Genomic DNA, 211,045 nt, shown 5'->3' with positions numbered 1-211,045 from the left:
AACAGAGCAAGACTCTGTCGCAAAAAAAAAAAAAAGAAGAAGTTATTCCTGTCCCCCATGGCTTGAAGGGCACTCATACTCATAGTTAGCAGAGTCTTCAATAATACTAGAGCTTAAATGGGAGAGAGTCATACAGTAGATGCTTGAAAATGTTCAAATAAATGAAGGCCAGGAGGCTGGGTGCTGTGACTCACGCCTGTAATCCCAGCACTTTGGGAGGCCAAGGTGGGAGGATCTCTTGAGCCCAAGAGTTTGAGAGCAGCCCTGAGACCAAGTTTTTTTTGTTTTTGAGACCAAGTTTTTTTTTTTTTTTTTGAGACAGAGACTTGCTTTGTTTCTCAGTCTGGAGTGCAGTGGCACAATCTCCGCTCACTGCAACCTCTGCATCCCGGGCTCAAGCGATTCTCTTGCCTCAGTCTCCTGAGTAGCTGGGATTATAGGCACCTGCCACTGCGCCCAGCTAATTTTTGTATTTTTTTAGTAGAGACAGGGTTTCACAATGGTAGCCGGGCTGGTCTTGAACTCCTGTCCTCAGGTGATCTGCCTGCCTCAGCCTCCCAAAGTGCTGGGATTACAGTCGTGAGCCACCTCGCCTGGCCTCAAAAAAAATTTTTTTTGAGACAGAGTCTCGCTCTGTCGCCGGGGCTGGAGTGCAGTGGGCGGATCTCAGCTCACTGCAAGCTCCGCCTCCCGGGTTTACGCCATTCTCCGGCCTCAGCCTCCCGAGTAGCTGGGACTACAGGCGCCCGCCACCTCGCCCGGCTAGATTTTTTTTTGTATTTTTTAGTAGAGACAGGGTTTCACCGTGTTAGCTAGGATGGTCTCGATCTCCTGACCTCGTGATCCGCCCGTCTCAGCCTCCCAAAGTGCTGGGATTACAGGCTTGAGCCACCGCGCCCGGCAAAAATTTTTTTTTAATTAGCCAGACGTAGTGGCACATATCTGTAGTCCCAGCTACTTGGGAGGCCGAGGCGGGAGGATTCCTTGAGCCCAGGAGGTTGAGGTTGCTGTGAGCCATGATCACAGCACTGTACTCCAGCCTGAGCAACAGTGCAAGACCCTGACTCAAAGAAAAAAAAAGATAAGAAAAGAAAGAAGAAAGGCAACTGAATAAAGAGAATCTACTTACAGTATTTCCCTAAGCATGCCCAACCAGATTTTTTTTTGAGATGGAGTCTCACTCTTGTCACCCAGGCTAGAGTGCAGTGGTGCAATCTTGGCTCACTGCAACCTCTGCCTCTGGTGTTCAAGCAGTTCTCCTACCTCAGCGTCCCACGTAGCTGGGATTACAGGCGATTCTCCTGCCTCAGCCTCCCAAGTAGCTGGGACTACAGGCACACACCACCATGCCCAGCTAATTTTTGTATTTTTAGTAGAGACAGGGTTTCCCCATGTTGGTTAGGCTGGTCTCGAACTCCTGACCTTGTGATCCGCCTGCCTCAGCCTCCCAAAGTGCTGGGATTACAGTTGTGAGCCACTGCATCTGGCCCAACTGGACTGCATCCTTTGCCTCCCAGGTTTAAGCAATTCTCTGCCTCAGCCTCCCGAGTAGCTGGGATTACAGGCACCCACCACCACGCCCAGCTAATTTTTTTTTTTTTTGTATTTTTAGTAGAGACAGGGTTTCACCATCTTGGCCAGGCTGATCTTGAACTCCTGATCTTGTGATCCACCCTCCTCGGCCTCCCAAAGTGCTGGGATTATAGGTGTGAGCCACCATGCCCGGCCACCATGGACTATTTTTTAAACAGCTTTATTCAGGTATAAGTCACACCCTATACAGTTCACCCATTGAAAGTATATAGTTCAGTGAGTCTTTTAGTATATTCACACAGCTTTGCAACCATCACCACAGTATAATTTTAGAACATTTTTGCCAGTCATGGTGGCTCACTCCTTGTAATCTCAGTGCTTTGAGAGGCTAAGGTACGAGGATTGCTTAAGGCCAGGAGTTCAAGATCAGCCTGGACAATGTAGCGAGACCCTGTCTCCACAAAAAATAATCAGAAAAGTTAGCCAGGTATTGGGGTGCATGCCTGTAGTCCCAGCTGCTAAGAAAGCTGAGGTAGGCTGGGTACAGTGGTTCACGCCTATAATCCCAGCACTTTGGGAGGCCGAGACGGGCGGATCATGAGGTCAAGAAATCGAGACCATCCTGGCTAACACGGTGAAACCCCGTCTCTACTAAAAATGCAAAAATTAGCCAGGCGCGGTGGCAGGCACCTATAGTCCCAGCTACTCGGGAAGCTGAGGCAGGAGAATGGTGTGAACCCCGGAGGCGGAGCTTGCAGTGAGTGGAGATCGCACCACTGCACTCCAGCCTGGGCGACAGAGTGAGACTCCGTCTCAAAAAAAAAAAAAAAGAAAGCTGAGGCAGGAGGATCACTTGAGCTAGAAGTTAGAGGGTAGAGTGAGTGAGGTTGGTGCCATTGCACTGTAGCCTGGGTGACAAAGCAAAACTCTTTTTTTTTTTTTTTTGAGATGGAGTTTTGCTTTTGTTGCCCAAGTTTGAGTGCAATGGCGTGATCTTGGATCACTGCAACCTCCACCTCCCGGGTTCAAGCAATTCTCCTGCCTCAGCCTCCCGAGTAGCTGGGATTACAGGTGCGCACTACCACGTCTGGCTAATTTTTGTATTTTTAGTAGAGTCAGGGTTTCACCACGTTGGCCGGGCTAGTCTCAAACTCCTGACCTCAAATGATCCACCCACCTTGGCCTCCCAAAGTGCTGGGATTACAGGCATGGACCACTGAGACTGGACACATGAAATATTTTGATACAGACACGTAATATGTAATAATAACATCATTGAGGCAAGGAGCTGTTTCGTTTTATTTTGTTTTGTTTGAGACAGGATCTCTCTCTGTTACCCAGGCTGGATTTCAGTGGTGCAATCTTGGCTCACTGCAGCCTCCACCTCCCAGATTCAAGCAATCCTCCCACCTCAGCCTTCCAAGTAACTGGGAATACAGCCATGTGCCACCACTCCCAGCTAATTTATTATTTATTATTTATTTATTATTTGAGACACAGTCTTGCACTGTCACCGAGGCTGGAGTTCAGTGGTGTGATCTTGGCTCACTGCAACCTCTGCCTCCCTTGTTCAAGTGATTTTGGTGCCTCAGCCTCCCCAGTAGCTGGAGCATGTGCCACCACACCCAGCAATTTTTTTTTTTTTTTTTTGGTATTTTTAGTAGAGATGGGGTTTCCCTATGTTGGCCAGGATGGTCTCAAACTCCTGAGATTAAGTGATTCACCCGCCTGGGCCTCCCAAAGTGCTGGGATTACAAGCGTGAGCCACCATGCCCAGTCTTCCTATTGAGATTTCTTTTTTTTTTTAATTTTAAATTTAAATATTATTGTTTTAGAGATGGGGACTCACTATGTTGCCCAGGCTGGCCTTGAACTCCTGGCCTCAAGCAATCCTCCATCTCAGCCTCCCAAAGTGTTGGGATTACAGGCATGAACCACCACGCCCAGCCCCCACTAAGATTTCTAATGGACTCCTTGAATTTAGGACTTAGAGCTCCAGTCTCCTCTTCCCACTTTCCCCATCTCAGGACACTCTACCTCCAGTCTTCCAGTTGCTCAGTAAAACAACAACCTAGACCTAGACTTGTCTTTGTCTCCTCTTTTTCTCATTCCCTCTCACCAATGTATCAGCAAATATGATTGGCTTGGCTTTCTGCAATTTCTCCCACTTCTGTCACTAACACCCTTGTCCAACCACCACCATCCTCCCCACTGAAGGTTGCTGGAGCCTTCTAACATGTTTCCCTGTTTCCAGTCTTAGCCCCACTAAGTCCATTTTCCAAACAGCAGTCAGAGCAATCCTTTTAAACTGCCAGTCATAGGACATGCATCCCCTGCTAAGAACCTCTGAATGTCTCCCATGTCAGAGTAAATGCCACCTGTCAGAGTAAATGCCACCTTTTTTTTTTTTGAGATGGAGTCTTACTCCGTTGCCCAGGCTAGAGTGCAATGGCATGATCTTGGCTCACCGCAACCTCTGCCTCGACTCCCAAAGTGCTGGGATTACAGCCATGAGCCGTGGCACCTGGCCAGTGCCACCTGTCTTTTTTTTTTTTTTTTCTTTGAGACTGAGTCTCACTTTGTGGCCCAGGCTGGAGTGCAATCATGCCATCTCGGCTCACTGCAACCTCCCCATCCCGGGTTCAGGCGATTCTCCTGCCTCAACCTCCTGAGTAGCTGGGACTATAGGTGTGTGCCACCACACCCGGCTAATTTGTTGTATTTTTAGTAGAGATGGGTTTCACCATATTAGCTCAGGATGGTCTTGAACTCCTGAGGTCAAATGATCTGCCCACCTCGGCCTCCCAAAATGCTGGGATTACAGGCGTGAGCCCCCATGCCTGGCCAGTGCCACCTGTCTTAACGTGACTTAGAAGGTCCTAGATATCCAGTCCTTCACTACTTTCTAGCCTTCACCATCTTCCACTGTGCACCTTGTGCAGAGCAGGCCCTTTGCACTTGCGGCTCCCTCTGCCCAGAATGCCCTTTCCCCAGGTATTCACATTCACATTGCTCAGTCCTTCATTCAGATCCTTGGCCTTATTTTATTTTATTGTTGAGACAGGGTCTCCCTCTGTCGCCAGGCTGGAGTGCAGTGGTGCGATCTCAACTCACTGCAACCTCTATCTCCTGGATTCAAGCAACTCTTGTGCCTCAGCCTTCTGAGTAGCTGGGACTACAGGCACGTGCCACCATGCCCAGATAATTTTTTGTGTGTGTGTGAAATGGAGTCTCGCTCTGTCACCCAGGCCTGAGTGCAGTGGCACGATCTCGGCTCACTGCAAGCTCCGCCTCCTGGGTTCACGCCATTCTCCTGCCTCAGCCTTCCAAGTAACTGGGACTACAGGCGCCTGCCACGACGCCCGGCTAATTTTTTTTTTTTTTTTTCAGTAGAGACGGGGTTTCACTGTGTTAGCCAGGATGGTCTCTATCTTCTGACCTCGTGATCTGCCCACCTTGGCCTCCCAAGTGCTGGGATTACAGGCATGAGCCACTCCCCGCCCCCGCCCCGGCCACCCAGCTAATTTTTGTATTTTTAACACATATGAGTTTTCACTATGTTGGCCAGGCTGGTCTTGAACTCCTGACCTCAAGTGATCCACCCTGCTTTGGCCTCCCAAAGTGCTGCGATTATAGGCATAAGTCACCTGGCCTTATTTTATTTTATTGTTGAGACAGGGTCTCCCTCTGTCGCCAGGCTGGAGTGCAGTGGTGCGATCTCAACTCACTGCAACCTCTATCTCCTGGATTCAAGCAACTCTTGTGCCTCAGCCTTCTGAGTAGCTGGGACTACAGGCACGTGCCACCATGCCCAGATAATTTTTTGTGTGTGTGTGAAATGGAGTCTCGCTCTGTCACCCAGGCCTGAGTGCAGTGGCACGATCTCGGCTCACTGCAAGCTCCGCCTCCTGGGTTCACGCCATTCTCCTGCCTCAGCCTTCCAAGTAACTGGGACTACAGGCGCCTGCCACGACGCCCGGCTAATTTTTTTTTTTTTTTTTCAGTAGAGACGGGGTTTCACTGTGTTAGCCAGGATGGTCTCTATCTTCTGACCTCGTGATCTGCCCACCTTGGCCTCCCAAAGTGCTGGGATTACAGGCATGAGCCACTCCCCGCCCCCGCCCCGGCCACCCAGCTAATTTTTGTATTTTTAACACATATGAGTTTTCACTATGTTGGCCAGGCTGGTCTTGAACTCCTGACCTCAAGTGATTCACCCTGCTTTGGCCTCCCAAAGTGCTGCGATTATAGGCATAAGTCACCTTGGCCTTATTTTATTTTATTTTATTTTATTTTATTTTATTTTATTTTTGAGACGGAGTCTCGCTCTGTTGCCCAGGCTGGAGTGCAATGGCGCAATCTGGGCTCACTGCAAGCTCTACCTCCTGGGTTCACGCCGTTCTCCTGCCTCAGCCTCCTGAGTAGCTAGGACTACAGGTACATGCTACCATGCCCGGCTAATTTTTATTTTTATTTTTATTTTTAGTAGAGATGTGGTTTCACCGTTTAGTCAGGATGGTCTCAATCTCCTGACTTCATGATCCTCCCGCCTCAGCCTCCCAAAGTGCTGAGATTACAGGCGTGAGCCACTGCGCCCGGTCTATTTTATTTTTTTGAGATAGAGTCTTGCTCTGTCGCCCAAGCTGGAGTGCAGTGGTGTGATCTCGGCTTACTGCAACCTCCACCTCCTGGGTTCAAGTGATTCTCATGCCTCAGCCTTCCCAGTAGCTGGGACTACAGGCACTCGCCACCACGCCCAGCTAATTTTTTATATTTTTAGTAGAGACAAGGTTTCACCATGTTGACCAGGATTGTCTTGAACTCCTGACCTCAAGTGATCTGCCTGCCACAGCCTCCCAAAGTGCTGAGATTACAGGTGTGATCCACCGTGCCCAGCCTCTTTTCTCTTTTTTTTTTTTTTTTTTTGAGAGAGGGTCTCCTATTACCCAGGCTGTACTGCAGTGGCACAATCATGGCTTTCTGCAGACTCGACCTCCCTGGGCTCAGGTGATCCTCCCACCTCAGCCTCCCAAGTAGCTAGAACTATACCTTCACACCACCACACCTGGCTAATTTTTTGGTTTTTTGTAGAGATGGGGTTTTGCCATGTGGCCCAGACTGGTCTCGAACCCCTGAGCTCAAGCGATCCACCTGCCTTGGCCTCCCAAAGGGGTGGGATTACAGGCGTGTTTTTTGTTTTGAGATGGAGTCTCACTCTGTCATCCAGGCTGGAGTACAGTGGTGGAATCTTGGCTCCCTGCAGCCTGTCTCCCTGGCTCAAGTGATCCTCCCACCTCAGCCTCCAGAGTAGCTGGGACTATGTGCTTATATCACCACACCTGGCTAATCTTCTTTTCTTTCTTTCTTTCCTTTTTTTTTTTGGTAGAGATGGGGTTTCACCTTGTTGCCCAGGCTGGTCTCAAACTCCTAAACTCAAGCAATCCTCCTGCCTTGGCCTTCCAAAGTGCTGGGGTTACAGGCATGAGCCCACCACACATCAGAATTCTCTCTCTGACATCTATCTAATCATACTGCCTTACAAATTTCTCATTTCCCTGTCCCATATGGAATGAAGTTCAAATTTCTTAGTGCAATTGGCACAGTCTTAATAATCTATTTTCTTTCTTTCTTTTTTTTTTTTTTTTTTTTTTGAGACGGAGTCTCACTCTGTCACCCAGCCTGGAGTGCAGTGGCACAGTCGGCTCACTGCAAGCTCTGCTTCCCGGGTTCACGCCATTCTCCTGCCTCAGCCTCCCAAGTAGCTGGGACTGCAGGCGCCCGCCACCACGCCTGGCTAATTTTTGTATTTTTAGTAGAGTCGGGGTTTCACCATGTTAGCCAGGATGGTCTCAATCTCCTGACCTTGTGATCCTCCCGCCTCGGCCTCCGCAAAGTGCTGGGATTACAGGCGTGAGCCACTGTGCCCGGCCTAAATAACCTATTTTCTTCCCATACCTACCCTACTACCTGTTTAGTCTCCTATGCTGTTATAACACATTGCCAGAAACTTAGTGGATTAAAAGCACACAAATGTATTTTCTTACAGTAGTTGAGGCCAAAAGTCCAAACTGAGTATGTGTGGTGGTTTTTTTAGAGACGGGGTCTTGCTCTGTCACCCAGACTGGAGTGCAGTGGCATGATTATAGCTCACTGCAGCCTCAAACTCCTGCACTCAAGTGCTTCTACCCTCCTCAGCCTCCAGAATAGCTGGGACTACAAGTGCATGCCACCCGTAGCTAATTGTTTGAAAATTTTTAGTAGAGATGAGATCTCGCTCTGTTGCCCAGGCTAGAGTGCAGTGGTGTGATCACGGCTCACTGCAGCCTTGATTTCCCAGGCTCACGTAATCTTCCCACCTTAGCCTCCCCAGTAGCTGGGACAACAGGTGCGGGCCACCGCATACAGCTAATTTTTGTGTTTTTTTGTGGAGACAGGGTTTTGCTATGATGCTTAGGCTGGCCTCAAACTCCTGGACTGAAGCAATTTGCCCTCCTCAGCCTCTCAAAGTGCTGGGATTACAGGCATGAGCCACTGCACCCGGGTAATTTAAAAAAAAATTTTAGGCCGGGCTCGGTGGCTCATGTCTGTAATCCCAGCACTTTGGGAGGCCGAGACGGGCAGATCACGAGGTTAGGAGATAGAGACCATCCTGGCTACCATGGTGAAACCCCGTCTCTACTAAAAATACAAAAAAAAAAAAATCAGCCAGGCATGATGGCGGGTGCCTGTAGTCCCAGCTACTCGGGAGGCTGAAGCACGAGAATGGCGTGAACCTGGAACGGAGCTTGCAGTGAGCCGAGATTGTGTCACTGCCCATGAGGCTCCTTCTCAAAAAAAAAAAAAAAAAAAATTTTTTTAGTAGAGATGAGGTCTTGCTGTGTCATCCAGGCTGATCTCGAACTCCTGGGCTCAAACCATCTTCCCACCTAGGCCTCCCAAAGTGCTGGGCTTTCACAGGTGTCAGTCACCCTGCCTGGCCCGAAATGAGTTTTAGGGAGTTAAATTCAAGGTGTTGGCCTGGCTGGTGTCTTCTGGGGGCTGCAGGGGAGAAGCTGATCCTTGCCTTCCCCAGCTTCTGGAGGCTGCCTGCAATCCTTGGCCTGCGATCCACTTCACATCACCTTTTCTCCGTCTACTTGCTTAGTCACATCACCTTCCACTGAATCTGTTCTGCCTCCCTCTTAGGAGGACACATGATTGCATTTAGGACCCATGTGGATAATGCAGGGTAACCTCCCCATCCTAAGATCATTAGTTTCATCACACCTGCAGAGTCTCTTCTGCTGTATGAAGTATTATTCACAGGCTCCAGGGTGAGGACATGGATATCTTTGGGGGGCCATTACTCTATCCAACTACACGACACCCACACTCTAGCCAGCAAGGAATTCCTTCACACTCTTGGGATCCACCAGGCACTTCCCTCTGTGCCTTTGCTTCTGCTGAGTGACCCTATCCCATACCTTTCTACGCTCCAGTCTCCTTACTTCAAAGATTGGCTCTAGGGCACTTAACTTTTTTTTTTTTTTTTTTTGAGATGGAGTCTTGCTCTGTCGCCCGGGCTGGAGTGCAGTGGCCAGATCTCAGCTCACTGCAAGCTCCGCCTCCCAGGTTTACGCCATTCTCCTGCCTCAGCCTCCCAAGTAGCTGAGACTACAAGCGCCCGCCACCTCGCCCGGCTGTTTTTTTGTATTTTTTTAGTAGAGACGGGGTTTCACCGTGTTCGCCAGGATGGTCTTGATCTCCTGACCTCGTGATCCGCCCGTCTCGGCCTCCCAAAGTGCTGGGATTACAGGCTTGAGCCACCTCGCCCGGCTGGTTTTTTGTATTTTTTTAGTAGAGATGGGGTTTCACCATGTTCGCCAGGATGGTCTCGATCTCCTGAACTCGTGATCCGCCCGTCTCGGCCTCCCAAAGTGCTGGGATTACAGGCTTGAGCCGCCGTGCCCGGCCGGCACTTAACTTTTGTAGCTTTCCTTCACCCTCACAGCCAGGTAGAATTAAGTGCACCTGGCTGGGCGCGGTGGCTCATGCCTGTAATTCCAGCACTTTGGGAGGCCGAGGCAGGCGAATCACCTGAGATCAGAAGTTCGAGACCAGCCTAGCCAACATGGCAAAATTCTGTCTCTACTAAAAATACAAAAATTAGCTGGTGTGGTGGCATGCACCTGTAATCTCAGCTACTCAGGAGGCTGAGGCAGGAGAATCACTTGAACCTGGGAGGTAGAGTTTGCAGTGAGCCGAGATTGAGCCACTGCACTCCAGCCTGGGCAACAGAGTGAGACTCTGTCTCAAAAAAAAAAAAAAAAAAGAATTAAGTGCACCCTTTCTTGTGTTCTCACAGCATAGCATTTTATGCTAGTAAATCATAGTAGCCAGTTTGCATGTCTGATCACTTGTTCAATTGTGAAGTCATTGGAAGGAGAGGACTATCATCCTTATCCTTGATCATCCTTTTTGTTTTTTTTTTTAAGTTGTTGTTGTGTTGTTTTGAGACAGAGTCTCACTCTGTCACCCAGGCTGGAGTGCAATGGCGCCATCTTGCCTCACTGCAACCTCCACCTCCTGGGTTCAAGCGATTCTCCTGCCTCAGCCTCCCGAGTTGCTTTTTTTTTTTTTTGAAACAGTCTCGCTCTTGTCCCCCAGGCTGGAGCGCGTTGGCACGATCTTGGCTCACTGCAACTTCTGCCTCCCGGGTTCAAGGGATTCTCCTGCTTCAGGCTCCCGAGTAGCTGGGAGTATAGGCGCCTGCCACCACGCCCGGCTAATTTTCATATTTTTAGTAGAGATGGAGTTTCACCATGTTGGCCAGGCTGGTCATGAACTCCTGACCTCAGGCAATCCACCCATCTCGGCCTCCCAAAGTGCTGGGATTATAGGCATGAGCCACTGCATCCAGTCGATTTTTTTTTTAATTTTTTGAGACAGAGTCTCGCTCTGTCACCCAGGTTGGAGTGAGTGCAGTGGTGTGATCTCAGCTCACTATAACCTCCGCCTTCCAGGTTCAAGCAATTCTCCTGCCTCAGCCTTCTGAGTAGCTGGGACTACAGTTGCCCGCCATCATGCCTGGCTAATTTTTTTGTATTTTTGGTAGAGATGGGGTTTCACCATGTTGGCCAGGCCAGTCTCAAACTCCTGACCTCAAATGATCCGCCTACCTCGGCTTCCTAAATTGCTAGGGTTACAGGCATGAGTCACCGCCTCTGGCCTGATCATCTTTTTTGTTGTTGTTGTTGATTAGAGACGAGGTCTCACTCTGTTGCCGAGGCTGGACTGTAGTGGTGTGATCACAGTTCATTGTGGCCTCCAATTCCTGGACTCAAGTGATCCTCCCACCTCAGCCTCCCAAGTAACTGGGACTTCATCGTCCTTTTGGATGCATTTCGCGAGTATGAAAGCACTGTCCAGTCCAGCTGATGTAATAGGTGCTAGCATTGTTGAGGTGAAAATGCCCAATTGCTGCCTTCAATTATGCAACATCTTCTTGGTTTTACTCTGCCTGTCCTCTGTTTCTTCATGCATTCCTTCATTTATTCCAACAGCCCTTTGATAAGGGGCTTCTCTGAGTGAGGCCTTGCGTAAATGGAGGAAAGTTGTCCCCACTTTCAAAATGCACACCATCGAGCAGGGGGAGAATGATGGGAGCCACTAACACTGCCTGCAGGAGAGCAGGGGTGGAAAGGCTCCAACACAGAGTCACCAACAGTGCTCACTGAGCTATGCTAAGCCCTAACTCATTTAATCGTGTCTAGGCGGGGCAGATACACTTATTATTGGCCTCATTTTATAGGTTGAAATCAGAAATGTTTAGAAATGTCAAGTAACTCTCCCTAGATCACAGGGCAGGGCAGTAGCAGGGCTGGGATTTGAACCCAAGAAGGCCAACTCCAGGACCATGCAGATAACCCCTGCACCACACTGTCCTGCCTTGATAGCACACCTGGTCCCTGGAGGTATTGACACCATGCTGCTCATCTGTGACCCCCCAGGGCACCTTGTACTTAAACTAGGCCCTAGATGCATATTTAAGGAAATAGTTTATTTCCTGGCCAGGCGCAGTGGCTCACGCCTGTAATCCCAGCACTTTGGAAGGCTGAGGCGGACAGATCACCTGAGGTCAGGAGTTCAAGATCAGCCTAGCCAACATGGTGAAACCTCGTCTCTACTAAAAAATACAAAAATTAGCCAGTGTGGTGGTGCATACCTGTAGTCCCAGGTACTTGGGGGGCTGAGGTGGAAGAATCGCCTCAACCTGGGAGGCAGAGGTTGCAGTGAGCCAAGATTGCCCCACTGCACTCCAGCCTGGGCAACAGAGCAAGACCCTGTCTCAAAAAATAAAGCATTATTTCCTTAGTATTAATTAATATTGATTTGAGAGCTCTTCTCCTGTTTCTGTGTGCCTAACACTGAACCCTGTGCTAAGAATTTCACAGGCATTAAGTCATTTGAGGTTCATATCAGCCCTATTGAGTGAGTATTATTACCCCCCTGCTTTTTTTTTTTGAGACTGGGTTTCACTCTGTCACCCAGGCACAATCATACCTCACTGTAACTTTGAACTCCTGGGATCCTCCCTGCTCAATCTCCTGAGTAGCTGAAACTACAGGTAAGGGCCACCACCCCTGGCTTATTATTATTATTATTATTATTTTTATAGAGATGGGGTCTCACTATGTTGCTGGTCTAGAACTCCTGACCTCAAATGATCCTCCTGACTCAGACTTCCAAAGTGTTAGGATTACAGGCATAAACTCCCACACCTGGCCAACCTACATTTTACAGAGCGAGAAACTAAAGCACAACAAGAGTAAGGAATTGGTTGCAGTTCACACAACTAGAAAAGGGAGAAAGAAGCTGGGATTTGAACCCAGGTAGCACATGCACTTAATTGTTTGTAATGACTATGCAAAACAGCTTGTTTAGAGGCTTATTTCATAGTAGAGAGAGGCTTTCGTAGAGAGGGAATATGGAAGGACACAGAAGTTAGGAGGTAGGGCCGGGTGCGTGGCTCACGCCTGTCATCCCAGCACTTTGGGAGGCCGAGGCGGGCGGATCACTTGAGCTCAGGAGTTTAAGACCAGCCTGGCCAACGTGGTGAAACCCTGTCTCTACTAAAAATACAAAAATTAGCCAGGTATGGTGGCACATGCCTGTAGTCCTAGCTACTTGAGAGGCTGAGGGAGGAAAATCACTGGAACCTGGGAGGTGGAGGTTGTAGTGAGCCAAGATTGCACCACTGCATTCCAGCCTGGGCGACAGAGCAAGAATCCATCTAAAAAAGAAAAGGAAGGAAGGAAGGAAGGAAGGAGGGAGGGAGGGAGGGAGGAAGGAAGGAAGGAAAGAAAAGAAAAGAAATTAGGAGGTAGGAGAGCTAGGGTATGACCTAGCTCTGTAGTGTGACCAGGTAAACTCAATCTTTGCTCTGTCGTTCAGTCCACAAACATTGGGGATACAGTGAGGAAAGAGGCATAAACCCTGGCTTCTGGGAGTTTATAGTTTAGTGCAAGGAGGGAGGAAAAATGCATGCATATAAATAAACAGAACTGTTGCAGTGAAGGAAACAGTGTTGTGGCAAAGCGTAATAGCAAATGGCTGGGCCAAGGATGCTTCAGGGAACACTCATTTATTTAGTGCGAGAAGGGAGATTTGGGGAAAGCCTCTCTTAGGAGAAAACATACAAGCTGAGGTCTGAAGGAAGAGAAGGCTTCTGTCATTCAAAGGGTTCAGGAGGGCATTCCTGCAAGAACAGCACATGCAAAGGCCCTGAGGGTGGAAAGAGCTTAAAAAGTCAGAGCTGGCCGGGCCTGGTGGCTCATGTCTATAATCCTAGCACTTTGGGAAGCCCAGGGGGCGGATCATGAGGTCAAGGGACTGAGACCATCCTGGCCAACATGATAAAACCCTGTCTCTACTAAAAATACAAAAACTAGCTTGGTGTGGTGGCGCATGCCTGTAGTCCCAGCTACTTGGGAGGCTGAGACAGGAGAATCACTTGTACCCGGGAGGCGGAGGTTTCAGTGAGCCAAGATTGTGCCACTGCACTCCAGCCTGGTGACAGAGCGACACTCGGTCTTAAAAAAAAAAAGTCAAAGCCATGTGTAATGGGTTGAATTGCATCTTCCCCAAACTCATATGCGGCAGTCCTAACCCACAGTACCTCACAATGTGACCTTATTTGAAGATAGGATTTTTCGTTTTGTTTTGTTTTGTTTTGAGACTGAGTTTCGCTCTTGTTGCGCAGGCTGGAGTGCAATGGCCTGATCTCGGCTCACCACAAACTCCGCCTCCTGGGTTCAAGCGATTCTCCTTCCTCAGCCTTCTGAGTAGCTGGGATTACAGGTGCCAACCACCACGCCCAGCTAATTGTGTATTTTTAGTAGGGATGGTGTTTCTCCATGTTGGCCAGGCTGGTCTTGAAACTCCCAACCTCAGGTGATATGCCCGCCTCGGCCTCCCAAAGTGCTGGGATTACAGGCATGAGCCACTGTGCCCGGTCGGAGACAGGGTTTTTAACAGAAGTAACCAAGTTAAAATAAGGTCATGAGGATGTATCCTGACCCAATATGACTGGTGTCTTAAAAGAAGGGATAGACACATGCACACAGGGGGACGCCATGTGAACATCAAGGCAGAGATCTTTGCTGGGTACTTTTCAGGAATTTGGCTGGGATAACTGGGCTTGGCTTGCATCCATGTGGTCTCTCATCCACCAGCAGACTAACTATTATGGACTTGTTTTCTTTTTTTTTTTTGAGATGGAGTCTTGCTCTGTCGCTCAGGCTGGAGTGCAGTGGCCGGATCTCAGCTCACTGCAAGCTCCGCCTCCTGGGTTTACGGCATTCTCCTGCCTCAGCCTCCCAAGTAGCTGGGACTACAGGCGCCCACCACCTCGCCCCGCTAGTTTTTTTTTTTTTGTATTTTTTAGTAGAGACGGGGTTTCACCGTGTAAGCCAGGATGGTCTCGATCTCCTGACCTTGTGATCCGCCCGTCTCGGCCTCCCAAAGTGCTGGGATTACAGGCTTGAGCCACCGTGCCCGGCCTATGGGCTTGTTTTCCTAGAGGTTGGACAGGGTTTTGAGACAGAATAGAATTTTAAAAGGCCTCCTGAGGCTCAGAACTATCACAGTATTGCCAGGTGTGGTGGCTCACACCTGTAATCCCAGCACATTGGGAGGCTGAGGCAGGTAGATCACCTGAGGCCAGGGGTTTGAGACCAGCCTGGGCAATATGGTGAAACCCTGTCTCTACTGAAAATACAAAAATTAGCTGGGTATGGTAGCACATGCCTGTATTCCCAATTACTCGTGAGGCTGAGGCAGGAGAATTGTTTGAACCTGGGAGGCAGAGGCTGTAGTAAGCTGAGATTGTGCCAGTGCACTCCAGCCTGGGCAACAGAACGAGATTCCATCTCAAAAAAAAAAAAAAAAAAGCAAAGCAAAGAAAAAAGAACTGACCAGGTGCGGTGCCTCACGCCTGTAATCCCAAAACTTTGGGAGGCCAAGGCGGGCAGATTACCTGAGGTCAGGAGTTCAAGACCAGCCTGACCAACATGGTGAAACCCCGTCTTTACTAAAAATACAAAAAAATTAGCCGGGCATGGTGGTGTGTGCCTGTATTCCCAGCTACTCGGGAGGCTGAGGGAAGAGAATCACTTGAACCCAGGAGGCAAAGATGGCAGTGGGCTGAGATCGCGCCATTGCACTCCAGCCTGGGCGACAGAACAGGACTCCATCTCAAGAAAAAAAACTATCACAGTATCACTGTTGCTAAAGCAAAAGTTGGCCGGGCGCGGTGGCTCAAGCCTGTAATCCCAGCACTTTGGGAGGCCGAGACGGGCGGATCACAAGGTCAGGAGATAGAGACCATCCTGGCTAACACGGTGAAACCCCGTCTCTACTAAAAAGTACAAAAAAAAAAAACTAGCCGGGCGAGGTGGCGGGCGCCTGTAGTCCCAGCTACTCGGGAGGTTGAGGCAGGAGAATGGCGTGAACCCGGGAGGTGGAGCTTGCAGTGAGCTGAGATCAGGCCACAGCACTCCAGCCTGGGCAGCAGTGCGAGACTCCATCTCAAAAAAAAAAAAAAAAAAAAGCAAAAGTTGTTGTCTAAAGCAAGTCAGAAGACTGGCCTAGATCCAGTGGGGTGGAGAAGCTGCAGAGTCATGTTGTGGGGGGAATAGTGAGCCATTTTTTGCATACAGTCTACCATCGTGGCATTCCCTGACTATCCTACCTAACATAGCCCTCCCCTCCATCCCAATTACACTGTTTTACCTTTTTTCCTGGCACTTACCATTATCTGAAATTTTATATATTAATGATTTTGTTTGTTTTCAGGATGGCAGTGCCTGGACGGCATTCATTGCCATATTCCCAGAACCTAGGCAGTGTCTAGCACTTAGTAGGCCCTGATGGAATTTTTGAGAGAACAAAGAAATCATGTAAAAATAATATGCATGCTGGGCACAGTGGCTTACGCCTGTAATCCCAGCACTTTGGGAGGCCAATGTGGGCAGATCATTTGAGGTCAGGAGTTCGAGACCAGAATGGCCAACATAGTGAAACCTGGTCTCTACTAAAAATACAAAAGTTAGCTGTGTGTGGTGGCACGTGGCTGTAATCCCAGCTACTCAGGAGGCTGAGGCAGTAGAATCACTTGAACCTGGGAGACAGAGGTTGCAGTGAGTTGAGATTGTGCTACTGCACTCCAGCCTGGGTGGCAGAGTGAGACTCTGTCTCAAGAAAAAAAAAAAAAAGAATATACATAGAAGATTAGCTGGGTGTGGTGGTGTGTGCCTATAGTCCCAGCTACTTGGGGGGCCGAGGTGAAATAATTGCTTGATCTTGGAAGGTCGAGGCTGCAGTGAGCTGTCATCGCACCACTGCACTCCAGCCTGAGTGACACAGCAAGACCCTGTCTCAAAACAAACAAGCAAGCAAAAATACCAGAAGAAATATACTGTAAAGTGTTAATAACTTCCTCTGTTGAGATAACCATTTAATTTTCTTCTTTATGTTTTTCTGTTTAGAAAATATAACATTGTATTTTAACAGGGGAGATAGAAATATTCTACACACCTTGATCTGGGTTGTGATTACATGAGTATGTACAATTCTGAAAACTCTTTAAACTGACCACTTAAGATCTGCATTCTATTGTATGTTTATTATTGTTGTTGTTATTATTATTATTTGAGACAGAACTTTGCTGTTGTTGCCCAGGCTGGAGTGAAATGGCACCATCTTGGCTTACTGCAACCTCCGCCTCCCAGGTTCAAGCAATTCTTCTGCCTCAGCCTCCCAAGTAGCTGGGATTGTAGGCGTGCACCACCACGCCCGACTAATTTGTTTTGTTTTGTTTTTTGAAACGGAGTCTCACTCTCGCCCAGGCTGGAGTGCAGTGGCACAATCTCTGCTCACTACAAGCTCCGCTTCCTGGGTCCACGCCATTCTCCTGCCTCAGACCCCCCAGTAGCTGGGACTATAGGCACCCACCACCACGCCCGGCTAATTTTTGTTGTATTTTCTAGTAGAAACAGGGTTTCACCACGTTAGCCAGGATGGGCGCCCAACTAATTTTTTTGTATTTTTAGTAGAGATGGGGTTTTGCCATTTTGGCCAGGCTGATCTTGAACTCCTAACCTCAGGTGATCCGCCTGCCTTGGCCTCCCAAACTGCTGGGATTACAGGTGTGGGCCACTGTGTGGGGCCTATTGTATGTTAATTATATCTCAATAAAAAATAAACACACAAGCAATATACTTTTGTACTTGCTATTGTCTAATAGCATTTAAAATATATAAGTAGGGGCTGGATGTGGTGGCTCACACCTGTAATCCCAGCACTTTGGGAAGCTGAGGTGGATCACAAGGTCAGGAGATTGAGACCATCTTGACTAACACAGTGAAACCCCGTGTCTACTAAAAATACAAAACATTAGCCAGGTGTGGTGGCGGGCACCTGTAGTCCCAGCTACTCGGGAGGCTGAGGCAGGAGAATGGCATTAACCCGGGAGGCGGAGCTTGCAGTGAGCCGAGATCGCGCCACTGCACTCCAGGCTGGGTGACAGAAGACTCTGTCTCAAAAAAAAAGAAAAGAAAAGAAAAGAAAAAAAAGAATATATAAGTAGGATAAGTGGACATAAGTGAAAATGTAAGTTCAGTAGCACAAATATAGCTATTAAATCAGATCATAGGCCAGGTGTGGTGGCTCACGCCTGTAATCCTAGAATTTTGGGAGAACGAGGTGGGTGGATCATTTGAGGTCCGGAGTTCGAGACCAGCCTGGCCAACATGATGAAACCCACCTCTACTGAAAATACAAAAATTAGGCCAAGCGCGGTGGCTCATGCCTGTAATCCCAGCACTTTGGGAGGCCAAGGTGGGTGAATCACCAGGTCAGGAGATCAAAACCAGCCTGGCCAACATGGTGAAACCCCATCTCTACTAAAAATACAAAAATTAGCTGGGCATGGTGGCGCATGCCTATAATCCCAGCTACTTGGGAGGCTGAGGCAGGAGAATCACTTGAATCCAGGAGGCAGAGGTTGCAGTGAGCTGAGATTGCGCTACTGCACTCCAGCCTGGCAACAGAGTGAGACTCCATCTCAAAAAAAAAAAAAATTATCCAGGCATGGTGGCAGTCACCTGTAGTCCCAGCTACTTGGGAGGCTGAGACAGGAGAATCGCTTAAACCTAGGAGGTGGAGGTTGCAGTAAGCCGAGATCACGCCACTGCACTCCAGCCTAGACAACAGAGTGAGACTGTCTCAAAAAGGAAAAAAACAAAAAATCAGACCATAAATTGAACTTATAATTTTTTTTTTTTTTTTTGGACGGAGTCTCACTCTGTTGCCAGGCTGGAGTGCAGTGGCGCAATCTCGGCTCACTGCAACTGCTGACTCCTGGGTTCAAGTGATTCTCCTGCCTCAGCCTCCCAAGTAGCTGGGACTACCTGTGCATGCCACCACACCCAGATAATTTTTGTATTTTTACTAGAGACGGGGTTTCACCATGTTGGCCAGGATGGTCTCAATCTCCTGACCTTGTGATCTGCCCGCCTCGGCCTCCCAAAGTGCTGGAATTACAGGTGTGAGCCACTGTGCCTGGCCTAAACTTGTTATTATATAATATTTTTTTTAAAAGGCCAGGTACAGCGGCTCATGGATGTACTTGCGGCACTTTGGGAGGCTGAGGTGGGTAGATCGCTTGAGGCCAAGAGTTTGAGACCAACATGGTGAAACTCCGTCTCTACTAAAAACACAAAAAATTAGCTGGGTGTGGTGCCGCAAGCCTGTAATCGCAGCTACTTGGGAGGCTGAGGCAGGACAATCGCTTGAACCTGGGAGGCGGAGTGCAATGAGCCAAGATCACACCACTGCACTCTAGCCTAGGAGACTCCGTCTCAAAAAAAAAAAAAAAAAAAAAAAAAACCAAAGAAAAAGCTCTTGAACACATTTGCACATAGACATACGCATAGCACCAATTTACATCTGCCAAATTAATACTGCTTTATAATATCCTCTAGTAGTTTATGAGATTTTTGTTCTAGGCTTTCTCTCTCCCCTATTTATTCTGTAATAAATTGAAGCTGCAAATTAAGCCGATCCTTCCAGAATCTCCAGTTTCCAGTTAGCCTGTTTATGCCGTTTTGACTGTGCCTCTCGGGGCACTAGCAGAGTCTGCACTCTTACAAAGAGAACACCTTAGAGCCTGGATAGTCTTGTTTCAGAAGCAACTTTTCTTTTTTTTTTTTTTTTTGAGACGGAGTCTCGCTCTGTCACCCAGGCTGGAGTGCTGTGGCCGGATCTTCAGCTCACTGCAAGCTCCGCCTCCCGGGTTCATGCCATTCTCCTGCCTCAGCCTCCCGGGTAGCTGGGACTACAAGCGCCGCCACCTCGCCCGGCTAGTTTTTTTTTGTAGTTTTTAGTAGAGACAGGGTTTCACCATGTTAGCCAGGATGGTCTCGATCTCCTGACCTCGTGATCCACCCGTCTCGGCCTCCCAAAGTGCTGGGATTACAGGCTTGAGCCACCGCACCTGGCCCCTCAGAAGCAACTTTTCTAATGGAGCGAATGTCCATGAGGCTCTGGATAAAGGAACTGAGATGTCAGTGTAAATGGCTGCTGTGGACTGGGCCCCAAGCTCCCCCGGGTGAAGGGGCCAGCACAGTCCATTGAAATGAATTCCCAAGACCAGCCTTTGGGTATAGTGGGGGGAACCCTGTAGCTTTCTTCTTGCTTTCTCTTTATCAGCTCAGGCTCAGGCACCCCATTGAAGTGGGAGAGGAGAGAGGGAGAAGTTAGAAAACTCCACAAGAAGAGGCCAGGCTTGGTGGCTCACACCTGTAAGCCCAGCATTTTGGGAGGCCGAGGTGGGCAGATCACCTGAGGTCAGGAGGTCCAGACCAGCCTGGCCAAGATGGTGAAACCCCATCGCTACTAAAAATACAAAAACTAACTGGGCGTGATGGCGGGTGCTTGTTAATCCCAGCTTCTCAAAAGGCTGAGGCATGAGAATTGCTTGAACCCTGGAGGTGGAGGTTGCAGTTAGCCGAGATCGTGCCACTGTGCTCCAGCCTGGACAACAGAGCTACAGATCCCTTCTCAAAAAAAAAAAAAAAAAGGGAAGGCTGGCAGAGGGTGGATATACAGGACCTGGACTCACACAAAAGTGGCCTCAACTCAGCACTCTCCTTTCCCAAAACAACAAAATCGGAACTAGGAGCTGTGTCTTTTACATTCCCAAGTCCCAAAGTTAGGGGAGATGGTAGAGCAGAGTGGTGATGAGCCCAGGTTTTGGGGTTAGATAATGTCAAGATTGAGAATTGGCTGAGTGTGGTGGACTGCAACTGTCATCCCAGTGCTTTGGGAGACGGAGATGGGAGGATCACTTGGAATTCAAGGTCAGCCTGGGCGACATAGCAAGATTCCATGTCTACAAAAACAAACAAAAAAAAATTAGCTGGGCATGGTGGTGCACCTGTAGTCCCAGCTACTCAGAAGGCTGAGGCAGGAGGATCACTTGAGCCCAGGAGTTTCAGGCTGCAGTGAGCTATGATCGTGTCACTGCACACCAGCCTGGGCGACAGACAGACCCTGTTTATAAAAAAAAAAAAAAAAAAAGAAAGAAAAGAAAAAGGGCTGGGCACAATGGCTCACACGTATAATCTCAGCATTTTGGGAGGCTGAGGCAGGAGGACCACTTGAGCCCAGGAGTTCCAGATCAGCCTGGGCAACATAGGAGACCCCCAACATAAAAAAAGGTTAGCCGGGCATAGTGGCACGCTCCTGTGGTCCCAGCTACTCAGGAGGCTGAGGTGGGAGGATCACTTAAGTCCGGGGAGGTTGAGGCTGCCATGAGCCATGATCATACCACTGCACTCCAGCCTGGGCAACAGAGTGAGACCCTGTCTCTAAAAAAAAAAAAAAGACAGAGAGAGTGAGAGGGCTGGGCGTGGTGACTCACGCCTGCAATTCCTGCAATCCCAGCACTTTGGGAGGCAAAGGCAGGTGGATCACCTGAGGTCAGGAGTTTGAGACCAGCCTGGCCAACATGGAGAACCCCTGCCTCTACTAAAAAAGATAAAATAATTAGCCGGGTGTGGTGGCAGGTGCCTGTAATTCCAGCTACTCGGGAGGTTGAGGCAGGAGAATCGCATGAATCCAGGAGGCAGAGGTTGCAGTGAGCTGAGATCCTGGCATTGCACTCCAGCCTGAGTGACAAGAGCGAAACTCTGTTGCAAAAAAAAACAAAAAGAGAGTGAGAGAATGGCCTTTATCACTTACCAGCTATGTGACCTCAGTCAGTGCTGGCCAAGTCCCATCCTGTCTCCACTGCACCCTGGTTTCTTGCTGTGTAAAATGGGTTCACTGTAGGACCTGACAGGATTGTGGAGAGGACTAGGTGAAACATAGAAGGCAAGTGCTCAGCATGATGACTGTGGGTGGTAAGTTGTGCGAGCTAGCAGTGTCATCAAACACATCAAAACCGCAGGACAGGACTTTCTTCCACTTTTCATTCTCAGCAAGTGCAAGGGGGCTCTCTCGGCTCTGCGTCCTACTAAAATCCAACACAGGTTTGGGGTCTCTAGATTACCACTCTGGCTTGCCTGATTAGACAACCAGTGCTGGAAAAGAGGCCCCTCATAGGGATGTCCTGCTGGGATTTTCCTAGTCCACTTGGGTTCACACAAGCTAACGGTAATCCAGTGAGGCTCATTAGCATCCCTTACCTCCCTTCCCACGAGAATGTTATGTCAGAAGGTGAAAAGGAAACTTTTTAAAGAGTTAACCAAAAAGGCAGCCCTCTCCTGTGGGCCATAACAGAGCTAACCGAGAAGGAGGAAGGGATGGTGTGGGTTATTTTTTGGGGGGACTGTTCTGTTTTTGAAAGCGGTGGAGCATTCTGATTGACAGTGGTGAGGGGCAGAGGCGCTACAGAGAAAGGAAGAAAAGGACAGGAGTGAGCCGTAGCATTACTCCAGCCAAACAGAGCCAGGAATCTCGCCAGCGAGAAAGTGCAGGATTGGCAGCAACCGAGAGATCCTGCGTGGACTTTTAGGAAAGATTCTAGGCCGCAGCACGGGGCCTCCTCTGTCGCAGCCAGGATAATTCTGGCATCAGCCCCCGGCCCAGGCGTGTTCCCACATAATTGAAGTCGAATGTGCTCGGGGAGAGGCCTCCGCATTCTTCCTGGCTGCGGAATCCTCAGTGCCCTGCAGTTGGCCCTGTTTGGGATCAAAGCCAGTTCGTGTTGATTTTCCGCAGCATGGAAACAAATGCGACGAAGCTGTTTTCCTGACGAAGGCATTTTGAAAAGAGGATCTTAATTTTTTTCTCCAAGGACAGGTGGGGTGGGGAGGTGGGGGAGTGCCACGTGGCTCCTCTCTTGCTGTCCCTTTTGCAAACAGCTGGGCTCATAGCGTCTGCATGAGCAGAAACTGATCAGTTAGAATAGAATACAGCTACAGTTAAGGTTGCTTCTATCACAAAAGATAATTCCTTAAAAATGCTGCCGGAAGACCCTCTGGCTGCGTGTGATAAGTCACAATTTGGTTGCTCTCTGTTGGAGTGTTTCCAAGACGGCAACTCCCCTTATTCCTCCTAAAATTTTCCGCTTACATGTCTTCACTTCTAGGTCTTTCTCTGTAATCTGTTGTGCCTTCAAAATTAATTCTGTCCCTTCTTTTCAGTTAGCACTGAAGGCTTTTAGTGCTAAGCATTATGCTAATGATGTAAACTGATACAGGCGAGTTTCTTAAGTTGTGAAAGCATCTTTTTTTTTTTTTTTTTTTTCTTTTTATGACGGAGTCTCGCTCAGCCGCCCAGGCTCTAGTGCAGTGGCATGATCTCGGTTCACTGAAACCACCGTCTCCCTGGTTCAAGCGATTCTCCCGTCTCGGCCTCCTGAGTAGCTGGGATTAGAGGCACCCACCATCATGCCTGGCTAATTTTTTCTTTTCTTTTCTTTTCTTTTTTTTTGAGACAGAGTCTCCCTCTGTCACCCAGGCTGGAGTGCAGAGGCACGACCTCGGCTCACTGCAAGCTCTGCCTCCTGGATTCACGCCATTCTCCTGCCTCAGCCTCCTGAATGGCTGGGACTACAGGTGTCCACCATCACGTCCAGTGAATTTTTTCGTATTTTTAGTAGAGACGGGGTTTCACCGTGTTAGCTAGGATGGTCTCGATCTCCTGACCTCGTGATCCGCCCGCCTCAGCCTCCCAAAGTGCTGGGATTACAGGCATGAGCCACCGCGTCCAGCCATGCCCGGCTAATTTTTGTTATTTTAGTAGAGATGGGGTTTCACCATGTTGGTCAGGCTGCTCTCGAACTCCTGACCTCAGGTGATCCGCCTGCCTCGGCCTCCCAAAGTGCTGGGATTACAGGCGTGAGCCACTGCACCTGGCCGGAAACATCTTATTCGTTTACAGAGGACTTGAGTTCTCCCAGTTCTCTAGGGAAAACCTGAACTTTTGCCTATTGGGCCGTAACCAAGAGATTGAGAATTACAATCAGGAGTTGATATAGCTGGGAGAGCAGTGGTGTGATCATAGCTCACTGCAAACTCGAACTCCTGGGCTCCAGAGATCCTCCTGCCTTAGCCTCCTGAGTAGCTGGGACTACAGGCATGTGCCACCCCTGGCTAATTGTTTTTAATTTTTAGTAGAGATGAGGTCTGTGTTGCCCAGGCTGGTCTCGAACTCCCAGCCTCAAGCAATCCTCCCATCCCGGCCTCCCAGAGTGTTGGGATTATAGGTGCCTGGGCTCTTCCTTTTTAAATTAGGAAACACATGTACAAGGAAATCTGGTCTGGAACCTGCTGCTGCTTCTGGGCAAAAAAATGGCAGAAGACATCTTCACAGAGGCAGAGGCCAAGTTGAAACTGTTTTTCCTATTTGGCATTTATGCTCAGTGCTATAAGTTTACCTTTATTTTTTTTTATTTTTATTTTTTGATGGAGTTTCACTCTTGTTGCACAGGCTGGAGTGCAATGGCATGATCTCGGCTCCCCACAACCTCTGCCTCCAGGGTTCAAGTGATTTTTCTGCCTCAGCATCCCATGTAGCTGGGATTACAGGCATGTGCCACCATGCCCGGCTAATTTTGTATTTTTAGTAGAGATGGGGGTTCCTCCTTGTTGGTCAGGGTGGTCTTGAACTCCCAACCTCAGGTGATCCTCCTGCCCTGGTCTCCCAAAGTGCTGGGATTACAGGCGTGAGCCACCGCGCCTGGCCTGCTTTTATCTTTTGAAAATACAACACCCAGGCTGGGCGTGGTGGCTCATGCCTGTCATTCCAGCACTTTGGGAGGACGAAGTGGGTGGATCACTTTAGGTCAGAAGTTCAAGACTAGCCTGGCCAACATAGTGAAACCCCATCTCTACTAAAAACACAAAGATTAGCTAGGTGTGATGGTGGGGACCTGTAATCCCAGCTACTTGGGAGGCTGAAGCAGGAGAATCGCTTGAACCCAGGAGGCGGAGGTTGCAATGAGCCAAGATCCAGCGACTGCACTGCACTCCAGTCTGGGTGACAGGGTAAGACTTGATCTAAAAAAAAAAGAAAAAGAAAAAACAACACCCAGATTTATCTTGAGTGTTGTAAACGTTCATGTTCTGGGATCTTGTGTGTGATTTCCCTCTTGGACTTCCCCTCCTGGACAAACGTCTCTGCATCTGTTTCGAGGCAATCTTGAGCTGGATCGGAAAGGAGTCTTGGATCAGGGGATTTAGAACAAGGTCTGAAAAGAAACAAAGCTGCTTCAGTTCACTTAGTAAGTGTGGTAATTAGCCTTGGAGTAACAAATGTTATCTGCACCGACGCAGCTCCGTGCCAAGTACCAAAACCACATTTTCCAGATGATTCCAGTGAGTTTTTCACTCGAAGCAATTCAACATTAGGCCCCAAAGACTGCAATCATCTTGTATAAAACAACAGATAGTTAATCTCTTCCTTTCATGCAGCAAGAATGCAAAATCTAGATTAAGAACCAACAGCAGAACCCCTTTCATGTCCTCCTAAGCTTCCAGAAATACAGGGAGAGACTACTCAATGTTCATGAAAAGCATACTAGCTACAATAATTCTGAAATAGAAATAGTTTTGGCTTCTGGAAGTATAAGTTTCCAAATTAATGTCTGATAGACCCTATGGTCATAAATGTCTGTGAACATGTGAGTTTCAGGAATACAAGGTAAATAAAGGTTATCATTAAAACATGAAACATGGCCAGGCGTGGTGGCTCACACCTGTAATCCCAGCACTTTGGGAGGCTGAAGCAGGCAGATCACTTGAGGTCAAGAGTTTGAGACCAGCCTGGCCAGTAGGGTGAAACCCCATCTCTGCCAAAAATACAAAAATTAGCCGGCATGTAGTGTGCACCTATAATCTCAGCTACTCGGGAGGCTGAGACACAAGAATCACTTGAACCCAGAAGGCAGAGGTTGCGGTGAGCTGAGATGGCGCCACTGCACTCCAGCCTGGGGGACAGAGCGAGACTCCATCTCAAAAAAAAAAGTTGTTGATTATGGCATTAAGCAGGATAGAGGCCAGCCCCCACTCCAGTAAAAATTAAAAGCCTTATGTAACCTCCCTGAAGTCCACTAATGCCCAAATGCAAAGAATGCTTTTCACTTGCTCCAGGGAGACTACAGAACAGGGTTTGGGGGAGGCCAGTGGGTAGGGGTGGGAGGTGCAAAATCTACTTCACCTTGCAGAGGAGAAGGAGACACTTGGCCTTAGCTCTAGGATAAAACTTGGGATTCCTAAAGGACAAGCTTTTCTCCCTATTACTGCTTCACTCTTTACTGTCAAAGCCATATCTGGGCCGGGCGCATTGGCTCACACCTGTAATCCCAGCGCTTTGGGAGGCCGAGGTGAGCAGATCCCTTGAAGCCAAGAGTTTGAGACGAGCCTGGCCAAAGTGGCAAAAGCCCATCTCTACCAAAATACAAAATATAAAAAATACAAAAAATGGCTGGGTACAGTGGCTCATGCCTATAATCCCAGCACTTTGGGAGGCCGAGTAGATGGATCACTTGAGGTCAGGAGTTTGAGACCAGCCTGGCCAACACGGCAAAACTCCATCTCTACAAAAAATATAAAAATTAGCCAGGCGTGGTGGTGTGTGCCTGTAATCCCAGCTACTTGGGATGCTGAGGCATGAGAATTGCTTGAACCCAGGAGGCAGAGGTTGCAGTGAGCTGAGATCGTGCCACCGCACTCCAGCCTGGGCCATAGAGTGAGTCTCTGCCTCAAAAAAAAAAAAAAAAAAAATCTGCATCTGTTGGTGTAACCATTAGGTATTCTGGATCTCCTATTTCAAGACTTTTCACAGGCAGGCATGAAAATGACTGGCCAGCAGAAAATGTCTGCCACAGAATACTCGGTAGCTTCCTAAACTCGATTAAGGTGACAGCCTGGTCTCTGGGTGGTAGTTTAAAGGACCCCAGCACTGTTAAGGTGCAGGAGCTGATTCTTAAGAGACTTTTAATTTCCCTTTTGCTGCCAAGAGAAGTGATGCAGCAGAGTCACTATACAGCAGTTAATTCAGCTTTATCCTGGAGAAAACAAGAGTGACTTTTTCCTTTTTTAGATAAGCCCATGGACTTCATCGCACAAGCCAAAATATGCCACCAGCCCAAGCAACGTGGCATCGTGCATGGCAGCAGCCAAATCTCATGGATGGTATTTGTAGCTTGTGGAGCCTGACTGTACTAGGAGAGGGGTTTCTAAACGATGACAGAAGGTTGTTCATTCGTGATTTGCCAAGTTCTCCACACTCTACTAGCTGGCTGTGGAAATCAATTTCTCAGCCCTTTTGAGGAGGACAACTTTGTCATGCAAGCAGAGAGTGGATAGTTGCTTCGGTGTTTATGTATTTATCAGTGTATCCTAACGAGTCACATTAATGACGGTTTCCCACCAAGAACCACCACCAACACCCCCCACCACCCCGCTAAACAATCTCAGCTTAGTGTAGGGCATGGGAAATAGTCTCAGGTGTAAAAATTACTTTTCGTGGCTGGGCGCGGTGACTCACGCTTATAATCCCAGCACTTTGGGAGGCTGAGGCAGGTGGATCACTTGAGAGGTCAGGAGTTCGAGACCAGCCTTACCAACATGGCAAAACCCTGTCTCTACTAAAAACACAAAACATTTAGCTGGGCGTGGTGGCACATGTCTCTAATCACAGCTACTCAGGAGGCTGAGGCAGGAGAATCACTTGAACCCAGCAGGTGGAGGTTGCAGTGAGCCGAGGTGGAGCCACTGTACTCCAGCCTGGGAGACAGAACAAGACTGTCTTTAAAAAAAAAAAATCTGCTGTTAGTTTGCAAGAGTTATGTGCCTAGGACTTCCCCTGCCCAGTTCAGCTACTTTTCACTAGTTTGGGAACCTGGAAGAAGGGAGTGGAAAGATGAATAATCTAGATGCTGACTATATTGTTGAGGGTTATTTTTTGAGACACGGTCTGTTGCCCAGGCTGGAGTACAGTGGTACAATCACAGCTCACTGCAGTCTTGAACTCCTGGGTTCACACAATCCTCCCACCTCAGCCTCCCAAATAGCTGGGACTACAGGTGTGCACCACCATGCCCGACTAATTGAAAACAATTTTTTTTGGTAGAGATTGGGTCTGGCCATGTTGCCCAGGCTGGTCTTGAACTCCTGACCTCAAGCATTCCTCCCACCTCAGCCTCCCAAAGTGGTGGGATTACAGATGTAAGCCACCACACCCAACCAAGGGGTTGATTTTTCCGTTGCTTTTTAAATTAAGGCCATTGACACTTTTTTTTTTTTTAAGATGGAGTCTCCCTCTATCACCCTGGCTGGAGTGCAGTGGAGCAATCTAGGCTCACTGTAAGCTCCACCTCCCGGGTTCATGCCATTCTCCTGCCTCAGCCTCCGGAGTAGCTGGGACTACAAGCACCCACCACCATGCCTGGCCAAATTTTTTGTATTTTAAGTAGAGATGAGGTTTCACCGTGTTACCCAAGATGGTCTCAATCTCCTGACCTCATGATCTGCCCACCTCAGCCTCCCAAAGTGCTGCAATTACAAGAGTGAGCCACCACGCCAGGCCCTGACACTTTTTTTTTTGAGATGGAGTCTCGCTCTGTTGCCCAGGCTAGAGTGGCACGATCTTGGTTCACTGCAAGCTCCGCCTCCCGGGTTCGTGCCATTCTCCTGCCTCAGCCTCCCGAGTAGCTGGGACTACAGGCGCCCGACACTACGCCTGGCTAATTTTTTGTATTTTTTAATTTTATTTGTTTATTTATTTTTTTTTTTTTGAGACGGAGTCTCGCTCTGTAGCCCAGGCTGGAGTGCAGTGGCGCGATCTTGGCTCACTGCAAGCTCCGCCTCCCGGGTTCCTGCCATTCTCCTGCCTCAGCCTCCCGAGTAGCTGGGACTACAGGCGCCCACCATCTCGCCTGGCTATTTTTTTGTATTTTTTAGTAGAGATGGGGTTTCACCGTGTAGACCAGTATGGTCTCGATCTCCTGACCTCGTGATCCACCCGTCTCGGCCTCCCAAAGTGCTGGGATTACAGGCTTGAGCCACCGCGCCCGACCACTAATTTTTTGTATTTTTAGTGGAGACAGGGTTTCACCGTGTTAGCCAGGATGGTCTCGATCTCCTCACCTCGTGATCTGCCTGTCTTGACCTCCCAAAGTGCTGGGATTACAGGCGTGAGCCACCGTGCCCGGCCCACTTTTTTTTTTTGAGATGGAGGCTTGCTCTGTCACCTAGGCTAGAGTACAATGGCACGATCTCAGCTCACTGCAACCTCCGCCTCCCAGGTTCTAGCGATTCTCCCACCTCAGCCTCCCCAGGAGCTGGGATTACAGGGACCCACCATCATGCCTGGCTAATTTTTGTATTTTTGTACAGGCGGGGTTTCACCATGTTGGCCAGGCTGGTCTTGAACTCCTGACCTCAGGTGATCTGCCCACTTCAGCCTCCCAAAGTGCTGGGATTACAGGCGTTGAGCCACTGTGCCCGGCTGACACTTTCTTTTTTTTTTTTTTTTTTGAGGCGGAGTCTCGCTCTGTCACCCGGACTGGAGTGCAGTGGCCAGATCTCGGCTCACTGCAAGCTCCGCCTCCCGGTTTACGCCATTCTCCTGCCTCAGCCTCCCCAGTAGCTGGGACTACAGGCGCCCGCCACCTCGCCCGGCTAGTTTTTGTATTTTTAGTAGAGACGGGGTTTCACCGTGTTAGCCAGGATGGTCTCGATCTCCTGACCTCGTGATCCGCCCGTCTCGGCCTCCCAAAGTGCTGGGATTACAGGCTTGAGCCACCGCGCCCGGCCGACACTTTCTTAGATTATTAGAGACATGCTCCCAAGCAAATGTCAGAGACACAAATTTCACACAGGGCAGAATAATTTCAAAGTCTGGCTATTTTAATTCAATTTCATTGTTCAAGGTAGTATGGGTATATTAAGTGGTTCATTTCCATCCTGAAGAAAACAGCTTCTGTCTGATGTGATATTGTGAAATTCAAACATGACTCCTTGTTTTTATAACACATACACACACACACACACACACACATTTTCTTTACATATCCTGGTAAGATTTTTCTGGAACACTTTTTTTTAAAACCTTCAAGTAGTTTGGAAACATTTGCCTACTTGCTCATTCCTCTGGGCACAGCCTGTTCAGAGCATTTATCCCACCTGTGCTGAAAAATCTGTTTTCCCAGGTGGTGGTGGAGCCGCTGGATAGAGGGGATCACAGAGAAATGAGTGAGCGAGCTTTGTAAACTACTTCTAATTCTCTTCATTAGTATGCTATGATCCACCACAGCTTCTGCAAGGTCAGACATGCAAGACAACTACTTGGCCAAAACAGCAGGATTCTAACTAGTGTAAAAATAGATTTTAAATAAAATAGAATCTCTATAGGAAAGAGAATTAGGTTATGCTTTACATTCCCACTTTTTTTTTTTTTTTTTTTACATTCCCACTCTTAAGATATCTGTATATATAAGTCCAAGAGAGATTCAAAGAGTTGGTCTTCCCTAAGTAAAAATTAATGTCTGAGTACATTCATTTTGCAACATTACAGGTAAAGTTTTTTGGGAAATGCTGCAGCACATCCCACAAAAATGGATGGTGATTAGCAATACAGTTGATCTGCTAACAAGTAACATGTAAGACATTTAGGTCAAAGGGGATGAGGTCTAATTACAGGCTAAAAACCTATTCTGAAATGTGATCATTTGAAAACCTTTGGCTAATTATAAAGCAAAAACCAAAACCCCTCATTTAACAATACATCTTGCTAACCTATCCCTCTACCTCTTCAAGAAACTAAATTCCAACACAGGTCTTAAGTTTGCTCAATTACTGCAGGTTATGAATTACTTGGCATTTATGGTTCCAGAGAGAGTACACAGCCCCTCTGTTGGCCCACACAAGCATTATATGACTGTTTTATTTTTATTTTTTTTTTTTGAGATGGAGTCTCGCTCTGTCACCCAAGCTGGAGTGCAGTGGCCAGATCTCAGCTCACTGCAAGCTCCGCCTCCCGGGTTCACGCCATTCTCCTGCCTCAGCCTCCCGAGTAGCTGGGATTACAGGCGCCCGCCACCTCGCCCGGCTAGTTTTTTGTATTTTTTAGTAGAGACGGGGTTTCACCGTGTTAGCTAGGATGGTCTCGATCTCCTGACCTTGTGATCCGCCCGCCTCGGCCTCCCAAAGTGCTGGGATTACAGGCTTGAGCCACCGCGCCCGGCCTATATGACTGTTTTAAAGGGGGCTCTGTTGAAATTCTAATTTTAGGATTTAGAAACAGCCTTTGGTTATATCTTGAAAGCGTAATTGAAAATCTGCCCAAGCTCCCTCTAGCTGCAACCTGAACATGCAGCCCAATATTTTGTAAACATTTAGAAAATACTGAACCCAGCAAAATACACAATTAGCTAGTCAGAGGCCTCACTCTACATTTTCACACGGATGAGAAATCTCCCCACTCAGTCTTGCTAGATGCTAGGATATCCACTCTGAGGTTTGAGTTTGGGAACAGCCATTAAGCCTCCTCCTTAATTGCGGTTCATAATGACGTATGAAGTCACCGAAAATAAACAGTGGAGCTGCCACCATTTTTCCTACACTGAATCTACCTAATGTGCCCTGGGTTGTTTGTTTTTCCTGGCTAGCCCCAGAGCAAGAAGAGATGACTGCTGGTAAAGAGCCAGGGCCCGGTTTACTACCAGGCCTCTTTTCAGATAACATTCAAGCAATTCCTCCACTCCCTAGAGGAAGGGGGAGATGATAATGATATGACACTATTGCTAGGGAATTTTCATAACTCCTTAGTAGCCAATGGAAACCTCTCTTTAAAGCAGCTGTTATGACCTCAGAGAGGTTTGGTGCTTTAGTGCTAGATAACCTTACCTTTGAGGTTACAAGAAATAACTTAACATCTTAAACCTACCCCAGAACTCAATGTCAAATATACCAACTACATAAATACAACGGAAAAATGCACAGCAGAGTTGGGGCTTCTACCAAGCAGGAAGGCAAAATGGTCATTAGAATGTCTGAGGTTAGGGAACTCTTAAGACCTTTTCAAACGCAGCCCCTTTCCATCAGCTCTCCACTCAGCACCCTCTACATTCACTACATCACACACTAGCAAATGAAAGAGCCAAACAACTGTGGCTTGATCCTCACTTGTACTTATTAGGGCCCACCCTCACATTTAGCTGAAGGTCCCAGCATACCCTCACAGTGCCAGGGAGAACAGTCTCGGGGATGTCTGTTGCTCTGAAGGTCACTTGCCCCTCTTGCTGCGACCCTTCCTGGAGGACAACTTCCCACTGCCCCCAGAAGAGGCAGGGCTCGAGGCTGAGGCCATGGCAATGTTGATCTGTCCCTCTTGGATTTCCTGCCGGGTCTCAGCAGGCAGATGGTTGATCTTCTGCTGTGTCTCCAGGTAGAACATGACATCACGCAGCTGCTCCTGGATCTCGGTGATCTGCAGATCTTTTTGGTCACAGGTCTCTTTCAACACCCTCTCCTCCTCTTTTAACTTGTTCTGCAGGAGGACTTGGTTGGCTCGCAAACACTTGTTCATTTCCTGCTCCTCTTTGAGCTCGTTGGTGAGTTTGGCCACTTTCGTGTTTAGTTGAGTGCACCTTTAGAAAAACAAAGGAAGACAAAAGCACATTTTTCATTTGCTAACACAGTCCCCTTTCTGCTCTGGGATTGAACAGAGAAACCATGACTTCAGAATCCCTTTAGGACAGACCCCTTTCTCCCATGATGAGGGAGACTGGTTTGCTGCCATTGCAATAAGCTATGCAAAGCAAGAATTTTGCTTTACTTAACACAAGCGTATTTTTTTTCTTTGAGATGGAGTTTCGCTCTTGTTGCCCAGGCTGGAATGCAATGGCACAATCTCAGCTCACTGCAATGTCCACCTCCTGGGTTCAAGTGATTCTCCTGCCTCAGCCTCCCAAGTAGCTGGCATTACAGGCACCCGCCACCATGCCTGGCTAATTTTTGTATTTTTAGTAGAGACTGGGTTTCGCCATGTTGGCCAGGCTGGTCTTGAACTCCCGACCTCAGGTGATCCACCCGCCTTGGCCTTCCAAGGTACTGGGATTAAAGGCATGATGTACTGCGCCAGTCCACAAGTGTACTATATATTTATTTTATTTATTTATTTTTTGAGATGGAGTCTCACTCTGTTGCCCATGCTGGAGTACAGTGGCGTGATCTTGGCTCACTGCAACCTCTGCTGCTTGGGTTCAAGCGATTCTCCTGCCTCAGCCTCCCAAATAGCAGGGATTACAGGCGCCTGCCACTGTGCCCAGCTAATTTTTGTATTTTCAGTAGAGACAGGGTTTCACCATGTTGCCCAGGATGGTCTCAATCTCTTGACTTCATGATCCACTGGCCTCAGCCTCCCAAAGTGCTGGGATTACAGGTGTGAGCCAGCGCGTCCAGCCCACAAATGTACTTTTAAGACACTTTTTTTTTTTTTTTTTGAGACGGAGTCTCGCTCTGTCGCCCAGGCTGGAGTGCAGTGGCGCAATCTCGGCTCACTGCAAGCTCCGCCTCCCGGGTTTACGCCATTCTCCAGCCTCAGCCTCCGAGTAGCTGGGACTACAGGCGCCCGCCACCGCACCCGGCTAGATTTTTGTATTTTTAGTAGAGACGGGGTTTCACCGTGTTAGCCAGGAGGGTCTCGATCTCCTGACCTCGTGATCTACCCGCCTCGGCCTCCCAAAGTGCTGGGATTACAGGCTGGAGCCACCGCGCCCGGCCAAGACACTTTTTAAAAAAGCATCAGAAATTTTTCAGTAGCAGAAACTATTCTGTGACTGATGGTAAAAATTCTATTGCTTCTTTGTTTTGCAGTCAGTGGTTAAATAGGTGCCTTGCAGATGATAGCTGTGATAAGGAAGTTATGAGGAAAAGTGGCATTCTTGGAGAGTCAAGTACTCTGACTTCATTGCATTTGCTGAAGGGAAAAAAAAAGGGCACTTATTCTAACCAAAGGGCTTTAGACTTGGGAGTGCCTTCTTCTTGATGTCCAGTCTTACTCGTAAGTAAAGAAATGCAGCTCTTCCACAGGAGGCCTACACACCGCTGCTTGTGCTGCTGCCATGTCTCTAGTGATCCCTGAAAAGTTCCAGCGTATTTTGCGAGTACTCAACACCAACATCGATGGGCGGCGGAAACAGTCTTTGCCGTCTCTGTCATTAAGGGTGTGGGCCAAAGATATGCTCATGTGGTGTTGAGGAAAGCAGACTTTGACCTCACCAAGAGGGTGGGAGAACTCACTGAGGATGAGGTGGAACGTGTGATCACCATTATGCAGAATCCATGCCAGTGTAAGATCCCAGATGGTTCTTGAACAGATAGAAGGATGTAAAGGATGGAAAATATAGCCAGGTCCTAGCCAATGGTCTGGACAACAAGCTCCGTGAAGACCTGGAGCGACTGAAGAAGATTCGGGCCCATAGAGGGCTGCACCACTTCTGGGGCCTTTGTGTCCGAGGCCAGCGCACCAAGACCACTTGCCACCGTGGCCGCACTGTGGACGTCTCCAAGAAGAAATAAGTCTGTAGGCCTTGTCTGTTAATAAATAGTTTATATACCAAAAAAAAAAAAAAAGAATTGCAAATGAAACCACCATTTGAGGCCAGGTGCGTTGGCTTATGCTTGGAATCCCAGCACTCCAGGAGGCTGAGGCGAGAGGATCGCTTCAGCAAATGAAAGAGGAAATGAGGGCCGGGCGCGGTGGCTCAAGCCTGTAATCCCAGCACTTTGGGAGGCCGAGGCGGGCGGATCACGAGGTCAGGAGATCGAGACCATCCTGGCTAACACGGTGAAACCCTGTCTCTACTAAAAAAAAATACAAAAAACTAGCCGGGTGAGGTGGCGGGCGCCTGTAGTCCCAGCTACTGGGGAGGCTGAGGCAGGAGAATGGCGTGAACCCGGGAGGCGGAGCTTGCAGTGAGCCGAGATCCGGCCACTGCACTCCAGCCTGGGCGACAGAGCGAGACTCCGTCTCAAGAAAAAAAAAAAAAAAGAGGAAATGAGTTCGAGACCAGCCTGGGCAACAAAGTAAGACCCTGTCACTACACAAAATCAAAAAATTAGCCAGGTGTGGTAGCGTGCACCAGTGGTCCCAGATTTACAGGAGGCTGAAGCTGGAGGATTGCTTGATCCCAGCAGGTCAAGGCTGCAGTGAGCTGTGTTCATGCTACTGCACTCCAGCCTGGGTGACAGAACAAGACCTTGTCTCAAACAACCAACCCACACCATCTGAGACCCAGTAGAGTGGCTCATGTCTGTAATACCAGCACTATGGAAGGCAAAAGTGGGAGGGTCACTTAAGGCCAGGAAGGTTGCTTTGAAACCAGCCTGGTCAACATAGTGAGACACCGTCTCTACAAAAGAAACATTAAATAAATTAGCTATTTAATTTAAAGTGTGGTGATGTGCACTTGTAGACCCAGCTAACTGGGAGGCTGAGGCAGAGGATTGCTTGAGCCTAGGAATTTGAGCCTGCAGTGGGCTGTGATTGCATCACTGCACTCCAGCCTGTTTGACAGAATAAGACCCTGTCTCAAAAAAATAACAAAAAACAAAAGCACACACACACAAAAACCACAAACAAAAAAACCCCACTATTTAAGATACTATTTTTATGTATCAGAACACCCAAGAGCTGAGACATGAGAAAAGAGGCACTTACACACTGGCACTGGAGCATGAACTGGTATAAACTCTTTTGAAGACAACTTGGCAATATCTATAAAAATAAAAAATTTGGGCCAGGCACGTTGGCTCACGTCTGTTATCCCAGCACTTTAGGAGGCCAAGGAGGGTGGATCATGAGGTCAGGAGTTCAACATCAGCCTGGCAACATGGTGAAAATCTGTTTCTACTAAAAATACAAAAATTAGCCGGGTGTGGCAGTGTGTGCCTGTAATGCCAGCTACTCGGGAGGCTGAGGCAGGAGAACTGCTTGAACCTGGGAGGTGGAGGTTGCGGTGAGCCAAGATCATGCCACTGCACTCCGGCCTGTGCGAAAGAGCAAGACTCCGTCTCAAAAAATAAATAAATAAATAATAAATAAATAAATAAATAAATAAATAAATAAATAATTGCATTCCCTTTAACACAGATACTTCATTTCTAGGAATTTATCCCATAGAATATACATACTCAAGATTGGGCAAAAAGAGACATGGAGAAAGATGCTCTTTACAGTATTGCTTATAGTACTGTGAGATTTGACACAACTTGACACAATCAATAGGGAACTGGTCAAAATTATTATGGTAGGCCAGGTGCAGTGGCTCATGCCTATAATCCCAGCATTTTCGGAGGCCAAGACAGGAGGATCACTTGAGGCCAACAGTTCAAAACCAACCTGGGCAATATGGCAAGACCCCATCCCTACAAAAAAATTTTAAATTGGGCAGGCATGGTGGCACACACCTGTAGTCCTAGCTACTCAGGAAGCTCAGACTAGGAGGATCACTTGAGCCCAGGAGCTGGAGGTTGCAGTGAGCTATGATTACACCACTGTACTCCGGCCTAGGCAACACAGCAAGACCTTATTTCAACAACAAGAACAAAAATAATTATGGTACATCCATACAATGAAACAGCATGCAGATGTTACAAAGATCAGGATAGATTTAGATGTGCTAGTATGAAAAAAAGTCCAAAAACATATTTTATCAAAGATAACACCTACATTCTATTTTTGCAGAGAAAAGATTATGCATGTGAGATATTTATGTGGGCAGAGCTAAACATCTAGAATAAATATTCACTAGTACTGGATAATAATGGTTAACACTAGATAGCAGGATCTAGGGGGTGAAAAAGAACTTCCTGTTTTGCAGGGTGTGGTGGCCCACACCTGTAATGGTAAAACAGTCTCTACAAAAAATTAGCCAGAGGCCAGGCGCGGTGGCTTATGCCTGTAATCCCAGCACTTTGGTGGGTGGATCACCTGAGGTCGGGAGTTTGAGACCAGCCTGACCAACATGGAGAAACCCCGTTTCTACTAAAAATACAAAATTAGCCAGGCATGGTGGCACACGCCTATAATTCCAGCTACTCGGGAGGCTGAGGCAGGACAATCGTTTGAACCCTGGAGGCAGAGGTTGTGGGGAGCCGAGATCACGCCATTGCAGCCTGGGCAACAAAAGTGAAACTCCATCTCAAAAAAAAAAAAAAATTAGCCAGGGCTGGTGGTGCACAGCTGTAGTCCAGCTACTTGGGAGGCTGAGGTGGGAGCATCACCTGAGCCTAGGGAGGTGGAAGATGTAGCGAGCTGGCCGAGTGCAGTGGCTTATGCTTGTAATCCCAGCACTTTGGGAGGCCGAGGTGGGCGGATCATGAGGTCAAGAGATTGAGACCATCCTGGCCAACATGGTGAAACCCCATCTCTACTAAAAATACAAAAATTAGCTGGGTGTGGTGGTGTGCTCCTGTAATCCTAGCTACTTGGGAGGCTGAGGCAGGAGAATCGCTTGAATCTAGGAGGCAGAGGTTGCAGTGAGCTGAGATGGCGCCACTGCACTCCAGCCTGGGTGACAGGGAAAAACCTTGTCTCTAAAAAAACAAAAAAAACAAAAAAAAAACAAAAAACCCTTCCAGTTTAAGCTCTATTCTTTAACACAGTTGTTCAATTTGTTAGGGTGCTGAAAGTATAGGGTAATTTTAAATTTTTACTTCTATTAATTTTGTAGTGTTGTTTTTACAATAGCTTAAAAAAAATTTATTTTTGTTGAGACAGGGTCTCGCTGTTGCCCAGGATGGAGTGCAGTGGTGAGATGTTGGCTCACTGCAGCCTCTGCCTCCCCGACTCATGTGATCCTCCTACCTCAGCCTCCTGAGTAGCAGGGACTACAGGTATGCACCACCATGCCCAGCTAATTTTTGTATTTTTAGTGGAGATGGGGTTTTACCATGTCGTCCAGGTTGGTCTTGAATTCCTGGGCTCAAGCAACCTGCCAGCCTCAGCCTCCCAAAGTGCTGGGATTACAGGCATAAGCCATCATGCCTGGCTGGTAATTTCAATCAGTAGCAAATATCTTCCCAAATAACAGTAAATAAGGAATGTTATTGCTATGCCGTTTATGAGTTTTTTGCTCCATATTCAACATCTTTTGCCTTTAACCCCTGCCCAAGGCCACAGCATATAACATTTCCAGCTTAGACACAGTCTCCTTCCTAACTGCCAGTTCTCAGTCACAATGGCTCAAAGAAGCCAAAGGCTCTGGATGGAAGAAAATTGCTTTTCACAGGCAAAAATGGAAGATATCTGCACACACTTCAGGCGCACAGACATCAGGAGAGAGCATTGCATTCCACATGGCATCCATCTGGTATGAAACCCCACATTTTTTTTTTTTTTTTATTATACTTTAAGTTCTAGGGTACATGTGCATAACGTGCAGGTTTGTTACATATGTATACTTATGCCATGTTGGTGTGCTGCACCCATCAACTCATCAGCACCCATCAATTCATCATTTATATCATGTATACCTCCCCCAAAACCCCACATTTTTTAATAAACAAGAAGCCTGTTCCATACATAGGGAGACTCCTGAAAACCTGGTGATACGTATACTTAAAAATGAGGGTGTTTCCATAGGAATGAAAGAAACTGTCTGTTTACAGAGCCTGTTACAACAGAACAGACCTGGCTGGGCAAAGTGGCTCACGCCTGTAATCCCAACACTTTGGGAGGCCGAGGCGGGTGGATCACCTGAGGTCAGGAGTTTGAGACAACAGAACAGACCTATTGTACCTACCTTCTTTCCACAGACTGCTTTTCCTTTAGGAGATCATTTAGTTTGTGCTCTAGATTATCACACTTCTCAATTGTTTCTTTAAACTTGGTCTTCATGTTGTTAATCTGAGAGAGCAAACAGAAATCAGATTCATTTCACAAACGTAATGTGGTGTGCTCTTTGGGGCTAACATCATATTTTCCCCCCTAATTATATGTATGTAACTTTGACAATTCAAAATTAGAAAAGGTGAGATATAGCAGTTTCCAGACAGGGAAAAAATATAAAGAAAAGGTGAGGTAATCATTTGAAAGAATTTCTGTAACAGGATTAAAAATGCTGGGAGATCTTTTTTTTCTTTTCTTTTTTTGAGATGGAGTCTCGCTCTGCCTGCCAGGCTGAAGTGCGGTAGTACGATCTCGGCTCACTACAATCTCCGCCTCCTCGGTTCAAGCCATTCTCCTGCCTCAGCCTTCCAAGTAGCTGGGATTATAGGCACATGCCCTCTACCACGCCTGGGTAATTTTTGTATTTTTAGTAGAGATGTGTTTTCACCATGTTAGCCAGGCTGGTTTTGAACTCCTGACCTCAGGTGATCCACCAGCCTCGGCCTCCCAAAGTGCTAGGACTACAGGTGCCTGCCACCATGCCCTAATTTTTGTATTTTTAGTAAAGACAGGGTTTCACCATGTTGGCCAGGCTGGTCTCAAACTCCTAACCTCAGGTGATCCACCTGCCTCGGCCTCCCAAAATGCTGGGATGACAGGCGTGAGCCACTGTGCCCAGCCTAATTTTTTCTTTTTTTTTTTTTTGAGACGGAGTCTCGCTCTGTCGCCCAGGCTGGAGTGCAGTGGTGCGATCTCAGCTCACTGCAAGCTCTGCCTCCCAGGTTTATTCCATTCTCCTGCCTCAGCCTCCTGAGTAGCTAGGACTATAGGCGCCCACCACCACGCCTGGCTGATTTTTTGTATTTTTAGTAGAGACGGGGTTTCACCGTGTTAGCCAGGATGGTCTCGATCTCCTGACCTCGTGATCCGCCCGCCTCGGCCTCCCAAAGTGCTGGGATTACAGGCTTGAGCCACCACGCCCGGCCAGGAGAAAATTTCAAAAGGATCTAGTGCTCTGTTATTTTTAAACAATATTGAAGAGAAAAATAATACCTAACTAGAATTTGAGCAATTTTAAAGCTATTTTGATTTTTATGACAGAAGAACATTTAGAAATCTCTCTTCCAGCTGGACGTGGTGGCTCACGCCTGTAATCCTAGCACTTTGGGAGGCCGAGGTGGGCGGATCATGAGGTCAGGTGTTCAAGAACAGCCTGGCCAATATGGTGAAACCCCTTCTCTACTAAAAATAAAAAAATTAGCTGGGCGTGGTGACATGCACCTGTAGTCCCAGCTGCCCAGGAGGCTGAGGCAAGAGAATTGCTTGAACCCGAAAGATGGAGGTTGCAGTGAGCCAAGATAGCGCCACTGCACTGCAGCCTGGGTGAGAGAAGGAGACTCCGTCTCAAAAACAAAACAAAACAAAACAAAACAAAACTCTTCCGTGTTCTTCCAATGGAGGTTGATTTTAAAGTTAATTTGAATGGAAAATTTATTTTTGTTTTATTGTATTGTATTGTTTTTTTTTTTGAGATGGAGTCTTGCTCTATCACCCAGGGTAGAGTGCAGTGGCGAGATCTTGGCTCACTGCAACCTCCACCTCCCTAGATCAAGCCCCTCCCTGCCTCAGCCTCCTGGATCACGAGGTCAGGAGATCGAGACCATCCTGGCTAACACGGTGAAACCCCATCTCTACTAAAAAATACAAAAAACTAGCCGGGCGAGGTGGCAGGCACCTGTAGTCCCAGCTACTCAGGAGGCTGAGGAGGAGAATGGCGTAAACCCTGGAGGCAGAGGTTGCAGTGAGCTGAGATCTGGCCACTGCACTCCAGCCTGGGTGACAGAGCAAGACTCCATCTCAAAAAAAAAAAAAAAAAAAGAAATTTTCTCCTAAACTAACTCCTGTCAGTTAAAGGAAGTTGAAAAGGACAGAAATTACTATCATAAGGAACCAAACTGTACATGTCTTGGACAGTAAGATACTTAAGCTAAACACATTTAAATCAAGATGAAAATATAAAGGTAACCCTAAAAAGATTTTTTTGTTGTGTGTTTTGTTTTTTTTTTCTTGAGATGGAGTCTCGCTCTGTCGCCCAGGCTAGAGTGCAGTGGTGCAATCTCAGCTTACTGCAAACTCCGCCTCCTGGGTTCACACCATTCTCCTGCCTCAGCCTCCCAAGTAGCTGGGACTATGGGCACCTGCAACCACACCCGGCTAATTTTTTGTATTTTTGGTAGAGACGGGGTTTCACCACGTTAGCCAGGATGGTCTTGATCTCCTGACCTTGTGATCTGCCTGCCTTGGCCTCCCAAAGTGCTAGGATTACAGACATGAGCCACTGCGCCTGGCCAAAAAGGTTTTTAATATTGTTACAGACAAATATTAACTATTTAAATTAGTGCTTTTTAAAACATTTCTGGTCCAGTGCCATGGCTCACGCCTGTAATCCCAGCACTTTGGGAGGGCCATGGCAGAAGGTTTGTTTGAGCCCAGGAGTTGGAGATCAACCTGGGCAACATAATAAGCGCTCCCCATCTCTCTCTTTTTTTTTTCTTTTCTTTGAGATGGAGTCTCACCCTGTTGCCCAGGGTGGAATGCAGTAGCGCAATCTCAGCTCACTGCAATTTCCACCTCCCTGTTCAAGTGATTCTCTTGCCTCAGTCTCCCAAGTAGCTGGGACTACAAGCACGTGCCACCACTCCTGGCTAATTTTTTTGTATTTGTAGTAGAGATGGGATTTCACCGTGTTAGCCAGGATGGTCTTGATCTCTTGACCTTGTGATCTGCCCGCCTCGGCCTCCCAAAGTGCTGGGAATTAGAGGCGTGGTGAGCCACCACGCCCAGTCGACCCCCTAATCTGAACAAAATTTTTTAAAAAATCAGCCAGGCACAGTGGCACCCTCCTGTGGTCCCAGCTACTAGGGAGACTGAGGTGGGAGGATCGCTTGAGCGTGAGAGGATGAGCCTGAGGCTGCAGTGAGCTGTAATGGTGCCACTACATTCCAGCCTGGCAACAGAGTGAGATCTCATCTCAAAAAACAAATGAAAACTTCTGACCATTAGCCCACAGTAAGAAACATCCATGCCACACACAAATCTGAAACGAGTTTCACAAAACAATATTAATTGTCGCCTGGGCGCAGTGGCTCATGCCTGTAATCCCAGCACTTAGGGAGGCTGAGACGGGCGGATCACGAGGTCAAGAGATCGTGACCATCCTGGCTAACACGGTGAACCCCATCTCTACTAAAAAATACAAAAAACTAGCCGGGCGAGGTGGCAGGCACCTGTAGTCCCAGCTACTCAGGAGGCTGAGGGAGGAGAATGGCGTAAACCCTGGAGGCAGAGGTTGCAGTGAGCTGAGATCTGGCCACTGCACTCCAGCCTGGGTGACAGAGCAAGACTCCATCTCAAAAAAAAAAAAAAAAAAGAAATTTTCTCCTAAACTAACTCCTGTCAGTTAAAGGAAGTTGAAAAGGACAGAAATTACTATCATAAGGAACCAAACTGTACATGTCTTGGACAGTAAAGATACTTAAGCTAAACACATTTAAATCAAGATGAAAATATAAAGGTAACCCTAAAAAGATTTTTTTGTTGTGTGTTTTGTTTTTTTTTTCTTGAGATGGAGTCTCGCTCTGTCGCCCAGGCTAGAGTGCAGTGGTGCAATCTCAGCTTACTGCAAACTCCGCCTCCTGGGTTCACACCATTCTCCTGCCTCAGCCTCCCAAGTAGCTGGGACTATGGGCACCTGCAACCACACCCGGCTAATTTTTTGTATTTTTGGTAGAGACGGGGTTTCACCACGTTAGCCAGGATGGTCTTGATCTCCTGACCTTGTGATCTGCCTGCCTTGGCCTCCCAAAGTGCTAGGATTACAGACATGAGCCACTGCGCCTGGCCAAAAAGGTTTTTAATATTGTTACAGACAAATATTAACTATTTAAATTAGTGCTTTTTAAAACATTTCTGGTCCAGTGCCATGGCTCACGCCTGTAATCCAGCACTTTGGGAGGGCCATGGCAGAAGGTTTGTTTGAGCCCAGGAGTTGGAGATCAACCTGGGCAACATAATAAGCGCTCCCCATCTCTCTCTTTTTTTTTTCTTTTCTTTGAGATGGAGTCTCACCCTGTTGCCCAGGGTGGAATGCAGTAGCGCAATCTCAGCTCACTGCAATTTCCACCTCCCTGTTCAAGTGATTCTCTTGCCTCAGTCTCCCAAGTAGCTGGGACTACAAGCACGTGCCACCACTCCTGGCTAATTTTTTTGTATTTGTAGTAGAGATGGGATTTCACCGTGTTAGCCAGGATGGTCTTGATCTCTTGACCTTGTGATCTGCCCGCCTCGGCCTCCCAAAGTGCTGGGAATTAGAGGCGTGGTGAGCCACCACGCCCAGTCGACCCCCTAATCTGAACAAAATTTTTTAAAAAATCAGCCAGGCACAGTGGCACCCTCCTGTGGTCCCAGCTACTAGGGAGACTGAGGTGGGAGGATCGCTTGAGCGTGAGAGGATGAGCCTGAGGCTGCAGTGAGCTGTAATGGTGCCACTACATTCCAGCCTGGGCAACAGAGTGAGATCTCATCTCAAAAAACAAATGAAAACTTCTGACCATTAGCCCACAGTAAGAAACATCCATGCCACACACAAATCTGAAACGAGTTTCACAAAACAATATTAATTGTCGCCTGGGCGCAGTGGCTCATGCCTGTAATCCCAGCACTTAGGGAGGCTGAGACGGGCGGATCACGAGGTCAAGAGATCGTGACCATCCTGGCTAACACGGTGAAACCCCGTCCTACTAAAAATACAAAAAATTAGCCGGGCGTGGTGGTGGGTGCCTGTAGTCCCAGCTACTCGGGTGGCTGAGGCAGGAGAACGGCATGAACCTGGGAGGTAGAGTTTGCAGCAAGCCGAGATGGCGCCACTGCACTCCAGCCTGGAAGACAGAGCAAAACTCCATCTCAGAAAAAAAAAAATGTTAATTGTAATACACCCTAATATTTACATCTACACTATTTTATCTAATAAAAATGCTAGTTGTGGTCCACCAAACTCATTTTACAATCCACAGCTGGCAAAATACTGATTAAAATGAAGCTAGACATCCACAAGAAAAGATGTACTTTTAGAGGAGTTCATCTTACGACTACCTCTGCCTACCACGTGTTCTTCATACGTGGCCATGAAAACTAAGAACCTTTGAGTGTCTGTGAGCTTCGTCATCTAGAATAGGCTCTGCTCACATGCTACTATAACGGCACTACCTAAGGCACTGGGGGAAAGAAACAGTGTTTATAACTGAAGCCTACAATGAATTTCAACCTTGATCCACACCCCTCCTTCACATCAACAGGAGGCCCACAAACAAGAATCTTTGTCAGTGAGTTACTGGTTCTCCCTGAACATATTCTACTGCTGGGGGTGCTAACGGACAAGAGACTGGCCAAAAGAAGGACGGTGGTGGAACAAAAGTCTTGCATCATCAATTAACTTATGGCTAAATGACATTTGTTACCAGAAAACAAAAGCATCCTTTTAAGCACCCCAAGCATTTTATTTAGAGCTGCTCTGGCTTCCATTTCACCCTGACCTAAAAGCAAACGTGAGTTTCAGTGTTTCGTTTCCCTGCCCCTTGACTTGCTTTTCATTGGCATGTTTTAGGGAATGAAGTTAACCCTAAAGAATCCTACAGGGCAGAGAGAATCCTGAGCTTAGCTCTCAAGCATCTGGATGAGATAGTCATGCTGGTATATCCCATGGAAAAACTCATGAGTGCAGCTGCAGCAGAGTTGCTAATGCACTTCCCATGAGCCATGACTTCATAGTATGCGGCAGTGACCCGTGCTCTGCCTCCATCAAGAGCATTGGGAGGCGGTCCTCCCTGCACATACTCTAATCAAGCTCTATTCAGAACTAGTAAAGTCAAGTGACCTTGAGTGCCTCCGGAAGGGCACTTGTGTTGATTAGAAGGCTCTTGTAAGAATTTCATCAATAACTTTTAACTGCAAATCATTTTAAAACTGATTTTTTTTTTTTTTTTTTGAGACGGAGTCTCAGTCTGTTGCCCAGGCTGGAATGCAGTGGTGTAATCTTGGCTCACTGCAACCTCTGCCTCTTGGGCTCAAGCAATTCTCTTGCCTTAGCCTCCCGAGTAGCTGGGATTACAGGCGCCTGCCACCACACCCGACCAATTTCTGTATTTTTAGTAGAGATTGGGTTTCGCCATGTTGGCCAGGCTGGCCTCGAACTCCTGACCTCAAGTGATCTGCCTGTCTCGGACTCCCAAAGTGCTGGGATTACAGGTGTGAGCCACTATACCTGGCCTAAAGCTGACGTTAAGCATTAATTTTTACAAACCCTGATTTTGCCCACTTATGGCATATCCAGAAACTGGGGCCCATGGCCCTGCCTGCTAAGCTCCAGGATATTCCTAGCCACCTCAGAGGTGGGCCCCAAGCCCAGCTCTGTACTGCCTATCTGAAGGTCCAAGTATAGGTGGGGACTCACAAAGTTACTAAAGTAATTGAGAAATGTTACAAGATTTTATTTCACACTAAGGTAATCACTGAATTACAGACACTGTCCCTAGGTCCAAAGAAAGGTTCCTAGAGCCATAATTATACACAATTATACAAAGGTGCTTACTAGTTTTCAGACTACCTTCTTTGGAAGTCACAGGGTTCCTTGCACATACTGGAGACAGAGCTCTGGGCCTTCCATCTGAGTTTCCACCAAAATCATACCACGTTTAATTTTGCTAAAGTAGTGAATGGCATCTTTTTTAAAGGACTATTCCATTAAAATTTGAAAACTGCTGCCCTAGACCTTCAGGGTGAATAATGAAGTGCCAATATCTCTGCCCAATTTTATTTCCTTCCATTTAAAAGGGCTCTGCGCCATTTCACTGCCTTAGAAGTTCATGTTTAGCTCCCAAAGGCAGCGGTTCCCAAGTGCCTGACTCAAATGAAAAACCCTTATGTAGATACTTCTATCTTTTTAGCAGAACTTCACAAGGCACTAGAAAACCAGATTGAGGTTTTAAAAAAATAAATAAAAAAAAAAAAGCAAAGAAAACCCCCTAAGACCCCAAAATATCAAAACAGTCAAGCCTTTAAATCCAAAGTTTCTTTTTAGTGGCAAAAGTTTTCCACCTGTCACCAGCCTGAGAAGGGAAGATGGTAAGATTCTTCTTTCCCTGTCCTCTGCCTTCCACAATCCCCATCAGAGTGCCCTGCCATGTGGCATTTCAGCAGTCACCAAACCAAACAGACTTACTTCCTCTGCTGTGTCCTTCTCTATCCGAACTATCTTGTTTTCCCAGTAGATTCGCTGAGATTCCAGCTGACTTGTTAGTAAATATGAATACTAGAAACATAGAGAATAAAGACCAAAATGTAAGTCACTGTTGTCAATCTCTGAAATCCAATTTAAAAATCTGATCTTTAATGATCCACAGAAAACTAAAACTAACCAACAGAATGTATATTTACACCCTGGTTCCACTCTACTCAATATATACTGGACCAGGGGACAGAAATGACATTATGCTTCTGTCCTCCTGCGGTTTACAATCTAGTCAGAATAAATGTACTTTAAAAAAAAATTATTCTGGTCAAGCTGACTTTACCAAGAACCACAGTGGTTTTAAATCTATGTATAACTCAAACTTACCTGTCTCCCTGCCCCCATGAAGCAGTCCTGTCCCATCCTGTCCCACCCAGCACTTGAGTCAGGTGCCCCTTTTCAGCTCCCTTAGCACTGTGCCTATCAGTAACAGCACTCAGGACAGCAACACTTTATCACCAATTTACCTGCCTGTCTCCCTGACTGGACTGTGAACTCTTTGAAAGTGAGGGTTATATCTCTACTGCTGTATCTCCAATGCCTGGCACACGGTGGACGTCAAGAACTGTTTGCTGCGTGACTGCATGAATGAATGAACAGTGCTGTGTAACCACAGGGAAGGGACAGATGGCATATGACAGTAAGATCTGAGAGAAGGCGAGATTTGAGAGGGCACTGACAGATAGGAGGAGAACAGATAAAGACAGAAATCCGAGTCCAGAGAACTACTTGGCCAAGACAGAACTGTGGATATTAGAATCTCTTCAGAAATGAAAGAGTAACACTAATAAGGCTGGTGTGCCAGGTTAGGAGACATGATGCCAGCGGAAGGCTTTGGGGTATTATAATATTGACAAATATGGGCAACGGGGAACCCAAGGCCAAGGAGTGGCAAGGTCACATCTCCATTTTGGAAAAACCATTCTAGAAGAATAGAAGAGATATAAACATGTGTGCAGGCTACAGAGAGGGCAAGAAGAATGTCTATGCTACTGAACCCTAAGCTCCACAAGAGCAGGGAGTTTGTTCAATGCTGCATTTGCAGCACTAGCACCAGTAGGTGACAGCAAATATTTTTCTTTTTTTTTTTTTTGTTTAAACCTGGGTCTCACTCTGTTGCCCAGGTTGGAATGCAGTGGTGCAATCATGGCTCACTGCAACCTCAACCTCTTGGGCTCAAGGGATTCTCCTGCCTCAGCCTCCTGAGTAGCTGGGACTACAGGTGCATGCCACCACACCTGGCTAATTTGTTTTTAAATTTTATTTTTAGTAGAGACAAGGTCTTGTTATGTTGCCGAGGCTGGTTTTGAACTCCTGAACTCAAGCAATCAAGCCTTGGCCTCCTGAAGTGGTGGGATTACAGGCATAAGCCATCACGCCTGGCCAATAAATATTTCTTTCTTTTGGAGACGGAGTTTCACTCTTGTCACCCCAGGCTGGAGTGCAATGATGCCATCTCGGCTCACTGCAACCTCCGCTTCCCAGGTTCAAGCAATTCTCCTGCCTCAGCCTCCCAAGTATCTGGAATTATAGTCGCCCACCACCACACCCAACTAATTTTTGTATTTTTAGTAGAAGTGTCGTTTCACCATGTTGGCCAGGCTGGTCTCAAACTCCTGACCTCAGGTGATCCACCCACCTCGGCCTCCCAAAGTGCTGGGATTACAGGCGTGAGCCACTGTGCCCTGCCAGTATTTCTTGTATGAACAGAATGCATGTACAAACTTAATGTGGAGGATTTACTTATTCTAAATACTTAAAAGTATTTGATTTTTTTTATTAATACAATAACTTATTAAAGATAATAATATAAGCCTCATTTTAGGCCATTTTACTGACTATTAGACTTTTAAAAGTCTTGAAATAAGCAAGTTTTCTTTTTTTTGGTTGAGACGGGGTCTCACTCTGTCGCCTAAGTTGGAGTGCAGTGGCCGGATCTCAGCTCACTGCAAGCTCCGCCTCCCGGGTTTATGCCATTCTCCTGCCTCAGCCTCCCAAGTAGCTGGGACTACAGGCGCCCACCACCTCGCCCAGCTAGTTTTTTTATGTTTTTAGTAGAGACGGGGTTTCACTGTGTTAGCCAGGATGGTCTTGATCTCCTGACCTCGTGATCCGCCCGTCTTGGCCTCCCAAAGTGCTAGGATTACAGGGTTGAGCCACCGTGCCCGGCCAAAATAAGCAAGTTTTCAAACGTCCATTTCCTCCTAAGGTTAAGGTATGTTTCTAAAACAACCTTTTTCAAAATTTATATAAAACATGACTCGTGGCCAGGTATGGTGGCTCATGCCTGTAATCCCAGCACTTTGGGAGGCCGAGGCAGGCAGACCACGAGGTCAGGAGATTGAGACCATCCTGGTTAACATGGTGAAACCCTGTCTATACTAAAAATACAAAAAAATTAGCTGGGTGTGGTGGCACGTGCCTGTAGTCCCAGCTACTCGGGAGGTTGAGGCAGGAGAATTGCTTGAACCTGGGAGGCAGAGGTTGCAGTGAGCCGAGACTGCACCACTATACTCTACCCTGTAGCTACAGGAAGACAATCTCAACACTGAACTTGAGACAACTACAGATATCACAATGAAGGACGAAAGTAATAAGGCACTAATAGTGAAACTTAGACTTTTTTTTTTTTTTGGAGACGGAGTCTCGCTCTGTTGCCCAGGCTGGAGTGCAGTGGCCGGATCTCAGCTCACTGCAAGCTCCGCCTCCCGGTTCATGCCATTCTCCTGCCTCAGCCTCCCGAATAGCTGGGACTACAGGCGCCCACCACCACGCCTAGCTAATTTTTTTTGTATTTTTTAGTAGAGATGGGGTTTCACCGCGTTAGCCAGGATGGTCTCGATCGCCTGACCTTGTGATCCGCCCATCTTGGCCTCCCAAAGTGCTGGGATTACAGGCTTGAGCCACCGCGCCCAGCCTCTTTTTTGTTTTTTTGAGACAGGGTCTTGCTCTGTCACCCAGGCTAGAATGCAATGGCACAATCTCAGCCCACTGCAACCCCTGCTTCCCGGGTTTAAGAAATTCTGGGCCGGGCGCGGTGGCTCAAGCCTGTAATCCCAGCACTTTGGGAGGCCGAGACGGGCGGATCACGAGGTCAGGAGATCGAGACCATCCTGGCTAACATGGTGAAACCCCGTCTCTACTAAAAATACAAAAAACTAGCCAGGCGAGGTGGCAGGCGCCTGTAGTCCCAGCTACTCGGGAGGCTGAGGCAGGAGAATGGCGTGAACCCGGGAGGCAGAGCTTGCAGTGAGCCGAGATTGCGCCACTGCACTCCAGTCTGGGCGACAGAGCGAGACTCTGCCTCAAAAAAAAAAAAAAAAAAAAAAAGAAATTCTGGTGCCTCAGCCTCCCAAGTAGCTGAGATTATAGCCACGAGCCACCACGCCCAGCTAATTTTAGTAGGGACAGGGTTTCACCATGTTGGCCAGGCTGGTCTCGAACTCCTAACCTCAGGTGATTCACCTGCCTCAGCCTCCCAAAGTGCCGGGATTACAGGCGTGAGCCACTGTGCCCAGCTGAAATTTAGACTTTCAAAGAAGAAAAACAGAATAAAAATATTTTAATAACACTTCACAGCAATGATCGAACATTTTTTTTTTTTTTTTTTTTTTTTTGAGACGGAGTCTGGCTCTGTCACCCAGGCTGGAGTGCAGTGGCCGGATCTCAGCTCACTGCAAGCTCCGCCTCCTGGGTTTACGCCATTCTCCTGCCTCAGCCTCCTGAGTAGCTGGGACTACAGGCGCCCGCCACCTCGCCCGGCTAGTTTTTTGTATTTTTTAGTAGAGATGGGGTTTCACCGTGTTCGCCAGGATGGTCTCGATCTCCTGACCTCGTGATCCGCCCATCTCGGCCTCCCAAAGTGCTGGGATTACAGGCTTGAGCCACCGCGCCCGGCTTTTTTTTTTTTTTTTTAGACAGAGTTTCGCTCTTGTTGCCCAAGCTGGAGTGCAATGGCGTGATCTCGGCTCACTGCAACCTCTGCTTCCCAGGTTCAAGCGATTCTCCTGCCTCAGCATCTCAAGTAGCTGGGATTACAGGTGTGTGCCACCATGCCCAGCTAATTTTTTGCATTTTTAGTAGAAACGGGGTTTCACCACGTTAGCCAGACTGCTCTTGAACTCCTGACCTCAGGTGATCCACCTGCCTCAGCCTCCCAAAGTGTTGGGATTATAGGCATAAGCCACCGCGCCCAGCTATGACCAAACTTTTTAACAAAAATGTACATCCAGGTAAATGACAAATATTTCAAATTAGAATAGTAAACAGCAGTAGAAACAGATATTGAGTGATAACTCATTCAGTCTCTTACCTCTAATTGTAAGGCATCTATTTTCTCTTCCTGGCAAGTATCCCCCTCACATTCATACTGTACTATTTTTCCATCTGTTTTACTTGCAACCAGTCGATGAACATAGTTATCTAAAGAAAGAGTCAACAAAAGTGTGTTTCTTTAGAATGAAAAGGGTCTTTTTTACCTCTGACAAAATTTTTGTTTTTTTCAGATCGAATTTAAATGTTTTATAACATTTCTTTAAAAGTGTCAAATCATTTGAATTTTAGAGGGAGGGAGAAAGGAAGAATGGAAGTATTAACTCCGTTTATAATGTGTATGATTCAAGCCATTCCTAGAAAAATAATGCCCTCAGGGAAACTGAGAATTTGGGTTTGCAACAGCTGTCAGAAGATGACATTTCAAGCTGGGAGGGAAAGTGAAGAGGTTGCAAAGGCAAAGTTTCCACACAGAATGAGTCCAAATTAGAAAAGAGAGTGGTGTTCACCTCCAGCATAGTCCCAGACTCGATGGTTGGTAAGCTGCATGGCATACGTGTGCTGTGTTTCCTCAAAGTGCTTATAAGCATGTCGACTGACATACCGTCCACATCCTATGTGGCCGCATATTAAACAAATCCAAAGATTCTGCCGGAAGAGGTAAGATCTTAATTAGTTAAATAAAAATAAGTGATCTGGCCGGGCGCGATAGCTCAGACCTGTAATCCCAGCACTTTGGGAGGCCAAGGCAGGTGGATCACCTGAGGTCAGGAGTTGAGACCAGCCTGGCCAACATGGTGAAACCTCCATCTCTACTAAAAATACAAATATTAGCTGGGTGTGGTGGCAGGTGCTTGTAATCCCAGCTACTCAGGAGGCTGAGGCAAGAGAATCGCTTGAACCCAGGAGGTGAAGCTTGCAGTGACCCGAAAGCATGCCACTGCACTCCAGCCTGGGCGGTAAGAACAAGACTCCATCTTAAAATAAACAAACAAACAAACAAACAATCAATCCAGCTCAGAGTGGGAAGGGGCCTGAGGCACAAGAAGACAGAATTGCTGGTTGGGTACAGTGGCTCACACGTGTAATCCCAGCATTTTGGGAGGCTGAGGCAGGAGTATCGCTTGAGCCTAGGAGTTTAAGACCAGCTTGAGAAACACAGCAAGACCCCAACTCCACCAAAACACAACAAAACTAAACAAAAACACTAGGCCATGGTGGCACGCACCTGTGGTCCCAGCTGCTTGGGAAGCTGAGATGGAGGAAGGCTTGAGCCCAGGTATTTGAGGTTACAGTGAACTATGATTATGCCACTGCACTCCAGCCTGGGTAACAGAATGACACCCTGTCTCAAAAAAAAAAAAAAAAAAAAAAAAAAAAAAAAAAAGAGAAAGAAAAAACTATTCCTACAGGAGCCTGATTAAATGTATGTTGAAAACCAACAATCAAGGATGCTTTTTTATGGGTCATTTTTTTGCTGATTTCTAAGAAGCACTTATGTGAACAGCAAGAAAAAAATTCACAATTCATCAGTAAAAGCCTAATCCTTTCAAAAGTGCAAAGAAAAAAGGAATAAATTTAGCTCAGGAGTAACAGAATTTGTGTATTCATATGTCTTGCCCGACCCTAGACAAAAAGAAAAAAAATCAGTCTCAAAAATTAGAAGAATTTAGGCTGGGTGCAGTGGCTCACACTTGCAATCCCAGCACTGTGGGTGGCTGAGGTGGGAGGACTGCTTAAGACCAGGAGTTCGAGACCAGCCTGGGCAACAGAGTAAGCCCTGTCTCTTAAAATATAAAAAATAAAAAATAAAAATAAAGAACTTAAGTCATACCAGGCAGAAGAAAACTCATGACAATTAAAGCTGCGTTCTTTGTTCTTTTCCATCACCCATTACTTACTTCCTGAACACCACACTCAAAACACTTATTTTCTTCTACTGGCTCGGGCGTTTGACAGTACCGGCAAACAGGACACCTATCCAGGACACCAAAAGATAATGGTGCAGGTTAAATATAAATGACAGCTGTTACAGAACCCAAAAGTCAAACACTGGATTTTATATCCTCCTCCTCTTATATGCTATTTTTATCATAACTAAGGATATCACTTAAAATATACAAAATAAAAATATACAAAATCTTGATAAAACAGAGAAGAACGGAGAGATTGGGATCTGCCTCATGTCCTTTTCTGCTCTTCTGTCTAAAGGTTAGATGATCAAAGAGCTAAGTATTTGCAGGTTACAATTAGGACTTCATTTCATGTCTGATTATTTATAATGGTTTTTTTTTTTTTTTGGAGACAGAGTCTTGCTCTGTTGCCTGGCCTGGAGTGCATGATCTCAGGTCACTGCAACCTCTGCCTCCCAGGTTCAAGCGATTCTGCTGCCTCAGCCTCCTGAGTAGCTAGGACTACAGGCGTGCGCCACCACACCCAGCTAATTTTTCTATTTTTAGTAGAGATGGGGTTTCACCATGTTGCCCAGGATGGTCTCAATCTCTTGACTTCATGATCCACTGGCCTCAGCCTCCCAAAGTGCCGGGATTACAGGTGTGAGCCACCGCTCCTGGCTTGTATTTTTTTTTTTTTGAGATGGAGTTTTGCTTTTGTTACCCAGGCTGGAGTGCAATGGCGTGGTATCGGCTCACTGCAACCTCTACCTCCTAGGTTCGAGCAATTCTCCTGCCTCAGCCTCCCGAGGAGCATGTGCCACCACACCAGCTAATTTTGTATTTTTAGTAGAGACGCGGTTTCTCCATGTTGGTCAGGCTGGTCTCGAACTCCCAACCTCAGGTGATCTGCCTGCTCGACTTCCCGAAGTGCTGGGATTACAGGCATGAGCCACCGTGCCTGGCCTGTAATGTATTTTTACTCCAAACAACCTGCCTTATCCCTATTTCCCAAAGATTTAAATCATTCAAAAAGTACCCTGTCTTCTCCAGGTTGCTCCTAAGAATTGGATTTAAAATCTATAGTAAAAAACAAAGTTTTTTTTTTTTTTGAGACACAGTCTTGCTCTGTCACCCAGGCTAGAGTGCAGTGGCGCAATCTCAGCTCACTGCAGCCTCTGCCACCCAGGTTCAAACGATTCTACTGCCTCAGCCTCCCAAGTAGCTGGGATTGTAGGCATGCACCCCCCTGGCCCAGCTAATTTTTGTATTTTTAGTGGGCATAAGGTTTCACCGTATTGTCCATGCTGGTCTTGAACTCCTGATTTGAAGTGATCCGCCCACTCGGCTTCCCAAAGTACTGGGATAACAGGCATGAGCCACCGCACCTGGCTCAACACAAGGTATTAATGTACTTATTGAAATGCACATGATATCTCACTGCACCATGAACATCATGTGGAAGATATCAGCACTCTATCAGGCATTCATGTCTCAATTTACTAAAAGCCAATAAAAACAAAGTTGAAAAAGTCCATTAACTGTTTTCTATTATACTCCACATAAAACAATGCTAAATACTAGTCATGAGTATTTTTGTCAGATGGGCAACTAGGACAGAAAGTGGGTTATAGCTGAAGCTGATTGAACTGGCACCAGGAAGAAACAATTTTCAAGATATAACTAGTGGCTGGGCTCGGTGGCTCACGCCTGTAACCTGAGCACTTTGGGAGGCCGAGGCAGGTGGATCACCTAAGGTCAGGAGTTTGAGACCAGCCTGACCAATATGGAGAAACTCTGTGGTGGCGAATGCCTGTAATCCTAGCTACTTGGGAGGCTAAGGCAGGAGAATCGCTTGAACCTGGGAGGTAGAGGTTGTGGTGAGCCGAGATTGTGCCATTGCACCCCAGCCTGGGCAAAAGAGTGAAACTCTGTCTAAAAAGAAAAAAAAAAGATATAACTAGTAACAGTTTGTTACCCAACTGAGTAAATAAAACCAAGAAAAGGGAATAAACAGGAAGAACACTAAGTGTGCGTCACAGATGACGCAGCTCTATCTGCATAAAAGAAAGGAAAGGATCTAGTCCACTTCTTCCTTCAGCATCAAAAGAGAAGGCAGAAGACAAACTCAAAGAAAGAAATGGTAGCCAGAAAGCAGAATGCAGTCTTATTAGAGATGGAAATTGGTTTTGTCTCATTCCTTCGGCCTGTGTGGTGGCTGTGAAGGTGGTTGAAAAAGAAAACAGGCCAGGTGCAGTGGCTCACATTTGTAATCCCAGAACTCTGGGAGGCCAGGGGGCCGAGGCAGGAAGATGGCATGAAGCCAAGTCTACCCTGGCCAATGTAGAGAAAGCCCTTCTAAAAAACAACAACAACAACAACAACAAAATTAGATTTCAGAACTGGTTCTGAAATCCAATTCTCTACACTGTGCCCAAATGATCAAAATGATCTTTCTGAAATGTAAATTTGATCTTGAAAAGAAAAAAAATTACAAAAATAAACTTATAAAGAATTAGCATTCTGGCCGGGCGCGGTGGCTCAAGCCTGTAATCCCAGCACTTTGGGAGGCCGAGATGGGCGGATCACGAGGTCAGCAGATCGAGACCATCCTGGCTAACATGGTGAAACCCCGTCTCTACTAAAAAATACAAAAAACTAGCTGGGCGACATGGCGGGCGCCTGTAGTCCCAGCTGCTTGGGAGGCTGAGGCAGGAGAATGGCGTAAACCCAGGAGGCGGAGCTTGCAGTGAGCTGAGACCCGGCCACTGCACTCCAGCCTGGGCGGCAGAGCGAGACTCCGTCTCAAAAAAAAAAAAAAAAAAAAAAAAAGAATTAGTATTCTATGATATACCACCTCATCTGTCTACTAAAAAATAATCAACAGTTTATCAGCCAGGCACAGTGGCTAATGCCTGTAATCCCAGCACTTTGGGAGGCTGAGGTGAGTGGATCACCTGAGGTCAGTAGGTCGAGACCAGCCTGGTCAACATGGCAAAACCCCATCTCCACTAAAAGTATAAAATTAGCCAGGTGTGGTGGTGTACGCCTGCAGTCCCAGTTACTCGGGAGGCTGAGGCATGACGACTGCTTGAATCCGGGAGGTGGAAGTTGCAGTGAGCCGAGATCGCGCTACTGCAGTCCAGCCTGGGTGACAGAGTGAGACTCTGTTTCAATAATAATAATAATAATAATATAATAATAATAATAATAATAATAAAGTTTATTAAATTCTTCCTGCCTTTCTCTGCAAAAAATAATTTTATCTTATTTTCCTGATGAGATCTTTGGGAGCTTTTCCCAGAATGGCCTTCTCTGACATCTCTCTGTATCAAAAAGACCAACACTGCCTCCTACTGCAGCCCTTCCTGAGTACTCCTGGTTAGGGATGCCATCACTCTCTCTTCCAATCTCCACCCTGAACCACATGCATTTATGTACAAGTATAAACTCTCTTAGACCCAACCACCCCAAAGAGGACCTGAATTTGCTTCCTCTGTCTCAGCATCTCTCACAGTTCTATGCTCATACCAAGGCTCAAACCTTACTAAATGAACTGCATGATTTTGAGGGCAAATGGCCTGTCTTACACCCCATATGACAGGTTGAATTTTAGTCCCAGTTCTGGCATTCTCTGGCCATGACACTTTTCGCTTGCAAATTCTTATCTCTGGGCCTCAGTGTCCTCCTCCTGTATAAACTCAAGTGGTTGGAAAAAATGGTCCCTGAGGAAACTTCCAACTTTAAAATGTTATGGTTCTAAAACAGTTAATTTATATCAAAAGGAATACTGGGGATGGGTATCGTGGCTCATGCCTATAATCCCAGCACTTTGTGAGGCCAAAGCAGGAACACTGCTTGAGCTCAGGAATTCAAGATGAGTCTAGACAACATAATGAGACCCCATCTCCACAAAACAAACAAACAAAAAAACAATTAGCTGGGTGTGATGGTGCACATCTGTAGTCCCAGTTACTTGGGAAGCTGAGGTGGGAGGATCACTTGAGCCCAGGAGTTTGAGGCAGCAGTGAGCTGTGATCACACCACTGCACTCCAACATGGGCAACAGAGCAAGACTCTGTCTCAAAAAAAAAAAAAAAGTAAAACTGGAATGGTGGGGAACAAAGAAGTGCCTAGAACTTAACTGGTATAGCAGATGGACTGAAGATACAGATAAACACTTTAAGGAATGCACATATCTCAGTATGGCTTTGTTCAAGGCAACTGGACAATTCCTTGAAAAACTCCCAAATGATACCCAAGAATTGACTGAGGACTCCATGGAATTGGAGCAAGACGCTTGTCCAGCTAAATAAGCAGGGCAGTGATAAGCTGCAAAAACCCAGTTTATTTATATGCTCCTTAGTGTCCACCAAGCTCCTCCTGTGTGCCACGTCCCCTACCAGGTATGAGAGGTACAGCAATGAGCAAGCCAGGCACAGCCCCTGCTCTGTGAAGCTGACATTCTTCTTCCAGCCACCAGGCCACTTGTGAGTAGACAAAGATTCCTGTAGACTTTCACCCCTCATCACTTCCGTGCTTGGGAACATGATCTTCCCCTTCCCCCACTGCCTTCTCTGGGTTCTGCTCTTTACCCGGCTTAACTCCTAATTATCCTCCTGGAGATGCCGCTTCTCAGGCGGTCCTGGCTTCATTAGGGCCCCAGTTCTCAGTCCCAATGCTGCACACTGCTCTTCTGTAACACTGGTTATGGCTGTGATTTATTTACTTGTGTGATTTCATTCTGGGTTCCCCCCTGTGCTGGGAAATCCAGAAGGCCAGCATCTGATACACCTTTCTGGTTAAGTCCCACAGTGCAGTCTGTAAAGGGAGCAACCACCCTGGATTTAGGGGGTAAAACAAAGGTACAGGCCTCACCTGTTCTTTGTCTGTAGCAACATCACTTATGACTAAGACCTGGTATGTTGGGAATCAGGAGACTGTAGAGTAGATCTCATACTTAGTAACTGTTATTTCTACTGGCTGCCAAGCCATCAACAGCCCAGCAGAACTAAAATATTAGGCTGCTGTAGCCCAGCTGATAGAAGCCCAGAGTGAATGGCAGACACCAAGTGCAGCTGATACAAGAGATTCTAGATCTAGATTTCATTGCAGCATGAGAGCCTCAAACTAACCTTTGCTTTTTTTTTTTTTTTTTTCACTCTCTGGATCTTGGAAAGAAAGAACAACTCATGCTGCTTTGGGGAATTCCACAAGGGTTCAGAATCAGCATACAAAAAAAGGACTTGGTCTCAGAATGCTGATTCCCTGAACTGAGGATAGGGAAAGAGTTTTTAAAAAGGACCTCTTGAATAAAGTCAAATACTTGGAATGGTTCATTTCTGCTGATGGCTCTTTTTATTTTTATTTATTTTTATTTTTTATTTTTTTTGAGACGGAGTCTCGCTCTGTCGTCCAGTCTGGAGTGCAGTGGTGCGATCTCCACTCACTGCAAGCTCCGCCTCCGGGGTTCACATCATTCTCCTGCCTCAGCCTCCCGAGTAGCTGGGACTACACGCGCCTGCCGCCATGCCCGGCTAATTTTTTGCATTTTTAGTAGAGACGGGGTTTCACTGTGTTAGCTAGGATGGTCTCGATCTCCTGACCTCGTGATCCGCCCGCCTCAACCTCCCAAAGTGCTGGGATTACAGGCATGAGCCACCGCGCCCCGCCCCTGGTAGCTCTTTTTAATTCTGGGAAGGGTTACAATGAGCCTGTACAGAGTGGGGTTCGGCCCCTGTACTCACGTGGTGTCGTCCCAGCGCTGTAGACACTGGCTGTGGAAGCTGTGGTTACATAACGTTGTGAGGATGCCATTCACAGACTCGTCCATGCGCTCCAGACACACCGTGCACTTGGGGAGCTCAGTCAGGTCCATCACTGGGAGGCTGGCACCCTACAGGAAACACCTCACATAAACCTTACTCTTCATCTACCAGCAATACTTTATTTTTCCTTCTTTTTTTTTTTTTGAGACAGGGTCTCGCTCTGTCACCCACACTGGAGCCCAGTGGCGCAATCATGGCTCATTACAGCCTTGACCTCCCAGGCTCAAGTGATCTACCACCTCAGACTCCCCGGTAGCTGGGACTACAGGCATGAACCACTGTGCCAGGCCTTTCTTCTTTTAATACTAGTTTTCTGGTTGCTTTTTTGACTCCTGGCAGGATATCCTCAACATCATTGCTCTAAGCAAATAATTTTTTTTTTTTTTGAGATGGAGTCTGGCTCTGTCGCCCAGGCTGGAGTGCGGTGGCCGGATCTCAGCTCACTGCAAGCTCCGCCTCCCAGGTTTACGCCATTCTCCTGCCTCCGCCTCCCAAGTAGCTGGGACTACAGGCGCCCGCCTCGTCGCCCGGCTAGTTTTTTGTATTTTTTAGTAGAGACGGGGTTTCACCGTATTAGCCAGGATGGTCTCGATCTCCTGACCTCGTGATCTGCTCGTCTCGGCCTCCCAAAGTGCTGGGATTACAGGCTTGAGCCACCGCGCCCGGCCAGCAAATAATTTAAATTGGTAATATTTTCATTCATTTATTCCTTCATTCAAGAAACACGCAAGTACCTCCTATATTCCAGCACTGTGCCAAGTATTGGGAATACAGTGGTGAACAAAACAAAGATCTCTGCCCTCACAGAACTGACATTCCAGGAAGGGAGACTGCTGCCAAAACCTTAACATATAAATCTCAAATGTGACCAGACTCCTAGCTCAAGCTCTAAGTGTCTATGACTATAATAGAATACAAAGGAACAAAAGAATAGCTGGACCTGAAGGATTTTTCCATAGAGTAAGTTATAACTTAACACTTTCTACTCAGTGATAACAGCACCAACAACACTGATTTTTCTTTATTCCCTCATTTTACAGATAAAGATTGAGACCCTGCTATGCGCAGCAGACAGACACTGTTCTAGGTGTGGAACAGTGGTGAGCAAAAACAGATTCGTTAAGTCCAAAAAAAACAGTCAGTTCCTGTCCCCACAGAGCTTAGAGTCTAGTGGAAGGAGAGACAAAAATCAAATTAAAAAGCAAACAGTACAGAAAGCCACAACAGTGTGTGAATTACGGGGCATGACAGTCTAGATGGTCAGGAAAGGCATTCCTAAGACAGTGCTTGACTTGACGCTTCCAGCCAGAAGAGGAGAAGGAATTACTTAGGCAAAGGTCGGGGAGCACACACTTACGGACAGAGAAAAAGCATATTAACCTATAGTCCCTGAAGAGTAGATACTTATAGGAAATCTCTCAAGAAGCCACGTTAAGAAAGGAATCTCTAAAACTGAGGCCTCGTGCAGCATCCAGCACAAAGGATGCCCAATTTTATCACGTCAAATTTTTTTTGAGTTTGATAAATTTATTGGTATTTTAGTAAAGACATTCATCTCAGTTGTTTCTCTCTCCCAGCTTGACCTTAGGTTAATATTTCATTTGGGTCAAGAAAAGAGTATGTAGGAGAGGATGTTAACAAACAGGAAAATGGACAAAAATGGATAGTTTGCCTACATTAAAGTAAGTTAAATTCATGTATTTTGATAAATCATGTAAGAACTAAGAGTTCTATATACATTGTTTTACTTGGGGCTTATTCTAAACTTAAATGCTTGTGAACAAGTGTTAGGAATACACACAGCATGCTTCTCTGGAGTTATTACCAACTAAAAGAGCTCAGCGAGCAGTTACCACCAATAAAACAGTCTGAAGCTGCCTCCAAATATAATATTGTAGGAGTTTTCAAGGAAATTTTTATACTGTATGCTTCTTCTGTGACTATGCTTTTAAAAATGTGTTTAACTGTCACATTAAGAAAGATGCCAGGCAGGGTGGCTCACATCTGTAATTCCAGCATTTTGGGAGGCTGAGGCAGGTGGATCACAAGTTCAGGAGTTCAAGATCAGCCTGGCCAAGATGGTGAAACCCTGTCTCCACTAAAAATACAAAAAATTAGCAGGGTGTGGTCATGGGTGCCCTGTAATCCCAGTTACTTGGGAGGATGAGGCAGAAAATTGCTTGAATTTGGGAGGTGGAGGTTGCAGTGAGCTGAGATCGCGCCACTGCACCCCAGCCTGGGTGACAGAATGAAACTCCATCTCAAAAAAAAAAAGGCTCATATACAATAAAAAATACAAAAACAAACACCCTACGATACACAAATCTCACAAAGCGTATGTGGTGAGATTCCAAAAAATGTTTGAAGATGCGTTTTCTTTCCTTCTATTCCAGTATCTAGAATGCGCTTTTTGAGAGGCCATTTATTATTTTGTGTATACATTTAAAATAAATCATGTAATTTTACTAGTAAGAAAGCCGGATCAGCATGGTGGCTCACACTCATAATCCCAGCACTTTGGGGGCCAAGGCGGGCAGATCACCAGGTCAAGAGACCAGCTTGGCCAACGTGGTGAAACCCCGTCTCTACTAAGAATACAAAAATTAGCTGGGTGTGGTGGCATGTGCCTGTAATCCCAGCTACTCCGGAGGCTGAGGCAGGAGAATTGCTTGAACCTGGGAGGCATAGGCTGCAGAGAGCCGAGACTGCTCCACTGCACTCCAGCCTGGGTGACAGAGCAAGACTGTCTGGGTCGGGAAGGAAGCCAGTAGTTAAGTTCAATTTAAACTGGATTTCACAAGTTAGTAATTTAAATCCTTAGACAAAGTTAAAGAAAGTGTATCTTCTTGTTTTCCATCTTCATACAATGTTAAAATTTTTTTTTTGGGCCGGGCGCGGTGGCTCAAGCCTGTAATCCCAGCACTTTGGGAGGCCGAGACGGGCGGATCACGAGGTCAGGAGATCGAGACCATCCTGGCTAACACGGTGAAACCCCGTCTCTACTAAAAATACAAAATCTAGCCGGGCGAGGTGGCAGGCGCCTGTAGTCCCAGCTACTCGGGAGGCTGAGGCAGGAGAATGGTGTGAACCCGGGAGGCGGAGCTTGCAGTGAGCTGAGATCCGGCCACTGCACTCCAGTCCTGGTGACAGAGCGAGACTCCGCCTCAAAAAAAAAAAAAAAAAAAAAAAAATTTTTTTTTGGTGTTTATACTTTTAAATAAATAAAAACAGCCAAATGCTTAATATGTACATTTAATTTTTTGGTGGTGGTGGTTCGTATTTTAAAAGAAAAGCTTCCTTATGATTTGCCTCAAGTTCTGGTGGAAATGCTTACAGCAACTAGTTAATAAACAAAAAATAAGAGAAGCACATTCAAACTACTGATTTACTTTGGTAGCAAATGGTTTTTCTTTGAAGACTAATGAAGATACACAAGACCCACTAAGGTGAAGTGGGCTATTTCAAATATTCAACAGGTTACATTTTTTTTTTTTTTTTTTTTTGAGGCGGTGTCTCGCTCTGTCGCCCGGACTGGAGTGCAGTGGCCGGATCTCAGCTCACTGCAAGCTCCGCCTCCCGGGTTCACGCCATTCTCCTGCCTCAGCCTCCCGAGCAGCTGGGACTACAGGCGCCCGCCACCTCGCCCAGCTAGTTTTTTGTATTTTTAGTAGAGACGGGGTTTCACCGTGTTAGCCAGGATGGTCTCGATCTCCTGACCTCGTGATCCGCCCGTCTCGGCCTCCCAAAGTGCTGGGATTACAGGCTTGAGCCACCGCGCCCGGCCAACAGGTTACATTTTTTAAAATTCTTTATTATTTTTTTTTAATCTCAGTTCACTGCAAGCTCCGTATCCCGGGTTCATGCTATTCTCCTGCCCCAGACTCCCGAGTAGCTGGGACTACAGGTGCCCGCCACAATGCCTGGTTAATTTTTTGTACTTTTTTTTTTTTTGAGACAGAGTCTTGCTCTGTTACCCAGGCTGGAGTGCAGTGGTGCAATCTTGGCTCACTGCAAGCTCTGCCTCCTGGGTTCACACCATTCTCCTGCCTCAGCCTCCCAAGTAGCTGGGACTACAGGCGCCTACCACCACACTCAGTTAATTTTTTTTGTATTTTTAGTATAGACGGGGTTTCACCATGTTAGCCAGGATGGTCTCGATCTCCTGACCTCGTGATCTGCCCGCCTCGGCCTCCCAAAGTGCTGGGATTACAGGCATGAGCCACCGCGTCCGGCCAAAAAAGAAATTCTATTAAGAGCTAAACGTCTGTATCCGCTGATAGCAATGAATACCTACTTTATGATGACTTGAAACAAAACAAATGCCTATAAGGAAAAAAGCTGCATTGTAATTTTATCTAAATTTACTTTCAGTCAATAGTTCAGCAACATTTTCTTCCCAATACAATACTCTCTGTCTCCATAAGGCTGTTCCTGGGAGCCAGACAAATTTAGGTAATAAGCGAGTTAAGAGAATAACTGCTTGCAGTTTTAAACAGCCAATAACTTTTTGCTTCTCTCTTTTTTGAGACAGAGTTTCGCTCCTGTTGCCCAGGCTGGAGTGCAATGGCGTGATCTTGGCTCACCGCAACCTCTGCCTCCTGGGTTCAAGTGATTCTCCTGCCTCAGCTTTCTGAGTAGCTAGGATTACAGGCATGCGCCACCACGTCTGGCTAATTTTGTATTTTTGGTAGAGACGAGGTTTCTCCATGTTGGTCAGACAGGTCCTGAAATCCTGACCTCAGGTGATCTGCCCACTTTCGCCTCCCTAAGTGCTGGAATTACAGGTGTGAGCCTGTAATGGCTCACTATAGTCTGGACCTCCCCGACTCAGGGGATCTTCTTGCTTCAGCGGCCCGAGTAGGTGGGACCAAAGGTGCTCAGCATCACACCCAGCTAATTTTTGTATTTTTTGTAGAGACAGGGTTTCTTTTTCTTTTTTTTTTTGAGACGGAGTCTCGCTCTGTCGCCCAGGCTGGAGTGCAGTGGCCAGATCTCAGCTCACTGCAAGCTCCGCCTCCCGGGTTTACGCCATTCTCCTGCCTCAGCCTCCCGAGTAGCTGGGACTACAGGCGCCCGCCACCTCCCCCGGCTAGTTTTTTGTATATTTTAGTAGAGACAGGGTTTTACCGTGTTAGCCAGGATGGTCTTGATCTCCTGACCTCGTGATCTGCCCGTCTCGGCCTCCCAAAATGCTGGGATTACAGGCTTGAGCCACCGCGCCCGGCCTGAGACAGGGTTTCATCATGTTGCCCAGCCTGGTCTCAAACTCCTACGCTCAAGCGATCCATCACCTCGGCCTCCCAAAAAGCTGGGATTATAGCTATGAACCACCACGCCCGGCCAGGGTGATCTTGTCTCCACAAAAAAATTTAAAAAATTAGCCAGGCATGGTGGTACACGCTTGCAGTCCCAGCTACCGAGGAGGCTGAGGCTAGCAGATGCTTGAATCAGAGAGATCGAGGCTGCAGTGAGCCAAGATCATACCACTGTGTTCCAGCCTAGGTGACAGAGCGAGAACCTGTCTCAAAAATAAAAGGCAGAAACAAGAGTTAGGAAGACAATTAAGGGTTAATATTGAAAACAAAAACATTTATTTTCAGCTTCAGGCTTCATTGATCTAGAATTGATAAACACTCAATTTCAACAATGCAGTATCATTTTTTCTTTTTTTACGTTTTTGAAATTTTAGAAAATGAGATGAAATTCAATAAAATTCTCTATTTTAAAGTGTACAGTTCATTGGCTTGTAGTATATTCACAATGTTGTGCAACTGTCACCACTATCTAATTCTGGAACACTTCCATCAATTCCAGAAGAAATCCTGTATACTGTTAGCAGTCACTCCCCATTCGTCTCCTCCTGCAGCCCTGACAACCACCACTCTACTTTCTGTGCTATGGACTGGCCTATTCTGGGTATTTCTCAGATACCTTAGCATTCAATTTTATAACAATCTGATATATTTTAATAAAACATAGGAACAATTCACACTTACGTCTTCAGATTTGAGCACTTCAGCTCTTTCCACATACACTAGCTGGCAAACGTCATCTTCTATTGAGTTGAACTGGCGGCCATTGCATGCCATGTAAAAACTATCTGCATCAGCCTATGTATACCAATAGGGAAAAGGAAAAAAATTAAGACAGACACCCTGAAAATGTGCTTTATATTCAATATGCATGGCTTTATTCATTCTCATCAGCTTTAAAATTTATACTTAGGAGAGAAAGCAACCACCAAAAGTCACATCTACTGAAGCTGATTGGTAGGCAAATCGCACTCTGTAAGTCAACAGTCTATGTTTACAATATTTCCTGGGCTACAACAGAGTTTTTACTTGAATTGGCAGAAGGTACTGAAGTGCAATAAGCTGAAAGCTGGTACAATTTTAATATTCAACCAGCAGCAGTCAACATTTCCCTTAATAGCAGTTTTTTTTTCCTCTAGTCATCACTTGTGCAGCTGCAAGTAAATACTCATTTCTGCAAAGCCTGGAACCAAATAAGTGACGCTTGTTATGAAAGAACTCTTTAAGGAAATGTCAGCATTGGGCTGGGCGCGGTGGCTCAAGCCTATAATCCCAGAACTCTGGGAGGCCAAGGCGGGCGGATCACCTGAGGTCAGGAGTTTGAGACCAGCCTGACCAACATGGAAAAACCCCGTCTCTACCAAAAATACAAAATTAGCCAGACATGGTGGTCCATGTCTGTAATCCCAGCTACTCGGGAGGCTGAGGCAGGAGAATCGCTTGAACCCAGGACGCGGAGGTTGTGGTGAGCTGAGATCGGGCCATTGCACTCCAGCCTGGGCAACAAGAGCGAAACTTCGTCTCAAAAAGAAAAAAAAAAAAAAAAAGCCAGCATTTATGTTAGAAAAAAATAAAAGACCAGGGGAAGTGGTATGAGATGAAAAACCAACTACTCTTTAATAAACCAAATAGGTCTTAAACCGCCACCTAGTGTCCAATACCAAAAGCAAAGCTCTTGGTCAACGTCAAGAGGCCCAAGATGAACCAGCCTTTAAAACACTAACAGTCGCATTCCCTAGCGGTAGAAAATGGCTGAAATGTGGAGAAACAGCCCCCTTGAGGCAAAGTTGCAAAGGCACATGTGCGTCTATGAAATGGACACAGGTAAATAGAACCTCCTAGTCTAGCCTTAGTAGAAAGCAACAGAGATGACTCCAGTTTTTAAACTCAGCCAATTTTCTGAGGCAAGCAGGGAGGCCAAGGCTTGTCTGGATTTAATTCCCACACAGGCATTAGCCCAAACAGGGAAAGTTGTGTGCTTTGGTCCTACCAACATTGACAGGCTGCTTCTGGGAATTCTGCAAAAGGAAACGCTGCATCATCAACCTTAATGAGGAGATTCAGTCCTGCACCAGGCAAAAATAGTCCTGCCTGTCCACCCTCACAAGGTTTTGAATCTCACAGACACTGTAAGCTTCTCGGTAGCTTTTAATTCCTCTCCGATGAGGTAAATGAGGTAATTGTGAATCTTTTTTTTTTTTTTTTTTTTTTTGAGACGGAGTCTTGCTCTGCCGCCCAGGCTGGAGTGCAGTGGCCGGCTCTCAGCTCACTGCAAGCTCCGCCTCCCGGGTTCACGCCATTCTCCTGTCTCAGCCTCCCGAGTAGCTGGGACTACAGGCGCCCGCCTCGTCGCCCGGCTAGTTTTTTATTTTTTAGTAGAGACGGGTTTCACCTATTAGCCAGGATGGTTCGATTCCTGACTCGTGATCGCCCGTCTCGGCCTCCCAAAGTGCTGGGATTACAGGCTTGAGCCACCGCGCCGGCCGGTAATTGTGAATTCTTGATTAATTATGCTTCCCCCCAACATTTTTTTTTCCCCGAGATGGAGTCTCGCTGTCACCCAGGCTGGAGAGCAATGGCACAAGGTCAGCTCACTGCAACCTCTGCCTCCTGGGTTCAAGCAATTCTCCTGTCTCAGCCTCCTGCGTAGCTAGGATTATAGGTATATGCCACCATGACCAGCTAATTTTTTGTATTTCAGTAGAGATGGGGTTTCACCAAGTTGCCCAGGCTAGTCTTGAACTCCTGAGCTCCGGCAATCCACCTGCCTCAGTCTCCCCAAGTGCAAGGATTACAGGTGTGAGTCACCGTGCCCGGCTACTTTTGCTTTCTTAACATGATCAAGTGAGCTAAGCAGCTGAGGAAGGATGATCAATTCTGAATGTACTTTTATTTTGGAGGGGCAAAGTGGCGGCAGGTTGGGGTGGAGAGGCTTTACATAAGGAAATAATCAGTGTATTGAGCATAGTGCATTTTAATTTCAAAATGTTTAAAGCCAGCTGTTGGATAAGCAGCCTCTTTAATACTAAGAGGTTACAACCTAATATGGCTTCCCCCATTCTTCAGGAGCAACAGCTTCTTCTTGAAATGCTTTTGGCTGAGTAAGCAGCAAAGTCAGCATATGGATTCACCAGGAGAAAACCGACTGTCTGGAAGTCAGGGCCTTCTCTCATCTCTTCAGAGCCTCAGGCACCACCAGGGGCTGGCAGAGACCTCCTGGAGTCTAGAGCTCTGCAAATGCTCAGTAAATGACCAGGCCTCCTCAGAGGAAAGGACAAGACATGTGACTAAAACCATTCAATGAATTATTCCTTTCTGCTACCTGAGCCCAAGAGTTTGAGACCAGCCTGAGCAACGTGGGGAAACCCCATCTCTACAAAAAATACAAAAATTAGCCGGGCATGGGGGCGGAAGCCTGTAGTCCCAGCTATTTGGGGGCTGAGGTGGGAGGATCACTTGAGCCCAGGAAGTGAAAGTTGCAGTGAGCCGAGATCGTGCCACTGCACTCCAGCCTGTGCAGCAGAGCGAGACCTTGTCTCCAAGTAAACAAACAAACAAATAAATAAAATAAAATAAAAAAGGAAAAGAGGCACGTAGGTGAGTCGTCATGGTGGCCTAAACTAGGATGATTGTGGCAGAAATGAAAAAAGTAAAAAAAAAAAAAAAAAAAAAAAAAAGGTACTTTTTTGAAACGACAACATCACTACACAGCTGAGATTTCCCAGTTAACATATTGATCTCTTCTTTAAAATCTTGGTATTAGAAATGTACCTTTGCCTGTTTACATATTTTCTGAGCATCTGGTATGTGCCAGGTCCTGTGCCATGTATTAGGTAGAGAATAGGGAACAAAATTCATATGGTACCTACTTCAACTCACCACCTAAATGCACTAAACAAAAGCCTGAAGCTAACTGTAAAGAACATAGAAGAAACAGCTTTTATTGAAAATGTTTGCATTGTATGGACCCAAACTTTAAAGAAACCTGGCTTTTGTTTCCTTCTAGTCCTTTGGTTTTATTGTTCTCTTCTGAGGATGAACTCAGAAAAAGACAAATCCATTATGATCAAGGTCCTTCACTGTCACAGGAATCAACTACAGAGTTGAGAACATACCTCTACTTCTCCAAGGAGGCATCTGCTAAGGCTGTGATAACTAAGCATGCATGTGAAAAGGAGCCAACATACTCTATTAAGTGGTCACCTGTACTTTTCTGCCCCCCAAAACAACAAAATTGAACTTCCTTCTGCTTTTCCTATGTCCTGAAGAATTGTAAATTCTTTTTTTTTTTTTTTTTTGAGACGGAGTCTCGCTCTGTCGCCCAAGCTGGAGTGCAGTGGCCGGATCTCAGCTCACTGCAAGCTCTGCCTCCCGGGTTCACGCCATTCTCCTGCCTCAGCCTCCCGAGTAGCTGGGACTACAGGCGCCCGCCACCTTGCCCGGCTAGTTTTTTGTACTTTTTAGTAGAGACGGGGTTTCACCGTGACAGCCAGGATGGTCTCGATCTCCTGACCTTGTGATCCGCCCGCCTCGGCCTCCCAAAGTGCTGGGATTACGGGCTTGAGCCACCGCGCCTGGCCAAGAATTGTAAATTCTTTACCCAAAGACCAAGTTTCCTAATGGTCACACTACAAGTTTGTAAGCACAACCCCCCTGCTTTATTTTTTTATCTTTTAAAAACATTTTTTTAAGAGACAGGGTCTTGCCATGTTGCCCAAGCTGGTCTTGAACCCCTGGCCTTAAGCGATACTCCTGTCTTGGCCTCCCAAGGTGTTGGGATTACAAGCATGAGCCACCACACCTGGCCTCACAATGCTTCCAGCTAAAGCTAAGGCCAACAGAAATTCAAAAATTGCCAAAGATACAGAGAAGGCTTATGAGTCCTTAATTAAAAATCTGTGGTGAGGAAAAGAATAAAAACGTAGTTAGGTGCCCAGGCTATGGAGTCAGGCTGCCTAAGTTTGAACCCTAACTCTGACACCTACCAGCTGTTTAGCTGTGGGCAAGTGACATATCTGTGCCTGTTTCCTCAACTGTAAAATACACGGCATCTTTTTTTTTTTTTTTGAGACAGTCTCGCTCTGTTGCCCAGGCTAGAGTGCAGTGGTGTGATCTTGACTCACTGCAACCTCTGCATCCCAAGTTCAATCGTTTCTTCTGCTTCAGCCTTTCAAGTGGCTGGGATTACAGGCGTGTACCACTACATCCAGCTAAGTTTTGTATTTTTAATAGACATGGGCTTTTGCCATATTGGCCAGGCTGGTCTCAAACCACTGCCCTCAAGTGTTCCACCCACCTCAGCCTCCCAAAGTGCGGGGATTAAAGGCATGAGCCACTGCACCCAGCCAACATGGTGGCATCGTTGAGAGAATTCAAGGAGACAATGCACAGAAAGCACTTGGCACAAGATCTGGTCTCTAGTAAGTGCTTCATAGTTGGTAGCTACTGAGCCCATTATTCTCATTACAGTCAATATTAGTTTAACTTCCAGTCTTACACCAAGAGGGTATTATTAGGTCTTAGAAAATCCTTGATGGGATGATAGGGATCAGCCCCTAAGATCCAGAGTTAGCAATAAACAATACAACTCATGATACCAAGATAAAGGGTTCTAGCCCCATGGGGAAGAACGTGCAGCAACCTGTTTCACAGTCGCAGAAAAACATCTGTCAACTTGAGCAACCTTCACTTGATCAAAAGACAGAAGGGGAAGGACAGTGCAGAAGTACAAGGAAAATCCATTCACAGTAAATATTCACAGTATTACCTGCACATTATGAAGGGCAGTACTTATCATAGGGAACTGTGTGGGTTTATTAAACAGGTGAGTGTGGTGGGTTTATAAGACTTTAGACTATTTTAGAAGCCTAAATGTTCTTGAACATTTTTGTCTGGGTCTTTTCCTTTGTTATTTGCTTATTGCCCTAGTTGTTAAGTAGAAACTATAACAATACTGCTGTCATAGAATGTCTCACAACCAACTGCCTCCTTTCCCCATACCTTCATCCCACTCCTACTAGAAGAGGAACACGTCCCTGGAATTAAGTGAGGATGCCACTCTTGCTTGTCGTTTATGTCTAGCTATGTAACCCTGGGCAAACCACTTATCTCCCTCTGCAGTCACCCTCCTCATCTCTAAAACAAGGAAAACAATACAGTTTCCGCAAGGGATTGTAGTGAGGATTAAATAGACAAAGCGTATTGAACACTTAGCACAGTGAGTGATATAGAAGTCATTGATAAACGTTGGATATTATCATCATTATCCTTATTATTACATGTGCCAGCAGACTGAAATGGCTTAAGGCAGGATTTTCCCATGGTTTGCAAAGCTCCTTGGCAACCTTGGACGGTCAGTGAAAGGAGCTATTCAAGTGCTTTTCTGTTCTTAATGTCAACTTGTAAACTTTAAATCCATAGGATAATTGAAACATGTTTTAAATGTCTCCCTAAATGATAGGGTACTTTGTAAAGATAAAACATATTAACTGTGTACTCTCTTGTAGACAGAACTCCACACTAAAGCTTCTCTCTGGGGCTCACAGAACAGGTACACTCTTCCACTTCATTAAAAAGACAATGAAAAAAAAAAAAGAAAAAAGAAAAAAAAAAAAAAAGACAATGAGGCCAGGCGCGGTGGCTCACGCTTGTAATCCAAGCACTTTCGGAGGCCGAGGTGGGCAGATCACCTGAGGTCTGGAGTTCGAGACCAGTCTGACCAACATGGAGAAACCCCGTCTCTACTAAAAATACAAAATTAGCGGGGCGTGGTGGTGCATGCCTGTAATCCCAGCTACTCCGGAGGCTGAGGCAGGAGAATGGCTTGAACCTGGGAGGCAGAGGTTGCTGTGAGCCAAGATCGCGCCATTGCACTCCAGCCTGGGCAACAAGAGCGAAACTCTGTCTTAAAAAAAAAAAAACAGGGCCGGGCGAGGTGGCTCAAGCCTGTAATCCCAGCACTTTGGGAGGCCGAGACGGGCGGATCACGAGGTCAGGAGATCAAGACCATCCTGGCTAACATGGTGAAACCCCGTCCCTACTAAAAAATACAAAAAAACAGCCGGGCGAGATGGCGGGCGCCTATAATCCCAGCTACTCAGGAGGCTGAGGCAGGAGAATGGCGTGAACCCGGGAGGCGGAGCTTGCAGTGAGCTGAGATCCGGCCACTGCACGCCAGACCGGGCAACAGAGCGAGACTCCACCTCAAAAAAAAAAAAAAGAGAGAATGAAAGAAGTGGGGTTAATGGAAAGTAATAAGATGGTGTTAACTTCAAAAAGTTTGGGAGCTACTGCTTTTCTGGAACAGTTACCACTTGTTTAAAAAAACAAACAGGCCGGGCATGATGGCTCACGCCTGTAATCCCAGCACTTTGGAAGGCCAAGGCGGGTGGATCACGAGGTCAGGAGTTCAAGACCAGCCTGGCGAACATAGTGAAACTCCGTCTGCATTAAAAACACAAAAACTGGACAGGCGTGGTGGCTCAGGCCTGTAATCCCAGCACTTTGGGAGGTCGAGATGGGCGGATCACGAGGTCAGGAGATCGAGATCATCCTGGCTAACATGATGAAACCCCATCTCTACTAAAAAATACCAAAAAAACTAGCCGGGCGAGGTGGCGGGCGCCTGTAGTCCCAGCTACTCGGGAGGCTGAGGCAGGAGAATAGTGTAAACCCGGGAGGCAGAGCCTGCAGTGAGCTGAGATCCGGCCACTGCACTCCAGCCTGGGCAACAGAGCGAAACTCCGTCTCAAAAAAAAAAAAAAAATACAAAAATTAGCCAGGCATGGTGGTGCATACCTGTAGTCCCAGCTACTCAGGAGGCTGAGGCAGGAAAATCGCTTGAACCCGGGAGGCGGAGGTTGCAGTGAGCCAATACCATGCCACTGCACTCAGCCTGGGTGACAGAGTGAGACTTCGTCTCAAAAAAGAAAAAAAAAAAAACAAAACTCTAGTTTTTTTTTTTTTTTTGAGATGTTGTTTCACTCTTGTCACCCAGGCTGGAGTGCAGTGGTGTGATGTCAGCTTTCTGCAACCTCTGTCTCCTGGCAAAACCCTAGATTTCATACCAAATCTGATCTATAAAAAATCATGAGCATAAGGCCAGGTGCAGTGGCTCAGAGCAACTGTAATCCCAGAACGTTAGGAGGCCAAGGCAGAAGGACTGCCTGAGGCCAAGAGTAGCCTGGAAAACACAGCAAGATCTCATCTCTACTGGAAAAAAATAAATAAATAAATAAAAAACCCATGGGTATACGTTATAATTGTATTTCTGCTAATGAATTTAGAAATACATCTAGAATTAGAATTATATCTTAGAAGACATATCAAAAATCTTAAGTGCAAAATGCCGTACATCACACACAGCTACTATCACACAGTTTCAATAACACAGTTTCTGTGGCAAAGAGATTTTTAATAACTTTAATAACTTTTACCTGTGCACTAAACTTTATCAGCACCATATATTGGTTGGGAGTAGAGTCTCTGATGATTTTCATTTGTTCAATTACTTCGTTAAATGGGGCGACAAACTTCATAAGATCATGACTGGTCATTGCAGCAGGGACTGTGAGAATACACAGCATGGCACTGCGCCGCACATCTTCTTTTAAGGAGGTCATCTTACTAACAAAACAATAATTAGAGGGTCTTAAATAGATGAGGTATGGTTAAACAACAGTAGACAACTTGTATGTCCAAGAAAACAGGAAAAAATAAAATTTTAATATTTCATTAATGAATTGTTCTACATTATACCCCCCACTGGACTTTTTAATCTTCACTTCAATGTTTATTATGGTTATAAATCTGCATTAGGCAAATTTGCAGTGTTTTACTCTCATCTATGTTTGAATAATAATCTGTCACTGGTAGCTAGGCGCAGTGGCTCATGCTTGTAATCCCAGCACTTTGGGAGGCTGAGGCAGGCAGATCACGCGGTCAGGAGATCGAGACAATTTGGCTAACATGGTGAAACCCCATCTCTACTAAAAATACAAAAAAAATTAGCCGGGCCTGGTGGCGGGTGCCTGTAGTCCCAGCTACTTGGGAGGCTGACGCAGAAGAATGGCATGAACCCGGGAGATGGAGCTTGCAGTGAGCCAGATTGTGCCACTGCACTCCAGCGTGGGCGACAGAGCAAGACTTCGTCTCAAAAAAAAAAAAAAAAATCTGTCACTGATTAACTTAAAAGCACAACTCTGGCTATGGACCTCTCTTAAAGGGCCTAGAAAAAGAGCTCTAAATATGAGAAAGAATTCTCTCTCTTTCTCTTTTTTTTTCAGATGGAGTCTTGCTCTTGTTGCCCACACTGGAGAGAAATGGCACAGTCTCGGCTCACTGCAACCTCTGCCTCCTGGGTTCAAGCAATTCTCCTGCCTCAGCCTCCCAACTAGCTGGGATTACAGACGTGTGCCACCACGCCCAGCAAGAGAGAATTCTAAACTATGAGGATGTAACTGAGGATTACAAGAAGTGTTACTAAGTTGGGATAGCTGGAATAGAGGGGAAAGAAAATCCTCCCACAATGCGATTTGTGTTTTTTGAAATGCTGCAAAACTCACTTGACAGTTGTGATCCAGAATGGCTACCTGGGCCGGGCGCAGTGGCTCACACCTGTAATCCCAGCACTTTGGGAGGCTGAGGTGGGCTGATCACTTGAGGTCAGGAGTTCGAGACCAGCCTGGCCAACATGATGAAACCCCATCTCTACCAAAAATAAAAAAATAAAAAAAAATTAACTGGGCGTGGTGGTGTGCACCTGTGGTCCCAGCTACTCTGAGGTGGGAGAATTGCTTGAATTCAAGAGAGGAGGTTGCAGTGAGCCTGGATTGCACCACTGCACTCCAGCCTGAGTGATGGAGTGAGACTCTGTCTCAAAACAAAACAAAACAAAAAACAAAATGGCTACCTGAATAGTCACTGTTTTCCCAGTAGGGATCCGGCAAATGAGTTAGCACAAGAACAGCCTTAAGGTATCAGCTACCGATAACCCAGGGAGGTAGTGGCTGGGCTTGTGGATTATCTAGCCAAATGCTTCCTTTCCTTGGGGCTCCAGCAAGCTTTATTTGAACCACAGAAAATGGTAAAAAGAGGTAATAAAATTGAAATGAGTTAGCTGACTTCTTAGCAGCCTCTTCAGTAAAGATTTGGTGGTGACATGAGACTACAAAGATGCTGTGGATCATTTTCTTTGTCCTTTCAATTCCCCATCACCTTCCATGCCTATCTGCTAATAAAACATTTTCCTGGCAGGGCGTGGTGGCTCACGCCTGTAATCCCAGCACTTTGGGAGGCCGAGGCGGGTGGATCACCTGAGGTCGGAGTTCAAGACCAGCCTGGCCAACATGGTGAAACCCCATCTCTACTAAAAATACAAAAAATTAGCTAGGTGTGGTGGCGGGCACCTGTAATCCCAGCTACTCGGGAGGCTGAGGCAGGGGAATCACTTGAACCCAGGAGGCAGATGATGCAGTGATCCGAGATCGCGCCATTGCACTCCAGCCTGGGGAATGAGAGCGAAACTCCGTTTCAAAACAGAAAAAAGAACATTTCCCCCACATATTCCCTTAAGTGTATCTATAGGCATTTCTTTTATAAGGAAAAGCTTTGACCCAATCCACAAGATTAATCAAATGTAAAACATCTGAGAATTCTCTAACACAATACACAAAAGTATTATTTTGAACCTTAAAATACTCACTTTCCTTCAGGGCAAGAGACAACACTAAAGCAAAAAAAAAAAAAAAAAAAAAAAAATTAGACTAACCCCCAAGAAAAAGGGTTTTCTTACTTTGTCTTATATAGGTGCATAATACCATGAACTATTTCAACTGATGGATTTCCACTGAAGAATGAAATCTGGTCTGGAAGCTGTTTGGATGGAGAATCTGGGGCAGTGTTGATGCATTCCTTACTGTGATCTTTACTTCTTTGTGCAGTGGGGGAGGCTTCTGAAGACTTCCTTTCTTCCACTGTAGTTTTCAGTTCATCTTTCACCAATTAAAAAATAGCAGATTATAAATGGATAGGACATATGCTGAAGGACTTGAACTAGATTAAAATTTCAAGTCAGAGGAATAAATTTTGATAATTATAATGTAATGCATTTAGAGCTATTACTTATAGAACAGCTGAGTTTATGAGAGCATCATACTTTAAAGCTCTCTTTGCCCCACAAAAATCTCATTAACACCCTCAGAAACTTAAGGATGGCTATTACATTTGGCAATACCATAATGCAAGCAGGTGTCTTCTATCATGAAATCCTAACTGGGACAAACATGCAGGGCTACTAAGTTTGAAATCCAAACCTACCAGTTCTGAACACCTCCATGTTGGAGATGTAGTACCATCTACACATCCACTTCCACAGATGAAATGAGCTGGCTGGCCGGGTGCAGTGGCTCACGCCTGTAATCCCAGTACTTTGGGAGGCCAAGGCGGTCGGATCACGAGGTCAAGAGATTGAGACCATCCTGGCCCACATGGTGAAACCCTATCTCTTCTAAAAATACAAAAATTAGCTGGGTGTGGTAGCGTGCACCTGTAGTCCCAGCTACTTGGGAGGCTGAGAGAGGAAGGAGAATCGCTTGAAACCGGGAGGCAGAGGTTGCAGTAAGCCTCTCGCGCCACTGCACTCCCACCTGGCGACAAAGTGAGACTCCGTCTCAAAAAAAAGACAGAAATGAGCTAGCAGAGCAGGGAGGCACAACATGTTTATTTGGACACATTAATGATCTGCCACTGAACTATGTGGTATGAAATTCTCCCCAGTGGCCGGGTGTGGTGGCTCACACCAGTAATTACAGCACTTTGGGAGGCCAAGGCAGGCAGATCACTTGAGACCAGGAGTACAAGACCAGCCTGGCTAACATGGTGAAACCTTGTCTCTACTAAAAATACAAAAATTACCCAGGCGTGGTAGAGGGCATCTATAATCCCAGCTACTTGGGAGGCTGAGGCGGGAAGACTGCCTCAGCCCAGGAGGTGGAGGTTGTAGTGAACCGACATTGTACCACTGCACTCTAGCCTGGGCAACAGAGACCCTGCCTCAAAAAAAGAAAAAAAAAGGCCCCCCCGCACTGAACTGAACTGTCAATCCCGACTGTCAGGATTAATTTGGAAGAAATATTTGGAAACACTAAAATGTGGCTTAACAGTGTCATATAAAGCACACAGGCAGTGAAAGATAAAAGTATGCTAGATGTTGAAATCATAGGCTCATCAAACACCATGTATAAAATAGGCAAGCAGGGTTCACATTACAAAAGAGAGTCCAGGGTTTTAAAAGCATACCTGGGTTGGACTTCATGGTCTCAATGATCACATCTGTCATTTCTCGACGGCCGAGATGCTGATGGATAACTGCTACTTTCTCTCCTGGTGACTTCCCTTCTAAACAAGCTACAGCTGAAGCTAGTGTCGTCCTTTTTATCTCCTCATCAGACATTTCCCCGGCTAAAGAATACATGAATGATTAATACAAGGTAATAAAACAAGCTCCTCTCTGTTCTCTATTCCTCCATCATTAGGTTTCTCTTTTCTTTCTCCTGCCTTTTGCCAAGATGATAAAAAGCCTTTGTAGTATTCATCTCACTCACCTCTGGGACCACTGCAGTACCCAGCAAACAGTCAATAAGCAGCCAGGACAATATACTCAGAAATGCAGGGCTGTTCTGAAATCATGCCCTTTATTTTTATTTTTTGAGACAGAGTCGCACTCCGTCAACCAGGCTGGAGTGCAGTGGCGTGATCTTGGCTCACTATAACCTCCATCTCCCAGGTTCAAGTGATTCTCCTGCCCCAGCCTCCTGAGTAGCTGGGATTACAGGCACGCACCACCACGCCTGGCTAATTTTTGTACTTTCAGTAGAGATGGGGCTTCATGTTGGACAGGCTGATCTAAAACTCATGGCCTCAAGTGATCCGCCCGCCTTGACCTCCCAAAGTGCCGGAATAACAAGTGTGAGCTATTGCGCCTGGCCCGAAATCATGCACTTTAAAGCAAATTGCCAAAGGGGGAGCCTTAGAAAAGGTTCAACAGTGATCATGCCCAGAAGAGCTAACATTTTAGTAACACCTGATAAAATGAAATTGTGTTCAGCCCAAAATGAAGATACTAAGTCCATTAATAAACCAAATTTCAAAAACTTGTAGGGGTAGTCTTAAACATCCTGGCTTACGGTCATGCCATGAAGCAAACCATGAAAATCTGTGATTACTGTCTTAAATCAATGAAACACATGAAAAGGGAAACAGTATTTGGAGGCTTAACTGAAATATCCCGAATATATGTTCTGTCAGGGCAGGGACAAGGCCTGTTTTGCCCACCACTGTATTCCCAGCACTTATACCACAGTGCGGAGCACATAGAGGAAGCTCTCTAAATATTTGATGAATAAATGACTACATGACTGACCCATGCCAATATCTATATGCGGCTAAGACGCCACTTTTAGCCTTTGGAAAGGTGCTCATAAGCTATAAAATCATATTCAATCTTTAATTTGCAGCTCCAAAGGTCATATCCTCAGGAAGTTTCCAATGACACCATCCCTACCTGCCTCCATCCCTCTCTCCAAACCAAACACATGCTCTTGTAATAGTTTCCCAAACTGTTTCTCCTTTCCTTCACAGCACTTACCACAGTTGTAATTCTACACGTATTCTGCACTTATTTAAATAATCTGTTTCCTCCACGAAACTACTGGTGCCATTAAAGCAGAGACCCTGTCCGATTCAGCACACAATGAAAGCTCCAGCAAATATGAGCGTAAGTTTTTTTTTTTTTTTTGAAATGGACTTTATCTCTTGTCGCCCAGGCTGGAGTGCAGTGTCACAACCTTGGGTCACTGCAACCTCCACCTCCCGGGTTCAAGCGATTCTCCTGCCTCAGCCTCTCCATGAGCTGGGATTACAGGCACCTGTCACCACGCCCAGCTAATTTTTGTATTTTTAGTACAGGCAGGGTTTCACTATGTTGGCCAGGCTGGTCTCGAACTCCCAACCTCAGGCAATCCGCCCGCCTCAGCCTCCCAAAGTGCTAGGATTACAGGCGTGAGCCACCGCGCCCGACCAATTTCTTGAATGAATGTTATTATTAGTTAATTATCTGAGGATCAAGGAACAGAGCCAGAGCTGCATTCCCCACTAAGGAGCTTCCTTGTGTTACTGGTGTGAAAAGCTCAGACCCAAGTCCAGCTCACTGAGTGAGAATCCCAGTTTCACCCATCATTTCACCTTGGGCAAATGATTTAAATCACTAAGCTTCAGTTTCCCAATGTGTAAGAGGCACATGCCACACCCATCTGCCTCTCAGAGCTGTTGCAAAGATAATTAAAGAATACAATACACAAAAGGTGCTTAGTATAGTGTTGGGATATAGGGAGTGTCTAAATTTTAGTTATGACTATGGTTAGGGGGCACCCCAATGGATATCCTTCCAAAAGGGAACAATTTAATTAATTCAAGGACCGTCCAGCGTTGCTGGAGACCCAGTCCCTGCCTTTACGAAGCCCAGAGGGAAGCAAGTGAGACAAACACACTACTCGACTCTCTCGAGAGGGAGCCGCGCCAGGTATAAACGGAATGCCCTCAGACGGCACAGGGAAGGAGGTTCGGGGGCAGGGCTTCCCTGAGATAACACACGGGAAGGCCTCTCAAGGGTGGATGGGAAAGAGAGGGATCCGGATCCCCTCTCCGTGTCTTCCTGAGGCAAGAGGCCTAGCCGCGGGCTTTTCCCGGGCCAGTACTTTGGGAGAGGGAGCCCTCCGGACCTAGACCTGGCTACAGGGAATGCGGCGAGGCCGCGGGACTCACCTGCGGCGCTGAAGCCGAAGCCGGCGGGGACGGGCGAGTGTTCCGCGAGCTCCAATCGGATGACAACCAGTGACACACTCATAGGGCAGGCGCTGGCCGGCGCGGGCCCCGGCGGGCTCAGGCGAGGCTGGAAGGCGAGCCGAGAGGCCGAGCGGCCCGGGGCCGGCAGCCCCGCCACCGCCTCAACGCCGTCGCCGCCGCCTCAGCAGCAGCAGCTCCTCTAACAGCCCTGGGAGCCACACCACCCTCCACTTCCGCCTCTCGGCCGCCGTCGCTGACCCGCGGTTTACGCATGCGCGCAGGACCGCGCACAGCGATTGGGCTACGCGGCATGGGGTCAGCCACTTCCCTTCCGTACGGGATCTCCAGGAGGTCGGAGCGCAAGGACGTCGTGGCGATTGCTAGCGCTGGGATCCCGCACTTAGCTGCGTGTTTTCGCACAGCAGCGAGTTAACCTCTGCCTACCCTAGAGGCCTGGTCCTAACCCACCTCGGCTGACGGCGCGGGATCCCTGGCTCCGCGAGGTCTCCAAATTGTCCGAGCTATCTGTTATGCAGAACTTTGCCCCTTTTGTTGTGTTTGACTCCTCTCTCTAACCCTAGTATGGGTGGTTTTGTTTCTGTCCCACTTTACAGATAGGTACAACGAGGCTCAGAGAGGTGAAGTTGCTTCTAAGGGGCCTTAGAGAGTGGTGACTCGATCGCTATTCAGATGGCGATCTGGCCGAGCGCGGTGACTCACGCCTGTAATCCCAGCCCAGAGGCTGAGGCGGGCGAATCACCTCAGATCAGGAGTTCGAGACCAGCCTGGCCAACATGGTGAAACCTCTCTACTAAAAATACAAAAAATTAGCTGGGCGTGGTGGCGAGCGTCTGTAGTCCAAACTATTTGAGAGGCTGAGACAGAAGAATCGCTTGAACCCGGGAGGCGGAGGTTGCAGTGAGCCGAGATTGTGCTACTGCACTCCCGCCTGTGCAACAAGAGCGAAACTCCATCTGAAAAAAAAAAAAAAGAGAGAAAAGATGGCGATCTGCTGGTTAGGAGCGCAGTGCTGCAGTTAGACCTGGGTCCTCCTCCCCACTTTGACTCCTCCCCTCGCCTAACTCCTAACCACCTAAACTCTTGACTTTAGGTGATCTGTCCTCCTCGGTCTCCCAAAGTGCTGTCACTTCACAAATGTTTACTGAGAGTCTAGACACCCTTGGGATGCTTGAGAGACATTGGCGTATAAGATAAACACAGTTCCTGTCCGTACTGTGAGGTCGACCTACATCAGCAGTTGTGCAGTCTTGAACTAGTATAGTCATTGCATAAAGTTGGCATGATATATCCTCATGCAGTTGTGAGGATTAAATGGAATTATGTATATGGAGATAACATTAGCTTTTCTTAGGCTCAGCATTCTTTCCAGTGTGTCAGACTGGCTTTTGTATGTAGATATTGACACAATCAATGCATATGGGACACGTACATGACAGGATGCTACTTTAGGTACGTTGTATAATACATATATAAGTACATAGTACATTCTAGATGTGTGTGTATGTGGACTATATTCTATAACATGACTACAAGATATATGTGTATGTAGATCTTGTGACTACATCCTATGAAATACGTTTCCACATGCCCTGTTTAAATCAGGGTTTCTCAACTCTGCAGTATTGACATTTTGGGTCCTGATTACTCTTTTGTTTTTGGCAAGGGGGTGAGGTGTCCTCAGCATTGTAGAGTGTTTAGAAACATCCCTGGCCTGACCCACTAGATGTCAGTAGCACCTCTCCCCAGATGGTGACAACCAATGATGTCTCTGGACTTTGCCAAATGTCTTCTTGGGGTTAAAAAACATAACCCCGTTGAAGAATCACAGGGTTATGTGAAAGTGCATAAACCATACACACATACTATATGCATAAAACCTATGGGACCTCTTGTGAACTTTTTTAGTATATTACTGTAGTAGATAACATTTCAACATGTGCCAGGTACTAATTTGAGTGTTTCATATACCTTGTCTCATGCAATGGTAACAACAACTTTATGAAACTGGTACTATGTCCCTATTCTACAGAGGCGTAACCTGAGACTCAGAGAAAGAGTAACTGGCTCAGGATTTCACAGGTAGTAGTGGCAGAGCTGGAATTGAAATCCAGGCAATCTGAATCCAGAACCAACACTCTGTATCTCTTTACTAAACAAACCTTTTTTTTTTTTTTTGAGACAGAGTCTCACTCTGTTGCCTGGGCTGGAGTGCAGTGGTGCGATCTCGGCTCACTGCAAACCTCGGCTTCCTGGGTTCAAGCGATTTTCCTGCCTCAGTCTCCCAAGTAGCTGGGACTACAGGCGCGCAGCACCGCACCCAGCTGATTTTTGTATGTTTTTTAGAGATGGAGTTTCACCATGTTGGTCAGGCTTATCTCAAACTCCTGACCTTGTGATCTGCCCACCTCGTCCTCCTAAAGTGCTGGGATTACAGGTGTAAGCCACCGCGCCTGGCCCCAAGCATTTTCTTAATGTATGACAACACACACTGTGTGTGCATTTTAATGAGAGCATCATTTAGGTAGCAAGTCTGCATTATCATGCTAATCCCATTTTGAGTGTCAGGAAGAAGATAAATAAATCTTTTTTTTTTTTGAGACAGTGTTGCTCTGTCGCCCAGGCTGGAGTGCAATGGCACGATCTTGGCTCACTGCAACTTCCGCCTCCTAGGTTCAAGTGATTATCCTGCCTCAGCCTCCCGAGTAGTTGGGATTACAGGCACCTGCCACCATGCCCAGCTAATTTTTGTATTTTTAGTAGAGATGGGGTTTTGCCATGTTGGTCAGGCTGGTCTCAAACTCCTGACTTTAGGTGATCTGTCCTCCTTGGTCTCCCAAAGTGCTGGGATTACAGGCGTGAGCCACTGCGCCCAGCCTGACAAATCTTTATGGTAGATACCAGTAACAGAGAACTAGAACTGTTAGCCAGAGTTGGGCAGGTTGGGAATGTTACAGCTCTTTGTGGCTGCCAAGGAGTAAACCTGTACCCAGCTTTTCCCTATTTTCTGATATCTCCAGTTTATGCATCCTTCCAACTCATATGAAGCACCTGCTATGTGTCTAAAACCTGTACTAAGTCCTGAGGATGTGTATATATATAGACACACACACACACACATGTATATGTATATATATATACACACTATATATATGTGTGTGTATATATACTTATATGTATGTGTGTATATATATATATAGTGAGATGAATAAGATAGTCCTTGTCTTAAAAGGAGCTTACGAGTTCAGAAACACATAGACGTGAAAACAGGCCGGGCACGGTGGCTCTTGCCTGTAATCCCAGCACTTTGGGAGGCTGAGACGGGAGGATCACTTGAGGTCAGGGGTTCAAGACCAGCCTGGCCAACATGGTGAAATCCCGACTCTACTAAAAAAAAGTACAAAACCTTGTATTCCCACCACTTTGGGAGGCCGAGGCGGGCGAATCACGAGGTTAGCATATCGAGACCATCCTGGGTAACACAGTGAAACTCCATCTTTACTAAAAATGAAAAAATCGGCCGGGCGCGGTGGCTCAAGCCTGTAATCCCAGCACTTTGGGAGGCCGAGACGAGCGGATCACGAGGTCAGGAGATCGAGACCATCCTGGCGAACACGGTGAAACCCCGTCTCTACTAAAAATACAAAAACTAGCCGGGCGACGTGGCGGGCGCCTGTAGTCCCAGCTACTCGGGAGGCTGAGGCAGGAGAATGGCGTAAACCCGGGAGGCGGAGCTTGCAGTGAGCTGAGATCCGGCCACTGCACTCCAGCCTGGGCGACAGAGCGAGACTCCGCCTCAAAAAATAAATAAATAAATAAATAAATAAATCAGCTGGGCGAGGTGGCGGGTGCCTATAGTCCCAGCTACTCAGGAGGCTGAGGCAGGAGAATGATATGAACCCGGGAGGTGGAGCTTGCAGTGAGCCGAGATCGCGCCACTGCACTCCAGCCTGGGAGACAGAGCAAGACTCTGTCTCAAAAAAAAAAAAAAAACTTAGCCGGGCATGGTGGTGCATGCCTGCAGTCCCAGCTACATGTGAGGCTGAGGGAGGAGAATTGCTTCAACCTGGGAAGCAGAGGCTTCAGTGAACCAAGATTGCTCCACTGCCCTCCAGCCTGGTCATCAGAGCAAGACTCTGTCTCAAGAAAAAAAATGAAAGCAGTTACTGTGTAATGGGGTAAGTGCTCTGCCGAAGATTTTGGAGAAGAGGCAATGGCAGTGAAAAAAAAAGTCCCACACTCTACCTGGAAAAAGAAAAGAAAAGGCTCCCCAGAGGAGCTAAAACTGAGGTTATGATGTCAAAGTGAATTGAAATTCATCTAACAGATAAAGCAGGGAAAGGCGTTCCAGTCAGTGAGCACAGCAGGTACCAAAGGCCTAGAGGTATGAGAAATGACAGCATTTCCTGCCTTGGGAAGTGGCTAGAGCAGAACAGTCTTATGTAGTTGAAGGAATAAGCAGGCTGCTTGTGGGAACATTGCCCACATGTCGGTTAGTGGGACTATATGGAGGACAGTGTCCTCCATAAGGATTAAAGTTGCCCCTTCAGGCCCCCAAAGCATTTTTCATCTCTACTAAGCCCTCACTCAAAACGTATTGACACTTTTACAAGTGTGTAAGTAAATTTCTCCTATCATAAACATTTGCCTTGGCATAGGAACGTAAGTAAAACTGAAAATACAAATGAACCTTGACATTTTTAGTTTCAAATATTGCCCCCAAATTGAGCAAATTTCCACTTACTGTCGTTGCATGGTGGTATCCTCAGCAGATGGTTGCAGGACCCCCTGCAGATACCAAAATCTGTGGATGCTCAAGTTCCTGATATTCAATGGTGTAGCATTTGTTTATAACCTATGCACACCCTCCTATATGCTTTAACCCATTTCCCATGTAGAAAAAAAAGTACTTGGCCAGGCGCAGTGGCTCACACCTGTAATCCCAGCACTTTGGGAGGCCGAGGCAGGTGGATCACTTAAGGTCAGGAGTTCAAGACCAGCCTAGCCTACATGGTGAAAACCCCTCTCTACTAAAAATACAAAAAATTAGCTGGATGTGGTGGCAAGCGCCTGTAGTCTCAGCTACTCAGGAGGCTGAGGCAAGAGAACAGCTTGAACCCGGGAGGCGGTTGCAGTGAGCCGAGATCACGCCACTGCACTCTAGCCTGGGCGACAGAGTGAGACTCTGTCTCAAAAAAAAAAAAAAAGAGGCCGGGCGCGGTGGCTCAAGCCTGTAATCCCAGCACTTTGGGAGGCCGAGACCGGCGGATCACGAGGGCAGGAGATCGAGACCATCCTGGCTAACCCGGTGAAACCCCGTCTCTACTAAAAATACAAAAAATAGCCGGGCGAGGTGGCGGGCACTTGTAGTCCCAGCTACTCCGGAGGCTGAGGCAGGAGAATGGCGTGAACCCGGGAGGCGGAACTTGCAGTGAGCTGAGATCCGGCCACTGCACTCCAGTCCGAGCGACAGAGCGAGACTCCGCCTCAAAAAAAAAAAAAAAAAAAAAAAAAGAAAGCAAAAAATGTGCAGCACGCTGCCAGCACAGTATTCTCAGGGCAAGCAGGATATGAGTTAAGTAATCCCTAGATTACTTATAATACTGGCCAGACGTGATGGCTCATGCCTGTAATCCCAGCACTTAGGGAGGCTGAGGTGGGTGGATCACGAGGTCAGGAGATCGAGACCATTCTGGTCAACATGGTGAAATCCTGTCTCCACTAAAAATACAAAAATTAGCCAGGCATGGTGGTGCACACCTGTAATCCCAGCTACTTGGGAGACTGAGGCAGGAGAGTCGCTTGAACCTGGGAGGCGGAGTTTGCAGTGAGCCAAGATCACGCCACTGCACTATAGCCTGGTGACAGAGGGAGACTCCATATCAACAAATATATATTTAATATATATTATATATATCAAATCATACTCATGTCAAAATATGTAAATATATACATACATCTATATATACCTAAAACAGTGTAAGTACTGTGTAAATAGTTGTTAGCCTGTATTTTTTGTTTGCATTTTTTGTTGTATTGTTATTTTATTGGGTTTTTGGTTTGTTTTTGAGATGAAGTCTCGCTCTATAACCCAAGCTGGAATGTGGAGTGCAGTGGTACGATCTTGGCTCACTGCAACCTCCACTTCCCGGGTTCAAGTGATTCTCGTGTCCCAGCCTCCTGAGTATCTGGAATTACAGGCGTGCACCACCACACCCAGCTAATTTTTTTGTGTGTGTTTTTAGTAGAGACGGGGTTTCACAATGTTGACCAGGTTGGTCTCGAACTCTCAACCTCAGGTGATCCACCTGCATTGGCATCCCAAAGTTCTGGGCATTACAGGCATCAGCCACTGTGCCCGTACTGTGTGTGTGTGTTTTGTTTTACTTCGAATATTTTCTATTGTAGTTGGCCAAATCTGCAGATGTGGAACTCGCAAATACAGAGGGTTTACTATACATGAGAAACACATTATATTCAGGATTTACCACTTAAGAGTCCTTTCTCTAGGTGCTTATAGAGGTTGAGTATCCCTTATCCCAAATATTTGGAACCAGAAGTAGTTCAGATTTTGGATTTTGGTATATCTGCATATGTATAATGAGATATTTTGGGGTTGGGACCCAAGTCTGAACATGAAATTCACTTATGTTTCATATGCATTGTATACACCTAGACTGAGGGTAATTTTATACAATATTTTAAATAATTTTGTGCATGAAACAAAGTTTGTATTAAGTACTTACATGTGGAATTTTTCACTGTGGCATCGTGTGGGGGCTCAAAAAGTTTTGGATTTTGGATCACTTTGGGTTTTGGATATTTGGATTAGGGATGCTCAACCTGTACAGTTTTTTGAGTCCTGGCTGGGCACCATGGCTCATGCCTGTAATTCCAGCACTTTGGGAGGCCAAGGTAGGTGAATCACCTGAGGTCAGGAGTTTGATACCAACCTGACCAACATGGCGAAACCCCATCTCTACTAAAAATACAAAAATTAACCAGGTATGGTGGTGCCTGGTACCACCTGTAGTACCAGCTACTTGGGAGGCTGAGGCAGGAGAATCACTTGAACCCGGGAGGCAGAGGTAGCAGTGAGCCAAATTCATGCCACTACACTCCAGCCTGGGCAACAGAGTAAGACTCTCAAAAAAAAAAAAAATTTCTAATTTTGGACCATTTCAGATTTCAGATATTTGGATGGGGGATGCTCAAACTATATAGTTATGGAGTCCTTTTGGCCCCACGGAATTGACTTCTCTAAACTCAGAGGCTGTCTTAACAACCTGTTTTGTACTCTCCTGATTTTTAGTAAGCTTTTTAACTGTAGAAATCACATAAAAAGCTTTAAAATTTTCATGAAGAAACTAGAATTTGCCTTCATTATTTTGTTTTTTTCCCCATCTTTTTATTTCAAGCGTATAGAAAAGTTGAAAGAAGGTACAATAATCTCCTGTTATACCTTTCATCTAGACTCACTGGCCATGTTTGGTTTTCTCTATATGCAGGTGTATATAGGTATGCATCTCTATAGGTATGTGTGTTGTGTCTGTCTTTTTTTTTTTTTTGAACCATTTGAAAGTAAGTTTGGGGAACAGTTACCAGGCTGCTGCAGTGATCTGTAAGTGGAAATGATGGTGTTTTGTGATGTGAGAGTGTCATCGTAAGTGCTAGGAGGAGGCGAGTACAGGACATTTTAGGAGCACACAGGAGAGACTCCTACTGAGTCTTTTCTGGCTTCCAGAAGAGGCTTCATGAAGACGGTGACTGGTAAACTACAACCCAAAGGACTGTTTGGAATTAGCCAGGCAGCTGGTGGAACACAGCATTGCAAAGGAGGAGAACATGCATTTGAGGAAACTGCATGTACATATGTGTGTCCAGATCATCCCAGGTTGAGGAGAAAAAATGGGGAGTTGCTGCAAAAAGGAGTGAGATTTTTTTTTTTTTTCCCTGAGATGGAGTCTGGCTTTGTCAACCAGGCTGGACTGCAGTGACACAATCTCAGCTCACTGCAACCTCCGCCTCCCAGGTTCAAGCAATTCTCCTACCTCAGCCTCCTGGGATTACAGGCGCTCAACACCATGCCTAGCTTATTTTTGTGTTTTTAGTAGAGATGGGGTTTCTCCATGTTGGTCACGCTGCTCTCGAACTCCCAACCTCAGGTGATCCACCCACCTCGGCCTCCCAAAGTGGTGGGATTACCGGCGTGAGCCACCGTGCCTGGCCCAGATTTGCAATTTTGAAAGAATACTCTGACTGGAGGGTGAAGAAAGAATTGGAGAGAGGTCTGAGAAGAGGCAAGGGGGCCAGTTAGGATCCATGGGCAAGATGGTGGCAGTGAGAATGCAAAGAGGTAGATGAGATTTTCAGGAGGAAGACTTGACAGCACAGAACCAGATAGGGCGTGGTGAGGTAGAGACTGCGGAAAGTTGCCGGGCGTGGTGGTTCACATCTGTAATCCCAGCACTTTGGGAGGCCAAGGCAGGTAGATCACGAGGTCAGGAGATTGAGACCATCCTGGCTAACATAGTGAAACCCCGTCTCTACTAAAAATACAAAAAATTAGCCGGGCATGGTGGTGGGCACCTGTAGTCCCAGCTACTCAGGAGGCTGAGGTAGGAGAATGGTATGAACCCAGGAGGTGGAGCTCACAGTGAGCTGAGATTGTGCCACTGCACTCTAACTTGGGTGACAGAGCAAGACTCTGTCTCCAAAAAAAAAGAAATTGCGAAAAGTCAGGGGCGAGTCCCAGCTTTCTAGCTTGGGCAGCCGAGTGGGCGATGGAGCCCTTGACTGAATAGCCAGGGAGGGAGGAGACACTGAGGTTGGTTGTGGGTGTGATTCAAAGTGCCTGTTGGAGATGAGTTAGAGATGTCTGGCTGGCCCCTCTGAACTCCAGGATGGAGGCCTGCGTGGGAGGCAGTGCAAGCACGTCATGCCCTGTGCCTTCTTCCCACACAGCCTCGGCCTCACCATGTGTGTAAGGAACTGTTTCCAGTCCTCCTGTCTCCAGTGGGCGTGGAGGACAACCTTCCTGAAACACATCCAGCGCAGGCACCAGGGGTCCCACGGATGGACGCACCTTGGAGGCAGCACCTACAAAGCAGTGATTTTCGACATGGGCGGAGTTCTCATTCCTTCTCCTGGAAGAGTCGCTGCAGGTGAGCTATTCATTCTGCTTCACTTTGGGGGACTAGGGTGGCGGTGGGAGAATGGAGAGTGATTGGGAAGGCAGAGGGGAACACTTGGGCAGCAGTGTGTCCTAGCAGGCCATGCTCTGGCTCTCGAGTCGAATTCCAAGCACCACTAGGGGGCTAAGTGTCTTGGGCGCGTGGTTCAGCTTCTCCAAATCTTACTTTCCTCATCATTAAATGAGAGCTAATGGTAGTGCCTTCCTCCTTGGGATCTGGCGGAGAGTTATCCGTGGGAAGCACTTGCTTAGCACAGTGATTGCTCAGTGCATCCTAAATTCTCAATCAATGATGAGCTGCCATGAGTATTGCAATTAGAATTTAACCACCAAGGCAGGGCACAGGGACAGAGGCCTGTAATCCCAGCACTTTGGGAGACCGAGATGGGAGGGTCGTTTGAGCCCAGGAGTTCAAGCAAGACCAGCCTGAGCAACATAATGAGACCCCATATCTGCAGAAATTTAAAAAATTATCAGGGCACGATGACATGGCACCTGTAGTTCTAGATACTCAGGAGGCTGAGGTGGCGGGATCACATGAGTCCAGGTGGTTGAGGCTGTAGTCAGCCATGATCATGCCACTGCATTCCAGCCTATGTAACAGAGGAAGACCTTTACTCAAAAACAAACAAACAAACAAAAAACCCAAAGAATTTAACCACTTTTTCTTGGGAACTGTGCTACTTCTGAAATCTAGAATGCTGAAATTCCCCCTTTGATTACAGCCTTCCTCTGTTCTACCCCACTCCCTCTAAACCTGCTTCTGGACTAACAGGGTAAGGGTCAGCCCTCTGGTCTCTGGTCTTCTCTTTACCTGCCCCTTCCTGGTTTTACTTCTTTTCTACTCAGTTCAGCTTTTATTAGTTAGAGTCATTTTGGCTTCAAGCAGTAGAAAACCTAACAAAATAGTGACTGAAACAAGCTAGAAGTTTCTCTTGCACATAAAAGCCCAGGTATGTGGTCTGGGGCACTGTGTGATGTGACTGTGGTATCAGGGACTCCAGCTCTTTCTAGCATGTTGCTCTGCTGTGACTTTTCATTTCCACTCTTACCTCATGGTCTGTCTTGGCTGTCTCACCTGCTGCTATCACATTCTCATGCCAGCCAGCAGGAAGGACAAAGGGCCAGACAGCCATCCCTCTCCTTTTGAGCTTCTGTGGTGGCTGGTTGGCCAGTTCTTCATCGTGAGTCAACCCAGGCACAGGTTTTCTATGCCTGCATGTCTAGGCTTTCCAGCACTGCTGACCAAATTACTCAGCCGTGCAAACTGGCTGCACAAGCTAGTTTCTGAGCTCCAGCCTCAGGTGGGCCCTTGGTGCTACGCCTGAGCCTCTCTGTTCCTTCACTCGTATCTGTCTGTTTCTTCACTCATATCTCTGTCATGTTTACTTCAGGGGCTGTTCTAGACTGTCCACTCCCCCTGCTCCTTACCAACCCCAAATATTCTTGTTCTGCAGACAGCTGAATCTATTCCTTTACAAAGAACGTAAAGACCAAGCCTGAGCAACACAGTGAGACCCCATCTTGAGCTAGGATTGCACCAGTGCACCCCAGACTGGGCATCAGGCTTTTTTTTTTTTTTTTTTTTTTTTTTTTGAGACGGAGTCTGGCTCTGCCGCCCAGGCTGGAGTGCAGTGGCCGGATCTCAGCTCACGGCAAGCTCCGCCTCCCGGGTTCACGCCATTCTCCTGCCTCAGCCTCCTGAGTAGCTGGGACTACAGGCGCCCGCCACCTCGCCCGGCTAATTTTTTTGTATTTTTTAGTAGAGACGGGGTTTCACCGTGTTAGCCAGGATGGTCTCGATCTCCTGACCTCGTGATCCGCCCGTCTCGGCCTCCCAAAGTGCTGGGATTACAGGCTTGAGCCACCGCGCCCGGCCGGCATCAGGCTTTTTTAGAGAACCTGTCTCTAAAAAAAAAAAAGGCAGCGGGGAAGAACATAAAGATCAGTGAACAGAAAGTTTCTTGACTTTCTCCAGAATATCTTAAGAACCAATTCACTTCTCTCCATTCCCACTGCCTCCACCCTTACCTTCTCTCACCCAAATGATGTCATCAGCCTCCTAACTCTTTCCCTGCCTCTGGCTCTCTGGATTTTACAAAATCTCCTCCCAGCTCCAGAATTACCTTTCTAAAACATAGATCTTGCTTCTGCGCTTAGCGGCTCACACCTGTAATCTCAGCACTTCAGGAGGCCAAGGTGGGCAGATCACTTGAGCACAAGAGTTCAAGAGCAGCCTGGCCAACCTGGTGAAACCTCATCTCTACGAAAAATACAAAAAACTTACCTGGGTGTGGTGGTGCATGGATATAGTCCCAGCTACTTGAGGGGCTCTGGTGGGAGGATCACTTTAGCCCAGGCGGTTGAGGCTTCAGTGAGCTGAGATTGTACCACTGCACTCCAGCCTGGGTGACAAAGTGAGACCCTGTTACAAAATAATAAATAAAATAAAAATAAAAATAAAGCATAGATCTTGTTCCTTTCATCCCTGGCTTGAAAACCTTGAATGCCTGCATGTAGTCCCCTAGATTAAGTCTGGAAGCTTTTGCCTGGGATTCAGGGCCCCTCTCAGTTCTAGCTTTCCTGCTATGGACTAGGACCTGATGCTCCCCAGGCATGCCAGGCGCATTTGCATGTTTGTGCCTTTGCAAGCTCTGTTTCCTCCCTGTCTCCTCTGCCTGTTCAAATCCTACTGATGCTTTTAATGGCAAATTTAAGGGGATATTATTCAGCAATGACTGGAATCTTTTGAACACTCAATAAATCTCATGGTTGTTACTAACTTCAAGAGTCCTCTTCTGTCAAGGCTTCTCCAACCTTATTTGCAACCTGGGCAGAATGTTCCTGGATAGCCAATTCCCATGCAAGTTTCACCTTCACCGAGACATTATAGTTTGCAGTGGGATGTGTTCATGTCTCCTCTATGGGGCTCTTGGATTCCAGGACCCCAGATCTGGGATTTCTTCACTTCACTGTGGCAGTGTTAGCTCTGCAGGCTGTCTCAGTCATTCAGGAAATATTTGATGGGTAGGTGTGTGAGCAAAATAGTGATGCCTTATACTTTGTCTTTTGCTTGACTGGAGCTTCTAATGTTGTTTATTTCAAATGAACCATATCAAGGATCATTTGATAAGAATATGCTAGAATTGGCCAGGTGCCGTAGCTCACACCTGTAATCTCAGCACTTTGGGAGGACGAGAGATGGGCGGATCACTTGAGGTCATGAGTTTGAGACCAGCCTGGCCAACATGGCGAAACCCCATCTGTACTAAAAATACAAAAATAAGTCAGGCAGGGTGATGGGCACCTGTAATCGCAGCTACTCTGGAGGCTGAGCAGGGAGAATCGCTTGAACCGGGGAAACAGAGGTTGCAGTGAGCTGAGATCACACCATTGCACTGCAGCTTGGGAGACAGAGCAAGACTGTCACTGCAGCCTGAAACTCCTGGGCTCAAGCAGTCCTGCCTTAGGCTCCCAGGTAGCTGGACTACAGGTGTTAGCCACTATGCCTAATTTTTGTTTTAGAGATGGGGTCTTGCTATGTTGCTCAAGCTAGTCTCAAACTCCTGGGCTCAAGTGATCCTTCTGCCTTGGCCTCTTGAGTCTTTGGAATTACAGGTGTGAGCTACCATGCCTTACCTGCTGTCTGTTTTTGTATGGCCTGTCATCCAAGAATGACTTTTATGTTTTGAAATACTAATTGAAAAATATCAAAACAAGAATAATATTTTGTGACATGTGAAAATTATGTGAAATTCACATTTCCATGTCCATAAAAATGAAATTTTTTTAGAAAACTGTTTTGCTCATTTGTTTACATATTGTCCATGCCTGCTTTTGCCCTGCACTGGCAGAGTTGAGTAATTTCAACAGGGTCCCTAATGCCTTCAAAGCCTAAAATATTTACCATCTGGCCCTTTTCAGAAAACCTTGATTTAAGCTATTAGTTTACTATAAAATTAGTATACACAACAAAGAATTCAAAGTACAGCCCAAATATTTTAGTTTTTTATTTTTTATTTTACTTTATTTTTCTCCAAAAATGCTTTTTTTTTTTTGAGACAGAGTCTCCCTCTGTCGCCCAGGCTGGAGTGCAGTGGCCGGATCTCAGCTCACTGCAAGCTCTGCCTCCCGGGTTTATGCCATTCTCCTGCCTCAGCCTCCCGAGTAGCTGGGACTACAGGTGCCCGCCAGCTCGCCCGGCTAGTTTTTTGTATTTTTTAGTAGAGATGGGGTTTCACCGTGTTAGCCAGGATGGTCTCTATCTCCTGACCTCGTGATCCACCCGTCTCGGCCTCCCAAAATGCTGGGATTACAGGCTTGAGCCACCGCGCCTGGCCCAAAAATGCGTTTTCATACCAAAACTCAAACACTTTAAGATTGAATTTAGGCCGGGCACAGTGACTCAAGCCTGTAATCCCAGCATTTTGGGAGGCCGAGGTGGGTGGATCACGAGGTCAGGAGATTGAAACCCTCCCGGCTAACATGGTGAAACCCTGTCTCTACTAAAAATACAAAAAGTTAGCTGGGTGTGGTGACAGGCGCCTGTGGTCCCAGCTACTTGGGAGGCTGAGGCAGGAGAATGGCGTGAATCCGGGAGGTGGAGCTTGCAGTGAGCCAAGATCGCACCACTGCACTCCAACCTGGCTGACAGAGCAAGACTCCATCTCAAAAAAAAAAAAAAAAAATTAGTTGGGCATGGTAGCCCATGCCTGTAATCCCAGATACTCAGGAGGCTGAGGCAGGAGAATTGCTGGAACTCAGGAGGCAGAGGTTGTAGTGTGCCAAGATAGCACCACTGCACTCCAGCCTGGGTGACAGATCAAGACTCCATCTTGAAAAAAAAAAATTGAATTCAGAGGGTATAATGATTTCAAAATTTCAGAATGTTTGACTAAAATTTTTGTTAGCGTGATAGATGAAAATTCCATCTTTGTGGTTTCTTTCCTTTTCCTTTTTTTTGAGACAGAGCCTCACTCTGTTGCCCAGGCTGAAGTGCAATGGCATGATCTTGGCTCACTGCAACCTCCATCTCCCAGGTTCAAGCAATTCTCATGCCTCAGCCTCCCAAGTAGCTGGTATTACAGGTGTGTGCCACCATACTCAGCTAATTTTGTATTTTTAGTAGAGACAGGGTTTCGCCATGTTGACCAGGTTGGTCTCTTTTTTTTTTTTTTTGAGACGGAGTCTTGCCCTGTCGCCCAGGTTGGAGTACAGTGATGCTATCTCGGCTCACTGCAAGCTCCGCCTCCTGGGTTTACACCATTCTCTTGCCTCAACCTCCTGAGTAGCTGGGACTACAGGCACCTGCCACAATGCCCTGCTAATTTTGTATTTTTAGTAGAGACGGGTTTCACTGTGTTAGCCAGGATGATCTCAATCTCCTGACCTCGTGGTCCGTCCACCTCAGCCTCCCAAAGTGTTGAGATTATAGGCGTAAACCACCGGGCCTGGCCTTTTTTTTTTTTTTTTTTTTTCTGTTATTTTAATGTTCATTTGCCTGATTATGACTGAGTTTGAGCCTTTTATTTTTTGTTTTTTTTGAGTCAGAGTCTCACTCTGTCACCCAGGTTAGAGTGCAGTGGTGTGATCTCGGCTCATTGTAGCCTCTGCCTCCCTGGTTCAATCTATTCTTATGGCTCAGCCTTTCTAGTAGCGGGGACTACAGGCGTGTACCACCACGCCTGGCTAATTTTTTGTATGTTTTTAGTAGAGATGGGGTTTCACCATGTTGGCCAGGCTGCTCTTGAACTCCTGACCTGAAATGACCCGCGTGCCTCATGGTTCCAAAGTGCTGGGATTATAGGCACAAGCCACCGCATCTGGCTTTGTTTTCTTTGTTGTTGTTGTTTGTTTGTTTGTTTTCTCAGAGAGCATCTTTCTGTATTGCCCAGACTGTCAGGCTGGTCTCAAACTCCTAGTCTGAAGTGATCCTCCTGCCTCCTGAGTAGTGAGCTTTCTTTTTTTTTTTTTTTTTTTTTTTTTTTTTTTGAGGCAGAGTCTCGCTCTGTCTCCCAGACTGGAGTGTAGTGGCGCAATCTCGGCTCACTGCAAGCTCCGCCTCCCGGGTTCACGCCATTCTCCTGCCTCAGCCTCCCGAGTAGCTGGGACTACAGGCGCCTGCCACCTCGCCCGGCTAGTTTTTTGTATTTTTAGTAGAGACAGGGTTTCACCATGTTAGCCAGGATGGTCTCGATCTCCTGACCTCGTGATCCGCCCGTCTCGCCTCCCAAAGTGCTGGGATTACAGGCTTGAGCCACCGCGCCCGGCCGCCCTTCTTTTTTTTTTTTAATATTATTGGTCATTCAGTTTTTCCATGAATTGCTCACTTTTCTTGCTGATTTTCAGTAATAACCTTTTTTTCTTTTTGAGATGGAGTTTTGCTCTTGTTGCCCAGGCTAGAATGCAATGGCACCATCTTGGCTCACCACAACTTCCACTCCCAAGTTCAAGCACTTCTCCTGCCTCATCCTCCTAAGTAGCTGGGATTACACGCATGCACCACCATGCCCGGCTAATTTTGTATTTTTAGTAGAGACGGGGTTTCTCCATGTTGGTCAGGCTGGTCTCGAACTCCCTACCTCAGGTAATCCTCCTGCCTCAGCCTCTCAAAATGCTGGGATTACAGGAGTGAAACACTGCGCCCTGCCAGTAATAACCTTTTATCTGTTGTATCACTTGCAAATATTTTCTCTCTTTTATGCATTGTCTTTTGATTTTATTGATAATGCTTTTAGCTGTGCCAAAGTTTTCTTTTTCTTTCAAGATGAAATTTCACTCTGCCACTCAGGCTAGAGTAAAGTGGAGTGACCTTGGCTCACTGCAACCTCTGCCTCCCAGGCTCAAGCTGTCCTCCCACCTCAGCCTCACAGGTTGCTGGGACTACAGGCTCGCACCACTACACCTGGCTCATTTTTGTATTTTTTGTAGAGATAGGGTTTCACCATGTTACCCAGGCTGGCCTTGAACTTGGGAGCGTAAACAATCTGCCCACCTCTGCCTCCACCTCCCAAAGTGCTAGGATTTTAGCCATGAGTCACCATGCCTAGCCTTCTGTATTGTTTTCAATTTTTTAGAATTTTGTTTTTCTGACTTGGATATTTACTGTATTGGGAATTGGTTTTGTGATGGCCTGAAAGAGTATTTAATTTAATTTTTATTCCATATTGAAACCTAGTTATGCCAACCCCATTTATTGAATAGTCACTGCTAAAAGAGTATAAAATACAGAGGAAATTTCCTGCTGCCACCTTGACCCTTTCCCAGTTGATTCCAGACTTCAGTGGTTATCATTGTGAAAAGTTTCTTGTTTATTTTCAAAAAATTGCCCGTGTGTGTGTGTGTGTGTGTGTGTGTGTGTGTCTGTGTGTCTGTATGTGTGTATATAAACTGGATCATATGCTGTAGACTGTTCCATACCTTTTTTTGACTCAGTATGATATTTTGCCATCTTTTTCATATCAGTTGGCATATGTCTAGGATCTAGTTTGGGGGTTAGCAAACTTTTTCTGTAAAGGGCTAGACATAGTGGATGTGGTGGCTCGTGCCTACAATCCCATCACTTTGGGAGGCCGAGGTGGGAGATTGTTTGAGGCCAGGAGTTTGAGACTAGCCTTGGCAACATAGTGAGATCCCCATTTCTACAAAAAATAAAAAAATTCCTGGGCATGGTAGCACGCACCTGTAATCCCAGCTACTCAGGAGGCTAAGGCAGAAGGATCACTTGATCCTGGGAGCTTGAGGCTGAAGTGGGCCATGACTGTGCCACAGCACCCCAGTCTGGGCAGCAGCAAGACCCCATCTTTTTTTTTGCTGTTGTGAATGCTACTTGTATTTTAAGACCCCATCTTAAAAAAGAAAAAAGAAGGGCTAGATAGGCCTTGTGAGCCATACTCTCAGTCACAACTATTAACTTCTACCATTGCAGCAAGAAAGCAATAATAGACAATAGTAAACAAGTGTGGTTGTGTTCCAATAAAACTTTATTTACGAAAATAGGTAGAGCCAGGCATGCTGGTGTGTGCCTATAGTTCCAGCTACTAGGGAGGCTGAGATGGAGGTTCATTTGAGCCCAGGAGTTCGAGGCCAGCCTGAGCAACACAGCAAGACCCTATCTCTTAAAAAAATAGATAGGAGACAGATTTGGCCCCAAACCATATTTTGCTGACCTTTGGGCAAGTTTATATGTTTTAACATCTGTGTGGTATTCTGTTATGTGAATATATCATAATTGATGTAATAAGCACCTTATTAATATATATTTAACTTTTCTAGTTATTTTTATTATGAACAATTCTGCACAAACAGCCTTGTACATAACCTTTGCTTACTTTCATAAATATATATGGAAGAAATTTCTGAAAGTAGAATTACTACATCAAATGTATGTGCATTTCAGATTTTGACAGAAATTATCAAATTGCTGTCTGCAGAGGTTGTGCTTGTTTACGCTCCCATCAACAGCATATGAGGTGCCAGTTTCCTCACATGCTTACCAACTCCAGGGCTGTGAAAAATGCTATATGCTTTAGCTCTAAAATTAAAGAAATATTTTTTGGATTGAGTTTTAACAGTCTCGTTATTTTCAAAGGACATATACCAGATTGTTAACATTAGCTATTTCTGAAAAATAGGATTGCTTGTCCTGTTTCCTTCCTTCCTTCCTTCCTTCCTTCCTTCCTTCCTTCCTTCCTTCCCCTTCCTCTTCTTTTTTTTTTTTTTCTTTTTTAAGAGATGGAGTCTTGCTCTGTGTCCCCAGGCTGCAATACGGTGGCACCATCATAGCTCACTGCAACCTCAAACTCCTGGGCTTAAGTGATCCTCCCACTTCAGTTTCCCAAGTAGCTAGAATTACAGGTACATGCCACCACGCCAAGCTAATTTTTTAATTTTTTCTAGAGACGAGGTTTCATCATGTGGCCCAGGCTGGTATCAGACTCCTGGCCTCAAGCGATCCTCCCACTTCAGCCTCCCAAAGTGCTGGGATTATAGGTGTGAGCTACTGCACTCAGCCTACTTTCTTTTGTATAGCTTTCTATGAAATATATTGTCTGAAAAATTTTCAATGCACAGGCACTACTTTATCAGAAAAAAACAACAAAGGTATTTTAATTCCAAAACAAAAGCTATATGTAAAGTGTATTTTGTCTTAGATATATAATTATGAATGTTGTGTGTATATATTTGCCCCCAGCATCTGTACTGTAGACAGAAAAAGCAACTGTGGATGAGGAGAAACAATCCTTGCACAAATGTTCCTAGTATTCCACAGATGCTGATGCTGATCCATCCACTGCCTTATCTCTTTGTGGACAGAAATTTCCTTCTTGGCCAGGCGCAGTGGCTCACACCTGTAATCTCAGCACCTTGGGAGGCTGAGGCAGGCGGATCACCTGAGGTCAGGAGTTTGAGATCAGCCTGGCCAACATGGCGAAACCCCGTCTCTACTGAAAGTACAGAAATTAGCCAGGCTTGGTGGCGCACGCCTGTAATCCCAGCTACTTGGGGGGCTGAGGCATGAGAACCACTTGAACCTGTGAGGCAGAGGTTGTAGTGAGCTGAGATTATACCACTGCACTCCAGCCTGGGTGACTGAGTGAGCCTTTTTCTGAAAAAAAACGACATTTCCTTCCTTATCCACAAAGACAGCATTTCAGGCGAACATTTCAGTGTATCCATTCCATGCTGTGAAGAATTACTATAGCTTATAGAAGGAAGGGCATGTTTTGGGGACCACCAGGATCTGGCTTATTCCTTCAAGTGCTTCCATAGTCTCTGCCAGGTCCAGGTAAGTGACCTAACATATGGTCTGGTGAATATGAGACCGAGGAAGAAAATTCATCATGCAGTGCCCGGAGTCCTCTCAAGCAAGCACGAAGGACCTGATGCTTCACAGCAGTGTGCTCTCTGTCGTACAAATTAGTATTGTTCTTCCTCTGGTTGTCTAAGATTGAGATTTTGCATTTTGTGAATGTCTGCAAATTTCCAACAGCATCCACCCTGGCAGTACAGCAAGGCCATAGGAACTGGTGTGGTAATTTTCCTGAGCTCCCTAAACCCCAGCATGTATCAATGTATTCCACTTTTGCATATTTTACTTCCTATAGAATGGGAGGTGCAGAATCGTATCCCTTCTGGAACTATTTTAAAGGCCTTGGTGGAAGGTGGTGAAAATGGGCCCTGGATGAGATTTATGAGAGCAGAAATAACAGCAGAGGGCTTTTTACGAGAATTTGGGAGACTTTGCTCTGAAATGGTGAGTGATAAACATACCTACATTTCCATATTTTTCTTTTTGCCTTGAGTAGTGGTTGCAACATTCATGTATAAGTTAGTTAAACTGAAAATAAAGTGAAACCTTATAACCCATTACATGTTTTAAAGTTATTTCTTAGGCCAGGCGCTATGGCTCATGCCTATAATCCCAGCACTTTGGGAGGCCAGAGGGTGGATCACCTGAGATCAGAAGTTTGAGACCAGCCTGGCTAACATGGTGAAACCTCATTTCTACTACAAATACAAAAAATTAGCTGGCTGTGGTGGCGCACACCTGTAATCCCAGCTACTTGGGAGGCTGAGGCAGGAGAATCGCTTGAACCTCAGGGGTGGAGGTTGCAGTGAGCTGAGATCATGCCATTGCACTCCAGCTCGGGCAACAAGAGTGAAACTCTGTCTCAAAAAAAAAAAAAAAGTTATTTATTTCACCCCTAGGTGTTCAATGTTCAATTTATATATAAATAACTAAAAATATTCTTAGCTGGGCATGGTGGCTCACGCCTGTAACTTCAGCACTTTGGGAGGCTGAGACAGGAGAACTGTTTGAACTCTGGAGTTTGAGACCAGCTTAGGCAACATAGCCAGACCTCGTCTAGACTAAAAATCAAAAAAATTAGCCAGGCATGGTGGCCCACACCTCTGGTCCCAGCTATTCAGGAGGCTGAGGCTTGAGCCCTAGAGACTGAGGCTTCAGTGAGCCATGACCATGTCACTGCACTGCAGCCCGGGCGACATAACAAGACTCCGTCTCACTCTGTCGCCCGGGCTGGAGTGCAGTGGCTAGTTCTCAGCTCACTGCAAGCTCCGCCTCCGGGGTTTACGCCATTCTCCTGCCTCAGCCTCCGAGTAGCTGGGACTACAGGCGCCCGCCACCTCGCCCGGCTAGTTTTTTTTTTTTTTTTGTATTTTTTAGTAGAGACGGGGTTTCACCGTGTTAGCTAGGATGGTCTCGATCTCCTGACCTCGTGATCTGCCCATCTCGGCCTCCCAAAGTGCTGGGATTACAGGCTTGAGCCACTGCGCCTGGCCAAAAAAAATTCTTTACTGAGTTTCTCCAGCATATATTTTTTTAATGTTTTCTAGTGTATTATAAAGGATATTATGAAGGATGCAAAAGAACAGCCAGATAACAAGATACCTGGGGGCAAAGGTTTTAGAGCCATTGTACCCTTTCTGGGCCTGCCACCCTTCTCCCAGCACCTCCATGCATTCAGCAACCTGAAAGCTCCCCTCCAACAGATACCAAAACAGGAGCTATCTACATCATGGCTTTGATAAAACAGCTTATTTAAAACAATAATAATATTGAATTTTTTTTCTGTACTGTGCACTGTTCTAAGCTCTTTATATAGCTCATGTAACTGCAATGGGTCTACTAAAATATAATTTAAAATATAGTAAGAAAAGTTGTGTAGGTAGATGGTGGTGATGGTGATGGTTGCACGACAACATGACTGTACTTAATGCCACTGCCCTGTATACTTAAAAATGGTCAAGTGCTGTGGCTCATGCCTGTAATCCCAGCATTTTGGGAGGCCAAGGTGGGCGGATCACCTGAGGTCGGGAGTTCAAGACCAGCCTGGCCAACATGGTGAAACCCCATCTCTACTAAAAATAAAAAGTGTAGCCAGGCGTGGTGATGGGCATCTGTAATCCCAGCTACTTGGGAGGCTGAGACAGGAGAATTGCTTGAACCTGGGAGGCAGAGGTTACAGTGAGCCGAGATCGAGATTACACCACTGCACTCCAGCCTGGGTGACAGAGTGAGACTCCATCTCAAAAACAAAAAACAAAGTTAAAATGGTAAATTTTGTGTTACATATATTTTCCACAATTTATATATATACGCATATATGACATATATGCGTATATATAATAATAAACCGGCCAGGCGCGGTGGCTCAAGCCTGTAATCCCAGCACTTTGGGAGGCCGAGACGGGCGGATCACAAGGTCAGGAGATCGAGACCATCCTGGCTAACCCGATGAAACCCCGTCTCTACTAAAAAATATAAAAAACTAGCCGGGCGAGGTGGCGGGCGCTTGTAGTCCCAGCTACTCGGGAGGCTGAGGCAGGAGAATGGCGTAAACCCAGGAGGCGGAGCTTGCAGTAAGCTGAGATCTGGCCACTGCACTCCAGCCTGGGCGACAGAGCGAGACTCCGTCTCAAAAAATAAAAAATAAAAATAATAATAATAATAATAAACCTTGAAAACATGCAAAGTGAAAGAAGCCAGTCAAAAAAGACCACATGGTGTATGATTCCATCTGGGTGAAATGTTCAGAATAGGCAAATCCATAGAGATAGAAAGTAGATTGGTGGTTTTCTAGTACAGGGAGACTTGGGGGAAATGAGGAGTGATTGTTAATGGGTATGGTTTACTCTTTTTAAAAAAAAATTTTTTTTGAGACAGAGCCTTGCTCTGTCGCCCAGGCTGGAGTGCAGTGGAGCAATCTTGGCTCACTATAACCTCTGCCTCCCAGGTTCAAGCAATTATCCTGCCTCAGCCTCCCAAGTAGCTGGACAGTCATGCGCCACCAGCCCCAGCTAATTTTTTTATTTTTAATAGAGACAGGGTTTCACCATGTTGGCCAGGAAGGTCTCGATCTCTTGACCTTGTGATCTGCCCGCCTCTGCCTCCCAAAGTGCTGGGATTACAGGTGTGAGCCACCATGCCTGGCTGGTTTGCTCTTTAGAGTAATGAAAATGTCCTAAAACTGATGGCAGTGATGGTTGCACAACTTTGTGAATATATTAAAAACCACTGAATTGCACTCCTTAAATAGGTGACTTGCATGGCATGTGAATTATATTTCAGTAAAGCTGTTCTAAAATCTGTGTGTGTATATGTATATATAAAATACCAGACTTGCCTTTGCAGATTTTGAAATGTGATAATATAAGAGTTTTCTTTTTTTTTTTTTTTTTCTGAGACGGAGTCTTGCTCTGTTGCCCAGGCTGGAGTGCGGTGGCATGGTCTCGGCTCACTGCAACCTCCGTCTCCTGGGTTCAAGCTATTCTCTTGCTTCAGCCTCCCGAGTAGCTGGGACTACAAGTGCGTGCCACCATGCTTGGTTAATTTTTTGTATTTTTACTAGAGACGGGGTTTTACCATGTTAGCCAGGATGGTCTCGATCTCCTGACCTTGTGATCCGCCCGCCTCAGCCTCCCATAAGTGCTGGGATTACAGACGTGAGCCATTGCGCCCAGTCTTATAAGAGTTTTCAAAACCCACACAGATTGAATTTAAAAACAAGAAAAAAATTGATCAGAAACTAAAGTTCATAATGGTGATGCTGAGGCAATACAAAAAGCATTAAATGACTTCTCAATCATTAAAAATTAAATTACATATACTTAATATACTTTTAGAGTTCACTGTATCCTCTGATATGCTGTTTTTTTTTTTTCAACTAGCAATCCATGAGCAGAATAAAGAACCCATTTAATTGTAATATTGATATAAATAGCTCCATTCCCTACTCTGTTGCTCAGGCTGGAGTGCAATGACTTGATTGTAGCTCACTGCAGCCCCAGTCTCCCAGGCTCAAGCCATTCTCCCACCTCAGCCCCCTGAGTAGCTGGGACCACAGGTATGCGCCACCAAGCCTGGCTAAGTTAAAAAAATTTTTTTTTAGATCTCACTTTGTTGTCCAGGCTGGTGTCAAACTCCTGAGCTCAAACAGTTCTCCCACCTCAGCCTCCCAAAATGCTGGGATTACAGGTGTGAGCCACTGTGCCCATCCTATAGCTCTAGTCCTAGGTAACTTTTAAAAACCTTATATGAGAGTGTTCAGCACAGGGGCTGAGGAAGTGAGGAACACAGTTCCTGCAGGCAGCAAGCTATGAGCCTGGGCTCCTGTAGCCGGAGAACAGAAGGACTCCAGGAATAAGCATTTTTTTTTTCTGTTGGCCATGAGTGTTTGTCACTCTTAATGATTGCTGTTCTCCTCTGTCCTCTCCTGTTTTTAGTCAAAGACCTCTGTGCCTGTGGACTCATTTTTCTCTCTGCTGACCAGTGAGCGAGTGGCAAAGCAGTTCCCAGTGATGACTGAGGCCATAACTCAAATTCGGGCAAAAGGTCTTCGGACTGCAGTCTTGAGCAATAATTTTTATCTTCCCAACCAGAAAAGCTTTTTGCCCCTGGACCGGAAACAGTTTGATGTGGTAAGCTTGAGCTAATTGAAAACCATTGGAACAGAATCTGTGCCCTCGCTTCGGGGTGTAGCGTTAAATGCTGCCTTCTAACAGGTCTTGAGTGAGGGAGTTTTTCCTTCAGACACTTGACTAAGTTAGGTTTAAATGCAATAGGTTGAAAACAGACCCTTTAAAATAACACTGTGTTCTTAACAAGGTCAGACATTTATGGCATTTGATAACCGGTTGACACTTTAGCTTTACATTCTAAATTCGAACCTTAGTCTTCATATAACACAAGCATCTCTATCAGCCCTTACATCTTAATGGATCCTTTGGCCTTTTCTAAGACAAACTATGTTGCCTTCTATCTGTGACATTAATTCCTAGACCAGTGCTGTCCAATAAAACTTTACTGCCTTCCTCGGCCTGATTTACTTCCGTACTAAATCCATCTGCTCCATGTGTGTGTGCCAACCTGTCATGTGATAAACCTATAGTTTTGACATGCTTGGCTGTATTTTTATTTATTTATTTTGAGATGGAGTCTCGCTCTGTAACTCAGGTTGGAGTTCAGTGGCGCAATCTTAGCTCACTGCAACCTCCGCTTCCCAGGTTCAAGCCATTCTCATGTCTCAGCCTCCTGAGTAGCTGGAATTACAGACGTGTGCCACCATGCTTGGCTAATTTTTATATTTTTAGTAGAGACGGGGTTTCACCATGTTGGCCAGGCTGGTCTTCATCTCCCAACCTCGAGTGATCCACCCACCTCAGCCTCTCAAAGTGCTGGGATTACAAGTATGAGCCACCGTGCCTGGCCTATTTTTATATATATATATGTTTTTTTTTTTTTTTTTTTTCTTGAGACAATCTTGCTCTGTTGCCCAGGCTAAAGTACAGTGGCACCATCTCGGCTCACTGCAACCTCCCTCTTCCAGGCTCAAGCAGTTCTCCTGTCTCAGCCTCCTGAGCAGCTGGGATTACAGGCATGCACTGCCCCTGGCACTACCACCCCTGAATTTTTAGTAGAGACAGGGTTTCACCATGTTGGCCAGGGAAGAAAGAGGCTTCCCCTCCATCTTCCTGGGATAGAGACTCCAAAGTTCAAACTCCTGACTTCAAGTAATCTACCCACCTTGGCCTCCCAAAGTGCTGGGATAACAGGCATGAGCCACCGTGCCTGGCCCCTATTTGGGTACTCTCTTTGTTTTTTCTCTGAGAGAGGGTCTCTCTCTGTCGCCCAGGTTGGAGTTCAGTGGCTCAGTCTCAGTTCATTGCATCCTCCACCTCCCAGATTCAAGCAATTCTTGTGCCTCAGCCTCTTAGTAGCTGAGACTATAGGTGCATGCCACCACACCTGGCTAGTTTTTGTGTTTTTTATTAATATTAGAGACCAGGTTTCACTATGTTGGCCAGGTGGTCTCAAACTTCTGACCTCAAATGATCAACCCACCTCAGCCTCCCAAAGTGCTGAGATTACAGGCATGAACCACCATGCCCAGCCCTATTTGGATACTTTAAAATGTTTGTTTTTGTCTTATAACCAACAGCAGTGATAATTCCCTTTAGAGACTCCAAGACTCCAAAGCCCAGATTGGCAGTTGATCTTCCAGCACCTTTTAGAGTTGTGCTGGATCAGAAGGACCCTTCCCCTGGCCCATTGCTCCAAAGATATTCCGAGTCAGTGCAAAAGGGAACAGCTCACCAAATATAGTGAGAGTCATGGTAACCTCTGGAACACATTGGATGAAATTTCTCTGATAAGTATTAGACATTTTGCTACCAGAGCCCCTTTCTGATTCTTTCCATCTTTGGAAGAGCTACTTTGCCTGGACTCCAGGAAGTGGCATATTCCCTTAGTCCTACATCTGCCTATGCCTGGCTATATTTGTACCCTTCGTTGGGCCAGTGAGATTAAAGATTTTCTTTTTTTTTTTTTTGAGACAGAGTCTCGCTCTGTCGCCCAGGCTGGAGTGCAATGGCCGGATCTCAGCTCACTGCAAGCTCTGCCTCCCGGGTTTATGCCATTCTCCTGCCTCAGCCTCCCGAGTAGCTGGGACTACAGGCGCCCGCCACCTCGCCCGGCTAGTTTTTTTTGTATTTTTTAGTAGAGACGGGGTTTCACCATGTTAGCCAGGATGGTCTCGATCTCCTGACCTCGTGATCCGCCTGTCTCGGCCTCCCAAAGTGCTAGGATTACAGGCTTGAGCCACCGCGCCCGGCCGAGATTAAAGATTTTCAACTCTGCCTACACATCACATGACCTGGAAGTTTGTAAAGATGCTGGGTCTGTTTCCCTGGAGGCTTTTGTTGAGTATGTCTAGTTGGGATCCAGGCATATGTATTTCAAAAAAGCTCCACAGGTGATTCTGCCATGCAGCTAGGGAGAGACACCCCAAGATGCAGTGAGGGACGTGGACTTTGGATTCTGTCCATGCTTCTCTCTTACCACACAGCCTCTGTCATGCTTACCTTGAGAAGGAGGCTTCCCCTCCATCTTCCTGGGATAGAGCCTTGATAAATAAAATCATTTTTATCTGATCCACATTTGGAAAAACACTGGCCTTGTTCCCACAGTCCCTGGTTTGCCAAGAAAGTAATAGAAACCCTGAATAAGTTCATCCCTGAATAAGTTCATGCCATCATGTGCAAAATAGAACAGAAAGAGAAGGCTAGAGATCTTATCAAACAAATCTTAAGAATTTATTTTACTTGGCCGGGCGCGGTGGCTCAAGCCTGTAATCCCAGCACTTTGGGAGGCCGAGACGGGCGGATCACGAGGTCAGGAGATCGAGACCATCCTGGCTAACATGGTGAAACCCCGTCTCTACTAAAAAATACAAAAAACTAGCCGGGCAACATGGCGGGCGCCTGTAGTCCCAGCTGCTTGGGAGGCTGAGGCAGGAGAATGGCGTAAACCCAGGAGGCGGAGCTTGCAGTGAGCTGAGACCCGGCCACTGCACTCCAGCCTGGGCGACAGAGCGAGACTCCGTCTCAAAAAAAAAAAAAAAAAAAAAAAAGAATTTATTTTACTTCCCCCAAATGTAATCAAAAAAAAAAAAAAAGAATTTATTTTACTTCCCCCAAATGTAATTCACCTAGTGAGAGGAGTCGTCTGCTTCCTGGAACTTTGCCCCATCCCCCACAGTTCCCTCCACTCTCCCGTCTCTTGTCTCAGCCAGTACAGCTCTGCCGCTTCCATCTGGTACGTTACATCGATTGGTGTCTGAGACACCCGCTTTTGTACTTCTCACTATTGACGTTTTCTTTAGGGTAGCTTCTTAGACTTTTTTTTTTTTTTTTTTAGCTCATTCAGGTCCTTAGAAGACAAGAGAAAGTAGAAAGGTCCAGTTTATTCCGGACATTTATTTACCTGAAAGGGCAGTTCTCACCCAACCCAGAATGCAAGTGTGGGATAGAGAGAGGGGCCAATGGGTTTGTCCTTGGCCTTAGAAAGCTTGGGTCATTCCAAGTGGCAAGTCAGAGATTTAGTTCTGTTCTTAAGGCAGATCAGAGGGTATTGGTTATAGGCTATGTGGCTGTCTTGGGCCCACATTATAGGAGATTAAGCCCTGGGGACACTGTAAAAGGACTTTCAGGGAATCAGTGGATCAGAGACAGCCTGACACTGAGAAGGCTTTCCCAGGTTCTCCTGAACTCTCACCAGCACCCTCCACCCATTGCAGATCAGATACGTGGCTGAAGCAAGGTCATCAAAGTATAGGAGCCTCTTAGCGTGTTAGGAACAGTGTCAGCCCTCCCATGGAATTTCTGTCTAAATAGAGTATGGATGGGTTTTTAAACTTCTGAAATAAACACTAAGTTCATATTTATTTTATACCTGTGACAGTATCTTCTTTCTGAAAAAAAAAAAAAAGGGGGTGAACTACTTCCCATAAAGCCGATTTGTACAGCTTTTCTTCTGCTTTGTTTAGCCCCAAGATGTGACATTAGCCAAATTCTTTGTCATTTTGGAACTCATTTAAGTTTCACAACTTACTGAGCTAAGATAGGTAAGATGACTATTAATATTATTCCCATTTTGTTGATGATGACACTGAGGCCCATTATGGCTTTACTTGTTTACACAGAGTCACAGTGTCTGAAACAGACATTTTGGTTTCTCGAGTTTGCCCCCACGTTGTAACCCAGTATTGTCAAATTCCTCAATGTAAGAAGGCAACATCATTTTATATCATCATAATCTTAAATTACTTGTTATAATAAATCTCAACTGTCCTTCTTATGCTTTTCCTTTCAAAAAGTTTACCAGCATGCATGTGGGAGCGCCACCTTTAGGGACATTCATCTCTCATTCCTGTCCCTCCATCAGGTCGTGGAGTCCTGCGTGGAAGGGATCTGTAAGCCAGACCTTAGGATCTACAAGCTGTGCTTGGAGCGGCTTGGCCTGCAGCCCTCCGAGTCTATCTTTCTTGATGACCTTGGACCAAATCTAAAAGCAGCTGCCAGCCTTGGTATTCACATCATTAAGGTAATAGTCACTATTTTTTGAACCCCCTCCCATGCACAAGCCACAAGTGCAACATATTTCTCTGTAATCTTTTTACATTTGTAGCTCTAGCTTTCCTTAGAGTTTCCCCCTACGTTTCCATAGTCATCTTATTTTGTGTTAATTATGAAATCTATGTGACTAGCTGCTTGTATTTTCAATGGGAAGCAAGACAAACAGGTACTGAAAAGGCAGCTTGAGAAAAGAGATAGGAAAGGAGGTGAATGGCAGGCTTAAGACCTTTGTGGGGGTGTTCACCCAGGAGGCAGAGCTTGCAGTGAACCAAGATTGCACCATTGCACTCCAGCCTGGATGACAGAGCAAGACTCCATCTCAAAAAAAAAAATAATAATATTAGCAAAAAAAAAAAGATATTTGTTTCATAATTAAAACTCAATATTGTACCTTCGTTCCTAATAATACTGTCCCTGATGGACTATAACAAAAGTGCTACAGGATTAACCTCCCTATCTGATAAACTTGCCAAAAATTCTAAAATAAATAACCCTTTTTCTTTTTTTTTTTTTTTTTTTTTTTTTTTTTTGAGACGGAGTCTCGCTCTGTCGCCCAGGCTGGCGTGCAGTGGCGCAATCTCGGCTCACTGCAAGCTCCGCCTCCCGGGTTTACGCCATTCTCCTGCCTCAGCCTCCAAGTAGCTGGGACTACAGGCGCCCGCCACCTCACCCGGCTAGGTTTTTGTATTTTTAGTAGAGACGGGGTTTCACCGTGTAGACCAGGATGGTCTCGATCTCCTGACCTCGTGATCCACCCGTCTCGGCCTCCCAAAGTGCTGGGATTACAGGCTTGAGCCACCGCGCCCGGCCTACCCTTTTTCTAAAATAATAAAACATTGGTTCAGTGGATAAAAAGAAGTTTTAACTTCAGGTTCTCACCTCGTTTGCTCTTGTTATTGGTGTACTTATTCTTGTAGACTGTTATATTATTCCCGGCTTTCAAAGTTTTTTTTTTTTTTTTTTTTTTTTTGAGATGGAGTCTCACTCTGTCACTCAGGCTGGAGTGCAGTGGCGTGATCTCGGCTCACTGCAAGCTCCACCCCCCCGGGTTCACGCTATTCTCCTGCCTCAGCCTCCTGAGTAGCTGGGACTACAGGTGCCCACCACCACGCCCGGCTAATTTTTTGTATTTTTAGTAGAGACAGGGTTTCACCGTGGTCTCAATCTCCTGACCTCGTGATCCGCCCGCCTCGGCCTCCCAAAGTGCTGGGATTATAGGCGTGAGTCACTGCGCCCGGCTGTTTGTTTATTTTGAGACAGAGTCTCACTCTGTTGCCTAGGCTGGAGTGCAGTGGCTCAATCCCGGCTCACTGCAACCTCTGCCTCCTGGGTTCAAGTGATTCTTCTGCCTCAGCCTTCTGAGTAGCTGGGATTATGGTCGCACACCACCATGCCCGGTTAATTTTTTTGTATTTTTAGTAGTGACGGGGTTTCACCATGTTGGTCAGGCTGGTCTCAAACTCCTGACCTTGTGATATGCCTGCCTCAGCCTCCCAAAGTGCTGATATTACAGGTATGAGCCACCGCGCCCAGCCTTTGAAGTTTTATACAAAATCTTGTCTCTGCCACTCTGTACAGAGTTAACTCCTAACTCTCCTCCACCCTGTTTGGAAAAATTACTTCTATTAGAGGGACAAACCAAGCAATTAAATCAAAACGTATTAAACAAATTTGAAGAGAAATTATAAAATAAAAAGAGGGGGAATTGTAAAAAGTAAAGTAGAGGTTCCTCTTCAAAGACTTTCCTCCCCACTTAAGTAGGAATAAATAATAACTTCTCTTAGAAGCAAAATTTATTTGAAGACCCGTGCTAGCATTCTTAAATATCTGCTAGCTGTGATAAAGAAATCAATGTACTTTATGTTCTTCACTCCCACAATTTAGCCTAAATATTTGCCCTGGCATGCTTATACTGGTCCAAGCAAGCATTAGGTCATAGCCTGTTTCTCTTCCTTATTTGAAGATGTTTTTACTTTTCTCAGCATTCCACAAGTTACTTCCTCCTTCCTTTGTTCTCTACCTTTGCCTCTTTCAAAAAGTTCTAGGCCGGGTGCGGTGGCTCACGCCTGTAATCCCAACACTTTGGGAGGCCCAGGCGGGCAGATCATGAAATCAGGAGATCGAGACCATCCTGGCTAACACGGTGAAACCCTGTCTCTACTAAAAATATAAAAAATTAGCCGGGCGCAGTGGCGGGCGCCTGTAGTCCCAGCTACTCAGGAGACCGAGGCAGGAGAATGGCGTGAACCCAGGAGGCAGAGTTTTCAATGAGCCAAAATAGCGCCACTGTAGTCCAGCCTGGGCGAAAAAGTGAGACTTCTGTCTCAAAAAAAAAAAAAAAAAAAGTTCTAAGTTGCTAGCCAATCAGGATAAATACAGAATGTAAAGTCCCATTTCAGCCAATGGAAACCAGACACAGCAGTAGGGTGGATGCGTCAGGTTATAAATGACCCTGTCTCCTTTGTTTGGTGTACTCTTGTGGCAAAACTGCTGGCGAGTGTACCCTTTCTGCAGGAAGTAAAAATGGCCTTCCTGAGTAAATTAAATTTGTGTTCAAGTGCTATGTCTTTATGGCACTGGGGAACAAACATTTCGGACACCTCCTAGGAAACAGATAGGAGCCCCTGAGGCCAGGGTTGACTGCTGGCACCTGTTCAATATATATTCTCTACACCTGTACTGCCATGAATTGTAAAATTAAAAAAAAATGTATATATATTCTCAACATTCTGTGAAAAGAAGGGAAAAATAACAACAACAAAATATATACATATACATATTCTCTCTGAAACCAGGTTAATGACCCAGAGACTGCAGTAAAGGAATTAGAAGCTCTCTTGGGTTTTACATTGAGAGTAGGTGTTCCAAACACTCAGCCTGTGAGAAAGACGATGGAAATTCCGAAAGATTCCTTGGAGAAGTACCTCAAAGACTTACTGGGTATCCAGACCACAGGTATGTGGATGTCTTTCATGTTTTGGTAACTCTCTCCGAGGCGAAGGTTTTGGTCTGTTTCTCACTTTTCAACCCTAATGGAATGGGCTGGAGACAAAGAAGCTTTACAGTGAGGAAAATAGCCATTGGGCCTGGTGCATCTGAGCGCTGCTTTCAGTTTTACTTGGGAAAAAGCATTAACTTCCCTATTTATGGATCTCCAAAAGTATACCTATCCCACTCTTACACCTGAGAGTGTGGTATGGCAGTGATTGCCTGCTTTCAACAGGGAGAGGAACTTGGGGACTGCAATATGTGCTCAGAGGATTTTACAGTTTCTAATGCTTTGAGACGACAGCCCATTTTGTGAAGATGACTTAGAAGTTACATTGGCAGGCGGGGTGCGGTGGCTTACGCCTGTAATCCCGGCACTTTAGGAGGCTGAGGCAGGTAGATCATGAGGTCAGGAGTTCGAGACAAACCTGGCCAACTTGGTGAAACCTTGTCTCTACTAAAAATACAAAAATTAACTGGGTGTGGTGGTGGGTGCCTGTAATCCCAGATACTCAGGAGGCTGAGGCAGGAGAATTGCTTGAACCCGGGAGGCGGAGATTGCAGTCAGCCAAGATTGTGCTGCTGTACTCCAGCCTGGGCAACAGAGCAAGACTCCATCTCGGGGAAAAAAAAAAAAAGAATTTGCATTGGTGACTGGGGTATAGTGGGTCACTCCTGTAATTCCAGCATTTTGGGAGGCCCAGGCAGGCAGATCACTTGAGGCCAGGAGTTCGAGATCAGCCTAACCAACAATGTGAAACCTTGTCTCTACTAAAAATACAAAAATTAGCTGGATGTGGTGGTGCACAACTATAGTCCCAGCTGCTCTAGAGACTGAGGCACAACAATCGCTTTAACCCGGGAGGCAGAGGTTGCAGTGAGCCTAAATCGTGCCACTGCACTCTAGCGTGGGTGATAGAGTGAGACTCCCTCTCAAAAAAAAAAAAAAGGAAAAGAAAAAGAAAAAAAGGGGGCCAGGCTCAGTGGCTCATGCCTGTAATCCTGGCACTTTGGGAGGCTGAGGCAGGTGGATCACCTAAAGTCAGGAGTTCGAGGTCAGCCTGGCCAACATGCCAAACCCCATGTCTACTAAAAATACAAAAATTAGCCGGGCGTTTTGGCGGGTGCCTGTAATCCCAGCTACTTGGGAGGCTGAGGCAGGAGAGTCACTTGAACCCGGGAGACCGAGGTGGCAGTGAGCTGAGATAGTGCCACTACACTCCAGCCTGGGCGACAGAGTGAGACTCCATCCCCCTCCCCCAAAAAAAAGGAAAAATACAAAAATTAGCCGGGCATGGTGGCACATGCCTGTAGCCCTAGCTACTCAGGAGAATCACTTGAACCCAGGAGGTGGAGGTTGCAGTGAGCTGAGATCGTGCCACTGCACTGCAGCCTGGGCAAAAAAAAAAAAAAAAAAGTTGCATGATTTTAAAATGCAACAAGTTGTCTCCATTTCTTGGAGAGAAGTTTTCTCTTTGCTCCTTCACATTCCACCCTCAGAAAACCAGGTGCCTTGTGTGCTTTAGAGGACACTTTTGGGTCAGGGGTGGTGACTCATGCCTATAATCCTAGCACTTTGGGAGACTGAGGTGGGCAGATCACTTGAGGCCAGGAGTTTGAGACCAGCTTGGTCAACATGGCGAAACTCCATCTCTACTAAAAATACAAAAATTAGCTGAGTGTGGTGGCGCATGCCTATAGTCCCAGCTACTGGGGAGGCTAAGGCAGGAGAATCGCTTGATCCCAGGAAGCAGAGGTTGCAGTGAGCTGAGATAGTGCCACTGCACTCCAGCCTGGATGACAGAGCGAGACTCCATTTCAAAAACAAAAGAAAACAAAAAAGGAGACTTAAAAATTTTTTTTAATTTAATTTAATTTTGTTTGAGATGGAGTTTTGCCCTTGTTGCCCAGGCTGGAGTGCAATGGCACGATCTCAGCTCACTGCAACCTCCGCCTCTTGGGTTCTAGTGATTCTCCTGCCTCAGCCTCCCAAGTAGCTCGGATTACAGGCACCCACTACCACGCCTGGTTAATTTTTATATTTTTAATAGAGACGGGGTTTCACCATGTTGGTCAGGCTGGTCTCAAATTCCTGATCTCAGGTGATCCACCTGCCTTGGCCTCCCAAAGGGCTGGGATTACAGGCGTGAGCCTCCGCGCCAGGCCAAAGAAGACATTTTTCCCAGATGATAAAGGTTTCACCCACTTGCTCCTTGAAAAAGGCTTTTATTGATAGAGCTTCATGTTAGGATGTTTTCCAGCAATTGGATTATTGGTAGTGGCCTCTGCACAGCTGTGGCACCCACTCTGGCCAGCCGGAAGAACTCTGGCAGACTTCTGTTGCTTGCCTGCTCTTCTAACCAAGTGAAATCAATCTACACCCAGGGTTCAGTTTTCTTATGGAGTTGAGAATGAATTAGTTTCACCTCGGCCAGGATCCTGCAAGGGAGCCATGGAATTCAGCCTGGTGCAGTGGGAAATTGCATCTCATGAAAGCAGCTTTGTGTCAGGCCAAAGGCCTCTGTGTCACTCCTTTCAGCTTTCCCGGCAGTGTCAGGCAGAGAGACGTGCAAGGGCACCTTTCATCTTCAGGCTTTAAGCATTCCATTTGGCAAGATGGGTTGCCATGGCTGCGTTTGTGCTTGATAAACAGAATGAACATGTTTTTATTCATGGAGGAGGAGTTGGCAGAAAGGACAAAATTGGACACCTGCACAAAATGAGAAAATTACTGTGGTATAAAATGAATAGCCTTTGATAAACTGTAGTGGCATGTGATCCTGGACCTGAGTTGGCAGGGTGTAGACCTGGGACTCAGTTACTCCTGGTAGGCAGGTAAGAAGTGCTTTTCTTGCGCTGCATGGCAGATGAGGATATTTTGAAGCCCAAATGCAGAACTCATTAGAAAGAAAGAATGTCTGCTCAGATCTGTCCTCCAGGGCTGGTTTGAGTTTTCTTTGTTTTCAAACTTGCAGGCCCATTGGAACTCCTTCAGTTTGATCACGGGCAGTCAAATCCAACTTACTACATCAGGCTGGCTAATCGTGATCTGGTTCTGAGGAAGAAGCCCCCAGGGACACTCCTTCCATCTGCCCATGCCATAGAGAGGGAGTTCAGGTAAGTTTTCAGGGCCAGGGGAGCACTTGCCCACCAGCCTCCACCGTGCACAGGCTCAGCCCTAAACCAAAAAGTCAGCACTCCATAAAAACACCCCAAGACATTTAAAACTACAATTATGGACCAGGTTTTGTGGGTCACACCTATAATCCCAGTGCCTTGGGAGACCGAGGCAGGAGGATCATTGAGCCCAAGAGGTCAAGACCAGCCTAGGCAATGCGGCAAGACCCTGTCTCTACCAAAAAAAAAAAAAAAAATTAGCCTGGGTGTGGTGGCACGAACCTGTAGTCTCACCTACTCAGGAGGCTGAGGTGGGAGGATTGCTTGAGCTGGGAGGTTGAGGCTACAGTGAGTTACTGTGGCGTCATTGCATTCCCGCCTGGGAGACATTGTGAGACCCTGCCCCAATCCCCAAAAAAGCCAAATGTAAATTAGAACTATTCTGGAAAACAATATGATAAAATTTATTAAAAGCCTCAGAGTTTTCATACTTTCAGACCTAGTAATTCCAATTCTGGGGCTCTGTCTTAAAGAAATAATTCTAAGTAGGGGGAAACAGCTTTATGTATTAATATGCTCAACACAAAGTTGTTTAATAAGAAGAATTTGGAAGGCCAGGAGCGGTAGCTAATGTAGTCCCAGCACTTTGGGAGGCTGAGGCAGGTGGATCACTTGAGCTCAGAAGTTTAAGACCAGCCTGGACAACATAGTGAAAACCTGTCTCTACCAAAATACAAAAAATTAGATGGGTATGGTGGCATATGCCTGTAGTTCTATCTACTCAGCAGGCTGAGGTGAGAGGATCTCTTGAACCTACGAGGTGGAGGCTGCACTGAGCCGAGATGGCGCCACTGCACTCCAGCCTGTGTGACAGAGTGAGACTCTGTCTCAAGAAACAAACAAAAGAGTTTGAAAACTACTTAAATGTACTATAATCTGTACCATAATCAGGAAATAAGTAAACCTTGGTATATCTACTCATTGCAATGACAGAAATAGTAATAGCTAACATTTATTGAATGTTTAGTATGTGCCAGGCACTAAAATAAATGCTTTGAATGTCTTGTTACTACAGAGCATCCTCACAACTCTATGATATGTTACTATTGTAATCCTCATTTGCGACTAGGAGGAGTGAGACTTAAAGAAACCAAGGCAGGCAGATTGCTTTGAGCTCAGGAGTTCAAGCCCAGTCTGGGCAACATGGTGAAACCCTGACTACAAAAAATACAAAAATTAGCCAGGTGTTGGTGGCTTGCACCTGTAGTCCCAGCTACACGGGAGGCTGAGACTCACAAAGTGAGACCCTGTCTCAAAAAAAAAAGATTAACCAGCATACCCAGGGTCATAAAACTAGTAAGCAAGTGCTAGAGTCTAGCGTTATAGCCAGTCCATGAGATTTCATAGCTCACGCTTAATGATTATGCTGTTATTACAGCTAGTAAAACTATGCCTATAATAACAAATGTGTATGATAAAATTTTAAGATAGTAAAGGCAGATACAAACCGCATATATAGTATTAGCTGATTTTTTTTTTTAGGCAGAGAGTCCCTCTTGCCCAGGCTGGAGTACAGTGGTGTGATGATACCTCACTGTAAACGCGAACTCCTGGGCTCAAGTGATTCTCCTGCCTCAGCCTCCCAAGTACTACAGGCACATGCCATCATGCCTGGTTAGTTTTAAAATTTTTTTGTAGAAATGGGGCCTTACTATATTGCTTGAACTCTTGGCCTCAAGCAGTCCTCCCACGTTGACCTCCCAAAGTTTTGGGGATTACAGGCATGAGCCAGCGTGCCTGGCCAAGGTTTTTTATTATTAATTTAATAAATATTGTTACTCAGATATTTTATTTCATCTTGTTTTAGTTTTGGTAAGTTGTAATTTCTTTTTTTTTTTTTTTTTTTTGAGGCGGAGTCTCGCTCTGTCGCCCGGACTGGAGTGCAGTGGCCAGATCTCAGCTCACTGCAAGCTCCGCCTCCCGGGTTCCCGCCATTCTCCTGCCTCAGCCTCCCGAGTAGCTGGGACTACAGGCGCCCGCCACCTCGCCCGGCTAGTTTTTGTATTTTTAGTAGAGACGGGGTTTCACCGTGTTAGCCAGGATGGTCTGGATCTCCTGACCTCGTGATCCGCCCGTCTCGGCCTCCCAAAGTGCTGGGATTACAGGCTTGAGCCACCGCGCCCGGCCTAGTTTTGGTAAGTTGTAATTTCTAAGGAGTCTGTTCATCACCTAAGCTGTTGAATTTATTATTTATAATATTCCCTTACTATCCTTTCAATATATGTAGGATCTATAGTGATATCCTTTTTTTTTTCTTGAGATGGAGTCTTGCTCTGTCACCCAGGCTGGAGTGCAGTGGCATGATCTTGGCTCATTGCCACGTCCATCTCCCAAGTCCAAGTGATTCTCCTGCCTTAGCCTCCCAAGTAACAGGGATTACAGGCATGCACCACCATGCCCAGCTAATTTACTATTGTTAGTAGAGATGGGGTTTCACCATGTTGGCCTGGCTAGTCTACAACCCCTGACCTCAAGTGATTCACCTGCCTCAGCCTCCCAAAGTGCTGCGATTACAGGCGTGAGCCACTATGCCCACCCTAGTGATATCCTTTCTTTTTTTTTTTTTTTTTTGAGACGGAGTCTTGCTCTGCCGCCCAGGCTGGAGTGCAGTGGCCGGGTCTCAGCTCACTGCAAGCTCCGCTCCTGGGTTTACGCCATTCTCCTGCCTCAGCCTCCCAAGCAGCTGGGACTACAGGCGCCTGCCATGTCGCCCGGCTAGTTTTTTTGTATTTTTAGTAGAGACGGGGTTTCACCATGTTAGCCAGGATGGTCTCGATCTCCTGACCTCGTGATCCGCCCGTCTCGGCCTCCCAAAGTGCTGGATTACAGGCTTGAGCCACCGCGCCCGGCCGATATCCTTTCTTTATCGCTGCTGGTATTGATTGACAATTTGTATTCTCTCTCTCTTGTTAGTCTAGCTAGGGGTTTATCAATTACATTGATCTGGGAACAACAGTTTGGTTTTGTTACTTTTTTCTATTGTTTGTTTTGTTTTGAGGCGGGGTTTTTGGTCTGTCGCCCAGGCTGGAGTGCAGTGGCGTGATCTTGGCTCACTGTAACCTCTGCCTCCCAGGTTCAAGTGATTCTCCTGTCTCAGCCTCCTGAGTAGCTGGGATTACAGGCATGTGCCACCACACCCAGATAATTTTTGTATTTTTAGTTGAGACGGGGTTTCACCATGTTGGTCAGGCTGGTCTCGAATTCTTGACCTCAGGTGATCCGCCTGCTTTGGCCTCCCAAAGTGCTGGGACTACAGGCATGAACCTCTGCGCCTGGCCTGTTTTTCTTTTCTGATATAAGCATTTAAATGTATAACTTTTCAGGCTGGGCGCGGTGGCTCTTGCTTGTAATCCCAGCACTTTGGGAGGCTGAGCCAGGTGGATCACCTGAGGTCAGGAGTTCAAGACCAGTCTTGCCAACATGGTGAAACCCTGTCTCTACTAAAAATACAAAACTAAGCCGAGTGTGGTGGTGCATGCCTGTAGTCCCAGCCAATCGTGAGGCTGAGGTGGGAGAATCTCTTGAACCCAGGAGGCAGAGATTGCAGTGAGCAGAGATTGCAGTGAGCCAAGATTGTGCCACGGCACTCCAGCCTGGGCAACATAACAAGACTCTGTCTCAAAAAAGAAAAAAAGAAGTGCTTTGTTTAATTTTCAAATATTTGGGGGTTTTTTTCTAGATATTATATGTGAATGAATTCTAGTTTAATTCCATCGAAGTCTTATAAATACCCTGCAATATTTCAGTTTTTTGGGCTTTTTTGAGATGGAGTCTCGCTCTGTCACCCAGGCTGGAGTGCAGTGGCACGATCTTGGCTCACTACAACCTCCACCTCCCAGGTTCAAGCGACTCTTCTGCCTCAGCCTCCTGAGTAGCTGGGACTACAGGCACACACCACCATGCCTGGCTAATTTTTGCATTTTTAGTAGAGATGGGGTTTCACCATGTTGGCCAGGATGGTCTCGATCTCCTGACCTTGTGATCCACCCACCTCAGCCTCCCAAAGTGCTGGGATTACAGGCGTGAGTCACCGCACCCAGCCTTTTGTTTGTTATTTTTTGAGACGGAGTTTCGCTCTTGTCGCCCAGTCTTCAGTGCAGTGGCATGATCTCGGTTCACTGCAACCTCTGCCTCCTGGGTTCAAGTGATTCTCCTGCCTCAGCCTTCTGAGTAGGTAGAAGTACAGGTGTGAGGCACCATGCCTGACTAATTTTTGTATTTTTTTTTTTTTTTTGAGACGGAGTCTCGCTCTGTTGCCCAGACTGGAGTGCAGTGGCATGATTTCAGCCCACTACAAGCTCTGCTTCCTGGTTTCACGCCATTCTCCTGCCTCAGTCTCGCGAGTAGCTATGACTGCAGGCATCTGCCACCACACCTGGCTAATTTTTTTGTATTTTTAGTAGAGACGGGGTTTCACCATGTTAGCCAGGATGGTCTCGATCTCCTGACCTTGTGATCCGCCCACCTTGGCCTCCCAAAGTGCTGGGATTACAGGTGTGAGCCACCATGCACAGCCCTAATTTTTGTACTTTTAATAGAGACAGGGTTTTGCCATATTGGCCAGGCTGGTGTTGAACTCCTGACCTCAGATGATCTGCCCACCTTGGCCTCCCAAAGTGCTGGGATTATAGGTGTGAGCTACCGTGCTGGGCTAGATTTTAATTTTTATTGAAATTTATTGAGATCTATTTTATGGACCAGCACATGACTTATCTTGGTAAACATATTGTGTTTACTTGAAAATAATGTATATTTTGCAATATCTGAGTTAGTGGTATACAAATGTCCATCAGATCAGGTTGGTTGGTAGTGGGTTCAGATATATGTCTTTAGATAAATCTATTTTTGTCTAATTCTATCGTTACTGCAAAAGGAGTGTTAAAATCTCAGCTAAGACTTGTGGATTTCCTCATTTTTTTCTCTTTAATTTTGATTATTTTTACTTGATGTATTTCGAAGCTCTGTTGTTCAGCACGTACATATTTATGATTGTAATATCTTTCTGATGAACTTGCAGTTGCATCATTTTCAAATGTCTCTCTGTCTCTGGTGGTACACTGTTGTAAAGCCTGCTTTATTTGATATTAAAGTAGCCACACCAGCTTTCTTATGCTTAGTGATTGCATAATGCTTCCATTTCCATTCTTGTTTTTGCAACCTATCTATGTTTATATATTCAGCACATATCTCTTGTAGACATCATATAATTAGGCCATGCTTTTCTGTCCAGGCTGAAAACTTCTTTTATTTTTATTTTATTTCATTTATTATTTTGATTTTTGAGATGGAGTCTCACTCTGTCACCCATGCCAGAGCGCAGTGGAGCGATCTTGGCTCACTGCAACCTCTGCCTCCTGAGTTCAAGCGATTCTCATGCTTCGGCCACCCAAATAGCTGGGATTACAGGTGCACGCCACCACGCCTGGCTAATTTTTGTATTTTTAGTTGAAACAGGGTTTTACCATGTTGGCCAGGGTGGTCTTGAACTCTTGGGCTCATGCAGTCCTCCCCCTCAGCCTCCCAAAGTGCTGGGATTACAGGCAGGAGCCACCATGTCCAGCCAACTTCTGTCTTTTAATTAGAATCTATTCATCTATTGAGTGCAATGTAATTATTGATATGTTTGATTTAGGTCTACAATTTCACCATTGGTTTTTTGTTTGTCCCATCAGTTTTTTTGTTCTTACTTACTTTTGGGTCAATTGAATATTTTTTAGAATATCATTTTAATTTATGTACCATTTTTAATTCAGAAAAGTAATTTCAGGCCAGGAGCAGTGGCTTATGCCTGTAATCCCAGGACTTTGGGAGGCTGAGGCGGGTGGATCACCTGAGGTCAGGAATTTGAGACCAGCCTGGCCAGCATGGCGAAACCTTGTCTCTACTAAAAATACAAAAATTAGCTGGGCGTGGTGGTGCATATCTGTAATCCCAGCTACTCAGGAGACTGAGGAGAATGGCTTGAACTCAGGAAGTGGAGGTTGCAGTGAGCCAAGATCGCGCCACTGCACTCCAACCTGGGCAACAGAGCAAGACTGTGTCTCAAAAAACAAAACAAACAAATAAAGAAAAGTAACTTGAAGAAAATCTCATCAATTCAGCCAGCGGTTTTGTTTATTTTCCTTTGTCCTGGCAGGATTATGAAAGCCCTTGCAAATACTGGAGTACCTGTACCTAACGTTCTTGATCTCTGTGAAGATTCAAGGTAAAGTTCAGATGTTTTTGCTATCACACATTCAAGCTACAGGAGAGAACAGCCCATATGCTAACACAAATTCCAATTTGTTAAAGACAAATAAAATTTGGGTAGGGGTGCAAAGAAACTTTATAGCAACCTCTCCCAGAAGTTCTCAAGTATTAAAGTTATCCTGCAAGATAAGTATATGCCTGCTTTAGGGAGAATTGGTAGAAAACATCTTTTTTAACATTCAAAAAATACATATTTATCTAGTTTCGTGTTGCTTGTTTTTGTTTATTCTTTTATAAGAGTCTTTCTAAACTGTTTGGTGTTTTGAGACGGAGTCTCATTCTGTCACCCAGGCTGGAGTCCAGTGGCCCAATCCCAGCTCACTGCAACCTCTGCCTCCTGGGTTCAAGTGATTCTCTTGCCTCAGCCTCCTGAGTAGCTGGGATTACAGGCGCCCCCCACTATGCCCGGCTAGTTTTTGTATTTTTTGAGTAGAGACAGGGTTTCACCATGTTGGCCTTGCTTATCTCCAACTCCTGACCTCAGATGATCTGCCCACTTTGGCCTCCCATGATGCTGGGATTACAAGTGTGAGCCACCGTGCCTAGACCTAAACTATTTTAAACAGCTTTGTAACATGCTTTTTGAGTGTCTCTTCTTTCCTAACGTTTTATTTTTTATTTATTTATTTATTTTTTTGAGACAGAGTCTGGCTCTGTCGCCCAGGCTGGAGCGCAGTGACGCGATCTCTGCTCACTGCAACCTCCGCCTCCCGGGTTCAGGTCATTCTCCTGCCTCAGCCTCCCGAGTAGCTGGGACTACAGGCGCCCGTCACCACGCCCGGCTAATTTTTTGTATTTTTAGTAGGGACGGGGTTTCACTGTGTTAGCCAGGATGGTCTCGATCTCCTGACCTCGTGATCCGCCCGCCTCGGCCTCCCAAAGTGCTGGGATTACAGGCGTGAGCCACCGCGCCTGGTCCCTAACGTTTTAATTATGAAACATTTGAAACCTTCGGAAAAGGTGAAAGAAGAAAAAATAATATAATGAATATCTGTTTATATTAAAACATTGTTAACATTTTGCCACATTTATTTTCTATATATGTGTGTGTGTATACATGTATACTTTTAACATGTATATAATGATTTTTTTTGGCTGAACCTTTTGAAATAAGTTTCAGACAGCATGCATCTCTCAAGAATAAAGACATCAACCAGGCATAGTGGCTAGCGCCTGTAATCCCAGCACTTAAGGAGGCTGAGGCAGGCAGATCACTTGAGCCCAGGAGTTTGAGACCAGCCAGGGCAACATGGCAAAACCCCATCTCTACAAAAACAAACAAAAAATTAGCCAGGTGCGGAGGTGCACACCTGTAGTCCCACCTACTTACCTGGAACAATTGATGTGGGAGGTGGAGGCTGCAGTGAGCTGTGATCACACCACTGCACTCCAGGCTGGTTCTTTTCTTTTTTTTCCTTTTTTTCTGAGATGGAGTCTCACTCTGTTGCCCAGGCTGGAGTGTAATGGCGCGATCTGGGCATACTGCAACCTCTGCCTTCTGGATTCAAGCAATTCTCCTGCCTCAGCCTCCCAAGTAGCTGGGATTACAGGCATGCACCACCACACCCAGCTAATTTTTTTTTTTTTTTTTTTTTGAGGCGGAGTCTCGCTCTGTCGCCGGACTGGAGTGCAGTGGCCGGATCTCAGCTCACTGCAAGCTCCGCCTCCCGGGTTTACGCCATTCTCCTGCCTCAGCCTCCCGAGTAGCTGGGACTACAGGCGCCCGCCACCTCATCCAGCTAATAATTTTTGTATTTTTAATAGAGACAGGGTTTTGCCTTGTTGGCCAGGCTGGTCTCAAACTCTTGACCTCAAGTGATCCATCTGCCTTGGCCTCCCAAAGTGCTGGATTACAGGTGCGAGCCACTGCACCTGGCCGACATTGTCTTTATAACCACAACACCAGTACACCTAAGATAACTAACAGTTATTTAATAATAATACTGAATATCCATCCCATGTTCAAATTTCCCCAATTCTCTTGGAAACATCTTTTGTAATAGTTTTTCAACTTGAAACATTTGTAATGGTAGAATTTTCAAAACAGTTTTTTAGAGTAGTAAACTGGAGGCTGAGGCAGATGGATCACTTGAAACCAGGAGTTTGAGACAAGTCTGGCCAACATGGTGGAACCCTGTCTCTACTGAAAAATGCAAAAATTAGCCGGGCATGGTGGTACGTGCCTGGAGTCAGGAGAATCGTTTGAACCCGAGAGGCAGAGTTTGCAGTAGGCCGAGATTGCACCACTGCACTCTAGCCTAGGTGATAGAGTGAGACTCTGTCTCAAATAAATAAATAAATAAATAAAGTAGAGTAGAGTAGTAAACTGATTGCTAGTAATGACCAAAAGATGGATTAGTGACACGTCATTGGGTCACCTTAGTACTGCTGGGTGGTATATACACCATTCATACCACCGAAAAATGATAAAAATAACCTCAGTAACAAGAAGGGATACTTACTGAATCCTTATTGGAACCAGAGACCATGCCAGGCACTCTGTGTGTTTGTTCCCTAATTCATTTTTTTTTTTTAAGTAACAAATACCCTGGAAGCGCCCTTAATTCTTGCAATTACCCTTTGAAGTGGGTATGTCTTACAGATTAAAAAACAACAACACGGCTGGGCGTAGTGGCTCACGCCTGTAATCCCAGCATTTTGGGAGGCTGAGGCAGGTGGATTACAAGGTCAGGAGATCGAGAACATCCTGGCTAACACAGTGAAACCCCATCTCTACTAAAAATACAAAAAATTAGCCGGGTGTGGTGGCACACACCTGTAGTTCCAGCTATTCGGGATGGTGAAGCAGGAGAATCGCTTGAAACCAGGAGGCGGAGGTTGCAGTGAGCCAAGATCGTGCCACTGCACTCCAGCCTAGGCAACAGGCAACAGAGCGAGACTCCATCTCAACAACAAAGCCTAGAGAGGTTTAATAAGTCTCTCAGGGTCACTCTTCAACTAAGGGCAGAGTTGGATTTAAACCTGGTTCTGACCAGGTGCAGTGGCTCACACCCATAATCCCAACACTTTGGGAGGCTGAAGCAGGCAGATTATCTGAGGTCAGGAGTTTGAGACCAGCCTGGCCAACATGGTGAAACCCCATCTCTACTAAAAATACAAAAATTAGTCAGGCGTGGCGGCATGCACCTGGAGTCCCAGCTGAGGCAGGAGAATCGCTTAAACCCAGCAGGAAGAGGTTGCAGTGAGCCGAGATCGCGCCACTGCACTCCAGCCTGGGCAACAGAGCAAGACTCTGTCTCAAAAAAATTAAAAAAAAAGAAATAAAAACCAGTTTGGTGTGACTCCAGAGGTCCTTCTCTGAGCCTTGCTGCTTGCTACATTATTACACTTTGAATCCATTCCTGTGGCTTATACAAATGAACCAGGGAGAAGAGAAAAGCATGCTGTCCAGGAAGCACAGATGGGTGTGCGTGGGTGTGTATGCACGTGTGTATGTATGTGGATCCATCCGTTGCAAGAGAGGATACTTCTAATGCACTGTGCTTATGTGAAAGGAAAAAGTGCTCTGGGTCTGAACTCTTCTCCAGATCTCAACCCATACACCCAGGGACAGTGACAAAGAATAGGGTCATGACTAATAGCCTGCCACATTATGACTCTGATCCCTGAAACCCCTTCTGTGTTCCTCCCAGTGTCGTTGGCACCCCATTCTATGTGATGGAATACTGCCCAGGTCTCATCTACAAAGACCCTTCCCTGCCAGGCTTGGAACCCAGCCACAGGCGAGCCATATACACTGCCATGAACACAGTCCTGTGCAAAATTCACAGTGTGGATCCCCAGGCTGTGGGGCTTGAAGACTATGGGAAGCAAGGTGAGCAGGAGGCCACATCTCCCATGCTGGTTGTTTCATCACTAGTGCTTCTGCTTTTAGGATCTGAATCATTTTGGGTATTAACACACCAAGCGTAAGGCACACTTAGCTTCTTCCTTGGAAACCCAGTTTAGTTTTAATGGAGGTGTTGTTGACTTAGGTATTTAGGCCTTCGATAAATCCCTTTATAAACTACACAATCTTTCTTCCCTGCAACTTTTTTTTTCATTTTTTCTTTTTCTCCCTGAAGTATTCTGCTATCCAATTCCCTGCTACTTTTATCTCAGTAGACCATTTAAATTTTTTTTCTGATACTGACCAAAGGTATTTAAAATGTGTTTTTCTCTGTTTCTTACCCTTTTCCCTAAATACTCTTCAACAGGAATATATATATTTTTCGAGATGGGGGTCTCACTATGTTGCCCAGGCTGGTCTCAAACTTATGGGCTCAAGCCATCCTCCTGTCTCAGCCTCCCAAGTAGTTGGGACTCTGGGCATGTGCCACCGTGTCCAGTTTCAACAGGGATAGTTTTTTTGTTTGTTTTTTGAGACAGGGTCTCTCTCTGTAGCCCACACTGGAGTGTAGTGGCGTGATCTTGACTCACTGCAGCCTCAACCTCTTGGGCTCAAGCGATCCTCCCACCTCTCCCTCTTGAGTAGCTGGGACTACAGGTATGCACCACCATGCCCAGCTAATTTTTGTATTTTTAGTAGAGACAGGATTTCGCCATGTTGCTCAGGCTCTATCCGAACTCCTGCGCTCAAGTGATTTGGCCTCCCAAAGTGTTGGGATCACAGGCATGAGCCACTGCAGCCAGCCCTCATGTAGTACTTACCACATGCCAAGAATAGTTCTAAGGGCTTTACGTATTTTATTCTCCCAACAGCTCTATGAGGACCATCTCAAGATGAGGAAACTAAAGCATAGAGATGCTAAGTAACCTGCCTGAGATCACACCACTAGAGAACAGCAGAGCTGGGTTTCAAAGCCTGGCAGTCTGGCTCCAGGGTTGATGTGCTCAGCTAACCACTGTTGTTTAGCCAAAAAGTGATTTATGAAAGGCTATTAAGAAGCACACAAGATTTTTTTTTTTGGAGACGGAGTTTTGCTCTTGTCACCCAGGCTGGAGTGCAATGGTGCGATCTCAGCTCACTTCAACCTCCACCTCCTGGGTTCAAGCGATTCTCCTGCTTCAGCCTCCCAAGTAGCTGGGATCAGAGGCACCCACCACCACACCTGGCTAATTTTTGTATTTTTTAGTAGAGACGGGCTTTCACCATGTTGGACAGGCTGGTCTCGAACTCCTGACCTCGTGATCTGCCCACCTTGCCCTCCCAAAGTGCTGGGATTACAGGTGTGAGCCACCATGCCCGGCCACAAGGTCTTTAAGAGGACCAGAGATCATATTTGGAGACCACACAGCTAGGAACAGCACCCAGACCACACTAATCCAGCCAAACAGCTGGTGATTTCCACCTTGGGGCAGCAGGAGCATCATGTGGGAAATTCTCCAGTCTTAGGAACGTGTTCAGAGACACCGCACCACCCACTGCAGAGCATGACAAAGGGTTTCACTGCACTGGTTTTTTTTCCCACTACTTTCAGAGGTTGCTGAAATTGCACACCATGTTCTAATCGTCTTTCCCGCAGGGGCCTATATTCCACGCCAGATGCGAACCTGGGTTAAGCAGTATCGGGCTTCCGAAACCAGCACCATCCCAGCTATGGAGAGGCTGATCGAGTGGCTCCCCCTCCATCTTCCCCATCAGCAGAGGACCACAGTGGTGCACGGGGACTTCAGGTAGATGTGATCGCAAGGAGAGCTGAAAAATGACAGCAAGGACACTCCAAGGGGGAATTGAGCAATTGGTCTTGATGCAATTTACAGTTAGGAATTATTCCTGTTGTGTGTGGCCTTTTCAGGCAGGGTTTCTCAGCTCTGGCACTGTGACATGTTGAATTGGATAAGTTTTTGTGGTGGGAGCTACTGTGCATTATAGGATGTCAGGCATCAATCATCCCTGGCCTCAACCCGATGCCAGTAGCACCCCTCCCCGCAGAGTGTGACAACCAAAAATCTTTGCAGACCTGGTCCAGTGTTCCCAGGGAGGGCAGCATTCCTCTGTTGAGACCCACTGTTTGAAAGTAAGGCAGAGTCTACGGCCCCTGAACAGGCCTGATCTCATCTGAAAGTAAGGCAGAGTGAGGGTGCCACTCACCTCCCAAGAGGCCTGGGGATGGACATTCTCACTGGGTGTAGTGAAAGGATTGAAAGAGAGTGACAGAGTCTCCGGGGGTATGTGATGAGTCTGTAGCTTGGCTAAAATGGGAACTTCAGTATGCCTAGCATCCGGCGGCAGAGATGATAGCTTTATCTTATCATCTCTTGCTGTGAAAACTGCCCATTAGGTACTTTTATAGGGTAGTGTTTATAGTGTTTTCTGCTTCACAGCACCTGGAGACCTGCTTTTGATGCAAGAATGCCTTATTTGGCTTGTCCTCTTGCCCATGTGGGGACCCAGGCCTTTTATTAAACAAGGCTAGACAGTGAAGGCTAATTTTAAATTTTAAAGACCTTTCGGCTTCTTCTTCTTCTTTTTTTTTTTAAAAGACAGTTTCACTCAGTCGCCTAGGCTGGAGTGCAGTGGCATGATCTCAGCTCACTACATACCCCACCTCCCGGGTTCAAGCGATTCTCCCGCCCCAGCCTTCCGAGCAGCTGGGATTACAGGTGTGCACCACCATGTGCGGCTAACTTTTGTGTTTTTAGAAATCAAAAAATACAATATATTTTTAGTAATACAAAAATGTGAGATGGGGTTTTATCATGTTGATCAGGCTGGTCTCAAACTCCTGCCCTCAAGTGATCTGCCCACCTTGGCCTCCCAAAGTGCTGGGATTACAGGTGTGAGCCACCATGCCCAGCCTTAAACACACTTCTTTGCCCTCCAGATTTGACTGGCCTCTCTTCATTGGCTTGACCTGTGTCCCTTGCTCCCGGCTTCTTCTGTTATCCAGCCACCTTTGGGAATCCCCCTGGGTCTGAGAGTGGACAGCTGAGCTTCCTTTGTCATGTGGTCATCACGGGAGCTTGAGGAACCTGCTCCTGCATCAGAGACTGATGGGGCCAAGTGCTTCCCCCACACTGCCTTGAACTTGGCAAGCAGTTGGGCTGCATTTGACCCCCTCCTCCATCTTCTTTCTCCAGTTGAGACTCTAGAGCACTTGCCTGACAACACTTTCCTTGCCAGTTATTGTCATGTATTTCCTTTGGTGGGGAAGACCTCAGGTGGCCTTTGTATCACCAGCCCACAACAGCTGCTCCGTGGACCTTGTCTTTGCTTCTCTTGGCACCTCAAAGATCTACGAATGTGATCAAGTATACAGCAGGCAGGAGATGTCCAGTGCAGTCTGAGCACCCCCTCCCCTAGCTATAGTGAAGTATGATGATCATTTAGGATGTTGCCTCCAGGAAAGGCATCCTCTGATTTTAGAGAGTGCGCTGCTGCTTATTGATCAACACAGTTGAGGTAGTTCTGTCTTTTGATGGATGGAAGAATATTTCTTGCTAATGGAGTGAATCACCGGTGGTGGAAGCATAAACTGCTGCAGCTACTTTGAAAAGTAGTAGGCAGTGACTGGGCACAGCGACTCATGCCTGTAATCCCAGCACTTTGGGAGGCCGAAGCGGGCAGATCACTTGAGGTCAGCAGTTCGAGACCAGCCTCGCCAACATGCCAAAATCCCATGTCTACTAAAAATACAAAAAGTACCCAAGTGTGGTTGTACCCGTGTAATCCCAACTACTTGGGAGGGTGAGGCAGGAGAATCACTTGAACCCGGGAGGTAGAGGTTGCAGTGAGTCAAGACCGTGCCACTGCATTCCAGCCTGGGTGACAGAGTGAGACTCCATCTCAAAAAGAAAAGAAAAGTAATGGGCAGTAACATGGAAGATGGGAATATGCTGCAACACATCGTTTTTTGTAAAGAAGCATCTGCTGCAGCTTTGCACCAAGAGACTCAGGCGAAGATGTTTGTTTTGGTCATGCTTGTAATCATAATACATGATAAATAAAATGTAGTTTGGCCATATGTTGGAATTCTATTTAGTGGGTAAAATAAACCAATTTGCTGTACATAAGTCATAAGTCTCAAACAGATAATGCTAAGTAGAAAAAAGTAAGTTTCGGCCGGGCGCGGTGGCTCAAGCCTGTAATCCCAGCACTTTGGGAGGCCGAGACGGGTGGATCACGAGGTCAGGAGATCGAGACCATCCTGGCTAACACTGTGAAACCCCGTCTCTACTAAAAATACAAAAAAAAAAAAAAAAACTAGCCGGGCGAGGTGGCGGGCGCCTGTAGTCCCAGCTACTTGGGAGGCTGAGGCAGGAGAATGGCGTAAACCCGGGAGGCGGAGCTTGCAGTGAGCTGAGATCCGGCCACTGCACTCCAGCCCGAGCGACAGAGCGAGACTCCGTCTCAAAAAAAAAAAAAAGAAAAAAGTAAGTTTCAAAAGGGTAATACATCATTTATGAAAACTTAAAAATAATTGAAAGAACACTGTATGTGGTATATAGCTACAGGTATAGATAGGAGAAATATAGAAATGTCTGAGACTGATATATACCAACTTCAGGATAGCGTAAATCTGTCATTTTTAAAAAATCTGAAGCAAATATAACAAAAAAGCAGATATAATATCTGTTAAATCTGGAAGATGGACACATGAGTTCTGACATATCATTCTCTGTATTTTTCTGCATGCTTGATGTTTACTTTTTGTTTTAAATAAAGCATGCATTACAGACAGCCCTGGCAGGAAACAGAAAGCATGGAAGAGGCTATTTGGGGAGAGTTCAATATAGGGTTGTAGTGTGGTTTAGAGGAAATGCTGAAGAACAGTGTGGAGTCCCGGGGCCAGGAACAGTGAGGAGTCAGTCTGACAGGGCAAGCATGTGCTGTGGTTATTGCTACTCTACAACAAACTTTGTCAGAACTGAGTGGCTGTCAACAACGACAATAGTCATTTTGCGCATGAATCTTTGCAATCTGGGGACAGGACAGCTTATTTCAAAGTAGGGCGGTTGTCGGGCAGGGCTGAATCTTCTGAAGGCTTGCTAGCATGCCGGCCCTGGGCAGAGAAGATATGAACAGCTGGGCTCCTTGGGCCTCTCTTTCTGTCTCTTTATGGTTCCCACATGGTCTCTCCAGCATGGCAGCTTCTGGGTAACGGGACTTTTTTCTTTGAGACAGGATCTTGCACTGTCACCCAGGCTGGAGTGCAGTGGCTATTCATAGGCTGGAACATAACTGACTGCAGCTGCCAACTCCTGGGCTCAGTGATACTCCCACCTTAGCCTCCTGAGTAGCTGCGACTATAGGCATACACTACCATGCTCAGCTAATTTTTAAATTTTTTTTTGTAGAGATAGGGTCTTGCTATGTTGCCCAGGCAGGTCTTGAACTCCTGAGCTTAAGCAGTCCTCCCAACTTGTCCTCCTAAAATGTGGGGATTACAGGCATGAGCCATTGCACTCAGCCCTGGACTTCTTACCTGGGGGCTCAGGGCTCCAAAATAGTGTGTTTCAAGGGACAGAGGGCTGGGCAGAAGCTGTATCACGTTTTCTGACCTAGTCTAGTCTCGGGAGTCCCTCAGCATCACTTCCATGTGTCTTATATCTGTTAGAAGCAAGATGCTTCACTGGGCCAAGCATAAGACTCTACCTTTTGTGGGAGGAGTATCAGAGGATTTACAGATGTTTTAAAACCATTACAGGGAGGGAGTAATTCCCTGAACCCAGAGAGGCTAGCGCTCTGGGGAGGGCTGCAGAGAAGGAGCTGGGGAAATAAATAACCAGGCCTCTTCCCATCTCCTCCTTTTGATTGGCTGAGTCCGGCTGGAAGCCAGAGGGCAAGGGAGTCCTTGGAGCACACAGCCCAGGGAGCTCAGGCTCCCGGGCACAGAGGGGATGGGAGGGTGGGGAGCCAGTCTGAAGGGCAAACAGACCACGCAGAATCCTCCCTAGCCGGCAGTTTTCTTAGTGCTGTCTCTGTTCCTCCTGGGGCTTTTCAGGCTCGACAACCTGGTGTTTCATCCAGAAAAGCCAGAGGTGCTTGCTGTCCTTGACTGGGAACTTTCTACCTTGGGCGACCCCCTCGTTGATGTGGCCTACAGCTGCCTGGCTCATTACCTGCCGTCCAGTTTTCCCGTGCTAAGAGGTAGGAACTGCTGCTGGAGGATAGTGGAGGAGCAAGCCAGTTCTCAAAGCATTTGGGAGCAAACTCAGCTGAAGTAGTCCATGAATGGACAGGAAAGTGAAAGAGGTCCTGGTGGTTCTGGTGGGAAACATAGCTGGAAGGAACTCCTGTCACATTTACGGGGAAGTGGATATACAATGTGTGTTAAGTGAAAAGTATGCTTGTATAGGCACCTCTTATGCTTTTACACAGCTAACTTGTATTTAGGGTTTTAAATTAAAAACATGTTTATTGTGGCTGGGTCTAGTGGCTCACGCCTGTAATCCCAGCACTTTGGGAGACCAAGGCGGGCGGATCACAAGGTCAGGAGTTCGAGATCAGGCTGGCTAACATGGTGAAACCCCATCTCTACTAAAAATACAAAATTAGCTGGACGTGGTGGCATGCGCCTATAACCCCAGCTACTCGGGAGGCTGAGGCAGGAGAATCATTTGAACCTGGGAGGCGGAGGTTGCAGTCAGCTGAGATCACACCATTGCACTCCAGCCTGCGCAACGGGGCAAGACTCCATCTCGAAAAAAAACAAAAACAAGCCACATTTATTATAAAAATACTAGAGCCAACAAATAGCAACAACAATGAAACAGTTAAAATCATTAGTAGTCCCAGAGATAACCATTTGCTGACATTTCAGTATCTATCCATGTCATCTTTTCTTCTGTGTGTATATATACATTTCCTAAAACAAAAATGTAACATGATCGAATGACATGCTTTTTTTCACTTCATTGTATACTGTAGACATGTTTTCATGACATTACATATTTCTCCTACAGCATAATTTTTAATGAGAGCATATAATCTTATTGTATAGAATTAAGGGAAGATGGCTGGGTATGGTGGCTCACACCTGTAATCCCAGCACTTTGGACTTTGGGAGGCCGAGACGGGCAGATCGTAAGGTCGGGAGATCGAGACCATCCTGGCTAACATGGTGAAACCCCATCTCTACTAAAAATACAAAAAAATTAGCCGGGCGTGGTGGTGGGCGCCTGTACTCCCAGCTACTCAGGAGCCTGAGGCAAGAGAATGGCATGTGAACCCGGGAGGCGGAGCTTGCAGCGAGCCGAGATGATTGTACCACTGCACTCCAGCCTGGGCAACAGAGCGAGACTCTGTCTCAAAAAAAAAAAAAAAAAACCAGAATTAAGGGAAGACTTTTGGGTTAATTCCTATTTAGATATTCAATTTGTTTCCAATTTTTAAATATTACCTCCCCCACCCCAATGAAGAAAGGCAGTGAACATCTTTGTAGTAATATCTTTGCCTATATATAAGGTATACTCCTAAGATTAAGTTCTATGAATGGAATATATTACATGCTTCTAAATCATGAAAATGTCACAAATGGAGCAAATAAGTGAACTTTTTTGAAACGGAGTCTAACTCCGTTGCCCAGGCTGGAGGGCAGTGGTGTGATCTTGGCTCACTGCAAGCTCTGCCTCCCAGGCTCACACCCTTCTCCTGCCTCAGCCTCCCGCATAGCTGGGACTACCGGCACTTGCCACCATGCCCAGCTAATTTTTTGTTTTTGTAGTAGAGATGGGGTTTCACCATGTTAGCCAGGATGGTCTCCATCTCCTGACCTCGTGATTTGCCCACCTCGGCCTCCCAAAGTGCTAGGATTACAGGCATGAGCCACTGTGCCCGGCCTGTGAAATTGTTTTATTTGCTATAATTATTATTTTCATAATTTGGTGAGATATTTTTGTTTATTTTTATATTTATTTATTTGTTTATTTATTTTTGAGATGGAGTCTCTCTCTGTCACTCATTTATTTATTTTTGAGATGGAGTCTCACTCTGTCACCCAGGCTGGACCACGGTGGTGCGAACTCGGCTCACTGCAACCTCCATCTCCCAGGTTCAAACGATTCCCCGGCCTCAGCCTCCTGAGTAGCTGGGATTACAGGCGTGTGCCACAACACCTGGCTAATTTTTGTATTTTTAGTAGAGACAGGGTCTTCACCATGTTGGCCAGGCTGGTGTCGACCTCCTGACCTCAAGTGATCTGCCCTCCTCAGCCTCCAAAAGTGCTGGTATTAGAGGCATGAGCCACTGCGCCCAGTCAATTGTTCATTTTTTATTTTTTTTGAGATGGAGTCTCGCTCTGTCACCCACGCTGGAGTGCAGTAGCGTGATCTCAGCTCACTGCAACCTCTGCCTCCTGGATTCATGCAATTCTCCTGTCTCAGTCTCCCTCCCAGGTAGCTGGGATTACAGGCGCATGCCACCATGCCTGGCTAATTTTTATATTTTTAGTAGAGACAGGGTTTCACCATATTGGTCAGGCCAGTCTTGAACTCCTGATCTCAGGTGATACACCTACCTTGGCCTCCCAAAGTGCTGGGGTTACAGGCGTGAGCCACTGCGCTGAGCCTGAGATCGCTCTTTCCACGTCATTTTTGATGAAATGACTGGTTGAAGATAATATGCATCCACCCTTAACTGTGGCCCAGATGGAGTTGGAAGCTCCCATTCCTTCCTTTACTGCCATTAGAGTCTGAAACCTGTAAGAGCCAATTTGTGAATAATGACTTCATGCCTGGATCCCCAGCCATCTAAGGGAACAAGAGCCAATGCAGGAATAAGCTAACCCCTGGAACTGGTCGTGAAACTAATTTTCAAGGGACATGGCGACTTTCAGAATTTAAATATTTGCCAGCTACAGGGGTGTGTCAAGTCAGTGACTACCCATGAATGGCTCTTTCTCCTAGGTTTTAATGACTGTGACTTGACACAGCTGGGAATCCCTGCTGCAGAGGAGTATTTCAGGATGTACTGCCTCCAAATGGGACTCCCTCCCACTGAGAACTGGAACTTCTATATGGCTTTTTCCTTTTTCCGTGTGGCTGCAATCCTACAGGGAGTCTACAAGCGATCACTCACAGGTAATGGGATAGCCGCCCTGAAGAACCGCTTGGGAGTGAGTCACAGTGAGGACCGTGCCTCCACCTGGAAACCCTCTCAGGGCCACAGAGGCTTTGGAGAGACCGGTTTGGCCACGATTCTCTGAGATTCAGTTAATCCAACCATTTGTCACATAAATATTTTCTTTACAATATTTATTATTTGTTTTTGAGACAGGGTCTTGCTCTGTCACCCTGGGTAGAGTGCAGTGGTGCGATCCCGGCTCACTGTAATCTTTGCCTCCTGGGTTTAAGTGATTCTCCTGCCTCAGCCTCCCGAGTAGCTGGGACTACAGGCCTACACCACCACACTTCACTGATTTTTTTTTGTATTTTTAGTAGAGATAAAGTTTCACCATGTTGGCCAAGCTGGTCTGGAACTCTAGACCTCAAGTGATCCTAAAGTGCTGGGATTACAGGTGTGAGCCACCATGCCCAGCCTATTTAACAATATTTAAACTTGTTTTTTAATTATTAAAGTAATACACAAAGAAATTTTTCCAGTTAGAGCATTCATGCTCATGATCAAAATTTTGTCATATAGGATTATGTAAAATTGTATTTCACCCTTTTCAACACCATTCCTCAAAGATAAATGTTACCGTTAAGAGTTTCCTGGGCCCTCCAGTTTTTCTGTTTATCTATCTTCTCTCGCTTCTTCTACTTTTACACAAACGTGATCATCCTATGTATGTGTATTTTTCAGAACTTTGATTTTAAAATTTTGTATGCTTAAGAATTTCTATGAAATATGTGTGTGGCCATTTGCATATTTAACAACTATATTAGGCACATTTCTTGTTTTGTGGGTTTTTTTCTTTGTTTCTGTTTTTGTTTTTGTTTTTTTTTTTTGAGACAGTTTCTCACTCTGTTGCCCAGGCTGGAGTGCAGTGGTGCGATCTTGCCTCACTGCAACCTCCACCTCACCAGCTCAAGCAATTCTCATGCCTCAGCCTCCGAAGAAGCTGGGATTATAGGCATAGGCCACCATGTCCAGGTCATTTTTTTCTTTGTTTTTAGTAGAGACATTCACCATGTTGGCCAGGCTGGTCTCGAACCCCTGACCTCAGGTGATCCACCTTAGCCTCCCAAAGTGCTGAGATTACAGGCATGAGCCGTCGAGCCTGGCCAGCTCCCAAATCTTTAGGTAAAACCGTTGTGATCTTTGACAACTTCCTTGCTGGTACGACAAAATGTTCCAGGTTCATCTTGGCTATCTAGCCTACCCAACATGGTGAAACTGTGTCTCTACTAAAAATACAAAAACTAGCCAGGCATGGTGGCGGGTGCCTGTAATCCCAGCTACTTGGGAGACTGAGGCAGGAGACTCACTTGAACCTGGGAAGGAGAGGTTTCAGTGAGCTGAGATCGTACTACTACACTCCAGCCTGGGTGACAAGAATTAGACTCTGTCTCAAAAAAAAAAAAAAAGACCTGGGAGCCAACCTGAACAGGCTCCCACTTGCTAACAATAGGAAACTTTGGGCATCACCAAGGATGATAGCTGAAATGGATGAAACACATCAGGTATGTTTAAATCCAGGAGTAGTAGCCGGGCATGGTGGCTCAGGCCTGTAATCCCAGCACTTTGGGAGGCCAAGGTGAGCAGATCACTTGAGGTCAGGGATTTGAGACCAGCCTGGCCAACATGGTGAAACCCCATCTCTACTAAAAATACAAAAATTAGCCAGGTGTGGTGGTGGGCGCCTGAAATTCCAGCTATTCGGGGGGCTGAGGCAGGAGAGAGAATTGCCTGAACCTAGGGGGCAGAGGTTGAAGTGAGCTGAGATCACACCAGTGCACTGCAGCCTGGGTGACTGAGCAAGACACTGTCTCCCCCGAAAAAATTAAAATTAAATAAATAAATAAGTCCATGAGTACTGATACAAAAACAAAGAGACAACAAAGTCTCATTGATGACCTCAGAGGATGCCAGGGAAGCAACTTATTATTCTGAAAATTGGTAAATGGGGTTGAGGGGTGGGGAATCAAGCATTTGTCCTGTCTTTCCTATACAAATCATACCTCAGGCTATCCAAATAATCGATGAGGGAATGTTTCTCTCTAGAGAAGTATCCTGGACAGAATAATATAGAATTTGCATATCACCAATTTGCAACTCCTAATACATTAATGGATGTGGGCAATAAGCTTCAATGAAAGCCAACACCACTGAGAGAGAGAGAGAGCCAGACATTACGTTCCTCCTGATGCTTCCCTCAAAAGTCACACCGACTCTGCCCAGGCCTCCAGTGCTAGCTGCCAACTCATGGAAAACACAGGGTTCAGAGGGACATGTTGAGCAGCACGCTGGGCACAGCCACTCACAAACTCCAGATTCTGGAAAACATCACAGGGCAAACAACTCAGTTTCTTCAAACACATACATTTCAAGGGGAGGAAAAGGGTGAAAAAGGAACCTGTAGATTGAGAGAGACTTAAAAGAAACATCAGGCTGGGCGTGGTGGCTCACGCCTATAATCCCAGCACTGTGGGAGACTGAGGTGGGTGGCTCACCTGAGGTCAGGAGTTTGAGACCAGCCTGGCCAACATGGGGAAACCCCGTCTCTACTAAAAAACATAAAAATTAGCCAGGCCTGGTGGCGGGCACCTATAATCCCAGCTACTCAGGAGGCTGAGGTAGGAGAATTGCTTGAACCTGGGAGGCCGAGGTAGTGGCGAGCGGTGATTGCATCACTGCAGTTTAGCCTGGGCAACAACATGAGACTGTCTCAGAAAAAAAAAAAAAGGGAGAGAGAGAGACTTAAAAGATATTGCCGGGCGCAGTGGCTCAAGCCTGTAATCCCAGCACTTTGGGAGGCTGAGACGGGCGGATCACGAGGTCAGGAGATCGAGACCATCCTGGCTAACACTGTGAAACCCCGTCTCTACTAAAAATACAAAAACTAGCCGGGCGAGGTGGCGGGCGCCTATAGTCCCAGCTACTCGGGAGGCTGAGGCAGGAGAATGGCGTAAACCTGGGAGATGGAGCTTGCAGTGAGCTGAGATCCGGCCACTGCACTCCAGTCCGGGCGACAGAGCGAGACTCCGCCTCAAAAAAAAAAAAAAAAAGATACATTGGCCAGTTACAGTGTTGGGACCTTATTTGGATCCTTTCTTGAACAAATTATTTGGAAAAAATTTTGATGATAGTCAGTGAAACTTGAATTCTGAGTGGATGGTCGATGATATGAAGAAGTTACAGTGAATGATTTTTTAAGGGTGATAATAGTATTGTAGGTTCTTTAAAAAGTACTTGTCTTTAGAGTTTTGAAAGAATCCTAGATGAGATATTTGGGGTGTACTCTAAAAAATCCAGGACAGTGGGAGTGGGGATGGCAGGGAATGAAACCAGACTGGGCTGGCATCAATCATTGCGGAAGGTGAGCAATAGAACCCGCAGGCTCATTATTCTCTCCTCTCTACTCCTGTGTGTCTTTCGAATTTTCCAAAAGGAGGGCAGTTGTGATGGCTCATGCCGGTATCCCAGCACTTTGGGAGGCCGAGGCAGGTGGATCACCTGAGGTCAGGAGTTTGAGACCAGCCTAGCCAACATGATGAAACCCATCTCCACTAAAAATACAAAAAGTACCCGGGTGTGGTGATGCCGCCTATAATCCCAGCTACATGGGAGGCTGAGGCAGGAGAATCACTTGAACCTGGGAGGTGGAAGTTGCAGTGAGCAGAGATCATGCCACTACACTCCAGCCTGGGTGACAGAGCGAGACTCCATCTCAAAAACAAAACAAAACAAAAGGCCAGGTCCAGTGGTTCACACCTGTAATCCCAGCGCTTTAGGAGGCTGAGGCGGGGCGGGGGGATCACAAGGTCAGGAGATCAAGACTATCCTGGCCAACATGGTGAAACCCTGTCTCTATTAAACATACAAAAATGAGCTGGGCTTGGTGGCGCGTGCCTGTAATCACAGCTACTCAGGAGGCTAAGGCAGATGAATAGCTTGAACCAGGGAGTCAGAGGTTGCAGTGAGCCGAGATTGTGCCACTGCTCACTCCAGCCTGGTGACAGAGCGAGACTCCATCTCAAAAAAAAAAAAAAAGAAATTTTCCAAAAGCAAAACTTAAAAACAAAAGGCAAGGAGAAAGAAGGAGAGAGGAACTCATCATGGGGTTTGCTGGTGCTGAGGGAGTGTTTAGCTTTGCAGTCAGCGACTCCCCAAGCTTACTGGCAGCCTGTGTTCCCAGCCAGGTTGTCAGAGTCTTCTGAGAGAAGCAGTTGCAGTAGGAGAACTGATCATTCATTCCCAAGTATATGAGCCTCTACTAAAAGCCAGCACTGTGCTAGGTGGTCCTGGAGATACACAGTCGTGGGGAAAACTGTCTGGAGAAAAACCAGTACCTGGAGAATTTCTAGTTTAACTGTACCTGGTCTGATAAGCAGGGGATGCAGGAAGCAGGAATTTCTGGAAACAACATTTTCCCTCTTTTGGGAAAATACAGTATCAGCTGTAAGCCACCATTTCGCATTTTTTTAATGGTTTTCCGATAAACACTAACCAGAAATATTTACTTAAACAGAATGGCTGCTAAGTCCTTATGGTGATGAATAGGCCTGGTCGCTTCCGACATTTCCTAGCAGGCTGCTGAGTTCTCTCCCTGCTCTGCTCCAGTGACCTGGGAAGAGCTTAATAGACTTTGCCCATTTTAGAATCTCCACCATTGAGTGTCCTCAGCCTGTCTCTCAGGAAGCCCTTGGACATGTTTCTAAGATCCCGTGAGCCATCATTGTGGCTTCTGGTTTCTCTCGGCCCAGAGCTAAAACACCCCACCTGTTTGCCACCAGAGAGAAAAATGTTTGTTTGTTCAAGCCTTTATTCCTCTTATTTTACTGTGCACTCTTTTCCCTCCCCCTGGGAAGCCATCCAGACACACTGAGGAAATGGCTTAGTTTTCTCACATAAAAACAACAAAATCCATTTTTTGAAAGAATAACATAAAAATGTATGATGAATGGGGAAGAAACCAACTATATGAATATAAATATTACTTCTGTACATTTGTCTTCTACAATTAGGTTTAAAATCACTTTTGTTTGAACAGCTGAAATATTTGGTACTGCCCAGGAAAAATGGAGCTTAGAGAAGGGGTATCTGTTTCCAAGACATTCTCTCTATAGTGTCATTTACAAAAGACCTCAGATCAGCATTAGACTGGGAAGGGGATGAGAGAGACCAGAGCCCACTGAGCAGAAGATTTACAGTATGTACCTGCCCAGCCCATGTGTCCTTCTCCTTCCTTAATAAGTGGGTGCAGAAATTAGATTTCTGGTAGATGGCCACTGAAATTCTATAAAGTACTTACGACTGCAACTTAAGTGGACACCATTGATGTGGTCTCTTCTGCCAGAACTACATTTGGGAAATCCACTGGAAGCAATAGGTCGAAATCAATCCAAGCTTATACAAGTGACTTTTTCAGACAAAGTAGCGGTCTCAGAGTGCGAGCCAACTAAATAGAAGAAAATTAAGAATCCACCTCTTACTCTATTAGAAGAAGAAATCCTTATGAATAATAGGGAACATAAGGGAAGTATCTTTCCCCTTCAATGTGCTGTGTGCAGTCCGAGGAATAAGGGGAAAATGCAGCCCCTTGTACTTCTCAGCCCCCACCGTGTGTCTGCAGAGAAGGGGCTATCTGGTTTCCAACTGACTTCCCTGGGTTAGGTTCATACCGGAAGGTCCTCAGTAGAGACCTAGTGAGGTCCAGTGGGCTAATTCTCTGCAGGGTAGCAAAGAATTTGTTCCTAACTCTGTAAGGAATAGTTTAAACTATCTTTAACACCAAAGCTGCATGAAAATGGCTGTCTCAGCTGGGCATAGTGGCTCATGCCTGTAATCCCAGCAGTTTGGTAGACTGAGACAGGAGGATTGTTTGAGGCCAGGAGTTCGAGACCAGTTTGGGCAACATAGTAAGGCTCTATCTCTTATTTAAAAATAAATATATATATATATATATATATATTTTCTTTTTTTGAGACGGAGTCTCGCTCTGTTGCCCAGGCTGGAGTGCTGTGGCCGGATCTCAGCTCACTGCAAGCTCCGTCTCCCGGGTTTACGCCATTCTCCTGCCTCAGCCTCCCGAGTAGCTGGGACTACAGGCGCCCACCACTTCGCCCGGCTAGTTTTTTGTATTTTTTAGTAGAGACGGGGTTTCACCGTGTTAGCCAGGATGGTCTCGATCTCCTGACCTCGTGATCCGCCCGTCTCGGCCTCCCAAAGTGCTGGGATTACAGGCTTGAGCCACCGCGCCCGGCTATATTTATTTTTTTGAGACAGAGTTTTGTTCTTGTCACCCAGGCTGGAGTGCAATGGCATGATCTCACCCTACTGTAACCTCCACCTCCTAGGTTCAAGCGATTCTCCTGCCTCATCCTCCCCAGTAGCTAAGATTACAGGTGTGCATCACCACACGTGGCTAAATTTTGTACTTTTAGTAGAGGCAGGGTTTCACCATGTTGCCCAGGCTGGTCTCAAACTCCTGACCTCCGGTGATCCACCTGCCCTCAACCTCCAAAGTGCTGAGATTACAGGCGTGAGCCATTGCACCTGGCCGAAATATTCTGTATCTTGATGGCAATGGTAGTTACCCAACTATGGGTTTGTTAAGACTTACAGAGTTCTACATTAAGGAGGTGTGTGTACACCACACCTTAATTTTTTTTTTTTTGAGACGGGAACCTCACTCTGTCACCCAGGCTGGAGTGCAATGGCACGATCTCGGCTCACTGCAACCTCTGCCTCCCAGGTTCAGATGATTCTCCTGCCTTAGCCTCCTGAGTAGCTGAGATTACAGGCAGGCACCACCATGCCTGGCTAATTTTTGTATTTTTAGTAGAGATGAGGTTTCTCCATGTTGGCCAGGCTGGTCTCAAACTCCTGACCTCAAGTAATCCGCCCACCATGGCTTTCCAAAGTGCTGGGATTACAGGCATGAGCCACCGCACCTGGCCACCTTAATTTTTTTTAATGGGGAAAAATGTGTTTGTAAAAAAAGTATTGATGCACATTTTAAAAGAAGAAAGAGACGGTGCAAGAGCCAAATAATGAGTTGAATGATGCTGGAGTTGATTCCATCCAGAGACAGTGGTGTCTAGAAATTGACTCTTCCTCTAGTCAGTTGTGGCATTGCTGTTATCAATTTTGTAGCAAGGGTGGTCTAGGATGCAGGACTTCTTACAGCCCACTGGCAATGGCAGAGGTGATCTGGGGTGTTACTGATTAAATGTAGCCTTTTAGGAAAGCAGAGATCAACAGCAGGGAGCAGGAAGTCCTGAGTTGGACTCTGGCCCCCAGCCCCCTAAATTCCAGTTCGTCCAAGTCACCTCCTTCTCTAAGACTCAGTTTTCTTGCCTGCAAAGTGCAGGTGAAAGCAGTTGTATTGCTTTGGTGATTCAGTGAGCTATAGTGGCTCTTAGTGTTTGGTACTGAGCTAGTGCTCAGCAAATGACAATAGCTGCTGAAGTGACAATGTCATCACATGTTAACATCCCTGTGATGGGTTGTGTGGGAGTAATCACTGTTTTTCTTTGATTCTGCTTAGGGCAAGCAAGCTCCGCGCATGCGGAACAAACTGGAAAGCTGACCGAATTTGTGTCTAACCTGGCATGGGACTTCGCAGTCAAAGAAGGGTTCCGGGTTTTCAAAGAGATGCCCTTCAAAAATCCGTTAACAAGGTCCTGTCACACGTGGGCCAGGCCCCAGTCCCGGTGGTACCCCATAGGCACCAGGAGTTATAGCTCCGTTCCAGAAGCTTCCCCAGCTCGTGCCTCAAGGGGAGGTCTGGTTATCTCTCCAGAGAGCCTCTCTCCACCTGTCAGAGAGCTGTATCACCGGCTGAAGCACTTCATGGAGCAGCATGTGTACCCTGCGGAGCCAGAGCTGCAGAGTCACCAGGCCTCAGCAGCCAGGTGGAGCCCCTCCCCACTGATCGAAAACCTCAAGGTAAAGCAGCCATGGTGAGGTGGTAAGACCCCAATACCATGGCACACTCTCCCCGACCCCACCGGGTTCACCTGAGCCATCCCAGGCAGTGAAGATACAGGAGTGCCAAGTTGAACGATCTTTGCTTCCATCATCTCAGAAAGAGCCAGCTAGCTCATCATGACTCAGTTTCCATCTCTTGCTCTTGCTGTGCCTGTGTCACAGGCACATGGCTCAGGTGTGACTGCACAGCCCAGGCAGCGGAATGCTTGGCCTTAGAAAGCCAGGGCAAGTTGGGCCTATCTCATGCATATTTGAATGACGTAAATTTGAAACAGTGCTGTATCAGCTAATACATCTCTCTCTAGAGAGCCTGTAATGTCACAGCTAGAGGGCCAAATCCACTGTGAGCTGAGTTTCTGTGTTTTCTCCCAGTGCTGTCACTTCAGCTGATAAACAGAAACACCTGCTGTTCCTTATCAGGTGAACCTTGGATTGTGTTAGTTTTGAAATTACTTGAGATTCTCAGGAGCATAATGCAATCATCATCTACTTTTTTTTTCCGTGCCGCTCCCCCCCTCCCCCCCTGCCCAGGTTCAAGCGATTCTCCTGCCTCAGCCTCCCGAGTAAGTGGGATTATAGGCAGATGCCACCATGCCCAGCTAATTTTTGTATTTTTAGTAGAGATGGGATTTTACCATGTTGGTCATGCTAGTCTCAAACTCCTGACCTCGTGATCTGCCCGCCTCGGCCTCCCAAAGTGCTGGGATTACAGGCGTGAGCCACCATCTCTTTTTTTTTTTTTTTTTTTTTTTGAGACAGGGTCTTGCTTAGTCACCCAGGGTGGAGCACAGTGGTGTGATCATAGCTCACTGCAGTCTCAAACTCCTGGGCTCATGTGATCCTCTCACCTCAGCCTCCTGTGTAGCTGGGACCACAGGTGCAGCCACCACACCCAGCTCCTCATACCATTTTTTTGGTCACACATGCATGTTTGGTTGTCTGCCTTGTTTCCTCCAATCCGTGTCATTGTTTTCCACGGTTCAAAATAAAATGAAATCTTCCACTATAGTTTCCTGACTTATTTTCCCCATGATAGGAGAAAGCCAAGGCTGAAGGACTTTGGAACCTTTTTCTACCCTTGGAGGCTGATCCTGAGAAAAAATACGGAGCAGGACTGACCAATGTGGAATATGCACATCTGTGTGAGCTCATGGGCACGTCCCTGTATGCCCCCGAGGTACCTTCTTTAAAGTTTTCCTCAGTGTGTGGGAACATCCTGATCTTCAAAAGAACTCACTCCTAAACAGATAGACCAGATTCAGAAGCACCAGCATGAACTTGAACTTTTTTTTTTTTTGAGATGGAATCTCGCTCTGTCACCCAGGCTGGAGTGCAGTGATGCAGTCTTGGCTCACTGCAACCCCTGCCTCCTGGGTTCAAGTGATTCTCCTGCCTCGGCTTCCCGAGTAGCTGGGATTACAGGCACATGCCACCACACCTGGCTAATTTTTGTATTTTTAGTAGAGACAGGGTTTTACCATATTGGCCAGGCTGGTCTCGAACTCCTGACCTCAGGTGATCCACCTACCTCGGCTGGGATTACAGGCGTGAGCCACCATGCCCATCCAACTTGAAGCTTGAAATATTGACGAAGAAGGCCCAGCATGGTGGCTCACACCTGTAATCCCAGTACTTTTGGAGGCCAAAGTGTGGGGGATCACTTGAGGCCAGGAGTTCGACGCCAGCCTGTCCAACATAGTGAGACCCTGTATGTACAAAAAAATAAAAAAATTACTCGGGTGTGATGGTGCACACCTGTAGTCCCAGCTGCTTGGGAAGCTGAGGCACGGGAGGATGGCTTCAGCTGAGGAAGTCGAGGCTGCAGTGAGCCATGATCGTCCCACAATACTCCAGCCTGGGTGACAGAGCTTGACCCTGTTTTTTTTAGAAGAGGACATGACAGTCGTGGTCACGCTCCTTTTCCTTCTCAGATATGTAACTGCTCTGCGCCTGACACGGGCAACATGGAGCTGCTGGTAAGGTATGGCACCGAAGCGCAGAAGGCTCGCTGGCTGATGCCTCTACTGGAGGGGAAAGCCCGCTCCTGTTTTGCTATGACCGAGCCCCAGGTACCTTGCCTGGGCTGCCACCCACTTGCTTGGCCCTGTTGTTGTCAGCCCCGCAGGAAACACGGGCTGTCTACCGGCAGCTCTGACTGGAATGTGCTCCCCACTCAGGTTGCCTCTTCAGATGCCACCAATATTGAGGCTTCCATCAGAGAGGAGGACAGCTTCTATGTCATAAATGGTCACAAATGGTGGATCACAGGTATTTGGCCTAAAATGCACTTTTCAGATGCACATCAGGGAGTCTGTACTGATAGGCACACCTCTCAATGCCTGGGAGGCGCCTCTGCTTTTTCAAGTTGACACAAAGGAGATTCTGTCACTTAGTGCCCCCAGCAGAGGCAGCTGGGAGAATAGGAGGGTTACTCCATGGAGCACGCTGTTCTCAGAGGCGGTGCTTTGCAGGGCAGGGACTTCCCTGGTACCCACACATGGATGGATGCCTCCCTGCATGTGACCCCAGGAATCTCTCCACTTGCCTGGGATATGAGCCCCCAGCCGGCATGTAGAGAACCCAGAGTCAAAGGTTCACCTGATTCCAAGGCCCAGGCCCAGAGCCGTTGTGTGTTCACCACCTGTGGGAGCCGAGCCAGCTGGCAGGGATCAAGTAGCAGTTTTCGTCCTCTTGTCTCTAAATTATATTTTCTACTCTATGTGATGCTTTTAAAAATTTGCTCTTATGATGTTGGATTTATTCCTCACTGGGACAAAACCCAATTTACTCTTATTTCTGGTCAGCAGTCTGCAGATGCTCATCTGATTACATAGAGCCTTAAAGATTTGATCTGTCTGCTTCCTTGCTGTGCCTTTCTTGGGCCAGGACCATGTGGGTAGAGATTTGATGGCCCTGGTGTCAGATGATGGGGTCTGTCTCTCTCCTTTCCTGGCAGGCATCCTGGATCCTCGTTGCCAACTCTGTGTGTTTATGGGAAAAACAGACCCACATGCACCAAGACACCAGCAGCAGTCCGTGCTCTTGGTTCCCATGGATACCCCAGGGATAAAAATCATCCGGCCTCTGACAGTGTATGGACTGGAGGATGCACCAGGTGAGACGTCCAGGGGTGGTGTCACCCTTGGGTGTGGGTCTGGTCCCCAGGAAATGCCGTTGGGGAGCCCCTGCTCTTGTTCAGGACCTGCTACATCCCACGTCTGAGGGTATGATATTTGGAGAGTCACATGCTCCTACATTTCATTTCCATACATGAATATCAACCATGCAGGCGGATTTCAGACAGGCATTTATGCATTTTTTCCCTCTTCTAAACTTAGAAGGTAAGCGGGAGTCTGTAACACAGGAAGCCATACAGGGCAGAGGCAGGAAGTGGACCCCAGACCTACTCTTCCAAGCCCCAGTGTGAACAACTGACCTCTAGGTCACAGCCCTGGTTTGGTCTGCTCCTAGTTTGGTTCTCTGCTAACAGTGTTCATATTTTTCCTTTCAGTGTTTTCATAGGATCACTACATTGTCACAAACCACTAGGAGCTTCAGCTTAAGATGGCATTATGTTTTTATAAAAGGAATCACAGAATATTCATTTGCCATTATAAATCCATGATTCATTTTCTGTGTTTAACAGGCTCCTTCCTGCCATCCTTTTCCCTTTAACCATGTCCCAGTAAGAAGACTAAATAAAGGGCAGGGACATTGCCAGCAGATAACCCAGACTGAGGTGAGGAAGAAACACATACAAGGGAAATGACTATGGCGATTGCTCACAGTGATCATTTGGGTCTTTCAGGTGGCCATGGTGAAGTCCGATTTGAGCATGTGCGTGTGCCCAAAGAGAACATGGTCCTGGGCCCTGGCCGAGGCTTTGAGATCGCTCAAGGCAGACTGGGCCCTGGCAGGATCCATCACTGCATGAGGCTGATCGGGTTCTCAGAGAGGGCCCTGGCGCTCATGAAGGCCCGCGTGAGTGCTTCCCCCTGCGCCTAGCACTGACTCAGAACCACCACCTTCTGCTTTGCTGTCGGACTTCAATTCTTACCTGTTTTCTGAATGCAGTCCCAGCAGGTGAAGCAAGGTGATGTCCTTGCCAAGAAGTTGCGTTCCTGTCTTTGCTTTGCATCTGCTACTTTGCTGCAGTTTGGATTCAGAGCAGAATAGAACCCACTCTGTCGAGGTGACCGGAAAGGCCAGGCTCTCTAGCAGCAGAGGGCAAGGTTCCAAGGTGTAAAGGTCATGCTGCTAGCACATTATTAAAAATCAGTCTGGGTGCAGTGGCTCACTGCTATAATCCCAGTACTTTGGGAGGTCTAGGTAGGAGGGTTGCTTGAAGCCAAGCATTTGAGACAAGCCTAAGCAAAAAAGAGAGACTCAGTCTCTATTAAAAAAAAAAATGTTTTTTTTTCTTCTTTGAGATTGAGTCTTGCTCTGTCACCAGACTGGAGTGCAGTCTGGGTGATCTTGGCTCATTGCAACCTCCACCTCCCAGGTTCAAGCAATTCTGCCTCAGCCTCAGAGATGGGGTTTCACCATGTTGGCCAGGATGGTCTCAATCTCTTGACCTCGTGATCTGCCTGCCTTGGGCTCCCAAAGTGCTGGGATTACAGGCATGAGCCACCGTGCCCAGCAAAAAAAAAAGTTTTGTTTTTTTTTTTGGAGATGGAGTCTCATTCTGTTGCCCAGGCTGGAGTGCAGTGGCACAATCTTGGCTCACTGCAACCTCTGCCTCCCGGGTTCACACCATTTTCCTGCCTCAGCCTCTTGAGTAGCTAGGACTACAGGCATCCGCCACCACACCTGGCTCATTTTTTGTATTTTTAGTAGAGACAGGGTTTCACCGTGTTAGTCAGGATGGTCTCAATCTCACCGTGTTAGCCAGGATGGTCTCGATCTCCTGACCTCGTGATCCACCCACCTCGGCCTCCCAAAGTGCTGGGATTACAGGTGTGAGCCACCGCGCCCGGCCAAAAAGAAAGAGTTTTAAGTGCCAGACATGATGGCATGTGTCTGTAGTCCCAGCTACTCGGGAGGCTGAGGCAGAAGGATCGCTTGAACCTAGGAGTTTAGGGCTGCGGTGAGCAGTGATCACACCACTGCACTCCAGCCTGGGTGACAGAGTGAGACCCTGTCTCTTTAAAAATCAATCAATCAATCAATCAGACACCAGGGAGACCCCATGTGGCTTGTTTTTGTCCTTAGGGTTCCATCATCTGGCCTGTACCACCCTCCTCCACAGCACATCCAGAAAACTTTATTCTGCCATGACCCCACGGCCCCCAAAGTTTGGAAACCTAGGTTAAAAGACAGCTGCTGCCAGGACAGGAATTCAAATTGGTGATTATCAATTTCAGAAAGGTGACCCAAACCCTGAGACCAAAACCAGTGTCTCACAAGAACTGCTATTGAAAGAACAGAGGCAGTCTGCATTTTTGATTACTGAGCAAACCTGTGATTTACACCCTTTTTAGTTAAGACTGACCAGTTATTTTTTCTTTCTAAGTAAAACGCTCCTGTCTGTGGACTCAGTTATGGTGCTTCAGCCCTATGTGGCATTAAATTCAACCTGGCAGAACAATTGGACTGAATGAATCAGACAGAAGTCTCCAGAAAGTGCATAGCATGAACATGGCACCTCCACTGAGGACTTGGTTGGAGTAATTAGGAATCTACAAAAGATTTGCTACTAGGAGGTTCACTACAGTGCTCATTCAGATAGCAAAATTCTGAACAACTTATAAGGATAACAATGACTATTGGACAAATGAACCACGAGATGACATACAGTGAGACTTTAAATGATGCTGTGGAAATCTATTCCTTAACATGGAGAAATTGTTCACTATATACGTTTAAATTTTTTTAAAAAAGACTGTGGCCAGGTGTGGTGACTCACTCCAAGCCCTCTGAGAGGCCGAGGCAGGCAGACTGCTTGAGCCCAGGAATTTGAGAGTAGGCTGGGCAATATGGCAAAACCTCATCTCTATAAAAAAAAAAAAATAAGGCCGGGCGTGGTGGCCAATGCCTGTAATCTCAGCACTTTGGGAGGCCGAGGCAGGCGGATCATTTCAGATTAGGAGTTCAAGACCAGCCTCGCCAACATGGTGATATCGCGTCTCTACTGAAAATAAAAAAGTTAGCTGGGCCTGGTGGCACATGCCTGTAATCCCAGCTACTTGGGATGCTGAGGCAGGAGGATCACTTGAATCCAGGAGGTGGAGGTTGCAGTGAGCTGAGAACGCACCACTGCACTCCAGCTGGGGTGACAAAGCAAGACTCTGTCTCAAAAAAAAAAAATTAAAATTAAAAAATTAAAAATATTAGCCAGGTGGGGCTGGGCGTGGTGGCTCACGCCTGTAATTCCAGCACTTTGGGAGGCCAAGGTGGGCAGATCACCTGAGGTCAGGAGGTCGAGTCCAGCCTGACCAACATGGAGAAACCCTGTCTCTACTAAAAATATAAAATTAATTGGGCGTGGTGGCACATGCCTGTAATCCCAGCTACTTGGGAGGCTGAGGCAGGAGAATTGCCTGAACCTGGGAGGCGGAGGTTGCGGTGAGCCAAGATCACACCATTGCACTCCAGCCTGGGCAACAAGAGCGATACTCTGTCTCAAAAATAAATAAATAAATGAATAAATTAGCCAGGTGTGATGGCATGCATTTGTAGTCCTAGCTACTCAGGAGGCTGAAGTGGGAGGATCTCCTGCGCCTGAGAGGTCGAGGTTGCAGCGACCTGTGACAGTGCCACTGCACTGCAGCCTGGGTAACAGAACAACACCCTGTCTGGGGAAAAAAAAAAAAAAAACAGAAACAAAAACAAGCTGTTAGCTTTGATGCAAAATAATGTTTTTGGTTGTTGTTGTTGTTGTTGTTGTTGTTGTTGTTTTAAGCAGGCTGGCCGGGTGCTGTGGCTCACACCTGTAATCCCAGCACTTTGGGAGACCAAGGCAGGCAGATCACCTGAGGTTGGGAGTTCGAGTCCAGCCTGACCAACATGGAGAAACCCTGTCTCTACTAAAAATATAAAATCAGTTGGGCGTGGTGGCACATGCCTGTAATCCCAGCTACTCGGGAGGCTGAGGCAGAAGAATTGCCTGAACCTGGGAGGTGGAGGTTGCAGTGAGCCGAGATCACACCATTGCACTCCAGCCTGGGCAACAAGAGATATACTCCGTCTCACACAAAAAAAAAGCCGGGTGTGATGGCATGCATTTATAGTCCTAGCTACTCAGGAGGCTGAGGTGGGAGGATCTCCTGAGCCTGGTAGGTCAAGGCTGCAGCGACCTGTGACTGTGCCACTGCACTGCAGCCTGGGTAACAGAGCAACACCCTGTCTGGGGGGAAAGAAAAAAAAAAAAGAAACGTAAACAGGCTGTTGTTAGCTTTGATGCAAAATAATGTTTTTGTTTTTTGTTGTTGATATTACTGTTTTAAGCAGGCTGGCCGGGTGCAGTGGCTCACGCCTCTGATCCCAGCACTTTGAGAGGCCAAGAAAGTGAGAACCTGTCTCCAAAAAAATTTTAAAAAGAAGGAAAAATAATAAATAAAACAGGAAAAAAAAGGAATACTTAGAACCTTTTCTGATGCCTTGTGACTTTCAGAATTTAAAATCCCCATTGCAGATAAAGCCGCCCACAGCGGAAGGCCGGGAGCAAGAGAGGGGGCTGAGGGGGGGGACCTTGCTTCCACTGGAGCTGTAGGGCGGGAAGGGGTGTTGCGGTCAGCAGAGGGCACCCTTCGCCTGCGCCGAGTAGCCTTGGACCAGATGCTGGCTCAGATCTATAACTGCTCCTGTCTGGTAGCCAGGCCTGCCCAGATGTACAATGGCTGGAATAAAGGGTTCTTGGAAGCAATTTGTTACAGGTACCCTGTGGGCTGTGGCTGGCTGTGGCGCACATGAAGGTTGTGTGTCAGACCTACTCCCTGGAAATGGCCCGTGGCTGCACACAGGCACCTTGGCTGAGAAGCTGCACGGTCCTGCTTTCACTCTCCTCCCCTGCTCTGTCCTGTCTGCTTCCACCCAACTCTTCAGGCCACCAGCCCCCACCTCTTGTGACCACCCCCAGCCCAGCGTGTCCTCAGCCCATCTCCTGTGTCGACAGGTGAAGTCCCGCGTGGCCTTTGGGAAGCCCCTGGTGGAGCAGGGCACAGTGCTGGCGGACATCGCACAGTCGCGCGTGGAGATTGAGCAGGCACGGCTGCTGGTGCTGAGAGCTGCCCACCTCATGGACCTGGCAGGAAACAAGGTAGGGGCAGGGGCACGAAGGGGCCTCCCAGAGGCAGAGATTCTTCCTCCTCATTCAGCAAAGCATGAGAGCCTGGCTTCTCGACATTAGAAACTATTTCACCTCTACTTGGAGCTATTTTGGCAGTTTTTCAAAAATTGAAGAAGAGAGGACTGGCCTTTGTGTTTTACTGACCTGGTGAGCTACTTAGTCCAAGGCAGTGGGTCTGATGGGGCCACAGCGCCCCTGGGTGGCCCTGGACTCCCAGGGCCATTGGTGGAGGTGTTGGACAACCTAAGGATAAGTAAGGGAAAAGGGACCCTCTACTGGCCTTCATCTGAATATTGAATTAGCAAAATAGAGGCTTATTTTCAAGTGTGACATTAGTCATTAACTAAGGCTCTTTTTAAGCTTTTATTTATTTATTTTTTGAGACAGGGCCTCACTCTGTAGCCAGGCTGGAATGCAGTGGTACATCATGGCTCACTGAAGCCTCGCTTTCTAAGTAGCTGGGACTCCAGGCGCACACCTCCATGCCTAGTTAATTCTTTATTTTTTGTAGAGACCGGGTCTCACCATGTTACCCAGACTAAGGCTCTTTCTAAGTGCCTGTGATGACCAAGTACAATGCCATGTTGACCGTGCTTTGTCCAGCCTTCTGTGGGGCAGCCTCTACCCCTACCCAAGATCCTCAGCCGTCAGGGACCAACCCAGGTTCACAGTTCCTGGTTCTTTGACACTGGCATGCTAGATATGGTGGAGGCTGCTGGGTGTCCCCCTTGAACACCCTGCCCCAGGGCAGATCACTGTAGCTCGGTTTCCCAGAGCCCTGACTGGCCTTGGTCCACTGCTGCTTGGAGGCAGAGCTGGCCATGACCCTGAGCAAAGCACAGGCCCCTCCCCCTTGTCCCTTCAGTGTGTGCTGGCTGTTCCCCGCCACCTGGGAAGACAGCCACGTTCTCCCCGCACTTGCTTCACATCTTGCAACATAAGATAGTAGTTGCCAACATGGCACCCTTCATCCCTGGTTGCTGTCTAGCTGTATACCAGGCAGGGGCAGCCTCACCCAGCTCACATCAGCGAGACCTTGGGGCCTCCGTTGTGGACCCTGGTGTTTGACTTCCTCCTGGGAATCTGATCATTATTCCAAGCTTTCTGCCTCGGGTCTTTTTTGTTGTTTGGTTTTTTGTTTTGTTTTTGAGAGATGGAGCCTCGCTTTGTCGCCTAGGCTGGAGTAGAGTGGCATGATCTCGGCTCACTGCAACCTCTGCCTCCCGGGTTCAAGCAGCTCTCCTGCCTCAGTTTCCCAAGTAGCTGGGACTACAGGCATGCACTACCACGCCCAGCTAACTTTTGTATTTTTTAGTAGAGACTGGATTTCACTATATGTTGGCCAGGTTGGTCTCGAACTCCTGACCTCAGGTGATCTGCCTGCCTCGGCCTCCCAAAGTGCTGGAATTACAGGCCTGAACCACCACACCTGGCCTGTTGTTTGTTTTTGAGATGGGGTCTCACTCTGTTGTCCAGGCTTCAGTGCAGGGTTGCAGTTTTGGCTTACTGCAGCCTCGACTTCCCAGACTCAGACAATCCTCTCACCTCAGCCTCCCGAGTAGCTGGGACTACAAGCACATGCCACCATGCCCAGCTAGTTTTTGTATTTTTAGTAGAGATGGGGGGCGGGGGGTTCTCACTCTGCCACCCAGGCTGCCCTTGGGTCTTTTATAATCACATCTCCTCTTCCTTACAGGCTGCAGCCTTGGATATAGCCATGATTAAAATGGTCGCCCCATCCATGGCCTCCCGAGTGATTGATCGTGCGATTCAGGTGAGCACAGACTAGACAGTTGGCTTATTTGAACCATCAATACCAGATGCCAAACTCCCCTGTCTTCAGCCACCCAGCCTCCCGTAGACCCTGGCAGACACCCTGTGTCACCCACTCACCATGCATGCAACTTTCCTTTTCCTCTTCAGAATGACCCAGCAAGGTGGGGGGTGCCATCCTACCCCCATTTTTAATGTGAGGAAACAGGCACAGAAAAGTAAAGTGACTTGTCCAGGTCACTGAGCTTGCAAGTAGCTGACCTCAAATTCACATGAACTTGGGTTTTCATAAGCCCGGAGCCCAGGCTCTTTACCATGCAGGGAGGCCGCCTCCTCAGATCCTAACCCCCGGCCCCAACATGGGGCAGAAGGCACCTGCAGAGTGGACCTGGGGAGTCTGGAGGCCGTGGGATGGCAGGTGTGGCCCCACGGAAGCCCTATGGAATATTAGTGATTGTGTCACATAGGTGCCACAGGGGAAGTCCGGGAAGATGGTTGTTATGGCCCATCAAAAGCAAGCTATCATTCATGGGGCCCTCAGAGACAAGGGCTGACCCAGGGCCGCCTCCCTCCACCCTGTGTCTGCCAGGCCTTCGGAGCGGCGGGCCTGAGTGGCGACTACCCACTGGCTCAGTTCTTCACCTGGGCCCGAGCCCTGCGCTTTGCCGACGGCCCTGACGAGGTGCACCGGGCCACGGTGGCCAAGCTAGAGCTGAAGCACCGCATTTAGAGGCTTGGGGCTGCAGGAGCCCAGTGTCCTGGCTGGACCAGCCGTGCTCAGATCTGTCACTGATGTGCCTTGAAAGATCCGGTGCGTGTGGCTCCTGCACCCTGCTCAGCAGCTGTGTCCCGGGACAGTCAGGGTGTGCTCAAGCTTTCTGGTTCTCCACAGAAGACATCTCTGCAAGAAGCCTAAATTCTGTTTCAGGCCAGGAGGAGGGGATTTGCTGAGGGCCAAGAGGGTTCCAGGACAGAGTCTGGAAAGCTGGTCTTCGGGCTCTCAGTCCCGGGCTGGGCAGGCACGGTCACTTCACTTCAGCCTCTCAGTCCCTCTCTCTGCCTGTGGGAATCTGGACACCTTCTGGGAGGCCTCTTGAGGCTGTGGGACGTGCTTGCTCTGGCAGCTGCAGGGTTCCTGTCTGGCCTCCCTGGTGAGCAGAGGGGTGGCCACGATGGGCAGCGGCCTGGAGACCCAGGGCCTGGGCGCTTGGGAAAATGGAATGCAACCCACATTGTAAAGCCACTGGCATCTAATTATCTTCATTTGAACACACAGCACAGAACACTCATTTAAATGTTGTTTTGGAAAGGGGTTTTGGGATCACAAAAGAATAAGAAAACACATCTCAGAGGCTTTGTGGACTTCCTGTGTCATACAAAGAGAATCGAGTAGAGAGGTTCCCTTCGTGCCTCCTCCCGCCTGTCTTTCCTTGAGGTCCAAGCTGCCATCTCAGTCTCATACATGCTGGGAGCGCAGAGGCCACAGGTCCGATAAGTCCCGAGTTGGCTGCCTTCCCTCACTATGTAGCCCGGGGCTCTGTACTCATATACACTTCATCCAGGAGCTGGCATGTGAGGCCCCTGCAGCCTCCACCTGCTCCATAGTCAGAATCATATCTGGTGGAACAGGAGGTGGTGGCGCTTTCGCCATTACACTTTGGAGCGCAATCTCTCTTCTCTGAGGAAAGTGGAAACGCTCACTCACTTGCGGTCTGAGCTCCTTGAGAAACCCGGCGACATGCAGAGATGAGCCAGGGGCAGTGAGGACCCAGCCTACTGGTCTTATAACTCGTGGTGGTGTAGCCAAAACCTGTCACAGGTTAGACCAGACGGGCAGGGACCATCCCCCCGGCTGCCACATTGCTGAGGTGACCCTGTGGGAACCGCCTTCCCTGAGAACGGCCAGCCAGGACTGCACCCCTACACTATCGGCACCACGAGGGGCCCGTGAATGGCTCCTCAGACCCGTGTGCGCGGGGGTGTGGGGAGGCAGGTCCCCCTTCACCACACTTGAGAAACTGCTTGTTACTCAAGGAAGTTAAACCCTAAACAAATGCCTGTCACAACGCAGCTGAGTGCTCCCTTAGGCTCCAGGAGGAGAGGTTTTCTTCAAAAAAGGGAAGTGGTCATGGCCTGGCCTGTCTCGTGGGCCTAAAAATGTCTTTCGTGACCTCTGAGGTTAACCTTGCCTGTTCAGTAACGCAACTGCAGAGAGGAAAATGAGAGTCAGGCTGTGGGCACCCCCACATCTCCCTCAGATCCTCTGCCTTGAGGGCTGGAGGCCCTGGGGACCCTGGGAATGCTGCCTGCAGACAGGCAGGTCCCTGCAGGCCCTCCACCTTTGCTAGATGATTCTGCCCACCACTGTTGCGGGAGCCCCAGCTCTGCGCCCAGCATGAGTCCAAGCCTTGGGGGAATGAGCAAGTAAACAAATCAGGCCAACTGCTGGCCTTTAGGGGTTTGCATCTCAAGTAGGGGATGGTGGTTAGTGCCCTGGAGGCCTGGGCGCATGATGGGGCAAGCACTGCTGGGGCTGGAGGCTGAGGGGAGGACTCTCTCCAGAAGAGGTGTCTCAGCCAAACCTGCCTGACAAGAAGAAAGGGCAGGCTAGGTGCTGCGGGTCACACACATAATGTCAGCACTTTGGGAGGCCAGATGGCATCTGGGTGCCAAGACCTGTGCTCGCCAGGGCCTGATTTCAGATACTGTGGAATGTCAGATCATTCCACAACAATCCTACAGAGGCTGCAAAGAGACAATTCCAGGCAACTTGTCTGGGCAGGTCCGCTTCAAGACGGCAGCTGGGAGTGACACCGAAAGAACAGGCTCCAGCGATCTCTGCTGCATGTCCCCATCGTAAGTCCCCTGGGGTTGTCTGTCACCACCCAGGGCTTCAGAGTTCCCCAGGAATGCCTTGGGCGTGCCAGAGCTGTCACTCAGAGACCCCTCTGGTTGGTATTTCTGCTGCCTTCCTTGCTGTGACATGGGTGCAGATTTCTCCCCTTCATCCATTTTACCAAAATAGATGCACGTTGGGACAGGTGAGTCCCGGACTCCAGGGGCCTGGGGCCCACATCTGCAAGTAACCTGGAACAGGGTTTCTTTTAATCAAGTTGACTGAGTGGAGAAATGGCCCAGGGGATTTTCTATCCTATCAGCGTTAGACAGATGACACAGTGCTGAAGAGCTGTCAGAGGTAAAGGTGGACACTAAAGTGGTAGGGACAGGTTTTTATTTATTTTTCTGAAACAGAATCTCACTCTGTTGTCCAGGCTGATGTGCATCGGTGCCATCTTGGCTCACTGCAACCTCCACCTCCTAGGTTTAAGCAATTCTCCTGCCTCAGCCTTCCAAGTAGCTGGGATTACAAGCATGCGCCACCATACTTGGCTAATTTTTGTATTTTTAGTAGAGACAGGATTTTCCCATGTTGACCAGGCTAATCTTGAACTCCAAACTTAAGTGATCTGCCTGCCTCAACCTCCCAAAGTGCTGGGATTACAGGCGTGAGCCACCGCACCCAGCAGGGACAGGTTTTAATCAGTCATAAGTCATTGCCATAGGGAGCAGGGCCCAGTGGGAACTGAGCTCCACTTGGATTTGTGCGTAGGTGATGGGAGGGGTGGTGTTTGGGAGGGGGGCTCAAGAGTCAGGAAGGGGAACTATAGAGAGCAGGAAGGAGCATGGTTGGCGTGACACCTGTCTGGGTTTGCTAACTGGCTCTTAGGGTTAGGCTCCTGCCCTCCCTCGGAGGCTCAGGGACAGGGTTCATCTTCTAATGTTGCTGGAACAAACAGTAACTTCTTTCAGCAGCTTTGGGCTTTCTCAGGCAGGTATGGGCATCCCAGGGATGTGGTCTTGAGCTGTTGGACACCATGTAACTGTTAAGTCTTTTCATGAGAGTATGGGGATGTGGACTTAAGCATTTGTGTTGAAAGTCTGCAGTTTTTCTAGGCCAAGTTTGAGGTCTAGTGGAGATGGGAGCTTAGAGGGAGGCTGGCGAGAGTGTGGTCAAGGAGAGAATTTTCGTCAGGGCTGTGGCTCTGGATTCAAGTGGCCCAAATTCAAATGGGTTTAAATCCTGGCTCCGTGACAGAGTAGCTGGGCAACCTTGGGAAATGTTCCTTCATCTTAGAGACTTCGATCTCTCGTTTTATTTATTTATTTAAATTTTTTTTAGAGACAGAGGTCTCACCATGTTGGTCAGGCTGGTCTCAAACTCCTGAGCTCAAGCAATCCTCCTACCTCGGCCTCCCAAAGTGCTAGAATTACCCCACACCTGGCCAGATTTCTCATCTGAAAAATGAATAGACCAGTCCTTGCCTCCCAGAATCACCTGAGGATTAAATGGGATGATGCATGGCTTACCATAAGCCACAGCACACACCAGCTGTTCCTGTGTGGCTGGAGTCAGGAGCAGGACCGGCTAAAGAGGAGGTCTCGGCTATGCTCACACTGGGGTGCAAGCATGTGGGGCCTCATCTGGGCTGAGGACTAGCCTGGACCAGCTAAGATGCCATGCTTCTCACACTTAACTAGCAAAGGAATGCCACTGAGATCAGGTTAAAATGCAGAGTGTAGTGTGGTGGGCCTGCTTTCCTAACACACTTGCAGGTCATGCTCCTTGTTTTGGGACCCACTTTGAGAAGTAAGGGTGAGAAAGGCTTGACTTCCCTAACCTGATACCCAGGGGAAGGATAATGAGCGGACACCACCTGGCTGGAATCATAAGAGCTACTGGGTATTTAGTACATACCAGATGCCAAGAACTATCTGTATATTATTATTATTTTGAGACAGAGTCTCACTCTGTCATGTAGGCTGGAGTGCAGTAGTGTGATCTCAGCTCACTGCAGCCTCTGCCTCCCGGGTTCAAGTGATTTTCTGTCTCAGCTTCCTGAGTAGCTGGAGTACAGGCGTGCACCACCACGCCCGGCTAATTTTTGTAATTTCAGTTGAGAAGGTTTCACCACATTGGCCAGGCTGGTCTTGAACTCCTGACCTCAGGTGATCGACCCGTCTCAGCCTCCTAAAGTGCTGGGATTGCAGGCATGAGCCACTGTGCCCAGCCAGTTATTTTGAACTCTCTAACAATTGGCAGATCCTTTTATTCTGCCCCTGCTAGAGATGAGGAGACAGAGATTCAAAGGAGTTGCACAACTTGCCTAAGATCACACAGCTTGTCAGTGGATTCAAACCTAAATTCAGAAGATCCTGGAGCTCTTTCTACTCCATGACATAGATTGTTAAGATCACCTCCTGAAAGGTACTGGCCTCCTCGCCTAGGAAAGGAGGAAGATGATGAGGCTCATGTCACCAAAGAGAACGTGCTGTGCCCTCAAGAAGCGCATGAGCTTCTGATACTTCCAGAATAATCTCCGGGATGCCCCCCCCGACTGCCTCTTAGGGGGTCAGGCTCCACCAGGGGGTGTCTGCCCTGTGCCCTTGGCTGCATGTGGGGTGTCGAGCCAGCTGTGTGTCAGAGAGAGAGAGACAGAGAGAGAGAGAGAGAGAGAGAACATATGCAAACAAAGAGGGCAGAGCTGGGGCTCAGGGCTGACCACATTTTTCCTCCTACCTGTGAGGGCAGATGTCTTACTGTTTTTTGTTTTGTTTTGTTTTTGAGACAGAGTTTTGCTCTTGTTGCCCAGGCTGGAGTGCAATGGTGTTATCTCGGCTCACCGCAACCTCCACCTCTCGGGTTCAAGCGATTCTCCTTCCACAGCCTCCCAAGTAGCTGGGATTGCAGGCATGCACCACTACGCCGGCTAATTTTGTATTTTTAGTAGAGACAGGGTTTCTCCATGTTGGTCAGGCTGGTCTAGAACTCCCAACTTCAGATGATCCACCCACCTTGCCTCCCAAAGTGTTGGCCACTGCGTGAGCCACTGCGCCCAGCCAGATGTCTTCCTGTTAAAATGGAGCTTTGAATTCCCCACCTAACATAATTGTTTGCAACAACAACAAAAAAGAGCTTCCATACACTGAGTCAGTGTCCCAGAATGGGGACTAAACAACCAAACATCTAGAATCTCACCAGTGACCCTGAAGGAGACCTCAGTCACCATCTTTGTTAGAGAGCAAGTGGAACTAGCGTTTTTTTAAGCCTAAAAACACATCAGTTGTGCCCTAACAAAGGTTTCAGAGTAGTTGAAAGCTAAGAATTTGAATATCTTAGAGGAAGTTAAGTGGCCTGAGGTGTTTCCACAGAAGGTCTCAGCACCGAGAGAATGCCTGTGCTTCTGCGGGCCCCATTCCTGCCAGTGAGCCCACAGACAAGGGGCGATGAAAAACCAGGAAACAGATGGAAAAAACGTGGAAGAGAGGAAAGCGCTCTGTCAGGGCGAAATCTTGGTTGAGAGTTAAGCCAGTGAGCCCACAGACAAGGGGCGATGAAAAACCAGGAAACAGATGGAAAAAACGTGGAAGAGAGGAAAGCGCTCTGTCGGGGCGAAATCTTGGTTGAGAGTTAAGTTTTAGTTCATGCTTTGGAGAGACTGAGCCACAAGGAGCCATAATTATATTAGGGTTTCAGCACATCCAGGTGATCTTTGTCTGCAGTATTTGCTTGAGGACGGTGTGAAAGCAGCTGAGGCCGGATGCGGTGGCTCACGCCTGTAATACCAGCATTTGGGAAGGCTGATGCGGGTGGATCACTTGAGGCCAGGAGTTTGAGACCAGCGTGGCTAACATGGTGAAACCTTGTCTCCACTAAAAATACAAACATTAGCCAGGCGTGGTGGTGCATGCCTGTAATCCCAGCTGCTTGGGAGGCTGAGGCAGGAGAATTGCCTGAACCCAGGAGGTGGAGGTTGCAGTGAACTGAGTTGGTACCACTGCACTGCAGCCTGGGCAACAGAGAGAGACGCTGTCTCAAAATTAAAAAAAAAAAAAAAAAGCACCTAAGGAAGGCTACTATGGTCACAAAAGACTTCCCAGAGGATGGGACTTGGGCTGGATCTTGATAGGGAAGATTTCCGTAAGGAGAGAGGGCAGGACATGGGTGGAAGAGGTGTATCAACAGTAGGGCACCAGGGATGAGAGAGCTGCTGATTAAGGTTATGGTGAGCACCACAGACCGCAGACAAACCAGAATAAATGAACCTGTGGACCAGCGTGTCCTGCACTGAGACACACACCACGCACACCAGCAAGGACGAAGCATGTTGCCCACACGGTATCGATGTATGTGACTGTGGATAAGTCAGCTCATTTTCTCCTTCCCCTCCCCACAACCAAGTTTACTGCTGCTCCTGGCTCCCCCATCCTGGGGAAGAGCACATGGTAGGAACCTCAGCACCCCCTCCACTCCTCTCTCGCCCTCATCTCCACACAGCTACCTGTTAATTCCACCTTCATGCTCTCTCTGCCAACTGGGCCCTCCTCATCTGTCTGGCTGCGGCCTGCCTCCCCTCTACAACGGAGTTTCCATGCAGTTCTCAGAGGAATCCCTCGAAGGCAAATGTGCAACCTCTTCACTTCCAGGCTGAAAGATCTTGGTTAAGAGAAATATTAGTACAAGCTATTAAAACAGGAGGCGGCCGGGCGTGGTGACACATGCCTGTAGTCTCAGCATTTTGGGAGGCCAAGGTGGGCCGACTGCTTGAGCCCAGCAGTTCAAGACCAGCATGGGCAACATAAAGAGACCCTATCGCTACCAAAAAAAAAAAAAAATTAGCTGGTGCCTTAGTCGGTTTTCATGCTGCTGATAAAGAAATACCGGAGATGGGGCAATTTACAAAAGAGGTTTAGGCCAGGTGCTGTAATCCCAGCACTTTGGGAGGCCAAGGCAATTGGATCACCTGAGGTCAAGAGTTCAAAACTAGCCTGGCCAACATGGTGAAACCCCATCTCTACTAAAAATACAAAAATTAGCCAGGCGTGGTGGCATGTCTTTAATCCTAGCTACTTGGGAGGCTGAGACAGGAGAATCGCTTGAATCTGGGAGGCAGAGGTTGCAGTGAGCAGATTGCACCACTGTACTCCAGCCTAGGTGACAGAGTGAGACTCTGTCTCACAAAAAAAAAAAAAAGAAAAAAAGAAAAAAGGAGTTTAATGGACTTATAGTTCCACATAACTGGGGAGGCCTCACAATCATGGCAGAAGGCAAGGAGGAGCAAGTCACGTCTTACACGAATGGCAGCAGGCAGAAAAAGAGCTTGTGCAGGGAAACTCCCGTTTTTAAAACCATCAGATCTCATGAGACTCATTCACTATCAAAAGAACAGTGCAGGAAAGACCCACCCCCGTAATTCAATCACCTCCCACCAGGTTCTTCCCACAACACGTGGGAATTGTGAGAGTTACAAATTTTAGATGAGATTTGGGTGGGGATGCAGCAAAACCGTGTCAGTCAGGCATGGTGGCATGCACCTGTAGTCACAGCTACTCAGGAGGCTGAGATGGGAGGATCAATTGAACCTGGGAGGTCAAGGCTGCAGCGAGTCGTGATTGCACCACTTCACGCCAGCCTGGGTGACAGTGAGACCCTGGTCTTGGGGAAAAACAAGACTGCAGCGAGTCGTGATTGCGCCACTTCACTCCAGCCTGGGTGACAGTGAGACCCTGGTCTTGGGGAAAAAAACAAAAAGGAGGAAGCTACAGTGATGAAAACAGTGTCATACTGGCATATGAATAGAGAGATCAATGACACAGAATATACTGTAGTTCAGAAATAGCTACTTACAGCACTTAGTAGTAAAAAGATGACTGGCAGGATGTATTTGTGCCATATATGATAGACAAAATGTTAATTGCCTGGATACATATAAAGTACCTACAAATCCATTTCAGAAAGACCAACAATCCAATAGAAAAGTGAGCCAGAAACATGAGCAGCTAGTTCATAGCAGAGGAAACGTGCATGACTTCATCTAGGCAAAAATGCTCAAGCTCACTTGTAAAAGACAAGCAAATTAATGTGGTAGCGAAATGCTGCTTTTTTGTCTCTCAGATTAGCAAAGGTAAACAAAAATCCTGAAACTTCTACTGGTGAGGGTGTAAGGAAACTCAGACATGACAGGGAGTGGGGCATAAATTAACCAAATTTCTTTGGAGGGTAATATAGTCCTATCTGTATTTAAATTGTAAATATTCTTTGTTCCATTTCTACTAATTTCTTTTTTTTTTTTTTTTTTTTTTTTTGAGACATAGTCTCTATCACCCAGGCTGGAGTGCAGAAGGTAAGTCTCCCAGATTCAAGCAATCTCCTGCCTTACCTTCTGGAGTAGCTGGGATTACAGACACTGCCACCACTCCTGGCTAATATTTTTTCTTTTTTTTTTTTTTTTGTATTTTTAGTAGAGACGGGGTTTCACCATGTTGGCCAGGCTGGTCTTGAACTCCTGACCTCTAGTGATCCACCCGACTCAGCCTCCCAGAGTGCTAGGATTACAGGCATGTGTCACCGTGCCAGCCTCATTTCTATTAATTTCTTAAGCAAATCAAGAACATACATTGTGGCATTGTTTGTAGTGGCAAAAGATTGGAAACAACCTAAATGTCCATCATAGGAAATTCATGAAATAAAACTACTTCATGTATCCAGAGGAATACCATGAAACTGTCGAAGAGAATGGAGACATATTCCTTATGTGCTGTGACAAAGCGATCTCCACACACAGTATTAAGGGAAAAAAAGGACCTGGCGCAGTGGCTCACTCCTGTAATCCCAGAACTTTGGGAGGCCGAGGCGGGCGGATCACCTGAGGTCAGGAGTTCGAGACTAGCCTGACCAATATGACGAAACCCCATCTCTACTAAAAATAAAAAAATTAACCAAGTGTGGTGGCATGCGCCTGTAATCCCAGCTACTTGGGAGGCTGAGACAGGAGAATTGCTAGAACCTGGGAGGTGGAGGTTGTAGTGAGCCCAGATGGTGCCAGCCTGGGCAACAAGAGTGAAACTCCATCTCAAAAAAAAAAAAAAGGTGCTGTTGGGAAGGGGAATTTGGGGCCTGCATGGCTGCATTCAGAGAAGGAAGGGAGTCTTGCTTATCAGATTATCTCTGCAGCTGATCTCCAAACCTATTTCCCTTCTTCCTGACACACAGGGCCACTCATTTCCCAGACTCTTGCATGGAGGCACGGTTGTGTGATTGAAATCCAGCCAGGCAAGCAGGCTCAGCCCACGGAAACCTCCCCTGGGCCACCCTCCATGCCATTTCTTCCTTTGGTTTGTGTGGAATGGGGCTGAGCCCCAGGATGACTTAGGTGGAATCTGGTATTCAAATCAGAGTATCGCAAAGAAAGGAGCCTGGGTCCTTGAGTTCCCAGCTGGAGGAGAATTCCAGGAGTCCCCACCTGTTGGAAGCAACATGAGCAGGGACTTCATTGCATTTCCACTGGAATTCTGGGGCGTCTCTCTTGCAGACAGTAATTAGCTGTAATATCCCTTTGGCATCGTATTGGCCCTTAAAAGCAAAGCAAAACAAAATTCACACACTCTGCAGGCCTTCTTTGGCCCTGGAATCCACATTTTGCTTTAGCCAAACTCTCTGGCCTCAGCTCCAGGGGCTCCAGCCACAAACAGCTCCCTGGACGCTTGTTGCCTAGATGTGCCCCTTTTCTGCAATTCTCTGCTGTCCAAACATATCTCTTCTGGCACAGCTCAGCTCCTGTCACTTCTCCTGGCACAGCTGAGCTCCTCTCACCCACTCCTCTGGCTTTTCCTGACATTTATCTGGCTGAAATGCACACATTTGACTGGGTATTCCACCTCCCTTCCCAGCCAGTGTCCTCTGTTCCTTCTTGCATGCCCAGTGCCCAACCCCAGCATGTCCCTAGAAAAAAAGAGTTCACAAAATCCTTACATCCACCTGAGAAGAGTTAAGAAGCAAATCATGGCTGGGCGCGGTGGCTCATGCCTGTAATCCCACCACTTTGGGAGGCCAAGGCGGGCGGATCACGAGGTCAGGAGATCGAGACCATCCTGGCTAACATGGTGAAACCCCGTCTCTACTAAAAATACAAAAAATTAGCCGGGCGTGGTGGCAGGCGCCTGTAGTCCCAGCTACTTGGGAGGCTGTGGCAGGAGAACGGCGTGAACCCGGGAGACAGAGCTTGCAGTGGGCCGAGATTGCGTTCCAAGACCCTCCCTGCCCTGGCCCTGGTCGCCTGTCCCCCTCTCTCTCCCCTTGTTAACTGGGCTGCATTCATTCTTTCCATTTCTCTAACACGTGCCATGTCCCATCTCCTGGCCTTTGCCCTTGCTGTTCCCTCTCATCATTCAGGTCTCATTGTCGTTTCCTGACCATGGTACTTACAAAAACAGTGCCCTCTGCCTCATCCATGTCACCTCGTTCATTTTCATTTCCGAAATGATCTCGCTTTTGGATTTACGGCCGGTCTCTTCCCCTGGAGCATCAGCCGGGGAGTTCAGGGTCGCCCTGGCTCGGGCCTGTTCACATTGGGATCAAAGGCACACTTTGGGGGCTCGACCAAGGCGAGCTGCGTTCGCGGGGCCAGGTCTTTCCGCACACGTGGAGGGCGGTGGCGGGTGCGGAGGCGCCGCGCGAGCCGGGAGGCAGCCAAGGGCAGTGGATACCCGCTCCGCCTGCATCAGCTGCGCGCCCCCGCCCAAGGATGGGGAGACGCGGCCCCGCCCCAGGCCCGCCCCCGCCTTCCCATTGGCGGTCGCGCGGGGCGCTCTTTGGCCTTGAGACCCTAGCCCTGCACTCCGTCCGCTCGCCGCCTGCTAGCCTGCTGCCATGTTGCGTGCTGCCGCCCTCTTCGGGCCCCGCCTGGGCCTCCGCCTCTTGTCAGCTCCCGCCACCCAGGCCGTGCCCGCCCCCAACCAGCAGCCCGAGGTCTTCTGCAACAAGGTGAGCCCCCCGGCCCGGCTCACGCTTTGTTCTCCGGCCCAAGTTCCCGCAGGCCCCGCGCCGCCGTGGGCCTCAGTGTACCCATCTGGGGCTCGAGGGGCTTGCAGAGGCTGAGCTGGAAGCACATCTACCCCTTCCTCTCCTGCAAGCATTTTAGCCCCTTCGCCGCCTCTGACAGTCCCCGTCTCGTTTCCCCTGACTTGGGCCCCCGCTCCGTCTTCGCCCAGCCTCGGTCTGTTTTCCAGCGCCAACTCTCGGGATTCCGTTCCCCCCACGGTCCTTGGCTTTCGGGTCTCCGCAGGGTCCCCACCCTCATCCACTCAGAAGACGCGGCCAAGTCCCTCTTTGCGGGAACTTTTCTGTCTTTTCCTTGGTCATCCCCTTTATCCCCTGACTCATGCCCTCATCCAAGGAATTCAAAAGGAAAAACCAGGAAAGAGGTGATTTGCAGCCAGCGTTCTCCAGTTCGCCAAGGGCGAGGCCACGCCAGTGGGCGCTCGACTGCTTCCATCGCTGGGAGTGGGGAATCCTGGAGGACCTTAGGCCCCAGAGCGCCGACCCCAAGGGGTGTCCGCGGCTTGCAACGCCGGCTTCGACCAAACCAAGGAGGAGCTTTCCAGGATAAAACCGATTCCCGTGGTCCATTTATTGATTGCTCAATCAGTAATACTTTGGAATATTTTTTATTTTGATCTTTGAGTTTGGGCAAAGTTCTAGACTTCACAGAGGCTGAAACTGGTATTGAAAGAGTTTGTTTTGTTTGTGCCAGTGCATGTGGGCTGCTTTCTCTGACTTAAGCTTTTTCTCCTATAAATGGTAAGGGGCTCAGAGGGTGAGGTTCACACAGGTCCTCATCAACCGGTCACTTCATAGTTAATCACAGCTCCTGTCCTCTCTGCACAGCCTTTGTGCCTGGCACTGTTCTAAGGGTCTACCTGTTTTGCAATTTAAGGTAATTCTTACAACAGCCTCAGTAGGTAGGGACTGTAATTCTCCATTTTATAGATGAAGCGACTGAGTTAGAGAGGTTTAGTGACTCACCTGAAGACCAAAGTCAGTGGCATAGTTGGGGTTCACAGCGGAACTTCCAGGAGTAAGCCCCTGACCAGAACATTCCATAGTATGTTGTGACTCTGGGTGGGAACAAAGGGAACACCGATCCTCTGGGACTGCTGCTGATTTGGGATGCTGTAGAGCTGGCTCCTAGCCAGCTGCTTTCAACAGCACACCTGCTGGTCTGGACCTGAGTGTGGCTGCAAATCTGGATATAGGTGATGGGTAAAGCCATATGCGTGTGATTTTAGGGGATGTTACAAAAGTCATTTGCAAGGGAATTTTTAAAAGGATAAAATAAAATGTCTTTTGTATAACACAGGCTAAAAAGGCAGCAGCTGTGGCTCCCTTGGCAGCCTGTGCAACTGAGGAGTTCATGCTTGGAAGACTTGAGCATCAAAAGATCTAGCAGAGGCCAGGAGCAGTAGCTCATGCCTATAAATCCCAGCATTTTGGGGTGAGGACTTGAGCCTAGGACTTCAAGACCAGCCTGGGCAACAGCAAGACCCTGTCTCTAGTCTCTACTAAAAAAGTAAATTAGTCAGGTATGGTGGCACATGCCTGTAGTCCCAGCTATATGGCAGGCTGAGGTGGAAGGATCCCTTGAGCCTAGGAGTTCCAGGCTGCAGTGAGCTATGATTGGGCCACTACACTTAGTCTGAGCAACAGAGCAAGACCCTGTCTCATAAACATCCTCAAGGAACAGCCATCACACTAGGAACCCTTGTGGCCACAAAATCTGATTAAGATCTTTATCCTTCATCACATGCAGGTGAGGCAGCTGGGTCCAGAGGTGCACTCAGGCCCTTGGGTAACACTTCCTGTTCTCCAGATTTGCTCTGTGGGTGTAGGCTGGAGGAGTCGAGCCAATTCCCGTGGTTGCTTTTCTTTATCAGACTTTTTGAGATCATTAAAGTAACACATGCCCACTGTATAAAATTGCAGAGGACTGACAACTCTCTGGACACAGTCGGCCAAGGTGGTTCATGCCTGTAATCCCAGTGCTTTGGGATGCCAAGGTGGGAAGATCGCTTGAGGTTAGATGTAAGGCTTCAGTGAGCTATGATTGTGCCACTGCACTCCAGCCTGGGCAATGGAGCAAGAACCCATCTCTTAAAAAAATAAGTAAATAAACCTCTCTGGATACTCCATTGTACTCCCTCCAAGAGCACTGTGAACAGGTGGGTGTGTCTCTTGTAGACATTTTTTCATTTACAAGTGCCTGCAGCAAGAGAGAAAGAGAGAATGCAAGCACACCAGAATTTTGTTTTTTTTTTTTTAACATAAATGAGATGCAACCACTTATATTCTGAAGCTCCCCGTCTCACTGAAAAATGTACCTGGGTTATCATTCTGAGTACGTTCAGATCTTATTTAACCCTTTCCAAGGACTACAGAGCATTCCACTTTGGCGGCACCACGCTGGAACTGGCCCTCTTAGAGCCCCCTGGGCTGTTTGCTGTGTGGCCTTGATGCCGACTCAGCAGGAAAGAGGGATGTTGTGTACAGCAGTGGACTCTGCACCTCAGCTGCCTCATCTGTAAAATGGGGTAAAATGGCTGGGTGCAGTGGCTCACACCTGTAATCCCAGCACTTTGGGAGGCTGAGGCGGGTGGATCACGAGGTTGGGAGTTCGAGACTAGCCTGGCCAATGTAGTGAAACCCTGTCTCTATTAAAAATACAAAAAGTAGGCCGGGCGCGGTGGCTCAAGCCTGTAATCCCAGCACTTTGGGAGGCCGAGACGGGCGGATCACGAGGTCAGGAGATCGAGACCATCCTGGCTAACACGGTGAAACCCCGTCTCTACTAAAATATACAAAAAACTAGCCGGGCGAGGTGGCAGGCGCCTGTAGTCCCAGCTACTCGGGAGGCTGAGGCAGGAGAATGGCGTGAACCCGGGAAGCGGAGCTTGCAGTGAGCTGAGATCCGGCCACTGCACTCCAGCCTGGGCGACAGAGCGAGACTCCGTCTCAAAAAAAAAAAAAAAAAAATACAAAAAGTAAGCCGGGTGCGGTGGCTCAAGCCTGTAATCCCAGCACTTTGGGAGGCCGAGACGGGTGGATCACGAGGTCAGGAGATCGAGACCATCCTGGCTAACACGGTGAAACCCCGTCTCTACTAAAAAATACAAAAAACTAGCCGGGCGAGGTGGCGGGCGCCTGTAGTCCCAGCTACTCGGGAGGCTGAGGCAGGAGAATGGCGTAAACCTGAGAGGTGGAGCTTGCAGTGAGCTGAGATCCGGCCACTGCACTCCAGCCTGGGTGACAGAGCAAGACTCTGTCTCAAAAATAAATAAATAAATAAATAAATAATAAATAATAAATAAAAATACAAAAATTAGCCAGGCATGATGGCGTGCCTGTAATCCCAGCTACTTGGGAGGCTGAGGCAGGAGCATCACTTGAACTTGGGAGGCAGAGGTTGCAGTGAGCCGAGATCATACTACTGCACTCCAGCCTGGGTGACAGAGCGAGACTCCATCTCAAAAAAAAAAAGGGGATAAAATTCCATCTACATCACCGAGTTGCTGGGAGGACCAAATGGGGTGAGGCTTCATGGCCGCTGGTGCCTCCATATTGATTGCAGCCTTAAGCAGGAACTGGGATAATAGTGACACTGTGAACTTGCAGTATCTTGGTGATCAAACTCCATTTGATATGGATGCTGTTATATTTGCAGTTTGTTTCCTGAAGGGGTGAGCTAGGTTGTGGTAAAGTAGAATGGGAGTTTGGGGTGAATTAAAACTTGCATCTTTATTCTTACTCTCTCTTTCTGTTTTTGTTTTTGTTTTGAGACAGGGTCTCTCACTGTTGCCCAGGCTGGAGTATAGTGATGCTCACCGCAGCCTCAACCTCCCAGGCTCAGTCAACAAATTACCCTCCTACTTCAGCCTCCCAAGTAGCTGAGACTACAGGCATACCCCACCACACCTGACTAATTTTTGTATTTTTTATTTTATTTTATTTTATTTATTTGAGACAGACTCTTGCTCTGTTGCCCACGCTGGAGTGCAGTGGTGTGATCTTGGCTCACTGCAACCTCCACCTCCTGGGTTCAAGTGGTTCTCCTGCTTCAGCCTCCTGAGTAGCTGGGATTACAGGTGCCCACCACCACGCCTGGGTAAATTTTTTGTGTTCTTAGTAGAGATGGGGTTTCACTGTGTTGGCCAGGTTGGCTGGTCTTGAACTCCTGATCTCAGGTGATCCACCTGCCTTGGCCTCCCAAAGTGCTGGGATTAAGGCGTGAGCCACTGTGGCCAGCCTAATTTTTGTATTTTTTATAGAGATGGGGTTTCGCCATGTTGCCCAGGCTGGGTATTGAACTCCTAGGCTCAAGCAGTCTTCCCTCCTTGGCCTCCCAAAGTGCTGGGATGACAGGTGTGAAGCACTGAATTAAAGAGAGAACTGACAGAAAGGCAATTAAGGATGGATTTCCCGGCCAGGCGCTGTGGCTCACGCCTGTAATCCCAGCACTTTGGGAGGCCGAGACGGGCGGATCACGAGGTCAGGAGATCGAGACCATCCTGACTAACACGGTGAAACCCTGTCTCTACTAAAAATACAAAAAAAATTAGCCGGGCGCGGTGGCGGGCGCCTGTAGTCCCAGCTACACGGGAGGCTGAGGCAGGAGAATGGGGTGAACCCGGGAGGCGGAGCTTGCAGTGAGTGGAGATCGCGCCACCGCACTCCAGCCTGGGCAACAGAGCGAGACTCCGTCTCAAAAAAAAAAAAAAAAAAAAGCATGGATTTCCCAGGGTAGGTGTGGTGGCTCACAGCTGTAATCCCAGCACTTTCGGAGGCCAAGGTGGGAAGATTGCTTAACCCCAGGAGTTTGAGACCAGCCTGGGCAACATAGCAAAACCCCATCGCTACAAAAACTTTTTTTTTTTTTTGGAGACGGAGTCTCGCTCTGTCGCCCAGGCTGGAGTGCAGTGGCGCAATCTCGGCTCACTGCAAGCTCCGCCTCCCGGGTTCACGCCATTCTCCTGCCTCAGCCTCCCAAGTAGCTGGGACTACAGGCGCCCGCCACCTCGCCCGGCTAGTTTTTTGTATTTTTAGTAGAGACGGGGTTTCACCATGTTAGCCAGGATGGTCTCGATCTCCTGACCTCGTGATCCGCCCGTCTCGGCCTCCCAAAGTGCTGGGATTACAGGCTTGAGCCACCGCGCCCGGCCATCATCACCTATGTTCTATCAGGCCCTCTACTGAGGACTTCTACCTGCATTTCACCCTTCATCCTACCTGCAACTCTATAAGCCATATGTCTTATATGCTGTCCCATCTTGCAGGTGAGGAAACTGAGGCTCAGGGAGGTCAAGTTCACATTAAGTATAACTAAGGGCATGCTGTGTGAAGGTTGGGCAGGGCAGAATTTGAAACCCACTTTCAAACTTATAACCTAGTGTGAACTTGACCTCACTAACTGATGATCAGACCATAAGAATGTATTAATAAACATTTAAGGGACAATTGAACAGAATTTTAAAATCAGAGAGGGGAAGCCATGTTTGTATTGTTCACTTTTGCATTCCTGGCACCTAGCACCTTGGCATAGGATCACTGTTGGGTAAATATTTATTCAATAATGAGTGGTTGCCATTTATGAAACCATGTATACTGTTTTGTGCTCCAGAAGTGAGGTAAAGGGTTGCTTAATGGGAACCCAGTATTTCTACTCAAAAGTGCCTTATTGCAAAGTATTTGGTAGTTTAAAAGAGTGGGAACGTGGGGACGCATAGGGAGTGGTGAAATTGGCCCAGGGACAGTCCATTGCAGGAAGATAGAGGTTGCCAAACTGTAAGCAGAACGACAAGTTGAAACCGCGCCTGTCTGGCAAATAGTCCAGAGTAGAATCGAACCTCCATCTTTGAAGTGGTGAAAAAAGGCCCTGGGATGGAGGAGTGGGGTGGAGGGCTAGCGTCGGTTAGTCTTTGTTCAGGAGTGTCACGAGCAAGTCTTGGGAGATGGCTGCCCCTCGCCTTGATCCCCAACTAACCTGGGGTTCTGGATGATGTGTGGGGAAGAGGAAATGTATGTGGCATTCCATGTTTGTCTTGGACTTTACTCCCTGGAATCTTGTAATACAAGCAATGGCATCTGCTTTCCATCAGACTTAATTACCTAGCAGCAGATTAGCAAGTGAAAGAGCACATGCCGTTGGGATCCCAGGCTGCAAAACCCCACCATTAGCTTGCACACTCTGGGAAAATAAGGTGTTCCAGGGACGGGGATTTCCTAGGTAACATGCCCAGTTCTTTCATGCTTCAAAGCTTGAACTGAAATCTTTCTAGAATGTGTCCTACCTTCTTAAATCAGAACTAATGAACACAGTTTAGCCTTTCATTGGAGACCCTGGGCAGATGATAACCACCCGTTGTCTTGAGGTCTGGGGGTGGTAGCCGGAATTTCATTCTCTCGCCTCCGCCCCCAAGGTCCAGCTGTCCTGCTCTGGGTCCTGTCCCAACTTCTGAGCCCCTCGGCCACTACCATCACCACTAAGTCTTTGCCTGGCATGGAGAACAAGATATCCAAGGTGAAGAGGGATCCTGTTACCCTCTAACTCAGTAGTTCTGATTTCTACACAGTAATCTGCCGCATGTTTGCAAAAACGCATGGGAAAGGATTCGCCACAGTTGTTGCTGGAATGATGATCACTTGCCCTAAAAGTGCATTTGTAGGAAATCGTTAAATAAACCATGGCCTGACTGTGTTGAGGAATGCTGTGTGGCTTAACATGAGGCAGAGCTGCCTGTGGAATCATGTCCAAGACAAACTAACTGAGAAAAACGGGTTAGCAAATAGCTAGTCTATTACCCCCACTTAGAAAGGACACGGCAGTGTCCGGGTTCCCCGGTCTCCTGGGTCCTCCCAGCACCAAGTGCAGATCCTGGCACACAGTGGGTAGAATTGCGAGCCCCCCCACTCTCCGCTCACCTACACCCTGCAGCCATATCAGCCCATTCAGTTCCTCCTGTCCCCAGGCTCTTGCTAGCAGTCACCCTTCAGGTCCCCGCTTAGCGGCACCATCTGACCCCTCAGCTGGCCAAGCCTCCTTCCGCTTCTCACTTGCTTGGTTTTACTTGTTTACCGCACCCTCTCCTCACCAGGACTTCAGCTTCCAGAAGCCAGGACTTGGCTGTTGGACTTCCAATGCTGGAGTGGCCAGGGCTGTCAGTGAAAGCTTATGGAATGTGTGGGTGAATGAATCCAACTTTTACAAAACAAAGTGAGACGTATTTATTAAAATATGTAGGAATTAGAGTGTTTTGATAGAAAATCTTTATGTTTTGCCAACAGTCTAGATTGAAAGTGTCAACTCCAGACATCACTCTGCTTCTAGAAACTATAAAGAGGAAGTGGGAGCTAGGACGCCCCCACCCCGCTCAAGAGTGTTATGTGTGTTATGTAAGTTGAGCTTCGGGTTTCCGGTCAGGAGGTTATAAAGTATCCCACCCCGCCCAAGAGTGTACGGGTTAAGTGCATTATGTAAGTTGAGTTTTGGGTTTCGGGTCAGGGGGTTATAAAGCATTTGGCCCAGAGTCTGCACTGGTGTTTATTCAGGAGAGCTGCTCCTCACTTGAAGCAGAACTTTGGCAGAGACTCAGTGTGAGAACAGTTCCTACCCAGCCCCCCACCGGGGAGGGAGGCCACTGAGTCTGGCCCTAGGAGAAGGGAAATGGGAAATGTAAACCAGAGGACGTGTCCAGGGTCCTACTCGGCAGACCCAGGTTTATCTTATCCGTGGAGAAGGGAGAGTGGGTTGTTGAAAGTGCAGCCTAATTCAAGGGTGAAGGGTGACTGAGAACATTCTGGGCTTTGAAAGGCAAACATGCCAGGGAGTGGTCTTTCCAGGATCCTAATCTAAATCAGAGGGGCCAGCCGAGCGAGGAAGGAGTGGGGCTGGTGGGGCTTTAGCCAGACTGGCCCACCTCTCCCCTTCCTACTTCCTGATCTTTGCAAAATAGAGTTTAAAATCCAGGACAATTTAGTAAGCTTTGGTGCAGGGAACAACATAAAGAGTATAGACCCGGCCCTCGCTCCTAAGAATCTTTAGGCTATGACAGCTGCAAGATCTAGAACACTGCACGACCCCCTGTGGGCAAGGTCCTAGTTTAGGAACTGTACACCCATTCTTGCATTTAACCTTCACATGCCACCTCCAGAAGTATTCGGTGAGACATCTGGGAAGTGAAGGGATTTGCGCAGGGTCAAATCTGTGAGGGATGGAGCCAGAATTCAAACCCAGGCCGGGCACGGTGGCTCACGGCTGCAATCCCAGCACTTTGGGGGTCCGAGACAGGAGGATCACTTGAGCACAGGCGTTTGGGACCAGCCTGGCCAACATGGTGAAAGCCCATCTGTACAAAAAATACAAAAAAATCCCACCTTTATTTAAGAAAAAAAATTCAAACCCAGATCTGTTTGGCTTTGAGGTTGGTGCTTTTTACAACATGCAGAATCAAAAAAAAAATTTTTTTTTTGAGACTCTGTTGCCCATGCTGGAGTACAGTGGTGCCATCTTGGCTCACTGCAACCTCCATCTCCCAGGTTCAAGAAGTTCTCCTGCCTCAGCCTCTCTAGTAGCTGGGATTACAGGCAAGTGACACCACGCCCAGCTAATTTTTGTATTTTTAGTAGAGACGGGGTTTCACCATGTTGTCCAGGCTGGTCTCGAACTCCTGACCTTAAACGATCCACCTGCCTTGGCCTCCCAAAGTGCTGGGATTACAGGGATGAGCCATTGTGCCTGGCTCCGAATCAAAATTTGAAATCAACCTGTGTTGAGTCAGTAAGTAAACCATAAAGATGGAGATTCAGGAATCAGAATTCCAGCCTCCTCGAAGGCAGACCTGGGCTATGGCTGGAGGTTGGAGTTGGAAGAACTGAGGAAAGAACACAGGCCTTGGAGTCCCAAAGACCTGCCTTCAAATCCTGGCTCTGCCTTTGCTGCTGTGTGACCTAGAGCCAAGTGGCTGGACTCTTCTGTGCCCAGCATCCTCTGCTGTGAAGTGGAGAGGATGAAGTTCACCTCCTAGGTTTGCTATGAGGTTTAAATGGGAACAATCCAATTACACAGAACCGCTGGTGCGGGGCTGCTGTTTGAGGAGTAGCTAGTGAATGTTAGCCGTGTCCATGACACGCAGAGGGCTAAGTGGACTTCCTCCCTCTGTAAGGGAGGAAGGAGAAGCTTGGGGACAGTACAAGGCCAATCAGACCTACTTCCACCCAGCCCAGCCTGGTGCTTCTCTGTACTCTCCTAACCCTGCTGACCCAAGTACTTTGCTGCGAGGCAGTTGCGTGTGAGGCGTGAACCCTGAGCCTATACTGCAGGAGGAAGAAAAGAAGGACGCTCACCCAACATCTACAGGCTGCCTGCCCGTCCCCCATGCCCGTGAGCCCCCTTCTTCCAGCAGGCAGCCCTGGGAACTCCCTTCTCCTCCACAGGCACCCAGAGGAGGAGCTGACTCTCAGAGTCGGGGAGCAAACACCCAGGGCCCGCTGCCCAGGCACGGCATAATTCAACTTGAACTTAGGTCTGGCAGTCTCCTGACTTTGAACCTGAGCTCTTTATTGCCCTGCCTGTCCCCACTCTGGAAACGACCCAGCCTTCCTGTGGAAAGAAAGAAGGGTGCCATTTCCCTAAAGATTAATGATAGATCAACTAATATGAAACCACACAAGCATGCCTCCAGAACCCCGGTTAATGTTTACCCATGTTCTTTTCCGGTGCCAGAGCCTTTCCTGTGGGTGCACAGCTGTGGATTCCACCATAGAGATTATGTGGAACAAATTTAGCCTGGGAAGGTGATTCCTGCTAGACCCTTACCTGAGCGACTCCTTCCTGGAGCATTCTGTTACCACCCTGCCATCGTCACAGCATTGGGCATTCACTCCATGCTTGGCGCAGAGACTTCAGACCCTCACGCGGCTTTATAAAGGGGGATCTAGGGTGATTCCCACACTACAGATGAGGAAACAAAGACACAGGAGTGAGGTCCTTGTCCCATGTGACAAAATCAGGAGCTAAAGAGCCCATATTCAGCCAGGTGTGGTGGCTCATGTCTGTAATCCCAGCACTTTGGGAGGCTGAGGCTGGTGGATCACCTGAGGTCAGGAGTTCGAGACCAGCCTGGTCAACATTGTGAAGCTCCGTCTCTACTAGAAATACAAAAATTAGCCGGGCATGGTAGCAGGCACCTGTAATCCCAGCTACTCAGGAGGCTGAGGCAGGAGAATCACTTGAACCTGAGAGGCAGAGGTTGCGGTGAGCCGGGATCGCGCCACTGCACTCCAGCCTGGGGGACAACAGCCAGACTTTGTCTTAAAAAAAAAAAAAAAAGCACCTTACGCCTGTAATCCCAGCACTTTGGGAGGCCAAGACAGGCAGATCACGAGGTCAGGAGATTGAGACCATCCTGGCTAACATGGTGAAACCCCGTCTCTACTAAAAATACAGAAAAATTATCTGGGCGTGGTGGCAGGCACCTGTAATCCCAGCTACTCGGGAGGCTGAGGCAGGAGAATGGTGTGAACCTGGGAGTCAGAGCTTGCCATGAGCAGAGGTTCAAGACAAGAATCTGGGTGGCTGGGCGCAGTGGCTCACGCCTATAATCCCAACACTTTGGGAGGCCAAGGTGGGAGTATTGCTTGAGCTCAGGAGTTCGAAAACAACATGGGTAACATAGTGAGACCCTCTCTCCACAAAAAATGGAAAATTAGCCAGGCGTGGTTGCATGCCTATAGTCCCAGCTACTCAGGAGGCTGAGGTGGGAGGACCACTTGAGCCTGGGAGGTTGAGGCTGCAGTGAGCCGTGATTGCACCACTGCACCCCAGCCTGGGTGACAGAAGAAGACTCTTAAAAAAAAAAAAGAGGCTGGGCGCGGTGGCTCAAGCCTGTAATCCCAGCACTTTGGGAGGCCGAGATGGGCGGATCACGAGGTCAGAAGATCGAGACCATCCTGGCTAACACGGTGAAACCCCGTCTCTACTAAAAAAATACAAAAAACTAGCCGGCCGAGGTGGCGGGCGCCTGTAGTCCCAGCTACTCGGGAGGCTGAGGCAGGAGAATGGCGTAAACCCAGGAGGCGGAGCTTGCAGTGAGCTGAGATCGCGCCACTGCACTCCAGTCTGGGCAACAGAGCGAGACTCTGTCTCAAAAAAAAAAAAAAAAAAAAAGAATCTGGACAAATATGGGCTTTTTAATTTTTTTCCTGAAATGGAGTCTCGCTCTGTCACCCAGGCTGGAGGCAGTGGTGTGATCATGGCTCACTGCAGCCTCAACGTCCCAGCCTCAAGCAAGTGATCCTTCCATCTCAGCCTTCTAAGTAGCTGGGACTACAGACGCATGCTACCACACTTGGCTAATTTTTCATTTTTTGTGGAGATGGAGGTCTCACTATGTTACTCAGGTTGGTCTCAAATTCCTGAGCTCAAGCAATTCTCACACCTTGGCCTTTGAAAGTGCTGGGACTACAGGTGTGAGCCACCTGTAGCCACCTGTAGTGCCAGGCCAAATGTCTGCTTTTGACTAGTGAGCCTGGCCACCCCTCCCCAGCCCTGTTGTGAGCCTCGCTCCAGGCTTTGCTTGGCAGCTCGGTATTCTTTATGGTACGAGACTCTGGCCCAGAGTGACCACGGATGTCTCACTGGAGTTCTAGGCCAGGGCCAGAACATGCAGGGATGCTGGGGCCAAAGGGTCCCCCAAGGAAGGCAGGCAAAGAGGCAGATGTCTTTGCCTTCATGTCACCTGTAGCCTTTGCCCCAGCACTGGCAAGGTGACCATGGACTCTGCCAGGATACTGGTTTACCAAGCCCGAAGGGGACAGCTTTCTGGGAGATGTCTTCTCTGTACTCCCCAAGACCATCGCCCAGTGCCTGGAAAGCAGAGGGTGAACTCTGGCACTTTATGTATTTATTTTTATTTTTGTTTTTTGAGACAGAGTTTCACTCTTGTTGCCGAGGCTGGAGTGCAATGGCGTGATCTTGGCTCACTGCAACTTCTACCTTCCAGGTTCACGCGATTCTCCTACCTCAGCCTCCCAAGTAGCTGGGACTACAGGTGCCTGCCACCACGCCTGCCTAGTTTTTTTTTTATTTTTAGTAGAGATGGGATTTCACCGGGTTGGCCAGATTGGTCTCAGACTCCGGACCTAAGGTGATCCACCCACCCCAGCCTCCCAAAGTGCTGGGATTATAGACATGAGCACCATGCGCAGCCTTGTACTTTAACAGGTGACTAGGTAATAGGTAAAGATCCTTCCTCTGAGCAAATGGAGGGGCTTTAGCTCTCTGACATTGGCTTCATGAGGAAGGCAGTCTTTCCCCCAGATGTGGCTTGGTTGGGTGATGGCCTGGTCTGAATTACATTATAGAGGCAGAACTGAGGGTGTCTTGGGACCCGCCCTCCTCCCTGACCCTGTTTTTTATCAGTTCCTTTCTGGTTCACCAGTAACTCTGGCCACCTTTGCTTTTTCTCAAATCTACCAGACTTATTCCTGCCCTGGGGCCTTTGCACTTGCTATTCCACAGCCCGGACTGCTGGTCCTCCGGCTCTTCCTGTGGACCCCTCCTTTTCATCATTCAGGACTCGGTCAAATGTCTGCTCCTCAGGGCGGCCTGCCCCTACCACCACGACTGGAGTTCTCTACCCCCCACCTTAGTCACCTTCTCTGGATCCTCTTCTTCCCTTTGCCTTCATCTGTACAGTCTGAGGTGGTCTTCTGTGTTTGATTGCCTCTTTATTTTCTGGGCACCATGAGAGCATGGTCTTTGTTGGCTTTTGGCTCTACTGTGTCCTCAGCCCTAGAACTGTGCATGGCCCATCGCAGGTGTTCATTAAGTATTTGCTGAGTAAGTGAAAGAATAATCTAAGGCTGGGCATGGTGACTCACACCTGTAATCCCAGGACCTTGGGAGGCTGAGGAGGGAGTATCACTTGAGTCCAGCCTGGGGAACATAGAGGGACCTCATCTCTACAAGAAATACAAAAATTAGCCAGGCATAGTGGCATGTGCCTGTGATCCCAGCTACTCAGGAGGCTGAGGCGAGAGGATCGCTTGAGCTTGGAAGGAAGAGGCTATAGGGAGCCGTGATCGCACCACTGTACTCCAGCCTGGGCAACAGAGTGAGACCCTGCCTCAAAAAAATAAATAAATAAAATAAAAAGAATAATCTAATTTAGTTCTCACAATGAATTTATGTGGGAGTGGAATAGAATGAAGATGTTTGCAAATTGTTTGCCATTCCTTCTAGGAAGAAAGGGAGGCTGTCTCCTCAACCTGGGACTCTGGACTGAGCCTGTGACTCACTTTGACTAACCGAATTTGGTGGCAGAAATGAGGCCAGGTGACTTCTGAAGCTAGATCTTAGGAAGCTGTTCAGCTTCCACCTGGGTCTCTAGGAACACTGTCTCAGGGGAAGCCAGCTGCCATATGGGAATTCGGACTAGCTTGAGCCAGCCATGCAGTCAGGAAGCCCAAGCAGCCATGTGGTGCCAGAGCAGTGAGTGCAGAAGCCATCTTGCACATCCAACCTCAGAGTTGGATAACTGTGGCCCCAGCTGCCCTCACACTGTAGCCATACAAGGGAACTCTGCCCAGATGAGCCCAACCAGGGGAGCCTACTGTGGGAGATAACAAATCACTTTAAGCCACCAAGTTTTAGGGTACTGTGTTACACAGCAATGGATAACTAGAACAAGTAGGAATATTCTCTTCATTTTTTCAAAGAAACCAAGGCACTGAAAAGTCAAATGACTCCAGATCACTTGGCGGAGTAGGCATTCTGGCCTAGATTGTCTGCAAGGCCTGTGCTTTTCATTTCTAGGCTACACCACTCTGAAATTAATTCATATTTGCTTCTTCTTCTTTTTTGTTTTTCCCTTACAATACTGGTAGTCACTATTATTAGGTTGAGAGCTGGTCCTGAGAACTTCTTTCCTTCTCACTGTAGATCTTCATAAACAATGAATGGCACAATGCCGTCAGCAGGAAAACATTCCCCACGGTCAATCCGTCCACTGGAGAGGTCATCTGTCAGGTAGCTGAAGGGGACAAGGTGAGAACTGGTGACTTACCTTGGGGGAGGGATGGATTCGTTTTCTATTTTGTATGTTTTTGTGTGCTAAAAGCTTCACCATTTATGTGTATTACTTTCACAAGTAACAGATACCAATGAAAAATTCCAAGTAAATTAATCAATAGAAACTTCCCTGCAGACAATGGTGTTGATTCACTTAGTGTAGAACTACAGACTTGAAAGTGAATTTGGCAAATATCTAATACAGTGTCTCCTTTCCAGACCTGGAAGTTGAAGGTCAGAGATGGAAACCTTGTTGGGTAGAATTAGGGTCTCCTAAGATCTAGCTCCTGTGGAGGTTTGAATTGTATAGACTGTAGGAACCAATAGAAACTGATAATATTATGTTTACAATTTTTAAATTAGACTCTTAGTAAAAATATTTTGTGTTTTTGGCCGGGCGCAGTGGCTCAGGCCTGTAATCCCAGCACTTTGGGAGGCCGAGACGGGCAGATCACGAGGTCAGGAGATCGAGACCATCCTGGCTAACACAGTGAAACCCCGTCTCTACTAAAAAATACAAAAAAACTAGCCGGGCGAGGTGGCGGTCGCCTGTAGTCCCAGCTACTCGGGAGGCTGAGGCAGGAGAATGGCGTAAACCCGGGAGACGGAGCTTGCAGTGAGCTGAGGTCCGGCCACTGCACTCCAGCCTGAGCGACAGAGCGAGACTCTGTCTCAAAAATAAATAAATAAATAAATAAAATAAGAAAATACAGGCCGGGCGCGGTGACTCACACCTGTCCCAGAACTTTGGGAGGCTGAGGCGGGTGGATCATGAGGTCAGGAGTTTGAGACCAGCCTGACCAACATGGTGAAACCCCGTCTCTACTAAAAATATAAAAAATAGCTGGGCACGGTGGCATCTGTCTGTAATGCCAGCTACTCAGGAGGCTGAGGTAGGCGAATTGCTTGAACCCGGGAGGCGGAGGTTGCAGTGAGCTGAAATTGCGCCACTACACTCTAGCCTGGGTGACAGAGCGAGGCTTCGTCCCAAAAAAAAAAAAAAAAGAAAGAAAATACAGAAATTGTCCGGATTCTCATTCCCACCAGGACTCCATGAAAGGAGGGGGAGGTTGTGTTATTCAGCCCTGTTGCTGAAGTCTGGTGCTGGTCAGGGCTCTGCTGGGCTAGGAGCATTGTTTACGGGGCAGGTTTTCTATTCAGCGATGTGCTGATGACCCTCTGGATGTGTTTGTATTCAGAGTTGGTTATTACCGAGAAGGCCTGAGTTTTCTAGGAAGGCTTGAGTTTTCCTTTGTTTTCCAGGAAGATGTGGACAAGGCAGTGAAGGCCGCCCGGGCCGCCTTCCAACTGGGCTCACCTTGGCGTCGCATGGACGCATCACACAGGGGCCGGCTGCTGAACCGCCTGGCTGATCTGATCGAGCGGGACCGGACCTACCTGGCGGTGAGTCCTCAGCCTTTCTCCCCCTCAGATCCCACGTGGCGAATGGGCTCGCAGCATCCTGCGAACAGCCAGGAACCAAGCATCCTGTGAACAGCCAGGGGCCACACATCGGACATGGGACTGGTGGGAATGGCGTAGGATGGACACCTGTGGGGGGCACCTCTGTACTAACCAGAGGAGGCTTTCAGTGTCTGCTTTGTTTTTTTGTTTTGTTTTGCTCTTTTGAGATGGAGTCTCACTCTGTCTCCCAGGCTGGAGTACAGTGGCGACATCTTGGCTCACTGCAACCTCCACCTCCTGGGTTCAAGTGATTCTTCTGCCTCAGCCTCCAAAGTAGCTGGGATTACGGGCACAAGACACCACGTGCAGCTAATTTGTGTATTTTTAGTAGAGACAGGGTTTCACCGTGTTGGCCAGGCTGGTCTCCAACTCCTGGGCTCAAGTGATCCACCTGCCTGAGCCTCCCAAAGTGCTGGGATTACAGGCATGAACCACTACACCCAGCCTTAGTGTCTCCTTTGATGTGGTGGGTTTGGCTAAGCAAGAAGGATCTGGGGGAGGGGAGAAGAGCTGTGTCAGGGAGGCCTTCCCAGGAGAGAGACCCCTGGGAATGGACACCTCTCCCTGGGCTCCTCCGTGATAGGCATTCTCCCTGGCTGCAAGAAGAGAAGAAACCAGGAGGCAGTCTCCGCCCAGCCACAATTGATTCTGCACACAGAAGCCAGAGCGAACCTTCCAGAAGGCAGATTATACGTGGCACTCTACTCTTATGCCCTGCATGGCGTGCGATGTCCTTAGGATAAAATCCTCAACATGGTCTGTAAGACCCAGCCTTCAACATGGCGAGATCCTGTCTCTACAAAAAGTTAAAAAACTAGCTGGGTATGGTGGCATATGCCTGTAGTCCTAGCTACTTGGGAGGCTGAGACAGGAGGATTGGTTGAGCCCAGGAGTTTCAGGCTGCAGTGAACTGTGGTGGCACCATTGCACTTTAGCCTGGGCAACAGAGTGAGATCCTGTCTTAAAAAAAAAAAAAAATGACCCAGCCTGTTCTAGTTCCATCATCTGAGTCATGCTGCACTGCAGTCCTCATATTCCCATGTGCTCCTGAGCCTGGGCTGCCATGCTTGATGGCTAAGCCTCTTTGAGCATCAGCACTTGCACCTGCCTGGGATGCTCTTTGCCCTGCTGCCATCTGTACCATCCCCTTTGCCCAGTTGCCCCCTACATATCATTCAGGTTCTAGCGTAAAGGGCTTATCTCTAGCTGATATTTCTGGACAGAGCTGGGCAGCCTGGCTCTCTGCTTTCTACTTTTTAGCACTCTTTTTTTCTTTTTTTTTGAGATGGAGTCTCACTCTTCACCTAGGCTGGAGTGCAGTGGCACAATCTCGGCTCACTGCAACCTCTACCTCCCAAGTTCAAGCAATTCTCCTGCCTCAGCCTCCCAGTAGCTGGGAATACAGGTGTGCACCATCATGCCCAGCTAATTTTGTACTTTCGATAAAGTCAGGATTTCACTGTGTTGGCCAGGCTGGTCTTGAACACCTGACCTCAGGTGATTGACCCACCTTGGCCTCCCAAAGTGCTGGGATTATAGGTGCGAGTCACTGTGTCCGTCCTCTAGCACTCTTAACACATGTGACTGAGGACTTGTGTCATTATGCACAGTCTCTTTGCTCTGTAAGCTCCACTCTGGTCTCTAGCCCAGCACCGGGATATGGCAGAGGGCAGAAGCTAAAAGAGTGTGTTATGTGAAATCACTGAGTGAGAAGTCAGTGCCTCATCCTGCCTGGCCCCCTTCCTCCCTCTCTCTGCCTTTGGAGAGACCGTAGCAATAGTCCAGAGATGCCAGTGACATTTGGCAGCACAAAGGGGACTCTCACCCTGGGCTTGCACCAGCCATTCTCAGTCCCAGCCTTGGCTCCCTCTGTCAGCCCTTTATTTTCCTCTCATTCCTGCACCCACATCTCTGCTGACCTTGTTTTCTTTTCAGGCCTTGGAGACTCTGGACAATGGCAAACCCTATGTCATCTCCTACCTGGTGGATTTGGACATGGTCCTCAAATGTCTCCGGTACGGGCTCAGCTTTCTTGTTCTTTGTTCTGGCAGGGGAAAAGGGGAGGCAACATTGTTAGGAGGTAAAAATTAAATTACAAAAATTCAAAAGGGGCAGGGTGCGGTATCTCATGCCTATAATCCCAGCACTTTGGGAGGCTGAGCCAGGCGGATTACGTGAGGTCAAGAGTTTGAGACCAGCCTGGCCAACATGATGAAACCCCATCTCTACTAAAAATACAAAAATTTGCTGGGCATGGTGGTGCACACCTGTAATACCAGCTACTCAGGAGGCTAAGGTAGAAGAATCTCTTGATCCCTGGAAGTGGAGGTCACAGTGAGCCAAGATCATGCCACTGCACACCAGCCTAGGTGACAGAGTGAGACTGTGTCTCAAAAACAAAAACAAAAACGAAAAACAAATAAATTACAAAAATCCAAAAGTATCACAGCTGTGAGAGAAGCCTACTCCATTTAGACTCCAGCTCGTGGGAAAATCCTTTAGTATCACAAATTGTGACTTAGTCATAAATGCTTTCTTTTGTTCTTAAGTCACTCTTGGTACTTTCTCTGTTACTTGGAACTTGTCCATTTTATTGAGGTTATCTAATTTGTTGGTGTACAATTGTTCACAGTATTCTTATAATCCTTTTTATCTCTATAAGATCTGTAGTGATGTCTCCATTTTCAGTTTTACTCATTTGGGTCTTCTCTCTGTTTCTTAGCCTAGCTACAGGTTTGTCCATTTTGTGAATGTTTTCAAAGAACCAAACTTTCGGTTTTGTTGATTTTATTGTTTTTCTATTCAAGAAAATATTCTCTTTTGTCTTATCTCTGTTTCAGTATTTATTGTTTCCTTCCTTTTACTAGCTCTGGGTTTAGTTTAATCAAAAATGTTTTATTGATTGATTATTATTTTTTTTGAGACGGAGTCTCGCTCTGTCACCCAGGCTGGAGTGCAGTGACACAATCTTGGCTCACTGCAACTTCTGCCTCCCGGGTTCAAGCGATTCTCTGCCTCAGCCTCCGGAGGTGCTGGGATTACAGGAGCCTGCCACCACGCCTGGCTAATTTTTTGTATTTTTCATAGATGCAGGGGTTTCACCACCTTGGCCAGGCTGGTCTCGAACTTCTGACCTCGTGATCCGCTCACCTTGGCCTCCCAAAGTGCTGGGAATACAGGTGTGAGCCACCATGCCTGGCAATACCTTGTTTCTTAAAAAAAAGAAAGAAGGTCGGGGATGGTGACTCACACCTGTAATCCCAGCACTTTGGGAGGCCGAGGTGGGTGGATCATGAGGTCAGGAGTTTGAGACCAGCCTGGCCAAGGTGGTGAAGCCCCGTCTCTATTAAAAATACAAAAAATTGGCCGGGCGCGGTGGCTCAAGCCTGTAATCCCAGCACTTTGGGAGGCCGAGACGGGCGGATCACGAGGTCAGGAGATCGAGACCATCCTGGCTAACATGGTGAAACCCCGTCTCTACTAAAAAATACAAAAAAAAAAACTAGCCGGGCGACATGGCGGGCGCCTGTAGTCCCAGCTGCTTGGGAGGCTGAGGCAGGAGAATGGCGTAAACCCAGGAGGCGGAGCTTGCAGTGAGCTGAGACCCGGCCACTGCACTCCAGCCTGGGCGGCAGAGCGAGACTCCGTCTCAAAAAAAAAAAAAAAAAAAATACAAAAAAGTAGCCAGGCATGGTGGCGGGCACTTATAATCCCAGCTACTCGGGAGGCTGAGGTAGAGAATCGCTTGAACCCACAAGGCGGAGGTTGCAAAGGTTGCAGTGAGCTGAGATCGCACCACTGCACTCCAGCCTGGGTGACAGAGCGCGAGACTCCTTCTCAAAAAAAAAAAAAAAGAAAGAAAGGAAAAAATTCTAATTCCTGGGCATGAGCCCCAGCGAGTGGGATTAGTATATTGGAAGTCGACTCTTGGGATCTGGTTTTTTTTACAAGAACCCCGGGTGATTCGGAGGCTTAGGGGTTAGCTACCTAGAGTAGATTATCATGACCTTAGCACTCACTTGTCTTTCTCTGAATAAGCCAAAAGCAAGGGCAGTTATCAGAAAGACTCAGCTGGACCAGTTTGAGTCTTCTCTTTCTGCCAGGGTTTGCAGGGGTCCCTGACAATCATTGATTAGAGCTTGAATGTTTCTTTTTTTAAAGGTATTATGCCGGCTGGGCTGATAAGTACCACGGGAAAACCATTCCCATTGACGGAGACTTCTTCAGCTACACCCGCCATGAACCTGTGGGGGTGTGTGGGCAGATCATTCCGGTGAGTCCAGCCTCCCTGGAGTTTCTTCAGGGTGCCCTGAGATTTGGCAGTCTTCCAGGCTCTTTGCAGAGGTTCTGGGGGTGGTGTTGGAAGGCAGCCTGGGTGGCAGGTAAGAAGATGGGCTCTGACGAAGCCAATCCGGTTTGAGTCTGAGCCCTGCCACTCGTGAATTCTGTAACCTTGGGCAAGTCACTTATCCCCCAAGCCTCAGTTTCCCCATCTGAAAAGTGGAAATGAACACAGTGCCTGTCTTAGGGAGGTAATTAGGGCTTAGCATGGTGTCATGGATGTAAAAGCACAAATAAATATGAGTCTCTGTCATCCTCATGCACCACCTGCCTTGTCCATCCATCTTAAAACCACGATGGACGGAGTTAGGGGAGGACACACAGGGTGCAGAGAACTTGGTGCTGCTTCTGTCCTCTGGGGGTGCCACCTTCCGCTACCCAGTGTAGTTCTCTGAGGAAGCTTGGATTTCGAGGGCTGCTGCTGTTTGTTGCAGTGGAATTTCCCGCTCCTGATGCAAGCATGGAAGCTGGGCCCAGCCTTGGCGACTGGAAACGTGGTTGTGATGAAGGTAGCTGAGCAGACGCCCCTCACTGCCCTCTATGTGGCCAACCTGATCAAGGAGGTGCGTGGCTTGTCCCGGTCTTAACCTCTAAATGCCCTTGTTGAGGCTTGTTCTAAAGAGTTCTGAGGAGGGTCTCAGGGGTCCCTAAACAGGGAGGTGTGTTTTTGGAGCCCCCATCGTCATGTGAACCAGAGTGGCTCCCTCTTACCTCTTTTCCACATTGGTCTTCACTGCAAGATCCCCTTTGAAGAATTAAAAATATTGCTCCAGGCTGGGCTTGGTGGCTCACGCCTGTAATCCCAGCACTTTGGGAGGCCAAGGCAGAGGATTGCTTGAGCCCAGGAGTTTGAGACCAGCCTGGGCAACATAGCAAGACCCGGTCTCTACAAAAAATTAAAAATCAGCTGGGTGTGGTAGCACGCACCTGTAGTCCCAACTACTTGGGAGGTTAAGGCAGGAGGATCACTTGAGCCCAGGAGTTTGAGGCTGCAGTGAGCTGTGATCACACCACTGCACTCCAGCCTGGGTGCCAGAGAGAGACTCTGTCTCAAAAACCAAGCAAAAACCCACTATTGTTCTAAGTGAATGCTGTCAGGGGAGGGGCAAAGACACAGGGAACCCCAGCGAACAGGCTCCTTCTCCGTCCCATTTAGAATTACCATGTAGTGCCCCATAAAACTAGCATCTGCCCATGTGTGTCCCTTGGCAGACTGTCCCACCTTCTCTGAGAAAGGATGTGTCTTCCCCTGGTTGAGCCTTTTGGAACAGGAGTGTGACTCCCAATGTCCCCTGGCTGTTTGCTCACAGGCCGGCTTTCCCCCTGGTGTGGTCAACATCGTTCCTGGATTTGGCCCCACGGCCGGGGCCGCCATCGCCTCCCATGAGGATGTGGACAAAGTGGCATTCACAGGCTCCACCGAGGTAGGGTGACCCTGGCCTCAAGCTTGCAACCTCCTTGGCCCAAGCTCCCCCTGTCCTCAGTGGACAACATGCTCAAGGTGAGCTCCCGGGTGTCAAGTGGAGGCCTCTTCCTCCAGGACTTGCCTGTGCAGAGCTCAGGCGAGGACCCTGTAGGTACCAGGAGGGGTGGGCAGGGTTGAGCCCTTTGTGGTCTGGTTGCCACACTAGCTGCCCTTGGGAGGGGCCGGTGTCCCATGTGGACTAAGGAGGCCAGGCCTGGCCAGGCTCCACATAGCACAGAGCTGACCGCTTGCCCCAAATCAAAGCACCTTGGCCAGGTCAGACTCCTTGACCAGGACTGCCATTGTGGTTAAAAATTAGCCTCATGTGGTGGTGTGTGCATGTGGCCCCAGCTACTCGGAAGGCCAAGGCAGGAGGGTTGGTCGAGGCTGCAGTGAGCTGAGATCACGCCACTGCACTCCAGCCTGGGTGACAGAGCAAAACCCTGTCCAAAAGAAAAAAAAGAAGGCTGGGCGCGGTGGCTCAAGCCTGTAATCCCAGCACTTTGGGAGGCCGAGACGGGTGGATCACAAGGTCAGGAGATCGAGACCATCCTGGCTAACACAGTGAAACCCCGTCTCTACTAAAAAATACAAAAAAACTAGCCGGGCGAGGTGGTGGCGCCTGTAATCCCAGCTACTCCGGAGGCTGAGGCAGGAGAATGGCGTAAACCCGGGAGGCGGAGCTTGCAGTGAGCTGAGGTCCAGCCACTGCACTCCAGCCTGGGCAAGAGAGCGAGACTCCGTCTCAAAAAAAAAAAGAAAAAAAAAAGTGAACGTCTATTTGGTGAAATTCTCTAGGTCTCTCTTGGTCCAGTTGCTCGCTCAAGCCGTGGGGACCTCTGTTCTGTGTCTACAGAGTACTGGGCTCTTTCTGCCCGCACTGAGAGCTCTTTCCTGTCTCTCTGTCCCCACAGATTGGCCGCCTCATTCAGGTTGCTGCCGGGAGCAGCAATCTCAAGAGAGTGACCCTGGAGCTAGGGGGGAAGAGCCCCAACATCATCATGTCAGATGCCGACAGTGAGTTTCCAGCTGGAGGAGGCCTGGCCTTGAAGGCAGCCCTGGCCGCCTGTGTTGTGGGTCCAGCCGATCCTGTCGCCCCCACTGCCCAGTGGTGTTGGTTGCTGTCCCTCGGGCCTCAGGATAAGACGCCAGCGGCCTCAGGATAAGACGCCAGCGCAAGGCCCGCGTGGCCTGGCCTTGGCCTGTCCCCAGCCTCTCCCTGGCTGCTCTCTGCAGCATCAGGCTAGGCCATGCCCCTGCTATCTGAATCATCCACTCGCCGCCATCACGCCCTTTGTCCTGGTGGACAGTGGGCTCCCAGATTACCCCTCTTCTCCCTCTGTCTGTCTCTGGCACTCAGCAGGCATCATCCCTGACAGTGGTGGAAACAGGCTTCGTTGGGCAGGCGGCCACAGGGACCAGGGTCCTCCTCCTCTTCTCATTGTTGCCTTTCTGTCCCCTGACCACTTCCCGCAGTGGACTGGGCCGTGGAACAGGCCCACTTCGCCCTGTTCTTCAACCAGGGCCAGTGCTGCTGTGCTGGCTCCCGGACCTTCGTGCAGGAGGACATCTATGACGAGTTTGTGGAGCGGAGCGTTGCCCGGGCCAAGTCTCGGGTGGTCGGGAACCCCTTTGACAGCAAGACCGAGCAGGGGCCGCAGGTGAGCCAGGCAGTGCAGCAGGGTCTGGGTGTCCAGAGCCAGCGTGAGAAGCAGAGAGGGCATCAGGTTCAGATCAGTTGGGACTGGGTTCAGGTCTCAGCTCTGCCACACAGCAGCTGTGTGCCCTTGGGAAGCTATGTTCCCTCCCTCAGCCTCCCTTTCCCCATCCCAAGCCCTGCCCTGCCTCATTTATGGGGTGGCTATGATGTGGAAATTAATCCTGGGAAGCACTTTGTAAATTGCATATATGTAACAAATACCAGGAGTGCCTGCAAAAGGGAGTGTGTGTTTGCAAGACCTTGGTCATCAGTAGAAATGTATCCACCAGAAGATATACAGCCCTGCGAAACTTGGTGTCTGAGAATCATGATATAACTAGTGTAGGGACCTTATTTCACTTCATGTTTTGAGCTGTTTGATTTTATTTATTTATTTATTTACCTATTTATATTTTAGAGACAAGGTCTCTCTTTGTTGCCCAGACTGGAGTGCAGTGGTGCAATCATACCTCACCTAGCCTTGAACTCCTGGGCTCAAGCAGTCCTCCTGCCTTGGCCTCTCAAAGTGCTGGGATTACAGACATGAACCACCGCGCCTGGCCTGGATTTTACTTTTGAGCAGTTGTAGGTTTATAGCAAAATTGTGCCGAACATGCAGAGGGTGCCCACATGTTCCTTTGCACCTCTCTGGTCCCCCAGTTTCTCCTTTATTCACATCCTGCACAAGCGCGGTTCATCTGTTAGTACCGATGAGCCAATACTGGTACTTTATTATTAACTTAAGTCTGTAGGGTACATTCGGGGTCACTTTTTTTTTCTTTTTTTTTGGAGACAGAGTCTTGTTCTGTTGCCCAGGCTACAGTGCAGTGGCGCGATCTTGGCTCATGCCTCCTGGGTTCAAGCAATTCTTGTGCCTCAGCTTCCTGAGTAGCTGGGACTACAGGTACGCACCACCACGCCTGGCTAATTTTTTGTATTTTAGTAGAGACAGGGTTTCACCGTTGCCCAGGCTGGTCTCGAACTCCTGAACTCAGGCAATCTGCCCTTAGGCGCCCAGCCTTGGGGTCATTTTTTGTGTTGTACTTACTATGGGCCTAGACAAATGTATCATAATATGTATAATACCATCATTCTAGTATCATACAAATAGATTTGTGCCCTGAAACCCATTGTCCTCCACCTATTCCCTCTCTTCCTCCCCTGAGGCCTGGCAGGCAACCACTGATTTTTATTTTATTTTATTTGTTTTTGAAACAGTCTCACTCTGTCACCAGGCTGGAGTGCAGTGGCGCCATCTCAGCTCACTGCAACCTCTACCACCTGGGTTCAAGTGATTCTCCTGCCCCAGCCTCCTGAGTAGCTGGGACTTAACAGGTGCATGCCACCTTGCCCAGGTAATTTTTGTATTTTTAGTAGAGACAGGGTTTCACTGTGTTAGCCAGGATGGTCTCAATCTCCTGTCCTGGTGATCCACCCACCTCGGCCTCCCAAAGTGCTGGGATTACAGGCATGAGCCATTGTGCCTGGCCGATCCTTTTATTGTCTCTATAGTTTTGCCTTTTCCAGATTGTCTTAACCGAATCATACAGTAGGAAGCCTTCTCAGACTGGCTTTTTTCTTTTAGCAGTTTGCATTTCTGGTTCCTCATTGGGGAGCCACAGCCATGTCTGAGGATGGACTGGCCTTGCCATGGGACAGGGTTATGTGCCCAACATTCCCCTCTGTGATTTTTTTTTAGCGACAGGGTCTTGTTTTGTTGCCCAGGCTGGCATGCAGTGGTGTGATCATGGCTCACTGCAGCCTCAACCTCCTGGCCTCAAGTGATCCTCCTGCTTCAGCCTCCCAAGTAGCTGGGACCACAGGCACTCGTCACCACACCTGGCTGATATTCATATTTTTTGTAGAGACGAAGTCTTGCTATGTTACCCAGGCTGATCTTGAATTGCTGGGCTCAAGCGATTCTCCCACTCCCACCTCAGCCTCCCAAAGTCCTGGGATTGCAGGTGTGAGCCACCGTGCCTGGCCTCCAACATCTCTATCTTTCATAGCTTTATTGAGATATAATTCATGTAGTATGAAATGTACCATTTTAGTGTATGATTCAGTGATTTTTAGTAGATTTATAACATTGTGCAACTATCACCACTAATTCTACAATATTGTCATCACCTCCCCAAAATATCCTGTACCCATTAGCAGTCACTCCCCATTCCTTCCCCCACCAGGCCCAGGCAACCACCAATCTATGTTCTGCCTGTAGATTGATCTATTGTGGACGTTTTATACAAATGGAATCCTATACTACATGGTTCTTTGTGTCTGGCTTCTTTCACGTAGCATATTTTCAAGGTTCATCCATGTTGTAACAAGAATGTAACAAAACATAAAAGGCCAAGTAATATTCCATTGTGTGGATAGTGGATAGACCACATTTTGATTTTTCCATTCATCTGTTGACAGACACTTGGTTGTTTCCACCTTTTGGTTACTGTGAATAGTGCAGCTAGGAACACTAACATTTCTTTCTTTCTTTTGAAACAGTCTCACTCTGTCACCCAGGCTGGAGTGCAGTGGCACCATCTCGGCTCACTACAACCTCCACCCCCTGGGTTCAAGCAATTCTCCTGTCTCAGCCTCCTGAGTAGGTGGGACTACAGGTGCACGCCATCATGCCCTGCTAATTTCTGTATTTTTAGTAGAGACGGGGTTTCATCAAGATAGTCAGGCTGGTCTTGAACTCCTGACCTCAGGTGATCCACTTGCCTCAGCCTCCCAAAGTGCTGAGATTGCCGGTGTGAACCACCACACCTGTCCTAACATTTCTTTTCTTTTCTTTTTTTTTTTTTTTGAGACAGAGTCTCCCTCTGTCTCTTTTTTTTTTTTTTTTGAGACGGAGTCTCGCTCTGCCGCCCAGGCTGGAGTGCAGTGGCCGGGTCTCAGCTCACTGCAAGCTCCGCCTCCTGGGTTTACGCCATTCTCCTGCCTCAGCCTCCCAAGCAGCTGGGACTACAGGCGCCCGCCATGTCGCCCGGCTAGTTTTTTGTATTTTTTAGTAGAGACGGGGTTTCACCATGTTAGCCAGGATGGTCTCGATCTCCTGACCTCGTGATCCGCCCGTCTCGGCCTCCCAAAGTGCTGGGATTACAGGCTTGAGCCACCGCGCCCGGCCGGGTCTCCCTCTGTCTCTAGGCTGGAGTACAGTGGCGCGATCTCGGCTCACTGCAACCTCTGCCTCCCAGGTTCAAGTGATTCTCCTGCCTCAACCTCCCAAGTAGCTGAGATTACAGGCGCCCACCACCATCCCCAGCTAATTTTTGTGTATCTCTTTAGTAGAGGCGGGGTTTCCCTATGTTGGCCAGGCTGGTCTCGAACTCCTAACCTCGTGATCTGCCCGCCTCAGCCTCCCAAAGTGCTGAGATTACAGGCATGAGCCAGTGCGCCTGTCCTAATGTTTCTTTTTGTCTCATTTCTCTTGGTGGCTAATTATTAAGGTAATATGAACTTGCATTAATAAATTTAATGAAAAAGTGTATAGGCTATGTGTGGCAGCTCACATCTGTAACCCCAACACTGGGAGGCTGAGGCAGGAGAATCTCTTGAGCCCAGGATTCAAGATCAACCTGAGCACTACAGCAAGACCTCGTCTCTACTTAAAAAAAAAAAAACAAAAAAAAACAATTCATGACCAGCCTGGCCAACATGGTGAAAACTCATCTTTACTAAAAATACAAAAATTATTCAGACATGGTGGTGGGCACCTATAATCCCAGCTACTCGGGAGGCTAAGGCAGGAGAATCACTTGAACCTGGGAGGCGGAGGTTGTGGTGAGCCAAAATCGCGCCACTGCACTCCAGTCTGGGCGACAGAGTGAGACTCTGTCTCAAAAAATAATAAATTTTGTTCTTTTTTAAAAAAGCAAAAAAAATTAGCCAGATGTAGTGATGCGTGCCTATACTCTCAGCTCCTTGGGAGGTTGAGGTGGGAGCCCAGGAGGTCAAGGCTGCAGTGAGCAGTGATCACACCACTGCACTGCTGACTCAATGGCAGAGTGAGACCCTGACTCTTTTTAAAAAAAGGTGTTGGCCGGGCGCAGTGGCTCAAGCCTGTAATCCCAGCACTTTGGGAGGCCGAGATGGGCGGAACACGAGGTCAGGAGATCGAGACCATCCCAGCTAACACGGTGAAACCCCGTCTCTACTAAAAAAATACAAAAAATTAGCCGGGCGAGATGGCGGGCGCCTGTAGTCCCAGCTACTCGGGAGGCTGAGGCGAGAGAATGGCATAAACCCGGGAGGCGGAGCTTGCAGTGAGCTGAGATCCGGCCACTGCACTCCAGCCTGGGCGACAGAGCGAGACTCCGTCTCAAAAAAAAAAAAAAAAAAAAAAAAAAAAATTAGCCCAGCATAGTGGCGCATGCCTGTAGTCCCAGCTAACTTGGGAGGCTGAGGTGGGAGGATCGTTTGAGCGTGGGAGGCGTAGGTTGCAGTGAGCAGAGATCACACCACGGCACTCTAGCCTGGGTGACAGAGTGAGACCCCGTTTCAAAAACAAAAATACAAAAAAAAAACAAAAATACTCCCTAGTGAATATCCTTGTTCATTTCTCTTTGTGCATATGGAGAATAAATTCCTAGAAGTTAAATAGCTGGGCCCAAGGGTCTGAGCATATAATTTTTGAGCAATATTTTTTTTTTTTTTTTTTTTTTTTGAGACGGAGTCTCGCTCTGTCGCCCAGGCTGGAGTGCAGTGGCCGGATCTCAGCTCACTACAAGCTCCGCCTCCCGGGTTCACGCCATTCTCCTGCCTCAGCCTCCCGAGTAGCTGGGACTACAGGCGCCCGCCACCTCGCCCGGCTAGTTTTTTTGTATTTTTTAGTAGAGACGGGGTTTCACCGTGTTAGCCAGGATGGTCTCGATCTCCTGACCTCGTGATCCGCCCGTCTCGGCCTCCCAAAGTGCTGGGATTACAGGCTTGAGCCACCGCGCCCGGCCTTGAGCAATATTAATAAACTACTTGCTCTAAAGGCTGTACCAGCCTGTCATCCTTCTAACAGTGTATGTAACAGTCTCTTGCTATCAGTGTATTTTCTTCCTAAACTTTTTGGTGATCTTATAGTTGAAAAGTAAAAATTGATTTGATGTCCTTTTCTCCGGTAGGCTGAGGAAGTTGGGCTTTTTTGGTGTTTTCTGCTATTGGCCCTGTGTGTTTCCTCATCTGATCTTGCTTACTCATGACCTTGGTCCATTTCCCAGTTGTCTTGTTGCCTGCATAATTCTAAGCCTAAAGCCTAGGAGAGGTCTGAATCCGATGCCTCCATAATTCTGGGTTCTTTCTCCCACAGGTGGATGAAACTCAGTTTAAGAAGATCCTCGGCTACATCAACACTGGGAAACAAGAGGGGGCAAAGCTGCTGTGTGGTGGGGGCATTGCTGCTGACCGTGGTTACTTCATCCAGCCCACCGTGTTTGGAGATGTGCAGGATGGCATGACCATCGCCAAAGAGGAGGTGAGCACCTGGGGCCGGTGTTCTGGGAACGTTTTTGGTGGGAGACGTGGTAAACAGTTCAGCTTGGCATCCTGCCACTGTCACCCATCTGTTGGCTTGGGGCCAGATCTGGAGTTAATGCCCAGAACCAGTGCCCATAACAAGTTATTCATAGTATGTATCTGATCTTGTCTCTCCTCTTCAGCTTGTACCCTCTGTCTGGGAGATCGTCTGCATTCCTTAGCATGGCCTGCAGGCCTTCGTGTCGTGGCCCTCAGAGCCAAGAGTCTAGGAATGACGTTGCCTGCTCCTTCCCATGACCTTTTTTTTTTTTTTCAGTCAGAGTCTTGCTCTGTTGCCCAGGCTGGAGTGCAGTGGCATAATCATGGTTCCTTATAGCCATGCCTGGCTAATTTTTTAAAAAACTTTTAGTAGAGGCTGGGTGCAGTGGCTCATGCCTGTAATCCAAACATTTTGGGAAGCCGAGGCGGGTGGATCACCTGAGGTCAAGAGTTCGAGACCAGCCTGGCCAACATGGCGAAACCCTGTCTCTATTAAAAGTAAGAAAAATCCCAGCACTTTGGGAGGCCGAGACGGGCGGATCACGAGGTCAGGAGATCGAGACCATCCTGGCTAATACGGCGAAACCCCGTCTCTACTAAAAAATACAAAAAAAAAACTAGCCGGGCGACGAGGCGGGCGCCTGTAGTCCCAGCTACTCGGGAGGCTGAGACAGGAGAATGGCGTGAACCCGGGAGGCGGAGCTTGCAGTGAGCTGAGAGCCGGCCACTGCACTCCAGCCTGGGCGGCAGAGCAAGACTCCGTCTCAAAAAAAAAAAAAAAAAGTAAGAAAAAATTAGCCCAGTGTGGTGGCGCTTGCCTGTAATCCCAGCTACTCTGGAGGCTGAGGCAGGAGAATCACTTGAACCCGGGAGGCTGAGGTTGCAGTGAGCCGAGATCATGCCACTGCTCTCCAGCCTGGGCAACAGAGCAGGACTCCGTCTCCAATTTTAGCCACGCCTGGCTAATTTTTGTATTTTTAGTAGAGACAGGGTTTCACCATGTTGATCAGGCTGGTCTTGAACTCTTGACTTCGTGACCTGCCCGCCTTGGCCTCCCAAAGTGCTGGGATTACAGGCGTGAGCCACCACACCCGGCTTATTTTTTCTTTTCTTTTTTTGAGATGGAGTCTCACTCTGTCGCCAGGCTGGAGTGCAGTGGTACGATCTCGGCTCACTGCAACCTCTACCTCCCGGGTTCAAGCGATTCTCCTGCCTCAGCCCCTACTAATGGCTGGGATTACAGGCGCGCACCACCACGCCCAGCTAATTTTTCTTATTTTTAGTAGAGACAGGGTTTCACCATGTTGGCCAGGCTGGTCTCAAACTCCTGACCTCAGGTGATCCACCTGCCTCGGCCTCCCAAAATGCTGGGATTACAGGTGTGAGCCATTGTGCTCAGTCAAAATTTCTTTCTTTTTTTTTTTTTCTTTTTTTAGTAAATACAAGGTCTCACTGTGTTTGACAGGCTGGACTCAAACTCCGAGACTCAAGCAGTTCTCCCACCTTGGCCTCCCAAAGTGCTGGGATTACAAGTGTGAGCCACAGTGCCCAGCTGACTTAAATTCTTTCACACTAAATCTACATGTCACGTGTGAATAACATACCTGGCAGAACTGTTTAGAAATGGGATACTGTATGTAAAGCCTGGGGACCACAGGAGGAAGTTGGCCCCTGTTAGCTCCATTCCCTCTGTGTTCTGCTGAGCTTCATGACTGTTGTCTTCCCCTGGAACTGTTAGAGCATGGCTGGGGGCTTATCCCCCAATCTGGAATCATCTGTTCTGCTCTGCGAGAGCTCGATGGCAGGTGCCTCTGTGTTGCTGAACCCCCTTACTCTGCTCTCTCCCTCCAGATCTTCGGGCCAGTGATGCAGATCCTGAAGTTCAAGACCATAGAGGAAGTTGTTGGGAGAGCCAACAATTCCACGTACGGGCTGGCCGCAGCTGTCTTCACAAAGGATTTGGACAAGGCCAATTACCTGTCCCAGGCCCTCCAGGCGGGCACTGTGTGGTAAGAGCCTTCCAGCAGCCCCTCACAACCCAACAGAGATTCCTCAAAGCCAGGGCCTTCTGGAATCCAGTGGTCACCATCCTGGAATTTGGGGAGCTGGGCTCAGTTTCTCCTGGGTCAGGGTGTGATATTGATTTGAGAGGTCCTGCTACCTCACCTCCGAGGGATCAGGCTTCTCTGTGGTGCAAACGCCCTGCACCTGTCCTTGGCAGGCAGCTGGGTGGCAGGCCTCCTCCCCAGCTGCCTCAGGGCAGGAGACCAGAGCAGAGGGACCCATGATTGTGACACTGATCCTAAAAACTTAGCCCCTGCTTCACACTTAGCCCCCAATAGGATGGCTATATATATATATATATATTTTTTTTTTTTAGACGGAGTCTCGCTCTGTCACTCAGGCTGGAGTGCTGTGGCCGGATCTCAGCTCACTACAAGCTCCGCCTCCCGGGTTTACGCCATTCTCCTGCCTCAGCCTCCCGAGTAGCTGGGATTACAGGTGCCGCCACCTCGCCTGGCTAGTTTTTTTTTTTTTTGTGTATTTTTTAGTAGAGACGGGGTTTCACCATGTTAGCCAGGATGGTCTCGATCTCCTGACCTTGTGATCCGCCCATCTCGGCCTCCCAAAGTGCTGGGATTACAGGCTTGAGCCACCGCGCCCGGCCTCTTTCCTCTTATACTAGTCCTCTTCAGCACAGACCCTTCACGGGTGTCAGGCTGGGGGACGATCAGGTCTTTCCCTTCCCACGAGGCCATATTTCAGACCATCACATGGGGAGAAACCTTGGACAATACCTAGCTTTCCTAGGCAGAGGTACCTGCGACCTTTGGCAGTGTACGTGTCCCTGGGTACTTGGGATTAAGAGAATGGTGATGACTTTTCACAAGCATACTGCCTTCAGGCACTTGTTTAACAAAGCACACCCTGCACAGCCCAAAATCCTTTAAACCCTGAGTCACCACAGCACATGTCTCTTGCAAGGACAAGGTTGGGGGTAGGGTCACAGATTAACAGCATCTCAAATACAGAACAAAATGGAGTCTCTTATGTCTACTTCTTTCTGTATAGACACAATAACAGTCTGATCTTTCTTTTCCCCACAGAGGTAGGTAGGTCACTTGATCAGGAGTTTGAGACCAGCCTGGCCAACATGGTAAAACCCTATCTCTACTAAAAATACAAAACTCAGCTGACAGTGGTGGCAGGTGCCTGTAGTCCCAGCTACTTGAGAGGCTGAGGCAGGAGAATCACTTGAACCTGGGAGGCAGAGGTTGCAGTGAGTGGAGATCATGCCACTGCACCCCAGCCTGGGCAACAGAGTGGAGACGCCAAAAAAAAAAAAAAGAACCCAGACACGAGGGCCACATACTGTGTGATTCCATTTACAGTATTATAAATATCTAGAGTAGGCGAATCCATAGAGACAGAAAGTACCTTAGTGGTTGCCAGGGGCTGGGGGAGGAAGGAATAGAGAGTGCTTGCTTCCCGGGCATATGGCTTCTTTCAGTGTGATAAAAATGTTCTGCAATTAGACAGTGGTGATGGTCGCACAACACTGTGAATATACTATCAACCAGTGATTGTACACTTTAAAATGGTGAATTTTAGGCTGGGTGCGGTGGCTCACCCCTGTAATCCCAGCACTTTGGGAGGCTGAGGCGGACAGATCACGAGGTCAGGAGATTGAGATCATCTTGGCCAACATGGTGAAATCCCGTTTCTACTAAAAATACAAAAATTAGGCCTGGGCGCGGTGGCTCACACCCATAATCCCAGCGCTTTGGGAGGCCAAGGCGGGTGGGTCATGATGTCAGGAGTTCAAGACCAGCCTGACCAACATGGTGAAACCCCATTTCTACTAAAAATACACAAATTACTGGGGCATGGTGGTGCGCGCCTGTAATCCCAGCTACTCAGGAGGCTGAGGCAGGAGAATCACTTGAACCCAGGAGGCAGAGGTTGCAGTGAGCTGAGATCGTGCCACTGCACTCCAGCCTGGGTGACAGAGCAAGACTGTGTCTCAAAAAAAAAAAAAAAAAAAAAGTTAGCTGGGTGTGGTGGCAGGCGCCTCAGGAGGCTGAGGCAGGAGAATGGCGTGAACCCGGGAGGTGGAGCTTGCGGTGAGCTGAGATCGTGACACTGCACTCCAGCCTGGGTGACAGGGCGAGACTCCATCTCAAAAAAATAAAATAAAATAAAATAAAAAATAGGCCAGGCATGGTGGCTCACACCTGTAATCCCAGCATTTTGGGAGACCAAGGCGGGCAGATCACGAAGTCAAGAGTTCAAGACCAGCCTGACCAACATGGTGAAACCCTGTCGCTACTAAAAATAGAAAAATTAACTGGGCGTGGTGGCATGCACCTGTAATCCCAGCTACTCAGGAGGCCAAGGCAGGAGATTCGCTTGAACCTGGGAGGCGAAGGTTACAGTGAGCCGAGATCACACCACTGCACTCCAGCCTAGGTGACAGAGCGAGACTCCACCTCAAAAAATAATAATAATAAATAAAAATAAATAAATAAAGAAATAAAATGGTGAATTTTAAATTCAAATAAAATTTAATAATTTTTTTTAATGGCAAAAAAAAAGAAAGAAAGAAAAGAAACCCATCCAGGTGCAGTGGCTCACACCAATAATCCCAGTGCTGTGGGAGCCTGAGGCAGGAGAATTACTTGAGGCCAGGAGTTCGAGACCAGCCTGGGCAGCATAGTGAGACCCCATCACTACAAAAAATAAAAGATAAAAAAATTAAGGTCGGGCGTGGTGGCTCAAGCCTGTAATCCCAGCACTTTGGGAGGCCCAGACGGGCGGATCACAAGGTCAGGAGATAGAGACCATCCTGGCTAACCTGGTGAAACCCCGTCTCTACTAAAAAATACAAAAAATTAGCCGGGCGAGGTGGTGGGTGCCTGTAGTCCCAGCTACTCGGGAGGCTGAGGCAGGAGAATGGCGTAAACCTGGGAGGCGGAGCTTGCAGTGAGCTGAGATCCGGCCACTGCACTCCAGCCTGGGCGACAGAGCGAGACTCCGTCTCAAAAAAAAAAAAAAGAATATTTTAGGTCAGGCACTGTGGCTCATGCCTGCTACTTGGGAGGCTGAGGCAGGAGGATCACTGGAAGCCAGGAGTTGGAGAACAGCCTGGATAACATAGTGAGACCCCGTCGCTTAAAAAAAAAGTTATTTCCAGACGTGTTTGCACATGCCTGTAGTCCAGCTACTCAGAAAGCTGAGGCAGGAGAATCTCTTGAACCCCAGATGTGGAGGTTGCAATGAGCTGAGATCATGCCATGGCAACTCCAGCCTGGGCAACAGAGAAAGATTACATCTCAAAAAAAAAATTTTTTTTTTTTAAGTTAAAAATAAAATACAGACTTTGGGGCAATACAGGGGATCCTGGGAGCGTAACCCATAACCCCCAAGAGTGACTTCTGCAATCTCATTTCAAATTACAGGGTCAACTGCTATGATGTGTTTGGAGCCCAGTCACCCTTTGGCGGCTACAAGATGTCGGGCAGTGGCCGGGAGCTGGGCGAGTACGGCCTGCAGGCATACACTGAAGTGAAAACTGTGAGTGTGGGACCTGCGGGGGGCTCAGGGCCTGTTGGGGGTTCAGGGTCTGCTGGTGGCTCAGAGCCTGCTGGGGGATCGGGGTCTGTTGGGGGTCTCGGGGCCTGCCAGGGGTTTAGGGTCTGCTGGGCAGGCTACCTTTTGGCCTCTCCCTCATGCTTGAGGCCATCAGCGTTTCCCACTAATTTCCCATTTTAAGCCTGAGAAGTGACAAGAGAGGGTAAAGACCCAGCCTCTGCTCTGTCCTGTGAGAAATACCGAAGGACGTGCCCAACCAGCCCTATGTGGTCATTTGCTGGGCTTCATTATATGCCAAGGCCTATAGAGTCTGAGAAGAGGGAGAGACCTCAGGGGGTGAGGCCAAGAGGAAAAGCTTCTAGTAAGAATCAGCTGGCCAGGCGCCGTGGCTCACACCTGTAATCCCAGCACTTTGGGAGGCCAGTGCGGGTGGATCACGAGGTCAGGAGTTCAAGATCAGCCTGACCAACATGGTGAAACCTCGTCTCTACTAAAACTACAAAAATTAGCCAGACATGGTGGTGTGCGCCTGTAATCCCAGCTACTTGGGAGGCTGAGGCAGGAGAATCATTTGAACCTGGGAGGCGGAGGTTGCAGTAAGCTGAGATTGTGCCATTGCACTCCAGCCTGGGTAACAGAGCGAGACCCCATCTCAAAAAAAAAAAAAAAAAAAGAGGCCGGGCGCGGTGGCTCAAGCCTGTAATCCAGCACTTTGGGAGGCCGAGACGGGTGGATCACGAGGTCAGGAGATCGAGATCATCCTGGCTAACACAGTGAAACCCCGTCTCTACTAAAAATACAAAAGAAAGCTAGCCGGGTGAGGTGGCGGGCGCCTGTAGTCCAGCTACTCCGGAGGCTGAGGCAGGAGGATCACTGGAAGCCAGGAGTTGGAGAACAGCCTGGATAACATAGTGAGACCCCGTCGCTTAAAAAAAAAGTTATTTCCAGACGTGTTTGCACATGCCTGTAGTCCAGCTACTCAGAAAGCTGAGGCAGGAGAATCTCTTGAACCCCAGATGTGGAGGTTGCAATGAGCTGAGATCATGCCATGGCAACTCCAGCCTGGGCAACAGAGAAAGATACATCTCAAAAAAAAAATTTTTTTTTTTTAAGTTAAAAATAAAATACAGACTTTGGGGCAATACAGGGGATCCTGGGAGCGTAACCCATAACCCCCAAGAGTGACTTCTGCAATCTCATTTCAAATTACAGGGTCAACTGCTATGATGTGTTTGGAGCCCAGTCACCCTTTGGCGGCTACAAGATGTCGGGCAGTGGCCGGGAGCTGGGCGAGTACGGCCTGCAGGCATACACTGAAGTGAAAACTGTGAGTGTGGGACCTGCGGGGGGCTCAGGGCCTGTTGGGGGTTCAGGGTCTGCTGGTGGCTCAGAGCCTGCTGGGGGATCGGGGTCTGTTGGGGGTCTCGGGGCCTGCCAGGGGTTTAGGGTCTGCTGGGCAGGCTACCTTTTGGCCTCTCCCTCATGCTTGAGGCCATCAGCGTTTCCCACTAATTTCCCATTTTAAGCCTGAGAAGTGACAAGAGAGGGTAAAGACCCAGCCTCTGCTCTGTCCTGTGAGAAATACCGAAGGACGTGCCCAACCAGCCCTATGTGGTCATTTGCTGGGCTTCATTATATGCCAAGGCCTATAGAGTCTGAGAAGAGGGAGAGACCTCAGGGGGTGAGGCCAAGAGGAAAAGCTTCTAGTAAGAATCAGCTGGCCAGGCGCCGTGGCTCACACCTGTAATCCCAGCACTTTGGGAGGCCAGTGCGGGTGGATCACGAGGTCAGGAGTTCAAGATCAGCCTGACCAACATGGTGAAACCTCGTCTCTACTAAAACTACAAAAATTAGCCAGACATGGTGGTGTGCGCCTGTAATCCCAGCTACTTGGGAGGCTGAGGCAGGAGAATCATTTGAACCTGGGAGGCGGAGGTTGCAGTAAGCTGAGATTGTGCCATTGCACTCCAGCCTGGGTAACAGAGCGAGACCCCATCTCAAAAAAAAAAAAAAAAAAGAGGCCGGGCGCGGTGGCTCAAGCCTGTAATCCCAGCACTTTGGGAGGCCGAGACGGGTGGATCACGAGGTCAGGAGATCGAGATCATCCTGGCTAACACAGTGAAACCCCGTCTCTACTAAAAATACAAAAGAAAGCTAGCCGGGTGAGGTGGCGGGCGCCTGTAGTCCCAGCTACTCCGGAGGCTGAGGCAGGAGAATGGCGTAAACCCGGGAGGCGGAGCTTGCAGTGAGCTGAGATCCGGCCACTGCACTCCAGTCTGGGAGACAGAGCCAGACTCCGTCTCAAAAAAAAAAAAAAAAAAAAAAAAAAAAAAAAAAAAAAGAGCTATTAGGTTGGAATGGAGCAATTCCCACAGTAATAAAAATTTAAAAATAAATAATAAAAAAATAAGCTATTAGGCATGAGATAACAAGGCCCATAACCATATCCATCTCCTTTGATTTGCAACTTCAATGATTGGAATAGAGCCTGAAGGACTCATCAGAAATAAAAGAAAGCGTTCCTTCCATAAATGTTCTTCACTGCTTTATCTCTAAGAGGGGAAAATCAGATGTAACCTTAATGCCCAATAAATTATGGAACACCCCATTCAAGGAGTAATAGGTATCTGTTACAGATGTTTTTGTAGAATATTTGATATGGAAAATGCTTAGCCTTTAAAGTAAAAACAGTATACAAACTAATATATATTCAATATAAGCTCAACTTTTGGAGTATATATACATAGATACTCAGATACATTTACTTATAAATATAAAAAAAGACAGGAAAAAGTGGAGTGTGGTGGTGCATGCCTTTAGTTCCAGCTTCTTGGGAGGCCGAGGTGGGAGGATCGCTTGAGCCACAAGTTTGAAGCCAGCCTGGAAAATGGGTTGAGAAGGCTTTCCAGGATTGGAATCACCAGGCTGGAGTGCACTGGTGCCATCACAGCTCACTGCAGCCTCCACCTCCTGGGCTGAAGTGATCCTCGCATCTCAGTCTCCCAAGTAGCTGGGACTACAGGTGCGCATCGCCCATTCCCGACTAATTTTTTTTATTTCTTACAGAGATGGGATCTCACTATGTTACCCAGGCTAGTCTCAATCTCCTGGGCTCAAGCGATTCTCCTGCCTTGGTCCCAAAGTGCTGGGATTATAGGCATGAGCTACCACACCCAGCCAGGCTCTCAGTTCTGTAAGTTGAAAAACTTGGACAGGCCAAATTAAGAGTCGTGTTTGCCAATTTCATAAGAGACTAATTTGGCAATGTAGCGAGATACCATCTAATTAAAAACAAAATGGCCAGGCGCAGTGGCTTACACCTATAATCCAAGCACTTTGGGAGGCCGAAGTGGGTGGATCACGAGGTCAAGAGATCGAGACCGTCCTGGCCAACATGGTGAAACCCTGTCTCTACTAAAAATACAAAAATTAGCTGGGCGTGGCGGTGCGTGCCTATAGTCCCAGCTACTTGGGAGGCTGAGGCAGGAGAATCGCTTGAACCCGGGAGGTGGAGGTTGCAGTGAGCCAAGATCGTACCACTGCACTCCAGCCTGGCAACAGAGGGAGACCCCAAAAAAACAAAACAGGCCAGGTGCAGTGGCTCACACCTGTAATCCCAGTACTTTGGGAGGCTGAGGTGGGCAGATCACGAGGTCAGGAGATTGAGACCATCCTGGCTAACATGGTGAAACCTTGTCTCTATTAAAAACACAAAAACAAAATTAGCCGGGTGTGGTGGTGGGAGCCTGTAGTCCCAGCTACTCCGGAGGCTGAGGCGGGAGAATGGTGTGAACCTGGAGGGTGGAGCTTGCAGTTAGCCAAGATCACGCCACTGCACTCCAGCCTGGGTGACAGAGCGAGACTCTGTCTAAAAAAAAAAAAAAACAGGGAAATACACTAAAGTGAAAATGATTTTCTATCTACCGTGAATACTAATTATAGTTTAACCAGAAGACATAAGCACAAGTGATGTTTAAGGAAGAGGTAAATGGGTTGAGCTGGCCTTTCCAGGATTGGAAAAGAGGAGGCTCATGGCAAGCCTGCCAGCTGTGGAGCAGGTGAGAAAAGGCAAACAGGACTCATTCAGGTCTACATTGCCAAGCCTGAGACTGGAGAGGCCGAGGACACACCCTGTGTTTCTGAATAGCTCACTGGAATCAACTAAACGTGTTTGCTTGTTTAATGTGGAAACTTTCCAATCTATGTGCAAAGAATAGGTATAATGGTAGAATGAGGCCAGGCATGGTGGCTCATGCCTATAATCCCAAGCATTTTGGGAGGCCGAGGTGGGCGGATCACTTGAGGTCAGGAATTCGAGACCAGCCTGGTCAACATGGTGAAACCCCATCTCTACTAAAAATGCAAAATTGGCCAGGCTAGTGACAGGCTTCTGTGGTCCCAGCTACTTAGGAGGCTGAGACAAGAGTTGTCTGAACCTGGGAGGCAGAGGTTGCAGTGAGCTGAGATCACGCCACTATACTCCAGCCTGGGCAACAGAGCAAGACTCTGTCTCAAAAAACAAACAAACAAACAAAACAGTAGAATGAGCCTCTGTGTCCCAACCGTAAAGCTATGACAAAGACCAGCTCACAGCCAGTCTTGTTTCCTGTGTGCCCTGCCCACTTCCCAGCATGTATACTTCATCCACTGCCCGAGCACAGCCCACAGCAGCAAGAGATGGTCATGTGGGTGGACAGCCTGTGCTGGGCTTTGAGTTATGGCATTGGATAAAAGGTCCAACTTCAGTTGATGGAGACTCTTAAATCTTGGCACATGACTAGTGTTAAGGAGGCGACGTCCAGGATGGCCACATGACAGGGTGGTATCCAAGCTGATATACCTGAAGGATGAGTGGAAGTTGATTTGGTGAAGGGAGGAAGAGAATAACGTTCTAGACAAAGAGCATGACCTCTGGAAGAGCTGTGATGGCGAGAAATACGGCTCTTCCAGGAACTGCAGGAAGGTTGCTGGTGGTGGAAGATGTAGTGGTTAGTGGGGAGAGAGCAGGGCCAGAATACACAGGCCCTTGTTGGCCGTGATGTGGGGTTTGATGTCTTTGATAATGGAGTTTGATCTCAGCTATGGGAGCATTTTTAGTAGAAGAATTATGTGGCTCAATTTTATTTTTCTGAGACAGAGTCTCACTCTGTTGCCCAGGCTGGAATGCAGTGCCATGATCTTGGCTCACTGCAACCTCCGCCTCCCGGGCTCAAGGGATTCTCATGCCTCAGCCACTTGGGTAGCTGGGATTACAGGCGCCTGCCACCACACCTGGCTGATTTTTTGTATTTGTAGAGATGGGGTTTCACCATGTTGGCCAGGCTGATCTTGAACTCCTGACCTCTGCCAGCTGTGGTGATCTACCCGCCTCGGCCTCCCAAAATTCTGGGATTACAGGTGTGAATCACTGTGCCTGGCCTGCTCAATTTGTATTTTTAAAAGATTGCTCTGCTTAATCTGTAGAGACAGAAACTTATTACTGGTTGTTCAGGGCATGAGGAATGGGGAGTGGCTGTTCATGGGTGCAAGATTGCTTTTGGAGATAATGCAGATGTTCTAAAATTGGAGTATGATGATGATTGCACAACTTAAAATATTCTAAAAGGAATTACACTTGATTGTGCGTAAATCATATCTCAAGAAAGTTGTTTAAAAATTTAAGAAAGCTACCAGGTGCCGTGGCTCATGCCTGTAATCCCAGCATTTTGGGATGCCGAGGCAGGTGAATCGCCTGAGGTCAGGAGTTCGAGACCAGCCTGACCAACAAGATGAAACCCCATCTCTACTAAAAATACAAAAATTAGCTGAGCTTGGTTGCAGGTGCCTGTAGTGCCACCTACTTGGGAGGCTGAGACAGGAGAATTGCTTGAACCTGGGAGGCGGAGGTTGCAGTGAGCCGAGATCGCGCCATTGCACCCCAGCCTGGGCAACAGAGCGAGACTCCATCTCAAAAAAAAAAAAAACAAATGTAAGAAACCTCACTCTGCTTGCCATAGGGAGAATGGACCATCTGGTAAGAGGGGGGAATGAGGGAGCTGTCAGGAGACTGCTCCAAGGAAAAAGATGATGGTGGTCTGGATTGGAGTGGTGCAGTGCAGGTGGAGAAAAGAGGGTATATGTGACGGGAAGCCAGGAGTAGGATTGGTGACTCTGGATATGGAGAGGAAAAGCAAAACTAGGAATCAAAGATGGCACCCAGATTTCCAAGGAGGAGTTAAGTGGTGACGCCAGTCCTATGATAGAGAATACTGAAGTACTGTGGTTCTCTTTAGGGTTGTGTTTGAGGTACCTGTCCAAACCCAAGAGGTGATGTGGAGAACACATCTAGGGAGATGGGCTTGGGGCTCCAGGGGCAAGACCCAGATTTGAAATAGAAATTCTGACATCATTGGCCTATAACTGTTCATCAAAATCGTAGTTACAGGCCACGTGTGGTGGCTCACGCCTGTAATCTCAGCACTTTGGGAGGCCCAGACAGGCAGAACACTTGAGCCCAGGAGTTCAAGACAAGCCTGGGCAACATAGTGAGACCCCATCTCTAATAAAAATACAAAAAGTTAGCTGGGTGTTACGGTGAATGCCTGTAGTTCTAGCTACTTGGGAGGCTGAGGTGGGAGGATCGCTTGAGCCAGGAGGTCAAGGCTGTAGTGAGCTGTGATTGCACTCCTATACTCCAGCCTGGGGGAAACAAAAGAAAAGCCCTTTCTGCTCACACTCAGTCAGCAACTAGCTGAGGGTGCCTACAGATCACAGGCAAACAGGAAGATCTAACAGTTCTCTGTCCCCCTTACAGATCACAATCAAAGTGCCTCAGAAGAACTCATAAGAACCATGTGGGCTTCCTCCCTCAGCCATTGATGGAAAGTTCAGCAAGATCAGTGACAAAACCAAGAAAAATGATCCTTGTGTGCTGAATATCTGAAAAGAGAAATTCTTCCTACAAAATCTCTTGGGTCAAGAAAATTCTAGAATTTGAATTGATAAACATGGTGGGTTGGCTGAGGGTAAGAGAAACCTATGAGAAACCTTTTAAATGACAACAATACTGCTAGCTTTCAGGGTGCATTTTTAAAAAATGGATTCAAATGTCTTATCCTCTCTCTGAAACGCTTCCTGTAACTTGAGTTTATAGGGGAAGAGAAAGCCATTGTTTACAATTATATCAGCATGAAGGCAACTGCTACACCCTGCTTTGTATTCTGGGCTAAGATTCATTAAAAACAAGCTGCTCTTAACTTACTAGGTAACTCTTTGTCCATCTCAATAACCAAAGGAAGGCGGGGCGTGGTGGCTCACCCCTGTAATCCCAGCACTTTGGGAAGCTGAGGCAGGTAGATCACTCGAGGTCAGGAGTTTGAGACCATCCTGGCCAACACAGTGAAACCCTGTCTCTACTAAAAATACAAAAAGTAGCCAGGCATGGTGGCTGGCACTTACAAGCTACTTGGGAGGCTGAGGCAGGAAAATTGCTTGAACCTGGGAGATAGAGGTTGCAGTGAGTAGAGATCGTGCCACTGCACTCGAGACTGGGAGTCAGAGCAAGACTCCATCTCAACAAAAATAATAAAATAGCCCAAGGAAACGCTGGCAGGCAGTAATGATATGGCACACTGGGTATGATTTCTGCTCCTCCTCCGCTGTGGGTAAACAGCTTCTGTTTCTTGTATTTAGTTTTTTATTTTAATTACACCAATAAGAATGTGCTTGAATGTTTCATGCATTTAACTTCTGGCCTGTTTACCCGTAGTAGGCTCTGAGATGTGCTCTAGAGACAAAACCTAAACATGATGCCCAAGAGAGGGGAGAGGTAAGCCAGAAAAGAGACACTGATGGGCCGGGCGCGGTGGCTCAGGGCCGGGCGCGGTGGCTCAAGCCTGTAATCCCAGCACTTTGGGAGGCCGAGACGGGCGGATCACGAGGTCAGGAGATCGAGACCATCCTGGCTAACACGGTGAAACCCCGTCTCTACTAAAAATACAAAAAATTAGCCGGGTGAGGTGGCGGGCGCCTGTAGTCCCAGCTACTCGGGAGGCTGAGGCAGGAGAATGGCCTAGACCCGGGAGGCGGAGCTTGCAGTGAGCTGAGATCCGGCCACAGCACTCCAGCCTGGGCGACAGAGCGAGACTCCGTCTCAAAAAAAAAAAAAAAAAAAGAAAAGAGACACTGAATGTCCAGTGTTCTCAATTTTTTTTTTTTTTTTGAGACAGGGTCTTGCTCTGTCTTCCATGCTGGAGTGCAGTGGCACTATCATAGCTCACTGCTGCCTCAACCTCCTGGGCTCAAGAGATCCTCCTGCCTCAGCTTCCTGGGCTAATGTTTGTATTTTTTAGTGGAGATGGGGTTTTGTTATGTTGCCCAGGCTGTTTTCAAGCTGCTGAACTCAAGTGATCCTCCCGCCTCAGCCTTCTAAGGTGTTGGGATTACAGGCGTGAGCCACTGTGCCCAGTTCAGTTCTTAGTAAAAACTTGATCAGGCCAAATAGAAGTGACATTGGCCAATTTCATAATAGATTGATTTGGAAACCAGATGTCAGTTTACTCAGTTTAAGTGAGATCTGTATCTTCAGTAATCAGACCTCTTGAGTCTCCCACCCAGAACACTATCTTCCTCTAGTCAAGATACCTGTCAAAGGCCAGACACAGTGGCTCACGCCTATAATTCCAGCACTTTGGGAGGCCAAGGCGGGCAGGTCACCTGAGGTTGGGAGTTCCAGACCAGCCTGACCAACGGAGAGAAACCGCATCTCTACTGAAAATACAAAAAAAAAAAAAACTCACTGGGCACGGTGGTGCATGCCTGTAATCCCAGCTACTCGGGAGGCTGAGGCAGGAGAATTGCTTGAACCTGGGAGGCAGAGGTTGCGGTGAGTCAAGATTGCTTCATTGCACTCCAGCCTGGGCAACAAGAGTGAAACTCTGTCTCAAAATATAAATAAAATAAGAAAAAGAAGAAATGGAGGCTGGGTTCAAGAGGGCAATCAGCAGTCTCTACCATCATGTAAAACACCACTCTCTGATTTGACAGTCTTGACAATGTATTTTTTTTTTTTTTGAGACTGAGTCTCAGTCTGTCGCCCAGGCTGGAGTGCAGTGACGTGATCTTGGCTCACTGCAACCTCTGCCTCCTAGGTTGGAGCAATTCTCCTGCCTCAGCCTCTTGAGTAGCTGGGATTATAGGTATGCACTACCATGCCCAACTAATTTTTGTATTTTTAGTAGAGACGGGGTTTTGCCATGTTGGCCAGACTGGTGTTGAAGGCCTGACCTCAGGTAATCCACCCACCTCTGCCTCCCAGAGTACTGGGATTACAAGCGTGAGCCACCGTGCCCGGCCGACAATGTATTTTCAATATACTCCCCAAACTACAGCAAACTCCTCTTTAACTACTCAGGATTTAGGGTGATACCCTCCTTATGCCTAACTTTATCATAAGCTTAACCCTCATCTCATTATATAGGATGAGATTACTTCTAGGAAGATTTTCTGTGTATGGAGAGTGCATCATTTAAGAATATTTTAGGCCGGGCGCGGTGGCTCAAGCCTGTAATCCCAGCACTTTGGGAGGCCGAGACGGGCGGATCACGAGGTCAGGATATCGAGACCATCCTGGCTAACACGGTGAAACCCCGTCTCTACTAAAAATACAAAAATCTAGCCGGGCGTGGTGGTGGGCGCCTGTAGTCCCAGCTACTCAGGAGGCTGAGACAGGAGAATGGTGTGAACCCGGGAGGCGGAGTTTGCAGTGAGCTGAGATCTGGCCACTGCACTCCAGCCCGGGCGACAGAGCAAGACTCCGTCTCAAAAAAAAAAAAAAAAAAAAGAATATTTTAGGTCAGGCACTGTGGCTCATGCCTGCAATCCCAGCACTTTGGGAAGCTGAGGTGGGTGATTTGCTTCAGCCCATGAGTTCAAGATCAGCCTGGCCAATATGGTGAAACCCCATCTCTATAAAAAAAATACAAAAATTAGCTGGGTGTGGTGATGTGTGCCTGTGGTCCCAGCTACTCTGGAGGCTGAGGTAGGAGGATCACTTGAGCCCAGCAGGTTGAGGCTACAGTGAGCTGTGATCGTGCCACTTCACTGCAACCCAGAATGAGACCCCATCTCTGAAAATACCACAAAATACAAGAAAAGAATACTGCAAAGACCCTTGGTAGGGGTGAATTGGAAAAAGTAGAGATAATATTTCTTGACTGCTGTACTCACTGTAACTGTGAGAGAATTGGCTCTTTTAACCAACGAATAAGAAAGGAAATATGAAGAAATGTCTATCATGTTGATTTTGACATCCTAGACACATTAATCTCCTTGCACTTTTAGTGACATTAGAACCTTAAGCAGCTGTCTGAAGTAAAAACAAAGCTCTCAGGTGATGAACCACCTAATCTCTCTGGGTATTTGGATATGGGTCAATCACAGGAGTATTAGGTGTAAAGCCGCTGCTTGTGGGTAGAGCCTCCACTTCTGGCTGCACAGAGGGCACAGAGAGCTTTTCCTTCAGCCCAGAGAAGCTTCCTAAGTGTGGGCGCCACCTTGTGGGACACACATTGAACTAAGATGCTATTTCTCCAAGAAGTAACAGGACAGTCCCTCCCACCAGTGTCCTTCCAACAGTGTTGCATACAATTTGGCTGTATATTTGGCAGGCAGTGTAATGAGGGAATCAAAGACCAGGATCACAGACTCGAAAGAATTGAAAACGGACTCCCAACAAAAACTTGTACACGAACCTTCATAGCAGCACTATTCATGACAGCTCAAAGGTGGAATCAACCCAAATGTCCATCAATAGATGAATGGACAGACAAAATGTGACATATCCATGCAATGGAATATTATTTAGCCATAAAAAGGAAGGAAGTGCTGATGCATGTTGCAATGTGGGTGAACCTTGAAAACATGATGCTGAGTGAAAGAAGCCAGACACAAAAGGAGAAGGACTGTATGATTTCACTTATAGGAAATGTCCAGAATAGGCAAATCTATATATAGAGAAAGTTGATTGCTGGGGGCCCTGAGAAGGGACCAATGGGGAGTGACTGCTAATGGGTGGGGTGCCTTTTTGGGGTGATGAAAATGTTTTGGAACCAGATACAGGTGGTGGCTGTACAGCATTGTGAACTTACTAAATGCAACCAAATTGCTCACTTAAAAACAGTAAATTCAGGCCGGGCACAGTGGCTTCCGCCCATAATCCCAACACTTTGGGAGGCCGAGGTGGGCGGATCACATGAGGTCAACAATTCGAGACTAGCCTGGCCAACATGGTTAAACCCCATCTCTACCCAAAATACAAAAATTAGCCGGGCATGGTGCCTGGCACCTGTAATCCCAGCTACTCGGGAGGCTGAGGCAGGAGAATTGCTTGAACCCGGGAGGCGGAGGTTGTAGTGAGCCGAGATCGCACCACTGCACTCCACCTGGGTGACAGAGCGAGACTCTGTCTCAAAAAAAAAAAAAAAAAAAAAGTGGCCAGGTGCCGTGACTCATGCCTGTAATCTTAACACTTTGGGACACTGAAGCAGGTGGACTACCTGAGGCCAGGAGTTCGAGACCAGCCTGGCCAACATGATGAAACCCCATTTCTACTAAAAATACAAAAAATTAACTGGGCTTGGTAGCACATGCCCAGCTACTTGGGAGGCTGAGGCAGGAGAATCACTTGAACCTGGGAGGCAGAGGTTGCGGTTAGCCAAGATTGTGCCACTGCACTCCAGCCTGGGTGACACAGAAAGACTATGTCTCAAAAAAAAAAAAAGTAAATTCTATGTTATGTGAATTTCACTTCAACTGAAAAAAAAAACAGGGTCCCAGAGCTGGTCAGGGGAACTTGGGCAAACCACACAACCTCTAAGCTTCCATTTCCTCACAGTCTCTGAAGTCACTTCCAACTCTCATTTGGCTTATTCTGTGAAGGATAAAACAGAACTGACCTGTGTTCATTTGTATTGATTTTATTTACATTTTTGAAAAGCAAATAGATACAGATGGTAAAGAAAGTTTCAGTGAAATGTAAATGTGATGCCCAATCCTGTGGCCCCAAGAAGAAGTATTAACTGTGCACCCACTACATGCCAGGAACTGTACTTAGAGTCTTCTCAAGAGCTTTTTAAAAATATTTTTATTTTTTATTTTTTTTAGTGACAGGGTCTCACTCTGTCATCCAGGCTGGAGTGCAGTGGTGCGATCATAGCTTACTGTAGCCTCTACCTTCTAGGCTCAGGTGATTCTTCTGCCTCAGCCTCCCAAATAGCTGGTACTACAAGCACACTCAGCTAATTATTTTTGGAGAGTCAGGGTTTCAATATGTAGCTCAGGCTGGTCTTCAGCTCCTGGCTTGAAGTGATCCTCCTGCTTTGGTACACAGAAGGGGTTACAATATACATACACTAGAGTGAGAGCATAGATGTGATGCCTGGTGATATGTGGTTTACCTGTGAGACAGCACCTGACCTACAGCCATCTATGACTCCTACTGTATCTTCCATGCCAGGAGTAACAGTGAGGATACCTGGCAATAATAATAATAATAATAAGCCGAGAGTCTAATGGCTTATTTTTTGTAGAGATGGGATCTCACTGTGTTGTTTAGGCTGGTCTTGAACTTCTGGTCTCGAACTTCTGGTCTCAAGCGATCCTCCCAACTCAGCCTCCTGAGTAGCTGGGATTATAGGCATGCACTACCATGCATATGTATTTTTTTCTTTTTTTTTTTTCTTGAGAGAGAGAGAGAGAGAGAGAGATGGGGTCTTGCTCTGTTGCTCAGGCTGATCTCAAACTCCTGGCCTCAAGTCATCCTGCTGGCTTGGCCTCTCAAGTGCTAGGATTACAGGCATGAGACACTGTGCACAGACCTAATAGCTTATTTTTAAAGCTGTATCAAAATGTCATGCACCTGAACATTTGAAGTCACCTCTCTGATAAAGTTTAGATATGTATCCCCTGAAAATCTCATGTTAAAATGTAATATTCAGTGTTGGAGGTGGGGCAAGGTGTGAGGTGTTAGGATCATGGGGGTGGATCCCTCATGAATGGCTTGGTGTCCTCCCCCATGGTAATGAGTTCACGCAAGAGCTGGTTGTTTAAAAGGTGAGGTGGACCTAATCTCTGTTGGACTGAACAAAGGGGGATGAACGCAGGAATAAAGACCAAAGAGTATATTTGGAAGAAGGGGTCAGGGGGTTCCTTGCTTCTAGTGACCAAGGGCCCTGAGCTTTAGAGCCCTTTGTATTTATTGGGTAAAGGAGATAGGGAAGAAGAGAGGGTGGTTGTTGGTCAGCAGCCTGAGTCACAGCAGGCTCGCAAGACTGCATTCTTTGAACAGTAGGCTCTAGATGTCCCAGTAGATAACCTCAAGGTGCACAGCGCCCGGGCGTGATTGCCCTCAGCAAACCTTCTGGCGGCTAAAGCAGAAGTGAGTTTGCCCACATTCTGCATTCATGATAAACAGTTTGCTGTTTGATCATATAGCCTCAGTGGAATGCTGAGTTGGTCACGACCCATGGGCATTTGGCTCTCTACATTTCCCCCTTTCTGTTTATGAATTAATTGAAAGAATGTAAGGCCAGGCTGGGCAGCTCACATTTTCTGATTGGCGGTCCATCCAGTTTTACAGACTGTGAACAGAAGACAGAGAAAAAAACAACATTATTGCAAGGACTACATATAAGATGTTAATGAGGTGCTTTAGATAGGTCCAAGGGTTGAGGCTCTCCAGGCTTTCTGGAATTCGGTTCAGTCTTCTAAAGAAGGCTGAAACTCTTGAGTTTGTTTATTTAAATCAAGAATTTTGTTTTGTAATTGACCAATATCAAAGGTGATGTTGGATGTGCAAGCTCCCTGCAAATGGGCTTTCACGAGGTTCCACGGATACTCACTTTGGTCATATTCTAAGTTGGTTACACAAATATGAGTGTGATTAAAATGATGGTGCAATTGCTGTTGCAATTGCAAGCTTTGTACTTGTTCTTCTAACCATAGAACCATGGATTTCAACATTGCCACTTCAGTTTGTAACTCAGTGTTAATTTTATTGTGAAGCAGCCACACTTGATTGGCTGTACGCATCCAGTTTTCCACGTACTGGGTTGTTTGAATAGAATTATGCAAAGTTACAGAGGACATCACAACAGAAGTTATTAATGTGACCAAGGAAACAATAACAAAAATTATGATGCCTAAGGCTTTATGGACACAATGAGTAAGGTGAGTTAAAAGTTGTTTCATGAAGTGCAAAGCAGGGGTGGTAGCCCAAGGCTCAGACAGTTTAACAGGAATCCATAGCCCAGGGATGCAACCTGAAATAATCAAAGTAGAGATATTATGTGTGTGCAGGGTGCTATGATTAATGCAGTGATATAACTGGCAAGATTTACAGGTCAACTGGGTATTGTTTACCTGGAACTGGTCCTTCTTAGCTGCCAAAAAGACATAAGGATTAAAAACACAAACTATAAATCGAGTGGTGATATTATTTACAAACGTAACATTAAGACTGTGTTGCTTACTATTGCTATTATTGGATAGTATCCCATCCCAGATGCTGCCATTCGTAAATGAGAGTGCTGCCTTCCATAATGTCTCTTGGATTGGTCCTTTCCTCCCTAGATAATGCCACTGAGGAAGAGGCGGGCTAAAGCCTGCTCCATGCCAAGCAATCTGGGTGGCAGACTGGGATTGGATCCCGGTGCGGTATAAAGAAGAAGCATTAAAAGCTTGCCACCCATGCCAGCGAAGTTTGTGCCATGATTTCTGATTTTCATGTTTTCCATATAGTTGACCTTTAGGTCCCCAATCCACAATGTCTCCACTTACCATAGATTGTTTTCTAGCCAGTGGGCCAAGATACTGGGTCCATGGAGGTGGGTAGGAACTATCAAAGGGAATCCTGGCTCAAGCCTGTAATCCCAGCACTTTGGGAGGCCGAGACGGGCGGATCACGAGGTCAGGAGATCGAGACCATCCTGGCTAATACGGTGAAACCCCGTCTCTACTAAAAATACAAAAACTAGCCGGGCGAGGTGGCGGGCGCCTGTAGTCCCAGCTACTTGGGAGGCTGAGGCAGGAGAATGGCGGAAACCCAGGAGGCGGAGCTTGCAGTGAGCTGAGATCTGGCCACTGCACTCCAGTCCGGGCGACAGAGCGAGACTCCGCCTCAAAAAAAAAAAAAAACAAAGGGAATCCATTCCATATAGTCAGCACAATTAGGGCGATTGGGCTGGGAATGGTTGGTTAGCACACCAGTTACATTAATAGAACCAAGACTTAATAGGTACATGACTTTTCCATAATGACTCAACCTTTCTTGAGCTTGAATTATAAGACAGCTATGGTTGAGCAACGACTTTGTAGTGATACACAAAGGGAGTCCTTCTTGTGGGGCGCTATAATTAATGACGTTGTTCTGAGAGCCTAACTGTTCTATGTCGGGGGAGTTAGGGGTCCTGGAGCCCACAATCCCTGATCATGATAAATCTCAGGAGGAGTGT

General features: G+C 47.5%; 3 protein-coding genes and 1 pseudogene across 12 annotated transcripts; 3 read left to right on the top strand and 1 right to left on the bottom strand.

Moving 5' to 3' along the window:
- Positions 1-31,694: 31,694 nt before the first annotated feature.
- BRAP (BRCA1 associated protein) lies at positions 31,695-78,163 on the bottom strand. Of its 4 annotated transcripts, XM_033220572.1 has the most exons (12): positions 77,888-78,163; positions 75,365-75,526; positions 73,860-74,058; positions 71,503-71,692; positions 63,752-63,865; positions 57,675-57,823; positions 51,937-52,012; positions 50,545-50,683; positions 50,076-50,185; positions 45,695-45,784; positions 38,333-38,436; positions 31,695-32,173 (listed from the first exon to the last, which is right to left on the bottom strand). In XM_033220572.1, exons 1-12 carry the CDS (start codon positions 77,967-77,969, stop codon positions 31,810-31,812), a joined length of 1,779 nt encoding a protein of 592 aa, XP_033076463.1. In that variant the 5' UTR covers positions 77,970-78,163; the 3' UTR covers positions 31,695-31,809. The 4 variants fall into 4 exon arrangements, with proteins under 4 accessions (XP_033076463.1, XP_033076464.1, XP_033076466.1 ...); XM_033220573.1 differs by lacking the exon at positions 45,695-45,784; XM_033220575.1 differs by lacking the exon at positions 75,365-75,526 and having other exon boundaries at positions 77,888-78,146.
- LOC117089394 lies at positions 33,650-34,160 on the top strand (annotated as a pseudogene).
- Positions 78,164-78,220: 57 nt separating the features above from the next.
- On the top strand, positions 78,221-150,889 carry ACAD10 (acyl-CoA dehydrogenase family member 10). 7 transcript variants are annotated; one of them, XM_033220568.1, is made up of 21 exons: positions 78,221-78,411; positions 86,891-87,090; positions 97,226-97,374; positions 101,367-101,561; positions 105,865-106,023; positions 108,851-109,010; positions 112,019-112,160; positions 118,357-118,425; positions 122,123-122,304; positions 123,956-124,106; positions 128,378-128,523; positions 131,280-131,453; positions 139,028-139,428; positions 140,507-140,647; positions 141,402-141,539; positions 141,648-141,738; positions 142,427-142,585; positions 143,279-143,451; positions 147,587-147,730; positions 149,457-149,534; positions 150,123-150,881. In XM_033220568.1, exons 2-21 carry the CDS (start codon positions 86,904-86,906, stop codon positions 150,261-150,263), a joined length of 3,180 nt encoding a protein of 1,059 aa, XP_033076459.1. In that variant the 5' UTR covers positions 78,221-78,411; positions 86,891-86,903; the 3' UTR covers positions 150,264-150,881. The 7 variants fall into 7 exon arrangements, 6 of the variants coding, with proteins under 6 accessions (XP_033076459.1, XP_033076462.1, XP_033076461.1 ...); XM_033220565.1 differs by lacking the exon at positions 78,221-78,411 and adding an exon at positions 78,886-79,378 and having other exon boundaries at positions 150,123-150,889; XM_033220567.1 differs by lacking the exon at positions 78,221-78,411 and adding an exon at positions 82,084-82,104 and having other exon boundaries at positions 150,123-150,310.
- Positions 150,890-161,150: 10,261 nt separating this feature from the next.
- Positions 161,151-202,792, top strand: ALDH2 (aldehyde dehydrogenase 2 family member). Its single transcript, XM_033220564.1, has 13 exons — positions 161,151-161,354; positions 175,360-175,464; positions 176,752-176,892; positions 178,888-178,967; positions 181,114-181,225; positions 181,728-181,856; positions 182,604-182,717; positions 183,673-183,775; positions 184,235-184,419; positions 189,760-189,924; positions 191,817-191,974; positions 195,425-195,539; positions 202,351-202,792. Exons 1-13 carry the CDS (start codon positions 161,241-161,243, stop codon positions 202,381-202,383), a joined length of 1,554 nt encoding a protein of 517 aa, XP_033076455.1. The 5' UTR covers positions 161,151-161,240; the 3' UTR covers positions 202,384-202,792.
- The last annotated feature ends 8,253 nt before the right edge of the window (positions 202,793-211,045 follow it).

Source organism: Trachypithecus francoisi, unplaced genomic scaffold (genome assembly GCF_009764315.1).
Source record: "Trachypithecus francoisi isolate TF-2019V2 unplaced genomic scaffold, Tfra_2.0 Lachesis_group11, whole genome shotgun sequence".
NCBI classification, from domain to species: domain Eukaryota; kingdom Metazoa; phylum Chordata; class Mammalia; order Primates; family Cercopithecidae; genus Trachypithecus; species Trachypithecus francoisi.
The sequence above is the reverse complement of the archived record's forward strand: the minus strand, read 5'-3'. Positions and strand labels throughout refer to the sequence as shown.

Coding starts and splice junctions, on each gene's coding strand:
- BRAP (XM_033220572.1), bottom strand. CDS start 77,969: ATGAGTGTGTCACTGGTTGTCATCCGATTGGAGCTCGCGGAACACTCG. Junction 74,059..75,364: donor GACCATGAAGTCCAACCCAG/GTATGCTTTTAA, acceptor AATTGGTGAAAG/ATGAACTGAAAACTACAGTG. Junction 57,824..63,751: donor AAGTGCTCAAATCTGAAGAC/GTAAGTGTGAAT, acceptor TGTTTCCTGTAG/GGTGCCAGCCTCCCAGTGAT.
- ACAD10 (XM_033220565.1), top strand. CDS start 79,359: ATGACAGGATGCTACTTTAG. Junction 97,375..101,366: donor GGAGACTTTGCTCTGAAATG/GTGAGTGATAAA, acceptor TCCTGTTTTTAG/TCAAAGACCTCTGTGCCTGT. Junction 106,024..108,850: donor TTGGTATTCACATCATTAAG/GTAATAGTCACT, acceptor CTCTGAAACCAG/GTTAATGACCCAGAGACTGC.
- ALDH2 (XM_033220564.1), top strand. CDS start 161,241: ATGTTGCGTGCTGCCGCCCTCTTCGGGCCCCGCCTGGGCCTCCGCCTC. Junction 175,465..176,751: donor AGGTAGCTGAAGGGGACAAG/GTGAGAACTGGT, acceptor TTTGTTTTCCAG/GAAGATGTGGACAAGGCAGT. Junction 195,540..202,350: donor CATACACTGAAGTGAAAACT/GTGAGTGTGGGA, acceptor TCCCCCTTACAG/ATCACAATCAAAGTGCCTCA.